The following is a 288,358-nucleotide window of genomic DNA, read 5'->3' as shown; positions in this document are numbered from 1 at the left end:
GGAGCCGGAGACCCCAGCCCCAGGTCACTCAGTCCCAGATCCCCTGTGACTCTGGGACGTGGCTTCGCAGCTGGGCCTTTGTTTCACCAGCCATGAAATTAAGGGTTGAACATGAGGACACTTTCAACTGGACCCCATTCCTTCTGCCCCTTTTCATTGTCGGTACCACCCACCCAGCTGGCCCCAGATTCAGGGCAAAGCAAGATCAGAGATGGGCCGAACTCTGCCTGGTTTCTTTGCCTGAACCACCTTTTTTTTCCCCCCTCTTTGTGCTTTTATATTTCTTTAAAATTGGGCTGCCACTTCTCCTCATTCCTAACTCAAGGTACGAATGTCTTTTTTCCCTCTCATATAGGCTTTTTTCCCTTCCCATCACATCTTTCTGTCTCCATTCTGCCTTGGGTTTCAGCAATTTTACATTCCCTGGCTTAGAGTCAGCTCTTCTATCAGAACCAATGTGGCTCCAGACTGTTCTACCCCGGTTCAATGCAGGAAATAAAACAAAGCCGGGCTTGTTCCCAGTTTGATAGGCTGCAAGTTTAGGGAACGGGGGCTTCAAATCTTTTCATGATTTTGTTTTGGCACCAGAGCGTCTGTGTTTAATTCTGCGTCTCCTGCCAGCCTTGGGAAGCCAGAGTGATAATATCAACACGCGGAGAGATGGGGAGCACGAGGCCGCCATCTTCTCCCTCACTGGCGGGGGTGGGACGGGAGAGGGGGTCACTCAAGCACACACACACACACACATATACCCATATGGAGATATACACACATATGTACACACTGACAACTACACTCCCACAAACATACAACCATGCATGCACAGACACACACACTCACATATACAGACACACATGTGCACACACTCATACATACACTGCCACAAACACACAGTCACATGCACACAGTCACGAATACACACATTCACCAGTGCACACTCAACCACACACATCTATTCATACCTAACACACACATGCACACACTCCCACATAGTTGCATGTGCCTGCAAAGACACAAACACACACACGTGCACGCTGACACATATACTCACACACAGGCACACACGCGCACACACTGCTACACACACACAGGAAAAGAGAGGCGAGGAGGCTGCAGGCTGCGCAGCAGGGAGGGCAGGAATATGAAAGGGTGAGCTGTCACAGCAGGCTCCTCCATCCCCCAGGACCTGAGAGAAAACAGCTTCTGATCGCAAGGCCTCTCCAGGAGGGCCCATTATAAAGTTCAACCAATTAAGCAGACTGTTTCTATGGCGACGTTTACTTTTCTCAGCTCTCAAGTTCAGCAGCTCCCATGTCCCAGCAGATATAATAAGAGTGCAAGTTGTGGTCAACTTGTGGCCCACCGAAACACCCAGTCTCTGCAGCTTACTCGCCGCAGATAAGGAGTCATCTTTCCTTTTCTAAACAAGACGTGGGGATGAGATGGCATCAGATGACCTGGAGCATCTGACAGACCAGCAGGGACCCCAAGCAGGCTGGCCCAGGGACTGTAATATCATCCCCTTCTCTTTCATTCACACACTCTCCCACTCAGGAAACCATTCCCGGGGGCCAGCCAGGACCAAGGACACACCCAGCGCTGGGGGCACATTGGTGAAACAAGAAAAAGGGCCTCTCTCCTTCTGCATCCTGCAGGTGTGGGAGGTGGCAGACCTTGATGCAGTTGAAAACAAAGGGATGGAAGATGACAACCGTGATGAGAGCTCCAGTCCTGTCATGGAGGAGGATCAGGTCACAACAGCCTGTCTCACCCAGCAGCGGGGAGGCTGGGGACCAGGTGGGAGTAGACATAATGAGTTTGCGTACACCGCCCAGCCCACAGTGGCAACTCAGTTTTGTTCGCTTAGATGTTATTGCTGTTGAGCTCTCTAATATCCAGGGTCCTGGAGAGAAGCAGATTCAGATCTTCTGAAGACTCCTGATCAACACATACACCCACTGGGGGTGTGTGTGTGTGTGTAGCTGCAGATGTCTTTGCAAGGTTTTAGCAGAAGAAGCTGATATAGGAGAAAGGGGTTGCTGTGAGGAATAAAAAGGTAATGGATGTGAATGCCCACTCCTGCGCCCAGCACCTGGAAGCTGCCTGATGAAAGTAGATGGTGTTGTTTCATGTTATCATTCAGTGTCCTACTCATGCCTGGCTCCAGGTCTCCAGCAAAGCAGTTGGCACCACTCAGAGAGGAAAGAACTCGCAATGAAAGTCAGAGAAGGACCAAACGCCCCAGAGAGAGGATGCAGGGACAGGGGCAAAGAAGGCTGGGTTAACGTCTGGCGCTGGATGATCCAGGAAAGGACAAGCCAGAACTGACTCAAATCTCCTCTTCCACGTGACGCCTCAGACCCATTTTTAATGTGTTATATAAAAATATGGAAAGGAGAACATGATAGTAAACATGTTAGACGATGTTTACGAAATAGGGTGGAGTCTAGACTGCTATCTTTTCTAAACAAAGCCCTCTGGCAGCAGTTAGCATCCCCCTAAATCTGCTGGCCCATGAGTGCAAGGTAGGGAGGGGGACCAGTGGCCCTGAGTGCCATGGTGGCCACCATGATGCAGCCTCTCCCTCCACCAGGCCTGCCTAATATGTTTCACAGGGCCTCTGCTCTGACCCCTGACCCGCTGCTTCCTTCTGGAGGTGGAGACCTACCCTGAATCCCGGGCGACTGTGATCCTTGCTGGCAGGAAGGCAGGGGCCTGAAATTTTATCTACTTACCCGTGAAAAACAGGATAATGTCCTGGTTCTGAATTCTGAGCATCCCCCATTGAAATCCCACTGTGTCACTTACTAGCCGAGGACCTTGGGCAGGTCATTAACCACTGTAAGCCTTGGTTTCCTTATCGATAAAATGGGGAGAATAATAAGAGCTACCTCATGGAGTTCCTGTAAGAATTAAATGAGACTGTGCCTATAAATAGCACACCATCTGACGCCTGACAAGCTCTCTGTAAATGTTGCCTTTTATTTGTTTATCCACCTTCTTCCAGAATAGGACTGTACGCATGCATGTGCATGTTGAGTGGGGTGAGTAGAAGGAAAAAGAGATGGGTAAATAAAACCAATTCAGGCATCCCACAATGTATCCCATAATAACACAGGGCAGGCCACCAACACGGCCCTTGCATGTTGTTCTGACAACCATCCCTTAAGGATATACCAGTTGTCACAGAAGTGCTACATTTCTTGCTGGTAAGATCAGATAGAAATTGTTCCCAGGGACACATGTTTTTTTGATTATAAACATATTCCAGTCAATGCCTTATGATCAAAATGGAATCCAAATGATCTCTTATGATGGTCATTTAAAGCTTATTAATCACTGTAAATTATTTTGACACCCAAGTGAAAAGTCCTCTGTAATGCTTTTAGAATCCCATTTTCATTTAACATTAATTAAGGGCCACTAACCATAAGGTATTAATAAATTCGCAAAAGGAGCTCCCAGCTGACAGGCCTCAGCTCTCGGCAAGTTATGGGACCCTGAGCAAAACACAGGCCATAATGAAATTTTAACCATGGAAATGTAATCAGCCCAACTGTGATAAAGAGAGGGTATCTCTCAGGAAGATAGTAGATACTTTCAATAATAAGTTTTATGATTATCATTAGCATATCTCCAGCAGTTTATGGTTATTATGGCTATTTAGTGAAAGACTTTCATATCAAACAACCTTAATGACATACTATACAGTTGTTCCATGGCTCTATTTTATCATCCTATAAATATCAGGCCCAGGATATATACTGTGGAACAGGGGGTGCTGGCCCTGGGGGTACCAGAGCCCAGGAGTATGACGGCTGAGACCAAAGACAATCCCTGATGATTAGAAAACAGAGACAAAGGTCTATGTCACTCTCACAGAGTGTATGTTCCCAAAAAGTCAAGGTCACCCACCAACTCTTTTCTTTAAGAAACAGCAAATGTCCGTTGCTCTGGTGTTTCTCTAATCTTGTCTTGTTTGATCATATACTGGATGTTTGCAACCCCCAGTCCAGCAACCCGGTGCCTGGTGAATGGCAAGAAGGTGGAGCTCACGTCCTTTGGCAGCTATTTCCAAGGCTGCACCATAAAGCCACAGCCAGATTCATGGAGCCCAGAGAAATGCCCTGGGAGAGGATAGACATACGCAGTTAAGCGTATCTGCTCAGACCTGCTCTATTCTCCTAAAAGGGCTTCAAAGCATTTGCCAAGTTGCCTTTTCCCTCCTCCCCTTGGACAGTTGAATGGAACCAAGAAATTTTTAATCTATATTTCAGGAACTAAAAGCTATGATTTTACACCTTGAAGACTTTTAGCTCTAGCCCATTTTCATTGGAAATCCCCTAATGACATTAAAACAAAGGCTGTAATTGGTAAAACTCTTGGCCCAAATTCTGACCTCACCTTTGCACAGTAGGGGCTTTGGCATCACTAGCTGGGGCTCTTCAGGCGTAGGGAAATGTTTCCCATTATCTTGGTGGCATAATGTTCCCTTGAAACCTGTTCTAAAGATATTTTTGAGTGTCCATCCCAAATTAAAACATCCTTTGTGCTAGAGGTACCCATTGTCTAAAAACTAGGTATCCATTCTAACAGCTTGATGACCTCCAGCTCCACTCCACTCCAGCCCCACAAAAGTCCCTGGGAAATTTGTCCTCACAGCTATCTCTAGAGCTGTGGAAGAGAGAAGAAATGACTCAGACATCCTCCAACCATATACCTTTATATAGGATAAATCTGAATAGAGAGCTAAAATGTTTGCTAGACAAGGAGAAGATCCAGCGACTCCTCCGGGAGAAGGAAGGATGCTTAGAGATGCTAATTGCATCTATGAAAGTGTCTGTGTTCATTCACACCACCCTTCCCAACCGTTGCAGTTACTCTTCAGTCAGGGTCCCCTAAAGCACAGATCCCCAAAACCTGAGACTCCAAGAGAATACTGACACCCTCCATTTTTGACAGACAGTTCTGTCCACTAAGATGGGCAGGGAGATTGCTCCAACATTCTGACTGCAAGCTTGCCAGCCGAGCAGGCAACAGCAGAAATGAAGAGCAGATGGGCAACCCCATCTGCTAGCAGAAGTGATGACAGGGCAGCCCCAGGCCCCCACCAAGTCACTTGAGATGGGACTCTGTGGTCATGTGACCGATATTTTCACAAACCCGTCAGAACTTATCCATCCAAATGATTGTCGTTCTCAAGGGGATTGCCTTAAAAGGAATTACAATTATTCTTTTCCTCAAAATCAGTTAGAAATCCATCCTTAGAAATTAGCCAATTTCCAAGTCACTCGGTAAAAGTAAATCTTGAAGATTAAATGAGAGGATTAAATAAGGTAAGTCTAAAGCGTCCCTATCATGGTGCTAAGTATATAGTAGGCACTTAATAGAGGTTGGCTATTATCATGATTATTACCCTTCCAGCCTCTTAAGATGTGGTTGGATGCCCTTTTAGAAGGAAGTATAAGCCTCAGAGAGTAGAGGCTGTTAGTCACCCAAATTATTTCCCATCTTATTCCCATAAGGCCCTGGGAGCTCACGATGAAAATTAAGGAATAAAACCACAGTCTTGGGTTAAATAATGTTTCTGTGGTAAAGAATGATGACAAGGCAAGCTTGGATCAATGTCTTCAGGAGTGCAATGGAAATTACAAATTTTCTTCTGAGATCTACTCAGCTATACCATGAGGGTTAAGGGTAATCATTTGGCCTCTGTCTCTTCATCCCTCCAAAGTAGGAAGTAGAATTACCGTGGCAGAGATAATACTGTGCTCACCAAACCTGTTTTCTCTTCCTGGCCACACAGAAAGACTGCATTCCCAACATCCCTTGCAGTTTGGTTGGGACCACATAATTTCTGGTACCATATTCTTTGTGCCTGTGCTTGCATGCGCACTCTCTCTCTTCCTTTCAGGCCATAAACATAGACTGTGAAGTGAAATCAAATGATAGAGGAAGGCTGGGTCACAGCTTGGAGAAGAGGCTCTCTTCCCAGTAGAGCCTCCAGACCAGGAACATCTATATTAGACTTTGCGGGAGCAAGTCATACAATTTTATTGTGTTAAGTCACTGAGATTGGGGCTGCTATTAGCATGAAGTATACTGTTTAATATAGTTACCTTCCCACTAAAGTTTTAGACAACATCCTGTTTAAGAGAAACCGTCTCAGCTATGAAAGATCCAGGTAGAGAGGTGAAATGAGCTAAGACCCAGGTAAGGATGCCCAAGACTTTTCTCCTTCTAAAGCAACTTGGAACTCTAAGCTAAAACCTAAAAAGAAAATCCTGCTTTGTGGAGAAAGGCTGGATGCATATTGAATGATGAGTAACTTTGTAGATTATGTATTTCCTACTTCCAAACTAATTTTTCAAGTAATTGAGATAAAGACATCAATTGTAGAAAGTTAATTTTAGAGCTAGAAGTGAGCCTTGAGTCATAGGGAGTATTGGATTTTCAGATCTAGAGGAGGGCTGGCAGTTTTAGACCAATGTGAATGGGAACACTGAAGCCAAGAGAAGTTGAAGTGACAAATCTGAGGTCACTCACCAATTAGTAAAGGGGCCAGAATCCTTATGTTCCCATTCGAAAGTTCTGCCCCTCTCTTTATAGTCTTAAGAACCAAAGCCTAGATCCTTAAGTGAGAGTGAAATGGTAGACTTGGTCTATTTATTTCTAGCGCAGGCCCCAGGTGGCTCCAGGGCATTCTTTATAAATTGTGCCTTGGAAAAGCCATTTAGTGGTTGATTCCGTGCTGTCAGGACTTGACTGAAGCCAAATGACAATCACTAAGTAAGGTAAAACAAACAAAAGGTAACAGCTTCTCCAAAGAAGCTGCCCACCTTGCATCTGGGGTCTACTTAGAATTTCACTGCGGAAAGGGCCTTGATTCGATGCAGAACAGATAAGAACCATCTTTGAAAAAGGAAAGGATATTATTCTTTCGTCAGTGTTTAGGACTGTTCAAATACTGACTGGAGTCATAAGGACATTTTCCAAACTGTCTCTACATAAAAAATTAATGCGTTATTAAGTAATGAATTGTTAAATAAGAAGGCAGTTTTTCAATTGCATATTCACAAGTAATTAGCAACTAATATGGATGTTTGGCTCCATGTTAGAACAAGTGGCACAGACTGGAAACAGAAGACAGAAGGAAAGTCAAAGCCGTCCATCTCCTCTTCCTGGACCGGGAAGAGCGGGTGGAACTGCAGGGAGGGGTCCAGAGACAGTCCTGGTCTTTGACTGTCTACTTGGCAGAGCCAAAATCCAAACCAACTGAAAGTTTAGTCTTTCAGATGCAGACGGTAACCCACTGCAACCCAGTCTCTTTCTGTACAATGCGGATTTGGGGGCGTGGTAGGTTGAATGGTGGCCTCCTAAGAAGGTATGGGACATCCTAATCCCCAGAGCCTGTGAATATTATTTGGAAAAAGGATCTTTGCAGATGTAATTAAGTTAAGGATCTCAAGATGAAATCATCCAGGATTACACAGGTGGACCCTAAATCCCCTGTCAGGTGTCCTTAGAAGAGATGGAAGAGGAGAAGGCAGAGAGAAGAGAAGGCCGTGTGAAGATGGAGGCTGGGATTCAAGTTCTGCGGCTACAAGCCAGAGAAGGCTGGAGCCACCAGAACCCGGAAAGGCAAGGAAGGATTCTCTCCTGGAGCCCCTGGAGGGAGAGGGGCCCTGCCAACAACTTGATTTTGGACTTCTGGCCTCCAGAACCGGAAGAGAATAAACTTTTGTTGTTTTAAGCCCCCCTAGTTTGTGATAAATTTTTATGGCAGCCCTAGGGCACTAACATAGGGGGCTGCTGGACAAGAAGGCCCATGGAATATCTGTGAACCTCCTCAAACCCAACCAGGAAGTCACCATCCGTCTCTTAGCAGAAAGTCCCTGAGAGACACTCAACAATGACTCATGTATTTGTTCACTCAACAAACATTTGCTGATCAAGATGTCTCTCTACTCTCAACCAGTTCATAGTTTAGCAGAGAAGGCAGGCTTGTACAAAAATAACATCGGTAGTATGAGTAAGCACCAAAGATGACACAAAATGTACAGGAGACTACGATGGGGTGCTCAGACCCCAAAGGTGCCTCCAAAGAGAACAGTATGCACATCTATCACCTAATGTCCCACTAGGAATGGATAGTTTCCTCAACCCCAAAATACCAGAATGGTGAGCAATATGCCTACTACATATTTCTCCCCTTCTCTTCCCTCCCTCCCTAAATCTGGGCAAGGAAGGAGGGCTGGAGGGTGGTAGGGAGAATTGTGAAGTCGTCTCTGTAGAGGGGGCAAGGCTCAGATTCCCCCCAAATTCTCTCAAGTCTTGGGTTGAGACCACAACTGCCATTGACACAGTGGCCGGGTGCTAACACCTGCAGTTGCACACGAAGGAAGTAGGATTCTGTCTAACGTCTCCCAGAAGCAAGGGCTTGCCTGAGAAAGTCCTGCATCTGAGTCCCATCTATCACAGTCCTCAATTAAATACAAGGGCAAACAGGAAAGAAATCGCCAAGAAAACCCACACTTTCCACTTGGTTTTCCTCAGATTGGAAAATGAAAGGCCAGTTTTAATCTGCTGAAAATAAACTGTTCAAAGAATTTGCAGATTCTGAGCATGGAAGATCGAATGTTGCAATCCAAGGGAATGAGGATGTTTAATCTAACCGGAAAAGAAAGACCCACATTGCAGAACAATCAGAACTCACGGAGTCTGTGCTTCTGCGGCAGGAAACCACTGGGTTTAACATTAGGAACGTTCATTCAGAAATCCAAAGTCTTGGTTTTTTATGGCTCAGGTCCTTACAAAATAATGGCAGGGGCCAGACTCGCAGCAGCAGAGATTGAAGAACCGGGAGAAGCAAGGACATGGAGATGATGTGGGGAGATGCCTCCAGAACATCCAGAGTCAAGTTCAAGTAGGGTCCAGGGTCAGCAACCCCAAATGAAATCGCACAACTGGTCAGCAGCCTTTGACTAAAACCAATTCTGGGAAAGAGACGATCTCTCTGGAAATGTTTATAACACATACTGGCTCCATCCTTTTCTGCTCTCCAAGGAGGACTGAATCCATTTTGCTCAACACAGCATTTTTAGACAATGTGGGTTTTATGGTTTTTGTGAAACAGAGGGAGGAATGAATTGCAAAACCAAATATAACTGGAAATGTCTTCGTAATTTTAAAGTAAAATAAATGAAAACAGTTCAGACCAAGGATTGTCCTCCAAGAGGAGAAACCCAAACACGATCGCTTGCTGCTGAAATACAGGGGAAGGAGCGGAAGGAAACCCAAAGAGACTGAGATCCCAACTGAAACCCAATAAACTCGGTAGAAATGAGACACAAATTATTAAAATTGTATCAACTCTGGGGCTAGGAGTAAAAAAAACACTATTATTCTTTCAAATTTTCATGGGTAAGCATCAAATTTAGATTGTAAAAGTCCCCCACTGCTTTGTGACTACAAATATTTATGTTGTGATAAGCAATTACATCTGAGCAATCCCGTCTCTAGCAGCAAAAGAGGCAAATGGACTGCGAACTATCTTGTAAATCCCCCACGAAGGCAAGTCTTGGAGCTGTCTGAATTGCTCTTTTACCAGCACAAGTATAGGTATAAAATATGAGTATCCTATATTTAGTCAATCTGTCTAAATGTCCGGGAGGGAAATGGCTAAGTAAATATCGAATAGCCATTTAGAATAATCTGCAGCCCTTTAGAAGATGGTTGTGAAGCCTGTATTGCCATACAGAGACTGCTTATTATACAATGTTAAGTGAAAAGCAAGATTAAAAATGCATATGCACTGTTAGTAATGCCACGTCAAAATCCATAGAAGAGGAACCACCCCAAAGTGTTCACAGGAGCTGTCTTTGAGTGCGAGGATTAGGTGGGATGTTTTTGCTTCTCTATTTCCCAAACTTGGTAATGCAATTATAATGAAGAATAATGATAGAGAGATAGATAAAAGTTTTTAGAAGCTTCCGGAAAAAAATACAATTCTAAATTATTCTATTAGATGTCACCTTTCTAGACTCTAGGTGAGAAATTACAATAGAACGAAAATGAGAATTCATTTCTTATCCTGAACTCTCCTGTTTGGCTGGCTCAGGAGCAAGTTTGGGGGAAATTGAGGCTTGTTTGGGACTGAGGTGCCTATGAGATACAAGCAGCAATGCCAATTGAGTGGTTGCGTCTCTAAGTCTACAATGAAGAGCATTCTTTTTAAATATTATGTCCAGGGAACTATCCCGGGGACAAAATATTTTCAATCTTCAGTAATGGTTCTTTTGACTGCTTTTAATAGATGAAATTAAAATGTGATAAAGGAGCTTGGCCAGCCTTTCAGATCTCACTTCAATGCATTCTGAGTTTATCTCCAATGCATTCTGACTAAGGTTCCATCCACTGAAATGCTCCCATTCTAAGGCAAATGCAAATAACTATACTGAAACAGGATTCTTGCTTGCAGGTAATAGAAACCAACAAGAATTAATCTAAGCAAAAAGAGGAATTATTGGAAAGATATGGGAAAGCATACAGAATTGAAAAAATGGTGAAATTCCAAGTTTCTAAGAGGAACAAATCAGAGAACCTTCAGAAGTCCAGGCAGCAGGAAATAATGACAATCTCTTTAGGAGGCAACTGTCAAGAAGAATCGATTCTAACAGCTTCCATCCTTGTAGTAAATACGCAGATTCCCAGAAGAGAGAATTCTTATTGGCTTAGCTTGGGCATGTGCTCATATCTTGGCCAAGAGAGGGCAGGGCACCCCAATTGAAAGTCCCACCAATATTGCACATAATGTAGGAAGGATGTCACCTAAGAGAGGGAATGAACACCAGGGCAGGGAGAAAACTAACACCGCTCCAGTTTCGAACCTGAGAACACGTGTTCCACGTGCAGTGTTTTATATAGATGTGGTGCAGAAAGAAAACAAGAGCAAGGGTTATAATCAGGTCTACAGAGGCTTCTCTAGGTTACAGCCACGTGCATGACCACTGATATATGGATCACCTGCCTGAAAAAGACTTTGTGTATACACACCACACACAAAACCCACGGGTCAGGGCCTTAGAAAATCAAACAAGAAATTAATAACAAAGACAGTGACTTTGCAGTTATGTTTATAAGGCCCAAGTTCAAAATTAAATGAGCCAAATAGTGGGCTGGGGGGGGGGGGAGGGATCCAACTCTTTTGAGTTAAATGCTTGAACAGTGAAATTAACAACAGAGCAAGTCCCATTGTACCACGAGGCTGTTTTATTGACTTGTTTTCTAACTCCACTTTGAATATGATGAAAGTTCTGGGTTTTTTTTTAAGTAAAACAAATATTTCTTCCTCTTCCAATACTACATAGAAACCTCCAGGGCAAAGTAAAATAAAACCTCATTATTTCAGATTCCACTCATTCCAGAATTATAATAATTTGGCTTGGGCTGCGTTCAAGCCTGCCTTTGTACTCTCTTTGAGTAGTGGTTTCACTAAACAAATCAATAGCACAAACAAAATTGCTAGGAGTCAGGTTTAAGCTACTCAGGGAAGATTTCAGAGGACAGTTTGCATGCAAATGACAGCTGCTCATTATAGAGGCGGCTTAATGGTCATTAAAGCAGAACTGGCAGGGCTTGTTAGCAGCCCGTTCAAATTTCTGCAGTCCCCCTCTATTCTTTCTAAAACTCCTCTATACTTCAAATCTTCCACTCATTCCAATGTGTTTTCACTCTGTTAATCTAATGGAGTAATGTCTGACCATGTGTTTAGGTGCAAAAAGATATAGAGTAAAGAACCTGTTTGCCAACCAGCCTTTAAAAAAGTCACGACTGCTGTTTCTACTTCAAAATGAGTCAACGGGGGCCGGCCCGCTGGTGCAGCGGTTAAGTGCGTGCGTTCCGCTTCGCTGGCCCGAGGTTCACCAGTTCGGATCCAGAGTGTAGGCTTGGCAAGCCATGCTGTGGTAGGCGTCCCACATAGAAAGTAGAGGAAGATGGGCATGGATGTTAGTTCAGGGCTAGTCTTCCTCAGCAAAAAGAGGAGGATTGGCAGCAGATGTTAGCTCAGGGCTAATCTTCCTCAAAAAAAAAAAAAAAAAGAGGCAACAATAAAGAATGGTAAGTGTGTAGAAATGCCAGCAAACATATCTCAATCAGCACATGTCTTGAATGGAATATAAAGTAATATAATCCTGTTATAAATATTGTAAATTATTTATAATGTGCTTTAATCTGTAATCTCATTTGAACACCACAGAACACACATGAGACACACATGGCAGAGACAGAAAGTGCTCACCAAATAGTGCATGTGCCCCCTCGCATTTCCCAGTGTGTCTTGTCGGGGCGGGGGGGGGGGGGGGGGCGCCGGCCGTGACTCACTCCCGTGGACTGTGAACAGAGAGGATGAGTGTCCCTTCCCAGTCACGGCAGTTAACAGGCAATGTGCATCCTCCATCTCCCCCTTTGCCCTGTTGTGGTGACTTTGGGAGCCCCTTGGTGAGATGGCAGAGACAAAGGGAAGAGATCTTAGATCTCCAGCCGCCAGGTGGGAGAGAGACCGTGAAGACCAGCACGATATGCTCAAGAATTAAATACCTTTTGCTTAAGAAAAATTAGGCTTATCCAAAACACACAAAGAACTCATACAACTCAACAACAAAAAACAAACAACCTGAATAAAAAACTGGGCAGAGGATCTGAACAGACATTTTTCCGAAGAAGACATACAGATGGCCAACAGGCACATGAAAAGATGTTCAACATCGCTAATTATTGGGAAATGCAGATCAACACCACGATGAGATATCACCTCACACTTGTCAGAATGACTATTGTTAAAAGGACAAGAAATAGCAAATGTTGGAGAGGATGCGGATAAAAGGAAACCCTCATGCACTGCTGGTGGGAGTGCAAACTGCTGCAGCCACTATAGAAAGCAGTATGGAAATTCCTCAAAAAATTAAGAATAGAACAACCATATCATCCAGCTCTTCCAGTCTGGGTATTTACCCAAAGAAAAGGAAACACTAATTCAAACAGATATATGCACCCCTATGTTCACTGCAGCATTATTTACAATAGCCAACACATGGGAACAACCTAAGTGTCCATCAACGGAGGAATGAATACAGAATGTGTGGTATATATGTATATATAGTTGAGTACTATTCAGCCATAAAAAAGATGAAATTTTGCCATTGTGATTTGAGGGTATTATGCTAAGTGAAATAAGTCAGATTGAGAAAGACAAATACCATATGATTTCATGCATATATGGAAGATTAAAAAAATAACACGTAGATATGGAGGACAGATTGGTGATTATCAGAGGGGTCGGGGGTGGGGGGAGGGCAAAAGGGGTAAAGGGGACATCTGTATGGGGACAGATGGAAGCTAGACTTTTGGTGGTGAACATGCTGTAGTGTATATAGAAGTTGAATTATAATTATGTACACTTGAAATCTATATAGTGTTATAAACCAGTTACCTCAATTTAAAAAAGAAAAATATTAGGATTTTTGTCTAAGTCACAAAGATTTGGAGTTGTATTGTTGACTTCTGTAGAGCTTAGCTTGGTCTAGCCAGCACACTAGCTATTGTTTCCATCTTACACATGAGAAGACTGAGACTCGTGGAGGATATATGACATGTTGAAAATTATATTGATAGCAAGTAACAGGACACAGAAGACAACTCAAGCCTTCTGATTCCAGCACTCTTTCCCCTAGGACGCAAATGTTAAGATGTTGTCCGAATGTATAAACTAATGACCAGCTGGTATTCAATGACAATCTGTACAATTAACATGCAATTTCAGAAAAGACAGTTCTGTTCCTAATTTGTTTGTATAATCCAGGGCCTCTTTCCTCCTTCACCTGCAGGCATTAGAGAATAGAGAGGCTGCACACCAGTGAAGCCTAGAACATTCTGTGAACCTCCACTGCATTTCATTCTTTTTTGTAAAGGCTTTTTCGTAAAATCAAAAGAGTATTGTTAAGGGTGAGTGGTGAGAACAGCCTTGGGAACGAAAAATAAAGTACATATAAGTCCAATTTTTCATTCTGCCAAATTCAAACAAACATCATTTTAATGACCTGGCAGCCCCTACAAAATCAGCAGCCACCAGTTAAATAAAAAGCCCATTCATTTAAGAAAAGAAGTGTCAACACAGGCATTTAACAAAAGTCAGGTTTCAACAGCAGTGACCCTGTGCATGGTGACGGGCACATGTGGGCTGGGGTTAGAGAAGCAGCACCAGTCACAGTGAGTGCAAGGAACGTACAGAAACCTTCCCTCCATCCCTGACCCGACTCACATGCCAGCTCAAGAGCGGAGCTGGATGTTAATGTGGGGAATTTAGTCAGAATTTTCAAAGGTATCCATAATTCATCTGTCTGCGAGGCAATGCCTCCATCAGTGTTCATAGGTAATAAAAAGTACTAACTACCAGCTTTTCTTGGTAAGAAATATAAATTGGCATAGACTATCCAGACCAATCCAGCATACGCCTTATAAAAATACAAAGCTCCTATAAAAAAACAGGAATACATCTTCACGACCTTAGAATAGGCAAAGATGATTTAGAGAGGACACAGAAACCAACAAACATCAAAGAAAAAAACAACTATTGACCAAAGTCAAAATTTTACATTTCTGTTTATCGATAGATCCTGTTAAGAAAATGAATAGGCAAGCCACCAACTGAGAGAGAACATCTGCATCACTTGGATCTGATAAAGGACTTGATTCTGGAATATGTAAAGAATTCACTGAACCAATAATAAAGAGACAAACAACCCAGTAAAAAATGAGTAAAATATTTTAACATTCACCAAAGAAAATATGCAAATGGTCAAAATGCACATGAAAGAGTACTCAGCATCATTAGTCACCAAGGAAATGTAAATTAAAACTACAATGAAATACTGTTACATAGCCTCCAGAATGGCTAAAGTGAGAAAGACTGAAAACACCAGATATTGGCAAGGAGGTATCAGGTCTCCAAGACAATGCTGGTGGGAGTGTAAAATGTTACAACCACTTTTGTTATATAGTTAAATATACATCTGTCCTGTGACTCAGCAGTCTCCTAGGTATTTATCCAAGAGAAATGAAAACACATGTCCTCAAAAAGTCTTGTTCCTCCAGCTTTATTCATAATAGCTACATACTGGAAACCACTCAAGTGTCAATCAATAGCAGAATGGATAAATAAATTATAGTACACTTCACAAATGGAATACTACGCGGCAATAAAAAGGTACAAACAGCAGAGACGTGAAACAACATGGATGAATTTCCAGAACATTACACTGAGTGAAACAAGCCAGATACAAAATAGTACTTACCAGATGATTCCATCTACATGGAGTTTTTAACATGGGAAAATTCCTATATGGTGGTAGAAATCAAACCAGTGATTGTTTCCAGAGCGGTAGGGGAGGGTTGACTGGGAAGGGCTACAAGGATTCTTCCAGAATGATGGAAATATTCCATGTCTTGCTAGGGGTATGGGTTACACAGGTATATGCATTTATCAAAACTGACAGAACTAAATACTTAAAATCTGTGCATTTCACTGTATATAAATTAGCCTTCAATATTTAAAAGCATTGGGAAAAGAGCGCCCTTTCTATTTTAGGCCAAGACTAAGGACAGACCTGTAAGAGAGCTCTAGAAACACTGGAGGAGAGAATCCTACTGGAAGACAAAGGCCTCTTCTAAACAGGGGAGGTGGCAGGGTGTTTCTCTTCAACTAATTTGCATTCTTGAAACAGGACAGGATATAATGATGAAATGAACCAACCCACAAATCACAGTGATGGCGCATCTTTGATGGCATCAGTTAGACAAAGGCCAGTGTCAGATGCCTCCCATGCGCCTCTTCAAACCTCGGTCAAGCTCTTACTCCAGGCACCATTGCCATGACCAGTTCAGTGCAGGCTCAGGCCAGCCTCACCCAGGGGCAGCCTGATGGTGCCTAATCAGGCCCAGCATCTCGTACATCTCACTTTCTGCCCTGGAGCTTCTCTGAGGCCCTGGGGTGGGACCCAGAACATGCCAGTAAATTCAGGAGGTGCGGATGAACTAGAGCCCTCAGGGCCACCTTGGCCAGTCCAGGTAGGAGTCCGTGGGCCAAAGCATCCCTCTGCATCGCTTGTGCACACATTTCTGAGACACACTTCCTGAGCTCCCCAGAAGGCCTCTTGGGATGGAGCACCAGTTGCTCACACAGTGGTCAACTCAGTAATTATGACTTGCCCTCGTTCCCTTATTTACTCCCTCTATCCTTCACTCCTACTGCCTAGGATCACTTTTTTAATAAAACCTCTGCGTGCAAGACTTTATTTCAGGCTCTGCTTTTAGGGGAACTAAAGCTAAGACAAGGTTTGTGAATATAGATGTACAGAAATACACATCTACGTACACAAATGCTTCCCTGGGTGCCAAAACCTTGTATAACGCAGACCCCTGTTCAACTGGCTGCTTGCCTGGAATGCTGTCCCTAGTATAAACTAGAAAGAGACCGATGGCGTACTGCTAACAGAGCCAGCTCTTGCTAAGATACACACCTTGATAGGAAACATAACAAGAATCATTACCCAACATCTATACCAGAACCACTGCCTTTCTACATAAATAAGGAATCCATTCCCAGGCGGAATTCAACCCCACGGGTGTCGGGTCACTGGGGTTGTACCACTGATTCTGCTGCCACTGGCTAATCACTGGACAACCCGTGGGATAATACGGCTTCCAGGGGCCCCTATCTTGTCAAGAAAAAAAAAAAACTTGTGATTTTTGCTTTCAAGCGACTATTTTTCTCATGTGCAGTGAATTACGGTGAAGCATCAAACTGATATTGAAAGAAAACTCACATGTGTTTCTGGTTGCATCTCTTGTCGGGTTCCATGGCCTGGTCGATTCTCAACCACCACAAAAGAGTGTAGTCTTTTGTTTAATTTACTTATTTATTTATCTAGTACCCCTTGTCATGCAGAAAAAGAGGGCACCGGTGACGGGCAGGGGGAGGTGGGTCTTTCAGGGCTCGCATACCCCTTCTTCATTCATTCGCTCTATAGACGATGCAGACCACACGGCTTCAGGAAAACATCTTCAAGCAAGGAATTTTGCCCTTTGTATTTCTCTCTTTAGCCTGGGCGGTAACTCACTTTTTTTTTCTTTCCTTTTTCTTCTTCTTCTTTTTTTTTTTTTTGGCTTAAAAGGAAACAAGTTAGTGAAGGACAGTGTAAATATGACAAAACCCCTTCAGTGCAGATAGTTCATTAAAGTCAAATGGCTTGTTACAACAGGCTTTCAGCTGAATTGCTTAATGTATGTTTTATAAAACTTTACAAGGCATCTGCCAACGTTTAACCAGAGTGGCGGGTTGGTGTGTTGGTTTTCCTCCGCAGGGAAGATTCTAGAAAATGGTAATGGGATGTGAAGACAATTACTTAGAAGTATGTTGATGAAGACTGGAAAAATAAATGAGGAGCTATTAAATCTGCTAGAATTGGGGCCAGGCTCTCCCTGTAGAGACAGACAGGCTTGGGCTCTGTCGAGGCATGTTGAGACCAAGGCCAGGAAGAATTCATCAGCTTTCGTCATCATTGCAGCCACTGCTTCCAGTTCCACACAGTCCTCACCCCCGATACAGGCAGCCTCGGAAGCACAGAGAATCTAACAGAAGTGCGGTTTATATTTTGGAGTTCCCGCACGTGGAGCAGGGGGATGAAATGCATCCTGACTTTGACTGTGTTTTCTCTAGTTTACAGATGAGCTTAAACGAGATTCTCAGTTTCCTTACTTCAAAAGAGGATACAAATCTCTGCTGGGAGGATAATCTGCTATTATTGCACAAATAATTGCTCGTCACTTAGGCTGCCCAAGCATAAGTAGTGAGAAAAATTTGCAAGTATGGGATCTGAAGCCATCCCTGCCCACACCAGCTGATTTCATGATTCCAAGCGTTTGCTCATCCTGCCCAGCTACCCTGAAATGTCACTTCTTCTCTCCTTGTCTCCAGGTCAACAGCTCGTCATCTTTCATGACTCATCTCCTGGGTCACCTTCTCTGGGAAATTTTCCACTCAAGCTTCTACATTTGGAACTAGATTTGTCCCTTCCCTCTTTAGTATTCTCACCGTACCCTGTACTTCCTTCCATCTTACATCCCACAATACTAGAAAGCAGATTCTTTGGGGGTTAGAAGCTGTCTGACTCATTTCTGTATCTTCACTGCTTAGCACAATATTGAGCACACAGGATGTGTTATGACTCAAGGAATGAGTATTATTTAAGGCAATTTGATTTCTTTACTTGAGAAAGTGAGAAAATATGGGAAGATCGCTGCCTTGAAAAACGTTTGGAAGAATTCAGGGCTACATTCATCTACAGACTCCAGGATACTGCGCACAGAGCCCTGATAAAGCCACAGAGAAAATACGCTCTGCTAAATCGCAGAGGCCTCCTCTACCCGGGGAGCTAACGTCGATGCAGCCTCAATCCACGGGCTGCTGCGGGTGCCCCCGTCTCATTTCCTTAGTAAAGTGCACGCTAGATTTCCAAAAGAGAAACGCATTTGGGATAGATGAATGAGGAAGATAAAGGCAGACCATTTGGACAGCACACATTGAAGGCTCTTAAAGTTTGGACTTCTCTAACTTATGAAAATCTTCCTCCTGGAACAGTCTTCGAGAGAGAAGTGCACTTTGATCCTAAGCACGACCTCTCTTGGAATCCAGAGGGCGGTCTTTGAAACCACAAAGTTCCGAATGATCTACAGATCCACGGGCCCCTTAATCATATTTCCACTTCCTCCTGTCTTCTTCTTAACCAGATGATGACTATACAACAAGGCTCATTCAAAGACTGAAAATTTAACTTAAGCAAAATTTGGAGGCAAAATAGAGAAGGAATCAGCACAGAGAAAAGAATGTAATTTAGAAGTATTTTGTTCCCTGTAAGGGGAACAGCTAGGCATTTTGCCACATTAAAAACACTAAAAACGATGGTTTCTTGCAATTCATCAAAGAGATAAATCTAAACACGCCAGACTTCTTCATTATCCCCATGGTGTGACAAACTCCTAAAGACAATGGGAGCCAATTTCTGAGCAGGCAAAGGGATTCAGGCCGTACACTCCACAGGGGAGGGAAGGCTAAATCAGCCGGAAAAAGGTAGAGCCGTACAGTTGGGTAAGCAGAGTGCAGACAAGCGTGGATAATTTTAACTCCCAAAACAGCTGGACTGACCACTAAACTGTCACCTCATATCGAGCTTGTAACTGAGAAACCACAATTATCCTTTTGAGCACATTTACGAGGAAGCACAGGGAGCCCAAGGCGCTATGGGTGAGACTATCTGGAACAGGTGGATTGGGGCAATGAGCGAGGATTGTCACATGTGGTCCCCTGCAGGGAAGGAAAAGGAAGCCAGAAGGCCAGTTCCCTGGCAGCCTGTACTATAAAAGGGACAGAGCAGAGAAGAGGCAGGGATGAAAGGAGATGAAAAAGGCCATAAGAAAGGAGGGCAGCACACAACGATCGCTGCCTTCTTTAGAAGCGCCAACCGCTTCCAGGGCCCAGTACTGACAAGTCTTCGAGGGCCAAAGAGGTAACTGTGAGGTGATGGAAAAGCCTTATTTCTTTTCTTTTCCTTTGTTTTCCTTGCACAGGAAGAGTTACCTCCAACTCAGTCTGCCTCCCCTCTTCCTTTCCAATTTCTAAGCCTCGGGCAGCAACACCTGCGATTTTATCTGCAGCCCAATCCAATATGGAACTAGAACCTCAGAATCTGATACGTATTCCTGACACTTGCTGACACGTTTTGGATCACGAAGCTAATAAATCATTTACATTCTGCAAATTCCTTTCAAACTTTTCCAAAGAAATAATTCGTGAGTGCTGCCCCCAGTTTTGGAAGCACAGACGACTCCTGTTTCCACTTGTCTCCAGAGACTCCCGAGTTTCAATTGAGAAAGACAATCAAGCAGTCATATTCTTACTTTCACCACTACATGTTTTTACTACTTGTTCTCGCTTAAAAACACTGAAAAATGAAAATCCCCGCACGTTTCACCTTGATCACAGATACATTTTGTACGTGTGGCAATTCTGGGTTTGGGGGATTGACAAACCAGGGCAACGGTTTATTTTCCGTAACCTAAAGACTTAAACTCAAGGCATTTTGAGGCCATGGCAAAAGATTTAGTTGTCCATTTCTACAAATGAAGTCAGACATTAAATGTCTACTAATGGCAGACACTGAAAACTCAGGAGACAAGAAGAAGAGCTAAATTCTAAGGGTGTGTCAATATAGAATCAGTCAATCTACAGGAATAGAAATTCTATTGATGCAGAAGTGCCGAAGATTGAGGTAGAGTAACAGGGCCCAAAGACGCTGGAAGGGGAGCTCACAGAACCTAGAAAATGGTGCAGCACCAACCCCAGGATCCTAAAACCAGAATGCTATGGGCATGACCCTGAGCCCCTTCCTTACCTAAGGGTTCCTGCTTAGCTCTCCTAGGACATTCCACTTGAAGGAAACACATCCCTGACTTTGTGGAAGAGATCATCGAGCAAATAGGATTCATTTGTAATTCATTTGTTCATTTGTACATTGCTTTGTTGGAATACATCTATTCCATGAAGCCAGGAACACAAGATGTTTCCTCCTTTAAAGGGGACAAGAGAATTGAAAGGTTAAGTCCAGCGTGGAATTTCAGCCCCCTTCCCTTTTGACCTCACTGATATCAGAGATTCTCAAAATGTGTTGCATGAACCAGCAGCGTCAGCATCACCTGGGAACTTTATTAGAAATGCAAATTATCGGGCTCCACCCTACCCGAACCTGACTAAGTCAGAGACTCTGGGGATGGGGCCAGAAATACATATCTTTGTGAATTCTCCCAGTGGTTCTGATGTTCACTGAAGTATGAGACCCACTGCTCTACATTAGCGGAATCTGATCTTGGGAATTTCCACTACCTGTAGACTAACTCTCGCTGCAATGAGGCCAAGAGAGAGATGGCTCCATAACACGCTCTTAGGTAAATGCTAACAATTGGGTTTCCCACTTTGCTCTGTTGACAGGTCAGCTTTATTCTTCCCATTTATTTGATGGGCACATGTTGAACCTAGAGCAATATTTCTCTATAAACAGTGTTAGGATCTTGCACAAACTTCTTAAAAACTTTTTTTAGCCATTTCAGGTAACAATCCCCCACGTGGCTGTAACACCCAGAACTCTGGTGAATGTTACAATTGTTTTGCAGACAGGAAGTGACTGCAGCATTAACACTATCCAGAAGTGAGTGGTGATAAACTCTGGCACTGCTACAAAAAAGAAAAACCAGGCTCAGAGACGCAGGAACTCAAAGAATACACTCTGCAGTTGAGAGGAAAAACCTACACAAACTCAAAACAAAACCAGTTCAAATAAACCTCATTCCTTGCCATCTATAAACAGAGTAAGTTCAAGGGAGAATCTTTTGGCCTCAACAAGAACCATGGAATGAGATAAGATGTTTTCTCCTTTCTTTTAATGTGTGGACTGCATTGGCGCCCCATTAGAAAGGCATTTCAAATATCCATTAATGATTTAATTGACTAAGTTGCATTCTTCCCTGACTACCATATTGGGTTTATCTGTGCAGAACTTCCTGCTATTATCTTAAGTCTCTGGCAGCTTAATGAAGGCTGTATGTCAGCAAACACTATTTTTTAAAAATTGGAGGATAAACTTACAAGGAGTAACTGCTCCTTTAGATCTTAGAGGTCACTCATGCCCCAACTTGACTTGAATGTCTGAACCAGCTGCTTCAAGAAGTCCACGTGGCTCAGGGCTGTAAAATCATGTTCACGTGGAACATTCCTCTTGGGGCTTGAAATACAATCTGGTTAACGAACTTACATCTTCGTGTCCCAGGTACCCATCAAAATACCCAACACGAAAATATTTGTGCTAAATATTTTCAAATCTATATCATATCGAATTTCTATAGGAAAGTCAGTGTTTTGTTTTTTCTCTTAAAAAGGAACGGTCACTTCCAGTCTGCAGTGATATACCTGAAGTCTTAGACCTGTGTTTTGTGGGAGCAGTAACTGGAATTCTCTATAACCCAATTAAACTCCTTTTGACGAGTTCAGGGGAATCAGCGTGTTTGTGTTGGCTTGCCGGGCCTTCAAGGCTCACAGACTTAGCCAGCTCAGGCACAGGTCGGCAGCCGGAGAAGGCATTAGTCTCCCCCACATATCTACCCTGCAGGCTTCATGGTGAAGAGCAATGCCAGGGAGTTCAAGTGATTACTTGCTTTAGGGAAACAAAAGCCAACAACCCAAGTATCAACGTCCCCAAGAAAAGGTCAATAGGCCTCAGTGCTGTAATGGATGTAACAAATATTTAAATAAGGATAATATAAAAATGTGTTTGCTCATTGATTTATTTCCAATGACTTGGCTTTCACTCCACTGAGTGGTTCACAAATTCAAACTTGATTTCTGCTGACACGTTAGCCACACCGCTTCTCTTTTCCTTCCTTCCATCTGCCTTTCAATCACATTTCACAGTCCCTTCCAAAAGGACCACAAAGTATAGCACCAGCGATATTCTCAGTCTATCAAATGACTACATATTAAGTGGCTTTGTAAAGCAGTGAACCTGAGCCAAGTTTCTGTACAATGCCGAGGAAAAGCCAGGGCTCTGGAGAGACTGGTCCAGGCCACAGGGAATGGCCAGGCCCACTTCAATCCTAACCATCAGAGTAGCTTCTTCCCTTCCCAAAGCTTGAGTCCTACGGGAGGAAGAAGACGAGGATCTCCTTGAATTTAGAATTGCAATACGTCTCAGCTGGAAGGGCCCCAAGAGATCCCCTAGTTTAGCCCAAGGAAGCAAAGTTTGGGCCACTATAAAGAGAACTGCCCAAGATCCTCAACTGATATACAGGGGAAAACAAGAGAGGAAGAATACTGGCCTTCAGGATGCTGCCCGCTTCTCCCTTCTGCCCACCCAGCAGCATGCAAGCAAGCATGCTTCAACTTAATCATAAGTGAACCTCAAACCACAGCTGAGGACTGTTCTGATGCTTGCTGGGAAATAATCCCAGTGCCTTCTTGGGTGGAGTGAAGTATAGGAGGTGGGAGAAGAGGTCCCAGGCGGGATTATCTGCTACACAGACTGATGTTTGTACCCACTTCCATGTGCATTCCCATGCGCTCTGTCTTCGAAAGCCATGGGGTGCTAGTGGTTCTCTCCCAACATTTTTTCATGAAAATTTCCCGTGGGCACTCCAGCACCATGTCAAGATCATTGATTGTAGCCTCGTCACTACACCCACTGGTCTCTCAAAGAGGACAGAAAAAGCTACAGCCTTTCACTACAGTTCTTTCAACTCAGGTAACTACCATTGACTGAGCACATATTATGCACCAGGAGCTACACAGGTACATTGCCTCATTTGATCTCTGCAAATCTCTGTTGGGTGAGTCTTATAACTGCTCCATGAGGTAAGTGTCATATTTGCGCTATATCGCTATTTTGTTTTTTGTTTGACTTTAAATTTCGACCAGAATGTGAGTTCCACAAGAAAGGGAATCTTGCCTCTCCTGTTTGCAACTCTATTCCCAGCTCCTAAAATGGCGCCTCACACACAGTAGGTATTTAATAAATGCTTGCTAAATGAATGAAGGAATCTCCATCTCGTAGGTGAGGAAACCGAGGCTTAGAGAGGTGAATTAATTTATCAAGGCCATCCAACTCATTAGAGGTAAAGCTACCTTCCAAACACAGGTATTTTTTATAATACAGAGATGTGCTCATGATCCAGGGAACTGGAAACTGTCAAGATTCTCAATTATTCTACCCAAGGTCCATGCAGCACAGATGTGCCTACTAAAGGCCCTGACCTCTGTGACCCCTGAACCTGTCATACTGAGAAATAGCAAAATTTAATGCTTTCAATAGATGGAGTATTCCACCATAATGACATGTTTTTACTACGCAGGAGACTGGTAATTTGTTGAGAAATAGCATCTACTCCGACTAATCAACTCCAAACCCAGAGGAAGAACATTGGGTTCTTCAGATGAACTGTGTCCTGTGACAAATTCCATGTATGTTCATAATAATGAAATGGGTTATTATTAGGAAATCTGCTAAATAGTTGGAATTACAACCTTCCACAGTATTATCACTGTTAGAAATGTTGATGTAACAAAAATTGATTAGGGAGAGAAATAAAGACTGCTTGGGGAACTATTAATAGGCTTAGATTCATGAACATTTATTGAACAAAAGATATTTTCCAGATGCTCTGTGTCTTCACGGAACAAAATAATAACTGAAGCTGAAACTGCCTCGTGGCGGATGTGGGATCACTATAAAGGAGAATTCCCTCCTGAGGGGCCGAACGGAGGTGGGAAAATATTATGTCCAAGACTTTTCTGAAAATAGGACCAATGCACCAGGATAGTTGTAACCTAAGCTTACGGCAGGAGTTAGATGAGCTGGCCTATCAGGGCCTCCTAATTGTTTCTTTTTTCCTTCAGGAGGGGATAAAGGCCACCTCAGAAGAGAAAGTCCCTGACATTCAACTAATCTGCTTTGTACCATGTTACAAATAAAATTTAAGGAATCTAACAGACTCTTAATGAAAAAAATAAATCTTGAGAAGTTATTATCTGGGAAACCTGGCCATTGTCTGAGGACCTGGTTGCCTATAACAGCCTACATTTGCCTGGTGGGATTGCCAGGGGATCAGATATCAGACCATAAAGTTGCTAACAGAACTGAAGCAGCTTGATGGAAGGGAGAGCATCAATCAATTAGAAAGTCTGTGTAGGCAAAGCAGAGGTGGGGGTGGGAGGTGCCTGCTTGAAACCCTTAATTCGGAAAACAGAAGGTCTCCGTGGAATTTTTCTATAGGCTACAGCGAGAGGCCAAGTAAAACCAGGTGCTGGGAACAGGTGATGAGCACTAGCCTGGACGGCTCTAAATTAAGGATGTAAACCACTTGTTTCCTCCAAATTACAGCAACCGGAAATTTAGTTCTTTCTTTCAATGATGACTTATTATAAAACCCTCTCATTTTAAGTTGTCCATGTTTGGTGGCAAACAAGAAAACATACATCAGCAGAAACGTATAAACATAAGAGTTATTTTGCCTCACTTTCTGGATTTCAGAGGCAGATGGTTGAATTTATCTTACGCCTCGGTCCACAGCCTATTACCATCATGGATCCAGGCAAGGCTGCTCTCTTGTTTTACTTACTGTTGCCTTCTTTTTTTCTGATTTCCCACTCCCATTCTCCTCCTCCCACAGGCAAGAGTTTTAATGCATTTAATATGTATCCTCAAATTTGTAGGTATCTCTGTCAAATGTAGAACTGTTTAGTGTGTGTATGTATATTTTTAATTTACACAAATGGCATTGGGCTATGAACCACGTGTTTTTTAATTCACTGCTGTGTGTTGAAGCTCTGTCCCTGTTGCTACGATTACATCAATTTTGTGCCCTTCAACCACTGCATAGTGTTTCATGATATCCCTCCACCGCATTTTACTGAACTCTAATCTCCTCTAACTGACAGGCAAGATGACACAAACAGTAAGCGTCAAACACTGGCATCTATGTCTTCCTCTGGATTCATGGAAAAATTTTTTCTGAGATTGCTCACAAGGGATTCCAGGTCCCTGCATAAACACACGTGTCATTTGAGTACCACCTGCCCCAACTACTGTCCTGGATGGCTGACCAGTTCCCATTCCCACCAGTAGGGCAGAAGGGTTCCTATTACCCGCTATCTCGCCAACCTATGCATTTTATCCAATTAAATTGATTGACTTTTTGCCAATTAAAATGGGAATCGAATGTTATCCCATTCTTATTTTAATTTGCATTTCTCTGAATATTATTGAATTTGAGCATCTCCTCATATATTTGCTAGCCATTCAGCTTTACTCCTTCTGTGAATTGCTGTTCATATCCTTTGTCCATATTATTCTATAGAATTTTCTCCTTTTTCTTGTTCATTGCCGGAGTTTCTTGTAGTCTATATATTGCTCTCTCATTGGTCTTAGACATTGCAGATAGGTTTTCCTAATTGCTCATCTGTCAACTTTGTCTATGTTGTCTTTTTAAACACAATTCTTTAAGTTTTGTGTAATCAGAACCATCAGTTATTCATCTAATGGTTTGTTCTTTCGAGGTCATATTGAAGAAGTCCTTCCCTTCCCCCAGGCCCCACATGTTCTATTAGCATTCTAGCTTTGCTTTTCACATTTAGGCTTTCCATCCACATAGGGTCCGCTTGGTATATGGTGTAAGGCAGGGATCTAGCTTTGTTTTCCTCTCTATAGTGAGCCAGTTTTCTCAATACCTTCTATTAAGCAATTTGTGTGGTTGCCCATTGACCTTTATCATATCAGTTGCCATATACCTCAGTCTATGTGTTATTTCTGTTCAGTTGGCCTACTTCTCTGTAAACCAATTAGCTCTCTACCAGGAACACATTGTTTTTATTTCTATGTTTTTGTATTTGTCTTAATATCTGGTAATAGAAGTCTGCCTTCTTCCTCTTCTTTTCCAAAGTAGCTTAGTTATTTATGGACCTAGATTCTCCTGAATATAGAATAACCTTGTCACATCCCTTTAAAAAAACAAAACCTAACTGGAATTTTGTTTTGGCTCACACTGAAATTGTACATCAGTTTGGCAAGAACTGACATCTTTGTCATGTTAAAGCACTCCATTCGTAAGCATGAAGTAGCTCTCCATTTCATCATATACATAGATATTATGTATATTCGTTGTTAATTCCTGGATAATTTAAATTTTTTGTTGCCATTATGAAAGCATCTTATCTTCTATTTTATTTTCTGATTGGTTACTGGTGAGGTGGAGAGACGCAATTGAGTTTTCTGTATATCTGTCTTCAAATTTCCTGAACTCCCTTTTTCTAATTTTTTTTTATTCTGATGGATTTCTATTTAGATCATATCATCAGCAAATGACAGTTTAGCACCTTCCCTCCCAATCGTTAGACTGACATTTCGTTTTGTTTTCATCTTACAGAGTTGTCCAGGACCTTTGATGTTATGTTAAACAGAAGCAGCATATGTTCCTAATCTTAAGAGAGATGAGTCCAAAGTTTCTCTGAAGTATATTGTCTGCTGTAGGTCAGGAACATAAATCCTTATCACATTAAGGAAGTTCTCTTGTAGACATAATTTACAAGAGATTTTATCATAAATTAATGTTGAACTCCATAAAAATACTTTTTTATATCTAAGATGATTGAGTGATTTTTCCCCTTTGGATTAATGTAGCAATACATTTTCTGAGGTTGAACCATCTTTGCTTTTCCAAGCTAAACTCTCCATGATCATCTATTACTTTTACCTTTTTATATTTGTAGCTAATATTTCATTTTGCATTGTGTACATCTATGTTCAAAAGCCTATTGGCCTTCTGTACTGACCCTAACAGAATTTGGAATCAGTAATACACTAATCTCATAAAATGATTTCTAATGCTTTCACTCTTTTTCTGTCTCCCAGAGTTGTCTATTTCTTTAAACTTTGGTAGAACTTACCTCTAAAACCACTGGATCTGGGGCTTTTGTGGGAGAAAAGTGCTGGATTACCAACTTAATTTCATTATTGGTCTATTCAATTTTTTTAGTTTCTCTTATACTATTTTGGTATTTTATATTTTTCCATAGATGTACCTTTTTCATGTATTTTCAAATCTATTGATGGATAGTTGTTCATAATACTTTCATACTTTTTTCTCTTCTGTGTTTACTTTATTTCCTGTTTCTCATTCTGTATTTTTGTTTTTCCCTTATTCTCTGCTTATCCTGATCAGTCCAGCCAGAGGGAACCTCTCTTATGGTGTTTTCAAAATGCCAGATTTTGGTTTTGTTCATCTTCTCTGTTTTTAGTATCCCTTAAATTTATTATAGCCCTCCTTCTTATTTCTTTGTGTTTGTTCTTTTTACAGCTTCCCCTCTTGAACTCTTAGATAATTTGTTTTCAAATAAGTGTATCTAAAGCTATACTTCCCCTCTAAGTGCTACTTTAGGTATCTTACAAATTTTGATAGGTAGTTTTTTATTTCTGTTTAGTTCTAAGTATTTCATAATTTCCCTTAAGATTTCTCTTTTGACCTGAGTTAGTTAGGTTCCAGATTTGTGAGCTGTTTTTTAGCTTCCTTTGACATTGATTTCTCATTTTACTGCATTTTGATCAGAGAACATATTCTGCATTAAATAGGATTCTTTGGAATCAGAAACGTCCTTGGTGGCCTAATAAATTGCCATTTTTTGTGGATGATCCAGTCTCAAAGAAAATGTACCTATACTGTTCGTTGGATGTAGAATTTCACACATATCTATTAGTTTCTCAGCTTAATGTACTATTCAGATCTCTGCTTATTTTGGTCTGCTTGACGGATCAGTTTGAGAGAGCTGTTTTAAAATTACTGTCCACAATTGTTGACTTGTCTATTTCTTCCCATAGTGCTATCAATTGTCATCTTATATATTTTAAAGCGATGTTATTGGGCGAATTTCTGCTCGTTATGACTATGTACTCTTACTCTACTATTACTTATAGGTATGTCATATTCCTCTCTGTCCTTAATGGTTTTGCATTTAATTCTATTTCATCAGATATTAATATTGCTATTCCAACTTTCTTTTGGCTCAATTTGTCTAAGATATATATTTTTTCATCTTTTTTTCATTAGTCTAACCAAATTCTTTTCTTTCACTACTCTCTTATTGACAAAATGCTGCCCGATTTTATGTTCTGTATCTAATCTGAGTCCTTCTGTCTTTTGATTAATGAGTTAATATTTATTGTAATTAGTGCTACCTCAGGATTTATTTCTGCCATCTTATTTTACTTTTTCCTCAATTACTGTACTTTCTTTTGTTTTTTCTTCTCCTTCCCTGCCTTCTATTAGATGGATCAAACTCTTTGACTATTTGAAAGTTATATATTCTATTTTGTTTTCTGAAAGTTGCTCCTAACTCATTAAGATCTATAATCACATTTTTCCCCGCCCATCTCTTAATCTTATCAATGCTCACATCTTGCACTGAACAAAACCAGCGCCTTGGCGTGTCTTCACCTGCCTCTGTTCTCCCTTTGTCCCTTAGTCCGTCCTCTCTAGCGTCATTCTGTCTCAAATTTCACTTCTGGGTTGTCGTGCACATTGACAATGGTAGGTCTGGGGACATGTATCATCTCTCCTCTGGAGGTTGATGACTTCAAAGAGGCTTCTGTAGGCTCTTCCATCTTCACTTAAAGAAATTTGAAATTGTGTACACTAGAGAGTGGGCTGCTTTCTCCTAGGAAAGCATGGTAGTTGTGACTCACAGGCAATTAACAAAAATAAACTTTACCACATGAATGAACATCAAATTATCCAAACCAACACTGTAGCCTTGGACAATTCGTGGGTGAGAAGGGAATGTTTCACCATTCCCAAGAGGCAAGAGCCAAGGGTGCTCCTTGACCAAGTCCCAAACCACACTCTTCTAAATGGCAGGGCACCTGTGTGCATAAAGACTTCTAACTGGAAGGTACACATTAATCAAGTACTCATAAGCCAAGACATGCCCATGGTGTATAATTTCACACATGTATACTGCAATACAGATATACCTTGCTGGTAGTTATGTGTGTTTCCACACGTACAGGCACATATACATACATGCACTCTCGTATACACACACACATACAGGCTCTAAGCAATACTTCCAGAACACAGTAATCAAACCAAACTACCCGACATTCGTTTTTTAACATAACAGTCAATATTACTGCTAACACTGGGATTTAACAGCAAACAAAAGCCATTCTGCTCAAGGAGAACCAACATCTAAATCAATAATCCATAATCTTTTCTGAGGCTGCAATTCACAGATCTTCACATCAGCCAACATGTTCAGACCAATCCTTCCCTTCCATGTGTTCTTGAACATCTTTCCCAAATCCTTACTTCATTGGAATTTCCGCAGGCTTCACAAGCCTTTGGATATAAATGAGATTATATTAAATTAATGCCCAGACTCTTCTGGCTCCAAAACTTCAGCTGCTTCTCTGCAAGAGATCAGCCCTCTGCCTTGGTCTTCCCCAGTTACTTCTGGGGGACCACAGGAGCATCTCACCTATTTCCCACTCCAGCCTCCCTATTGGTGCCCGCTGCCCACTAAGCCCCCTGAGGAAGGCACATCATTCTTCCTCCTTCTCTGCCAGGATGATGTCATGCCCACTTTGGTAGGACCTCACTGTGTATCTGCAGAGAGATGAGGAGGCATGTCCTCTGTTCTGCTCCATGGCGCTCTATCATCATCAAGACACCCATACCACACTACTTACATCCAGAATCTTGCAAAGTATTTCGTCAAAACAGCTCCTACCATTCTTCATTTGCAGCTTTGTTTCTCCCCAGGGCTCAGAACTCTTAGTCTCTGGAGGCAAGCTGGGAGATAGGGGGCAGGTCACTACAATCTCCATCTCTCCTCCCAGAGACATATGGACAAAAATCTTCACACAAAACTCTGATTCTACAGCCCTCTGTAATATAGAAAGATACTAAGTTATTCCAGATAGTAAGCCATGGGAAGGGACATGGACGAGGCATAGCTCAGACACAACGAAACCCTGAATCTTGGAGTAGCCTTGGTTGGGACAAGCTACTATGCTGATGACTTCTTGTGCAACTTCCGCTCCCTGAAAAAATTCTGAATGATTTGAGGTACTTATTTTATTCAACAAATATTTCTGAGGCCTCGCCATCAAGGTTGGAAGGCATCTCATGAATCATTTATAGATTGATTGTTCAATAATAGCTTAGCTGCGATAGTGCTATTTTTTGAATTTCAAACCTGTGGTGGTCATTAGGACCATTTGCAAATATTCAGGTTTGCCTCCTCTCAGCTGCATAGTGAAATTGTCCTTCCCTGCCTTCTTGAAGTTAGGCACAAACTTCTTGTGACTTGGTTTGGCTAATGAAAAGCATGCAGAAACAATGAATGCTACTTCCAGAAACATATGATTGCCAGTGTAGGACATTTCAGTGCTCATTTTTCTCTGCCATGAAGATTGTAAAAACACATGTCAAGATATAGTCCCCACCAGCCTGGGTTCCTGAGTAAGTACAAAGAGCAAGTCCGTCTCAGACCCTCACTGGACATGTACCATGAATGAGAAAGAAATCTTTGATGTTTTAAGCCCCTGAGATTTTCAGGATGTTTGTTACCACAGCATAACCTTGTCCATCCTGATTAATACAAAGGGGGAGATATGCTGGGAATTTCTTTGTAAATTCAGGGCCACTGCCTTGCACAACTCCAGGGGGCACCATTCATGCTGCATTCTATGGACATTGCATGCCTAGAGCACAGCCATTCACTCTGTGGTCTACATTCTGCCCCTGGAACTGGGCAGCACTTTGGCACTGAATAACTGCAAATACTTCCTGAGTTCTCTGTCAAGTTTAACTCATGAATGGGGGCAGTCTTACTGGGGTATAATAGTTTTGTGCCTGGAGAAGGAATAGCACTTTATATTACTATATTTTTCTTTTTTTAGAAAGCTCTCTCTTCACAGTGCCATGATAGCACTGATTTACTGTAAGGCAGTAGTCCTCAATGCAGGGAGGGGAACGGGGGAATTGCTCCCCCAGGGGACATTTGGAAATATGTGGAAGCATTTTCATTGGTTGGAAGTGGTTTGCTGCTGGTATTGAGGGTGTGGAGGTCAGGGATGCTGGTTAACATCCAACCACGCACAGGATGGCTCCCAACAAAGAATGATCCTGGCCAAAATGTCCATACTGACACTGTTGAGAAACCTCGCCTTAACGGAAGGCTGAGGGGAGGTGTAATCATCCTCACGGGGATAACTCTCATGTTATACTGACCAAGTGCTCTCATGCATTGTGAATAGAAAGGAGAAAAATTAAAAGATGGCATAAGGCACAAGGAGGCAAAGCATAACTTTCCACTCCTTCAGTGCAGACTGCACACAGTGACTTCCTTCCTGAGAGTACAACACGCAAAAGGGGGCAAAGAGTAGCTTTACCACAAAAAACCTGGCAAACACTATCTCAGCCAGGTGGCCAAGTTTAGCACCAACAGTGATAAGTTGTGTTGACTGTATGTACCCTTGATATGATGTGATAAAAATCGTGCTTTACCTCCCAAAGCCCATCACCGCAGCCTGATCATGAGAAAAACAACAGACAAATCCCAATGGAGGGACATTCTACAAAACAGCTGACGAGTACCCTTCAAAACTGTCAAGGTCATCAAAAACAAGGAAAGTCTGAGAAACTGTCACAGCCAAGAGGAGCTTAAGGAGGCATGACAAGATGTAATGTGGGATCCCAGATGGAATTCCGGAATGGAAAAAGAACGTCAGATAAACACAAAGGAAATCTCAATAAAATATGGACTTGTTTAATAGTAATATATCAGTATTGACTCATTCATTGTGTCAAATGTACCACACTGGTGCAAGATGTTAATAGTAGGGGAAACTGGGTGTGGAGTATATAAGATCTGTATTATCTTTGACATTTTTCTGTAAATCTAAAATTATTCTAAAATAAGATGTTTATTTTTTTTTAAAAAAGTGAAATGAGGGATTTAGGAGAACTATAATGAATTTTCTAGAAGTTATAATGGTGAAAAATGAAATTGCTCATAAAGAGATTACAGAAATTTATAATCTGGATAAATGATCATTGATCCAATCCATTTCACAGCAGCTCTATCTGAAGACGCGTCTATCATTGATTGAACAATTTTTTGACCACGTGTTGCAATGTAACATGTAATAAACATGAACCCAAAGAAGATAGTAATCTACTCAAAGACACAAGAGGCACACATGACACGACTGAACAGGGTTAATTAGCTTCTGATAAGATAATGTGAGCGGTGGTTGTCAAACTGTGCTCTATTGAACCTAAGTGACCCACAAAAGCCTGGTCTAGAGCTGCTTACATGTATTTTAACTATTTTTAAAACTGTAATAAACAACACAATCTCATAACTGTCTTCCATAACCCAACACAGAAGAGATCAATAATACACACGTGATGGTTAATTTTATGTGTCAACTTGACTGTATCACAGGGCACCCAGATATTTGGCTAAACATTATTTCTGGGTGTGTCTGTGAGGGGTTTCCTTGATGAAATGAGCATTTGAATCCATGGGCTCAGTAAATCGGTTTGCCCTCCCTGGTGTGGGTGGGCATCATCTAATGTGTTGAGGGCCTGAATGAAACAAAGAGGAGGAAGAAGGGAGCATTTGGCCCTTCCTGCCAGATTGAGCTGGGACATCAGTCTCCTTCCCATCACATTCCTGGTTCTCAGGCCTTGGGACTAAGACTTAATAACACAACCAGCTTTCCTGGGTCTCCAGCTTGCAGATGGCAGATCATGGGACTTTGCAGCCTCCATAATTTTGTGAGCCAATTCCTTATACTAAATCTCCTCCTATATGGATATCCTATTAGTCTTGTTTCACTAGAGAATGCCGACTGATACAATGCAGGCTTATGTTTGATTCTAAGATGAAAGCTTCTCCTGCCATCCCTGACTCCATCTTTGAATGTCTTATAAGTGGCATTCATTAGGAGGGGTGGAGCTTTAGGCTCATCGTCTTGCAAACTCCCTCCTTTGTGTGTTTTCTTCATGTAGTTGTACAAATGAAGATTCCACACAACGCTGGGTAAATCACTTTCTCTCACACTTAGTTTCATCATGGGTAAACTGGAAAAAATCAGAATTGTTGGGAGGATTAAAAATTGATGCAAAACGCTTAGCATGCTGCCTGGAGCACAGTATATCCTACTCACCAACCTTGCAAGAAGATTCATTTTCCTAAAACAAACCATGCCTGTTCGGACTTCCACACCTTGCCCGTGTTGCTCCCTCGACCTGGAGCACACTCCCTCATTCTTCAAGATTCTACTGGAATGAGGCCACCTCCTTCCGCAAACCTGTCCCATCCCACACCCCCAGGCAGAGGCAGAGTTCCCTTCCACCTGTGTTCCCATAATGCTGGGACCATATGTCTCTTCTAGCCCTCCTTAAGCCATGAATAGTTACTGAAGTTTTCTTTATCTATTTTTGTTGGGTAAAATTCACATAACATAAAATTAACCATTTAAAGGTACAATTCATGACATTACGTATTTTTACAATGCTCTGCAACCAACACCACTAACTCTAGAAACTCTCACCGCTCTGAAAGGAAATCCTGTACCCACTAAGCAGTCACGCTCCATTCCTTCCTCCCCTCAGCCCCTGGGAACCACTAAGCTTTCTGTCTCTCTGGATCTACCCAGTCTTGATATTTTACTTAAATAGAAGCATTCCATAGGTGGCTTTGTGTCTTGTATCTTTCACCTAACCTAATGATTTTGAGGTTCATCCATGTTGTAGCGTGTATCAGTACTTCATTCATTTTTATGACTGAATAATATTCCATTTTATGGATATACACCACATTTTGTTTATCCATTCATCTGTTAATAGGCATTTGGGATGTTTCTATCTTTTGGCTGTTGTAAATAGTGCTACTACGAACATTCATGTATAAGTTTTTGTTTGAACGCCTGTTTCCAATTCTTTAGGGTATATGCTTAGAAGTAGAATTGCTAGGTCATATGCTAATTCTACGTTTAACTTTTTGAGGACCCTCCAAACTGTTTCCCCAGTGGCTGCACTACTTTACATTCCCGCGGGCAGTGCATAAGGGATCCAATTCTTCACATCCTCACCAACGCTTCTTATCTTCTGTTTGTTTAATTATAGCCACCCTAGTGAGTATGAAGTGGTATCTCATTGTGATTTTGATTTGCAGTTCCTTAATGACTAAAGATGTTGAGCATCTTTTCATGTGCTTGTTGGCCATTTGCGTGTCTTCTTTGGGAAAATGTTGGTTACTGGTTTATATCCATCTTCCTTTCCAGGCCGTGAACTCACTGATAGTGGAGGATGCCCTTTCTTCCTTGGGTCTTCAGTGCAAAGGGCAGCGCAAAGTACATGGCCAACACTGCAAGAAAAAACCCTTTTATTTTAAAAATAGACTCAATGAAGGAGTGAGTCAGAGACTTGAATAAAGAATGGCCAAGGGTAGGGTTCTTCCCAATGATAGAAGCTGTAAGAACCAGAATGGATAACAAAATGGATGGATAACAAAATGGATAAACAAAAGAATGGATAAACAAAATGTGGTATATATCCATAAAATGGAAAATTATTCAGTCATAAAAACGATTGAAGTACTGATACACGCTACAACATGGATGGACCTCAAAAACTTTAGGTTAGGTGAAAGATACAAGACACAAAGCTACCTATTGAATCCTTCTATTTACATAAAATATCAAGTGGCTCTTTTCACCAGAGTGAAGAGAATACCTACCAGGTGGAAAGACCACACAGATGAGGTGGGACTTAGCCTGGGACTTGAAGAATGAGCAGAATTTAATTCCAGATCCCCAACTCCTCCTTTTGTCTCCTATAATTCATTTGTTCTTCAATGCAATAAACAGATCCTGAGTAATTACGTCATGCTAGTAGCCTTGCCAGGCTTCTGTTTGTTCCAGATGGGGCGTGTCTACCCCAGAGACCTCACACCTGCCTCAGGTCCCACGCACCCTCCCAGTGCCCGTCACCTGGAGCTGCTCCTCATCATCTGATGCTTCTCTATTGAGGAAAACTGGTTATCATCCCAAGATGATGGGCCTATAATATGTGGAAATGAGAACAAGATGAGGGGCTCAAAGTACTTTATTGGCTTACGAGGTTCAGGAAAACATCAGAGTGAAACCTGTTGCAGATTTGTTCTCATTTTCTTTTTCCTTGCCTTTGGTCACAATCTGCTTCCCTCCATCTTCCAAATCTGCATCCGCAGTCAGAGCTGAAACATTTGCCCTGCCATTTTTCTTTGATTATTCAATTAAATAGCGCCAAGAATTTTCAAAAATGTTTGAACTCGTCATCACTACGATGCTCATTGGTGACCTTCAGCTGTCATTACCATCAATAAAAGTTATAGTGCATATTTGCACATATTTGCAAGTTTAAAGAGGCCTGTCACAAACACGATCTCATTTATTCTTCTCAAAAACCTGTAGGTGTGCGCTCACTTTCAGTTTACAGACGAGTCGACTTAGGCACAAAGAAGTGAGCTGACTCGCCCAAGCTGACACCATCCATAAGTGAGGAAGCCAAGATTTCATCTCAGCCCTTAGACTTTTAAAGCTTCTGATATTTCTCCTTATACATACAGCATTACAGAAATTATAGCAGACGAGCAAATTATATATTATTAATGTGATAGAATTACTCAGCAATATGATTTTCTAACAGCTTAATAAGAGTTAAAATTTGGTAAGCAGAGTTCCTTGTCTTAGTTTCCAATTCTCTTAACATTTTTCATATTAATTTTTGGACACCAATTTCTTGGCAAGTGGTCCAAACAAAATTTCAAACCTAAGCTAAAGCCTTGATGAAATGACTGTTTTACCCAAAATAGTCCCTGGGCAAACTGTTTCACATCGTGCTCAATGACCAGGGACACAGCTGGTGAGAAGCTCCGTCGAAAGTTCCTCCATTTACTGAGACGGTTTTGTGCTTGGTCCTCGTGGATTGCTCTTAATAATTTAGTCACGCACTCCTTGGCAGTATATTGCTTCCACAACGCTAATTTAAACCATGTCAGTGTGCTTGCAGTATGACTGACAATAGCCAAAATTCTTTTTAAAAAAAGGAATCTCTTCTTCAAATTAAATGTATACTATTCATCTGTGAACATCATGCTTGAGCTGCTAGTTAACAATTCTCTCGCCACCCCCCCGCTTCTCTCTCCTCTCTTCCTCCTCCTCCTCCTCCCTCCCTGTTTTCTCTCTCATTTCCTCCCTCTCTTTCTTCTCTTTATTCCCCTCCCTCCCTCCATCCCTTCCTCCTTCTCTCTCTCTCTCTCTCTCATACACACACACACACGTACACACACACAATGCCCACTGGACAATTTCCAAGCGTCTAACATACACTTTACTGAAACAGGCTGGGTTGGACCACACACACAATAGCAAATTGCCTAAATAAGTCAGATGCATAAGCAACAGCCACTCCAGTGCAGAGAATGTTTAAACTTTAGGAGAAAAAAAACAATAAATTAAAGCATAGCCTTTCTTCTAAAGTGATTCCTTATTGAGGCTTCTGCTCTGAATTAGGAGGTTGTGTCAGAGTGGTGTACATATCTGGGGCCCACCCTGAACTCTCTTTCCCCAGAATAAGTGAAGTGGCTCCCTGGGGAGGTGCAGCCCTAGGAAACAGAGGGTGTGTATCTGGCAAAAGCGTGAAGGACCAGAGCTTGGCCTAGATGGTCCTGTAGTTTCCTGGGGTAGCCTCTAAATCCTTTGAGAAAAAGCCTCAGGGGTTTCAGGTCATCCTTCTCATAGGTTCTCAAAGCTGCCTTGCACTACTTGCCTACCTGCCAGACAACAGATACTAGACACTGCCAGAGTTTTCTTTTGAAAACCTGGGTGCACACATCACACCCATTCTTCCCACTGCAAAACCCACTCCCTCACTGTGATTGCAGGGCCCCACGTGATCAGACGCCTGCTGACTCGCAGAGTCTCCCTCTTGCCACCCCCACCCCCAGCCACACTTGATTCTTTTCTGTTTCAGCCAGTCCTCCAGGTCTTTCCCACTGTGGGGCCTCCTCCCAGCTGGGCCCTCTGCCTGGAGCTCTTCCTCAAGATCATTGCAGGGCTGGTTCCTTCTCTTTGTTTAGGTCTCAGCCTTAGTGTCGCCTACTCTGAGGGTTCCCGAGCTCTCAGGGGTAGACGAGGTTATGGTTGCCGACTCTCTGCTCCTCAATAAGAGGATTATACATCCACACACTTGCCAGGTGTCTCTTCAGTGCCTCTCACTGTGGGCACGGCATCCTCTCTCCATCGATATTGGTCACATGATTTGCTTTGGCCAGCAAAATGTGGACATAAGGGACAGTGGGCCTAGTCTGAGCTGAGGCCCTCAGAGCTATTACACGTTTCCACTCACCCACCTACTCTGCTGAGAAGAGTATGCCTAGATTATCACTGGTCCAAGGTGAGTGAAGAACCCACAAATAAAGGAGGAACCTCAAAACAAATCCTTGTTGTCGTCATAAGCCACTGAGACCATAATGCTGCTTGTTATGGTGCAAAAAACCCTAACACACTCTGTAATCTCATGATCCACTATCACTTTATTTTCATTATAGTGTTTACATTTCTACATATAGCTTTTGATTTATTTGTTTATTGCCTATTTCCTTCCACTGTAATATAAGTCTCATGAGGGTACTGTATTCCCAGCTTCTAATAGGGTGCCTTACACACATCAGGCACTCAGTAAATGTTTGCTAAATGAATAAGTGAGATCTGAGTTCCTATCTTTGGAAGAATTTGTATGTTTTCTAACCTAAAGACATAAGCTCTCTAAGGCCTGCAGCAAAAACACTATTTTTTTTTTTTTTTTTTTAGTTAAAAAGGTGAACTAACAACATAATATCAATATCTGAGGCAACTTCATCAGAACTCTAGAAGTTCCAAAGAAACCAATAAACAACTTGTTATGTCCCACAATAGGAAAATACCGACTAGTCTTACTGTGACATCAGGGATAAGGTTACCAGATGATAATGATAATAATGATGACAATGTTGCTAGTGGAGATGGTGGTAATGATGAAGGTAGTGATGGAGGTTGTGGTGATGGTGGTGGCAGAGGTGGTGGTGATGGTGGTGATGGTGATGGTTGTAATGAGGTAGTGGTAATGGTGGTAGTGGTGATGATGGTGGTAGAGGTCATGGTGATGGTGGTGATAGTAGTAACGGAGGTCATGGTGATGGTGGTAGTGATGATAGTGGTGGGGATGGTGGTAGTGGTGATAGTGGTGATGGTGATGGTGGAGGTGGTGGTGGTGGTGATGGTGATGGTAGTGATGGAGGTGGTGGTAGTGGTGGTAGTGATGGTGGTAGAGGTGGTAGTGATGGTAGTAATGGCAATTCAGGTCAATTACTCCAACTGAGCTATCTAGGATTGACACTACCATACCCTCAAAACTTGTAGGGGAAATTAGTATCCTCTGTCTTCTCCTGGTAGGAAGACCTCTACTACAGTCTACAATCTACAACGTCAACTACTATACTAGTGGTGGAGGTAAAATTAGTAGGGTGCCTGTGCTCATGAAAGTCACAGGCTAGTGGAGGAGAAAGATTAATAATCACATGAATACAAATTTAAAATTATAAGTATAAGAAGGACTACAAAGTGGCAGTACGGTGTTATAGAGTTTGTAAGAAAGGAATTCAACCAAGCTGGGAAAGATGTGCCTGAGCAGTGACCAGAAATTGAGAAGTACAAGATGAATATGGTTCAACCAATCAAAGAAAAAGCGAAAGAGGGTTCCAGACAGAGGGAAGAGTGTGAAAAGAGCCTATGATGTGACAAGCAGAAAAAAGACCAACCTGGCTGGAGGAGAGAGAGCAGGGGCGAGTGTAGTTTAAGATGAGGCTACAGAGGATAGAAGAGGCCACACTCAACATGGCTCTGTAGGTCAAGTCAAGGAATTCCATCTTTATTCTAAATAAGAAACGAAAGTATTAAGCCATGGGGTCACATGAGCAGATCTGCCTTCTGAAAGGACCAGTCTGGCTGCCATGTGGTGAATGGGGAGCAGGGGTAAGGCGGTGCCTAGAGTAGCTTGGATTAGGGTGGTAGTGGTAGATATAGAGAGAACTGTGCACAGACCAGAGCTATTTAGGAGTTGAAATGGTGCTGAGCTAGATGTAAGGTGGAGATGAACAGTGAATTCCCCATTTCCTGACTCGTAATAGGATAGACAGTGGTGATACTCCCTAAGACAGAAAACACCAGATGAACAACAGGTTTGGGGAGTGAAAATCTGTCTGGACAAGTTGAGCATAAGTTTCCTTCAAGAGATCCAAGAGAAGATATCAAGTAAGCATCAAGTGAAAAGCCAAGCATGATGGGAAGAAGGAAGGTTGGGACTCTCTTATGCAGAGGTGGTAATGAGAGCTGTGGGTGTGAATGCAGTGCTCTAGGAAGAGAATAGAGTGAGGAGACAGGAGGGTCTGGCGCAGCCTTGCAAAGCTCAACATTTCCTGGCCAGGGAGCAGCTCAGCCTCCTGAGAGACAGGGAGAATCAACCAGACAGCAAGGAGCAGATCAGAAAGAGCTGGCGCCTGGAGACCTGGGGATGGGAGGGAGGCAGGAACATTTCCGGAGGGGCCTCCACCCGTGTCCCACTCCCTAAATCCCACTATACATATTGCAGGATTCTCTTCATTTACTTCAAGTTTAAAAAAAAATACTAAAAATAAATCTTTCCAGAGCAACAGCAGCTCTGAATAACTCAAGTTCCTTCAGTCCAGGACCAACCTCCTGTTTAGGTGAAAGCATCACTTTCTACCTAAGAAAAGGCTTCCTGAACGAAAAAAGTCCTCCTTCCCTCTGGAAGATGCTTCAAGTGTCCAAACACGGCTCCTAAAGGTAAGTCATGGATTCAAGTCAAACAGTGGTGTCAACTGCACAGACTAGCTCCTCGCGTACAGTGGAAATGTATTGATGCAAGACAGGCCGCTGTAAAGTACTCTCCTGGGGGCTCAGGTCTGGGGAAAAGGAGAGCATATGGAGGTAGGAAGGACCTGAGAGGAAGACAGTAGGTGGAATAAGCTTAGGATTTAGACCGGGAAGACCAAGTTCAAGTCCTGTGCCAGGTGCTTGACAATCTGTGCAGCGCAGGCAAGTCACGTAACGACTCTTCAGAACTTCCGCATCTCCATCTATAAAACAGGATGAAGAACATTTTTTTAAAGGGTCGGCATGAGCATCAAATGGAATAATAGGCATGAAAATGCCCTGGAAACCGTAAAGGCTGCAATAGATGGTGGTAGCTATGGAAACAGAGCCCACTCCGACTCCAGGCTGGGCACAGGACGGACTGAGTCCTCAGTCCCAGGTCATTTCAGAAGGCATGTAATTCCACACTTGTACAGCAGAGCCCAGCAGTAAGCAGTTACCTGGATGGTTTCAGCATTAATTCTCACTTCTCTGCTATAAGTCATCCAAACACAAGAGGTCATTTATTATTCTACTTCTTGGGGAGTAAAACCAACAATATGGAGTGTCTTGAAAGAACAAAGACTGGAACCAGAAAGACAGGCCTGGATTTTGGCCTCTTTCTTGCAGTGTGACCTTGAGCAAGTCACTTAACTTCTCTGAGCCTCAGTGTCCTTGAAAGTAAAATGGGGACAGCTGACTAGGTCAAGTACCTCCTTCCAGTCTCCTTTATCTATTTCTCTGTGTCCTTTCTTTATAGCACTGAGCACTATCTGAAGTTATCTCATTCATATTGCTTATTAATTGACTGTCACCTCCAAGTAGACCATAAGCTCCATGAAGGCAGGAAAACCTCATCTATCCTACGGATGGATACCTCTCCAGGGCCCAATACACAGTAGAAATGCAGTAAGTACTTGTGGGGCGAATGAACAAAGGAATGAATAAATCACATTGAAAGCATTAATCCTATTTTATAGCTAGAATCCGAGCTCAGGAAAATGAAAGACTTGCTTAAGCTCATGCTTGGTAGGAGGTAGAGAGGGGGCTCAAACCAAGGTCTGTTTAGCTCTCACACCCACAGTTTCTCCAGGACACCACTGTGTCTGCCAAGGGAAATCTGGAACATGCATGTCTGCAAAAGGCGTGGCACTCCTTGGAATAAGAAATCCATGCCCCTTTGTGGCCTACAAGATCCTGCCCACTGTAGCCCCTGCCTACTTTTCTGACCTCATCTCATACTGTGCTCCTCACTCAAGTTTCAGCTTCATCAGTCTTGTCTTTGTCTCTCAAACACACAAAGCTTGCTCCCACCCCGGGGCCTTTGCACTTGCTCTTCAATATAACTGGAGCGCTCTTCCCCCAGATCTTCCTAAGGTTGGCGTTTTCTTATCATTCAAATCTCAGTTCAAATAGCAGGTCAAGGAGAAGGCGTTCTCGGACATCAGCTATAGGAGCCTCTTATCTCCACCTGCCCCCTCGGTCCTTCTCTAGTCTGCCTGCCTGTTGTAACTTATCTACAGTGTTTATCAATACCTCAGCTTATCATAGTTGTCTTCTCATTGTCTGCACACCCCCCAGCCCCACTAGAGTAAAAGCTTCATGAGAGACCGATGCACCTGCAGCAATGGGAACACACCTGGCACCTAGTAGGTGCTCAATACTTATTCCATGACCAGTATTATCTCTATGATGATTATTCAAACCAATTTCGGCTCTAGCATAAAAAAAGGAAAAAGCCTTCTTCTCAGAAGCAGTCGCTCTATTTTGAAACTATAATGAATTGACTTAAAAGCTTGTTACAAGGACTCAAAAGAAATTACAGTGATATCACTCATTCTTTTAAAAAATATGTTTGCTGCACACCCACTATGTCCTGGACTCAGGGTTATGACAATGAAAATACAGTTCCTGGCCTCACCGGACTCAGAGTCAAAGGCAAATATTTAAATGTGTAATTACAAGAAAGCATGGCAAGTGTTGTGATGGGGAAGCACTGGCAGCACAGAGCAGAGCCGCCCAACCCAGCACGGAATCAAGGAAGGTGGCGAGGGAGATGACATTTAAGCTAAGAACTCAAGCAGAAGGTAGGGAAGGCTACTCCTGGTAGAGAGGACACAAGTGTGAAGGGGACAAATGCAAACAAGTCTAGGGCCCCAGGAAGCATTGTAAATGAGCCTGGCTGCCAGATATCAGCCTGTGAGACACATAGCGCTTCACAGCCATTTGGGCAATGTTCTGTATTTCCACTTTTGATAAAGACATGAATACAGAGGAATATTTCTCTACTCTTAAAAACAAGAAAACAGTGTAATGATAAATTACAGATTGACATTCAGCCTCCAGGACAGGGAGATAATAGGGAGTGGTGAGGACTGTGGATGCAGGGCAAGCAAAGTAGACCCAGTGTTGATGGATCTTTTGATATTTCAAGAGAAGCTAGAAATCCAGCCTTTTATCTTTAAAGTCTTCTTTTATGTTAACTCAGAAAGCATTTAAACAGTGTATAAACCAAGCAACACAGGGAGAATCAGGCCTATGGGTCTATAAAACGGGATACAAAAAAAAATTTCTAAACGCACTCTTTTTGACTTTGATAGGATTGATACTATTTGAAATTATCATTCACCTTGGAAGTCCCCACCAGGCAGTGACAACAATAACCTACTCAATAATAGAAAGTAGGTGACAAGAAAGAGTTTTACTGAAAGTTTTCAATAATGGTATAATACTGATGATCTAGACGTTTTCCAAATTACAGTGGTACCATATCCACACACAGGCTAAATCTAGTGGACAATTTCTAGGACTCTAAGTGCAAAAACATTAAAAATCTGTCAGTTTCTAATGTCAGACATAGATTCAGAGCAAACCCTCTTATGAAGACAATGCTAAGAGTATCTTCTAGCATCATGAATTTAAATATGACATGGAATGCCACCAAGTAAATAATAACCCCTGCCCTACCTTCTTAGAATGGGGGCGGTTTTTTCTTACAAATTTTTCCCCCGTTTTGCAAGTATGAACTGCACCAAGCAAATGGTTTCTGTTCAACTATCCAACTCAAACACCCCCGTCATTCTTCAGCAAGAGCTTTATTTAGAAGTTCCCAGAGAAATGAAAGTGAGGAACCCGGTTCAGAGAGGGAATGGATATAAAGAACTCTATTAATACAGCTGCTGGGCCTGGAAAGTCAACAAAGACTGATAATGTGTTTTATTTGGACCTGTCCTCCACTGTGCGCGGGTGATAAGGAGGTACTTGAAGCTCAGACGCTCACTGTACTACACCAACTCAACCCCGTATTGATTCTGAAACAATGCTCCCTTTCAGATCACGCCGCTTAAGTGCATAATAATGAGGCAATACGGGGAGAAATCGTGGTGCCGGACTTGGAGCGAGAGGAGGCAACAGAGCGAGGCTTTCTTTCAGGTGCTGCCCACTGCCTTGTTGAGTCACTGAGGGCAACTCCTTTAACCTCACCATACTCCCTTTTCTGTTTGCAAAATAGGGCCGGAGCGCTTGCTCACAACCACAATACCTCTGTCCCGCTCTCCAAGGAACTCTATAAGACTTGAACTTCCATTGTATGGAAAGTTTGGTGACAGTCTCCCTACAGCCCAGGCAGGCACCCCCTAGAGTTTCAGAATCAGATTTGGAAGGGACATCAACAGGCATGTAGTCCAACAGTAGGTACCACACCTACAGCCAACTTCAGGCTCCTCCAATGGCTTCCAGACCCTGACCCCAGCCTGCGAAGACCACTGCTCCAGTGTCATCTCCCGTTCACCCCTCGCTTCTTCCACTCCAGCCATGCCGGCCCTCTGCAATCTCATTCCGGCCTCCTGACTTTGTATTTGCTATTCCCTGTGCCTGGAATGCCACCCCTCAGAGTGTCACAGGACTCAGCTCAATGTCACCCTCACAGCCACCTTCCCCCTATCCTATGTAATGTCCTTCCCCCATCACCCTCTATCATCTGACCCTCCGCTGTTGTCTACAGAGCACAACTCACTGTCAGGAATGATCTTGGTAATTATTTATTGGGTTGTCTTGTTTCAGTCTCCCCTCCTCGAGCAAAAGCTACCTGAGGACAAGGGCTTTCCCTGGCCTGTTCACAAGTCTACATCCCCAGTGCCTGGAACTGTGCCTGGCAGAATCTCAAATGCCTTCAGAAGTGAGGCAAGTGACAGCAACGCGCGATGAGGACTGGGTGTAAAGCAAGACAGCAGAGCGTGCACTTCCATGCTCAGTGGAAAGCTTTCAACACGTAAATCATGCGGCAGCTCAAACAAAACAGCAGGAGGCAGAAAGCTCTGCCACGAATTCCAACTTGGCCAGGAGCATCTTCAAATGCAGCCCCCAGGGTGTACCTGCTAAGCCGGAAGGGGTCTGGCAAGCCCAGAGCAGACATTTCCCCCCCCCCCCCCCCCACCGAGCCTCCAGCACCCTTCTGGTTTTTTGGGTTTGGGTTTTTGGGTTGTTTTGTTTTGTTTTCAGTGACTATGTCTCACCATTGGCAAATATCATAGTCGACCAAAGGCCCAGTTGGGTTTGTTTTCCAACTTGCCTCCAAAACACAACTGCCTTCTTTCAGAAAAGGCAACTGGAATTATGTCAAATTTTAATAAGAGAGCTTAAGAATTAGAATGAAAAGAAATCAAGAATAGTAAATTATGAAAAAAACTCAGGCCTGGGAGGGGGCAGGATGTTTATTTTCCTACGTGATTTATCCTCTGAATCCCACCTGGTCGAGGCTATCAGCAAGAAAAAATTCCTTTGGAGCCTGCACTGACTGACACGTGCTGCCCCGAAGGAGAAAATCTACATGGACTGGATTAAAGATTTTGCTACAGGTAACCACCAATCAGTGTGATCCCCATGGAGATCCCCAAAATAACCTTTTATATTCACCAGGAGGAGCAAAACGTCCAAAGATAAGAAATTCATAGTCCTCAAGCAAATTTTGAGCAGATCTGCATCAGAATATTCTTTTGAGGCTGGAAAATTCTGGCATTTGTCTAGCCTGGAAAAAATGGAAAAGTGGAAGTTTCTGTCTTCAGAAAGGCTGTTTGCTCTGGGTTTTCTGTTCAATCCAAACCGAAAAGCCATGGAAACACATCAGAAGCAGGGCTATATGTTTCATCCCAATTTCCACTGTGGTCGGGGACTTTTATGCAGGCAGAGACCTTTAAAGTCTGGGGTCTACTTCTCCAAATACAGTTAAACCTCTGTGGCTCTTCCATCCCTAACCAGGATAATGCGTGAATGGAATTAATCTGAAATTTCAGCTCTCTATATTTCTCAAATCAGAAATGGATGTGGAGAGAGAGAGAAAGCTAAACTCGCTAGAAAGCAAAACACTGATAACCCAATAGGATCCCTCCACCCTCCCGAACACTTTGGCTGGGAGAAGTTTGAGTGTCAGCTCTTTCATAAGAATGATTTGGGGGCTACCCAACCCTCCTTTAATGTTGCCATCACTGAGGGATGTCTAAAAGCATTTGTGATCTGCAGACTTAAGTCGGCTTCAAAGCGATGTCTTTCATAGCCCGCTGTGGCAATCTGGGGTAGGAAGTGATCTCGCCAGCCTTTAAAAGAAAATCAGAAACTCTTAGGATCGTGACCACTGATCACTGACAAAGCTGTCGCCCCATTTCATGTGGCCTCACACAGATTACTCCACATGAAGACCCCCCTCCCTTCAACAACTTCCTTCCATCTGGAAACGAGACCTCGAGCAGAAATGCAAAGACCCTGGCAAAGCTGCTTAGATTTGGCATCCCCACAATTCCATTGTTTGGTCCAATTTGGGGAGGTCAGAGGAGGAGAGTTGAGAGGGGCACAGGGGTCTGAGTTACAAAGCCCTCAGCTCCCATTGTTCCCAGAGCTGGCTCCCTCCCTGCCCCCTCTGAAGTGGCCGGTCCCCCAATGCCCCTTGCATCCCTCTCTGAAAGGCTCAGGCGGCCACTGCGCATAATGCTGTGGGAGGGATATTTAGGTTTGCTGAGACAAAGGTCCCAGCAGCTCAACGCCCTCTCTGCAGGACGGAACATCACACAAGAAAAGAGCCAGCCTGTCCCACAGCCCTCCTCCTGGAGGCAGACTTTTAAATAAAGTCCTCGGGTGGCTGCGTCCCTTTAGACTTATTTAGTCAAATGGGCCAAACATTAGTGGTGTCTTTATTATTGCTTAATGCTCTCCTAGGCAGCAGCTTGGAGGGAAGGGGGAGGGGACACATTGTCCTCCCCCCGGATCTGGAGCTGCAAATCCCGACAGTGGAAAAAGACTACTGGAGGACCACTTGGTCCCCCATTGTCCTTCAGAGGTTTATAAGAGACAGTGGAGAGGAATTTGAATGGGGCAAGACCCAGCCTATGGGAATGGGAGACACACCACTGCAGAGCCATAAAACCTTCTTTGGGGGTACAGGTCATAAAACGAGGGCCCGTTTAGGAGTCTTCTTGGAAGGGGTTTTTTGAAGGTTAAAGTCGGATTTGAGACAGACGTTGGCAGTTGGGTTAAGTTTTCAACAAATTTTAAAGATGGAAAGCGTCAATAGGTCCTGAAAGCGTTCTAAACTCCCATTGTTAACCAGGAAGAAGTGCATTATTGATTCTCAGGAGTTGCTTTCCTGGCAAAGAAGTCTTTATTAAAGAGAAAAATATGTATATATCACTTGTCAGGTTACAAAATTCCTGATGAATCTAAAAGAAAAATAGTCGATTTGCTTTGTCTGATTACCCAGAAAATTGAGGGGCAAGGGAGGAGCTCATTATAGGACCGATCCCAGGCCGGCTGACTTCCTTGGCCTGATATTCTTCAATTATTACCAATGCATTTCCCTTTGTTTGGAACAGACCCCAAGACAGCCGCCCTGGGCTGACTCTAAAGGGTTTCCTGAGATGTGAATAGACTCGAGCCTGTGAAAGACCCCTGGGGGCCTTTTATCTAGACCTTCACTGCCTGTAATCAGCTAGCCTATGAATGACCCAGGAGGCCAGCTGATGACACAAAAGCAACCTAGATGGTTAAGCGAGAGCAAGCGCCGAAAGGAACTCAAATGGCAGGCTGCGCTGTCCGCGTCAGCTGCCACGGGGCTGCTGAAATTGAATACGGAGTCCTGTAAATTGGTTACAGAAACACAGTTCAGAAGGAGAAAGCAAGTCAGACTGATCAAAAGCAGGAGGGCCTAATACCAGTGGACACCTCAGTAAAACAATTGTAAAATTTGAACCACTGCCAGGAGCACAGAGACATCTGAGAATCTACGTTTACACACAGGGCTGGAATCTGGAGAGCCCGCCATGAAGACGGTTTCATTTTTGGGGTTGTGGTTTTCAATCTGCCGGTAACAACACATTTTTTTAAAATTCTACATTGATTCATTTCTTTTCAATTTGAGGGAATCAGCCAGCAAATATAACTTCTGCAAGCCTCTTCCGATTCTTAATATGAGTTCCGTTTACTTCATAGTAGTCTAGGGCACCAGGTATCTGAATTACGGAAGGCAAACGCATGAAACAAGCATTATTTTATTTTCAATTATCTGAATATTTGGAGTTCTCTAATGGGTAAGAGGCAGGAAGAAGGGGCCTCTGTTACCACCCAGGTCCCTCACTCCCCATGACAGCTGGGCTGACCGTGTTCTGAGCCTCGGCAGGCACTTGCAGGGCATGAGCCGCTCAACCATGTGAGATGAATTAACTGTTTAGGGCAAAGGAACCTGATACTGTTAGTTTCTTCTCACACCAGAGTGGGATTGTCAAATTGGAGTCGAGGGCAAGGCAATGACCCATATAATTTAGAGATGGTGGGGGAGGAAAAAGATCGTTGGGATGTATATTTTACAACTAATTCCAAACGAAGGCTACTGTCTAAGGCGGAATGGAGCAAGCAGAAACGAATGAACTGAGAACATTTTGTACATCCTCCTCATCTAAAAGCTAATGATTTCTTTGAAGCAAATAGACTCTGTCAATGGTAGGCATCAGCACTTGAGAATGTTGACTCAGCCTGCTAATTTTAAGACCATAATCCATTTCTGGGAAGACGAACGGGTCTTCCCTTCCTGTGATCACTACTGTCCTTAAAAAGAAGCTGAAGAGCCAGTCAGTGGGTTTCTTGGTTTCGTGGGAGACACCACCACAGACACAGAATGTTAAGTATGTAGGGAACCAGCATCTTCTTTTTCATCGCCAGGTGCACTAGTCCATGGGCCATATTTATTGATGATCTACAGGTTTTACTGACTTTCCTATTCAAACTGGGTGTCGCTCTTTCGTGACTCTGCTAGAAAGAAGCTCCAGAAACCCTCTCCTCGTCCATCTCCTCTCTCTGCGGAGTGCCATTGTGCTCACTTCTTCAAGTCTCAGTGCCCTTGACACCTCCTTCGAGGTGTCTTCCCTGACCTGTTCTACCTTCCGTTCCCCTGACAGAATGAACCACACCCTCTCTGTACTCTTATAGCACTTTCTATTAGCAACAGATAAGTTACTTTATCTCTCAGAGCCTCAGTTTCTTCATCAGTAAAATGGAGATGATGCCTTAACAAAGCTAACACAAGAAAAATACATGACATGGAAGACAACACACAAAGTAACGGGTACGTATGTGGTGTTTAATGAGTGTGGCTTCCTCTTGCCTTCTGCTATATCACTGATATCTAATCTGTGTTCTGCTGTGTTCTTTTACCTGTTCCACAATATTAGTTAATTTTCTGAGTGCAAAGAACAATGTCTTTTATCCACGTTTGTGGGCCCAGAATCTAGCATAAAGCCTAGACCATGGTAGGTAGATAATGTTTAATGAATGAATTAAAGAATGATAATGAGTTAATGACTTTATTTGGTAAATATTTATTTAGCATCTACTATGTGCCAGGCAGTTTCCTAGGGATTTGGGATACAGTGGTGAACAAGACAGAGATGATGTGCACTCCCATGGAGGTTAAAGTGCAAGGAATGTGTGAGAGGGTGGGGAAGGACCATAAATAGGCAAGCATACAATGGTACTTTGATTTGAGGAGGACATTACTATCTACAGTGCTCAGAGGTGGATGGATGGAGGGATGGATAGATGGATGGATGGATGGCAAATGGGTATTTTTGAATGAAGTTAAAAAAGAAGCTATGAGTAATCCCATTTGAGCCCAAGCAAACTAAATGGTAAATGTGATCTCCCCTTGCCCCTCATTGGCAATTGCTGATGCTATTTAAACTGCTGCCTTTAAGGAGTTATGGTTCATGCAAAAGCGTTTCCAGAAACAAAGGACAGTACCCTGGTCTTGATGGCTGCCTGCTGCCACCTCTGGTGTCAACCCTCCTCCAGGCCCAGGCTTACTGCAGCCTTCAGCACATCTTCTCGGTGCTCCTTCCTACTCTCTTGCTCATGTAGCCCTCTTCCCTTCACCCAAAGACCTGCTCTGGGACCCAGTGGGCATCTTCACCACCCTGACCAGTTTGAGAAATGTGGGTAACACCTCTCCACCCCAAAAAAAGTGTTTGAGCTGAAATTTCCCAGGAGTCAATGTAGCTCTCCACTGTTTGACTCTAAATCGTCACATGCTGGAGGGGAATTTACTGCCAGACAATAGTTTACTTCTTTCAACTCCCCATAGGATCACAGCCCCAAATAAAATGAGAAGTGCTTTGTTTTATTTTTAAATAAAAGTAGTGCCTTTTAAGTCCAAGATTTCTAAGTGCTCTTAAAACATGTCATATTTCTCCCTCCATGTAAGGGCTTTTGCTAGAGGGGAAGGAGAGGCACGCGCAGCACAGTGGCTTGACCGAGGGAACAGGTAGTGTCCTTAACAGACCCTGCAACAGCAGCAGGCCCCATCGGATGGATGCTTCCAAAGCAATGTCCATTTCAGTCTCTCCCTCATGACCCTCCATGGTCCAGCTCCACCTGCCTTTCTGTTCTCCTGCGCCATTCTCCTACTGTCTGGTCTCATACCCCGCTCTACTCTTCGAGGAGCTCCACTTCAGCCAAATGAGAGCAGCCGTCATGCCTCAAGCAGACCACCCCTCTCTGCCCACTCACTTCGCTATTGCCCTCTCTTGTCTCTGCCTGTTGAAAGTCCGTCTACCTTTCACAGGTGAACTCCACGGTCATTGTCTCTCTACAAAATCTTCTCAAATCTCCCAAGCAAGTAAGCATATTTTCCCTTTCTGTAGAATTAGTTGCACTAATTATACGGCATATTTCTATCTGCTTCGTTTCAGTATTACTAATCTATGTGCCTTGAATTATCAGTAAGATTCCTGATGTCAAAAACTGTCTCATAGTCTTTGTATCAATGGGGCTTAGCCTGATGCAAGGCAGGTAGACACAGCAGAGTAAATGCTTGTGGAATAAATGAAGAATGAACAAATGAATGAATGAATCAGTCATTGTTTGAGAGGGCTCATCTATGATACAGGTTTTCCTCCCTCACAAATTGAGTAACTATAAAGATGAGGGAGTTTTTTTTTCATCTTTGGGGTTTAATTTTAAGTCTCTCAAGCTTGGTTTCTCTATTAAAACACCTTTCAAAAGTCCCCTAGGCTTTGTTAATAAGACTAATGGAAATGTCATTTCCACTATCACCAGCTTCTAACAGAATTTTATAAAGGTACTTTTCTTTCCTTCTCCATTTTTTTAAGACAAAATGCTATTTTTATTTTATATCCATAACCTTAAACATTCAGAAACACTGATTCTAATGCATAACCAAAGCCAAAGTTGTCATTAAAAAAAATCTTAAATCTCAGAGATAGTGAGAGAAAGAGATTTAATGCCATTTCCCTATAATCAGAAGATTTCCAATGAGCTGGCTATTTGGCAACTTTTACAGAGATATGCAAATATATTTTGCTTCTGAAAATTGAGGCCAGGTGAACTAATTATTAATTTACATTCAGGTTTTAATTCCCAGAGACTCCCCCGGCCAACTTTATAGTCAATAACTCATCCCCTCCCAAAGTGAGTAATGAAATCACCAGGGAGAGGTTTCATAAAGATATCTACTACACGCAAGTCCGTACCCTGGGCTCTGGGGGTAATCTTTACGTTAAATGGCATGCCACCACCTTATTGGAATGCTGGCACTTCCAGCTGGCTTTAAAATAATTTTTTGAGAAAACTAGATCTTGTTGTATAAGAAAATCTCTTTGAAGAAAAATTAATGCTATGAGAAATGTGCTACATCTAAATTCACCTGGAGAATTACTAGAAAAGTAATTGTCATCTACTAGAGTCAAAGCATTGATCTAGTTTCTTCTGTTTCCAAAAGGGATGTTCTTTCTCTCTCAGATGACCTGGACCACATATGCTGCAACAGATGAAAAGGGCATCTGGGATCCCTAATAAATCTCCTTACCTGGTTCCCTGAGCAATTATACACACCAGGTAGGTTTTTCTCATTGAAATAAAATTCACATAATATAAAATTTGCCATCTTAACCATTTGAAAGCATATAACTCAGCGGCATTTAGTAGATTCACAATGGTGCGCCACCATCACCTCCATGTAGTTCTGAAACATTTTTTGACTCCTAAAGGAACCTCCATGCCCATAAGCAGTCACTCCCCATTCTCACCTCCCCACGTCCCCTGGCAAGCACTAACTTACTGTCTCTACAAATTTGCCTGTTCTGGATATTTCATATAAATGGAGTCATGCAGAATGCGACCTTTGGTGTCTGGCTTCTTTCACTTAGAATACCGTTTCCAAGTGCATCCATGTTGTAGCATGTATCAGAACTTCATTCCTATTTATGGCTGAATAATATTCCATTGTGTGGATGTACCGTATTTTGTTTATCCATCACACCAGGTAGCTCTCTCCTGTGATCTGTTAACAGTGCAATGGTACCCCCCCCCACCTTTTTGGTCAAGTGGAAGACATTCCCAGTTAGGAAAATGGGGAGAAAGGCATAAAAGTGGTGTCCCTGTGGCAGAAGCAAGCTCAACAAATGAGGAAATGTTTACCCCCAACAGAGAGCAAACAAGTCGACAGTGGGCCCTAACAATTTGACACTGTCCCCCAAAGCCTAGCACATCTTTATACTGCTTGACCAGTAATTACACATCTAAGAATTTATCCTAAGGAAATAACGAAAGATGAAAACAAATACTATGTTTAAAGTGTTTATCACACGGTTATTGGTGTTATCAAAAGTTTGAAAGTAACATAAACACCTAACAAAATGAGAATGAATAAGGAAATTACAGCATATCCTTTCCAATAGAATACTTTACAGCTATTAAAATAATCTCAGAGACCATCTCAGACTATAACACAACACTCACAATACGTAATTAAGCAAAAAACATAACAAAGAACTTTTTTTCCTAAAAAATGTGTGTGGCTATGTGTAAATACACACACATGCATGTATAACTAAATATATACTCTGCTTTGCCAAAAGAAGTCATGTTAGAACAGCAGGATTATGGGCGATTCTTATTCTCTATAATTTTCTGCAATTTCCCTATTCCTATATTGCATATGCATTCCTTCTAGGATTAGAAGAAAAGTCAATAGATGTGTGTGAAACCAACAGACACATGGCCCCTGCGGTACCCATCACTCCCCTCCACATTCAGAGCTCTATTGGTGGTCTGCAAGTTTCTCCTCCACAGCAGTCCATTCCTTAAATCTACAGTGATCAATCCCTCATTCTCCAGTAGCCATTTTCCCAGTAAAATACAGGCTCAAATCATCCTCGTGAAATAAGACTGTGGCTTCCCCCAACCATTACCCTTCACTACGGCCTCTCAACCGCAGCCGCTCCCCTCCTCCAGGTCTCCTTGTGAATGTTCACCTGACATTCCAGCCCCGCCCCCTCCCCCCGCCACCCCCATTTCCAGATCCCCCTGCCTGAGGTATCTCTACCTTCTTTGAACTCTGGTTGCCTTTTCTATGGCAACTATCAATGTGATGCTTCCCTAACACTACTTTTGGGTGGAAGAAGTTCAGTTTTATGTCCTTATTAGATTGTAAGTTCTGTAAAGTCAGGGTGAAATCTTTTCTTGATGAGTGCCTTAGAAAACCCGATCCAGTACATGGCACATAGCAAACCTTCACTACATGCTTGTCAAATGGGCAAATGGAAAGTTCTTCACAGCCAATTTTGTGTACCTTTAAAAATCATTTTGGAAGGAAGTTTGGCAGAGAAAATTTTTCTTTTATCCCATCATAGAGTAGACAACAGAGACTCGGGGTCAGACTGCTGCTTCACTCTTAATTTCCCAGTGATTTCTTCTCCTTGGGTGATCTGGCCAAGCTCCCAGTAGATCCGGCCAAAATGGTGGGAGAGATATACGTGGGGCTGCGTTTTATTTCTAGTTTCTTACTTGTAGTCTCTTTGATAATGGTCTCAATGAAGACCTCTCTTTGAAAAGTGTGAGAACGACATTTGGCCCTAGGATTTGAACAAGAGGAAATATTTTTTTTCTGAAATCCTTGTTTTTCAGAATAACTAAAGGGATATTTATAGAGATTTATTGACATGACAGAGATTTATTGACATGAGGAAGTATATCAAAACAAAACTGCAATAGGTATGTCGCAAATCTTCCCAGAACATCAACTCCAACTTGAGTCTTGTTCTTTGGGGGGCTATTCCTGTAGCCTCAACAGTAGACCTAAGCTTACAGAAACAGTAAGACAGAAGTGTCCCACCCACGCACTCTGCAAAGTGATTGATATCAGCAGTAGGTTTAGAATTCCTGTTTGGGTTCAGTAGAGAGAGGGATATTTTTGTTAAATTGCCTTAAGGATATTTTATTTTCCAAAGTTGAATCAGGACCTTCACAGGAATGGAAAGGAGGTGGCATCCTTTCCCTTATGGAGGGTGGGAAACAGGGCTCTCTCCTTGAGACAGGCTCCTTGCTTCCAACCAACCTCCTGTTATCCTGGCCCAGCTCTCTCGGGCCTCCCACATCTTCTCTGTGTCTCTCCCTCTGCAGCTAGCCAAGACTTTCAACATGTCAAGCTCTTCCCGACATCATGGCCTCTGCACAGGCCCTTCCCTCAGCCTAGAAATTTCTTTCCTCTCTCTCTTCCCTGGCCAACTGCAATTTCAGGTCTCAACTTAAATGTTACCTCCTGGGAGGGATCTCCCTAAGTGCCCCCCAACCTTGACAATATAAATAAGCTTCCCTAGTTTCGCTCCCTTGGAGCATCCTGTCCTTCATCGGAATAGCAGTTATCACAGTTTGTAATTGTGTGTGGGTGTGTTTGTTTATTTGAAGTCTGTCACCCTCACTAGAATGGGAAGTTTGTGAAAGTGGGAGTCTTCCTGTTTTGCTCATCCCAGGGGCTGGAAATTAAAAGATGCTCAGTAAATATTTGCAGCATGAAAGAATCAATGACAACCTCCCAAACCTGGACTCAGACACTCTGACTGCTCTTCCCTTCCACCTGTGCTCTCATTCTGTCCAACAGGTAGCATCTGACCATTTCAATTTCCTAACCTGCACATTTAAAAGGAGGGCAAACTCTATCCACCTTCTCCGGGCATTAAAGGACCTTGGGCATGTTTACTGGGAAACTCTGAGATGTGCAGCAGGGCTCAGTTATTATTAATATGCTCTCCAAATTTCCAAAAGAAAAATATGGTCACACAGCTATGATGTCATACACATGTGTATGTTGGAACAGAACCACTCTCCCTGGTGTCTGTTTATTTCCTGAATTTTATGGTTCTTTTGGAAACTCAAAGGAGTGGTGAATCGAAGGTGGAAATGGCTTCTCCACTGGAATCCACTAGAGGAAACCTGTGTGACTGAGCCATGAGGAAAGAGACGAGTCAATGCCCTCATTGTGACTATAAATTCAAGATGGCTGCCATGGGGAAGGCCAGACTGAAGCTATTAGGTTAGAAGCTGGTTTTAAAATGCTGTGTTTTTAACGGATGATTGTGTTTGTAGCCCCCTATGATTCACTAGCTCTCCAGTGAATAATTCCTTTACCACTGCTGCTGACAGTTCAATATTCCCTCTGATAATGTTCTCAGGTGTCAACAGATAGAGCACTAAAGCTTTGATCACGATGCACAGATTGTCATCAGTCGCCACACTTTGGAGATGTTCCCCCTGGAAGCCCATCAACAAATTGGAACATTTACAGAGTTGAGTTTTTCAAATGTGGTCAGACTCTAAGGCCCTTGCCTAAAAATGGGCCTAAACAGCTTTCACTGAATAATGCCAGATTCCTGACAAAAAAAAAATACCACCCCAAACTCGTTTGCCTCTCTTCTTCCCTAATCTGTACCCCCACCCTTCCAAAATAAAAAAGAAAGAAATGCTTGCAGCATTGCCAAAGTCTTTTAAGAATCATTCCAAGGAGGCTCGGACAACTCTGGCTCTCTAAAAGGATACCATTGTAAAGGCGAGCTCTCATATTTCAATGACATACGTGTATGTCTCATAGAAACCAAGGTTTATGTGTCTCAGGATTTCTCCTTAGTTAACCACAATTGCAGGGAAATGGCACCACATTCATAGAGTTAAATGTGGTAGCAATTACTTTGCTGGCAAAGGAGAAGGAGGGTCTTGATGGCCTAAGTCCTACGAGTCAGGATTAAATAAACGTGTCTTTTAGAGTTACACTGATAACTTGGAACATTCCGTCTATGCTGACTGTTTGATGCTGCAACGGCTACAAGAACCAGCATTTCTCATAGACGAGCCCATTCTGACCTGGCCAGAAGGCATGTGGGACAACCCCAGAATAAAAATTAGTTTAAAGAAAAAAATAATACGTACATATGTGGGCACACAAACACACGTACACTGAGAACACTACTCCAAAATAATCTTGAACTTGTAGATTATTAAATACTTTTAGGTATCAGGAAATAACTTGAAAATTGCTTTCCTGTATCATATTTACTAAAATGGTGCTATCGCATACTTGAGGGAAGGAAAGATATGGGTCGGGTAACCTGAGCGTTGTTTAATGGTCACTGATTTTCCTAATGGCCAACCAGTCTCTTTTGGATTTCATTAGAACACAAGAATGTGATAAGATTCCTGTGAGCATGATAAAACTCGAGGGCCATTTTCAAATGCAATATGGTTTATGTTTAAAGTCCCAGTTTCATTTGGAACAGAAAATGATTCCCTTTTTATATCTTTTCTCCAGAGACTAAAATACCCATATACAAATAATTTAGACAAAGAGCTTCACAAGTCAACAAAATATAAACAGAAATGTAGATTCCATCACTTCTGCCACTAAAACGTATCAACTCGTGGGCTGGAAGAGCGAGCCTCTACGTAATAGGACACAATGAAAGAGCGAGTCAGGGAGAAAGCATTTTTCCAACATGAGCAATGGTAGAGAAGTCAGAAGTTTTCTTCTAATTGAGAATGGCAGAGAAACTGAATTCAGAAATCTAATAATCCCACAAATTCACCAGTGTATTTAATAGCTTTGGCCAGCCGGCCCAATGTTAAAAAGTAATCCCTAAGAAGAATGCCCCAAAGAAAATAGATGAGATGGCTACACAGGAAATGAGAAGTGTTGTATAGAGCAGAACAATTTCTTAGAGGAAAAAAATGTCCTAAAAGAGAAGGGATTTTTAGATAGGTAGTGGGCAGGTAGGTAGATGGATGGCTGGGTGAATGGATGGATGGATGGATGATTGATTGATAGATAATCTGTTTACCTATCTAGATAGATAGATATAGATAAAGCCAAAGATAAAAATGTAAGCTTGATTCATTTCCATTTTATCTCAGATTCAGAGGTAGAAAAGTGTTTGTTATCTGTAGGTTGACTGGCTCTGCTTTCAAAGAACTATTTTCTACAAGTCCCTTTTGAGATCAAGTGGCCATGACTGACTTTAACATTTATACGGCTCAGAACAAGAATGAAATGGACGCCATATACCATGAGTCTAAATATTAAAAGTTACAGATCACGGTCACAAACTGTTAAATAAAATTAATTCTGTCCTCCTATCTTGACAAATTTACCTTCCTAATGACTTAGAAGGCCAGGTTCCAATCTAAAATTCTCAGAGTTTCTTGCCAGAATGTTGAGGAAGAGCCAGACCCAGACCTGCAGCTGGCCAGCCCTCTTTTTTTCTCACGCCCTCACCACTGCACACCATGGGAGTCCTCGCAGGCACACACATCCAAGATCTACCCTCATCCTTGAGAACAGTGGTCCCTTTGCTACTCACAAACCTGAGTTTGTTACCAGCAGCATAGTTCACCTTCAGGAGGTCAAGCCCAGGGATGATGCCACCAGGTTCTGGAAGCAGATTTGGGTACCTTTGGGCAAAGAATTCCAGGTATCTGGATAGTTGCCATGTGGGGGAAATCAGGCAGTACAGGCTGCAGTCCTCTTGGCCCTGCATATTCTCAGCCTATAGAAAGAGATATGACTAGAAAAAGGCCAGAGTAGTGCTTACTAAAGCACGGGGCCTGGTACAAGGCATCTTCTGCCTGAATGTAAATCCAATACCTCAAGCAGCCATATTCCTAATTAGCCAGTGTAGACTTTAGAAACAGGAAAATGAGTGAAGATGAAAGAAGGTAGACTTTATATGAGTTATCTTTTGCTATATAACAACTTATCCCCAAATTTTGCGAGTTAAAACAATAGACACTTATTAGATCAGACTTGTCTGGGTCAGGGATCCGGGAGGAGCAGAGCTGGGTGGTTCTGGTGAAGGACTCTCATGAGGCTTCAGTCAAGCTGTTGGCTAGAGAGGCAGTCTCATCTGAAGGCTCGATCAGGGAGGGGGTGGAATCTGCCTCCAGGCTCACTAATATCATCATTAGCAGGGCTTAGTTCCTCACAAGCTTTTGGCTGGAAACCTCCATTCCTCACCATGTGGGCCACTCCATAGACTGCATGCGTGTTCTCATGACATGGCAGCTGTCTCCCCTAGAGCAAGTGATCCAGGAGAGTGAGAGCACACCCAAGATGGGACTTTGGTCTTTTTATAACCTAATCTCAGAAGTGGCATATCATCACTTCTGCCATTTACTGTTGGTCGTGCAGACCAACTATGGCACGGTGTGAGGGGGACCAGAGGGGAAAAGCAGGAAGCAGGTACAGTGGAGGCGACTGATCCACTCTCATGAAATGAGCATTTGGGCTACCAGCCTTGGCCCAGAGAAGCTCCTCAATAAATTATTTTGGAAGAAAGGAAGGGAGAGATGGAATCAGGAAGGGACAAGGATAATTGAGGAATCATGGAGCTCCCTTAGTCTTACTCCATTTCCCACACCCTAAAAGTTGCCTGAAGGATCCAGTGGGCCTTTTCCCCACTTCTCTGCAAGAAATCAGTCTAAGGGCTTAGACTCGGAGGTGGAATGCCTTTTCCTAACTACCCCCACATCCTTCAAACCACTGCTCATCCCTCAGCTCCAGCTCAAGTGTCCCACACCCCTGTCTGTGAACAATTTCCTGCCTCCCCAAATCCCAGTTGGTCTCTGCCCTCCCGGTTACCATACCCCTCTGAGGCACTGTTCATATACTATTCTAATTGTTAGGTTTGTGGGTGGGGAGGCTGCTTCTTTATCAAATATCCAGCTCCAAAGCTCAGCTCTTGAGTGACAGTGGAGCACTTTCCAAATAAATGGGGATATTACCACAAATACCGTGAAGCCTTCTCCACATGGGAACTTCTGTCCACCTCCCGCCCCCCTCCCCCACATCCACAAGCTCTCCAGTCCCCGTTTTGTGCAGGCCAGTCCTGCAGGGCACCCTCCCACTGCTCCCTCCCTGAGCACAGGCTCCCTGAGCCCCATCAGGGCTGCACATAATCTCCTAATCACTTGAGAGATTGCTGCTGAGGTACACCCAGCATCCCCCTGCCCCAGGGCCATGAAGGAGGTTTTCGCAGAAAGAGGAAGCATTGACTATTTCTTTTCCTCCAATTCTCTTCTATCTAGCCTTGAAACCCTCTTCCCTAAATCCTACTAGAGTACAACTTTAAACTTTTCTGGGAGTCACACAGAAAATGGTGCCATGTTTGTCTGTGTTAAAAACCCCTTCTGCGTAACTAAGTACTCCAGCAACATCACAAAATCTTGGATTAATGTCTGGAAGTCATTTTAGGACATTTCTCTTCACTAGAACCTTTAAAAATATAGTCACTTAAAAGCTTTTTTTTCCTCTTAAAAGGATAATCTTATTTCTCCCCGAGTAAGGCAGCCGATTGTAACAATGTAATCGATCCCTCATACAGGAAAAAATGGTGAGACATTTATTGATTCTCTACTTATTCTCTATTTCATTATGTTCGTAAAATCTGTTATAATTTTTAATAAAATCTCAGACAACTTATGAGCACAACTGACTCCTTAGCAGTTAGTAAATCATTTCTTATTTCTAAGGGTTGCTCAATGTAAGCGTCAGTTCACTGGAAGCATAACCGTTTCAAGTTGTAGTTAAGATAAAGTACAACTGCGGCTGTCTCTCTCGTCCCAGCCGATGGGCAATAGAATGCAGACCTTCTCTTTCTAAGAGCTGGGTCACATCTGATTCAGGTTGCTGATGATCCACATGGCCCATGTTCATTACCATGCAATAGCTGCTTGGTCTGTGTCAGGACTCTCTAGAGTCCAGCCTGAGGCCTGACACCCATATCTGCTGTGGATCTCTGAAGCCCTGCCCTTGGACCTTCTCACTGGCTACCACGTGTCAAATGCACAGAAAGTCAAGCGCCAAATGTCCGACTTAAGATAAGAGCCTCAGACGTCAGGATGAATGGAACCTTGGGTGGAACCGCCTCGATAGCAGACAGGAGGCATGAAACCATTTGTCCCAGGGAGAGTAGCCGGGAGGGTCTGTCCTGGGGGAGGGCTGTGAAGTCTGGGGGTTGGGAGAGCAGATTCAGTCAGACAGCCTGGGCTGGAGCACCACCTCTGCCACAAACCAGCACTCTAACTCTTGTGTGCCTCAGTTTCCTCATTCAGAAAATGAAGACAATAATACCTACCATTTAGGATGGCTGTGAAGATTAAATGAGTTTATATTTGTGACACCTTTAGCGTACAGCCCAGCACCTTGGAAGTGCTACAGGTGTTTGTTAAGTGAATGAATGAATAAAGAAAAGATCCTTTTAAATATAATAGTGATTTTCAACTTTTCTTTGCTAAAGGCAAAGAATTATTTCTTTCAATGAAATCTTACACCGAAACCATATATGTGTGCCTGATACACACTATACACACACATATATAACGAAGATCTTTCCAATTATTAAAATCAGCTGTACTATATACATTTGTACAGTATCATCTGAGATTTCACTCTACTTTGCCAGATGAAGGCAAAGCTCCTCCAGTTATGGCATGGGCTCAGGGCAGCCTCCGGGCTGCGGGCTCTGTGGAAGCCCCCCACCACTATCTGCCAAGCCCAAAAGTGCTGAGGACACAGGGCTGACCCCAGCAGTCAGGAGCGGTGCATGGGCTCTGAACTGACCAGGCAGGAATGTTCTGGAAGGAATTACCACTTTTCCTGATGCCCTTGATTGCCTCTGGAGTTCCCACAGACGCCACTGAAGGAGGCAGCTTCTGTCCTGGAGCCTACGAGCCAATATGGCTGCTGGAAAGAGTGACAGGAGCATTTATCCCACTTCTAAAAACTCACCATGAAGGTCACAACTGATCACAGAGGGCGTCTGGGTGCAGCTTGAATCAGCCTGTCACCCTCGGTAACAGGACTGTCTCAGAGTCAGGTGGTCAGTCCTCATGTAGGGTGTCTGAGGAATTTCCCGGCAGGCTTAAAAAAACAGGTCTGAAGGGTTGTGACGGGACCTTTGATCTCAGAGGTGGTCAACACAGCACCTTGAGGAAGCCATATAATCCTCCCATGTCATTCTTTCTTGAACGTAAACAGAGAAAAAAATCAAATTGAAATTTTTGAATTCAAAAAGAAAAAAACAAGGAATCTTCACTACTGGTTTTGCTCATTTGTTTTGCAACATGGCAAAATATCATGACTTTAGATCCTGCTTACCAAGAATCCAGGATAATTTAGACAGAAATGTGACTGAAATGGACCTGAGCATCGTTGCCTGGGAAGGGACTACGCTAACAGATGCAAGAATTGCTTCTAGGTCCACAACTCACACCACCGCTGGGGCTTTCATTGATTTCATTGGTGGGGCTTTATGGATTGTGGGGATCTGTAGTGCAGACCACCCAATACGAAAATAAACTCAACCACTAATTCTTTCAGCACGCAGCCAAACTGAATGACACCAAAAGTTACAGTGGGCAGACCACCCTTCACCACTGCAGATGCAATGTGTATGCTGAGTCACACAGAGGTGGATGTGCTGCCTCTCCAGACCCACAAAGGCTGTGGACAAAGGCCGCTCCTCAGAGGCAGCCAAAGCAGCTGGTCCAGAGTGAGCCTTTGTCTTCTCAGTTAAGATCATCCTTCCTCTTAAGAGGTGACAATACATTTATTCAACACCTATTTGGAAGATCATGCAAAATTCATTCAATAAACATCTTCTGAGCACCTAAGAAGTCCAGAGTGAAGACGAAGAAGAAGAAAAAGATGAGTTTCCTACTTTAAGTCCCCAATTGTAGGGAACGCCAGCCAGACAAACCAAGAAGCCTGTAAGTGCTAGAACGTGAGGTGCAAACTGTCTCAAAGAAACACACAAGGAGGGAAGGAATGCGTGACCCCTTCTCAGAGAAAGTGATATCTGAAAACTGGGCTTCGAGGGGCGAGAAGAAATTCATTTAGAATTCAAGAATTCTAAGTAGTTAAGAGAGAACGTTCTAGACAGAGGAAACAGAGTACACACTCCTCATAGCACACAGTAGGTGCTGAAAACATGTGTGTTGAATAAATGTGAAAAGGCACATTCTCCTCTTGTCACCAAGGGAAGCAAGCAGTGTTCTAACACTTAGAAAAGCCAGAACATTCACTGAAAATGATAAATCAATATCTGAAAGACTGTGACTCATTTAAACTTTATCAGAAAAGCTTTTGAAAGTGCTATACACCATGAGTAACAGCCTAATTTAGATTCTACTTTATCATTGTTTCATTATATATTTGAATTGAATCCATATCCGTGAAAGCATGTCTTTAGACCCCAGAAAACATCTCGTAACTGTCATATCAGCCAAATTTAGATAAGGCCCACATGATAAAACACCGTATCTTTAGATTTCCAATAGACATTTCTTTCAAATAAACTTGATTAGGGGAGTTGGAAGATGAAATTTTTTTTAAGCATCAAGGAAAAGTCATTGTATCAGGAATAATATTAGAACATTCCAGGTAGGAATCAAAGAACAAAGTAATTCTTTGCTCCACACAAAAAGAATAAAGACTAAGTTCACCTAGCAGATTGATTATAAAAAATTAATAACTCACTGGACAAGGTCTACTCACCTTAAAGGCCAGTGCCTGCCCCCGGCTCATGTGCACCCATGAGTCACCCCTTTGACAAACATGGCAACTGTGCTCTCCACGGGTCTCCTTCCCATGAGGACTGGGAAACACACAGCATTATAACTGGTGCTCAGAATTTTATTTGGGAAAAGAGAGAGAATATTTCAACTGATCATTGTGCGGAAGAGTATTCCTAACGCAGAGAGAGCAGAGCCCTCCCTAAGCACAGAAGGAGAACCAGCCCCGCGTTCTTTGCCCCAAATTTGAAATGAACCCAAACGAGAAATTCTGAGATTCAGAAAGTATCACTTCACTCTTTTTCTATTATTCTTGAGTTCTGCACATCACTGTTTCCCTGTTCCGGCCAATCCCTGCCAAAACACACAGGGAAGCCTGTTCTCACGGCGTGCTCGGACCAGGAGCAGGAAGTTCCAGAAAGCCTTCTTGTGAAATCAAAGCTCCCTTTGCAAACCCAAGAGATTTAGATAAAGGTCATGTGATGTCCTCGAGTTTTAGGTGCTTCTCGGAAACCCAGTTTTACACACAGGAGACTTCTCTGAAGCGGTCAGTCCCATCCGCAGAGGCCTTCTCTGGGCTCCGTCCTGAATTCTCTCAGCAGGATCAAGAGGATTTTCATAAGGTCCTAAACCGACAGCACAACGTGGACTCGCTAGAACCCAACTAACACGAATCCTCAGTTTAGAAAACATCTGCCTGCACGCTGCTTTTATTTCAAAAGGGGGAGGAGAGGGTGACAAACAGCATCAGGCCATAATAAAAACATGTGTACTTTTGAGCCCTTAGCCGATGCCCAATGTGGACGCAGCATGGACAAGGCCACACATGTATTTAATCTTCCACATGCCCCTCTGAGGCTGGTAGGACTATTATTGCCATTGTACAAGCGAGGAAACTGAAGCTTAAAGAGGTTACAAATAACTCTCCAAAGATCCATCATTAGTAAGTGGAGGTGCCAGGATTCAAAGCTGTTTATCCAGAGAGTGTCCACTTAGCTCCACATTAGAGGGGGAGCAAGGTTTTACTTAAAAAATCAGCTTCGAAGGCTGTGCAGTCCGTGTCCTACGCTGTCCACATGGATGCCACTGCAACAGGAACTGAAGCCCATGAGGTTATAGGCGGGCCGCGATTTTTTATTTCATTATGTTCATTACACTGTGCCATCAGGAAAGAGATTCAACAATCATAAAACAATTTTCCAATAAGAATTAAAGTTTTGAAGGCTTCCTGGTTGACCCTCAGAAGGTAGACTTCCGAGAGCCCTCATGCCCCAAGCCCTCCCACTCGTGGAGACCTTCAAGGTCATCGTTTCCCACTGCGTTGGGCATTTCCATGTGACTGAATTTCACACACCAGCTAACAAGAGTCATCTGACCTCTGGCACCAAACGAGGACTTTTTTCCCTCACCATTAGCACTCCAGCCGAGGCACCTGAAATGTAATTACCCAGAGTGTAAACACGTAAAGAGGATTTTCAGTTTTAGTGGACCTGAAATGTAAGGCCCAGGTTGCTCAGGGCATTGAGTTTTTCCCTCTGATCCAGGGTGTGATATCCTGGTGTCATTTTGAGGAACAGGGCTGGGGAGTCAGGGAAATCTGGCCCCACATCCCAGCCAACAGCGTGAATCTCTTCGCAGCAGAATCCCAAAATGGGGACAGAGGACTGAGAGACAAAAACCATGGAGCAGATATTTTGGGGTCAGGAAAAGATTTGGGAGAGGAAAAACCTCCGTCCTCACTTCCCAACTGTTCCCACCATAAAACTGATGGCGCAAGATGGGCCGTGGCTGATCGGGGGAAAGAAAGGGTCCTAAATCTAGAACAGTTGGACAGAATGGGGTTTTTCAGTCCATCTGGAATCTCGGGCATCCGACTTTTCTGCGTTTGTCTTTATTGCTGGTGTTTATGTTGTGAAGGGTTTACTGAGGGCTCTTTGCTTATTGGAGTCTGTAATTTTTGGGATCCTTTATACACGCGGAGACTGTCAGAGCTCCTAGCAGGGGTTAGGGGATATCTTCCTGTCCCTAGGGCTTTCTTAAGTTCTGAAAAGAATCCCAAAGCTTCTAGAGTCCTTGAAAGTAGCTTGTTATCTGATGATTGAAGCACCCACACATACAGACACACACATGCCACAATAAATGGGCATCCAGCTTCTACTAGAGTAGCTCAGGCGACTTCCATCATCAGAGGCTGCTCCCTGGGAGGCATCTCATCCTTTACTGAGTTGAAATTGGTCTCCCTATAGCTTCCACCCACTTATCCTGGTTTTCTGTTTGGCATCTTAGTAAATAAAGAAGTTTGGTCTGTGTCAGGATGATGGCTCTTGGTTTGTCTTCCGTGACGAAATCAGCCTAGCTGGGTTCAAAAGGCATCTGTGGTTCAAATCAGACAGGTGGAACCGTTTTATAAATAAACTATTGAGGAAGGAAAACTGCTCACTCACTCATCCTATTCTCCTTTAGCATCCAGAATACCAAAAGACTTGACGAAGTTCCTTATCTCCTCATGTTTCTAACTGGTTAAGTTCTTCTTCAGCCCATCAAGGTATTCCTTAGACAGTAAGGATGTCAGAGCTAGAAGGAGAGATCACAGAGCCCATTTTACAGGGAGGGGGTACTGAGGCACAGACACCAAAAGTCTTGCCCAAAGTCACACCCTTGGGAGTCAGCAAAGCTGGGAACAGAATCCAGGCCTCCTGTCTCCCAGACCCAGGCTTTTTTCTCTACCTCCTGTTGCCCTCTCATCAGTAAAAATGACGTTGGTCCAGAATCTGACCTTACATGACATTGGGTATGGAATTTTCCTATACACCTATGATGGCCGTATTTCCTGAACCAAAAGCGGGGGCACATTGACAACTGTCAGTGAGCTCGGGGAGCCAACGGAGAATATTTGACACTGGAACTCTTCCAAGTAAACCGAGGTGCACAGACACACCTCAGTGCATAGGAACAAGACAATAAACTCTACCTTGCCTACAGACCTCACAGGATTGCTATAAGAACAAGAGGCAATAAAGCTAAGAAAATGTGAGAGAAAATGCCAGAAACATTTCCCCAACTGACTGCCTAGGGGCTTTTCTCACTGTCCTGGCACCTGGAACAGCCTCCTCCCCTCCATCCACTGTCACATATTTAGGTTGTAGGATTGAGGTCAAATGCCAGAGCAGTTTCAGAGTGAGTCTCACGTGTATTCAAGGCTCAGCTCTGCCTTTTAGTAGTCATACGACCTAGAAGAAACTCTCTTTCTGAGAGTTAGTTTCCTCATCTGTGAAATGAGGGTAGTAATTCGGGTTTTTTTAATTTATTTTATTTATTTATTTTGAGGAAGATTAGCCCTGCACTAACATCTGCTGCCAATCCTCCTCTTTTTGCTGAGGAAGACTGGCCCTGAGTTAACATCCATGCCCATCTTCCTCTACCTTATACGTGGGACGCCTACCACAGTATGGCTTGCCAAGCAGTGCCATGTCCGCACCCGGGATCCGAACTGGCGACCCCCGGGCCGTCCAAGCAGAACGTGTGAACTTAACCACTGCGCCACCGGGCCGGCCCCATAATTGTTGTTTTTAAGAATTGAACTAGCAAATCCAAAATTCCTTTAAAATACACTGTAATTTCCCTCTGTGGATTATTTTCCTACTTAGTTAACAGCCCCCACACAGATCACACCAGCCTGCTGAGGGTTGCCTTCATTTCTCAGCTCTTTGTTGGTAATTCTAGTTCAGGCCCTGCCTTCAGACCGTCTCCCGCTTGGACAGACAGCACTATCTGAGTCAGCGTAGTAAGGACAGGGCGCCGCGGGAGGCAAATGAAGAAAAAAATGAAGGAGTGAGGAAACGAATTCATGAAAAAAAATTCAACTCTGTATCTCGAGTGCCCAGCACACACAGGTACTTAATAAATATTTCTTACATCTGTAGAATAAAAACTAAAGACTAAATGTACAATGCAAAAGGGGCCTTTCGGGTTGGGGGGAAGCAGATGGACCCAGAGAAGAGGACACAACTGAGCTGAGTTTTGAAGGCTAAGTGAACCGACTCCAGTAGGCTGTTGGGGACAGATGAGAGGGTGGGGCTGTCCCAGAAACTACTTCATACAAAGGCAAGAGTGGGTAATGAAAATATACACAGAACAGCCTTCAAGAATGTGTAGTCCAGGCCGCCACACAGGGCCTCACCCTCAGGAGGCCTCCACGCTTGGTTCAATACTCTGCTGTTGCCATCTTGAAATTCTCAATACTTTTCAACAAAGGGTCGCACATTGTCATTTTACACTGTTCCTTGCAAATCATGTAGATGATTCTGAACACACAACAGTGCTTTTGCCACTTACCCCAGAAAAACATATATTATTTCAAACATCTGAGATGTTGATCCAGCCTGTTCATTTCCAGATTGAGTAAATTGAAGCAATGCTAAGAAATGAAACCCTAACGATGAAGACGAGAGCCATGATGGACAAGGTGGAGGGAAAGGAATTTGAATGTGATTTTCCTGGAGAGTCCCCTTGATGCAGGAAAACAGTTTGTACCAGGTGACACGTGAGCTATTTATTCTAAGCCAGGATAAAGCAGAAACTCCTGTTATGGGATAAAAGCCATGGGGTTAGTTGTTTGGCGACATTCCAAGAAGCATCGAAAGGACAGTCACTCAAATGACCAGGATCCAAGGGGTTAACTTTTTACACATAGAACAGTAGGGTCTCAAAGATGTTTTACATTGAACAAAACATACATGTATACACACATATGTATACACGTATATTCACAATATGACAGCCAGGGGGCCGGGCTTTCAAGCCTCTGTGTAAACATCACGGCTGACTTTGGAGTTCTGGAACTCTTACTCCTGCAAACCTTATACTTTATTTTCAAATGGCATCCCCCCTGCCAAGAAGTTACATTTTTTCCCTTCTTTAAATAAGCAGCAAGGGTAATGGCATGATGAAGAAATTTCATTTCTTCTGCTCAGCTTTTTCCATCCCAAACACGGCCTCCAGGAGGCCAGATGGCACCAAAGCAATTGCTAGTAAGTCAATACATCTGGCGACATTCCTGAAATGACAAATCTGATGGAGGAACGTCCAGCTCCTACACAAAGCTGCTTTTCAGAACATTTTCACTGGTACTTGTCTGCTATAAGCAGAACCTAATGTGTGAAAACAAAATAAAATTGAGCTCTTTCACCGCCCCGTGCTGAAGTTTCGTTTTCACTGCTTTTATTAATGTAACTCTCTCCCTGCCCTGCTTCTGCACCTCGACCTGAAACCATGAGCGTTCTCTGCCTGACACTGAAGCCGCTCCACGGCCTCCAAGCACTGACTGTGTCGGAACTGCTGAGAGTTTAAAGCACACCACAATGACCCCATTGGTCTTTGTACTGCACGCTTCAAGCTCATTTGGGGAATTATCTGCAGCAAAGAACCAGTGAGAGAGGTGAGCTTAAGAAAGAATCGGAACCTGCCCCGCTACGCCAATCTTTTGCCAGTAGAGTTTATGAGTTAGGCCTTCTATGTGACCTCTGACCTTCAGCAGGACAACAATCTGTAAGGGAGCCGCTGGCATGACCACAAAATCTGATGCGATATGGCTAGGAAAAAAACAAAAAGAGGTCTGCCGGAATCTAAGGGTTTGTAAATCTTAAAGTCACTTCCCAAAAATCATTTGGGCAAGTTCACCCCATTCAAGCTATTTTCGGCCCCATCCTCAAGTGAAGTCTCAAGCTGGTATGGAAGTGGTCATCTGGTCTACTTCTCTAGCCAATGTTTCTTCATAATTCCATTCAACCAAAATTTATTGAGTACCAACTAGGTGTTAGACTCCAGGATATAGTAATAAGCAAGATATACCTAGTTTCTATTCTTGGAAGCTTAGCATCTTATAGGAGACAGATAATAAACAAGAAAACAAAGGAATATCTAGATCATTCCAGTAGAGACAAGCATAATGAAGAAAATAAGCAGAGGGATATAATAGAAAGGGAGAGAGTGACTGGGCTGGCAAGGTGGGTGGTCTAGATAGAAAGACCAGGGAAGGCCTCCGACTCAAACCTAAAGGATGAGAAGGAGCCAGCCAGCCATGCAATGATTTCAGCAAAGAGCCTTCCAGGCTGAGCTGTTTGCGTCAAGCAGACACCCTAAGGAGGGAATGAGCTGGGCTCAAAGACCAAGGGACAAAATAAGCCAGAGGAGACAGCTGAAGGAGATGTCAAAGAGGAAGCTAAGGCTTTGTTGGCCGTGGAAGGGAGTTTGGATGTTACTCTAAATCAGTGGTTCTCAACTGGAGGCAATTTTGTCCCCCAGGGACATTTTTGGTTGTCACGACTGTGGGGTGGAGCAAGAGAGGGTGGTGCCACTGGCATCTAGTAGGTAGAGACCAGGAATACTACTAAACATTGTACAAGGCACAGGACAGCCCCCACAACAAAAAATTATCTGGCCCAAAATATCAATAGTGTCGATGTTCAGAAACTCTGAACTCTGCTGTAAATGTGGTAGGAAAGCAATGGAAAGATTCAGAGAAGTGGCGTGATATTGCAAAAGAAAATTTTGGAAAGCAAAATATGATATAAAATTCAACACCAATCACCCTGAAATGTCAACTTGCCAAAGAGAACATTTGTTCTCCTTCTGGAAGAAAGCCTATAAACATCTCGGTGCCACATTCCCACTCCCCAAAAGTCCCCAAGCCCAGGTGCCATCAAAAAGCAAACTTCCTGGAGCAGTAGCCAGCTTGGCATCACTTCTTTTCTTGGCCCCATTGGCCGTGTTCCTCTGGCAAATGTGGCTTTGCTTCTCAATTGTAAGTGACATTCAAGCCACACACAGGTTGTCTAAAACTGTTGAAAATGTAAACTGCTGGATACTCTTTCAGGTTTACAACTTAGTTCTGGGGATGGACTCATGCTCTGGCAGTAATTCACAGGCAGGAAGTTTGTCCCCAGGGTTGAAAGGCAAGTTAAAAGTTTTGGCCATGGCCAGCCCATTCATTCCATTTAGTAAAAGAAGGCAAGAGTCACTCTGAAACGTAGTCAACACCAGCCATGTTCTATTTCCTTACTTCAAGAATGCACAGATTTAGAATCATTCAATATCACCAGGACCTATTAATCAACTGAGGTGAAGATAATAAATGGCACTTCCTATTATGCTGTGTGAGTTTCCTTCTGTGGCTATTAATTTCCTACCAGATCCTTTCAAGCTAACTCTCCTCTGCTCTACCTCTCATATTCCTTATTTCCTCCATCATAAAATATAGAAAACGTGTCCTCCACGTACTTGCTAATACGTTGCTGTGAAGCTGTTGCTTAATCATTTTATGTTGAATAGGCTATCCCCAACAACCAGCTTAGAAATCCCTTAAAAGTAGAACAAACATCTGGCCATCTTTGAAATGCTTTCCATCTAGCTGGGCTCCTCATACCATCCCCTTTCCTCCAGTTTTGCTGTGAAAGTGTTAAACTCTTTGTACAGTCCAGATATGTTTTATTAATATGAAGCACTTCTCTGTTTGAAGTCAAACTCTGGAAGAATTTACTAAAGTGCGTGGGGTATTTAGCATCTTAGTACTAAACAGAAAACATACTCAAAAGTCACAGCAGTTGGAGATTTGGATTATGGGTCCAGCGACATTGAAGTTACGGTGTAAAAATAGGAGCATATATCATTACGTTTGACAGAAATTACGTTAGGATGCTCTTTGAAAGTCAAAAATGCAAGATTTGTAATGTTACAGTTCAAATTTTGCTAAAGGCGTGTTTCCTCAACTCTTTTCATCTGTTTCACAAAAATATTTAAGGTTGGTTTTGAATGCTACCACAATCCCAGTCTAAAAGTACAAGCTATGGCAAAACTATTCGAGAAAAATTTGTCAAGACCTAATAAAGTTGAAGACGTCCTTCCTTACACATTCCGCACTGCAAGAATTCCACGTCTGTGGACAGTCTCAACACGTGCACCGCCAAGTGCAACGTACAATGGCGTTTGTTACAGCTCTGCACACATAGAAACAACCAAATTGTCCCTCGGGAGGTGTATGGGTACATAAACTACATTTTAGTCCTATAACAGAACTCCATTTATCAATTAAAGTGAACTAACTAGATTTACATATTTCAACACTATTCAGATAAAATTTAAAAGCACACGACTCTATTGCTTATGGACATATACACATATGGTTAAAACTGTACAAAAACAGACATAGGAATGACATACATCAAATCCAAGGGTAGAACTGTGGTCTGGGGGCATGAATAATAGTAGTGACATGAACACTAAAAAATAAGTGATGTTTACGTAATGTGTCGACTTTGAGAAGGTGGATACATAAAGGACTGAACTTCAGCTACATCTGTGATATGTTTGTTTTTTTAATTAAGATTATGATAGTTTACAACCTTGTGAAATTTCGGTTGTACATTATTGTTAGTCATGTTGTAGGTGCACCACTTCACCCTTTGTGGCCTCTCCCCACCCCCCCTTTCCCCTGGTAACCACCAATCAGTTCTCTTTGTGTATATGTTTAACTTCCACCTATGAGTGGAGTCATACAGAGATCATCTTTCTCTATCTGGCTTATTTCATTTAACATAATATCCTCAAGGTCCATCCACGTTGTTGTGAATGGGACGATTTTATCCTTTTTTATGGCTGAGTAGTATTCCATTGTACATATATATATATATATATATATATATATACACACCACATCTTCTTTATCCAATCATCGGTTGATGAGCACTTAGGTTGCTTCCACATCTTGGCTATTGTGAATAATGCTGCAATGAACATAGGGGTGCATGGGACTTTTGGAATTGCTGATTTCAAGTTCTTTGGATAGATACCCAGTAGTGGGATGGCTGGGTCATAAGGTATTTCTATTTTTAATTTTTTGAGAAATCTCCATACTGTTTTCCATGGTGGCTGCACCAGTTTGCATTCCCACCAACAGTGTATGAGGGTTGCTTTTTCTCCACAACCTCTCCAACATTTGTCACTTTTTGTTTTGGATATTTTTGCCATTCTAACAGGTGTAAGGTGACATCTTAGTGTAGTTTTGATTTGCATTTCCCTGATGATTAGCGATGATGAGCATCTTTTCATGTGGCTATTGGCCATCTGTATATCTTCTTTGGAGAAATGTCTGTTCATGTCCCCTGCCCATTTTTTGATTGGGTTGTTTGATTTTTTTGTTGTTGAGCTGTGTGAGTTCTTTATATATTATGGAGAATAACCCTTTGTCGGATAAATCTTTATTTCTTTTTAATGGGATCTGAAGCTAATTTGACAATATTTGCTTTTGATGTTGGCACGTATAAGTAATTGTTTTGCTGTTTTCTATGCTCCTATATCTTTTGAAAGGAATAATAATTGAAGTTTTCAAGTGTTTTAAAGCTCAAACTAAAATCAAGTTTTAAATGCTGCTGTTTTACTATCCTAGAGCAAAAAGAATACCTCTACTGATAATAATTTCTACTTCCCTAGTCACTTCAGCCCCATAAATTATCATATTTACCCCAGCGTATCACTTCTACCTGAAAACTAATCTAGAAAGCCCAATTATCAATTCTGAAGATGCTCAGCCTACAAAATAAGTGATTCGTGGGAAAGGCATCTGAGAAAGCACAAAACCTGGGCTTCCTTTTGCCTTTTTAAAAGCAGGGTGAGCAAAACCTCCCCCTAAATGATGCAGAACTGTGGTCCTGACATCATGGGGCACAATAATCCCAATAGCAATATTAATAACAACCACCAGCATGGTGAGCCCCTGCTGTGTGCCAGGTCTTGGCCCAGATGCTTTGCCTTCATTAAGCATGTAAGCCACACACCAGCCGGGACAGTCCTATAACTATCCTTCTGTCACAGGTAGGGAAACTGAGGCACAGAAAGGTTAAGTCACTTGTCCAGGGTCACACAGCTGGTAACGGTGACAAAATTCTACTGATGATTCTATCAGGATATTAGCCACAACACCTCTCATCCCTTCCATTCACTCTGAGCCATAACTAAATAGGTTAAACTGTTGACTGCGTCCGTTAGTATTTTATCTATCACAATATTATAGAACGCTAGCCAAAAGCAAGGATTTGAGTTCCGCCATGCTGACCCTGACCTGTCCGTCCTGCCGGTGTTTGGAGCACAGGTTCATTTTTTTCACAACCATCTCCATACTCAGGTCTAGATCAACACAAGGGTTAAGCTCTATAGCTCAGTATAGGGCAGGATGGAGGTCGGCTCCGCCCCTAAGCATCGGAAAGGAGAGTAGTACCAGAGAGGAAAGGAGTCCCAACTTTTAATCCAGATGATGCCAAACTGTCGTGTCACATAACCCACTGAAAATGCCCAAATAGTGGTCATATCAAGTCCAAATACCATGGCTCCACATGAGGACGGGGAAAGGGAACAAATTTGGGCTTGCCCACACTTTGGCCTTAAAAATAATAATAGCAGCGGGGGCCGGCCCAGTGGCGTAGTGGTTAAGTTTGCGCACTGGGCTTTGGCGGCCCAGGGTTCACAGGTTCAGATCCAGGGCACAGACCTATGCACTGCTTATCAAGCCATGCTGTGGCAGGCATCTCACATACAAAATAGAGGAAGATGGGCACGGATGTTAGCTCAGGGTTAATCTTCCTCACCCAAAAAAATAAATAAATAAATAAATAAATAATAGCAGGGGACTGGCTCCCTGGCGTAACAGTTAAGCAAAGTTTGCCCCACTTCGGCAGCCCAGGTTCACGGGTTTGGATCCTGGGCGCAGACCTACACCGCTCATCGACCCATGCTGTGGTGGCAACCCACACACAAAATAGAGGGAGATTGGCACAGATGCTAGCTCAGGGCTGATCTTCCTCAAGCAAAAAAAGAGGAAGATTGGCAACGGATGTTAGAGGGAATCTTGCTCACCAAAAAAAACCCCACAATAACGATAATAATAGTAGCTGCCATTTATTGGGCCCTTGCTATGTCCCAGGCACTGTACTGGGTCCGTGCCTTACCTCATCTCCCTTAATCATACAAAAACCTGTGAGTTTGCCATCGTTATCTTCATGTCACAGACGAAAACTGCAGCTCAGAAGGTTAAATAATTTGCAGAGCGTCACAGTGGCAGGGCTGGGATTCAGTCAGTTTCTCTGGTCCCAAAGCCACGCTCCTTCCGCCACACCTTATTGCCTCTCCCTTGTGAGGCACTGAGTCAAATAGTGTCCCCAAAAGAGACGTGCCCGAGTCCTAACCCCTGGTGCCTGTGAATCTGACCTTATTTGGAAATAGAGTCTTTGCAGCCATAATTAAGTTAAGGATCTCCAGATGAGATCATCCTGGATTTAGGGTGGGCCCTCAATCCAATGACTGGTGTCCCTATAACAGAAAGGAGATTTGACACCCACAGACACAAGGGAGAAGGCCATGTGAAGATGCATGCAGAGACTGAAGTTAAGTTGCCACAAGCCAAGGACTGCCTGGATCCACCGGAAGCTGGAGACAGGCATAGAACAGATACCATCCAGAGCGTCCAGAAGGAGCCGGCCCTGGGACACCTCGCTTTCAGACTCCTAGCCTCCGGAGCTGTGAGAGAATACCTTTCTGTTGCTTCAAGCCATCAGATTTGTGGTAGTTTCTTGCGGAGGCTCTAGGAAACTGACACTCAGCTGTTACAGGCCCTGGGAACTTTAAAGAGTTCCATCATGAAATCCTACAGACAACCATTGAAATAAGCATCCAGCTCAACAATTGAAGTCCCAGCTGGCTCTTAACAAGAATGCCCCTAATTCTGCTCTTCAGACTCTCAAAGGCAAGCGAGAACACAATAGAAAGTGTGCGTTCCATAAAGAGCTCGCAGTTTCTGCACAAGAGAGTTACAATTTGATATAGTCTGGGGCTCTGTTTTCAAAGGACAGAGTACCCAGGTGGGGCGAGTCAGTTTTATGAGGCTATCTGCTAACATGCACCATCACAAACAGATCTCTCATGCCATCTCCTCTCCAGACCAAAGAGGGGGGAAATACGATTATTTGTAAGCACTATGACACACTTTCCTCACACCACATTCTAGAATCTTCAGTTATATTTGCAATACTTTTAGGTGGCCTTTGAATTCCAGCAAATTCACATGGCAAAACATCCTTGCTTTGTGCCGAGCTCCACACTGTCAAAAAAAAGAAAATGCAAGACGAGTCTGATTTCCATGGTCGGACCACGTGGCCCACTTGGAATTTGCTTCTAAGAAAACAGTTCAAGTCACCCCAGGCTCTACCTCCACTGGGATCTGGGTTATCACCTCATTGGTGATTTTGCCGAAACTAGTTCTTTCAATTTAGAGCCCAGAGCTCTCCTTCAGGGCCCTCCCTCATTCCCACACAAACCTCTCCTGAGTCTATCTTCCCCCTTCTTGATGTATCTGTGAATGCCTTGAGAGCGATGGCTGACCAGCTCACCTTCTCTGTCCCCGTTGCCACACTCCAAAGTCTAGAGGAAAGCATGGGCTGGCTGTGGGAGTCCAGGAGATCTTAACCTGCGTTCACAGGATGCACAGGGTCCGTGAACTGGGACGGGCAAAACAGTACATCTGTATCTTCCCTAACCTCTATCTGAAATTTGGCATTTCCTGTAATTATGAAAGTAGGCAGCAAACCATGGTAACATTAGTAAGATTCAGTATCGAAAATACTTAATATCACATTAAAGTTGTTGCAGATCTCACGATTTCATTTATACCCATCACTATCCCAAAGTTACATTAATGAGTAAACCTGCCTCTAGTTCTTATTATTCAATGTCCTAATTCAAGGTACATATATTATGATTTTTTTTTTTTTTAGGAAGATTAGCCCTGAGCTGACTACTGCCAGTCCTACTCTTTTCGCTGAGGAAGACTGGCCCTGAGCTAACATCCCTGCCCATGTTCCTCTACTTTATCTGTGGGACGCCTACCACAGCATGACTTGCCAAGTGGTGCCATGTCCATACCCGGGATCCGAACCAGCAAACCCCAGGCCACCAAAGCGGAACATGCGAACCTAACCGCTGCACCACCAGGCTGGCCCCATATATTATGATTTTTTAAATTTTTTTGGTAATTTTATTTTGGTATAATCAGTTTCCCTTATGATCTTGGGTGCTTTGTTTCATGCATTAAAGACATTATTCTGAGGCTGCCAAGGAGATCCATGGCACAAAAATAGGTTAAGAACCCCCTCACCAAACAGACCCGTGGCCCAACCTCAGCATGCAGGCACCATGCAACTCTCAGGGCTTCTCTTTAGCTGCACCCCGTTCCCCTGACCTCTGGCCTCAGAATGAGTCTGACATTTTGCTTCCTATTGTTTATGTCATCAAGACAATCTCATTTTTTTGTTTCCCAAATATAGAATGATATCATAATATTGAATGTGCCTTTTTGTTTGTTTGTTTGTTTAGTGAGGAAGATTGTCCCCGAGCTAACATTTGTGCCCATCTTCCTCTATTTTTTGGATGTGGTTTGCCACCACAGCATGGCTTGATGAGCAGTGTGTAGGTCTGCGCCTGGGATCCGAAACTGCAAACCCCAGGCTGCCAAAGCAGAGCCCGTGAACTTAACTACTACGCCACTGGGCTGGCCCTGGAATACGCTTTTTTTTAAAAACTCATGGCCACGTCTACCCACCTTGTAACAGAGATCATGTTACAACCCCTGGCCCCTACTCACTACTATCTTCAGGTCCGTCCAAACCTACCACCCCCCACCACCACGTCTCCAGCCCACCCAGCATCAAGCTGCCCCTTCTACATCATTCAGACTCCCTGCATGAATCATCTCCACTCTGCTCCCACTGCTGGCCCACTGCGATTTCCATCAGTAACCTCATAACTCCCACCCCCTTCCATTGAAGATCTCCTCGTTCTGTGTCCTCACTCTAATACTGCCTACAGAATAAAGTAGAGACTGCTCAGGATGGTAGGAAGACCTTTTAAAGGCCACACAGTGTCACCCTCTCACGCATCCACACTTTCCCACATCAGCATCTCAGAGACCTGATTCGGCCTTCTCTGTGCCTTTTCCACCTGCTCGAGTTCCCCGCACACCACCTATCAAAGGCACACCTGCCCCCAAGGCCCGACTCCCATCCCCACTGTACCAAAAAGACTTCCCCAATCTCCTCCGTTGGAATTAATCTCTCCTTCCCCAAACCCCCTAACCCTGTGGGCACACCCTCCCGCCAGCACCTGTACAGTTTGCCAGGCTTCATACAGCAGAATCACCACCTAAGTCAAATAACTTCCATCAACTCTGCATCAAACAAAGAGTACGTATTCACGAGAACAAGAACAATGAGACAATACAGGAAATTTCCCCTGCCGGTCCACTCTCGAGGCAGATACATCTCAGAGAGAACGTGCGGAAGGACATACGCATCTATTGTCCTCATGTGCCTCTTATACTGTGGGCATCTTCCTTCTCCGGGAATCATTCTAGCGTTTAAAGGCCTGTGCTTTTAGAACCACGTGGCCCCAAATACAAGCCAACTTCTCTATCTGGAACGTAAATGAAAGAGCAGTAATCTTTTCTGGTGCTAGAGAAATCACAGGCTGAGCTGGACCTGTTGAAATGACACTTAGCTCGATCTTGTTTTGACTCTATGCAGTTTTTGTCTGTGGACTAACTTTAGAACCTCAGCTACTTCTGAGATGTGGCTCCCTCTCTTATCAGTTTGCAGCCTCCCCCAGACTTTGAGCCCCGTGAGCACAGAGATGTGTCATTCATCTCTACGCCCCCTACCAGACTTAGCATCTTGAAAGTGAACAATAATATTGGGTGCCTCAAACTGAGGAAAGAGATCAAAAATGTAAACAGTACCCATTGAATAAACTGTAATATTATTTAATTCCTCTTTTCTGAACATGGAGACCTCCTAAAGATACTTTCAAAAATATCCATTCTCAACAACAAAATTGTCAACTTCCTAAAATTCCCAAATCTGATATTTCGGGTTTTTTTCTTGTGCCATCATATCAAGCATTACAACTTCTTGATAAACATACTGATTAAGCCTGGCATTGATCCCTTGTTAGAAGTTTTGAACTCATTTTTAAACTAGATTCTTGTCTACCTGCCACCTGTCTTTAAAATGTCATGCTCTCATTTATTTCAAGCCTATGGTCTAAAAGAAAAGTGAACCAAATAACAATTACAATGAAATATCACTACATTAATTGCGAAAGGAAATGAGCTTTAAACAAAGTGAATGCTGCAGGCAATGAGTTGCCCCGCTGTGTTCTGAGAATTTCAAAGGACGGAATAGAAGATTGGAAGAGATCGATATCAAGGCAGAAGTGATCTGCAAGAGTCATAAATAAAGATGTCTTTCAAGGTCCACTAACCGCTAATCACATCTTGGATTAAAACTAGCAGAACAGCTCCTGGGCTGTTCGAAGGGGCGGCCATTGGGCTCATCCTGAAAATCAAATGGGGTGGTCCTGGATTTGTTTCCTGTAGATGAAACCTCATTGTTTTGGTTGCTGATTTGGGGGATGGAGGGACCTGCTGAGGGCTTAAGCACGTGCTCTGTAGTGTGGACTGGACAGCTCCCTTCAAACCTGCAATTACACGGTTCATGATAGTGCAGACTCTGCAGAGAGAAACAATAAAAGGGAACAGGATAGATGTCATTCCTGAAAAGAGCTTGCTGGCTGCCCCAGGACAGATTACACAGCTGAGTTACACCTTGCTATAGAGTTGGATTTCCAGGCCTTGAGCTGTAGCCCCAGGCCTCATGGCCAAAGCCTTCCTCAGCTTTCGGAATTAAAAAACAAACAAAACAGAAAAAAAGGCATGACTTTTAATGACTAGAGAAGGGTCCTCCAGCCTCATCACAACCAGTCAGTCCTAACAGCTGAAACTATTCAACAAACACGCCCACAAACCCACTGTCTGGGATGGCCTAGCCTTGCCACTCAAAGTGTGGTCCATGGATGGATCACCAGCATCGCCCTCAATTAGAAGCCTGCTGGAAATGCAGATCTTCAGGCCTCTCCCCTCCCCCACTCAGACCTACCAAGTCACGATCTGCATGTTGACAAGATTCCTGAGTAATATGCAGACACATTGGAATTTTAGCAGCATGACACAGAACAGCTGTTTTCACCGCCAGCTGCATATGAGAATCACCTGGGAAGTTTTGTGGCGATTGTTTAATGTTGATGTCCGGGCTCCAACTCCAGAGATTCTTAATGGACTTGGGTGAGGTGCAGGCATCAGTTAAAAAAAAAATACACACACAAAATTGCCTGAAAGATGATAAGTCCAGACAAATATTTGCTGGACAAACTGCAGGAATGACCTAACCAAACAATATACTCTGTCACTGAAACACTGCCTCTGCCTGCATCCCCTAATTTGAAGAAGGAGGAGGCAGAAAATTAGGAGACCAAGACGGGCTTTAAAGAACAGTGGCTTTCAAGTGCTGAGATCAAATTTATTTTTCTTTTTTTAAAGAAAAACTCAACATGGATCCTTAGAGTTAGAACCCCAGACTTAGAGACTGAAAGTTTAAAAAAATCTTTAAATCCACCCTGTCTCAAGACAATTAATTGGCCCTTTGCCTCAGTTTCTCACCTGCACAGAAGAGAATTCATTTAACTACTCTCTAGGAGCAAGTCTTATCAAGAGCCTACCATGTCTTCCAGCTCAAGCAACTGTGCTCCCGTGAGGCGGACTGCCATGCCTCGGAGGCCCCTGGTGAGCAAACATCTGTGGATCATATGCAATTGCTCACTGGGTGTGTGAATATGAGATGGCTATAAAAATTAGTTATAAATCATTGGGGGTGTGAGTCACCTGGCTGGCAAGACCATTGCAGGACTCCTGTGACACAGTGAGGAGTGCAGTCCATTTCCAATAATGGCCTGATCCAGACTGTTGATGCCCCACCTGGAAATCTAAACTGAGATTAAACAGGGTCAATCTTGGTCTGGGAAATGGCTTTCTACCTATGATCCAAACCTAGAGGCAATAAAAGCTTGACAGATTTGGATACACAAAAGTAAAAAAAAAATCTTTATGGTGTTATTTGTCATGAAGAGTCAATCAACTGACAAACTGGGAGAAAATATTCACAATATATACCATAGACAAAGGGCTAATATCTTTAAAATATAAAGACCTCCTAAAACTTGCAGGACAGAGGAATAAAACCCAATAGGAAAAAAAAAAAGGAAAAATGCAAGAACAGACAATTCACAAAAAAGATCTAACAATGACCCTCAAACAAATGAAAACTCATGCAAACTCACTTATACTTTTAAAAATTCAAATTAAAACATTCCTGAGATACCATTTCTCACCTACCAGACTGGCAAAAATTTCAAAATTTGGCAACGTATTCTACAGTTGAGGCTGTGGGAAAATAGCCACACTCATACACTTCTGGTGAGAAATGCAAATTGGTATAACCCTTCTGGAGAGAAATTTAGCAATACTTAATGAAATTGCAGAAGCACTCATTTTTCTACCCAGCAATCCTACTTTCTAGGAATCTAACCCTAAGATATACTTCCAATAATGTGAAAATATGTATGCACAAGATCATTTATGGCAGCATTTGTAATTGCAAAATATTGGAAGCAACCTGAAAGTTTATATGCAGGAGAGTTGAATAAGCTATGGTACATCCACACACTGGAGTACTGTGCAACTATTTAAAAAAAGAATGAGGGAGATCTCTACATGGAATGATTTCTGGAACATACTGTTAAGTGAAAAAGCAAAGCACAAGAGTCTCTATAGTGTGGTATCCACCATATAGAAAAATATTTTTAAAAAAAGGAAGGGGCGTGTGTATTCGTGTGCTGGGTGCTGTAACACAATACCACAAACAGAGGGGCTTAAGCAACAGAAATTTATTGTCCCGCAGTTCTGGAGGCCAGAGTCTGAGATCAAGTGTCCAAGTGTTGGTTCCTTCTCAGGGCGTGAGGGGGAATCTGTACCACACCTCTCCCCTGGCTTCTGGCGGTTTGCTGGCAATCTTTGACATTCCTTGGCTTGTAGGCGCATCGCCACAGTCTGTCTTCATCTTCACATGGTGTTCTCCCAGCGTGTGTGTCCCCGTCCAGGTTTGCCCTGTGTAGAACCCCAGTCACTGGATCAGGGCCTGGTCTAAGGACTGCATCTTGACTAATTACATCTGCAATGACCCTATTTCCAAATGAGGTTACATTCTGAGCTACTAGGGGCTAGGAGGTCAACATATAAATGTGTGGGGGGCATAATTCAACCCATAAAAAGAACTGAAAGAGAATGTATGCTCATGTGTCTGCTCATTTGTGAGGGAAAGAAAATGGGGGGGGGGACCCAAAGAGACTGTTAACCAGGGATAGGTGAAACGGGTGGGAAAAACTGCCAGCGGCAGGGAGCAGCACAGGGTACCAGGGACAAGGAGGGGGTCACACTTCTAGAATTGTTTTTTTTTTTTTTTTTGCATAGCACTTAATCTGAGAACCACAGTCATGTTTCAAATGCTCTTCCCATCCTCAAAAAATAAACAAAACCAACCAAGGTGTGCAAGGAATCCAAATTGTAACAAAAGAGCCCAGCTGTATTACAAATAAAATAACATAACCACACTGAGGAGACCGAAAAGAACCTAAGGAACTTTGGAAAACAGTATCCTGACCAGAAGCTGTAAGGCTGAAGATGAAAAGAACCGTACTAAGTGCTGTAATCTTGTTAGCAAATGTGTTTCTCAGAGCTGTGGGGGTAGCAATTTCAAATTACTTGAGTACCTATTAGAATTGAACAAACAAGCCAAGAACAGATAAGAGGCAGGTTTCTTATTGTTGGAGAAAGAAGTTACAAATAAGGAAAGATGGAAGCCTAGAGAATATACCCCATGGTGTTGGACTGGAATCAAAGGCGTTAATAAGAACTGTGATATTATGACAAAATAAGAAATATATATTTGATATTCATCCCCAGTTCCTAGCAGAAGAGCTTCTAAAATCTTTGGAATTCCCTGAGTGACAGAGGTGAGCGGAGCATCTTTTGAAATTCATAATAAGCCCCTTTCAAGCATACCTGAGTTTATGCTAATGAGGTGACTCTTGGTGGGTTCCTAGTAACTTCTAGATGAGGGTTGGTTGCCAGAGAAAGCAATCATGTGACTAGAGGATTGGAACTTTCAGCCCCATCCACACACCTCTGAGGAGAGGAGAGCAGCTGGAAATTAAGTTAATCACCAGTGGTCAACGATTCAATCAGTCATGCATACATAATGGAATCTCCATGAAAACCCTAAGTGTCGGGGTTCATAGATCTTTCAGGTTGGTGAACACACGGAGGTGCTAGGAGGGCAGTGCACCCAAGAGGGCATGGAAACACCCCCACCCCACCCCCATGCCTTGCCCTATGTATCTCTTCCATTTGGCTGTTCTGAATCGTATCCTTTATAACAAACTAGTAATAGTAAGTAAGTGCTTTCCTGAGTTCTGTGAATCATTCTAGCAAATTACAAAACCCGAGGAGCGGGTCGTGAGAATCCCTGATTTATAGCCCGTCAGTCAGAAGTACCCGGGGCCCAGACCCGTGACCGGAGTCTGAAGTGGGGGCAGTCTTGTGGGACTGAGCCCTTAACCTGTGGGGTCTGTACTAACTCCAGGTGGTTAGTGTTAGAATTGAATTGAATTGTAGGACTCCAAGTTGGTGTCCAGTGAGCTGGAGAATAAATGGGGGGGTGGGGGGGCAGGAGGATGCAGTTTTGGTGTCAGAAGTGTTGTGAGGAGAAGGCGGATCATATAACTCGTAGTATTTTATCCAAAGACACAGAAGTGTAGATGTGTGCATGTGCATGGGTTAGTGGACGCACATACATTTCCTAGCTCTGCCCACTGAGAGAGCCTGGATGCAGACACTCCAGTAGCACTGAGCACACAGCACTCAGATGCTGGGTTTCTAAACCTCATTCTCCAATAAAAAGAACAAGAGTTTCTTGGAGAAATGATTGATTCCAGGCCTGGGACAGGGAAAATACAGGACAAGCCTGGAACATCATGTGGTATCATGAAAGGAAGTGCTTAAAAAAACAAAATGGGAGCTTGTCAAAAAACAAAACAAAACAAAAACCCCTAAAGGAGCTCCTAATGTCCGAAGGGAGAACAATTTGAGCAGCAAAATAAAAAATGATAGTATTGGATTTTAACCCATAAAATAAATACTTGTGTCCGCCATGGGCTGAATCGTGTTCCCCGAAAGTCACGATATTGAAGCCCTCGACCCCAATGTGATCATATTAGGAGAAAGGACTTTCAGCAGGTAATTTAGCAGTAAAATGAGGTCATGAGGGTGGGATCCTAATCCGATAAAATTGCTGGCCTTATAAGAAGAAAAGAACACTTCTCTCCAACCCCTGCAGGCTCCAAGCAAAGGCCGCGGGAAGACGCAGCGGGAAAGGGGCCATCTACAAGCCAGGAGGAGGATCCTCCCCAGAAAATGAATCTGCCAGCACCTTGAGCTTGGACTTCCAGCCTCCAGAACTGTGAGAAAGAAATGTATTATTTAAGCCACACAGACTGTGGTATTCGTTATGGCTGCCAAGCTGACTAAAACAGTGTCCATATTGACGTAAATAATATAATGAATAAACAAATGGGAGAGAAGGGACAGCTCTGCCTTACAAAACTGTAATTAATAAATGTAGAAGGAAAGAGGGAAACAGAAAATCACCATTATGGCAGATGCCACAGTAGTAACTGTTTTTGACAAGATCTCTGATGGGTGCTAAAATTAGTGAGTGGAAGTTTGAGAAGAAGCTGTATATTTGCTTCATCTCAAAGTATCTCTCCTAAGATATTGATTAGTTACAAAAGGAGAGAGAGGAACTTTACGGCAGACACCACCCTAACCAAGTGATCAAGGTTCATTTCACCAGTAACCATCCACACTGACCTCAGGAACCCCTTGATAGGATGCACTGAGAAGAACAGAACGTAATTTCCATGGTATTTGTCCCAAAAATGCGCAACATTCTAATCATCAGAAAACATCAGACAAACCCAAACTGAGGGACATTCTACAAGATAACTGACCAATACTCTAAAAATGTCAACGTCACAAGAGAAGGAAACACAGAAGAGCTGTCACCAGATTGGAGGAGACCGAAGAGAAATAACAATTAGATGTAACGTGGAATCCTGAATAGGACCCTGGAACAGAAAAGAACATTCATGCAAAAACTGGGCGAATTCTAATAAGACCTGGAGTTTGGTTAATTGCATGATTCCAGTGTTTATTTCCTGGTTTTGATCTTTATACTGTGGTTATATAACACATTAATATTAGGAGATGCTGGGTGACAGGTATATGAGAACTCTCTACACTATTTTGAAACTCATCTGTAAGCCTAAAATTAGCTCAAAATAAAAAAAAAATGGGGGAAAAAGAAGTTAAAAACTGATCAAGCTTGGCCACATCATCCATTTAACTTACCATGAAATGTTTAGAGCCTCAATAACTCTTATCTGGACTATTCCATCCATCTCCCCACACTACCCCGGGGACTGTCTTCCTAGGGAACAAACATGGTCAACAAGCCACCCCAGCTTAATAGCTTTTTGGTGTTAGGTATTTGGTGTTAGGTTTGATGTTGAGTATCTTGGGCAAGATACTTCCAACACAAATTTTCTATACAAATGAAACTTTTTTTACTAAACCCACTCTCCTCATGGTCACCCGTTCAGTAGGAAAGGACACAAATTCATAAATTGATATAATTAATATGAGCTATAACCTTTCACACCAGGAAGCTCCACCCACCCCCAGTGGGCAGCCCTTGCCCTCAGGACTCCCACCACACTCAGTTCTTCATCACTCCCCGCCATGACCAGAGCTTCCTCTCTCTCCACACCGTGGTCTGAAATGCCTTTTCCTTCAGCGGTTCTCTCTTGCTCTTTCAACATCCAGGAGAGATTTTCCTCAGAAAAACCTTTCCCAACAGCCCCCAGGCAGTTAGCCTTACCTTTTCCTGGTCTCCCACAATTCTCCCAGAACCTGTTCATACTGATTCTACGACATTATATTCTGAACGTCTGCTCCCCGGGCTGGCTCCCCAGGCAGGCTAAGCTCTGTGGAGACCGTGAATCTTATCAAACCAGACCCGGCTTGTGACAGGAAACACCTATGTTCCCCAGCCCCCGACGCACAAGGGTCTTAGCACTGGGCCAAGCTCACCATTAGGCTGACCTGGGATGTGGGGTCCAGGGCTCGGGAATGCTTGGGCTTCCAATACCCCTGGTCCTCGCCCCCTTCGTGGCTTCTCCATTCTGATCATAGACACTTTGCTCCTCAGCAGCCCAAGCTGCTCCAGTTTTCCAGTCTTTATTCCAATAATATGGGGACTCTGATTTGCTATGCCCCATCCACCGCCCGGGAACTAGAATCCTGGCCCCAAGCCTCCAGTGGAAGCTGTAGCTCTGTTTTTCTTGTGGCCAAGGAATCACCATGCCCAGGTACCCCCTACCTCTCTGGATCAGCCCATTGCTGCACAGCACCCCTCCCCCATTCCCCACTGCCTCCCACCCCAGCCCCCCACCCTGCCCCCCTTCTTCTGGGATAGTGCTATCCAGAATTCAGGCTTTGTTACCCAAGTCCACTAGCTCAGTGTTTCCCATAGAGTAGGAAAGAGCTCCAAAACCCATAAAACATCGAAATGAATACAGTTACAATATAAATGTTACAAAATATTCACATCTTCAGCCATGCTTTAACATTAATTTTTCCTCAATATGATTGCTTTGCTCCCCACTCCCAATAAGGAAGTCCTAGAGTCACACAAGCCAATTATTATCTAACAGCCCGCCCCTGTCAACAACCTGCAGCTTCTCTCTCCTTCCTCTGCCCTCCCTGCTAAGTGAGCCACTGTGAGAGACAGAGGTACTCCGGGGGGGAAACATGCGGTGCTTTGAAGCAGAAGAATGAAGGGGAGGGAGGGAAGGAAGCAGGAAGGTAAGGAGAGAGGGGAGGAGGGAGGAAGGGAGGGAAGGAGAAAAGGAGGGAGGGAGCAAGGGTGGGAAGGCTGGAGGGAGGGAGGGAAGGAGGAGAAGAGGGAAGGAGGGAGAGAGGAGGGGCTGGAGGCAGAGAGGGAGGGGGGAAGGGAAGGAGGATGCTGCCTGTGTGAACAGATTCCCAGCCTGGACTGGCCCACCTGTCTGGTGGGCTCATGCCCAAGAAATTATCTCATCTTCCTAGCTGTCTGTACTTTTTCATATCTGTTTGTTTTCTTACTGTTGAAAGTTACCAATTAAGGGATAATTTAGATTAATAAGCATTCTCTTTTAAAAAGGTAAACGCCACTGGAAAGTTAGTCTCTTGTGGGGCTCTCAGTCATATTTGAATGAATTCATTATATCAGATTGCGTTCCTCCTAACCCAGAGCTGATTGAGATCATTGGCACTATGGGAATAGGAGTTTTAATATGTGATGGCAGAAGTAGATGTAATAATTTTAGATCAGAGATCACTTGGGGGACTAGGGAGGATGGATAAGATGCTGCAGTTGGGTAATTTGGAGATTATGAAAGCACTGAGTGGAGCAACACAGAAACCCCTTAGGGGTCAACAATGGCTTGGAAGGCGCCGCCTTGGTGGGGAGCAAAGAGCCACAGAGAAATTTGGGAGAGCTCCTCAGCCAGCCAGCCATGAGAATACCCTGCTCAAAATGTAAAATCAAGACATATCCATACACATGAGAGAGAATCCTAGGAATTAAAAACATGAAAGGCCCAGAACATACAGTGGCCATATTCCAAGGTCAAGAATCACAGGATTTTAGACGAGAAGAAAGGTTAGAGACGATCTAGTCCAACTGTCCTCAACTTTAAATACAGGGTCTACTTGTAATGTCAGAAAACCTCACAAATCCCCTTTATAATAGTATTTTATCTCCCAATTAAAAAAAAAATATGACAAAAAGTTACCATTCATTCAGAAACTGAATTGATTCACACTTTTAATTCCAAAAACATGCAAGTATGTTTGATAGCTAGTAGTATGTGTATGCATACGCTCTGGTGCGCACCTGAATTCAGATTCTTTTTACTCCAAGACCCCCCACCACCGTCTCCAGGATGTCAGAGCTGCCACACACGGAACCACAAATCTTCATCATATGAATCAACAAAATGCACTCTGTGAGCATGGGAGAGGAGATGTCATGCACAAAGTAACACATCTGTAGTTGCACTTGTAATGCAGCAGGTAACTTTCTTTGGAGAGAAAAATAAAGAAAACAGATGCCATGTTTTACCTTCTGTGAAAGAGGTGGTCGGGAGCAGTTCTGTTTTTGGCTGGAACACCAGAGGAGAGAAGTACCTGCTGCAATTCCTAAAGAGTTTCTGCTTTTGGCAAAGAAAATGAGATATTGCTGCCCTGAGACTGTAACATATGCTCCATTCTTCCCTCAGACGTATTTCCGTTTTTATTAACTATGCATTTGGCTATATGATAGCCAAACGTGCTCCTTCTTTTGCAAACAGCTAAATGATTCCTTTGAGAACATCTATTCCCTGGGATGTGTGAGGTAGTGCGCCCCATTCACAAGGGGCTGTGATCTCTGAACCTCATTAAATAAAACATTTTGGAGAGCTTGCTCAGAATAAAGAAGAGAACAACCAGAGATCCGAGGGGGCGCAATTCGAGGTCTGTGCGCCGAGTCGAAGCACCTTAGTCTCACCTGAAACGTCTGTAAAAATGCATTCAGCTCTTTCTTAAGCTGGCTAGTGGGTACACAGACATTCTCTATTTCTTACGCTTGCTATAAATTTTCTTTTATGTTTAATATTTGTTTTTTAAATATTTTTTTAAAAAGATTGAAAGAGCAAAAATATAATAACCAACAAATAAAATGATATTTCTAAATGGCAAAGTAATTGCACAAGGACAGAGTTGGTAAAACCAGTAAATCATCATAATGAATAAAATGATCTTGAAAGCAGCGGCCTGCTTTGTTCAAAGATCCCAGTGAGTGCTTTGCAGATGGAAGATAACTTGGGCTTGCAGCAGCACTGCAGCAGGATGAGAAAACTGGCTAAAAACTAAAAGAAACTGGAGAAAACTAAAAGCTGGGTTGGGTTTTTTCATTATTCTCTCTAAATCTCAGTTTCCGTTTCCATAATATGCTGATAAGAATACCTTGACCAATGGTTTCTTACCAAAATGAAATTATACAAAGCATGTAAAATAGCTAGCATGATGCACACTGCATGGCAAATGTATAAGAAATAATAACTATTATTCTCACGCTATGGTAGAGTTCTCAGTTCGGGGGGGAGCTGGGCATAAGAATCACCAATGCTAGCTGGTTGCAATTATTGTCGTTGTTATGAGTTTTGGTTCTTAAACTCAGAAACTTGAGTGCTCACTGTTCACCTCAGAGCTACTAATGAATCGGAATCCTCATGTCTAGGATCTGACCATGTACATGTTTTTTAAACTTTACAGGTTTTCCAATCAAGATGGAGTAACAGGAACTGGATTTACACTCTTATCTGAAACAACCAAAAATCCCCAGACAATGTACATGAAAACAACAGTGATCGTGACACTAGGCATTAAGCAATGAAGAACAGGGATCCTGGAGAAATAGGAAACCAGCAAGGTGAGCCCTACGATTGCCTTGAGAGAGTTTTCAGGATGTGACACAGGAGGGGAAACTGAGAGAGAGGTTCACAGACTCTCTGAATTGAAGATATAAAGCTAAGAGTCCAGGGAGACCAAGGCAGCCAGAGTTCATAGGACAAAATGCCAGACAGGAATGAGCTGCTCAGAGACAAACCCCCGATGTGGAGAGAGTTCTCTGTAAGACTCAGCAGAGTCCTAATCAGTACTTTGGCAGAAGGAAACTCCCAGAGGCCAGGGAAAGAACTATTCAATAGGATTGGAGGAAACAACACCTGGCGCTCACGCAGGGCCAGGTAAAGTGCTAGTTCCCAGCAGCCAGACCCAGAAAACTCATAATTCATGGGGCATTTTGTTGAGTACTTAGGAAAGTCTTGCCTCACTAGTAGGGAATGACTAGTTCTAAGATGAGCCCTGCTGTGGACCAGCCTAACAAATCATAATTGCAAGACTCATAAGAATAAAACTGCTTCCAACTAATTTAACTGCATCCCAGAACAAAGCCTAAGAATACTTATAGTGACACAAAAATACTCAGCCCCTAACAAGGTAAAGTCACAATGTCTGGCATCCAATCAAAGATTACCAGACACACAAAGAGGCAGAAAAACATGGTCCATAATGAAGAGAATAATCAATCCATTGAAACTGACCCAGAACTGACAGAGATGTTCGAATTAACAGAGAAGGACATTAAATCAGTTATTATAACTTTTTGAACATATGAAATACAGTTAACTAGAGACATGGAAGATAATTTTTAAAATCACAATTTGAATGTCTATAAACGAAAATTACACTAGATGAGATTAATGGTAGATTAGACACTGAAGAAGAAAAAAAATTAGTAAACTTGAAGGTATAGCAACAAAAACTATCCAAAAGGAGACACACTGCAAAAAAAAAATAATAAAATAAAGAAAGAAACAGGGGCCAGCCCCATGGTCAAGTGGTTAAGTTCACGCACTCTACTTTGGTGACCCAGGGTTTCACGGGTTCAGATCCTGGGCATGGACAGAGCAACACTCATCAAGCCATGCTGAGGTGGTGTCCCACATAGCACAACCAGAAGGACCTACAACTACAATATACAACTATCCACTGGGGGGCTTTGGGGAGAAGAAAAAAAAAGAAATAGACAGCATGTCAATATGCTGTGAGACAATTTCAAGCCATCTAATACATGGATAATTGGAGTCCCTAAAGGAAAAGATACAGAGAGGGTGACAGAAAAAATACTTGAAAAAGCAATAGCCAAAACTTTCCAAATTTAAAATTATAAACCCACCATCCAAGAAGCCCAACAAACCCCAAGCAGAACAAACATAAAAAAACTATACCAAGACACATCATAGTCAAATTGCTTATCATCAGTGATAAAGAGAAAATCTTAAAAGCAGCCAGAGAAAAACATGTTGTGTACAGAAGAGCAAAAAACTAAGAATGACAGCAGGTTTATCATTGGAAACAATGCAAGCAAGAAGATAGTGAAATGGCATCTTTATTGAACTAAAAGAAAATATCTGTCAACCTAGAATTCTTTCAAAATGAAGGCAGCAACAAAATAAAAAACATAGCATTCGATTATAACCCAAAGCATAAAATAAATATCTGTGAATCAATACTGATATAATAAAATGATTGAGTAAATGAAGTGAGTGATGATTTATGTAGAGATTGCCCACGCAAGGAGGTGAAATGTAATCCTCCACGTGTGGATCGCACATAACAAATACCTTCCAAAGAGTACAGTATGGAGACAGTGGCAGAGGGGAAAGGTGGCAACTTTACAGCAGAGAAACTTGATGAATATCACCTCAGCCAGGAGATTAAGGTCAATATCAACACGGATAAGTCATGTGGATAATATGTAGCCTTGATGTGATGTGATGAGAATGGCACTTTACCTCTGTGGTCTTCCTTCCAGAACCCCATAACTCTAGTCTAATCATGAGACAAACATCAGACAAATACCATACTGTGGGACATTCTACAAAATATCTGACCAGTATACCTCAAAACGTTCAAGATCTTAAACAACAGGGAAAGTCTGAGAAACGGTCACAGCCAAGAGGAGCCTTGGGAGGCATGATTAAATGTAACGTGGTGTCCTGGAACAGAAGAAGGTTAGGTACAAACTCATCAAGGATATACAAATAAAATATGGACTTTAAGAATACTGGTTCATTACTTGTGACAGAGGTACCCCAGGAATGTAAGATGTTAACAATAGGGGAAACTGGGTTTGGGGTATTTAGGAACTCTTTTTACGATCTTTGTAACTTTCGTGTAAACTCTAAAATTATTCTAAAATAAACGTGTACTAAAAACGAAAGCAAAGCAAAATGGAGACATTGTCAGATATACGAAAGTTGAAAGAATTTATTATGAAAAGCTCCCCTCTATAATCAGTGTTAAAAGATGTCCTTCAGGCAGGAGGAAAATGACACCAGATGAAAATCAGAGTGTACACAAAGGAATTTGGATCATTGGAAATGGTTACTAAATATTTTAGACATTTTTCTTTTTATTTAAATCTCTTTAAAAGGTAATTGACTTTAGGTTCTAGCGGAAGCTCCATTCCTCCCAGGTCCTCCCTCTTACAACTAAGAAATGCTGGACCTAACTGCAACTAGAAAATGAAGAGCAAAACAAGCTAAAAGCAAGCAGAAGGAAAGAAATAACAAGGTGTAGAAACCAAAATTAAAAACACAATACCACTTACAGCCAAATAAAATTATTAGGTATAAATATAGCAAAACATATATGGGATCTGTGTGCTGAAAATTACAAAATTCTGATAAAAGAAATCAAATAAATAAATGGAGAAACATACCATAGTTAGTGGACTGGAAGAGTGAACATAGTCAAGAGGGCAACTCTCCCCAAATCGATCTATAGGCTGAATGTAATTCCTATCAAAATCCCAGCAAGTTTTTCGTAGATAGAGACAAACATTCTAAAATTTGTATGGAGAACCACACATCTTAGGATAGCTAAAATGATCTTGAAAAAGAAAAATAAAGTTGAGGGAACCACTCTATCCTATATTAGACTTACTCTACAGCTATGTAATCAAGACAGCGTGGTACTAATGGAGGGATAGACATATAGATCAACGGAACAAGATGGAGAACCCAGAAATAACCCATACAAATATGCCCCCTTGATTATTGGCAAAGAAGAAAAGCAAGTCGATGGAGGAAAGACAGCCTTTGCTATACGCTAACAGTGTTGGAGTAATTGGATACTCATAGGCCAAAAGATGAACTTCGACCTAAAACTAACACTTCTTGCAAAAATTAACTCAAAACAGTTCACAAAACTTAAAGGTAAAAGATAAACTATAAAACTTTTAGAAAACTGCATAGGAGAAAATTTCTGGGATCTACAACAAATTAAACTAGAATGAGATATCACTACATACCTATCAGAAGGGCTAAAATAAAAAGTAGTGACACCATTAAATGCTGGCAAGAACTTGAAGAAACTGGATCATTCATATATTGCTGGTGGGAGTTCAAAGTGTTAGAGCTACTCCGGAAAATGGTTTGGCAGTTAATTAAACATACAACTGTCAGATGGCCCAGCAATTGCACTCTTGGGCATTTATCCGAGAAAAATAAAAACATAGTCACACAAAACCTTGCACACAAATATTCATAGCAGTATTATTTATAATAAAGTTTTCCCACAAAAGCTAGAACAACCCAGATGTTCTTCAATGGGTGGAATGAATGGCTAAACAAACCATGGTATATCCATACCATGGAATACTACTCAACAATAAAAAGGAATGAATATTGATACACACCATGACTTAGATGAATCTCCAGGGAATTAGGCTATGTGGGAAAAAAAAATGGTTCCAAAAGTTTACTTATCATGTAAGTCTATTTATATAACATTCTTGAAATGACAAAATTATAGAGATAGAGAAAAGATTGGTGGTTGTAAGTTGCGGGGTAGAGAGGCAGAGGTGGGGGTGACCATGAAAGAGCAACCAGAAGGACCCTTGTGGTGATGGAAATGTTCTGCGTTTTGACTGTGTCGGTGCCAGCAATCTTGATGTGACATTTGCCTATAGTTTTGCAATAGGTTACCACGGAGGAAAATTAGGTCAACAGCATATTAGATTTCTTGGTATTATTTCTTACAATTGCATATGAACCTACAGTTATCTCAAAATAAAAAAGTGTAATTTAAAGAATTAAATTAAAATGGGTCATAGTCCTAAATGCAAGATCAAAAACTATAAAATTTCTAGAAGAAAACATAGGAAAAAATCTTTACGACCTTGAGTGAGGCAAATATTTCTAAGATTAGACAGCAAATGCATCATCCATAAATGAACAAACTGATAAATTGGACTTCATGAAAAATGAAACTTCAACTCTTCCAGCCATTGTTAATAGAATGAAAGGATAAGTTACAGACTGGAAGAAAAACTGCAACCATATATCTAATAAAGGACTCGTATCCAGAATAGATTTTTTAAAAGCTCTCCAAAGCCCAACGTTTTAAAAAGAATTTAAAAGACATTTTCAAAGATTTAAACAGAACTTCCTCAAAAATAACGCACTTGAAATCCACAGAAAAGATGCACAATATCACTAGTTATTAGCGAATTGCAAGTGAAACCTACAGTGAGATACCACTACCTATTAGAATAGCTAAAATTGAAAAGACTGACCTTACCCAGTGTTGGCAAGAACGTGGAGAACTGGAACTCTCAAACTCCACTGGTGGAAATGGACAAAGGTATAATTATTTTCGAAAAGTTTGGCAGTTTCCTAAAAAGTTAAAGGTATGTCTCCATATGCTACACCTGGGCATTTATGCAGAAGAAAAGGAGGTGTACGTCCATACAAATACTTGTACATGAATATTTGTAGAAGCTTTATTTCTAAAAGCCCCAGTATGGAAACAGCCTAACCATCAACAGGTGAATGAATAAACTAATTGGGGTGTATGCTTAGAATGGGACAGTACTCAGCAATAGAAAGGAATGAGTTATTGATGCACACGACAGCATGGATGAATTTCACAGTAATTACATTGAGTGAAACTAGCTAGCAAAAAAACTGTTTCAGGCTGTATGATTCCATTTATATAAAATCCTACAAAATGCAAACTAATGTATAGTTTCAGATCAATGGCTATTGGTTGCGGTTGCGGGGGAGGCAGGGAAGGACTGATGAAGGGAGTACAAAGGGGTGCAAGGAAACTTCTGGGGTGATGGTTTCAAGGGTGTACCCATATGTCAAACTTATCAAATTATACACTTTAAATATGTACAATTTATTGGATATCAACTACAACTGAATAAAGCTATTTAGAATAAAGACAATATAGTTTTCTCATTAAGATATTTATGTTAACATGTATTAAGCTTATTATATTTTAAAATGAACTGAAAAATAAATATGTTAAACATTTCTCCATTGTCATTTCTAATGTGGTAAATATTGATGGATATAACCCTCCTATAAAAATTTTTAGTGGTCCTCAATTTTTAATACTCTAAAGGGTCCTCACACCAAGAAGTTTGAGAACTGCTGTCCTAGGGGACAGAGATCCTGTCCTGTCACCTTTCTCGGCATCACCAGCACCCAATACAACACTGGGCTCGTGGCGGGCACCCAGTGGGTGTCTGCAGAGTGACTAGATGAGTCTACCCAGGAGTGGTCTAATCATTCTATTTCCTTCCCTGGGGGAATGTTTTTGAAAAGCAGAAAACTCTATTTCCTCTTATGGTAAAGAAGAGATGCTCTCTGAAGACATTTCTGCCAAGTTCCAGTCCTCCTAGCAGGGGAACTGTGGGCCTGATTTCTGGAACATTCTCCTCACTGTTTGCTCAGGATGAATGGACTCCTATAGGAAAGCCAGATCTTCTGCCCGAGCCAACACAAGGGTACCATATGCTGGCCATGGCAGCTTTAAGGGACACCGAGACCCCAAAAGAAAAGAAACCTAAGCAAAGCATCCCTCCGTGCACCATGGCCCGGGAACCCAAAGACACCCCAGTGTCCTCACCTGTCCCCTTGGGGGCAACAGCTCACCACCTCGGCCTCGCCCTCAGGCATCCCTCCCGCTCAAACAGAGTCCATCTCCTGAGCAGCTCGTTTCACAAGGGTTCTAGGGCACAGGCTTGCTGGGCCCAAGAAAAACAGTCAGGAGGAGTGGGCGCGTTGCCTTCAGATTGTCAAGGGCTCACAGCCAGGCCTGGCTCTCAACAAAGAGGCCTTATATTCCACCGGGAGTGCAGCTTTTGACATCTACTGCTTTTGTCCCACAGGCTAAAAGTGGGGCGGATACTGGAGGCCTCCACGATTACTATAGGATCACGTCCTTTAAATTAAGTGGCTCCTGGGCCACAGATCTGAATGGCAAATTATCTGCTCTGGGGAGGAGAAAAACAAGACGGACAACGCCTCCCTGTAACACTCAACATCTGCTATAATCTTGTCCCAAGCTCTTTTCCAGTTTGTATCGCCATATCCCTGCCTTAAAGTCTCCTGAACACCAACGAATGCTGCGCTCCTGTGCTCCCACGCTCCCGCTTCTCTGAAGTTGCAGACGTGTACCCTCTGCAGCCAAGCACCCACCTGTCCCCCCACCTTCCCTCGGATTTCCCGTCAGCCCCCCACACCTGCCACAGGCTCAGGTGCTCCCTGGCCCCCAGTCTGGACTGTATCTCTGAGCTGCACTAAGAGGTGTCCTCCCTGCTCCTTGGGGACAGGACCCAGCCTCCTCCCAGGGAGAAGGGGAGCAGATGTCAGGGGAAGTTGGCTCTGAGAACTCACTGGACCTGTACCTAGCGTGATGGCCACAGACAGAAAACCAAAGCAACGCCCACTGTCAAAAGCAGCCTGCCTTCCTCTGCAGCTTTGTCTGCAGTGGCCCTCGATTCCGACGCAGGGAGGCCAGCGGACACGCCCTGGTCGAGGGGCTCAGAAGAAATGCCAGGCTCCCTGAGTTGATGAGGAAGGACCGAAGCAAGGCAGGAGTGTGAAAGAGTAGATGAAGAAAATAAGAACACAAGTTACCCGCAAGAAAGAGACTTTGTTAGGGGCCGTGGTCCCCAAAGCATGGTCTCAGACAAGTGGTGGCGGCACCTGGAAACTTGTTAGAAATGTGAATTCTCAGACGCCCTGCTGCGTGGGAGCACCAGGATGGAGCCTACGCCTGTTCTTGACCAGCCCTCCCGCTCCAGTCTGAGCACGGGCAGGGCTTCGCAAGCTTGGCTACGTACTGGAGTCGCCTGAGGAGCTTTGAAACCCAACACAGTGATGCCTGGCTCTCCCGCCAGAGACTCCGATTTGATGGCTCTGGGATATACCCTGGGCATCAGAATTTCAAGCCTGGCAATGTGTCAGGTACCTGGGGAGCTTCTAAAACACACGATGGCTGGGCCATGTCCCTGGAATTAAGGAACCAGAATCTCCAGCAGGAGACTATTTCTAACAAGTGCTTTCCACCCACGTGATTCCAACGTACTCACCGATTTTGAGAACCATTACCGCAAGCATTTGCCCGAAAGATTGATTCATCCCAGTCTTGCCAGACAGACCTAAGCTTCTACCCTAGACCCCAAGCCCACTCAACCAACATGACAGCCATTTATTCGTCAACAATGACGTCTTGAGGGCCAATCGTGCCCCATGCACTAATCTCTAAAAGATACAAAAATAAGCAATATGAACTACACGTTGGCCACATTTTATAATGAGAGAGCGCGCAGTTGGGGAAAAAAGAAAGAGAAGGAAGGGGGATGGATAAGGAAGAATTAGAGGTGACTTTTTTTTTTTTAACACAATGGGGGAAATGAAATAAGGTGAGTCAGTCAGGAATCTCTTTGGAAATACCCAGGAAGGTCTGCCCACAAGAATAATAAGTATGCTTCCCTTCCCACGCCACCCCTGGCCCACTTATTCCGAGGGAGGTTAAACAAACAATTTGTTTTGTCTTTTGAAAAGAGATGTAGAAATCCATCACCGGGGAAAAAAATAAAATCGCAGTATGCCAGCTGAGATACTTCCAATAAAGATAAAGGCCAAAACCAGAGAGCAGACAAGAATCTAGATGAGCGCGATGTCTGAGATTAACCTGGGAGGCACCTGCCAACCCCAGCCGTGGAGGCAGAGGGTGAGGCCTGGGGAGCAGGCAGCAAGAGCCCCCTGTGGGAGCCTGCAGCTCTGGAAGCATTGTTCTGGATGGAGTCCTGGATGCCCAGCAGCCTAATAAATAGGAGTATTGTAATTACTCGTTTACATGTCACTCTCCACTGCTAGACCAGAGGCTCCTGAAAGGCTGGGACTGCTGTCACCTAGCTCCTGGCCCCCAGCATCTGGCACGGACCAGCTGGCAGGAACCACCTGGCCAGTGACTCTACAAGACATTTTCTGAAGCCTTGTGTAAATAGCCTATTCTGTAGAAGAGAGAAAGTTATATAAAATCCGGGCTAAGTTAGCATGTGCCTGGATGGCAGAAGGGGCACAGGGAGCTTCCATTCTCGGGCAGCCTCGCACTGTGCTGTAAGCTGTGTAGCGGGTTGAATAGGGACCTCTGAAAATTCCTGTCCACCCGAAACTTCAGAATGGGACCTGATTTAGAAATAAGGTCTTCACAGATGAAAATAAAGTAAGGATAGAGATGAGCTCATCCTGGATGAGGGTGGGCCGTCACCCAGTGAGGGTGTCCTTCTAAGAGACAGGAAAGGACACCCAGAGACACAGAGAGAAGGCCATGTGATGATGGAGGCAGAGATTGGAGTGACGCAGCCACAAGGCAAGGAACATCCAGAGCCACCAGCAGCTGGAAGAGGCAAGGAAGCATTCTCCCTGAGAGCCTTCGGAGGGAGCCCGGCCCTGCCGACACCTTGAGTTCAGATTTCTAGCCTCCAGAAGGGTGAGAGGATAAATTTTATTTGAAGCCACCAAGTTAGTAGCAACTTCTAATAGTGGCCCTAAGAAAATAACAATACTATACATGCATTGGGAGTTCAATGCTCATGGCAACCCTGAGCAGTAGACATTACGACCCCTGACTTAGAGGTGGGGAAACGAGGTCAGAGACCAGCTAATAGTGTCACTCAAGTTGACATCGCCAGGAACAGGCATCAAAGAGTCATTGCTTTCCTACGCCAGTCGAAGACAATTCCAAACAAGGGGAAAAGAAACTTTGCAACACAGCCAGGCGGACGGGTGGAATAGAGCCTGGAGATGAGAGCGCTCCAGCCACGGGCCCCACAGAGCAGCCCTGACGATTATCAAGCAGGCCGCACCGGCAGACACGCTTCTCAGGGTAACGCCGCCCAAGACATTTCTGCAGGACTCCAGTGTTTATAAGGAAAGCCTCACCTTTTCAACTACAAAGACCTAGAGAGACAGGACACGTAATCAAAAGGAGCACATGAAAGGGAAAGACACATATGCTAACCGTAATGTGCTATTTCTACTTAGAGAAGAAGAAAAAATAGTCTACATTTTTCTGGAGTAAATGTCTCATGATTCTGTTTCAAGATGATAGTAAAAAGCTACTTGCATCTGACACAGGCATGTTAAGATCTTAAGAAGGCAAGAACATCATAAAGGAGACATAAAAAAGAACTTTTCTTCATTCTCGTTCTTGTTGGCACTTTCTTTGAAGAGTATTTAAAGCGGCTGGAGTCCTGGAAAGTATAATGTTCCATATTTGGAATTCTTCTCCTTCTTTTACACACTAGAAAACATTTAAAACTATAAGTGACATCCCTACTTGCGCCCAAGATTGTCTTTAAAGATTTTAAAGCTCCTGAAATATAATGGATGAAAAAGACAAAATAATCCTGGTTGTCAAAGAAATTGCTTCTCTGTCTCCCCATCTGTGCACGAAATCGGAGAGTCCTCCACTTAGCGGTCAGGATAATGGGTGGTGGGGCGACACCGGGTTACCTGAAATTCCAGCTCACTGATACAGGCAACGGGGAAAAGTTCTATTTTTAAGTATCTATTTAAATTGCAACTCTGCAGATTCTGGACATTCCTTTTCCCTCATCCCACATTTTATACCATCTCCCACCACTTTCATGGAACTTTCCTCGGGTGGAGGAACATCAAAAGTTGTGGACCATCATGGAACAGGAGAAAGAACAGGGGTTTTGGAGAAGGGTTGCCAAATTTGGCTAATAAAAATCCAGGAGGCCCTGGATTATTTTTGAATTTCATATAAACAACAAATAATTTTAAGAATATCTGAAATAATGCATGGGACAGACTTATGCTTAAAAAATTTATTTCTCATTTGTATGAAACTCAAATTTAACTGGGCATTCTTTTCTTTTTTTTTTTGGAGGAAGATTAGCCCTGAGCTAACTGCTGCCAATCCTCCTCTTTCTGCTGAGGAAGACTGGCCCTGAGCTAACATCCATGCCCATCTTCCTCTACTTTACATGTGGGACACCTACCACAGCATGGCGTGCCAAGCGGTGCCATGTCCACACCTGGGATCCAAACCAGCGAACCCCGGGCCCCTGAAGTGGAACGTGCGAACTTAACCTCTGCACCACCCGGCCGGCTCCTCTATTTTTATTTGCTAAATCTGGCATTCCTGGTTGAGAGTCAGGCAGATCTGGATTTGCTCGCTGGTTCTGCTATTAATTAACTACACAGTCTTAAAGAGGTTCCCTATGCTCTCTGAGAATCAGTCTCTTTTGCTGCATAATGTGGACACTTCCTCACCACGTACAGAGGAGTGCCCCAATCATCAAAACAAGACTACAAGTGTGCCCATCATTGGCCCTTCCAGCTGCATCTCTTGCTACCCCATACTTTATAGTATGGCAATTACAAGATGCTTACAGAGCTCCTCATGCACCATGCTCCTCTTATCTCTCTGGTTTTGTTCATGAGATCGTATGTGCCTAGAATATGTTCCCTCCTGTCGTGCATGCACACGCACACACTCACGCAAGCACACACACACTCACCTACATTCCCGCTCTTTGCTGTGTTAACTTCTGTTAATCCTGTAAGACTTGGCCCTGACATCAATTCCCCCAGGAAGCCTCCTTCAGTTTCACTCACCTAACCTCCTCACCCAGTGGGGCTTAGAGACTTCTCCCCTACTCTCCCACAATCCCTCTGCTTACCACATTGTTCTTCACCACACTCATCTCTTTAGGGGTCTGCCTTGCACATGAGACCATGGGCTCCTTACGGGTTCCCTAGGCTTCCACCAAAATCAGCCATCCTGGGCAGGAAAGCTCAGTGGCTAGTGCCCAGGCCTACAGGAACGCTCCAGGGGTCTCTGCCATTCCAGGGAGGTGCTCAACTTTCAGGTTATAAAAGTACTCATTCTGCTTCACATATTTCCCCCATTTTTCTCATGCTGTTTACCTGAATCCTACAAGCTACCAAATACAAATGTATGCGGGACAGACTAGATAATGTAGGAGTCCCAGTGCCAAATGAAAATGCGGGGCCCCTGGGTCAACGATTCTCAAGAACTTCAAGATGACAAGAGAATTAGACTAAGTGCAAGCCTTTTCTAAGCACAGGGCAGCTGCACAGGTCACAAGCCCACAAAGCCAGCCTGATCCCACGACAGCTCAGTTCTACCCAAATGGGCTGCGTGAAGTGTCACTCACCTGACATCTGCATGATTCTGTCTCCTGCCTCTACCCCAAGGGTTTCATAGAGAAATCTCTGGGACCTGCCTGTGCTGACATCCTAGAGGCCATTATTGAGATGCTTTCTATCCAGAGATTCACATGGAACAAGGGCTTAATAATGTTGGAGGGTGATCAGAAATAGAGAAACCAAACATTGTGGTCAACAGTTTCGAGTTCCATTCAGCAAATGAGAAGATGGTCAGCTACAAATGCAGGTGCAGAGAGACCAAGGGCCAGACAGAGAGTCTTCACCAACTGCTCCTGCTCAACCAGCACCACTTGTCCCAGTCAGACCAAGGACAGCAGAACCCAATGCGGTGGACCTCATCCGATGCATTAGGCCTGCATAGAATAAAAGGCTGAGTGAGAAAGAATTCTTTCTCTTTGCCCTACTGTCTTTAGCTGGGACGTCTGTGCCCTCTGGCCTTCAGTCTGGAACTTATACCATCAGCTCTCCTGAGTCTGGGTTTCTCAGCCTCCATAATCACGTGAGCACCAAAAAGAGGTGCACATACATAGAGATATATATGTAGATCTATGTCAGCCAGAAATACCCTCACAGACACACCCAGAAATAACGTTTAATCACTTATCTTGGCACCCCATGGCCCAGCCAAGTTGACGACATAAAATTAACCATCACAGGGAGAAAGAAAATGCTGTGGTGGGCAGAATTCTAAGATGGCTCCCAGATTCTGCCTCTCTGGTGCGATTCCCCTCCCCTTGAGTGTGGGTGGGACCAGGAAAAGATGAGATTCCACTCCCTTGATTAGACTATGTTATATAGCAAAAGTGATGGAACAGACTCTCTTATTATGCTACTCTGTATGAGACTCCATCTTAGCAGAATGGAGGGAGACACTCTGCCTTTGGCCTTGAAGAAGTGAGCTGTCATGTTGTGGGAGGGCCTGTGAGGGAGCCTCTTGGCAAGGCACGGTGGGTGGCCTTTAGGAGCCCCAGCTGACAGCCATCAAGAAAGCAGAGACCTCAGTCCTACAACCATGGGGAGCTGAATTTTACTACCAACCCTGTGAGCTTGGAAGAGAACCCTGAGCTCAGGAAGAGTGGGAGCCTGGCCAACGCTTTGACTGAAGCCTCGCGAGACCCTGAGCAGAGGACTCAGGAAAGCCCTGCCCAGTATCCTGAGCCTTATCAGCATCCTGACCCTGATCAGCATCCTGACCCACGGGAAAGCCGTGAGTTCACACATGGGAGTTGTTTGAAGCTGTTAAATTCGTAGTAATTTGTTACGTAGCAATAGAAATTTAATACCATAGCAAGCTTAACCTTTTTAACATGAGAGGACTTTGAAGAGTCATGTGTCATCTCACCCTCTGCCCTGTGCACCTGCACTGGGGCGCTGTGCAGTGATTAATGAGGTCTGCATAAGGTGGACCCAGAGAGCTGCTTGCTTCAGGCCCTTCTTCAGCAGCCACATCCACAAAATCAAAGCCTGGTGTGCTAGCTCTGTGGGGTTTTTTACCCTAATATAAACAAAGTAATACTTTAATAGCCACTAAAGTGGAGAAGTGCTGATTTGTGTTACCCCTAAGTCATAACGTATTTCCCCCGTGGTGTGAGTCCCACATTCCAGAAGACACTGCAGCATAGGTAACACCACAGCCTTCAGCAAGTCCTGGGAGGGTCTTCGGTGGCCTCCCCCAGACACACCCCAGGCCTTGTTACAGCTGTCAAGGAAAGAGGCATTCATTGTTTTCTGCTAAATTATGACAAATAGTCACAAATAGCGTCACTCCACCATCTGTCTGTCCTTCCAAGGTCTTTTGTCACTCACGGTAAAATGTTTATCACTGTGGTTCTTCCTCACTTCACGAACTTATCCTTCCAACAACTTGAGAGCAAGACCAGAAGCTGCACGCCCTGTGCTCATTTGTAGTTTTCCAAGGCGTGAATTTTAATTAGGTACCCTGTGAGGCTGGCGAGGGTCTTAGCAGACCTCTCTGCATTCGTATCTGCTCGTGGCTTGAGTGTTCTCTGCTCATCTTATATAAAAATTCAAGAAAAATGACACTGAAAAGGAAGCTATGCTTGTGACAGAATTAAAAATGTGTGTGTGTGTATGAGTGTTTAAAAATGAAAATGTTGAAGAAATAGATGGTTCCTAAGCAGAAAACAGACTTTTTAAAGGATGTGAAGGAGCAGAGTGGATATATCCAGCTTTTTCGATTTAATACCCATTCACCTTCTGGGAATAGTCCCTGATTTCTTCTGGAAAAGAAGCCTTTCCCCATTCTCAGTCTGTGGACTTTCAGGTTAAGTTGACTCTACCATGCACCAAGTCTAGGCAGGGACATAAGGCCTAAATCAAGGCATCGCATTCCCCTGGGGACACACAGCATAGCTAGAGGCAATGGAAATAATGTGTCTTGCTGGGACCTTTGAGGGAACTTAGAATTTTCTGCTGGACTTGAACAATGGAGGTCGTGCACCTGAAGCTGATGACAGCCTTTTAGTTGCCTCTTGGAGCCTGAACATGAAGTCAACTCTAAGAAGAGCAGAACTGAGTGATGGAGAGGGACCAGGACTTAATAACATCACTGAGCCCTGGATCAAGCCATATCTGAAGCTTGCATTTCCCACCTTTCACTTACTGGGCCAAGAGATCCTTTTGTTGATTTTTCAGCTAACCAAAATATCTCTTATTAGGGCAAGAAGTCCCTTCAATTTTTTTAGTAATACTTTGTTGTATTTTATAGGCCTATCATTGATTTTTGAACGTGGGATCAAAGTCTCAGGACACATCTTTCATGAAGATCAGGGTTGACTCTTCTTTCAGAGAAGTAGTCGTCTTTCCCTTGTTTTGTTCTTTACTACTTAACAATTATTCAGCTTTCAGCTACAACTAACAGAATACCCAACTGAAAGTGGCTTAAACTATTAGTTTCCCATAATGATTGGGCTGAAGGTTAGCCTTCCCGAGATTTGTTAAGTAGCTCAACAATGCCACCAAAGGCTCCAGCTCTTTCTGTTCTTCTTCTGCCCTACCATCCTCACATGTGGGCGAGTCTCCCCTCACGGTCACAAGATGACGGCTGCAGCACCGGACATCACGTCCTCACATGACAGTATTCCCACCAAGCAAGAAGGAAGAAGGGGAGCAAAAGGGCTTTCTCCTTATAATGCTCTCTTCCTTTTATCAAGAAGAAAAATCTTTCCTGAAATCACTCCAAAAACTCCCCATTATTGGCCAGGACTGGGTTATATGGTCCCTGATAAATCACTCACCAGGAAAGGCAGAGAGAATTTCCATGGTTGGCTTAGATCAAGCCTAATTGATCTAAGCCTTATCAGGGAAGAAGGTAGACCAGCCCTTTGGAGATAGCTAGCACGGTGGTCTCATTAATCCACCTTCACGGAACCAAGACTAACATTAGCTTATAAGAAGGAAAAACACCAGAGAGGTGAATTCCAGTTTTACCCAAGCCAAGCTCAGCGTTCTTCTTTGCCCTTAAAATAAGATCAGAATAAGCCGGAGGGAAAGGCACCAAGGTTAAAAACTATATTTGGATCCCCTGGAGCTTGAAGAGATGCGCAGCCGGAGGGCTGGGCCTGGCCTGTGCACAGCTTCACCTGCCCCCGGCAATGAATTCTAAAAATACAGACCTCTGACAGTCAGGTATTTTAAATAGCAAGCTCCACATAGATAATCTCCACTCCTTCCTCGCTTCAAATTAATTTTTCATGACAAGGAAGGAATGACAGATACGTTTTGCTTTAGCAGAAGAAGTAAAGATGACATTTTGAATCTTGGAGCTAGCATTTCCTAGCTGTGTGGCCTTGGACAAGCCAGTCCTCTTCTCTGTGTCAATTTTCTCATCTGTGATACAACGGCATTGGTAATGTCTACCTCACGTGTGAGAGCGCAAACTGACACAAGTCCATTTGGTCATTCCCAATTACTGAGTTCTCTCTGGTAAAGAGCAGCAGCCTCCAACAATTGGGTGTAGATGGGGCCATGGTCTCCTCCCCACAACTTCTCTTCCAGGTTTCAGTGGAAGCTGGTTTCAGACTGAATTCTGCCCCAGAGACGAACGCTTATTGGCAGACTGGCACAAAAATGGGCTCCTGTTCTGTAAACAGGAGCAAGCCCCAGCTCTCCTCTTTCAGGTGCTTCAGTCGCACTTGCATGAAAGGTCAATGTCACTCAAGGTCGATGTTACAATGTTCGCGACTTGGACACAAGCAGCAAGAATCCTCCAGAGCCCTGGCTGGACTGGGCTGCTTCGGAATCAAGCCTGGGGCATTATTCCAAAGTGCATGCACTGTTGGGCTCACTGCACGTTCTTCCGTGCTTGTGCTCATGCTCATGCAGCAGGAGACGTCAGTTTAACACCGCCGGCCAGTCCCCACACACAGAGCACATAATTCACCCATGGAAAGTCATTTCCCTCATCTGTTATGCTATTAACAAAAGCCCCTGGTTTTGACTCCGGGTAAAGACAGCTAAAGCCTTGCAGTAGCTGCCTGTGGAGTGTCTTTCGCGATAATGTTTCAGATACTGGCTGATCACCTCTGGGTGTGTCTTCCCAAGTAGAGTGGTTGATTGCCCCTAGAGTATGGGTTATAACTATCCGTTCCACACATTTGTATCTAACAGTCTGGGCTGAAGTATTGCAAATTATGTTAAAGACCATAAATGGGGAGAATTACTAGAAAATGACTATGAAACTGCCAGCACACGGACAGGAAGAAAAGAAGGAAGGAGGTGTGATCAAAGCCACCTCGCATCCTTTCTGTCCTGCCATTACCATCCTGGAATCTGGTTGGGGTCCTCATCTTCTTGCCACTTCACTACGTCTTGAACAGCAGCACTCAGTACATGCGCCTCCTCCTCCTCCTCAACAGCCATCTCAGGCTGCCCTTAGCTTCTCATTCAAGACTCTCCACAATCTGCTCAGCCCTGTCCTCCCAACTCTCCCTCCCACTGCCCCACATCAACCAGAGAGCTATCTGTGCTCAGGATGCCCTCCCACTCCCGTAGCAGAAGTCTGCCCAGCCTTCGGATGCCACCTCCTCCATGGAGCCCTCCCTGATCATGCAGCTAAGGCAACGTTGAGAGCCCAGGGGCTGAACAGAGACTGCCAGCAATTAATCATGGGTTATAACTGTTTATAACCAACCATTGTAACTTTAGCCCTCTGGCCTTCATCTTCCTCATCTGTAAAATGGACATGAAGAAAATACCTACTCACAGAGTCACTGGGGGTTCACGTGGGATAATACATGTGAAATGCTCAGCACAGTCACTGGCAAGGATTAAGAGCCCAAGACATGCTGAGTATTACTCAAAACAAAAGCCGAAGTGAATCCTGCTCCTTTCCATTTGAGGGAATTGTCGTTGCTGGCCTGTGTTCCCGACCCGTTCCTTTTCCTTTCTCTCTCCAAACAGATGATATTCTTTGTCATCTTCTTACATGCATTTTCCTCAACTCAGAAGTAGATGAGAAATGAAGTGTGCCGTCACGTGTCGCTTAACGACGGGGATATGTTCTGAGAAATGTGACGTTAGGTGATTTTGTCATCATGCAAACATCATCGAGTGTACTTATGCAAACCTAGATGGTATAGCCTACTGCACACCCAGGCTATATGATACCACCATAGCACACACAGTCGGTCGTTGACCAGAACATTGTTATGAGGCGCGTGACTGTATATTTATAAACAAAAATAAACCCCAAGGAAATCATCAAGACTCTCATGAAGAAAATACATTTTAGGCCTTCCTCTCTTTTTATGACCCATCCAATAAAACTATAAATTTGCAAGTTTTCTTATGCCCACTTGCAAAAAGTGGCTTTCCACTTTGACCAGCCTGACGCAGTACAGGATGGTGGTTAAGGCCACAGATGCTGGGAACAGACTGCTTGGGTGCAGATCCAGAACTTAACCTTTGCATGCCTCAGTTTCCTCAACTCTAAACCGGAGATAATAACAGAAGAGGTTTAAATGAGATGGTAAGTGCTGGTAAAGCTCTTAGAAGAGTGCCTGGCTGGAGCAGCGTAGTGTTCAACAAACCTAGCTGTTCTTATCCACAGAAACAACTTTCACAGCTAAGCCAAGTACAATATGCAATGGTGGAGAAAGTTCTAGAGAAGGAGTGAGGGTACCCGGGACAAAGTCTTATCTTGGCCACCAACTTACTCTGTGTCCAGGAGCAAGTCACTTCGGCCTTCAGTTTCCTCATTTCTAATATAAGAAAATTGAGGGGCCTGCCCAGTGGCGCAGCGGTTAAGTTCGCACGTTCTGCTTTTCGGCAGCCCGGGGTTCGCCCATTCAGATCCCAGGTGCGGACATGGCACCGCTTGGCAAACGCCATGCTGTGCAAGGCGTCCCATGTATAAAGTAGAGGAAGCTCAGGGCCAGTCTTCCTCAGCAAAAAGAGGAGGATCGGCAGTAGTTAGCTCAGGGCTAATCTTCCTCAAAAAAAAAAAAAAGAAAATTGAAACAAATGATATGTGAAGCCCACCTAGACCTAAATGTCTATTTCCATGTGTAAGAACTATGGAGAGTCTGAGATGTTGCCCTATTTGCAACAAATAGTTAGGCTGCCACAGTTTCATAGATGCTGAAAGAAGCCACGAGACTCCTGGGCCAGAGACCTAGGACATTATTGATCACGGCCCAGCAGGCAGTATGAGTTTCATTTTTACCATGGGCTGCAAGCAAAGCTGCCTGACCTTTGGGGTAGACGTTATCTTTATCTTACTGGACAGCAAACAAACTTACCTTCCGCTCCAGAGGAAAACACTATGTCTATCTTCTAAGGCTGTTCATCAGACGATCATCTTTGAAAAGGTAGTGTGGAACGAAAGCTGTCAGTGCCTCTGCTCACAAGACATGCAGAAACACCAAAGACCCATGGAGGACATATCAGTTTCTTCCTGTCTCCTCTCAAGCTTGACAGTTTAGCTGGCTCATCATCCTGCCTTCAAAACGCTTCCTGCTAACCTTTGAGTTTCTCGTGGTGAGACTGCTCACCCCCATTCATCTCCTCCCGCCCCTTCCCAGTGTCTCCAGCTGCATGCACTGTTGCGACCTCTATCCTGAAACTTAGGCATGAATTTCTCATGGTCTCTTGTCCCATCCCACCTTCCCCACAGGGCTTTCTAAGAGCACAGCTCTGACTATGTCATGCCACCTCTGGTCACAAACTGCCCCTGGGTCCCCACTGCCTCCTGACTTAAGTTCCAATTCCTTCAAGATGCCACGTTCCTTGTTAAGTAATGAGCATCTCGAGAAGAGGGCAACTTGATCTTATTTATTTTTCCAGCACTTAGCCCTAAATATATGTGGAACAAATTGCATCATGGGCTTCCTAGCTTTCCGGCCTTTATATTTAAAAGACATAAATGTCCACTAAGCATGGGATAAATTAGAGAAAAAAGCAAGCAGGAATAAGCCATTAAACAGCAGATTTTCCTTTTTATAGTTTCTTTAAAGTTGTTTTTTGGAAGGGGGCAGTGTGGGTGTTTGTGTTTGGGGTTTTTGATCATTTATTTTTTCGTTAGCTGGAGAAACCTTTGTTCAGTCAGAATCTACCTCAGACACCCAAAATGTAGGGCTGTTCCACGGAAGGGTCAAGGGCCTGGCACTCGGCATCCCCTTTCCCATGGCTGCTGGTGGCGGGGGAGGGCAGCTTCTTAGCACTCGTAGGCCCAGAGAACTGAAACCCTACACTCAAAGGAAAGGTTTGTGGAGCAAACATAGCACACTTCGTCTGACAAGTGTGATTGTACTTTTAGGGGTAATAGGACAGAACATTTTAATTCAGGGCTGGTCTTTAAAAAAATGCAAGACATATGGAGCACCAGTAAGGAGCTCCGAGGGAAGCAAGAGCTGTTCCTTTCTAAGCAAATCTTCACCAGCTACAAGAGGGATGACCCCGTGACCCCTGTTGATCCTGTTACCCAGGGTCAGCTTGCACATCATTAAAAAGAGTCCATTTCAAGTAATGGGCACTTTCCCCTAAAGACCCAATATTCTTTGGCCCTTCGCATCACACGTTGTTCGGAATCCTCTGGGCTTACTGGAATTTCTCTGAAGCGTTTGAGATTCTTCAGGAATCATTTTAAAACATTAGAATTTTAAATCATAGCTTCAGGAGAGAGTGGGCTGTATCTGGCTCTCCTCGCTTGCCCTAGTCTTGTGTCACCTAAAACAGCTCGGCCCGTCATCCTGAAGCAGGCTGTCAACTCCCATCTGAGGAAGGACAACCAGATCAGCTGCTGCCCCCGCCACACACCCCACATCAAAGCCCAAGAAACAACTGACTGGGTTGTTTAAGCAGGGCTGGGCTGGAGCTGGCTTGCACCAGCTCATGAGCACCCGTGCTGCTTATCTCTTCCCAACTGCGTGTTCAGTGACATCATGTTGGTAGCTTGAAATCAGCCACAGTGGGAGTATTTACACCTTGGAAATCGGCAAACACTACAGATTGGGGCTTCTCTCCACCCCACGCCCAGAGCACTTGATAAACGTTTACCAGCACACCACTGCTTATGTGACAACCAGCTTCAGCCTTTTCTCATCTCTGCTTCATCAGCACTGATAAATAGAAACTTGAGCAGCCCAGGATTTTTGCTTTGCTGCAGTTACAGTAAAACCTGCATGAATTCAACAAATTAAAGAAGCACGACCTCTCCTGTTGAGAGCTCGGGCCGCCTTCCTTTTATCAAGCTCTGTCCTCTAGAACCATCTCTCATTTCATCCATTAAGGCACTTCCTAAGGCTTTCCCCTCAACATGTGCAATAAAACAAACTGGTCTTTATTGCTGTCTCTCTCCAGGCCGCCTTGAAATTACATTTTCCAGTCTATAGCAATCTCCTCCGCCCCAAGGAAGCCTGGAGAGGAGCGCCAGCTTTGATCAAGTTTCACTCTGTATTTTCAGTTGCAGTCTCGCCTGGACTCACTTTCAAGAACTACTTTGCTTTACTTCTGCGAAAAATCTTCAGGTTTCTGTGAAGGATTGTGTTGAGCCCATCAGGAGCTTGCATGGCGTGATGAATTCCCAGCCTCTGCAGCTCCTTTTGAGTATTAAGGAGGCACCGTCTTTTGAGCAAATCAAGGACACTGAACGAGCTTCAGTGTGGCCCTAAAACTCATCGTCTATACTTGGGCTATGCCAATCCAGAATCGTGCCTTCTTTCTCGCCGCAGAGAAATAGAAGCTCCTAGTAGTCAACAGGCAAGAAATCACCTATGGTAGGTACTAAACTGATTGCTGTTAACACCTTCATCATGCCTTCCAGAAAGCCCCTCTCCCCCTACAGTGAATTCTCCGCCTGTTGGGAGACCATTTCAGTCTGTAACCAGCACTTACCTGGAAGCAGGATGTCCCCTTCTGCCAGTTGCAATACCGAAGTTCAGTCTTCCGCACAGCTGTTGAGAAGCAAAGCCGTCCTTGGCCCCCTGCCGCCCCTCTCCACACCTCCTCACTAGTGTGGTCTGCTCTCTACTGGTGTTAGCTCATAAAGCCTTGAACACATGCCTCTTAATAAGAAACTCCTGATGACCAAAAGTCTTTTTCAGCCCATAGGAATAGAGCTAAGCAGGTGGACTTTGGTCACTGTGACAAGCAGGTGGGATGGAGAAAAGGTGATAGGTTTAGGAGCTGGGGACCTCCCCACTCCTCACATCATGCAGCATAAGTAATCACCTTCTCCAGCTCTGCGTGTGGTCTACCCCGTGAAAGATGCCACGAGGTAAGAATCGATCATTTAAATCTTAGCAGGGAGGAAATGGAGCGTGCACTTCAGCTCATCAGAGGCACCATCCCTCCATGCTTTGGGGGTCAGAAGGAAACCCCTAGGACCAGCTTCTTCAACATTCTCCCAACCAGCAGGTCGTGGGTCAGGCCAGCCTTGACCTCATTTCCGATTGGTGGGGAGAAGTGGTGGTAGCCGGGATGGAGAGATGGCGAATGCGGCTGGGGTATGAGTGTGCATGGGTGTAATAAGATGCGCATACGTGTGTGAGCACACAAGTGGATGTGCTCGGGGGTGGAGGCAGGGAGCATGTGGGTAGTGTGATCCGACAGGAGCTGAGCCGATGGGTGGATGAGAAGAGACAACGAAGGTCACTCGCTCCCCAGTGAATCATCAGAGGGTCCAATTGCGTCACCAACTGAAAGAGGTTTGAAACCTCTAATACATAAAAACCACAGCGAAATGAGGCTAAGCCTTGCTGGAAACCAGCTTTTCAGCAAAACCTCATGTACTCATTTGTCTCTGAACAGTATCCAGCCCCATTTTTTCCATTCAAAGAATTTTCGAATCCATTTCCTTTTGCAAACATCGTTTGAATGGGTGCATCTTGTGGGTATTACGGTGGTGGCCATGCTTTCTGGGTGTGTGTAGGGTGTGTGAGTGTGTTTTTAATCACTATGCTTGCCCTTTTTCTGTGCTTGAAGCAACCTTTTACAGGCATAAGTACACAAGCCAAGTCACAGTTTGGCAGCCCCAAGGAACAGCTTAGCACCATGATGTTCCCACCCAGCCCAACTTTGCGCCACCAGAAAAAAATAGCTCTGTACGCGGTACTGAGCTTTGGGATGAAAGCAGGAATTTTCTGATCCACAGTACAACCGCAGAACCACAGCGCCAAGTACACAGGGGAGAGAGCAGATATAGAAACTTAGTCGATCATGCTCAGTTGTTAAAAAAAAAAAAAAATTAGACTTCTGATGGCCAAAAGAACAATCCAGGCCCTAAATACTCCTTGTTGCAAAACTATTTAAAAGAGCTGAGATAATACGGAGTTCCAGGTTTTCACAGCTTTGGCCGGAGCTGTGGGGATCTTCTGTCCATGGTGGTTACATCTAATCTAGAGTTACTCCCTGTTAGAGCTGAAAGGGACTTCAAAACTAGGAAGACCACAGTGGTTGCCTCTAGAGAGAAAAGAAAGTGATGATCAGGAGGGGGATCAAAGGTGGCCTCCGGGTTCTGGCATCACTCTATTTCTTGACCTGGGTAGTATTGTGGGAATTCACATGTTCTGTGCACATCCTGTATCCATGTTATCTTTTTATCTAATTTTAAGGTTTTTTAAACAAAGGATTGTTTAGCCCCATCCCTTCACATTACAGAAGCGCAAACTAAGGCCCACGCAGCCAATGTAAAGAGCAGTTGGAGAATTAGAATTGGGCATCCTCATTACCAGTGTAGCTCTCTGTCCACCGTGATTTAGCACCTAATATATGGCCTGCTGTGTTATGGGTTCATTGTATGTTTCCAAATGGATGGGAAACCAACACGAAGGACTGTGTCTTCAGCTCCACGTCCCTCCTAGGTACCTGCACATGCACACACACATGCCTACACGGTACTAAGATCATGGTAGATGCTATTAATTCATCCTGGTCTGTATACCAGGTTGAATGTCCTCCACTCACTGTAGTTAGCATGAAGAAGCAATCCTATTCTAGCCAAGCCCCCCAGCCCTATCCTTGAGGTTACTCTCTTCTTGTCTCGCTGTCTAAGCTCCTGTCTTCAACATCTGCCAGTAGCTCCTTTGATTTGGGGACCTACAGTTTCCTGCTTTGTCCCCTTCTCCACCAGCTCCTCTGGGCATCCTCGCTGCCCTAGATGAGAAACTGCTCACACTGTTCCAGGTCCTCTCCACCTCTGGTCCAACCAAGACCCATCCATTTCCATGAATGGGAGTGGATCAGGGTTGAGGCAAAACAGAGGGGATTCAGTCAAGTGATGGATCAATAATCAGGGACTGATCAGACTCGGAAGCTAAGCTAAGGTGGACAACTTCAAATCTAATTGAGTAAAATGTCCAAGATGCTGGACCCCTGGGAAAATCCTCTCAGGAAACACAACGTAGATTGCTTAGGAAAAAAAGAAAAAATGGGGGATGCGATGGGAATGGGGAGAAATTGACTGACTCGCAGAACCTCAACGTCCAGGAGGAGGTGAGCTGACTGCATTTTTGGCTAAGGGTGAGAGAGGGCACCATGAGGGACTGACAATCAGATGACAGTCGGGATCCTCCACAAAGCTTTCCTACTTTTACTTCATTCCCCAGCCACCTTTCTCTAACTGAGGAGTTGGGCTGGATGGTCTTGAAGCTCCCCTCTTGCTATCACAATTTCCTTAACTAAGAAAATAAAACAAACAGTGAATACCACCAGCAACCAAGACAATGTGCATTCCTAAGGAAGAGCTTTGCCTGGTCTGGGGGCTTTATGCACCATAAAGCATGGATTTCTGGAACACCAAGAGAGACTTGTTTATGTGAAATGCAGAAGGAAACTAGCTGCTATGATACTTAGGATTTCCCTGCAAATGTTCTCATAAGAACCCCCTGATCAAACTGTTGTGTGTTTGGGTTTTCTTCAGTCAGGGCTTGCCTATACTTAGGAAGGTCACCTCGGCTGCTAGGAGTTCTTAAACAGAATCTAAATGTTGGCCCTTTAGAAAGAAAGACATTGGTCTTTCTTTGCACATTCAGCTTTTTCAAATGGCTCGAGTCCTTTGAAATGTCAGACTAACAGAATCCAGGAATTCATGCCTTACCTCCACAGAGCCAAAGACCAAGGGCCCAATTTTGGCCTGGGTTCCAACAATAAAAGTCAGCATCAATATTGACACGCTAAATTTTTACTTCTACTTTCTGTTTTCTTAGCAATGAAATCCACAAAGCTTCCATTTCTGAATCTTTGCCCAGTTTGGGAAGCTGAGCCATCAAATCGAACTTTATCTTGTGAGGGTTAACAGGTTTGAATCCAAATATAGCAGTCCTATATACCTATCCAGATTTATTATCTATTTATGTCCACGTTTATGCTGACATCGTTTTAACAGCCTCTGTTTTACCAGAAAGCATGCAGACCCAGATATTGTGGTTTTGACAACGTTGATATTGAAAAGAAATATGTTATTTCCCCAATGTTGCTCTGGAATGAACTGACCACATGTGAGTCTGTTTCTTATAAATTTAGAGGTTGCTAACTATGACGAGAGGCCTTGGCCAACCCCCTCGTTTCCAAAAGAGGAAGCGTGCTCAGTGTCACACGTTGTCAGTGGCAGAATGTGACCTGAACCTCTGTCCAGAGTGCTCTGTCCAGAGCACCACGCCACATTGCTGACTTGCCTGCATGTGAAATGCAGAGGAGGGTGTTTCCTAGAGTGTGTGTGCTGCACAGCAGACATGCTCCCAGTTCCGTGAGAGCAGAGCAGGATCAGGGAGTTTGGCAGCCAGCCATGTACACACCCTGCTCCTCACCTGAGCACCAGCAATCTCACAGAGAACATCAGCATTTCTACCCAGAAACTCCATTCAGCATCCTGCAGATAGCCCTGGGATGGGGCAACTCTAGTGTGGTGGATTTGTACCCAATATCCATTGGTACCAAACACCCATTCTGCCCTCCTTCGTAGATGCTTACTGCAGTTGCAGACGCTAGAAACCTAAAAACTACATTTCCCAGACTGCTCTGCAACCAGGATTCCAGATGTGATTTAGTCTCAGCCAATCAGATGCAAGCATGTATGATTAGGAAGGTAGAAGTAGGTGGAAGTTATACTTTGTTGACTCTCCCTACTGATAAGCTTGGCCTTGGACTCAGTTAGCTTCTCTGCAGTAGCACTAGTGTCTCTAGCTTCATGGGTATCAGGAAAGCAGGGTGGGGCATCCATTCCGCTGGTGTGGATCACAGCAGATGTGGCCTGGCTCTGGAGCTGGTGGGAGCAGAGATGGCCTCCTGCTTAGGGTGCCTTCTGGAGTGCAGGAGCCAGTGACTTCGTTTCCATTGAAGAGCCTGCATTTCCTTGGCAGTCAGCTCTGTACTCTAGATTTAGGACTTGTTCTTGAATGGTAGAGTCTGTTTCTTCAGCCATCTCAACAATATTGTAAGCCATTTAACTCTTTGGGAAAAACAAAGCAGAATTTTAAAAATCCCTTCTTGCATAAACAACATGAGTTGATTCTGTTCTCTGCAACTGAAAGGCGAGCGGTACACCTGGAGAGGAGGCCCAGGCTGGAGTAACCCTCTCTGATGGAGCTCTCACCATGAGCCAGGAATGTAAACTGCCAACCTACATAACGCTTTCATTTAATCCTTGCAAAAGGTCACAAAGATGAATGACATCCTCAGATTCCACAGCAGCTGGCAATGGAAGACGTGAGACGGAACCTTGATTCCCAACCTGGTTTCCGGATCATCAGTAAATGCTCTGAAGTGACAGTGCAGGGACTCTGAGCCACACTACCTGGACTCCTTATCCCAGCTCTGCCACTTATCAGCAAATCTAACTTCTTTGTACCTTGGTTTCCTCGCCTGTAAAGTGAGGATAAAATAGTCCATAACCTATAGGATGGCTGTAAAGATTGAATAAGCTAACATACATGAAACACTGGTCTGTGGCAAATGTGTGAGAACATTAGCTACTGCTAAAGATTTATCCATCAAAAGGGGTAAGTTAGACTTCAAGAAATGAGTACAGGGGCTGGCCCCATGGCCTAGTGGGTAAGTTTGGTGCACTCTGCTTCAGTGACCTGGGCTTGGTTCCCAGGTACAGACCTACACCAATCATTGGCAGCCATGCTGTGGTGGTGGCCCACATTCAAAATAGAGGAAGACTGGCACAGATGTTAGCTCAGGGTAAATCTTCCTCAGTGGAAAAAAAAAAAGAAATCAGTGCAAGCTGGTCTATTGGCCCTTTCCAGACATGTTAATGTTCAGAAGTAGAAGTCAGACTGACCAATCCCTTGTCAATATTAGCAGATTCCAATATCAGCTGCAGAGAGAGCTGCAGTGTGACAATAAAACTCTAAACTTGGAGTCTCTGAGGCTGGATATCACTCCCAGGTCTCCACCCAGTTTCTACTTTGGTGACCTCCACCCGCAGTCCCTGAAAAATCTTTGAGCCTGCATTTCTTTATTTGTAAAATTTCATCTTCCTGTCTACCTCACTGGTTGTTCTCAGATTAAGTGAGGACGAAAGACCTGGCACAGCTCTGGGCAGAGCATTGAGTCATCAGGCTTCTTTTGGTTGAGGTGATGAAGCTCTCTTCAACATAATTCAGCATAAAGTGCAATTCCCTGCTTGGTGGGTTCTGAGGAGGGTTCACACAAAGAGCACAACAAGTACAAAGACGAAGTCGGTATCTCTCTCTCCATCTCCCTTCTCTGCCCGGGTTTCCGCATCAGCACATTCTCTCTTTCTACAGACTAGCTTAGAGCTTCAATCACCAGAGAGAAAATGGCTTTAGTGCTTTCTCTGGCCTAGGGTGGCCAACTGCCTCAATTTCCTGTGGACTGGAACATGGAAATTTTAGTGCTAAAATTTGGAAAGTCCTGGGAAAACTGAGACACATTGGCCACCCTCCTCCTTTCCCAAATCCAAAAGTAAGAGACTGATTGTTCCAGCTTGGGTCGGGGGCCACCCAATACCAACTGACAGTGGCCAGGAGCGCAGGTCACATCAGAACAGGTTAGCCCCTGCAGTAGCCATGTAAATTTTGGTGGCAAGATATCCCTGAGATGATAAGAGAGGGAGACACTAGGCAGAGAATTCCATAAACGTCTGCCTTGGACCCAGAGTAGAGACTCAACGAAGGATCCTGTATTCTTTCATTCAACATTCATTACAAGAGCCTCGTTAGTATATATGTATAAGACTAGGCTAAGAATCCCAATGGACTCTTTTGACCCCAGGAAAAAAAATGCAATGAATTTATATTTGAGATTTGGGTTTCAAAATCAGAGCATAAGGTAAAAATCATGTAGAGTCAAAATACCTCCCTCCTTCTACGTCTTGTAATCTCACTCAGCACGGACAGATGCTCCCTGTAGAGAGGTGAGCAGGAACCAGAGCTAACTGAGGAAGAGCAGATCCTCACCACCTCACACGGACTCACTTCCACTCACAGACTCATCGGATGAAAGGTGGTGGACCATCCTGCACAACTGAAACAGCCATTTCTCACTTGCCCAGAAGTTGCAGACAACGTGGTGGTTTCAGATGCTGGAAGGTTATGAAATGTACTTACACGATTAAGGCTCTTTGACCTGAGAGGGACTAAGAGTTCAGTGGCACTCAAGCTTCACAAATAAAAAGTCACTTAGGTGGATGAAGTGGAGCATGCATCCTCCATAAAACAAAGAGCACTGTGTTTTTTGGTCTTTTCAGAAAGAAGAATTTCCAATGGTGATTCTGTATTATTCGTCAGAACAAGTCAGCACAGCCAAGACCCTATACAAACAGTAGTGATAGTGAAAAGCCCATTTTGCCTGGTTGAAGGCACATCATTCGTTCCTGTCTAAACAGTCCTTCAGGCAGCAGCACACACAGCAGATATTCAGGGCAACAAAGAGGAAGCTGAAATAGCGGATATAGATTGGAAGAGAAAAGCATCACCAACAGTGTTAATTCCTTTCCTCACTGTAGCTGGAGAATCAGGCAAGTCCCCCAAGCTATTTAAAACATGGCTGAGCTGCTACTTTTAGAAAAACTTTTGAGGGCAATTTACACCTGGGATTGCCTTTGCTCTTCATCCCAATTTACCTGAACAGGTTGGAAGGAGGGCCAGCAAGTCCCTACCCATCCCCAGCTTTGATCTGTTGGCCCTCTCTGAAACCTGTTCTCCACTGAGACCACTGATCCCTACGGCCTCATCTCAAATGAAGTCTATCGTCTTCCGCACCCCATGCAGCTTTCTCAGAGACCTCCTTGACCCTCCGGAGGTTTCCAGACCACTGTGCCTCCATGCTCGGGTAAACAGACTTGTTCCACCTTGCACGCTGCCTGTTCCCATCACGAACAGTCCACGTGGTCATCCACCACTCTCCCTCCCTACCCAACCCCAGTCACCCTGGGAGAAGCTTCACCGTGCACGTGAACAGCACGCCTACATCCGCCTCTCAAATCCTTGACCTCTTAGCTCTATCAACCTTATCTATCCCCATTCAGCCACCTGGGGCCTTCACTGTGGAATGTTCTCCCTCTGAAATCACTAATCCAGACATTCTTCTCTCAGATCATGGGTTCCCTTCCTTGTAACTTGCTCTTCCAGTGACTCCCAATATTCCATTTATTTGTCCTCAACAGGTCGCATCATCTTATTGACTCCCCACCACCTTTCTCCCTCTCTTTACTTTTTTTCATATTAAACCTGAGTTTGAAGATTTATTCAAACTTTCTCTTACCAACATCCTAAACTCTTTGCCCACTCTTCCAACTCTGTCACCAGGCGAAACTTAAGTGCCAACTGACCCAACATGCTGTCTCCCCGTGTGGTCCCAGACTGCTAAGCATTACTGGAGTCAATGGCATATCCGGACACATTGGTGCCCTCAGGAAGTCACACCAACACCGCCTACGCCTTTTATTCTGCCTGGCAATCTAACTATGTCTGCTTGATTGGTTCAACCTTTCATTCTCGGCAACAACTATTTCAAACTTGCATTCTGCTCAAACTACGCAGCTTCTCTGCAACCTCCACGCTCTCAGCAGGTGACAGAGAAACAAGAAGCTTAGTAAGAGGAGAACGTCCTCAGTGTCCACCGGACCTCCGAAGCTGCCTGTCCTCATCTTCCCTCCTCCCAGGGGTGGGAGGTGACCCTCTTCCCTCAAGTTCAAGGTCCCAGGCCCCTCCCCATCCTAAAGACCTCAGCTATCAGCTCAGCTCATCACCCAGCAGCCGCCCTGCATCCTCAACCTCTCTTTCTCTAATGACTCTTCTATCAGCGTTTAAGCTTCTCAAGTCTCTTGTATCTTAAAACAAACAAGCCCTTCCCTCAGCCTCTTGTCACTGCCAGCCACCGCCATGCTTGTAGCCTCCATTCACCGCCAGACTTCTTAAATGGGAACTTGTGTTTCCCAACCCTCATCTTCAGGCCACCTGAATTATAATCATCCAGGAAGTTTAAAAAATATACAGATAGCAGAAGAGAAAGAAGCCAGAAACCGAAGACTATATTTGTATGATTCTACTTGTATGAAATTTCTAGAAAAGGTAAAACTATAGAAACAGAAAGCAGATCAGTGTTCACCTGAGGTCATGAGTGAGCAGGGATTGGCTGCAAATGGGCACAAGGAAACTTTGGGGTTATGATAATGTTCTAAACGTGGATTGTGGTGATGGTTGTACAACTATATAAATTTTAGAATGCTTATCAGACTGTATACTTAAAATGGTTGAATTCTATGCTATGTAAATTACATCTCAGTAAAACTGCTATATGAGTAGGTATTCACAATTTTTTTTCATTCAGAAAGTAGAGGGGAAAGGAACTTCAAAAACTCAGGCCTGAGATAAGCATAAACAGGGAGTTTGAATGGAAATAAGATGAGTCCTGTTTTCTCCTACCAACACCCTAAATTCGTTGCCCATTTAAAGATTAAAGATTCCCAAGTTGGGAGACAGAGAGTCAGAAGTGAAGGTGACTTAGATAACAGTGAGTTCCTAAGGAGGAGTCCCAAATCCCCACCCCATCCCAAGGCTTGAGTGGAGCAGGAAGATGAGAAAATCCACGAATGAGTTTTGGAACCCTGGAGCAGGGGGCTCTATGCCCCACATCCTGGGTGGAGCCCGCAAGAATGTAGCCAAACTCCAGCAAAAGCATGACGGCTCTGTGTCTGGGTAGACAGGGCCCCAGCCCCTCAGAAAGTCCCGCTTGCCCTAGCGTAGCATGAGAGCAGTAGATGCTTCCAGGGTGCCCTGAAGTGCCACAGAGAGCCGTCACACTTGAGGGAGTCTCAGGGAATTGCTGAGGACAAGGGACAGTTCAGCAGACATCAGCATGAATAGGGGGCTAGTAAGAGCTTGGCCTCTGCAACTTCATAAACTCGGTGCCTCATAAGCTTCTGGATTCTTCAGGCCCAGCCCTAGGGAAAGAAGAAAGTTTCCCTGAATTGACAGAGATTCAAATTCTGCCATTTGGGGGTTCAAACTAGACATTAAATTGACAATTTAATTAAATAGAGGAATTCACCCTTCAGACACTTGAGCTGATAAACCACCACACAGAGAACTGGGGTATCGCCCACAGGCGAGGCAAAGGGCAAGAGACCGAAATGAGACTGAAGGTCCCGACTCTCACGAGTGAATCAAAGCCGGGAATTTTATTTTTCCTAGATTAACATAGAGAAATGACACAGGAGCCTCTTAAAGCAACAAGGCAAGTCAATGCTTAGCACTGAGGGCTTTTCCTTTCCTACCACGTCAGTGCTTCATACTTATTGGGTGTCAGATAATGTGCATGGCTGGGAGAGGAGTGCATTATCTGGGAGAGATAAGGCAGAGCATGAGAAAGTGGAGATAGAGACAGCGTGGAGGGACATGGCCTCTAAGGTCTGCCCTGGCCTGGGCCGCAATGGCAAGAGTCTTACCCTGAACCCAGGGCCCCCAGCCAGCAGGGATCCCAGACCTAACCCACAGCCCGCCTGAGAACAGTGTCATGCAGCAGAGGAGCAGAAAGCTGCAGTCACAAATGCAGGAGCCTGAGCCTCTCACCGCCAACCTCCAATGAAATCCTGAGTCCTGAGCAGGGTGAACCTCAGGGTCCTGAGCAGCGGCAAGAATCTGGGACGCCTTAAAGCAGAGAACTGGGGCTGGCACTGGTTAGTCATGTGACTCTGGGCAAGTTACTTCTCCCAGCCTCAGTTTCCTCTCTGAACACTGCTCTGGACAGCGGGGAGAGAGCCAGACAAGGACAGACGTAGGTTACAGATGCATTCCCTTACAGCTGAAGTTCTGACTCCATTTCAGACACATCAACCCAGGCTCAGCTGCTTCCACTGCACATCTGAAGACGAGTTTGCTGGATCGTCCCAGACACATCTCTCTCCCGCGCCTGAGGTTCCTGCCAGCACTCAGTGCTGCATGCCACGTGGGAGACGGCGCTCCCTTCCACCCTTCTCAGCCACCCACGGGTTGGGGCTGCTGTCTTCTTTTCTTCCTACCCTTTGTTGCCAAACAGTTATTCTGGCAGGGCAAAAACTAAAAAGATTATCTTTTCTCAGAGAATACATTGATTAAAAGGTCTATTTCTCTCCTCTGAGAAACGGATACAAAATCAACTTGTGCAGTCCCAGCAGAGGCAAACCGTTCCCCCAGGAAATAATTTCCTTTTTCTGTTATGAGAAAGCATTAAGGCGACACAAATATATACCGCGTCTTGGCAATTTGTTAGCACTACCTGCAGAGCCTGAAGCCCCAGGTCTGTCTTGCCGTGATCTGAGAAATCAATAAGGAATCAACAGCTGAGCTACGAGGCTTCTCGGCGGGCAGAGAGGCATTAGCGAGGCTTACCGCGGGGAGCCGGGGCCCTGCGCCTAATCCCAAGTCTAACCACAAATCCTAGCGTGAGAGGACACACTTCTGGGCCCTTCCTTTTCTGGACCTTTTTCTTTTTCAAAGCTGGCATTTATTTTTTTTTTTTTTTACAAACCTGTACTATCCCACTTGGAATTTTTTTCTCCATCTGTGGTTTGGACATTTTCTTCTAACTTTCGGCAGCAACTAGAACAAAAATTCACACCAGCACAAGGCTCCTCTTTTGGCAAGACAACGTAATAATTCCCTTTCTATTGACTCAGGCTGCAGAAGTTGATATTCTGAAACCATCTAACACTCACTTTATTAACATTAGGGCTAATTTCTTTTGAAGGGAGTTTAAAGTCACCAGTCCTTCGATTCTGGGGTTAATTGGTCTGTTTGCCATTGTTTGTCAGAACTGTCTTTAAAGAACATCTTCAAAGGCTGCTCTGAGACTGGCCCCCGCCTCGTCTGAAATGCCTCAAATGTCTTTATCAATGCCAAAAATGCAGTGAGTGAAAGGGCTTTTTACTTAATTATTTCTGAAAACCCAAAAAGGGATACCATGTAGACAGATAACGAGAGTTGACACAGTGAAATTAAAATGCATGTTCAGGCAAAGACCTTCCAATGAGAGCCAGCACATGGAGAGTCTGTCCTGCCCAGCCCAGTGCGGCGGACACAGCAACGGCCGCTTCATTTTGTCTCTTGGAACAGTTTCCATTTTAAAACCCAGGCTATTGGCTTGCACAGGTTGCTTAGCAACCCACAGGCCAATCGTATTTGGTTTGAAAATGCCAACATCTGCACAACATTCAAAGTATAATTTTTAATTCAAACCCTTCTGTCTGGAGACAGGGAAGAAAGTGTATCTTTAAAAAATAAAACCAAATTTATTTCTTCATACACTTTCCCCACCCACCCACCCACCCACCCTGAGCAATTCATGTTTGTGTGACTGCTTTCACAACTCCGTGTCTATGTTCCTTATCTCCAATCTCCTTTCTTTTTTTTTTAGGAAGATTAGCTCTGAGCTAACATGTGCTGCCAATCCTCCTCTTTTTGCTGAGGAAGACTGGCCCTGAGCTAACATCCATGCCCATCTTCCTCCACTTTATATGTGGGACACCTACCACAGCATGGCTTGCCAAGTGGTGCCATGTCCACACCCGGGATCCGAACCAGTGAACCCCAGGCGGCGAAGCGGAAGGTGCTAACTTAACTGCTGCGCCACCCGGCCAGCCCCTCCAATCTCCTTTTTGGGTAGAGAAGAGTAGAAAGGGGGAACAACTGGGACAGCTCTTCAGGTATCCAGAAGAAAAGGGGAAAAGCGTGTATCCCATTTTCAACGTCATTAGGAGCGCTTCAAAACAGAAGAGAAAAATAGTTTGGGCTCCATTTTGTTGAAAACTATGGTTATTGTGGATCCAAGTCCCGCCCCAGTCAGATGAAAATCAGGCTATGTCTCTTGACAGCTGCTCAGTGATGGGGCATTTGGTGTCCATGAAGACATTATTTGCTACATCTGGAGAATTCAACACTACTTCCTTCCCCCCAAAATAACTGAACCACATCTCCGAAATGACATCAGAGAAACCAACTAGCAGAGAAACTCAGACCCCAATAACTAATAAGGAGCGAACTTCATGATCTCTAAACACAAGTTACATTTTGAGGATCTTGGTCTCTGTTACAGCCAAACCGTCCATGCCTGCGTTCTGTTTTTGGCCTGGCCTTCCTTGGCAATTGCAACTTCCAGTTCTTGCCCCTGTCTAAATTCCTAGGTATCAATACATTTGCATGTTGTTTGGGTAACAATGCAACAGAAACCTCCTCAGGGAAATCAGATTTGGAAAGAATAAAGGCAACTCCAGAACAACACCTTTCTTTTAAAGAGCCCAAATGGCATCGCAAACTGATGCTATCATTCAACTGGCCTCTGCTCCAGTGAATACATTAGCCTCTGCTCCTTCCAGTATGCAGAGGTCAAATTACCTGCTGGAAAGCAAAGGAAGCCCTAAATCATCTGACGCAAGAACAAATAGCCAAGATAATCTGAGCAAGGAGGGGAACTGCAGGTCTCCACTTAGGGTGGGGTGCCCTTAACTGGACAACTCCTGAAGGGCTTTAACCAGGAGACCCTCCGGCAGAAACAAGTGCCCTGTGCTTTGATAAAGCAAAACATACATACACATTCCCCTCACCCCCACCCATTGTGAGGTTTTGGCCATTGGTTTCTGCCGAGCACATGAGATCCGATTACTGTTATCTCTCCTTGCATAACTACAAATGTTATCATTACTGCTCAACTGATACGGCTCTGTTTCACAAACACAAAGGAAGACTATATGTACACTTGCCCTCTCACAAGAAGGGCTGGTTTAAAAGAAAAAAAAAGAGAGAGAGAGAGAGAAGAAAAGGAAGAGGGGGCTGGGAGCCGAGAGGGGCAGGCCCGCTGAATGAGCCTTTCAGAAAGAATTATGTGATAGGTTTTGTGTGTGTGTGCGTTTTTTAAAACGCTGCTGCCAAAGCTAAGAATTGAAAAGTATTCAATGGGCATCATGTCAGAAACACAATGATTTATTTTGCTGGTTCATTTTCAAACATGAGCTTTCTCCTTGTTCCCTGAAATGTGTTTTGGGCCTGAATCTTCGAAATGTGAGGAACAGAAGTTCTGCAGAGAGCCAGGCCTGATTCAAGATCAACAAGGATTCGATTATAAATATGACAGTGGCATATCCCTGGCCCCCAAAGATACTCATCTGTTTGCCCAGACTGCAGACAGATTCTCCATCCAAAACTGCGTGGGGTAGCAGGGGCCCTCTGGCGAGCACCCCCGCCCCCAGCACAGAGGGCTCGGGTGATAAGCCCTCCGGCTCCAGCGTCACCTGCAGTGTCCGAGGGAGGCCTGGCAGTTGAGCTCCTCCAGACCAGAGCTTCCACACACATAGCAGGTTCGAATCACAGTTCTCAGAGTCAAGAGTACAAGAAACGCAACTTCCTTGTGTTCTGGTGCCATCCCACGAAGCTGCAGTCTTGTCACCGTTAATTCCCATTCTTCCTCCAGGATGGCATCGAAGTCCCTGGAGCCTCGCTCAGGCCTGGGTATGGGAGGCAGGCCGGAGAAGAGGGGGATCTGGTCCTGGCAGGGCTGTCCTTGGCTGGCCCTCTGTCCATGCCACTCTTGGCCAGACTGGGATACAGAGAGCCTGAGGCCAACAAAGCTTCGCCCTATCTTGTTTGGCTCCTTCTAGAAATCTGTACCTCATTTTTTTTAACACTGCATTTTTTTAAATTGAGAACTAATTCACATACTTTAAATTCTCCCTTCGAAAGTGTACAGGGGCCGGCCCGGTGGTGCACTGGTTGAGTTCACACGTTCCGCTTCAGCAGCCTGGGGTTCGCCAGTTCGGATCCCGGGTGCAGACATGGCACCACTTGGCAAGCCATGCTGTGGCAGGTGTCCCATATACAGTAGAGGAAGATGGGAACAGATGTTAGCTCAGGGCCAGTCTTCCTCAGCAAAAAAAGAGGAGGATTGGCGGCAGATGTTAGCTCAGGGCTAATCTTCCTCAAAAAATAAAATAAAATAAAATAAAAATTTTTTTTAAAAAAGAAAGTGTACAATTCAGTGGCTTCCAGTATATCTGTAAAGTTGTGCAACCATCACCACTATCTAATTCCAGAACATTTCATCACGCCCAAAAGAAACATGGCCTGTACCAAATTTTGAATTCATTCTTTTGGATTTTATTTTCTAAAGGGGTCCCAAATTGTTTGAACTCGAGCCCCATAAAGATTAAATCTACCCCTGGATTCAGAGACCTCCTGCAAAGGGACCTCAGGCCAGCCTCCTGAAGCCCACACGGCGGCCGTTTCCACTGCAGAACCAGACGCCCTGGGTGAGGGAGACCCAGACCCCTGGAAGGCAGATGCGCCACCTGCCTGAGGTTTCTGGTTTTGCTACCCCTTCCCCAGGGCACTGGGAGGCTGGAGTCCCTTCTGAAGGACACATCTGAGCCCCACTCTTCCTCCCCTGGGGTCTCTCCCCAGTCCTGGGAACTGTGGTGGCCTATCTCTTAATCTATTTCTCTGTTTACGCTCAAAAGACAAGAGTTTCCCTCTTTTGTTCTCTGAATTGTGTCTCCCTTCCCTAAGGCTGGGAAGAGAAAGCAGTAGCTGCCTCATCAAAGGTCACAAAATAACAGAAAGTAATGGTTACCAAAACCCCACTGGGGTGAATTCATCCAGTTACTGCCCTGATACGGGGAAACAATACAGCTCGAGACCTAAAGGTCGCTTCTCACACAGGAGCCCAACAGTGCTGCCAAGTGAGCTGATAGCAAGGACCCTCCTTGAAACTGATGCCACCTCCCCAAATAAGAGGGTAATTTTATTAGCTATCTTTAAAAAAAAAAAAGGCCCAGGGTCCCTGTCTCCTTGCCACCACAAGCTGAGTGGCTTGATCAGTAGACCCAGGAGTTGTGTTTGTGTGGACCAAGCCCTACTTAGGGAGTCAGGGCCCTGGGTCCTGGTCTACCAAGAAATCACTAATTTGGGGTTATTAATTCACTTTCTCATTCTGAACCTCAGTATACCACCAAATTTCAGCACAAACTTTTTGGGAGATCCCGTCTCCCTTCCAAGCTACACTTGATTTGTGTTTTTATTTGATTTCATCTAATTAAAAGATTGAGAAATGGATGGAAGGGGCATAAAAGAGCCCAGAAGTCCCCTCGGGTGGCCTAGGCCAGACTCTTGAGGGTCACCACGTACTCCCCTGGAAGAATACTGGCCGAATGATGGAGCCAGTCCAGGTGAGGGAGCCCAAGGTCAGTGCCCTCTTCGTCAGAGAGGGCGGACCTGAGGTTGGAGCCATTACAAAGCGTCCAGATAATGGTGGTGATGCAATGGTGACAGTGATGATGGCAGCAGCTCTCTTGTGTTTACAACTTGCTAGGCTCCGTGCGGAGCAGCTCACATACGGGGCTTTGTTTGCTTCTCATCGCCAGTCTACGACGTAGGTACTGTTATTAATCCCCATTTTACAGATAAGGAAAAAACACATTCGAGAGGCTAAAAGTTTAAGCAGGGTCATACCACTAGGTGTTAAGGAACAGTACTTTTATCCCATCTGCCTGCCCTGGAGTCTTGCTCTTTGCTCATTCCAATACACTCTGCTTTTTTAAGCAGGTAAAGCCGAGAATGGGCCACCCTCTGGTTCCAGGGCACAAAGATGCCCTTCCCAGCCTGCACCAAACACTGGAGTGGGTTTGGGTTTCCCTCAAGTCAGGACTGAACTTTTACTGCTTTGCTTGCCGTTGGAAACGGAGTCTAACTAACCTCAAAAGCAACTACCTCAATTACCTAGAAGGGAAAATGGATCCCAGACTCACACCACACAATCAAATAAATTCCAGCTGTACCAAAGATTCAACAGTACAATGAAATTATGAAATACAAGAAAAAATCATAAAATGGTGTTATAATGTTGGAATAGGGAAGGCCATTATAAAGAGCCACTTAACCCAAAAATCTTAAAAAGAAAGAGGGAAGCGCTTTCTCTGGAGAAGAAACTACAATATTATTAATAAAGCTGAAAGATAAATGACCAGCTTATTACAGACTTAGGCCTCATTCACTTTATACATATCTCCTAAAAAGCAAAAGATCAATAATCCATCAGAAAATATAGGCAGAGTCTACAAAAAGTTCAAGCAAAGAAATTACAAAAGGCTCTTAAAATATATTAAAAGGTGTACAGCCTTGCTTATAATAAGAACATGCCAAATTAAAACTCCCCATCTTGTTGGCAAAGATCTACAGGGCTCAGCAACCGTGTGGGGAAATACAGCTTCACCCAGTGCTGGAAGGTGTGAGCATCCACTCGGCCTCCAGGGAGAGCAATTATGCAATCTACCTTTGATCCTGCAATTCCCTTTTAGGGGATTAGCCTACAAATACACCCAGATATGTAGGAAGTGATGACATACAAGAATATTTATTGTATCATTTTTTTAGCAGTAAAAGGTTGGAAGTAACCCAAATCATCTGAGTAGAAAACTGATTAAATAAACTGTGGGACAGAATGCTACGCAGATATTAAAAAGGATGCAAAAGAATGGAGTTGGAGCCGTACTTCACACTGTGTACAAAAACTATCTCAAAATGGATCAAAGACCTAAACGTAACAGCTAAAACAATTAATCTCTTAAAAGAAAACACAGAGGTAAATTTTTGTGACTTTGGTTTGACAGTGGAGTCTCAGATATGACACCAAAAAACAGCAACAACAAAAAATAGATAAATTGGACTTTACCAAAGTTTAAAACTTTTGTGCATCAAGTGACTTTCCATCCCTTTCTAGTGGTCGAGATATTGAAGTGAGGACGTGGTGGTTTCTCTGGGGTGAAATTCCAGATTTCCTCGGGTCTTCCCGTGGGAGCTGTGATCAACTGTGCTGACAACACAGTACACCCAGCAGTGATAATTCGACAATGAAAGTCATATCAGAGAAAAGATGGCATGTTTCCTTATTTTGAAGATAATGTAGGGGTCACAGTGAAAAGTAAAGGCAAAATGAAAGGTTCTGCCATTAGGACCAACTGCAAAAGCCGTGCAGGCTTGCGGTCCATCCCATGCTGGCAGCATTGCATGATTCTTCAGTGTATTTATAAAAAAAAAAGAAAGAAAGAAAGAAAAAATCATTAAAAATTATTTGCTGCAAAAATTAAAAAGTGAAAGAACAACCCACAGAATGGGAGAAAATATTTGCAAATCATATATCTGATAAAGATCTAGTGTGTAGAATATACAAAAACTATCATAACAACCACAAAAACAACAAACAACTCAATTAAAAAAATGGGCAAGAATCTGAACAGACATTTCTCCAAAGAAGAGACACAAATGGGCAATAAGCACATGAAAAGGTGCTCAGCATCGTTAGTCATTAGAGAAATGCAAATCAAAACCGCAACAAGAATCCACTTCACACCTACTAGGCCAGCTATAATAATAAAAAGTAAAAAAAATGGAAAATAACAAGCATTTGTCGAGGATGTGGACAATTTGGAACCCTCCTGCATTGCTACTGGAAATGTGAAATGGCGCGGCTGCTTTGGAAAACAGTTTGATGGGTCCTCAAAAAGTAAAACACAGAATTACCATATGACCCAGTAATTCCACTCCTAGGTGTGTACCCAAGAGAGGTGAAAACAGGTGTTCAAATAAACTTTTGAACATGAATGTTCATAGCAGCATTATTCATAACAGCCAAAAAGTGAAAGCAACCCAATGTTCAAGGAAGAACGGAGAAACAGTGTGTGGTATACCCATACGATGGAATATGATTCGGCATTAAAAAGGACAGAAGTACTGATGTGTGCTACCACATGGATGAGCCTTAAAAACATCATTTAACTGAAAGAAGCCAGACAAAAAAGGCCACATGTTGTGTGATTCCGTGTATACGAAATGTCCAGAATAGGCAAACCCATAGAGACAGAAAGGAGATTAATCGTTGTCAAGGGCTGGACAAAGGGGCATAGGGAGCGACTGCTTAATGAGTATGGAGTTTCTTTTTGAGGTGGTGAAAATGCTCTGGAATTGGTTGCACAACATTGTGAACGTACTGGAAGCCACTGAATTATACACTAAAATGGTTAAAATGGTGAATTTTATGCTATGTAAGTTTTACCTCAATACAAAAAAAAGGATGAGGAAGTCCTTTATGTACCAACAGAAATAATCCTCAAAACATATATTTTAAGTAAAAAGAAGCAAGTATGCCACTGCAGAACAGTAAGTGTACGTGCTATCATTTGTTTTCGTTGAAATGCATTAAGTGACCAAGTTTTAATATTACTTGCCTCTCTGGGAGCAGAAGCAGAGAAACAGACCCACCCCTGGGCCATCTCCAGGCTCAGGGGAGGAACACGGCCTCCTCCAAGGAGGACGTGGCTGCTGACGGAGCCCTTGCCAAGGCTGATGGGCCTGGATTATCTAGGGTGCAAAATCAGGCTGCGCCCGGTCACCCACTCTCATGTCGGGTCCAGTGCAAGCAGTCACCCCTTGGGGCTCATGCCCTCTGGCACAGCCCCAGAGGGCCCATCCTAACCAACTGAGCAGGGTAACCTGGCAGACTGACCTGTTTGGAGCCCTGTTGTGTACCTTTTCTCCACAACGAAAGGTGAGCCCTCAGACAACCAGTCTGCTCCACTGCAGATGCTTCAGCTCAGAGGAGTTGTAAATTCAGCTCTGTTATGGCCTGAATGTTAGTGTCCCCCCACCAAGTTCACATGATGAAGCCCTAACCCCCAGTGGGATGGCAGTAGGAGGTAGGGCCTTTGGGAGGTGATTGCATTTAGATGACATCATGAGGATGGGGCGGCATAATGGGCTTAGTGTCCCTATAAGAAGAGAAAGAAACGAGAGCTCACTCTCTCCTCCATGTGAGGACACAGTGAGAAGACCATCTGCAAAGCACGAAGGAGACCTCACCGAACACCGACTCTGCCGGCGCCTTGATCTTGGACTTCCCAGCTTCTAGAACAGTGAGAAATAAATGTCTGTTCTTTATGCCACCCAGTCTATGGTATCTTGTTACAGCAGCCTAAACGGACCAGGACAATCTCTAAGACGGCCCAGAGGGAGAACAAAAGGGCCGAGTTCACCTGCCCAGCACATGTGTGGAGTCAGGATGAACTGGGAGCCCCAGCCCTGCCCTTGGCTCCTGGGTGCCCCTCCGGTGTGAGCATTTTACCATGCCAAGTGCCATTTTAGTGTAAAAGATAAGCGTTTTCATATAGCATGGCCCATAGTGCAAGCCAACTACTTCACCTGGTGCTCTACTGAAAAAAAAAATGTGCTCAGTTCCAACACTGGAGGAAAAATTGGCTGGAAGCACTTCTTGAGAGACAGCACAGTGCTGTATTTTATGGGTGCTTTCAGGGATTTTCAAGGATAATTTTGACTATATGTGATTCTCGCTTCATGTGATGGCTTTAGAATCTAACCCCTGAGTTAGACGTGACTCCACTGTAATAACAACAGAGTACAGGGGCCGGTCCGGTGGCGCAGCGGTTAAGTGTGCACGTTCCGCTTTGGTGGCCCGGGGTTCACCAGTTCAGATCCCAGGTGAGGACATGGCACCACTTGGCAAGCCATGCTGTGGTAGGCGTCCCACATAGAAAGTAGAGGAAGATGGGCACGGATGTTAGCTCAGGGCCAGTCTTCCTCAAAAAAAAGAAAAAAAAGAAAAAAAAAACAGAGTACAACCGAGAGTTCTGCATGTACCAAATGAGAATGGAGAGATGGGGCCAGTTGCATAGATGCTACCCAAAGTTTCCCCAAACACCCCACACCAGCCCCTCCTACAAGCAGGTCTGGATCACATTCGTTATGCAACACATGTTGCACAGGGAAGAGCCTGCATGTGTCCAAATTTACTATGTTCCTAGTTATCTACTTAAAAATCTCATCCAAATTACAGTCAATAATAGCCCCATTGAGAGATCAGTGGCAGCCCAATCTGAGACCCAAAGCCCACATTCCGTCTACTCCACCATATTGTCTTCTTCTCCTGCTGAATCACACTGATTATTTCAGCTCACCTGTTTTTTTCCCCTTACACTAATTTACTTCTTCAATTACCTCCAATTTAGTCCCTTCTACTCAGACATCTTCCTCGTGTGCAGATGCTCACTGGGGAGATCTTAAGACTGCTCTCACCCAGAAATGCATCCTTAGGCACACATACCCAAGCCGACCTGCTGGGTCCCTGAACCTACACTATTGCATCGTGGGTCACTTTCTCCAGTAGCTTCTTGGCTATTCCACTAACATTTCTAGTGTCTTTCTAACCCCCATGGCACTCCAAATACTGCTTGCTTCCAGGACTACCTGCAGCTCTTATTATTTTCCTGTCATTGATTTCGTGCTGGGGTTTCTAACTACTCAATACAGATCCCATGCTTTCATTTCTTTTCTGCCCTTGGAATCCGAAACATCTCCCAATTTACTACCATCTGCTACCTTAATTAATAGGCTGTTTACCTCCCTTGTAAGACCTTGCAGTGATTCTCTTGGACTCCATCCCTAACTTTGTGCACATTGCAGGCTCTCATTAGTCTTGCTTTATAATCCAGCTTTCAATCTATTTGACAGCTCTCATCTCCAAGCCAATTTGAATTACATTTTTCTTGTAAGATTTCAGAAGACACAAACACGCTTTTTCCAACCTGGAACAAATTACATCTACTACATTCCCTCTGTCCACTCCTTTTATAATTTGAAGGGAACAACAACAACAAAAAACCCTGCAATCTGGTTTGTTTGATATAAATTCAGTGGTTCCTTCTCTGCATTGATGTCTCAGATTTGCATTACGATCTCCAAGGAGATTGTTTTAACATGACGTGGCATCTTCTTCCAGCCTCCCTTCACCCCAGCACCGTCACTAGTGGATTTGAATTGCACACAATGGAGTTGTACCCAAATGCGTAACTGAAGATATAAATGAGTAAAGTGTACGGACCTGTTTACCATCATTTACCATGAGTGGGGACTGGTTAATCGTTCAGAATAGAAAACAACTCATCAGCAGAATTTTTGTTATTGTTACATGAAATGACCATTGTTGCAAGTGTTCATTAAATGCAATCATCTTCTGTTCTTTCTTCATAGGTCCCGTGTAATGAAGTGGAAGGAGGAAGAGAGAAGGTTAGCATGCATTAAACACCTATTCTGTATCAAGTCCTGAGTTAGGGATTGGCTTCATACGCTTGATTTCAGCAATGAGTTTTAAATCTGGCTTCATCCGCATCACCTGAAGATTCTGGAAAGAGGCTGACTTCCAGACCCTATGCCTAGATCTTCTAAGTCAGGAGTTTTGGGGTGGGGCTCAGGAATCTGGGTTTTTCTAAAGCATTACGAGCGCTGTTTTGATTACTAAGTGAATTTGGGAAGCGCAGAATTCTCAAAGCAGCCCAGAAATGTCCATTTCAGTCTTCTTGTCGGTCATTTGTTGGATGAGGAAACTAGGGCTCAGAGAGCTTCAATAATTTGCCAGCGTCACAGACTAGGCAATCATAAACCCTCATTAAAGATGAGTCTGTGGGGCTGGCCCCGTGGCTGAGTAGTTAAGTTCACGAGCTCCACTTTGGCAGCTTGGGGTTTGCCAGTTTGGATCCTGGGCGTGGACCTACACACCGCTCATCAAACCATACTGTGGTGGCATCCCAGATAGAAGAGCTAGAACGACTTGCAGGTAGGATATGCAACTATGTACTGGGGCTTTGGGGAGAAAAAAAAAAAAGAGAGGAAGATTGGCAACAGATGTTAGCTCAGGGCCAATCTTCCTCACACACACACAAAAAAAGTCTATAGGATTCTGGAGCCCATCCTTTCTCCATGATCTCACAGATCCTCCATTTTGATGGGAAGTAATTTTTTTATTGTCGTTGGAGATGCCACAGCATCATTTTTATGAAAATGAATAACTATTCACCATTTTTCAAAAGACATTTGATGTACACCAGTGTTCACAGCTGCATTATTCATAATAGCCAAAATGTGTAAACAACCCATGTGCACCAGTAGATGAATGGAGAAACAGAATGTGATATATATTTACTATATATTAGTAAAAAGGAATGAAATTCTCTACCACATGCTACAACACACATGAACCTTGAAAACATTACGCTTCTATGAGATAGCTAGAGTAGTCAAATTCATAGAGACAGAGGGTAGACTGGTAGTTACCAGGGGCTGGGGAGGAGGAGGGGGAGTTATTTAATGGGTACAGAATTTCTGTTTAGGATGACGAAATGGATAGTGGTGACAGTTACGCGACATTGCAAATGTTCTTAATGCCATTGAATTATATACTTAAAAATGGTTAAAATGATAAAGTTTATGTTAAGTATATTTTATCACAATAAAAAAAGCACACAAAAGACATTTGGAAGCAATGGGAGCTTAAGCCATATACTTATGCCCCCGGGACATGCCCCAAGAGTGAGAGTCTGAAGTAAACCCCTGAGATTTTCTTTTAATTTCACCTGAAGTTGAATGAACAACAGATTTCTGGTTAATTGAAGGTTCCAGTTGGTCATGTCTTCATGTATTTTACTTGTATTTTACTCTTTGCTCATTTTTTCTGAGAGAAGAGTGGAAAGAAATCTTTCAGCCTGTAGAGGAGGAAGTAATCCCACGTAGAAGGGCAAGTACATTGCCCTGGGCATCAGGAGGTGTGAGGGCAATTCTGCAACCTGCATGAGGGATAGTCCCGGTCAGTTGACATTTTTTGAGCTTGCAAGTTCTCCCCTGTCGGAGGAGAGGCTGTGGCTGGTGATCTGCTGCTTGCCCCCATTTTTCTAGGAGCATTCCTGCCCTGGCTGAGCATATGGCCCAAGTTGAGCAAAACACAGCCCTTCTCCTGGATTTTTTTTTTTTTTTTTTTTAACTCTACAGACTGGAAACATCCTTCCTTCTTTTTGGCTACAAGTCCCAAGGTTCAACCCTAAAGTGTCAAGCAGGCCTGGCCACCTCTGGTGGATAAGCTTTGAGGGTACCCCACAGGGTTGCAGGATGCTGGAGTGGGTGGAGCCCCTGTGCCAGGGCCTGTTCCTGAGACCCTGGAGCTGCCTGGCCCCAGGGGCCCAGCCTTTAGTTCCGGAAGACACCGCTCCGTCTTTTCCATAGCGTCTCTTTATTTCTTGAGTAGGCTTCTGGCATCTGCAATACAAGGAGTCCTGACCACTACAGCACACATTTGATGAAATGAGTGCTAACATTTCTTCTGTTTGTTTTTTTTTTTAGTTTCTTTAGCTTTATTGAGGTATCCTTGACAAATAAATATTGTATATATTTAAGATGTACAACTTGATGCTTGATATAGATTATGAAATGATCACCACAATCAAGCTAATTAAAATATCCATCACCTCACATAGTTACCTTTGTGGGTGTGTGTGATGAGGACTCTCAAGATCTGCCCTCTCAGTAAATGCAAGTGTACGGTCATCACGCTGTGCGTTAGCTCCCCAGACCTTACTCATCCTGTATAACTGAAAGGGTGTACCCTTTGAGCAACATCCCCTCATTTCCCCCACCCCGGCAACCTCTGTCAACCACCATTCTGTTCTGTGCTTCTGAGTTTGACTATTTTCTATTCCACATATAAGTGAGGTCGTGCAGTATTTGTCTTTCTGTGTCTGGTTTATTTCACTTAGTGTAATATCCTCCAGATTCATCTATGTTGTCGCAAATGGTAAGATTGCCTTCTTTTGTAAGGCTGAATAATTTTCTATTTTATATATATATACCACATTTTCTTTGTCCACTTGTCAGTGGACATTTAAAAAATAAAAACATACATATAAAAAACGAATTTAAATCCTCTGATCCTGAGAAAGTCATTCCATACCAATTTAACCAAACGAAAAGTTTCCCTTTGTGAAGTGTCTCATCTGAGACAGAGGGTGGCCAGCACAGATGACACGAAGACCTTCTCCAGCTCCAGAGTCTTCCCATTCAGATGCCATATAAGAACAGGAGATAGAGAAGGGAGAATTATGGAATAATTTAAAATAATTAATTTACATTTTTAATTTGGTTTGAGGAGCTGTTGAAGGACATTTTCTCCTCTCCTATGTTTTTCTAGATGATTTGTATCATCAAGGAAGACGTGATTGCATCTTCCAGATCAAAGATACTGAAAAAGGATGCCTGTCAAAGAAGACTTTAGGCACGTGACAGTGATGGCTCTTGAACAAAAACTACGATCTGTTCTTTCTGAGAAAGAAAGAGGGTAGGACTCTCCAGCGCAGGCCCAGCATTTAGTTGCAGCAGAGGGAGTTACAAGCTGGAGAAGAAATGCAACGACGGCCGGTCCAGATTTATCCTACGGCTGTGAGTCTGTTTGATCACGATGGACATTGTGGTGAGGGACATCCATCCCAGGGTGGAAAATGAGCAGGCTAATTTATCATCACACTGAAGGAAAATTCCATCATCTAGGCATGGGAGTGAATCAACACAGATCTCCTGAGAGGCAGGAAGAGGGCTAAGGATTAACACAAGACCTGCTAAAGCCGCAGGAACGGTGCAGGCTTTAACTAAACTTGAGGTTTTGTTAGAAACACTTTTTGTCCTCCTTTAATAGTTAACCTGACCCCAGCTCAAGAATCCAAGATGTTGAGTCGTCTTTGTGCACCTGGAGAAAACTTTCAAGCCTTAATTACTTATAATCTTGGTTCCAGCAATAATCTCAGCAATGCTGCTATAGCCCTCCTCTTTTACAGCTCCCAGATGCTCCAAACCAACAGATATCTTATCTCCGGCAGGAGACTCTGTTTTTTATGATTTTAAAACATAGCTTGAAAAAGTCTCCATCTTATCTCGGAGCAGAAGTGGTGTCACTTGCCAGCCCAAATATCCTAGTAAGAGTTTTCCCTCTCACTCAGCTGCCACAGCTGCCTCTTTCAGCCCAGCCAGACTCCTGCTGAGATAAAAATACAACTCATTTAGGTCAATGATTAAATTGAAAGTTATAATATTACCAATTAAGTTTGAGCAAAGAAAGAACAAAAAAAAAAACCCCAAACACATTCTTTGAGATTGTCACCACCATACCTGTCCTCTCAAACAACAACCCCCCCACCACCACGTGCCACCCCCACCCAAAAGCAGAAAGTCTTATGAAAGCACTTGAGAAGTCTCCCCCGCAGGCCTTGTCACTAGGGTCTCCGCTTTCAATCTCAGAACAACTACTTATTGTCTCCGAAGCACATTTTTATCTGAGAGCCTGTGTGCTCGCTGGGTTGTGGAAGAAACCTTGCGGAGTCAAGCGGTTTTCCGGAGATTGCCAGCCCTGGAGGAGCTGGGGAGGAAGATGTGCACTGGGAGGAGAAACCGAGGAGACCATGCGGAGAATTATTTATAGTGCATATGACTCAGGGGTGGTGAAGACAGGTAACACCTCTGAAGACTAAAATAGCTATCAAGGTAAGGCATTGCTGTGCGACACGGCCAGGATGCGGGTACGGCGCGCGGCGCACCTAGGATGCAGAGGTCCCCAACTCTCAGGTGCCCTCCCTGTGCCTCCTTAAAATTGGCGCACTGGGTGCCTCTCTTGCCTCACCTTAGTCCCAGCCCTGTGCTCCGAAGATCCCTAAGGACGGCAATAACCGCTTCTGGTCTCTCGTCTCGGCTTGTTTAAAATCTGACTTAGTGAGGGGGCGTGCGGGTTATAGCAAGCTGAAGCTTGTCTGCCCGAGTTGGCGATCCAGTTAACAGTTCACACACCTTGGCCAGCCATGTCTTCTGACCCATCCCACAATCACAAACACTCTCCCATTGATTCCCAACCCAGGAAAGTCCCGAGTGGCCTGGACAAGGAGTGAGGGCTCTGCCCCAGATCTCACTCCAGGAGAGTCCCCAGCTGCAGACGGGCGGTGTTCTTGCTTCACTGTGCTTTAGAGGGCCTATTATCCTGTGATGATGGGCTGATGGTTCTCAAGTAATTAAACAATGCCAGGAGTCTTTTAAACAATCCCTTAATTACTAGTCTCACCACCAGAATTACACCCTCCAAATCCTAGTTGATGCTGCTGAAGACTTTTGGGAGCGACAGACGATGGGAGAAAGGTCCCAGGAGAGCGTCTCGTCTGGGGTTGAGATGTGTGACGGGGTACAGTTTCCCAGCGTGGTGGCACAATCTGGACAGCGGTTTCAGGGGTTTCCAGTGGACCGGCTCAGCCCCCAAACCACGAAGAGCCTCTGGCTGAGACCCAGACTGGTAGGGATGTTTTGCTTTGTTTTGTTTTTTTTAAGAGCAGTTTTAACTTTACAGAAAAATGATCAGAAAGTCCAGAGTTCTGTATAACCTCTCGCCTCTCCCTCTCCTTTCCCCATTATTAACATCTCCCATGAGCTTGGTGCATTTGTCACAATTGATGCACTGATGTGATACATTCTTATTAACTAAAGTTCTAGTTCACCCGAAGACTCACTCTTGGTGTTGCTTTCTGTGGATTTTGGGAAATGTATAATGACATGTATCCACATTATAGAATCATACCGAGTCGTTTTACTGCCCTAAACATCCCCTGGGAGCCACCTGTTCATCCCTCTCTCCCTCCAAACTGACAGAGATGTATTTTGAACCCAAATTTGCTAGAGAAATTTGTGTATTTGTCTCTTTTTTTTCCTTGAAAGTAAATGGTGGTGATTCCTTCCGGTCATGGGATTGTCATAAAGCTGAGCTCTCGAATTCTCATGGAGCCTGGTCAAGAACACACAGTACCTCCCTCATCCGCTGTACCGTTTGGGAAACGTAAGCTAGTCCCTGGACCACAGCAGCCTCTCTCCGGGAGCCCAGTGGCAGAGCCAAGCTCGGTGCCTGCCCATGTTCTAACCCTCATGTACCCCACAACAGATGGACACACAGGAAGTCCCAACTGTGCTGAACACGACAGACGAGTAGTACCCAGAAACTGTGAGAATACAGAGAAAAGACAGAGCTCGTCAGCTCAGAGCAGTGGTTCTCAAAGTATCACCCAGGCACCCCTGGTGGTCCCCGAGACCTTCTCAGGGATTCATGGGTTTAAGCTATTTTGATAACAATATTAAGAAGTTATCTGCTTTTTTCACTCTCATTGTCTGAAAAGTGTATAGTGGAGTTTTCCAGAGCCTACGTGATTTGTGGTATCACAATAGATGGAATGCCTAAGCGGATACAAGAATCCAGCTATCTTCTCTTAAGCCAGATAATAAAGAGTTTTGCAAAATGTAAAATAATGCCACTTTTCCCTGTTTTTTGTTCTGGAAAATATAGTCAATTTTCATTTTAAAAGTCATGTGTGTTATATGTGATAGGTTTATTACTATTATTTTATGTGAAATAAACACTTTTATGTTTTTCCCAGTTTTGATTTCTAATGTGATAAAGATTGATAAATATAATCCACATTAACACAAGCTTTTGGAATCATCGAGAATTTTTAAGAATGTAAAGGAGTCCTGAGACCAAAGAGTTTGAGAACCACTGATTTATAGCAAAGGGTTTGGAGTCGGACAGACCTGGGTTGAAAACACAATTCTGCCATTTGAACGAGTTATTTGCCCCCCTCCTTACAGCCTTCATTTCTTTGTCCATAAAATGGTGATAATAATGTTTATAATCATTATATTATAGAATCATATAATAATAACTCCATGGGGTGGTTGCAAAGATTAATGATCTGGCTTATAAAAAGCCCCCTGCGTGGTCCCTGGTGTAGATGAGGCAGTCAACAGACAGTGAAAGAAGGAGGGTAAGAAAGTTTAAAACTTCATTCTCATTCTTAAAATGCATAAATAGCGAGGTTGTTCTGTTGTGCATGAAACAACAGTAAATTACAAAAGGGGTCTTCTCCCCATCTCCGTACTACAAGCAATGGTTTAGGACTGAAGTTGGCGGGCCTTGAAAGACGAGGGAATTTACATGAACAGAAGGGAAGAATATTTCTCTTCTGCTCTTGCAGAAAAATAGCATGAATGAAGGCTTGGAAAGAGCAGTGAGCAAAGCCTGTCCATGGGACCTTGAACAGACCAGCTGTCCTGCTCATGCACACACTCATGCACACCCACGCACACATGTCCACACTGAATGAGTATAGAGACATGAAAGTGACCATTTCTAAAGTCGAGCTTCACATACAGTCATAATTAACAGGACCTTCATGCATCACAGCCTCATGAATACACAGTTACCACCGTCTCCTCTGTTGCTTTCCAACCCTCGTCTGCCCATCGTAATCCCAGGCCCCACCCAGAGATCTGGATCGTCTAGGTGTGAGGCAGAACCCAGGCATCCATATTTTTATAAAAGCACCAAATGTGCAACCAGAGGAGAGCCCTCCAGTCCACTGTGGGCAGGCACCCAAGAAAGACCAGAGCGTTTCTGCCTGCAGGAGGGCATCTGTAACATAACTGGAAAGACGAGCCATAGGAGGTAGTCAAGCCACTCTGCTGTGAGTTGACAAGGCTGAGAGCCAAGGGAAGCAAGATCAGCAAGAGGCATCATGGGTGGCGAGAGAGGGCAGGAGAGAGCACCGTGGACTGAGGCATCCTCCAGACCTCAGCAGAAACTGGACAGCACATTTAGGATAGTTGTGGTTGGTGTGAGGGGAGCCACAGGGAGAGTGCAGGGACATGGGGACAGCACCGCCAGGCCCCCCCAGACCCAATGGGGCAAGGGAGGGCACGGTTACTGTACCCCAGGGGATCCTCGTGTGGTGAGTCCACCTTGAGAGGAGCAGGGACCTGGGGTCAAGTGGCAATGCCAACCTGAGGTGACCTCACAGGGAGGAAGCTGGGGATAGATATGAAAGGAATAAATATCCCAAACTCTCTCTTCCCTTCCTCTGATCCCAAACACAACGGAAGCCAGTGGCCTGCTTGTGTGTCCATACATGTCAGCCTCTGGGGCAGAGAGAGGTGGGGAGGGTGGACAGTGGCTCCACAGGGCCAAATGGGAGACATCAGCCTCGGTAAGACGGTCGGAGGAGGGTTCTGAGCAATTATGCATGTCCACCTAGCCCTGGAGGAGGGGATGCCGCTATCCACACCAGGAGGCCACGTGAGCCACCCTGACCACGGCCTGAGCGTGCTGAACACACGAGACTTGCCAGCCTGTGCTGGGCACTTCTCCTACAGCCCCGGGAGCCCCACAAACCAGTTAAGTAGAGATTGTGACGTGTGGATGCTGAAGCTCCGAGAAATTAGATAATCCGCCTGCCACGGCAAAGCCAGACAACGACCAGGCAGGATTCAAACCCAGGTCCTTCGTACGGGAGTTTGGGCTCTGGCCCTTCTGCCCCCCACCTCTTCCCGGAAAAGAAGGTGTGAGAGTCTGGAACAAGGAGAGTTATCCCTGGACACCTGCCTCCTGCAACTCACACAACTGTGAGTGATCGTGTCAGTCAGGAGGAGCTGGGCTATGACATCGTAACAAACTGACCAAGTCGTTTAGATGCTGAACCCCAGGAAAGTTTGTTTCTCACCCCCATCACACGTCCAGTGCAGGGGGGCCAGGGGACTCTGCTCGTTGTCGTCAGTGGGGACGCGTGGACCCATCTCCGCAGTTGCTGTACTAGGGGAAGGGAACACAACCGAGTAAAGATTTCTTACCTACGAAGCTCCACACATCACTTCTACACATATTTTGTGGTCCAGAGCCAGTCACACGGCCCTGCCAAACCTCACAGCGGCGGGCAGGCACTCTGCTCCCGGGTACCACGTCCTAGCGGCCTCCACGCTCACTTTCTTCGGGCTCTTATGACGTGCTGGGCATCACGCTGAGCGGTTTGCGTGTATCATCTCATTTGAACCCCACGACAGTCTATGAGGTAGAGCGTATTTATAGTCCCTCTTCACAAATGAGGACTATAAAGCACAGAGAGGTTGAATAATTTGCCAAGGTCACACAGGTAGCAGGAAAGAGGGCCGTGATTTGAATCCAAGTAGCCCAACACACTTAACCACTGGACTCTCATCACTTACTGATCGTTCAACTAATAATTATTTGCGCAGGGCCTATGAGAGGAATTGAGGACACGATGGGGAGGCCAAAGTCCCTGCACTGGTGGACCTACAGTGCAGAGGAGCATGCCTTCTGGGGATTCCATCTCTATATGGCACTGTTAGGATTTTAACCTCAAATCTCAAAGCTGGAAAAACTGAAGAACCCAAGCTTAAGTGCCCCTGTAGCCCAAATTCATCCCACTTAATAGGGAGATTCTCTCTGCAGCCACGCCCTGGGTGGGGCTTGCAGCCTCTGTGTCAATGTTTCTTTTCTCTCTGGGGACAGCTCAGCTCACCACAACTGCTTCTCAGCCTCCAGTTCTTGGTTTCTCCATCCTTGGGCAAGAGAGAGGTAGAGAGACCCCCTTGCTTGTAGCATTCCCCTCTCACGTACTAAAAAGTCTTACCACGTTCTCTAGAGAAGAAATCAGGTCAGGGAACAATGCTTTAACTCATCCTTCAAGGAGTCTCATCCTGCTCCTGGAAGGAGCAAGTTTCTTTAAAGAAAGGCCAAGTTCCCGGCCTTTCCCGGCCTGGCCTCCCGTGGCTGCCTTCACACAGTTCCTGCCTCTGCTGTTCTGGATGTGGGCCTCACCCCGCTTCTTTCCTCTGCAGCAGGCACACCCTGAAGGTAACATCAGCCCGGCAACCCCTCCCAGCCAGGCTCTGCAGTGGCGGGGAGGAACCCTTACTCAGAAAGGTCAGCACACGCTTTGTTTGGGCTCTGTGATAAGGTCTGCCCACCCTCCTGGAAAAGGATTGTGGACCCCCTCTGAGAATTATCTAATCAGTTCAAGTTTCCCAGGCCTTTCTTGTTGGATTGTAACTTCATTTTTAAGAGAAAACAGCCAAGGACCACAGGTTGCTAATTTTCTTTCTTTTCTTTTCTCTTTTTTTCCTGTTTTCATCATAAAGATTAGGCCCAGGCACAAAGTTTTGAATTATTCTATCTTTTCTCACATGGACCATATCAGTGGGTCACATAGTCACAATAGCCAGCATTTGCTCAGTACCCTAAGGCTTACCCAGCACTTTTATTTTTTTTATTTTTTTTTATTTTTATTTTTTGAGAAAGATTAGCCCTGAGCTAACATCTGCCACCAATCCTCCTCTTCTTGCTGAGGAAGATTGGTCCTGAGCTAACATCCATGCTCATCTTCCTTTACTTTATATGTGGGATGCCTCATATGGCTTGATAAGTGGTGCACAGGTCCGCTCCTGGGATCCGAATTGGTGAACCCCAGGTCGCCAAAATCGGAGTGTGCGACCCCAACTGCTACACTACCGGGCCGGCTCCTACCTAGCACTTTTATATTTACACTCTTTTATTTGATTCTCACATGCTTCTAGTGAGAAAGGCATCAGAATTCTATCCGTTTTACAGAACAGCAAGCTAAGGCTTCGGGAAGTTCAGTTTCTGGCCCAGCGTCACTGAGCCTTTAAACGGGAGAGCTAGGGCTTCAACTTCAAGTTCAAACCTACCGTGCCACCATTGCCACCATATTCTTACCAAATTCTCCTCCAGCGAACATTAATTTCCACTTCTGATGATTTTGTGACCCTAAAATGGAACCAAGATGTTTGCTCGGCGAGTATATAAAGCATTTCTGGGTAGGTGCTATTTGAGAGTGAGCCTAGGAAGGGCGAGTGGGTGGGCAAACAGCAGGGGTCCAATGGAGAGAGGCAGCGATTCCTCATTTATCCTTTATACAGGGTGGCCCTACATATGAGCCAAACCCCTGAACCGGCCCTGGGCACTTTCCTCTGGATCCGCAGAGAGAAGGCTCCTAGGACAGAGATGCAGGAAAGGCTTCCAGCGGAGAGGGGTGGACCAGCCTTTTGAGCCGGGACGCAGAGGACCGGGACGAGGGTTAGGACAGGCATAGAAGGCGGCGACTGAGCTGCTGGGCAGAGAGGCAGCCAAGGCCCAGGAAGGCAAGCCGTTGCCAGGGAATTTCTAAATTCTTCATTCTTAAGAACTTTAGCCAAGCCAAGAACATGAGAACACACGTGACCCCAGAAAGTACCACCTCCCCCTCCAGAAGCAGGCACTCTACTAAGAACCCAAGGTTCCAGCAGCGCCCGCCAGGGAGAAAGAGGAAGAGAGATGCCTCAAGACCTCAGTGACACGCGTGCCTACACGTGCACACACTCACACGACCAACTTCCCTCAGCCCTCTTCTGCTGCTTCTGTCTCTTTTGAATATTCTAGCTGATGCTTTTTCTCAAGACGAAGATGTAAGCCCTTGGGTCCATCAGAGGCCAGAGAGGTCCTGCCTGGGTCCCTGAGGGAAAACCCTTCACCTGCAGCCTTCTATTGTGATTGTTTGTTTCTCCGTTTCTTCCGTTAGAATAGGTTCCTGAGTCCTGGTGTGCCCACAGGGCTGTGCACACAATAAGTGCTTACTAAATGGTGGCCGGTAGACTGAAGGAAAGAGCAGCGGCGTGGCGGTGGCCCTGAGTCAGTTGATGGTACCACCTTGGTGCTGCCTTCCCCTCTCTGGCCTCAGTTTCCCTCTCCAAAGTAACAAGGTTGGCTTGGCTCATCTCTGAGACTCCACTCAGCCCCTTGAGCCCTCTCGGTTCTCTTGGCCCCTCTCCATCCCAAGAGCGTTCCTTGGCAAGCTGAGAGAGAGCAGTTTGGTTCCGCCCCCACTCATCTTCTCCTGCCCTTTTCTGCTCCAGAGCTTCAAAGTTTGGAGCCTGGGCAGAGAGTGAATGGCACCCCTGCAGATCCCACAGGCTGTAGCTGAGCAGGATGCTCTCGGGGAGAGGCCTGAGCGCGGTGAGGCTGTCACCTCTCAGCCTCATTATGACCACTGGCCCATCTTTCAAAGTCAGCCTGGGACAGACCAGCGTCTTCAGGTCTACCACACAGACGTCAGTGAGAGAAGGAAAGAGACTCACCCACAGCCAGCGGCTCGGGGGCCTTCTGGGTTCCCATGCCTAGCATGTGCGTGTCTCTGGCTTTCTGGCCTCCAACCCAACATCCACTCTCTACCTGATCCCAGCAGAGCCCACTGCACAGGTTTCCCTTGGAATATGAATTATGAGCAGAGAGACAACAAAGCAGGAGATGGTTGGTGCCCTCGTTCCTGTGGCAACGCCATGGGGAGACCCCCATTAGCTCTGCCCAGACCTTTGGAGCAGCGCAGGCCCCAGCCCTCCTGCCCTCGTGCTTCTCCCTTCTCTCTGACTCTGCCCCTCTTTTCCCATTTCCTTTTCTGTTGCCCACACCCAAAAAGCCCCATCTGATTCACCCCTCAAATCCCAGGGCAAAGTGATAGAGACCACACACCTCCAGTTATCGTGGGGCAGCAAAGCAAGACCTCTGCCTGTTCCCGAGGACCAGGAACACCCACGGGCAAAACCACAGGGAAGACCAGAGCTCAGGTCTGATGCCATCTCTCTGCTGTGTGGCCTCAGGCTCGGGGCTTGAGTTCTCTGAACCTTAGTTTCCTCATCTCTAAAATGGGAAAGTTTGCCTACCTGGTGGGACTGGGGTGTGGGTTAATAAAATGCATAGAGAGCCCAGCACCTGCTGGAAACCTGCAGGACATTCTAGGAGGGAGACTGCTGTTATTGTTGTCATTCTGATGAGAAACTCTCCTTGCTTCTCCTCCACTAACCCCAGGATGGATGGAGAAACACAGCCAGCTTCTTTCTGATACACGTGCCCTGAAATCACCACCTTTTCAGTTGCACAAAACATTGGGTCACCAAGAAAAGCCTTCCCAAGGCCCTTTCGGGAAAAGACTTCTTTTTCTGACTTGAAACAAGAAGGAATCGTTTGCCAAACTGAAACAGCACATAAACCTTAGAACCCGCAGATTTGAGTGAATTCTAATCTTGGCCCAAACTGGCAGGAGTGAGGGGGTGGGGGAGGGGAGGGATGAGTCAGAGATTCCACCCTTCAGAGGGGGCAGCCTAATATGGCATTGGGGAGCCACGAGAGACGACTTAGGTATGCCTGGACTCTCAGACTGGAGCCACGACTCTGGCCAGGAACCAGCTGTGCCCCCCCCCCCCACACCCGCCACCTACCCTCACATACACATGGAGCAGAGCCTTGGGGTGGCAAACAGGAACTGGGAGCCCAGACCAAGTTGGAAGGAGCCAGCCAAGAGAGGAGTAGCTTGGCCCCAGAAATGATGGCAATCACCTTTCTCCCAGCATGCCCCAAGTCCTGGGCCAACGTGGACCTGTCTCTTCAGGCAGGATGTGGTCCTTGCTGACTCTAAGGTCTCCCAGGTGCAGCCGACATAGAGTCTGTGACATGGCACGTAGACATGTGAGTAAGAGGGAATCTTCACCCCACATAACCTCAGAGCATACGAAATTTATTTTCAACCCTGGAGAAAAGGACCGGCAGGGCAGGCTCTTCTAAAGGTAAGAAGCAATTTCTGTTGCTAAAACAGTTTTACAACTTAATGAAAACATGGAGATTCCTCTTCAATGGCACGAGGGGAAGCAAAGCCGAGTTCTAGTCCTGGCGTGGCTCCTCACCAGCTGTGTGACTTCGGCAAGCCACCTTGCTTCTTTGTGCCTGTTTGTTTGTTGGCTTGTTTGTTTAATCATCTGCAAGTTGAAGGAAGTAGAAAAGTGGTTCTCAAACTGGAGTGTTCATCAGAATTTTCTGGAGGCCTGTTTCTCGAGCTCTGGCTCAGAGATTGGGATTCAGTAGGCCTGGGGTGGAGCCTAAGAATCTGCTCTAACAAGCTCCGGGGTTCCAGGATTCCTCGAGTGTATTCAGAAGGAAGAGTCTCAGGGTCCTGCTTTCCCAGCAGGAGTCCTCTGATTGGACTGACCGGTGACGGCAGCTGGGGGAGCCAGACCGGGCGGAGTAGCCTGGCCTGGGTCACAGACTCCATCTCTAGGGCCAGGAGGTGAACCTATGTCCCCACAACCACACGGATCCAAACAGAGTGGAATTGTTGGGAAGAGTCAAAACAGGGAACTCTGCTGGAGAGACGAGAACACAAATACCTACCTTGGTGTCAGGGCCAGCACCAGACCCAGGTGAGGCCACTCCTCAGCCTCTGTCCTTTCCAGCACGCCTGGCTATTTCCCTTTACACCCTCTATTTACCAGGTCAACTCGTGTCACTGTTTGCCCAACCCAGGCTCCTGGTAGAATAGATCTGGGAAGAGTCCTAGTTCAGGTCCCCACCTCCAGGGAAGACAGTCCCCAAATATTCCAGGCAGATGAGTTCCATCCAGATCTTTCCAGAAGGAGGGCATTACCTTGGTTCTCCTGACTATGTTCCGGGGGAAACTCAGCCACAGGGGAGAGTCACGCTGGGTCACTCATGTATAAACCCATGCCCTGGGCAAATGCACAGAAAACTATCATTCACACTTGGGCTTGCAAACTTACACAAAGTCTATTTTCTGGCCTCAGAGAGGCTCCCAAATAACCAAGGTGATGATGAAGATGACGAGGAAGGGGTCAGCATGTCCCCGCCTTTGTTCCTGAGGTTCGACACTCCCTAGGAGGTGTTTGTACAGATCAGGATTTTAGGTTTTACATGATTTGCTTCTAAAGGCAGACAAGCAATTTATCAACCTTCCTCTTCAAGCCTCCTGTGGCCCGTGGCTCACCAGGTCTAGGAGTCGACAAGGTAAAGAGCACAGAGACTAAGCTTTTGGTCCACGGTCTGAGATGAAAATCTCAGGGCCAGGAATGGATGCTGGGTTTGAGTCCCTTCTATGACCTTCACCTCAAATCTATCCAGATCAGTCGATCAGAGCACTTGACTTGAGATTCATTTACAGGAAAACGGAATAATGTCAGGATTCAGCCAGCAGGCAGGCTCTGTGCTCAGGCAGCCTGAATTCAATCTAGGCTGTGTGGCCTTGGGAAAATCACATAACCTCTCCGTGCTTCAGTCTTCTCATCAGCAAATGGAATTCTAAGAGCACTTATACCTCAAAGGTGGTTGTGAAAATTAAAATACGTAAAGCACTTGAAATGGTACCTGGTACATGCCAAGCACTTTATAAATATTAACTATGATTATTCAATTCACAAGACATTGATGGAACACCTCTTATGCATCAGACACTGTATTAGGTGACAGAAATTCAGAGATCAGTAAAGATTTGGAACATTATCTTCAAAGCATTTACAGTTTAGGGGAAGATAAGACTCAAAGAAACATAAACCACAATACGTCATGACAAATACTATCACTGAGCTTCGAATAAAGTACTAACTCTACCTGGTAGAGACCAAGAAAGCCCTCCAAGGGAGGTGACATTTGACCTCGGCCTTGAATGAGTTTGCCAAAGAAAGTTGTCTGGGAGAAGCCACTGTAGATATAGAGAACAGAATGTTGATTTTAGGAAAAGGCCTGGCTGTCCATGGAATGATGGGTTCAGAGTGACAGGAACATAAGGTTCCTAGGGGAGGAGTGGTGTATGACAGGCCTGGAAAGTTGGTTAGGACATCATGCTGCAGAGTTTGGACTTTATCCTGAGACAGCAGGAGCCAACAAATGTTTTTAAGCAAGAGAATGGAATGGGATGAGATGTGACTTTTTTAGAACTAAAACTGGTAGCAGGGTGGAGGGTGGCCTGGCCGGGGAGAGACTGGTACAGCCAGGCTGGTCAGGAGGCTGAGCCCAGGCCAGAGATGGTGAGGACACAGGCAAAGTCATGGCCATGGAGATGGGAAGGAGGGAGACAGAGTTGGGGTATCTTCATCAGGTCAATGGACAGGAAGGGGCGGCTAACTGGATACTGGAGAGGAGAGGCGGGAGTCGAGGCTGCATCGAGTCTCCAGCTTGGGAGACCAGGTTGATGGTCTGGACCAAGGTAGGGAACACAGGACGGGGGGCAGACTTGAGCAGGTTGGCATAAATGGAGCGAATAGGTACACAGTGGGCAAGTTAAGTTTGCATTTTCTGTAGGCCGCTTCATACTTAAAATGTCAAGTAATTGCTGAACAAAGAAAGTGCATGGGTGATACAGAGTGGCTTTTCAGAATTTTCCCTGAGAACAATCATATCAAGCCTGGAGCTCTATCTCCTTGTAATTAAAACAATCAAGATGATCGTAAATACCTGCAAAGGCCAGATGAGGAGCAAAAGGAGAGTCACAAGCAGGGCCCTGCTGGGAACGCAACCGCCTCTGTTCATAATGGAATCACGTCCACTGACTTTATCCTGTTAACATCAGTTAATGCATTTAAGAGTCATCCACTCTAGGATTCCGCCAAGGCCCCTTGTCAGTGTGTACGCCAACTGGGAATGATGGACAAAGTCCCCTTTTATGCAACCCTCTTCTAATAGAAATAAAAGGAAATACCAATTTTAACCACGGACATAAATATAGGACATGACGGCTTTAAAATTGAAGGTGGGAAAAATGTCATACAGCAAAATCCCAAACCCCAAATGTGGTCTAGTGAGCCGCAAACCACACATATTTGCACTTCAAGAGTGAAAGATCTTTTGAAAGAGTCCTTGAAATAAAGATTCCCAGGTTCCACTGGGGAAGGACCAATTTTGGTTCAAAACCTATCTTTATGGCTGGGTTTTAAAGCCCAGGAAAGTGTTCCTAATGGAAATGCTGACCGGCCTGTCCACACACCACACCAGCAAGATCTTGGCTCTTTAAGAAAATAAGACTTTCCTTTGCAACTAGGTCAACTGGGAAAGAAAGCAAGAGTTTCTTCTGGAAAGTTTGCAGTTTTCAAATGGACATTAGGAAAATAACTCCATTATGGAACGGGATGTCTTATTAACTTCACTTTTACCTGAAGCCAGGTTAACTGGTTGAGGGAATGAAGAGGCAGAAAAACAGGAACCACCTGTTGTCCAGACGCGTTGCCTGACGAGCTGGGGAGAATGAACCATCCTGGACGAGGCAGCTCTATGCGGGCGTCAGAGGCTCAGGCAGCCGCTGAGCCCAGGCAGACGCATCAAGGAGGGAGGCCGGCCAGGTGGGGCTGACTAGGTGGAGCTCATGGGCCGGTCAACAGGGAACAGAGGCTAATCCACTCTACTACGGTGGCCATGTGGCACCAATATCGCCAACATCTGAACTTCTAAGAGAAGCTTGGAATATGCATGTTTATGTGAAGTCTTCTGAATTTTAACACTGAGAACCAATTCCAAAACAAATTTAAACACAAAATAAGACAAGCACAGCACAGCTCACTGACACCATTCGAGATCGGTGCTCTACTGTGCCTAACCATTATCAAGGCAGAGGTTCAATATGTCCAGGGGAGAGAAAAAAAGAGGACTCATTTGTTATGTTCTCTCTTCATACCGGGAGTGAGGACACTTTCGTTCCTGTTCCAGCTCTTTGACCAACTCCTCTGTGTGTCATTGGGCCAACTGCCCACCCCCCCGTCTCTGGGACTTGATTCCCCATTCTGTGAAAAGAGAAGGTAGGACAAGGTGAACTCCAAGGGCTCATCCACCCACAGCCTAGGCTTCTATGCCCTCAGCTGATAGAAACCATTCAATGCATATGAGGTGTTTCCTGGAAAGCAGAGGCAACCTTGAACTAATGGTGAATTCAGGAATTCAGGTAGGCGAAGCACTCTGCACTCCCCTCACAGGTTTCAGGTGATTTCTCATGAGGAATCTCCCTACCTTCTGGAAGGAAAGAGAACTGATAAACTGAAGTCACGCTGAGGCTTCAGTGACAAGGAGACCTGTTGAGACTCTCAGCTCTCTCGTTACTCCTCACAGGAAGCCTGTAAGATAGGTATCCCGTCCATTTCTCCAGGTGTGGTTTGAAGATGGGGAGACGGAGGCTCAGCCCCGTTAAGCATCTCACCCAAGGTCTCACGTAGGAGGCCCGGAGAAGATCATGGTAACCTGGGGCTGCTCTCTCTGAAGAAAGGCTGCCTTCTTCACAATAAAAGAAAAGGCCACAATTCTAGGCAATAAAACCCCAAATACTGTAGGAAAAGTGAGTGTCTCAGTTAGAAACGGGCCGTTCTGAGCGTCTTGCCCTCTGCCCCTCTGCAGCTCCCCATAGCCACGTAGGGACGGCTAGGCGTGGCTCTGCCTTAGGCCTGACTCAGCAAAGTCAACTCCATCCCGGACCACAATTCTGTTTTTCCCAAAGACTTTCTTCAACCAAGTAGCCACCCTCCTTCTACACGATTCAGTTTAAAAACAAATCAGATTCATTACCTAGGAAAAAAATGGATTTTTCTCCCTCCTCCTTGATAGTATTTTCTTTCAGAAACAAGATGTGGGGAAAGACAGAACATTGTCTATAACTAATTAACAGCTGCAGGGGCCAGGCCTGCTGAGCCCCCTCATCCTGGGTGTCCCGACATCAGAGGAGACAGCAAGCGTGCTTTTGTCTCCAGAGAAATGAAATGCCCCCAGGACCCCAGAAGCCAGACAAGCTGGAGAGCCTTCCGACGCCATGTCCACAGCAGAGAGCCACTGCCCGCAGCCTATGCACTGACTGGGGCACGAAACTTGGCTCCCTGGTGCCCAAGCTCAGCCGTGAACCTGGGCCTGGGCAGAGGCATCTTCCTAGTGACCCAGACCCGGTGGTTTCTGATTTACATATAACACTGACAATTACTCTTTGGACGTGTACTTGTTAGTCTCTTTCCAGGGCTTTCCCAAAGTTCCCTGACAAGAGCTGTGTTGGGGTTTACAACTGCCCTTATGTTACAGATGAGAAAGCTGGGGCTCAAAGGGACTAAGTGACTTGCCCAGGGCCATCTGGCTGAGCTGGATTTGAAGTTCAGCTTCTGGACTCCACTGGGCTGGGCTATCTGGCCACTCTGAGGCCCCTTCTCACCCCTACTTGAAGGCCGTGGGGGCTCCCTGTGATCCATACATTGAGGATGGGCAGGCAATGCCAGGCCTGGCTTTGAAGCTGATGGTTACTCAGAAGCCATTCCATTGGCCTGGAGAGAAAAGGGTTAGTGCCTACAGCCCCTGGCTGTGGTCTGCAGAGAAATTCAGTCCTTGTATCTCGTTGGACAATGTCTGAGGGCTGGACAATGACACCAGGACAAAAACAAGAGGGAGGGACAGAAAAGAGCCGCTTTGGACTGAATTATGTCCCTGCCCAAACTCTTATGCTGAAGCCCCAGTCCCTAATGTGACTGTATTTGGAGACAAGGCCTTGAAGGAGGTGATTAAAGTTAAATGGAGGGGCTGGCCCCATGGCCGAGTGGTTGGGTTCGCTCACTCTGCTGCCACAGCCCAGGGTTTCACCAGTTTGGATCCTGGGCGTTGACATGGCACCACTCATCAGGCCATGTTGGGGTGGCATCCCACATGCCACAGCTGGAGGAACCCACAACTAGCATATACAACTATGTACCAGGGGACTTTGGGGAGAAAAAGGGAAAAAAAAAGTTAAGTGGAGTCATAAGGGTGAGGACCTAATCCAAGAGGATTGGTGGCCCTATAAGAAGAGGGGAAAAGAGAACCCCCTCTCCATTTCTCTCTGTCTCACTCAGTCTCTGCACAGGCACTGAGGCAAGGCCGTGTGAGGACAGAGAAGGCAGCCAGCTGCAAGCCAGGAAGAGAGTTCTTAGCAGAAACCAAATTGGCCAGCACTTTGATCTTGGACTTCCAGCCTCCAGAACTGTGAGAAATAAATTTCTGTTGCTTAAGTCACCCTGTCTGCGATATCCTGTTATGGCAGCCTGAGCTGACTAAGACAAGCACAGACTCAGAACAAGGACGAAGAACCACCTCACTGTGGCCGAGCACCACCCAGGGTGCATCTCGTCACCCTCACTCCTCAGTTTCCATGCCTACCACCCTCCCCCTGAAATGTCTCCCACATTTGGAAGGCCACAAGGGGTCCTGTTCACATTCCACAGAGACGGGGCTGAGGTCTACCCTAGTCAGCCCAGGTAACCATCTTTTCCTTAAAAACTTACATGGGCAGATTTTCTCAGTTTCCTTCCCACACACGGATTCTTCCTGTAGCTGTTGTCCATCAGAGAACGACGCTCGCCTTCCTCTGACCTGAGTACTTGCCTTCCTCAGCCTGTTCTACCTTCCAAGAAGGTCCAGTTTGGGTCCACACCTCCCCCGAAGCTCACCCATCAGGGAGGGACTCTTGGGCAGTTGCCAAAAGAGTGAGATGGGAAAAGATCCCCAGATCTAGAATCAGACCAGCTTGGGTTTGCATCTCAGCTCTCACACATGGCCGCTGTGTAATTGTGAGTGTGTTCATTGCTGTCCCTGCACTTCTCGCGTGAGAGTGGTGTGAAGCTGCTGGGCAGGCCCACCCAGCTAAGTTCCCGTCTCATCAGGGTCAGGCAGGGATGGCTCTTACTGCTCAGGTTGTCAGCACCTGGCATGCCAGAGGCTCTTGGGTAAAATGGAAGCTCCCAGCAAGTTCTTTCATGAGTGTTGGTCTTATTCTCCATCAACCTGATTGTAAAATTATTTGAGGGGGCCACCAAGTCTCAAACAGCACACCCTCCATTTATGTAACAGGTTGAAAAGGCCCCCTCCCCCCAAAAAATGTGCCCATGTCCTCACCCCTGGAACCTGTGAATGTGAACTTTTTAGAAAACAGGGTCTTTGCCGGTATCAGTAAATTAAGGATCTCAAGATGAGATCATCCGGATTATATGGGTGGGCCCTAAATCCAAAGACAAGTGTCCTTGTCAGAGACACACAGAGGAGAGACCCACACAGGAAAGAGGACAAGGCCGTGTGGAGACAGATTGAAGTGACACAGCCACAAGCCAGGGAATGCCTGGAGCTGCCAGAAGCTAGAAGCAGCAAAGATGGATTCTCCACTGGAGCCTTTAGAGGGGCAGCCATGCAGACACCTTGATTTGGGACTCTGGCCTCCAGAACTGTGACAGAATATGACACCCTATAGGACTATTTCAACAATGAATAACAATTCAGACACCCTCCAATCCCCAGCAGGGCTGAGCCCACAGCACATAACTCCTGCCAGCCTGGTTTGGTGAGAGTGGTAGAATGAGCCTAGAAATTGTCCCAGAGGTGGTCCCCTGACAAAGCAACTTCACAAACTTGCTATGGGACAGGCTTCAAGAGCCATCTCTGAAGGCAGCATCCCCCTTTCTCCTCGCCCAATGCCAACTCTACCCAAATAGCCTTTCCTCCCCTGGAAACAGGGTAGGGCTACACATTTCTAGCATGCACTATGACCCTTGGCTCTGCCAAGTGTCAAAGCACCTGCCTCATGGGAACTAAGTTAAACACTCTACCTGAGCCTCCCTTTGCGCAAACTGTGATAGCATTTCAGCTTTGCAAGACAGACTGCTCTGTGTGCATCACGTGGAGTTGTGTCCAGCAGCGAAGGCTGCAGGCAGCTCACAGAAGGCACGATTTCTTTTTCTTCCTTTTTTTTTTTTTTTGGTCAAGAAGAGTGGCCCTAAGCTAACAGGTGTGCCATCTTCCTCTATTTTGTATTGGGGAGGCCGCCACAGCATGGCTTGATGAGCAGTGTATAGGTCTGTGCCTGGGATCTGAACCTGTGAACCCCGGGCCACTCATGTAGAATAAGCAAACTTAACCACTACAGGCCACCAGGCTGGCCCAAGGTACGACTTCGTAAAGGATGGGAAAGGATACTCCTTGTTCCTTCCTACCTGCGAGTGTAAGGGATATGGGAGAGCAGGAGTGGTTAGAAATTTCGTCTGGTGGACCACTGGGGAGAAAGGCTTAGGAATGAAACAGCTCAGGCTAATGAGACCTTTTGGTAGTGTTGGACCGGAGGGTTGGCGGGTGGCGGGGAGCTTCTGATGCTCCCTGTCCAATCTCCGACCTCTCAAATGCAGCAACGGCAACAACAAAAACACTTGATTTCCATAAAAGCAGCGTGCTTGCTACGCAAAAGCAGCTCCAAGTCAATTCCCCAATTCCCCAAGCCTCTTTGCAGGCCAACTTCAGACCCTCCACTCATCTTAAGAAGAAATTCTGGAACTACCCATGCCCCCCTTCTTTTTGAGTAGCTGGTGTGCTCTTTCGTAGACGTGGAGCTGATCCAAACTCTCCTAAGATGCACTTGGGTCATGTTGGAGATCTTAAAGAACCAGGAGGCCCCACGTCCTGGGGCCACCAGAGGAATTCTGAATGTTTTTATTGTTCAGAAAAGCTGTGAAAGACACTACATGGTGCTTGTGCACAGACACACATGCAACCACAAATACCCGCCCAGCGGCTGCCCAGAGGCCCCTTCTCAGGTTCTCCTTGGGTATACAGGTGCCATGTAAATCAGGTCAGGCCAACAATGTGTACCTTTTAAGGGACACCACTTACATCGCGCTGCCTTCTCCCTCGCACCCGCCCCAGTCTTTGAAAAGAATCTAGGCTTTCGCCCCTGGGACTGGCCAGAGGCTCAGCTTCCCCAAAGCAGCCACGCATGCCCAAGTTTCCTTTCCCAGGGGTCCCCTTCCTCTCACGGATCCTGCACTTGACTAAACTCACCTGCTTTCAGGTCAGAAAAATAAGGGCTTAGAGCTTGATTTGCTTTAAACCTCATTTACAAGACAACGGAGAAGGTGAAACCAGATCCAAGCATTTTTATTACCAGTCTCCATTACCTGTACACATTGATTGCATACGTAGACTTTTTTCCGTATCTCTTTACATGGGGGAGTTGCATGCTGATTTACGGGGCAAGTGGCTCTGTCATTTCAAGCCTTCCACAATCTGACCTTTAGAAATGATTTTAACTCCAGTTTGGGGAAGCAAATAGAAGTCACACGCGGTTATGTGCCCAGGCGAACTGAGGCAGCTCCAACGTGATCTGCCTTGGAATTGCCTGTGTGTTCAGAGAAGAGTTTGGACAGGATGTATTCCTACCATCTCTTCCATGAAAATCTTAACGCATGCAAGAACACCAGAGTGATGACAAATAAAATCCGGCCAACAAGATGGTGAAGAGGGCCATCCTGCCCCCTGAACTCAGTGTTCCTGCCCCGCCGAGAAATAGAATGTTAGGTACAAAGGTGCTCCTTAGCTAGAAGAGATCAGATTTACTTCCTGCCAAATAAGCATCATTCAAATCCAAATGTCACCTCTCACCTTCCCTCCTTCTGGAAGAACCACATTATTTATTTAGCCTTTGGTTTGCTGATCTCTGTGGCAACCTTGTTTGGAAGAGCACTGGGCATGTTGCTACCTGGCGCTCCGGGGGAGAAACGGCGCCAGGAAGGCTGGTTTAGACAATCACGTTGGCCACTAACTGTCTCCAAAGGATCTTAAAGCATCCTCCTTGGCCAAAAGGTGTTTTTTATTACTTTAATCCCTACCCCTAGGCCTCTCTCTTCAGTGGACCCTTGAAAGCATTACCCAATTTCAGGACCTTATTATCTGCTACTGTCCTGGCCCACAAGCCACCTGCATGGACCTGGCATCCAGCTGGTACATCATCAGCGAAGCCAAGGGTCAGCAAACTTTTCTGTAAAGGGCAACAGACAGTAAATATTTTCTGCCTTGCAGGCCACGCAGTCTTTGTCGCAACTAATCAACTCCGCTGCTGTACCGCCAAAGCAGCCATACACAACACACAAATGAATGAACGCAGATGTGTCCCAATAAAACTTTATTTATGGGTACTGGTTTGAATTTTATATAATTTTCACATATCACAAGATATATCTTTTTGATTTTGTTTCAACCATTTCAAAATGTAAGAACCTTTCTTAGTCGGCAGGCAGGACAAAAGCAGGTGGCGGACAGGCTTTGGTCTGTGGGCCAGGTTCTTCCTCCCTGATCTGTGAAAGAGCGGGATGGGCTCCCCGGCTGACCACACCCCCCGCCCCAGCAATATTGTTGCCAATTGACATCACTGCCCATTTTGTGGTTTAAGTGTTTTGACTCTGCCTGTTTCATTCACAGCTCTGGCTGCTACTGGGTGATGGCCAGCAATGACCCAGGAGCTTCTGCATTTTGGTTCAATCTAAATCCAGTAGGAAGCTTCCAAAGGACTAGTCTCATGGGGAGTAAAGATGAGGCCACGAAGGAGAATAGGTCCCAACGTCCTCTCCTGCGGTGTTAGTGTATGCAAAGACATACTTAACCTCGTTCCAGAAGAGGCAGCAAGTCAACTCGCAGAACAATTTAAAGGGCAGCTCCCAGTCTGCATCAACGCTCCAGCCACCTTCTCCCCTCTAACCCTCTGCAGTGCACCAGAATCCCTGATGAACTTCCCACGGAACAGAGTTTATTTCAACCTTTCCAACCCTGTTGGGTAACTGACGCTAATTTCACAATTCCCGAAGATTCAGTGAAGGGCCGCTGAACAATACACAATCGTAACCCTTGGAGAACACTGAATCAGGCCTCCTCTGTTTTTTCCATGTGATATTTCCTTTTGTCACGGTACCCATTCTGATTTCTTGTAACAACATCACCAGTGGAGCCAGAGAGGAGCTTCCCCTGCAAGAACCTTCCCGAACTTTCGTTTCTGTTCTGTCTGCCTTTTTGACCGTAGGACTTAAACCATTCACCAGCTTGGTCTATGCAGTCCTGAAAGCCTTGAATTGTCCCTTAAAGCTCATACAGGGCATGGCCTGACAGTGTTTATAGAGCAAATGCTTGTTTAGAAAGGGGAACAGAACAGGTTGAATGTTGTAAAGACAATTTCATGATTTTGAAACATTGTGATCATTATTTCCACTGACTTGAAACTTAGCAAATGTTTTTTGTTTAAAAAGTGGGGGGAGACATCGCTGTAGTGAAATTCCCAACTGACTAGCGATTTCAGGATAAATTTCTTCAGAAATAATGACAATTTTATATATATATTATATATATATATACGCACACACATTTTTCTCTGTGTCTCTATCTGCATCTGTGTCTATGTCTACATCTATAAATAGATAAAATAGCAGCAAATGTTTAAATGCTATCTAGCAGGCTCTGTGTTCAGTTCTTCCCAGGTAAAATCTCACTGAATCATTTGAGAAAGGGACCATTTGTCACCCCATTGACAGACCAAGAAAACATTGCCTCCTCTAGTCTTAATTTATAAATCCACAAGGGTTCTCTGTCCCTTCCCAAGTACATCATGCTGAGGATTGTGACTTGCAAGGGATACAGGCCAGATTCAGGAAAAGAGTCCTCCACTAAGGAATTGGAAGAGAGTGAGCCTAAAAAGACATAATCCAAAAGGAGGCAGTGTCTGAGCCACAGGAGGAAAAATCACTTGCCTGCATATGTATTTTAAGCCTAATTCTGTCACTGAGCTGCTACATACCCTAGGGTTCAGCTTCGCAAATGAGAAAAAATTCACCGCCTTTTATTTCAAAGGTCCCCAGGGGATGTAAGGCCTGCTGAAGTTTCCAAATGATCGACACTGCCCGTCCTCACATCCACTGTCTTCTCTAGCACCTCATGTGGCCTCTGAGATAGGACTCAGAGGCAATTTTGAAGAGCCCATCAAAACCCCGGAAACCCTGGGGAAAAGAGGACACATGAAGGGCCCCTTTCCAGAATGTCACTTAAGACATGGAAGGTTTCTGCAGTCCCTGCCAGCCAAGTCACTTCAAGGCTTCCTGGGAATGAAATGTGAGAGAAGATAAACTTTGCTTTCATCTTTAAAAACATCAGAAAATAAATAACATCAAAACACAGGCTGGAGGAGGGATGGCGTGCATACATAAATAATGGTGCATTAATCAGTTCCACTGGATGGCTCAAGCTCGCTAGACTTCATTTGGCGTAACACTGGGGACACAGGGGTAGAGACGCACCCAGGATTCCAACCAGAAAGAATCTCCATCCCTTTGCATCAAGTGGCAGCGCTTTCTTTCTTTCTCAGCCAAGAGGAAAGAGATGGAATTGATCAATTTCTCAGCCCCTCCACACCATGAGGCTCTAAGGAGGCCTCTTAGCTATCTCAGCCATTTTATAAGTGCCATAGCCAGGCCAATTAATTGAAATTATCTTGTTCTAGAAAATCCATAAGGTGTTATGGATTCATGATCTGAATGGTATCTCCTTGGCTATTAACTTCTTAGGAAAACACACCACATCCACTAGAATGGCTATAATAAAAAATATGGATAACGACAAGTGTTGGTGAGGGTATGGAGAAATTGGAACGCTCATACATTGCTAGTGGGAATGTAAAATAGTGTAACTGCTTTGGAAAAAAGTCTGGCAGTTCCTCAAAAGGTTAAACACAGAGTTACCACATGACCCAACAATTCCACCGCTAGGTTTATACGTAAGAGAAATGAAAATATATGACTACACAAAAACTTGTATGTGAATGTTCCTAGCAGCCCTATTCTTAATAGTCAAAAAGTGGAAACAACTAAAATGTCCATCAACTGATAGATGGATAAACAAACTGTGTTCTATATCCACACAATTGAATATGACTTGGCAATAAAAAAGGAACGAGTACTGAGACACGCTAGAATATGGATGAATCTTGAAAACATTATGCTAAGTGAAAGCAGCCAGACACAAAAGGCCATATATTGACGATTCCATTTATGGCTGGAATAGGCAAATCCATAGATAGAAAGCAGACGGGTGGGTGCCAGGGCTGGGGTGCGGGGGAGGGGGGGGTGGCGGAGGAAACAGGAAGTGACTGCTAATTGATACAGGGCTTCTTTTTGGAGCGATGACAATGTTCTGGAATTAGATGATGGTGATGGTTGCATAACCTTGTGAATATACTTAAAAAAAAATCACAAACACACACAAAAGAAATTCTCAGGAAGAAGAAAACTAACATTTATTGAGTATAGTCTACCAGAGCTGAGCTAAGCTCCTAGAGCCCTCATGGTGAGACCATGAGGCTGGTGATAGCCAGTTTTACAATTGAGGAAATGAAGGTCCAGTCAGAATCCATGACCTGCCCAACATCTCTCAGCTCTAAGAAACAAACCAAGCCAATTCCATCCCAATCCACCATCCATCATCTTTCTCCTGTTCTGTGTAAGGCTGCAGTCTCATCTTTTCAGTCTATTTCCCAGTCACTTGACCCTCAGGAACCTCAAGCCAAGCCTCAAGTTCCTGATCTGCAATAGCAGAGCCCTCTGCACCCCACCCTTCTAGAGCCTCAATTATACAGTACAAGCCAGCAGCCCAACTCTTTGTTTCCAGAATGGTGGTGGAGTCCCCAATCCACAGCTGTTCAAGTCTGCCAGATGTTTCACTGTAACTGCACGTTTTCGTTCCCTGTGTGTGGGATCAAGGAACTTCCCATAAGATCTGGTGGAGGCAAGATCCCTGACGTCAGGAAGGATGGAGAGGCCGAGCTGTGGATATGGGCGCCCTGTCCCAAGGGAATCCACTGAGCTCTTCTGGAAGCCCTACCTCTCTACCCTGCTCCTCTGTCTTCCCCATCCTGCCTGAGGCCCCCAGCAGCTGGACTGAGAGGTAGCCTCTTGCACCCGCCCTTCCCACTCGGAGACAGCAGGGCCAGGCACTATCCCTTCTCCACCAAGACGCCTGCGACTCTCGGTTCTTAGCAAATGAACTGATCTCGTGTCTCAATAACAATCACATTGTGGTTCAACTAATTGCCATTGCTTTCCTTAGGTCTAGGGGTGAAAGAAAGGCTTTAAAAGCTCCAGGATTCTTATCAAGCCCTGCCTGTGTCTGTTTAATTGGGGCTGGTCTCAAAATAGAAGTATTTCCTAACCTTCTCATGGACTGTATCCTGCCTTCTTTCCCTTGATGACAAATCTCACAAAATAATTCTAAAAGGGCCAACAGCTAGCATAGGATTATAATCTACATCGTCTAATAAAAAGCCATAAACTACCCCTTTAGTCTCCAAAGTATAGAACATGCATCATTGGATCTTCAGAGAAGAACTGGCACGGACGTGGAGCCCTGCTTTAAACACAGCTGCAGCACCAGCAAGTCCTTCCTCCAACCTGGCCGAGGGGATCCCACTCGTGGAAACGCCCGGAGGGCTGCAGGATCAGCATTCTCCACCATACGGTTGAAGGCTGCTTTCACACATCTTGTAATCCCACTCTTTTGTGGGATTATAACCCTGTACTACTGATAAGAAATGGTAGCACAGGATGTCGACAAATGCAGAACCAGGACTGCAGGCCACTCTCCTGATGCCTGGGGAGACCCTTGTTCCACCACTGAAGGTGTCAAACACAACGAAGCCCCGTGATGGCACCTTGTAACCAATGGCCACGTGAGGCTCTGAGAGCATGGCTGAAATTTGGGAGAAACCACGCTGTTTCTTCTTCCTTTCCTGGTGCTGAGGCTAGCAAGCAGATGTAATGAAACCTGAAGTGTCACAGATTTGCACTTGCTAACAGGCAAAATGCCATTTCCCTCCCCAAATTCTTGGAGGCATAGAAATAAGTAAAATTACTTTAAACGTGTGCACGCTGTCTTGTTGAAATTTTGAAGGAAAGTCTACTCTGTACATCACAAGAAAGTCAGCCTAAAAGGTTTCAAGGTCCCCAGTGTCCAGATCTTCTGAACATCTCCCCTCGGGACCCCTCATCCTTAGAACACTGCCCCATTCCCAAAGCTCTCTCCCACGCCATTCCTCATTTGCTCCTCTGGGAGCAGCTAGGACCCAGAAAGGAGACAGACTCCCCTGGGGCCCAGGAAGCAACTGAACCAGGGCTTGAACCAACCTCTTCTGATTTTCCATTGGATCCACCTGTCCCCGGGACTGCTGGTCCCGGCCAACCCCTCTGGCAAGTGACCTGTTTGTAGCAAACAACAAACCTTCCTTTTGTGCCATCACACCAGACAGCACTGAGTCAACACCTCGGAGTACATGAAACCATTTGGTAAGACACGATTATTAAAAAAATAAGCTGCATGACATTTATTTTGTCTTGTTAACATTAATATCTGTAGAAACATTTTTATTGTCAGTATAAAAATTAACAGGTTTTATTAAATACTTTCTCCAATTTCGTAACACGTAAAATCAGTGTAATCTGCATTCATGTTGCATGGCTATAACAAAGTGAATAGGTGTTCCGAAAGCAAAACACAATACTTTAATACAGAACGGACAACATGACAACATTTTGTCTGACGTTGGTATTAGGCCAGATCTTTTGGTGAGGTCCTGCCAGAATCAGACGGAAGCAATCCCTTAAAAAGATGGAAGGATCCCCAAAACTATCAGCAGAACAACTCAGTGTTTCAATTTTCTATGATGAGACGTGAAGATCCTAAAAGGCTCCTCTATTGCCAACGAATCTGGAAGCCATTATCAAAATTCAATGAAGAGAATACAGGCTAATCTGATTAATGTTCAACTCAGAGGCAGAAGGCCAGCTGCCAGAGAGAAGTACATTCTGCTATCATCTCAACTAAGGTCCATCCTCAAGGAATGGATTAAGGCATCTTTTTAAGAGGATGCTGGTACCATTTGTCTTGGAGAGTCCAGTTAACTGTTACATGGGCCCAATGACAGAGCTATGTATCCAAACAAAACACCTTGTTATAAATGGGTTCTTCAAATATGGGCATTTACGGGTTTTAAGAACAATTATCTGACAGCAGAGTTTAAACACAAATATATCAAAATTTCCTTTTACCAAATTAGTCATATCCTGTAAATATTTCTCTTTTCAATGGATCTGACAACTAGTTAAGTCCGAGCAATAGATTAACTAGTCTGATGCACTGCCTGCATAGAAATGCCACTTAAATTACAAAAAAAAAACTATAAATGATTAATTGTTTTGTATATTACCAATTCATTAATAAATTAATGTTATACCATTTTCCCTGAAAGCAAAAGTATTTTTCCACCTCTGCTTGGTGAAAATTAAGAGATTCTGTGTAAGAACAGCATTTAGCAAATAGCTATTAAAAAAAGAGAGACCAATTTTCTAGGTGCATTGAGACATCCATTAAAATCAATACAAAAAATAATTCCTCGTAAATATATAATATATATTTATACATAATTTGAATATATTTACATACATCCAGCACCTATATACTGCAATTGTGCTCTGTAAGTGTGTGCTGACATATATTTTCTCCAATTATTACAAAATTCACAAGAAAGGCAGAACATATGTTCGCCTTAAGTCCGGCTGGTCCACAGCCAGTAGCCACAGGGGGTCACGGGCACGTGGTGGCCCATGGAAGTCCATTGCCCCAGAAACATTCTTCTTCTCCTGGTGAAGATTACAAGTTTCCAACTGTATAAATTCTTTACATGTGTGCCGATTACTTTTCCAATTATTTACTCCTCTGATCCATATATACAAGCGGAGACAAGAAGCTCCCGGAGGCATGCCTCCTTGCTCAGTGTAGCTAGGTTCCTGGTGCTGTCCTATCTGGGGACAGGCAGACAAGCGCATTCATGTTTTAACACTGCCGTTTATATGTGGATACTGAGGAAGGCATGGGTCGTAACACAAGAAAACAGAATCATCTCCTGAAGAACATGAACTCCTTGTGTCAGGGTAACTAGGAGAATACTGTTCGAGAGGCTGACTGAGGTCCAAGTATTCCTGAAAGAAGGGAAGAGAGACGTTTTATTTCATCTTGGGTCAGGATAACAAGGTGAATACGGTTCGAGAGGCTGACTGAGGTCCAAGTATTCCTGAAAGAAGGGAAGAGAAGACTTTTATTTCAAACACAGGCTCTTGAGATGTTGATTTTGGAGTTGGGATGGCACGGGGGAACCCCTTCAAGGTTCAGAGACCCAGCCCACCCTGGCTCCCACAAAGACCTCCTTGAGATTCCAACTCTATTAACTCGAGGCTGCCCTTAAGTTTTCTTTCACAACCCATCACGAACAAATGATTGGCAGGTAGGGAATGCTAAAACCTAGGTGGACAGTAGGTGCTGGGTGGTCAACTCCACTTGCACAAATGACCTGCTTGCTATGCGCCTTCTCACTAGAGCACAGGGTTCCAATCTGAGCCCCAGCAAAAGAAAAAAACCTAACGTGTTGTGAATTCCCAAGACCCCTTTAAATAACTGAGACCACGAATATTTGTTTTACGAATGACATTTGACTATTGTAGTTTCCAGGATAATTTAAGGGGAATACGTCTTCATTCAGCAGGTAATTTCACAAATGTGATTCATTACTCTCAGAAGCTCTCTGAGTTGAAAATATAAACAAGGTTCAAAAAAGGCTTGGATGTGCTCGTGTATGTTAAATCCATAATGGGCTGTTAAAGGAAAGTCTAGGAAAAGAGAGGTTAAGTTTCAAAGTTTTGAAGGTTTGAAATTCAAAAAGGGCTATTCTGCTTCCTAAAGCATCTGTTGGTGTTGCTGTCAGAGAAGAGACGGCCCATTTCCATCCATTTCCTCAGACTTATGACAGGGCAAGAACCCACTGCCTGTTCTTGTATGGCCCAGGAGCTAAGAATGGTTTTTGGTTTTTTGTTTGTTTTGTTTGTTTTTTGTGAGGAAGATTGTCACTCAGCTAACAGCTGTGCCAATCTTCCTCCGTTTTATGTGGGACGCCACCACAGTGTGGCTTGACGAGCAGTGCTAGGTCTGCGCCCGAGATTGGAACCAGCGAACCCCAGGCCACCCACATGGCGTGCATGACCTTAAACACTATGCCACCGGGCCAGCCCCTAAGAATGGTTTTTAACATTTTTAAATGGTCGGAAAAAAATCTAAGGAAGAATAATATCTCATGGCATTAAAATTATATAAAATTTACATAAAATTAAAATTTTAGGGTCCAGCAAGTTTTATCCAGAACACAGACATAGTCATTCGCATGCTATCTGTGGCTGCTTTCTGACCTAACGGCAGAGTTGAGTTGTTGCAACAGAAACAGGATGGCCCGCAAAGCTAAATATTTACTGACTGGTCCTTTACGCAAAAGGTTTGCAGACCCCTGCTCTGAAATGATGCAACGTTTCTAAACAGGGGGACTTCTGAGTCTCAATGGTTCGACTGAGCTGGCACACTGGGGCAGCCTTGCTCACAGGCCCAGAAGCCAATAACTATTCTATGACACGTGGTTTTGCTGAGAGGGGCCAAAAACTGCAGACCACAGCACAACCAGCCTCAGCGTTATCAGAAAAGAGCCCACAGAACGTTGGCAAGTATACATTTTAAAAGACAAAAAAAAAAAAAAACCCCACTATAATTCATCACCAGGGTTGGCAAGAGAAAGAGTCCCTACCCGAGAATGGGGGATGTGTCAGTTTCAACAACATCAGCATTAACCACACAACTGGAGACAAACACGCCCACCACATCAAAAGAGAACTTTTTGCTTACAATGATAAAAATGAAATTTTGTCCTAAATGGAACCATTTTTCTCGAGCATATGGTAATGATTTTCAGAAGGAAAGAAACTTCGATTTTTATATCCGTTAGACAATATGGCATTCTGCTTTTTCATTTTAGGATACTGGATGTAAATTTCAGTCTGAACGGGCGCACTTTAAATGTAAATATATAAATAAATAGCAGCGAGCACAGACAGAGGATCATTAAAATGGGACTTTAGTGCTTTTCCCAGTTCCTAAACGAAGGCATAAATGTTCAGATCTGATAGGGAAAAAGTAGGGATGTCAGTGAATTCCAAGTCTAGGGTTAAAAGAACTTATACTGGAAACAACAATTTTGGCAGGAGAAGAAAGTTGTGTTTTTTTTTCCCTTAAACTGTTCCTTTTCCTTTCAACTTCTGAAGGTCAGCTGTATTCATTTAAATGCGATTGCTCCCTTATCAGCCACAGTCAGACGCACAAGATCATGCTGCTGGCTGAAGGCTTCACATCCCAGCATTTCACTATTTTTTTTAAAAAAATCACTCTAAAAACTATTAAATGTATTATCTAAAAATAAATGCATTACTTTCCTTCTAGAATATTTGGGTGTTTTTAACCTTTTTTGTTGTTGTTAAGACAATTGTGGGGTTTTTTTTCTGTGTGAAGGAACACTGCACTGCAACTTCATTAAATATCACAAATTCATTCACTAACAGTTTCTCTCTATCGTGGGTTTTTTCTGGCCTTGATGGGTTTATCACCTCTCCTGCTCAGATCAGACTCTTTCCATGACCACAGAGACCGCTCTGTCTGCATCTTAAAGTGAATTCGGAAAGTGAGTGACAGAGAGTGTTTCTTTGGTTGGTATAGATTATAAACATTTTATAGAAAATAAGCATTTTAACGAAAAGTACAGGTTTTCACTTGAAAATCATATAAGTCATTCATTATAGGAAACTGTGTGTACGTTTACACACACACAGATGGAGACCACAAGCCACACGCCATTACCAGACAGGCTCACGTATGACTGTGTTCTGTGTTACCGGAAGCTAGAACTGGAGAACTTCACAGCATGCAAACCAGCCCATCAGCTACGGGACACTAGCAGCTCTCACACTGACCACCAGGCCCACAAGCCCACCAGCAAGTAAACCCAAGCTCCTCCCGAGGCAAACCCAAACGCTGCAGTTGGACAATTCTTTCCTCTCCCCACACTCCCCCCCACACACACACCCTGGACCCGCCACCCAAAAGCCACAGTGAGGGGTGGCCTCAAGTAGGGCCCTCAGTCTTCGGTTTCAGGAGTCAGAACTCTCAAAATACAGTTCTGAGAAAAATCAAGATTTGGGAGGAACACATAGTTTAACTCTGTCTGACCCCTGTGGAAAAACGATAAACTAGACCACAGACTCCAGCAGGGGAGGCTGCATTTACAAAGCCGCACTGGTCTCCCGAGCAAGGACCACGAGCTCCGGGAAGGAGGTCTTACCTCATTGGTCGTGAGAGTGAGAATTCGGTCCAAGTCTTCCACCAACTGCTTGAACGTCGGCCTCTGGGAGGGCACTGCGTGCCAACAGTCCCTCATCATCATGTACCTGGAAGAAATGGATTCCCCCGGTGAGTAAGCCAGTTTTAACAGGCAATGTGGAGATACATCCTAAATTACAAAAACGTATTAGAACTTTCCAAGCAACTAAATTAGGAGGTGGTTACTCACTTTCCCAAAAGATTCACTGCTTGGCTCCTCTGAAGGGCACTTTAATTTACAAATCACTTTGCGCAAAATGTCTTAGGAAGGTATCTATGCCACCAGGAAAGACACTTCTTTATGCTTTCCCTGATGACTTCTGGGAGCCCCTCAGCAGCGTCATTATCAAGTGGTATCACACTTTATGGCACTTTTGGATGCTGCACAAAGAGCCACATACGAGCAGGCAGGTCTCTGGTCTTCCCACACAGCCCAGCCTGGACCAGGGCAGCTCTATTTTTATCTGCCTGACACTTTGGGTTTTGTTTGAATGATTCCAGCGGACAAAGGTTCCTTAGTTTAAAAAAATGAAGTTTGAAAACCACAAGTTTAAGGTAAGGGTTTTATGAATTAATCCTCCATCCCTGGGCAGCACATTAACTTCCTGATTAACTCTTGGATGGGTCCAGGTTCCCAGGCCTTATCTTGACAATGGGTTTCGACAGACCCTCTGTATTAGGAAAAGCAATAGGAATGACAAGGAACACAATAAATGCCTTTATATAATATACTATAAAATGTGGCCATTCATCAGAGGTCCACTGTACACCGAAAAGCACTCATGGGATTACTGCTATATAATCCCCATGAAGTGACACACAATAGACTGTAGTCTCCGGGACAATCACTCTCCTTAGTTAATCCTGGGGGGCTGGGAGGAGAGGCTCCTTTTCAAAGAACTGATTTTACTGCACAAGACGCGTGTCACAAACACAACATAATTCCACTTAAAGTGCGGGGTTGGTTTTTCTAGAAACCAGCTCATGGTTTTATAGGTAGATCTGGTGCTCTAAGGACGGCACCTGGACAAATTTTTAATCTCTGCGCTAAAATATGGGTAAAATATAGGGAACCAGACACTGACTCATTCACTCTGAGGAAATGTGGTTGAGGGCAATCTGTGACAGCAATTATCAATGGTCACAGAAGCTGCGGAAGCACCCACACTGCACTCGGTCTGCTGGAGCCAGGCACAACCAGTGAGGAAAGGCCATGGTGGTGCTTTAATCCTACACTCTGCGAGGGCAGCCCCCCAGCCTTCTAGCCTGCGGGTGAGGGAAGGCCAGAGGTGTCTTCCTGTTACTCCGAGGAGACAACAGCAAGGCACCACACAGTGGTCCAGGAAGACCACCCTGCTTGCTCTGCGACGTCGGAAGCCCTGGGCCGGGCAGCCCGACGTCCTCTGTGAGCCCTGCTCACACCATACACCTCAGAATGATCTCTCTTTTGGACAGTCATGGCTGTCAGTGCAGCTGTCTATCTCAGTTCTGTGATTGAGCCCTGAAAGTTTCAGCAATTCTTCTTAGAGCATGTTTGGAAGATCAGGGGCCTCAGAAAAGCGACAGAAGGCAGAAGCGTCACCGGGGCGGAGGGTCTGCTGCGGTATCAGGAGAGACAACGGCCCTTACAGTTCGTTGGTGCAGTTTGCCGGCTTATCCATCCTGTGTCCTTCCTTAAGCAGCTTAAAAAGTTCCTCCACGGGAATCCCTGGGTAAGGCGAGCCCCCTAAAGTGAAGATCTCCCACATCAACACCCCGAAGGACCAGCTGCAAAGAAGGGAGAAAGCACAGCATCACTAACCCGTCTGAACCACGGAAACCTAAACAGACCCGGTTAAAAAAATAAACGCCCCCTCACTTCTTAGGTTCAAAGACAAATGAGCTGAGCTCTCCTGCAGGTCACCTACATGCCCCTTCCTGCCCCAGGGAGCATCCCCAAATGAGGACAAAGTGGGGATGTCCCGATGGAATTTTCTATCAACCGACAAAAAGGTAAACCATCATCACTCTTTTTCTCTTTTTGGTGGAGATTTGGGTGGTTGCTGTCTCTCCATCACTCTCAAAGTTATTCACCTTAAATACAGTATTAGCAACATGAAGATCTCAACTCCTAAGCTTCAAAGCTCTTTATGTTCCTGTCCAACTCTTCCACTGGCCTACGTGCCTGACCCCAGCGCTGTGAACGACCAGTATGGGCAGGGGACAGAATAAGGCCAGCAAGCTAACTCTGCGAGGTACAGCTGCCCAATGCGGCCAGTGGAGCATCTGAGGGCACAAAAGGTGAGTGACTCACTAAGGTCAAGAAGGGAATCAGCACCAGGCTGGGATCAGTCAGGATGGAGGAATTCTGTGTCCCAGACAGTTTCATACAACTATTATCCCTGACTTTGCAGAGACCCACAGGTGGACTTTCTGAGCCTCGTGCAGGAGACCCACAGTTCTTGGGATAGTCAAGCAGAGGATCCTGCACTGACCTATATCGCTGTGGCTTTCGGAAAACGCCCTTCCTGACTCTATTAGGGCGAGTTTCAGAAATGAAACTGTCCCCACTTTTGTGCAGAGGAAAGGCAGCAGCATGCAGAGGAAGTCTGCTCGCTGCAAAAATGGGACTCATAACGCCTTCCTTCTAGGATTGCTGAAGAGGACCACTGAGAGAGCACGGAATCAATGCCCACCCTAGAAATCCTCCCGCTCATGCAAAGAAAAATAGCTCAACTGATTCCCTTTTTTTTTTTTTTAACTTTTTATTTTGGAATAATTATAGACCCACAGGAACTTGCAAAAACAGTACAGAGAGATCCTCTCTACCTTTTACCCAGCTTCCCACAGTGGTAACATCTTTCAACCAAATTTCTAAATCTAAAATTCTAAAATACCAGTTGAAGCCTGACCCTGAGAGTATTTTTATCTCTTTTATAGAAGTATATCATTATGTAAATATTATATAGTTTTCACTGTATTTCTATAACGTTATCAAGGATGTTAGGACAAGGTCAGAATTTTTTCAACAAACAGAGCGAGCAGCCCCTGCGAGATCCTCTGAGCAGACCATGTCACACTCGCCCTCCCCCACGAGGACAAACCTGGGATGGGGGAAATAGGACAAACCACCCTCTATTAGGGAAAGGTTCAGGATTCCTGTTTTAAGGGAGCAACGAACATGCCAACAGCTTGGCAAAGTAGATAGCAGCTTTGTAGCTGTGTCTCGTGAATAAGTCCAAGAGGGGACTTCCGCTCTGGCAGGAGGAGGTTAGTGGTTCCACCTCCCGTGCGCTTTGAAGCCAGGCAGATTAGTAACAGAGCATTGGTTACCAGCCTACCATAAAATCCGTTCTTTCTAAGGCCGGCTCCTGAACCTTCTATGAATGTGTGAAATGCAGCAGGCACCAAAGAAGGAAGGAAGGGGAAGAACGTACAATATTTTTGCAACTCAACCCGATGGAGAAGCCAGAGACAAGGGAGTTACTTACACATCACTCTGATGGGTGTACACTCTATCAAAAAGGGCTTCTGGAGCCATCCACTTGACCGGAAGTCGCCCCTGCAAGTGTGGAAAAAATGCAAAAACCAATATATTAAAACCAGTTTATTTTAGCAGGCTCAACACGGCTGTGCCCTGGCTTGCTTATTTTATGAGCTGACACAAATGGTTTTCACTGGTCAGTCATTAGAAGAGAAATAAGCCCCAACTGAGACTCTACACAATGGGGGAGCACAGATCTGGGGACATTAATAAAATGCCATTTCCTTGGATTCTCATTATTATCCATCTCCCTAGCACAAAGACACACTCCAACCAACTTCCAGGCAAAAATTAACCCAGAAACTCCCAAGTTCTAATCCTTACTAGGAAAGTTCTGACAAAGAGTTTTATAAAGATCCTAGAGGCTGCTGATTATTCTATATGTAAGACTATTTCACATTTACTAAAAGTATCTTAAACATAGCCTAAATTTGCTTATTGAGAAGTTTGCACAGAACAAGGCAAAAGAACAGGAATGCAAGGCAGAGGAATGAGCCCTCATCAGTCCTTCCAGCTCTAAGCATCTATTGTCTTTCATCTAGAACATTCCACACCACCCCACTCCACCCCTCTTCCTGCCATAGACTTACATTTGTGGTCTTTTTGTAATAGTCTATATTGTTGATATCTCTGGCCAGTCCAAAGTCTGCTATTTTCATCACATTGTTTTCTGTTACCAAAACATTTCTGGCTGCTAAATCTCGATGAATACACTGAAATGGAGAAAGAACACATTTCAAAATGCTTCAAGAATCAAAAGGAAACATACTTCTTATAATGCCATCAGAAAATACATCTTAAGTCGAAAACTGGTACTTCTTTTCTAATTACAAATAAATTAAAAAACCAGAGCTCCAATCATTCCATATTCTTCTTTATTTGCAGTTGACCAACACCACTGGCATCCTTCATACGAGGTCTGTGTTGGATAATCCTAAAATCTTTTATCTCAACACTTGTTCTCCTGCCCTGTACAGCCCAACTTTCAGAAGAGCTGGTTGAACTCCAGCATCACTCCTTCACCTCCTGGTCACTCCTCAAACGCTGTAACCTGTATCTATCCCTCCCTCTCCTAAAGTTCATCAAGAACCTTCTGTCAGACCCAAACGACCTTTCCTAACACCTCAATTTTTCCTCTCTGCAGTTCTGAACACCGTTAATTTCTTGCTCATTTTTGAAAACTGTCCCACCACTGAGTTCTACCGCATCCCTTCTCTTGGCTCACTCTCTCCCTCTCTCCACACCCTCTCAGATTCCTTGACTAGCTCTTCTCTTCCTCTATCCCTCAAAATAGAGGAATTGTCCCATTAATTTCATATATTTCCATTCACCCTCATAGCTTCAATTCTTAGATACATACAAAAGATTTGCAAAGTCCTCTCTCTATGCTGACCTCTCTCCTGGGACCCATGTTCTCATTTTCAACAGGCTATGGGACATTTCCACATTGACATCCCTTTGGCACCTCAAATTCAAGGTCTTTACTTCCCTAATTTTTATCCTCTTGGTCTCTCTCAGGCAGAAGTATACACCAGAATTCTTTACATACTCCTCCCAAGTTCTGTTGATTTCAACCCCCAAAAACCCCCTCCAACTGTCCACGCTGCTCTGTTCCCACTGCTAACTGCTTAGTCCAGGATGTCATCACTGTCCCCACCCAGCCAGTCCTGCAGACGGCCACACTCCCTGCCTAACAGGTCTCCAGGCTTCCAGACTCAGCCCCACTTTGTCTTCTACACTTCCCACGAACTGTGTATCTGAGAACCAACCATGTCCTTTCCTGGCTTATATCACAGCCAATGCCTGTCCATCCACAGTCTCAGTCCAGTCCTAGCACGACACCTGGCCCACAGAAGGCTTGCCTCGCCCTGTGTCTGCCACACACACGGGGGCTAGAGGCTCAGATGCCCCCCACAGGACAGCTCATCTGTAGTCCTAACACCAACTCTTTGGTCTCAGAAAGGTCTAGTTATTATCACTTCTGTCTTTCCTTTTCACAAAGGATATGCTTTTGTAAGCCAGTCTAAGTATTTTCGTTGCATTTTAATATACCAAGATTTTATCATGCTACATGGTAATTAGTGTCCCAAATCATCACCCCCTATTTTTGAAAGAGGTAAGGTATAAAGAAGCAAACAAACATCCCTAGGCACACACTGGTACACAGGTTCCTGGCAAAGGTCACTATCACATGAAGGAGAGAGTCCTAGGCATCCATCGACAAGGAGACGCGTGGCTGATTTCAGAGAGGCCCTCCACAAAATGAGAGGGGAGCCAAACGCTCGCAGAAGAAGAAGTTAGTAATTTTTTTCCTGCCCACCCCCCAACTATTCCTTGTTTTCCTATGCTCCTGCGGCCCCCTGGATGGGCCAAGAACAGAAGTGGGAAAGCAGGAAAGCCCCACAGCAGGCCTGTGCCTGGCCAAACTGGAAGCAGGAAATTCGAGAGCTCCCAGAAACCGCCCAGGGACCGGTCGGGGCGGGAGCCTCGTTCCCCGGTTTTGGAGGCCTTTTCAAATTGAACTTCCAAGCCCCGGGCCAAACTCTTCGGCGGTGTGTGCTCTCTGCTGACGCGAGCTCTGTGTCTGGCAAGCCGTGTGGTCAGAAGAATCTGGCTTCTCACGCGCTGTGCTCCGACCACACATCAGGGCTCAGCTCGGACAGATACACAACAGCCACCTCCACCACCTTCTCAGCGAAAGCCAGACTCTAGCACCCCCATCCCACATCCCAGGGTGCCAGGAAAGACCGAAGCGCACCCTCTGGGCTGAACAAGAAGTGACTTGGAACCAACACCCAAGAAAAAGAAAATAATTAAAGTCAAGCCAAATTCCCATCATCAGCAGAAATCTGAGTTCTTCTCCAGCACAGACGGCTGGCCATTTGATATTATAGTCCTGGACTGTTCGGTATGGCATTTCTTTATAGCTGAAGGGCAATGGGTCACCAAGGGAAGAAAGACTAACACCCCTATGACCCAGACAGTGTGCAGGGGGCCTGTGCACAGCTGATCGCATTAAATTCCCATGGTAACCTATGAGATGGGTATTATTGTACCCATTTTACAGATGAGGGAGCTGGGGCTTGCTTTAAAAAAACCAAAAACACCAGCTCAGGTTTAACACCCTGGAGGTTTAACTGATAAAAAGAAAAATGAGTGTACTTTGAACCAAAAATAGCAAGGCTTTAAAAACTTGTATAAGGCTCAAATACCCCAATATCTAATTGTATCACTGTATACACCAGGGCGTTTACTTGTCTGCCCCACGCACACACAGGTGCAAGCTGCTGAGGACAGGGTCTGTGTGTTCATCTCTACATTCCCAGCACGGAGTACAGCCCGACCCAGCAAATGTTTATTGAGCTGAAATCATAATCACATGCCATCAGCAAGGAGCTAGAGATGTCACTCGACAGCTCCTTTAGTGGGTCTCTAACAAGCTCATCACTACCCACTGAGGGAGTGGGTGGGGGAGGCCAGGATCTGATCCTTTCCCCACTTTATTCTCCACCCTCAGGAACAAGCCCTCCATTTTTGGAAGCAGATTCCTCCCAAGGGGACCATTCTTAAGATCTTCATCTACCACTTCAAACTTGTTTTAGGTCCTTAATTGCAGGTGGCTGTCAGCTGGGGTAATGGAGCCCTGCAATGACCAAAGGAAACACACTGAGACTGCCCCATCCTGCCTCAGAGACACAGGGCATCTCAGCGGTCCTCCCCTTAGTCCAGGGAGAGGAGGGATTACCTGAGAGCAGGAGACGCTGGGAGTGGGATGAGTGGATAGAAAACCAAAAGGCCACCTCTTGGACCAGCCACTTCACTGTGTAGACCTCTAAGTCCCCACCTCGGAAACGAGGACGGTGACTCAGACACATCTGGGCTCAAAGCTTTCCTGGCACTTCCTAACAGTCCTCAGCATCCTTATCCATGAGACAGGGATATAATCACACCTATTTCAGAGTTGTGCTGAGGTTACGGACAATACTGTATGTAAAATGCTTGCCCCGTGCCTGGCAGACCTTAAGCTCTCAAAAAGTGGTAGTGATTAGTAATAACGAAAACCGTCATCACAACTATTAATAAAAGTATTTTCAGTCTGTCATTCTAAAACGTATTCATTTGCCCTGTTTCGCAAAGTTCATCTGATTCTTAGTTCTTTCTCCACCATGTGGAGCAGCTCCAAGACAGGTAGGCTCTCAGTGCCCTCAGGGCTGGGGCACACTGAGGGGACCACCACTGGCTCCAGGAGCCAGATCCACCGCCCTCTCTTGTCTCCTCATTCTGAGCAGAATGACACACAGCCGAGCACTCCCGTCTTCCCGAAGCTCCTCCGTGAACCGCATCCTGGGTTTCCTCCTGTCTCTCTGAGTGTGTGTCAGCCTCTACTGCCATTTCCTGCGCTTTTGGCCAATCTCCAGATGTGAGAGTTTTCTTGGGGTTTGACTGCCTGCTTCTACTTCCCCTCTTCTCTGCCTACTCCCCCACCATGTCCTCATCCATGGCTTGAAATTACACCTTCCTTTGCAGGCGCCCAGGGTGTAGCCCAGCTCTCAGAGCTGAGCTGCAGCCTGCAGCTTCCTGGTCCACGCCTGCCCCTGAATGACTCTCAGACATATTCAAAGTGCCCCTTGATTTTCCACCAAAATCTGTTCCCTTCATCTTCTCCCCCAACCTCCTCCCAAAGTCTTCCTCATTCTGGTAAACCGCATCATCAGCCAACTTCTCAAGCTGGAAATCCTTGATCCTTCTTTCTCTTCCTCCCATATCTAATCAATCCATTAACTATCCAGACAGCAAAATATATCCAAGATCAATCTACCTCTCGAGTCTCTCTGCAGCCAATAACTCTGGCCCAAACCACCACTGCCCTTCACAGGGCTCAGCGCTTCCAACCCATCGTGTGATCGGCTGCAAGAGCAATCCCTATAGCACAAACCAGATCACCTGACTCCCCTCCGTGGCTTCCCAACACGCCGAGGGTGTGGTCCAGAGTCCTTGCTGGGCCTGCAGGGCCCTGAAGAAGCAGGGCCCTGAAGAAGCAGGGCTTGCCTGTCTCCGGCCACATCTCACTCTCTCCTCTCCACACGCCGTTTCCCTCCCTAGAATCTCTGCACAGCTGGTCCCTGTGCCCACCTGCCACCTCCCCTCCCTAAGCGCCCCAATCACCACTGCTCCTGACCCATACTATTTCCTCCACAGCATGCTTCTCAGCTTCTCACATACTTATTTTTATTTCCACATTTACTGTTGATCTCTTCTGCTGTCATCCATGGTTCCTGCTCCAAGAGGTCAAAGACTACGTCCATCCCGGCCACCTCAACTTAGGGCAGGGGCATTGGAATAAGGAATGCTCAGGAATCTTCATTAAAGGATTAATAAAATGACCAGGCCAGCCTCCTACCACTTTGGTATTAGTAGCAGCAACCTGCCGAGTCCAAAAGATGCTTCCCCCTCTCTCACAGAGGGAGGGGAGAGCGACCGAGACCAGAGGGTCACAACAGGTGGCCTGCAGACAGGCCGCACTCTGCAGTGTTTTATTTAAGAACATTTCAGTTACAGGAAAGGTGAAATAGGACAATGGATGTCCCTATCTGCCAGATTCACAGGTTATGCTTATTTGCTCTTTTCTCCACACCTAACCTCCCCATAAAGACGAATGTGTGCACATACTGTCCATGGCCAAATCATTTAAGAGTGAGTTGCAGACCTCAGTGACACTTCACATCTAAATACTTGAGCACATACTGCCTACCTTAACACAATACCGCTATCATCACTCCCCAAATTTAACACTGATACAGTCATATTATCTAATACACACATACCTCATTTTATTGTGCTTTTTTTTCTTTAAACAGACTGACAGTTTGTGGCAATCCTGTATTGAGCAAGTCTACTGGCACTATTTTTCCAACAGCATTTCAAACTTTTTCATTATTATTATGTATGTTATGGTGACTTGTGATAAGCAATCTTTGATGTTACTATTATCGTTGTTATGGGGCACCAAGAACCGTGCCCTTATAAGACAGCGAACTCAATCTCTAAGTGTTCTGTGTTCTGACTGCTCCTCCATCTCTCTCCCTCCGCTTGGCCTCCCCTCTTCCCTGAGACACAACAGTATTGAAATTAGGCCAATTAATAACCCCACAGTGGTTTCTAAGTATTCAAGCGAAAGCAAGAGTCACATGGCTCTCACTTTAAATCAAAAGCTAGAAACGACTAAGCTTAGTGAGGAAGGCACGTCAAAAGCCAAGACAGGCCAAAAGCTAGGCCTCTCGTGCCAAACAATTAGTCAAGTTGTGACTGCAAAGGAAAAGTTCTTGAAGGAAATTAAAAGTGCTACTCCACTGAACACACGAATGATAAGACAGTGAAACAGCCTTACTGCTGACATGGAGAAAGTTTTATTTAGGGTCTGGATAGAAATCAAACCAGCCACAACGTTCCCTGAAGCCAAAGCCTAATCCAGAGCAAGGCCCTAACTCTCTTCAATTCTATGAAGGCTGAGAGAGGGGAGGAGGCTGCAGAAGAGAAGTGTGATGCTAGAAGAGGTTGGCTCATGAGGTGTAAGGAAAGAAGCCGTCTCCATAACATAAAAGAGCAAAGTGAAGCAGCAGGTGCTGATGCAGAAGCTGCGGCAAGTTCTCCAGAAGAGCCAGCTAAGATAACTCATGAAGGCAGCTACACCAAACAACAGATTTTCAGTATAGAGGAAGCAGCCTTCTTTTGGGAGAAGCAGCCATCTAGGACTTTCCCAGCTAGAGAGGAGAAGTCAATGCCCGGGTCCAAAGCTTCAAAGGACGGGCTGACTCTCTTGTTAGGGGCTAACGTAGCTGGTGACTTTAAATTGAAGCCACTTCTCATTGAGCATTCCGAAAATCCCAGGGCCCTTAAGAATGATGCTAAATCTACTCTGCCTGTGCTCTGTAAAGGGAACAACAAAGCCTGGATGACAGCACATCTGTCTACAACATGGTTTACTAAACATTTTAAGCCCACTGTTGAGACCTAGTGCTCAGAAAAAAAGATTCCTTTCAAAATATTACACTTATTGACAATGCACCTGGTCACTCAAAAGATCTGATGGAGATGTACGATGAGATTAATGTTGTTTTCATGCCTGCTAACACAACCACCATTCTGCGGTCCATGGATCAAGGAGTAATTTGTACTTTCAAGTCCTATTATGTAAGAAAGACATTTCAGAAGGCTATAGCTGCCATAGATAGTGATTCCTCTGATGGATCTGGGCAAAGTCAATTGAAAACCTTCTGGAAAGGACAAGAACATTCGTAGTTCATGGAAACAGGCCAAAATACCAACACTGACGGGCATTTGGAAGAAGCTGATTCCAACCCTCATGGATGACTTTGAGGGTTCAAGACTTCAGTGGAGGAAGTAACTGGAGATGTGGTAGAAACAGCAAGAGAACTAGCATTAGAAGTGGAGCCGAAGATGTGACTGAGCCGCTGCCATCTCATCATCAAACTTAGATGAGGAGTTGCTTCTTACGGAGGAGCAAAGAAAGGGGTTTCTTGAGATAGAATCTACTTTTGGTGAAGATGCTGTGAAAATTACTGAAATGACAACAAAGAATTTAGAATATTACATAAACTTAGTTGATAAAGCAGTGGCAGGGTTTGAGGAGCTTAACTCCAATTTTGAAAGAAATTCCATTGGGGATACAATGTGATCAAACAGCATCGCTACAGAAAAATGGTTCATGAAAGGAAGAGTCAACTCATGTGGCAAATTTCATTGTTGTCTTAGTTCAAGAAATTGCCACAGCCACCCCAATCTTCAGCAGCCGCCACCCTGATCAGTGAGCAGCCATCAACATCGAGGCGAGATCCTCCACCAGCAAAAAGGTTATGACTTGCTGAAGGCTCAGATGACGGTTAGCATTTTTTAGCCATAAAGTACTTTTTAATTAAGGTATGTACATTTTTTTAGACATAATGCTATCGCACTTAATAGACTACAGTATAGCGTAAACATAACTTTTTTTTTTTTTTAATTTTCTTTTGAGTGTTTTTTTTTTTTTTTAATTTTTATTTTTTCCTTTTTCTCCCCAAAGCCCCCCGGTACATAGTTGTATATTCTTCGTTGTGGGTCCTTCTAGTTGTGGTATGTGGGACACCGCCTCAGCGTGGTTTGATGAGCAGTGTCATGTCCGTACCCAGGATTCGAACCAACGAAACACTGGGCCGCCGGCAGCGGAGCGCGCGGACTAAACCACTCGGCCACGGGGCCAGCCCCCGTAAACATAACTTTTACACACACCGGGAAACAAAAAACTTCGTGTGACTTGCTTTATTGCAGTATTTGCTTTATTGTGGTGGTCCGGATCTGAACCCGCAATATCCCCGAGATGTGTCTGTTGAATATGTGTCCATATTCAAACTTCAATTGTTCATAGATGTCCTTTATGGAAGCCGTCCCCCCACCTCCCAGCCCAAGCAGGACGCAGTCCAGGATCACACATGCACGTTTCATTGCCATATCTCTTAAGCCTCCTTTAATCTGGAACTGTCTTGCCAGCATTTTTGTCTCTCATGACGTTGACATTCTGAAGCAATGTCTTGTCAAATGTCCCACATTCTGGATCTGATTGTTTCCTCGTGCCAAACACTTTTCAATTGGCAAACCCCCCTGTGTGCGTGCACATGCCCATCACCGCAGAACTCTAAACTGTGTTTTAGTTTCCTAAAATCTATACCCTTTTTTTTGCAAAGGTTTGCAGGGAAATTTTGGAGGAAAAATATCTGAAAAAGGCTTAAACTCTGGACTCTCTTGAAAATGAAAAACAAAAGAAAACAAAAACAGAACATGTGGTCACTCTGGTCACGTTCCTATGTGGGTGACCACAGACAACAGGGGCTGAGGCGTAACCACGCCCCCTTGTCCCCACCCCCACATCCCTACACACTGTGTGATGTGGCAGGGGCTGCCTCACTCATCGAGGCACTGGCATGGTCACAACCCAGCCCAGGCCCACAGGTGACAGAGGGTCCACACGCACCGGAGGCACTCACTTCTTTGGGGACCTGAGGAATTCCTGGTGCTCCATCAAGGTAGAAATCAAGCTCCACCACAGGTAGAAACAGACCACACCTCCACCCGAGGAGGTAGGTCGACATCTCCCCCTCCCCGAGTGTGGGCTAAGGAAAGGTGTCCTGGGTCATCCAAAAAGCCCCAGAGGACATCTGGGCACCTGTCTAACTGCTTTCAGAATAACTCAGATGCTTAAAGTTCCATTGCACGTGGCATGCTTGGAATGCAGGTGCTTCACCTCAGGGGCCCTGGCCAACTTGTAACCGCAGTGGGTCACCCCGCCAAAGGAGACAAAATAAACTCAGATAACACCCAGGACTCCATGTTACTAAAATATCCTTTTGCCTGATCTTTAGACTATTTGAAGCCATTTCAAACTCAAAATGTAAACACAACACTCAAAGTCTATGTCCAAAAATTCAATAACCACGAAACGAAGAAAGCCAAAAAATCACCAAAATTAAAGGCAGCGCCCCCTTAACGACCTGCTAAGCTCTTCTCTACCTGGAGAACTGAAACCCAGGAGGGTCACACCCAGCCCTGTCTCAGCAAAGAGGTATCTTTTCTGCTCTCTGCAGTGTCACTGTAGGTTTATGAGGCCACTTTGGCTTTTAAAGAGTTCGTTAAACCCTAATGTGAAGAATGCAGTAAATATTTTCCAAGTTGTCAAAGACACGCAAGGACTTGATTTAGCAAATGAGCATGTCCAAACTGCCTCTTGTCTCCAAAGCCATTTTTAACTGGAAGCCACCCAACCGAGGAGAATGTGAAGGACTCACTTTTTGGGAAGCCAGGTACTCCATGCCTCTGGCCAGCTGGTAGGTGCATGACACCAAGTCTTTGAAAGTCATCTGCTCCTCGGGAACGCGGTTAATGTCATAGGAGTACTCCATCCCAGGCGGCCTCCGGGCTCGGAGGTATTCACGGAGGTTACCCTTCGAGGCATACTCAACTATGACGTAGAGTGGTCCTGTGGATGGAGAAGACAAGCTCACTAAGGCAGCAAACCCAGGATCTGCCTTCAGCCAGTTCAACAAAGAAGTGTTAGTTATTACAACCTAGTATTTTTCCTGTTATTTAAACATACAGAAAATCATACACAAAAATAAAACACCTACATTCTAATCTCCTCAAATGATAACCAACACTTGGTCAAGATAGTCTCAAAAGTCTAAGAAATAGAACAGAGACACAGGGAGCATCCTTCCCGTCACTCCCATTCTCTCACCCCTGGCCTCGTGGAAAGCAATGACTATCAGAAATTTGCTCCTTCCAGTTCATTTTAACTATTTTACCAAAACATACGTATCAATAAACAATATATTATTTTTAGTCACATAAACAAATAATAAAGATATAGCCCTGAATTATTTTTCCCCTACATATTATCCTTGTGGAAGCCAGTCAGACTGATAAAAATAAATCTAGATCATTCATTTTTAACAGCTACCTATATTCTATCATACAAATACACCACAGTTTATTGATCTAGCCCGTATACTCATGGGCATTTATGTTGCTTCCAGGTTTGAGTCAAAACAGTGTGCAATGAACATTCCTGCGCACGTCTCCTTAGCCACACATGCAACCACTTCTCTGTGGTGTAGGCTAGGGGCTGGAGAAGCACAGCCCTCGGGCCAAGTCCTGCCCTCTGCCTGTCTTTGTCATTAGTTTCACTGGCACACGGCCAGGTCCGTATTGTCTGTGGCTACTTTCTCACTATGACAGCAGAGATGCATGGTTACCACCAAGACCATAAGGCCCACAAAACCGAAAACATTCACCATCACCCTTGACAGAAAAAAGGCTCCAGACTGCTGGTATAGACCTAAAAGAGAAATTGCTGAGGCAGAAATATAGGCATTTTCAAGTTTATTAATTATCGTCAAGCTGATTCCCAAAGGGCCAGTGAGCTCTTCAGTGAGAGAACCCAGGGGTCTCTCTCCCCTAAGGAAGATAAGGTGTCCCTTCGTACCACTTTCTCCTTTTTTAAGCTACTCTCAGGAGCCCAGCCACGTGCTGTCCACAGCAGGACACGGCTTCCTCAACCTCTATTTTGTCAACCAAAACATAGTACCCTATTTTGAGAAATCTCTCTTAACACTTATAAAACAAAAACATAAGGAGACTGGCTTTTCCAGACACCCTCCAGGCTATGACCTAAAACCAGCGGGACTCTAACAGACCCTCATCCAAAGTCACCCAGTGCTCACTTTGGCCCAGTCCCCTAGGTATAGTTACAAAGTACCTTTTGTGTTCATGGCCGGGAACATCCTCCTAAGGGAATTTTAAAGAGAACTTTCAACACGCACTTCAGGCGCCCTAGGAGCAAGATCCGAAAGTCCCACCATCTCTAAAATGCTGCTAACGTTGAGCCATGGATTATTTGAATGAAAGCATTTTTCTCTCCTACTCACCATCCTGAGTACAGGCTCCAAGGAGATTTATGATGTTTTTGTGTTTTCCAATCATTTTCATCATCTCCATCTCTGACACCAGATCAGAAAGGTCCTTCTCCGTGGCATCATCTACGAGCATTAGGTAAATTAAAAATCAGTTCGTTTCCTCTAACCCATCAGCTGTCACTGTTAGTTGCTGAAAACTTCGTTGAAACAGCATGAAATTGAATTTTAGAACCAGAAAAGACTTCCCAAATCATCTCCCTCATTTTATTGGTGACGGGGCAAAGGCCCAGACGGAATTGCCCTGGTCCGTGTCAAACAGCTAATTTGGGGTCAACAGGGTCAACAGTCAGGACTAGAACATAGGCCTCTGATGCTAAGCCCACTTCTTTTCCAGCAAATCTCACCAACGTGGGGGTATTATGAAATTATTCCATCCTCTGGCAGATCTAAGGTGCCTGAGAAAACCACATCAAACTTCATGGCGCCCAAAAGCAATGGTGGGGATATCCGGAGAGGAGGTGGCGGCTGTGGGCATCATATCAGCACAGAATTCTCCAGACCCAGGCCCGCAAACCCCAGCCCTCATAGCCCTTAGAGCATTCCCAGATGGGTTCAGGGGGCACCTGTAACTGTGCACAAAACTGTGTGTGCACATGCATTTTGAGCAGGCAAGGTTCCATGCCTTTTATAGGCTTCTCAAAGTGGGCTGTGATTCTCATCCCAAAAAAATACAAGTTTTATAAACTTCTACTCTAAAATTTCAAGCAAGAATGGCTTTGGTCCTGCAAACATGGGCTCACAGTTAGCTTCTAAAAAGGGGCAAGACTCTTCCCCATGTGCCCTCTTCAAGCTATCTCCATACAGAAAAATCTGGACTTACTAAAAAAATGGAATAAGGGCATGGATACAAGCCATGTTGCAAAAAGCTCTTTAGTTTCACAAAAGGAAGAGCAGTACAATGGACTGGAGTGTAAAGTCTATACTGAGGCACTTGGAGGACCGAGTTCCTACTGTGTGGGAGAGGGGGCACATGAGTGGTCTCACCGCTCAGGGTGTTCTCCCCCAGGCTCTGAGCCCCCTGCTGGCTTTAAAAAGGACACTTCACAAGGGCTCTGGGGCTAATGTCCTTCTCTGTTCTGAGAGGGAAGGCCAGCCTGGGCATAACCACAGAGACAGATCGCGCAGACCTCCCTTTCTGCAATATCCGCAGGCAACCCTGAGCTCATAACCCAAATCAGAAGGTCTACCAAGAGACTCCAAAGTCTGGGCCTTCCTCACATGGCCCAGCACATCTGCCACACAGGAGGGCACACGCGGCAGGCCCAGGCCACGCAGGACATGAGCCAGGTGGCTGTCCCTGTTGGGGGAGCTGAGATGCATGGGGAGAGAGCCCACAGTCCTCCCTGGCATCAAACCTCTAGGTGGGGAGCAGCTCAAAACACCCTAGCTTTCCCTGGGAGTCATTCAGATCAATAGCTAAGAACAATCAACATCTTTTTGACTATTTCCACCCGCGACTTCCCCTCCAGGATGGACATGATGACCGCCCCCACGAGAATGCATGAAATAAAGAAAAAGCGTAACTCCCAGAGCACCTGCAACGTGTCAGGCACCCCACGTCCCAGGAACAGACCACTCTGTTCCGACATGTGGGAAAAACTCAGCTTGGGATGTCCTTTCTCCCATCCCTACAACAGGATTTATAATGTGACCGTTCCCTGTAACTCTTCTCATAAAAGAATACTGCGAGAAAAAGAAGTTAATGGTTAAAAGTTCTTCAAGCTCCCTGGACACAGGCATGAAGCAGGGCTGGAAGGTTAATGCAGAAATAAATGTTCCGACTCCCACAAATGCCACTCAACGTTTATATCTTGGGGTAATTGTTTACATGTTCCAGAAGGTTCTGCCCCAGCGCCAATCCTGGTAGATCCCTTTTAGCTGACTCTCCCAGACCAGTGTCATTTCTGCTTTGTTACTCTTGCAAAGAGAAGGTGCGGCTTCCTCTCCCTACGCCGCCTTGCTCCCTCCAAAATGCCAATTTTCCTTTATTTTTAAATTAAGGTCTGGGTCTGGAATCCACTGCACCAACACTCATCTAAATCAATCAGTGATCTGCGACTTGATACCTTCTAAGCACAGACAAATATAAAGAAAAGGAAGAATCACAGTGACCCACGCGGAGTCGAAGACTAGGTCTAGAAGGCTGCCACTTCCTAACAAAACCAGCTTTTCTTTTTTATAAGTGCACACAGCTCAAGATAAATAGTCTGTCCAAGATGCTGATTTATACTGAAAACTTCTCAACCCCTGGGTCAACTATGTGATCTCTGACCCCCTGCCATGATAGAGTTCACATGCCACAAAAGGAACATTCTTGATAAGACTTTCCACCCTCCCCCCAGCCTGCCGTATCCCCCCTCCCCACTCACCTTTCAACATCTTCACGGCCACAGTGACTGCTTCCTTGGGCTTCTCTTTGTCGATTCCCACTGCTTCAGCCATGACCACTTGCCCAAAGCAACCTTCCCCCAGGGGTTTGCCCAGCGTCAGCCTAAATGTGTAAATAGGGGATTAGCACACGGCATCTGGTGAAGGGGTGTAGCGAGGGAAATTCCAGAACTAAATATAAAAATCTTTCAGCGGCTTGCATAAGCATGGAGCATTTATCATATGGAACTAATGAGACTCGGGGCACACACGCGCTTGAGTATTTTCTTAGTGACGTCTTAGAGAATGTCAATTACTGGTGGAACAGCTATTAAATTTCACATTTGTATTCTCGATTTATTTTCTTTATGGAAGGTATCCTTGCTGGTGAGGTGGTGGGCTTTCCTAAGTGCTAACAACGAGGGGCTTTTGATCTTGAGCCAATCGAATATTCGTAATTGAGAATGTCTCAAAGAAAACATTAAAGCTGTTCTTATTTTTGTCTTTAAAAACCACTGCTATTCAAATACCAATGGATTTTATGGTCACATTCCTGACCAAGTTACATGATATAAACTGTAAACACATTTCAAGAAATCTCTAATTTTTGAGTAAAGGAAAAAGAAAATTCTAGAAATTGCGGGGAATTTTTTTGACATAACAGTTTAGAAATCCTTATAACTATCCAGAATTAATAATGAAGAAACTCCAGAGTGAACATAAATTAAATTTCTAAACCTAGAAGCTCTAAGTGCATTATATGAATAGTCACATATTGTCCTTGAGCATTCCAGAAACCAACAGAATGGAGAAGTCTTTGGGATACTTATGAATGTGTTTTTTTTACTTAAGCATAATACAGCAAAGTATGGAGCTGCCATTAGTAAACAGTATTTATGGTAAGTACACAATGGTGTGCAAAAGCTAAGCAAAGATTGTGGTCAGCGTATGCTATGCTGAGGTCATTCCACTTCTATCCTGAACTAAAATTAAATTTAATATCTTGGCAGAAAATAAACATTTGCATTGGGAAAAAGGTTAATTGATGTCCTATTGCCCCGCTACTACAAGCATAACAATCCTTTCTTTGTATAACTTCTGCCTCCGATCTAATAAACTGCTTCTAAATAGCCTTCATTCACTGGAAATCTGCTCCACCTACGTTTGTGCTAAAAACCCTGTTTTGAAATGCTTAGTACTCAGATTTTCCGCACTCAGGGTACCCCCGGGTGGGAGCTAACAGTTCGGCACAGACAGACTCCCACTGTTGACTGTTGACTGCGGGTGTCACAGGTGGTAAAAACTACGGACTGAACCTGAGAGCTGCAATTTCTTAAAATATGATCACAGCTCCCCCAGTCAGTCCTATATATAGGAACGTGCACTGGAACCCACGTACTTATATAATCAAACCTGGGAGCTGGGAGGGCTCATGAGAAACACCCCCTTTCTCTCTCTACATTCTCCAGGTAAAGAAACCATTCTTTGTGCTTTCCCTCGTGCCTCTCCAGTAAATGTTCAGTAAACAAGTCCTGAATGAATGAATGAACGGCCTTTTAACTATACAAATAAGCTGGAAATTACTTCCATTAACACTCTAAAAGAATGATATCTGTCCAATTATTTGGTTCTAACTTACGACGCATATTAATAGCTCTAAATCGGCCGTTGGAAAACAAAACTGGTTGGAGTTGTGCGAATCAAAATTCCAAGTGCCGTGTAAGCTGTCTCCCCTTCCCAGTAGAGCTCTTCATAGTCAGCCTTTGGAAGCGCTCATCTTTGTATTTCCAAATTTGAGGACAGTTCCTTCTATAGCAACTAAACACTTCTCAACAGAATCTCTGGGAGATACTGCAGATGTCAAGGCAAATAGGCTAGCTGTATATAAGCAAGTCAAGAGTTTATTTCAGTTGATTTGACACAGATGTATAGTCAGGGACTTCTACCCTCCATTACTCTCAAGCTGTTCGGACTCTAATTACTACAAGAGGTTTGCAGAAGTGGGCTGACGGCCCTTCAGTAACCACCATCCTTCAGTTCTGAAGGTGGGTCTGGGGGTTGGTCCCTGCCTAGAAGACGGAGGGCTGGTAGCCCAAGATCCATCCCCCTGTCTATGCCTGGGCACCACTATCTTGCTGAGGCCCATGGTTCAGGGCTCCCAGGTTACCAATACATGAAGGGAAACAAAAGGGAGGGAAACTCACACGAGCCAAGAATTGTGCTCAGTCCTGGGAGGTCTGTACCGTGACTTTCATTTTACAGTAATGAAGTTCAGAGCATCAGGAAACTCACGCAAGGTTTCCCAGCCACCGGCTGGCAAAGCCAGGATTCAAATCCAGCCCAACAGAGACCAAAGTACATGGGCTTGAAGCCAGACCAAGAAATAAATAGCTCCCAGCAACGCCCTCACCAGAGCCCAGGTGGCCACACTTTGACTGGACATCTGATCGGACACCTCTACGTCACCCAATAAGGAAAATATTATGGGCCACACGAAATTCGATGTCAGGACCATATTCAAAGCTTTTCTGCCCAATATTACATGAATAACCATTAAAAACAGCAACACTGAGTGGAGATTCTTAAGGTAATTTATATTCTATCCTAATTTCTCCAAAGAAATGAACCACTCAACAGTCATGTTCTAATAACCAGAAGTAGGAATGTCAGATCTGTTTTTTAAATGGGATAATTCCACTTGTATTCCATTTGACTGGGTTTGAATTGTCTGGGGGTGGGGGGGAAGCTGACGAGGTACCATCTTGTTTGGGGACCACCTATGGCTTAGGAGCTCTGTTTTAAAACAACTATAAAAAGAGAGAGAGAGAGAAAGACAATCAATTCTTTTCTTTTCCAAGAGCTGGTTATTTAGAAATACAATCTCACTCACTCCTATTGACATCATCCAAGCAAGAGCTCTGCAGTTAAGGGTCATAAAAAGAAAATGTCAATCCAATATTCCCATTTAGACCTAAGCCTCCACCCAGGGATGTGCTCAACAGGAAGTACTCACTTATCTCTCGGAAACTCCCATTTGGGATCTTCTGGCAGTTCATACTCGGAGACCCCCGCCAGCATGGGAGTGTCTGCTGTCGAGGAGAGGCGCGTTGTTATCCTCACCAGTGGGGTGTTGGAGTTCATGGAGGAGCTGGACTCGGCAGAAACCTGGATACAAAATGCAAAGACACAGATGTAATCCTGGCTCCACCTGAGAAGACTGGGAGCCGGCCAGAGCCCAGCCAGAGGGTCAACTCTTAAAAAGAAAGAAAGGTGGAGGTGGACCAAACCCATGAATTTAGGACCAAATCCACTGGATGCCAACTCCTCCGTCTTCCAATCTATGCAGTACTAGCTTTCATCTAAATTATATGTTCCTAAAACCAGGTTTTCAAACAACAGTCTCAGACAGTGCCTTATCAAAACGTAAGTCTTCTTTCTGTCCTAATTCCTCAAGACAGTCGCTTGAGGACACGGAGACAGGCTTCATTATTGCCTTTTTGCTGTACCTGTACCAGAGCCCCAGATGATCCATCTTCCTGTGGACCAGCTCAGATCATGTATTAACGCTGTGCTTATGAAATTCCATAAAAACGTATGGACAATCAGCTCTTCAATATTTTTTCTGTCTTTTGAAATGTAAACCAGAATATCCCAAGGAACTTGCTTTAGGATTTGAATGTGAGAGCACCAAGTGCCTTTATTCAAAGGAGCCTGAGACCCAGGCACCTGGGGCCATTCTCTGCTTCTCCCCAGCCCTACTGGAAATTGGCTGATGTCCGGGCCATTCGGTGAAAATTGACTGCCTCTCGTCAACTTCAGCTTCAGAAGCCAGTGGACTGAACATGCGGGACCAAAGAGTCAAATACATCTTTCTTCCTAATCACAGGGGGAGCTCCTCTCCCACCTAGGAGGGCGCAAGGCTTCACCACGTTTCCTCATTTTCCCTTGCCCATTTTAGTCTGCGTCTGATAAAACGGTTATTTCTTAACTATAACGTCTTCTCTTTGCTGGTGTCTGTGAATGAAAACGTGTGCAGAGCGCACTTGAAGGGCACTGCTGAGGATTACTGCTCAGTCACAGGCTGCTGGAACACCACCTTCTTCTAAACCATAAACAAGACTTTGGCCCGAGAGAGTAGGAATATGGGGTTAAACAGGACTCATCGAAGCAGCCCACCCACCACCTCCGTTCTGCCCCCTGCACGACTGCCCAGGTCAACCATACTCCCCGGCTGTGCTTACAAACATCTTTTCAACCAGGGAGGCGAAGACCGAGCGTAGACGAACAAATTTCACGGGGATGAACTTTTACAGTGGGGAGCTTGGATCATTCCCACAGGGAACCAGAGACCTATACTTCCCAGGGGACGTCCTGTTCAATAAGCCTTGATTCTTTCCTTCGTAAATCCAGACTGCCCTCAATGCAGTTTCTGGGAAACCCGAGAAGATGCCCAGGAATAGACTGAGGGGGGAAAAAATCACTTTAGGAATAGGAAGCTGGGAAAAAATCATTTTGGGAATAGGAGGTTGGTTTCTGTATTAAATCAAGAAATAGACAATTTTTAACAGAACTTCTATTATCTTTTCAAATGTACATGAGTACATTTCTGAGGCTTCTGAGCAGTCTTTGCCAGAAGGAGTTATTCCTAACTTTTACTATGCAGATAGTATGAGCAATGTTTATTCATTGTGAACATCAAACAAAAAATTTTTTAAAAAGAAACTGAAGATAATTTTGGAGCTGAGAGAGGTATCATGGACATGTTAGGCTCCAAGAGGCTGACGCCTCACAGCCAAGTGTCCGGCCACACAGGCAAATGGCAGAAACACGGAGGAAGAGACGAGAACGTAAATGCGTGAACTCCTATGGAATTCACCTCTGTACCCGACTGATGACACGGACTAGGAGGGACCCCACCCTGGCCAAACAGCAACAACTTCAAAGACCTCTGCATAGACACCACGTGGGGCCCAATTCACTGTAGTGTGCTGACCGCAGGGACCCATCAGAAACCAGGATCTTTCAGAACATTATCCAGGTCTCCACGAACCACATGAACACCATGAGCTCCATCCACAGAGAAGGGCTCAAGAAGATTCAAGAATGGGTCTGGCCAAAGATACTTCCCCAAATCCTAATGTCCGGCATCAGGGCCCTATGCTATGGATGCAAAAGGAGGCTGGTATTTACAAAGACAAAAACCTGGAAGGTTCTCCCATAGGAGGAGGCAAAAGTCACCACTCATTGCAATGAGAACTTGTGCTTGAAGATCACTGGTGAGATTTAGGAAACCAGTGAAAGCCAGCATCCCGGCGAGACAATACAAGGCCCCAGGGGCCGAGGTGCGGCAGATTTCGCAGTCAGAACACCCCCTGTAAGGCCAGCAGCAGAGACCACCTCCACTGGCCTCTCAGGGCTCCCGGAATCCCACGATCCGTGCGTGGAGGACCCCACAGGGAGAGGAGGAGGCACCCACAGGGAACCAACAGGGGCACAGTTCTGGGTGAAGAGGCACGCCCCTCATCCCTGCCTTGTCCTCACAAATCACTGCTCTCATCAGTGAGCTGACAGAATTCGATGTGCAAAAGCAGCCTTCCCACGGTGAGGTGTGAGAACCAGGATTTAAAAAAAGTTTTGGGAAGGAACATAAGCGCCTTAGCAGGGGTCACCTTTGGGGAGTGCGATTAGGAGTTGAGGGAGGAGGCAGAAAAAAATCTGATTTCAGAACTTTCCAAACCATTTGCATTTCATCATCATGAAAATGTATCTCTTTTACGCTCTAGAAAAAGCACTTTCTCTGACAATAAAAATATTTTTTAGAATCATAAGGATCTGAACTGTGCATGTCTCAGAAGGAAAAGAAAACAAAGGGCATAGGCTTCAAATACACTCTCTTCTAAAATGAGCTCAATGATGAAATCATGGCTTTCGCCCCTTCCCTGTGCTACCAGGCTGAGTATTGCAGCATCTCTGCCTCCTTCCATGTGGGTACCCCAGTAACTGCCCCCAGCCATGCAGCCAACCCTAGTGAGTGCCCTTCCCTTGCCAATTGTTTATGACACGGGACCCCTCATTGGGCGGCGGCATCCTGACCAACGGCACCAGTGGGAGGCTGTGTGATCTGACTGTCGGGGTCCATGGCCCAGTTCAGGCACCTGCTAACTGTGAGAGCTTCAGGAAGTCACCTAACCTTCCCAAACTTGAGTTAAAAGGAGACAGCAACAGTTCCCACCCTACTGAGCTACTGGGAGGGTGAACCGGTAAAGCATTCACTGCTCAGCCAGAAACCTGCTAAGAGCTCAGGTATCATCTGCTACCCACACCACCATCGTTTCTCTTAGTGCCTCTTTTTAGAATCATTTGCTGCCCAGATCCAAGGGAGCTTATGATTGGCACCTTCTCTGGGGAACCCAAAGCATTTGGAGCCTCCCGTTTTTCTGTGTGTGAGTGCTGTCACACTGTGTGCAACGGGAAGAAAGCAAGCCCGCTGGCATTAGGGGCTGACTGCAGAACAGCATCTGCTTTACTGGTCTGGAAGGTGAGACCCTCTGCTTCCAGCCAGCAGGGCTGGGGCTCCAGGGAGCAGAAGAGCAAACTCAAGAAATAAAGGATCCAGGAGTCAGGGGCGTTCCCAGGGCAGGAGGAAAGCTGGAACATAAAAGCGTCCTCATGACAAATATGGCTTAGAGGCTGCTGAGGAACAGAACAACGTTAGACAGAAGTTAACTGTTCTGCAGCGGACCTAGGACCAAAAGGAACCTTTGCCCACAAACCTCTGGCAAAAGTTCACATTCATACACGCCTCCCCCTCCAAACCATTGTTTCAACAAGGTTTCAAAGCAAAAGCTTTTAAAATGGAAAACCTTTACAAACTTGGTTGCTGTCATTACTAGTAAAATCAAAAAATTGTCTTTACAAAAAGGATTGCTTATGGAAGTTTTGTTGAGATTAGTATAGAGGTTTAGAGTCAATGTACAGATCTGGAAAATACTTCTGTAAAGACCACAGAGGAAAAAAAGGTAAGAAAATGCCAAAAGTATAAGAACTACAAAGGTCCATTGCTCTGTCTACAGAGGTATATCTTAATTTTACCTCCACGCATTTTTACTATGCTTTTAACACCCCCTCTGGGACTGTAAAATGCGACTGGCTTTCTCTTCACTCCGTTTTACTCCAAGAGCTAACATGTTTCCAGGGCTTGACACGATCCCCCCCAGGCGATTCCTCCTGAACACCAAGTTTCCCTGGGTCTTCCTTCGCCCAGGTCCCACCCCTCCAGCAATTGCCACTGCCCACCTTCGAGTCCTTGCACTAATTCAGCACTATCAAATTACCACCCCCCCACCCCACACAACAAAATCATAATCTTCCCTATCAGATATTCTTTTTCAATTCTGAGGTTTCTTTTTTTATCTAATTCAAAAATACTCCACTGGTAGTGGTGATTATGTTCATTATTTATAAAATAAATGCTAACGCTCTAAATAAACTGTCTTCCACTCCCAAACCCTGGTGGGCACTTTTTAGTGTGTCTTTTCAGTCTCCAATTCAGCTTCCTCACTTTCCAGAATCTCTTTACCGAGCATCATAAATCAAGCTTTTAACTAACTGTGCCTTCTGTATATTTCCACAATACATACGGGAGATTAAGCACGGACGTGGTTTTACTTCCTTTCTTTTTAAAGGGCCACCAAGAAATGGTGTTCTCTCTTTATACCAGATTAGACTGAACAACCAGGGGAACTCAGAAAAGCAGGCAAAAGCAAAGATGCCAGGGGAGAGTGGTGAATATTTGAGTGTTTACTCCTGAGGACTCACAAACACCCCTGGGACCACGGCCCGCCAGAGAAACCCTCTGACTCTCAGGCTGTGGATCCACGCTCCCAAACCAGGACAGAAGGTTCCGGAGTTCATATACTTTCGCTGTAAGCCCTGCCCACCACCCCCTGATGGCCGAACAAAAGCCTTTCACCACCTCAACCCAGGTGGCTGAGATAAAAGGTTCCAGAGGTTGGACTTTTTTTTTCCTTCCATAACAAAATTTAGGTAATTCCACGAGACAGTTTATCCAGCACTCGCTCTTCTCTCTTACCAAGTATCCGCCCCCCTGTATCCTCTCCCCAGGACTAGATGAGTAAACCTATAACAGGAACAGCTCACCAGTCCCGGACGGGCTGGTTCTTCTTAGAAGATCGCATCAGCCAAATGCAAGTCAGATCTTAGTCACACTGCCCGTCCTTTGGAGGCTGAAAAGAGAGGACGGCTAGATGGAGGCTGCGGAGGGAGGGGCCCCCACACGAAAGGGCAGATTCCAGTTAAGCCAACCATGACCACTCTAATTACCCAAATGTTTTCGGGAACCAGTGAGGTTTCATTAGACCACTTGATTGACCAAAATACAGAGAATGTTCCGAGATCATGCTGTTTAGCTGCTAGGTAGTAAATGAGCGTCTAGAAGCAGAACTTCCCTTCCCAGAATTTGGTGTGTTCAATAACCATTAACACGCGGCCCCCAGAGCTGGCTCCTGAATCCCATCCCACCCCCATCTCCGTCCTGTTCATCACATCCCTGGGAACATGCCATTTGTCCCAAGATACTGTTACACAACACGACCTTGACTGCCCCTCATTTTTCTCCAGTTTTCAATCTACCTGTATCAGCAACCAAGCGAGTGAAACTAAAGACCGAAAAAAAAAAAATAGCCCACAGCCCCTTCTGAGATGCCGATGGCGGTGGGAAAGAGTGGGCGCTGCACACCCATGTGAGTCTCCCCACCCTATCTGTTTATGGAGACGGTTAAATCTTCATGCTGCCCTATGGAAACTTCTGGCTCCAGAGAAAGAACCTGATGCATTCACTTTCTGAAAAACCGATTCAATAAACCGAGCTACACCACAAGCCTCCTGAACAGACATCCTCGGTTTCCTATGCACCCCTCACCCTCACCACTCAAGTGATTTGTGCAAAACCCGGAAAGTGAAGCCCTCTCATTAACTCGTGGATGTGCAAAGGCCACTTCACAATGGCCACGCTGTCCACTGGCAACCCTGGAGACCTGTATGAGAGCGGACAAGCTCACAAAGACGCTTGACCGACCAACACCCCAGGACCACATCCAGCCAGAGAAACCTCTGACTCTTGCTAGGCTGGGCTGGTTCTTGCTGGTCCCCTTTAACATGGTGGATGCCCAAGGAGCAGGAGCAGGTGAGCAGTGTCTGGGCCAGTGTCCTGCCCCGAAACTGAATGTGGGGTGAGCCGTCAAGGGCAACAGAGAGACGCCATGTGCCACCCACCTTCCCCCACCAAAAAGTTGTTTCTCTTTTCTCAAGCATCACAACATATACAGAGTCTCAAAAAATTCAAGGTTACTGAGAAATGATCACTCACAAAGAATTTCTTCTTAGGTGCTGGAGAAAAACCTTTTTGTCTCAAAAAAAATAAACTGAAATGTCTGTGTTACACTGGTAAGTCTAGTACAGATTAATAAATGTCAAGAAGGAAAAACTCACAATAGGCTGAAAAAAAACAAAAAAAAACTTCTCTTGTTCTAAAAAGAGAACAATGACTGAGTTGAGTGAAATGCTATGTGTGTATGTGTGTTGGGGGAGGGGCGAGGGTCAGGGCCAAGATGATACAATTCGGACTCCATCATGAAGACACTGAGTGCTACCTGTGCGACTGAGGAGGTTGGGCAAACGCAGCACGAAAAGTGGCCTCATAAATGCCGAGGAACAACCCATCCTTAAGACAACTGATTACAGGCTCACCTGTTGCCAGGTAAAGGCATGCTTGGCATCCCTGTGGTATTTTCTCTGTCATCAACCTATCTGCTGGCCTTTCTGGGACTTTTCATTCTAGCTACAGTCCAGTAACTCCCTTTTATCCAGATACCTGATAGGCATCTCCTCCACCGAAGGGGCATGCTTGCTGACGAAGTGCTCTTTGCGAAATGAGCATCTGTGAAATGCATCCCATTTTGACATATAAGAGGAGCTGAGGAGTGTCGACATGCCCCCAAATAGTTTTATTTTTTCCAGGGGACTAGCATTTGCCCACTTTCCCTGCTTCTCTTAGGCTACCTGACCCTCCTGAAACACAAGGCAATCACATTTCAAATGAAGGTCCCCCAAAAACCTTGGAGCCATTGGTGAGGGAGACAGGCCATGCAACCTGGGTTAGATCAAGCACTCAGAAAAATCATGATGAAGGAAGGAAGGAGAGAGGGAGAAAAAAGGAGAAAGGACTCTAAATAAAAGAAGAGTACTGCCACAGTTGCAGAAAAAAAGATGACAAAATAATTACGGAACAATGGTCTAGCTACATCAAATTACAGGTTTCCCCCAGAAGGTAGCATTTTTCCCTATTTAAAAAAATAATAATAGAGATGGAAACATCAGTCCCTTTTTCAACTCCCTGAGGCCAGGTCCTCAGGTGGTGGCTGTAAGAATGGCCCAGAGGTAACTGGTAAGGAAGGAGGGTGGGGGAGGGGTGGCTATGCCATCTGAAGGTCACTGAAGGCAACATCTGGCTATGTCAGGCAAGTGGCTTCCCTGGCCCCAAGAATGACAGTGGTGTCATTTTAAAAACAACAGCATTCTTGGTGGCACGACAGACCCAATGGGCAGCTTTTTTCCCTTGCTCTTAACACAGTGCAGGTGTTCGCCTGTGCTTAACACACACTCCAAGTGGTATCCTCAGACTCCATGAAGAAATACCTGCTGGAAACCTGGCTTCAAACACGTCAACAAGGACCCAATCAGCCCAGAGTTTGGAGCTGGGTTGAGAACAGCAAGATCTATGCCAAAACTGCCGCTGACCAACTGGTTCCTAATCCTTCCTAATGCCTTGTCCAGAAAGAGTCATCACCACCTAAAGTCCCAGGAGGGGCAGGGCTGAGATTAACCCAGGGTTTCTCCAAGTGCATTTCAGAATCACCCAAAGTCTTACTTACAATGCAGATTCCTGGCCCCATTCAAGACAGACTGAACCAGAGTCTCTGGGGCAGAGACCAAGAAATCTGCAATTTTAACAAGCACCCCATAAATTCTACTAAAATACACACTGCAATAGAGCCACGGAGTTAGCCATTGTACTTGCTGTTTCAAAAAATGCCTTTATCAGAACCAAGTTCCAAATACTTCTGTAAACACTTTGCATTCACACCTGCCTTCCCTTTCCATCTTCGTGAACATAAAGGAAAGAGTCGAAGCGTTTCCTGGCCCACTCAGCCGTGCAGGACTTCGGTTGAAGGCAGATGCGTAGGCTCTACCTTCTCTTATCTCCCCAAAGCAAAATTAACCACAGACAAGCAAAAAGTTACCACCAAAGACCAAGCACAAGGTTAAAAACAAGCTATTGCTTATTCAGCATGAAAATCATCCCACCATGGAACCCACAGCCACACTTGTGAACTGCTAACAATAACGTAATATGTGCATACAACTCTACCTTCAGAACCAGAGAGGTGGAGCCAAAATTCAACTTAGAAAGACACCACGGGCCAGTTTTAAATCAAGTAGTAGTTCAGATTCACCTCTGGGACAAAGGTTTCTGACCTTGAATTAAAAAAAATAAGTCAGAGAACCAGAGTCTTTTCCTTTCCAAATAGTGGCATAAGTCTATCTCAAAAAAGCATGAGATCACAAGGAAGAAAAGTGGCCTGTGCCTCGAAGAGACTGCTGCACTTGAGTCTCAAACACACAAGGGTATCGCCTCCCTGTGTTATTTCCAGTCCTGCTGATTAGCTCTCTGATCCTCACACCACCATGCTTTCATGCCCTTGGAATTTGATTCAGTTGCCCCCATTGACACACCAGGACTTGACTCTCCAAATTCTAAACACTAATTGGACAGCGACCAAGAGGCACATGGGAAGCTCTCAGAAGTAATGGCCTCGAAGCAGAGGAAAAGACCCAAGAGCTGGCTGGGGCACAGGGGAGAAGTAAATTTCTTCAAACTCTTTATCTACTTTCTGTTACCTGTCTCCGCAAGGGGATGCGCTTGGTCAGCTTGTGCACAGCCGGCTGGCTGCTGAAGTCTGGCTTCTTGGTCGTGGTCTTCATTCGGCACAGGATGACCGTCACCACCATACAGGCAATTAAGAAGACCCCTATGCAGTAAATGGCTATCTCCAGGTAGTCTGGGGAAGCTGTAATCTCCTTTTCTCTTACGGGAGCTAGATTGCAGATCACAAGGAGGAACAGATAAGCAGGCCACAGAGTTAGGAAACTGGATTGATGCATCCTGGCATAACTAAAGGAATCAAAGGGAGACAACCGTTCCCAAGGATGGGCTTCCTGGGAACTCAATGCTGCAGAATGGCATGGTCCACGGCCCTGCCACGCACCTCTCCTGAGAACAGGTGAATAACCAAAGGCTCCTCGCTTTAGCACCAGGGCCTGGGCGGTCACTATCTCTGGCCTCAGTGGGCCTCTGCAACTCAGTGATAGATCAGCTCAGGTTATCAGGCCACATTCTGTTAGACATTTGGGCAGAATAGGACAGTCAACTGTACACACAACAAAAAAACTGTCTTCCATGATGGTCTCTAAAAATTCTAAAATATGAACAATGGCCACTTTTGTTTCTGGAGGGACAGTGACAATGCCTCAGTCTTATCTGAGGAGGCTCTTGCAAAGGAAGATGTGATACGGTGATTCCCCAGATGAAGACAGTTCCATTCGATAGGAAATAAATATTCATCTAGTAGGCTGTTGTGAAAAAGTTTCAAATTCCTTAATAAAGTCCAGCATATTATTCAACTAAACAAATTCATTTAATAGAAAAACTGAATTGCTGATAATATAGAATCATTATGTCCACACTACAAAAAGTTTGCAATATTCCTTAATCAATAGCCATGTCAATTTTTGTGTATCCGGTTACAGTGATGTTACAAATTTCCTCTTAAAGAAAATATAGAAATGGTATTGAATGTGAGTATACATATAATTACTTAATTTAGCACATTCTTATATCAACTCCCAATAATGTCTGCTCCCCCCTTAGTCCTCAATGGTCAATTTACAAGCAGTGTATTTCCAAGTAGTATTTTTCTCAAACTGCATCCTTAGTTAACGTGCTATTCCTTCAGGCAAACTGGTTAAGAAGTGCCAATTAGGCACCTGCAGAATGCAGTACTGTAAGTAAAAGCAAGCTCAACATAAGAGGCATCTCATTGTTTCAAAGCAAATATTCACAGAGCAGATTCACAACAAAAGGAAAAATGGATGCAATGCTATTATTTAAAGCTTATACATTTTAATCAGAAAAATACTTGCAAGATAGTCAAAACTCTCAGCAGCACAGCACACAATGAAATGATCAATTTATTTTTACTAGATATAAAATAAGCATGCAGGTAGGCACCATACTCTAAAAATAAGGCATTAATAACTGGAGTGGAACATCGTGAGCTAGCAAACCATTGTCTATGCAGTTTCACAAAGGAAATGACCAAGAGGCAGATACGGCACAGTAGGGAGTGATTATCAGGAAAGTTCGGGATAGAGATGTCAGTTAAAGATTCAGAGAGTAGCAATATTTAGGCAATAGGGCTTCACGGATGTTGATTTCTCTGCAGGGCAGAAATAACATCAAGCCCAAGATGGCAGGAGCATGCTTTGCAGTAAAAGCAAACTGAGTCCCTCCTATTGCACCATGCAGCAAGCCACCGATTCCCAGGCAGGTAACACACTGCTTCTGTACGTCCTACGTTCAGAGGTGCTTCTCCCCAGGCACCTCGACATTCATTCATCTATTTACATCTCGTTGAAAACAGAAAGTGGAACAAAAGTCATAAAAGTACATATGGGATTTTAGCAAAATGGCATTTGAAATGAAAAAAAATTACTTTGAATTTTCCAAAGTAATTTCAACTTCTTCCTTAAGAGAAGTGGGGATGGGCAAATTTATATATTGACTCAATGCCTCACTAAAAATATAAGATCCCTTTGGGTTTTTAGGGTGAAATTTCACTTGATCATAAATGCAGGTGTGGGATCTCATTGTAAGTGAATTTCCAAGGCAACTTTCTTATCCCTGGGGGATAATTTCAAACATTTTTTAAAAATCTTTATGCAAGGATAAAAGGGGCCATTTCTGAGAACAGAAGCTGTGTTAATTTTATAGCAATCAACCAAGAAAAGGAAAAAAACCATGGAGAGAAAGAGCAGTATATACCTGGCAGAACTGTCAACCATGCAGAGTGAAAGGAGATCCCAATAGAATTACCCGCCAAGCACGTATATTCCCCAGCATCCTCAAAAGTTACATTCCGAATATAGAGAACCTCAATCTCTTTGTCCGTGGTATTAACACCGGCGGCCTAGAAAACAAGGGAAGCAAGAGAGAAGGCTAGACAACAAGGAATGATTGTGGAGGGGGCCATGGAACCACGAGGCGTCACACCAGGCGCTCCAGCAGGGGCTGGCCACCAGAAGATTCCGATTGCAACCCATCCACAAAGCCCACAACCGAGACATTGAGCGACACTGAGCAGCTCACCTCCACAGGCCCGTCACCACACCGGCTTCACCACCTAGACATGCATGCAATCAAACACATGGAAAAATCAACCCACAGGGATCCAGTCTTTTGGCCTTTGCTTTGGATTTAAGGGGTGGTTTTCCAAAAGGATAGCACCCAAGAAGCTACATTGGGTTCTGGTTCTGTTGGCTGCAGAGTCCCACCTTGAGCCAAGGACGGTACTGCCTAAATTGTTGTGTTGTAAAGAAAACCTTGCAGATAAGCCCAAGTGGATCCCCAGCATCTCCTTCCAGCTCTGTGGGAACCAAGTGGGATGGAAGGTCATGTTGGTTACCAGGCTCTGGTTATTTTTACCCCTGCATAACCATCTTGGCTTACATTGCATTGAAAGAAAATGGAAGAAAGTATGATCTTGGTAGCGAAGAAACTGAGCTTTTTTTCCTTCTTCAATATAAACATTTGAATGTGAGTCAGGATAAACTAAGAAAGTCAACTTGCTGCCTTCAATAGCATCTGGCAGTACATTCATTCATTAAGATGGACAACCCTCAAACTTGGGATGGCAAGGCCAAGGACAGTATCTCCTAACTCTTAGTTCTACAACCAAGGAAATGACACTTTGTTGGACAAATGCTATCATGCCAACATTTCTCTAAAAATTTGGGGCAGAAGGAGGTATGAATTCCGTTGATATACAAATGCCACCAATTCACTAGGCATGCAGGTGTGTGTCTAAAATGGTGTTTAAGGGCAGTAATGATGGGAAATGTGCAGCCCAAACAAGATAAACCAGAAGGAACAACTTAAAAACTGGGTGGGGGTGGAGGGGAATCTTTAGAAGAAATTAGAGGAATCACTTTGAACATTGTGGGCATTTTTCCATGGCTGCTGGCATCCTACCAGCTGCATCACCAAAGAAAGATGATTATGAATATACCAAGGCCACAGAGTCATCCTATAAGCTGCCTGCAGTCTCCCAAAGCACCAAGTCTTTCAGCTTCTATATCCAGCCTTCGTTTAAAAAAACAAAAAAACAAAAACGTTGTTACCTTGCTGTTTTGGCAGGACAGTGAGCCAGGCAGACTGGTTGGCCTGCCCTATATAATTGGAGACCTTACATATATACTCCCCAGCATCCGCCTCAGTCACATTGAACAGAGCCAGCACTTCTGCATTGGAACTATTTATCCCCGAGTGCTGGAACAGACACAGGAGAACAATGTAACAGCCAACCGGGAAGGACTTTGCACTGTCTAGGGTCCCACCACCAACACACCACAAAAAAACAACCTCCATCACATCTAAACAGCAGCATTAAAGGGCTGTGGGTTTAGAAAGAACAAAATAAGTCAACTGGTGCACAGTAGAAGTGACCCGGTGCTCTTGAGAGGGTGGAAGTGTGTGATCAATATCTAGCCGAATGGGTTAGCAGTACCCCAGGATGGTCACATTTGTCCAGCTTTTTTGATCCTTGGTATTCTCAGCTGGAGAGAACACCTCGCTGGTTAAGAGTTCTTGGTTCAGCTGCCTGTGGTTCTACAGGAAGGCTGCTGTTATTAAGGACGTTCTCTACCAGCAACTAAATAGGGCAGGCATGGTAGTCAGCGAGTGGGCTAAGAAGTGCACAGACTTAGCTGCCACTTGCTATCACCATCCTGAAGAGCAAGACAAATCTAAAAAATGAAGAGGCTGATGCTATTAAAACAGGGACTTGCAAGAAACCAAATAAGAAATATAAGAAGAAAGTTTCCGGTTCAACACTTCACTAGCACAGAAGCATTTTCTAAAGTTTATTGTCTAAACTGCGTGTGAGTGAATCTCAAAGATTAAGGAATTTCTCTTAAAAGGAAAATTTAAACTGTTTCTAAAAAGTGGCTACTAAAATTCGACCCTAACGTCATAGTAAGAGAAAACAGCAGCAGCGTAACAGTCAACACTGGCACAATGCCTGGAGCTTACACAGCTCCTTCCATCTACTCCATCCCATTTATTCTGCCCAACCGCCCCGTAGGGGAGATATCATCCTGGTTCCCACTTTTACAGATGTGCAGCTATGCCTGAACGTCTCCTCTAAGATCTCAGAGCTGATAAACAGCTGAACTATTCTGACTCTAACTTTAGGGGTCCTTCCACTACCTCAAAGCTCCCTTCTGAAATTTTATTAGCAAGCCTAATGATCTACTAATTCTCCAAACACACTCTGTACTGACCAGTCAAATGGGAGAATCACCTTCTCTCAAATTCAACAGGAAATCAAAGCACCTGTGGCCAGACCCATCAGGGAGACCCCAGTTGTGGGTACCTTCAGATTCAGACAGTCCTCACCTTCAGAACTTTGAGGTAGGGCAGCCCGTCGGGCCCGTATTTACTGCCGTTCTTTTCCACATGTTTGATCCACTGGATGTGGGGCTGGGCATCGCTGTAAACTTTGCAGACAAACTCCACATCGCCTCCCACCACGGTGGAGGCATTTGCTGGCAGTCCAGCTTGGAGGATGGGCCGGTGTGGTGATCGCTCTGATGGAGAGAGGGGAGAAAGGGGGAGCGGGGATGCGAGGAGGAGAAAGGAATAAATAAGTTGTGTTGTCCAGAAGGCTGTTCATGAACTCAAGCCAAAAAGGCCTCAAGTCTGCTGGCTGACTCCTTTGAAATAACACCGAGGCCCAATGCATAACAAAAACAACTTCAAAGAGACTGCTGGAGTGCGACCCTTGTAAAAAGAATACTTATTTAGAAAACTGGGAAAAGAACTTATTATATCTCAAGTTATTGGTTGCCCATGGCCACCTAATGAACAAAGGAAGAGATTTTATTTTGACAATCTCAAAGACAAATGTCAGGGGAATGGGTGCTCCTTCAATTATTCCATTTGGGATCATATCGGAAACTCACCTTGCCCATAGCTTAACATCACAGGTAAGTGACAAGACTAACTTTAAGGTCACCCTGAATACCAAAATCCTCCTACACACAGTGCCTCCCAATACACTTCTAAGATGCTCTAAGAAGACTTCCATCTCTTGTTTTAAAAAGAAAATAAACTAAAAGCTAAAGCCCAAAGTTATGAATAGATCAAATGAACAACTAGTTTCATCTCTTTAGCATGGATTTACTCCATTCATTCATTGTTCCATTCATCCATTCATTTCCTTGATAAATATTGTGTTACTGTGTGCCACATGGGAGATGCACAAGTAGACATTCCTTAGCTTATTCAGATGTGGCACTGAAAGAAACAAAGTGCCACTGCTTCGCAAACCCTAGTCATGGTGTAGACTGTCTTAGGGAGGCCCCAGAGAGGGTATGCTTGCAATTACTTCCCGCTCTCACTTGTCTTGCCTTTCTCTCTCGGGAAAAAGTTCTCAACAAAGGACACCCCCTCTTGTCTCCTCCCTGGAAAGGTTCCTCTCCAGTTCAGAGGCAGTCTCTGCAGAAATCTTTAGAGGCAACTATGTCAAAGTGTGTGGAATCTACACACAAGGGTCCTCAAGAATCAAGTAACAGACCAGCCTACTGTGTGATTTTGTCCACAAAGGCACTATAAAAACAAACGGACCAGAACCTTCCTACATGGCAGCTCAGTCAAAAGCCACCCATATCCAGACACCTGTCCGTTCGGTTATCGCCCCATCCCCACATGTACCAGCCATCCTCCCCGTCTCCCTCTGCAGACTGTGGAGACCACTGCCTTTAACCTCCAGCTTAAAAAGTTGCCAAGGGAAATAACAAGATCCCAACCAGCCCAACACACCAAGGATGTCTCCACACTGCACCTGCGTAGCCCGTGCACTGGGCTGGAAACAGCAAACCAGAAGGATAGATACCTACGTCTTTCCATATTTGGGCCTTGCAGATTAAAATGTCATTATGTGGAATTTGTTGGTCAAGAGCCAGACCATGTGCAAATTGATTTTACTGCATAAGCCTGTTGCTGGTCTTTAAAAACATTTTTAAAAAAACAAAGAAAAAGTGCTAGTGGTTACTCTTAGCACATTTCATTCCAGAATCTCCCATCACTTCACAGACACCTAGATTTACATAGCAAAAAGATGTGGATTTCAGAGCCCCCAAAGAAGTCATTCATTTGTCCCAATATCATCTACATAGGCTGAGCAAAAAACCCAGAAGTCGAGACTGCTACTTTTTGTGGGCAGAAAATCTCAAAGCTGGGATCCCTTCAAACATCACCAGAAATCCTCACTCTTTGGCTGATACATCATCCCAGCGAGGGGCCGCAGCAAGCCTCCTGGGCAGGCCTGGCAGCCAGCTGGATGCTACAGGGACCCGCTTGCAGCTGGCAGGGATGGAGATCTGGTTTAACCCCAGCTGGCCCCATCCACATGAGAAGAACAGAGTTAAGTCCACACACTCTCCTCACCAGGCCTCCTCTCAAGAGATCGAGCGTGAGGGGAGCTGTCCTCTGGGCTGGATACTGCCAGCCAAGCACACAAAATACGCCCCTTTGTACTGATCAAATATTGAAGTGGTTTACTCCTGCCCATAGAAAAGTGAATTTTAGGTATCAATTCATTCTCTGGCTCAGTTTTCCAGTTTTACGCTCAAGCGTTTGTGTGTTCAAAGATAAATATTTAGAGTGGACCTAAATATTTATTCTTAGAAACAAAGGTACTATAAAATCTTAAATGTCATAAGCCAGATCAACGGAATTTCAAACCAAGTCCTCTTTCTTAAACATACTTGTTTCTATAAATCGTTTCACAAGCAAACATTGTGCATGTAATACCAAATAACGATGCCCCGTGAACAATGAGTGCTTTCATACAGCCCCACATCTCTGGCCTGCGCCAGCCTTCAGCAGAGAATTTAGTCACTGGGGCAACACTGGCAAGACCCGCTGCGGAGCTGCAGTCCTGTTTCACTTGTGGTCAACGTGCTGCTGAGCTCTAGTTATTAAGTTATTCCACGGCTATCCGGACTATTTTCACACACAGGCACAAAAATCTTTGCAACGGTTTAATGTTATTGCATTTGCAAATTAAGGCATTCCAAACGTTACCCGCTTGCACTCTTGAATTCATCCTTTCAAATTTTCTCACCTTATACAAAAAAACCTCTTAACCTCCCCGACTCCCCCTCGGCCCTCTCTCACTTTGGGTACAAAAACTGCAGGCGAGATCGCTCTGTAATCGAAACCTTACACCGTCTTCCAAAACTTATTACAGCTGCCTTCAGTATAAAATGAAACCTTAGAGAATGTTATTTAAAATGTTTTTAAAAAGTCAGTAGGCCTCATGTTTCGTTTCTCCACATCAGGCTTTGATTTCCTTTGCAACCTTATTCTCTGCCCTTAAACAAGTTGGAGAACGAGGCCCGAAACATCTTGGAAGAGGTCCCGGGATGCCAGCATCTGCAGAGCATGGCGCTCCCCCGTCACACCCTTCAGCCATCACTCTGCCCTTAGTGTCCGTCAGACCCTTAAGAACAGTGATCAGTAGGTAAGGGGGACGACAGCACTTGGACTCCTCTTGTAACTTCTGAAAAACTGGGGTGAAAGCAGGGCGCAGACAGCAGCCGGGGGAGCAGGCTGGGTGGCACTCCTGCAGAGACAGGCAGAGCGGGTGACCGGGCCCAGGGTCCACTTGGGAAGCACTGCAGGAAGATGGTGGGCACAGTGATGACCAAGACCCTCCAATGGCTAATGTGCTCTCCCCGGAACCCCTCCAGGACCTGGGCAAACCAAACCCCTCGGTTTGCAACATTTTGGGCAGCAAGCTAATATAAACTGAATTGGTCAATGAATTATCTCTGGATGAGAGAATAAAACCCGAGCTTGGCCCATCTCTTGTTCTTCTAGGTGACAACAAAACTCACATCTTCTCCACCAGGGAAGATTTACAGTTTTAGGCCACGTTCTCTTACAGCATGATTAACTTGCAGATATTATACAAAACAGATTTTCCTCTTTATAGAGGGAGTAAAACAAATACACAGAAAACAGAACAACTGACAAGCAGTTCACCTCTGTGTCTTTATTGCAATTTTTTAAAATATATATTCTCAATGCAGCAGGTTGCAGATGTACAGTACACAGACCTGAAACAGGATGAGAACCTTTAAAACAGCAATTCTAAGGTCCCTGTGTGAATTCCAAATTAAGACAGAGTGGAAAGGAGTCCAAAGGGTGCGGCAGCTGCCGACGGGACAGTTGGCTGCACTGCTGGAATGAGCTTCCACCAAATAAATGCGTAGTAAACACAGGCTGAAGTGCTCTAAAAAAGACATTCTCTCCCCCATGTTTTCTCTGTCTCTCTCTCCCTCCCTTTTGTCAAGTGCTCCACATGAGTCCACTTTACTAAAGCAGAAGGCCCGGCTGCTAGGACTCTAAATATCAGGACTGACTCCCCCCAAACCCTGGCCTGAAGCTGGGAGCCACAAGCACGAAGACAGGGGGAAAACAGCCTGCTCCATTCCAAGGGGTAATTATTGAGAACCAGAGAGAGAGAAAATACCTGAGTGACAAAGAATAAATCTCTGTTAATTGACCATTGAAACCTTATAACATGCCAGTCCTCCTCTGGACATAATAATATGTTTGCTCATAAGAGATCTACAACTTTTGCTCCGACACAGCAAAAGCTATAAAAAAAGGTCCACCAAGCAGAGAGGCCTCATGTCGACAGGCTCAGTAAATACGCATCTCGGGATCAGAAGGAGAACCAGGTTCTTAAATTACACCTATAAATTAATCAAGCCCAGAGTAGCTGGTTTCCCAGCACCCACTGGTTTTCTAAGTATTTCTCCCCAAAAGTTAAGCAGTGCCTGCCGCAAAGAACCATTTCAAAACCGCTCTCTGGCAGCAAAACACCAAGAGACTCGAATCACGCTGAGTGCCCGGGAGTGATCTGGACGCAGCCAGGCCCCTGCTCCCGGACGCACATTCACGTCAGGAGCCGAGAGAACCCTGCCTGCCTGTCTTTAAATTAAAATCAAAATTTAATTACCCTTCCTCTAAAATGGAGTTTCTTAGCGACTCCAAGGGGCTGAATAGGGAAAGAACATTCTGCGATTGGGAAGACAAGGGGAAACAACCGAGAAGTCTTGTTTCTAAAGCCCAGCCTAGCTTTTTTCCAAAGAGGAGGCGGTGGTTGCTTTTGTTGCATAAAAACGCACTAAACCAGTTAGCATGGGGCATGGTTATTAGGGGAGGCCGATCAAAGCCTTTCTGAAGTCTGAGGAGCCCAACAACCTGCTAAAGACCTCACGCTAATTACCATTAGTGGAATGAGTTCATTGCCTTGTCAGGACTCCGCCTAATGCACTCAAACCAGACAGGTTCAATCCAGTTGGCTTCTGAGTTGAGTTTTCCCGAAGCTTGCTCCAGCCTCTGGAGACTGGCACAAAAGGAAGTCAGAACTAAAAATGACCAGTGGGAAAAGGTAAGGTTAGGATATAGGTTGAGAAGAAGCAGTATCCTTTCAGAAAGAATCAAGGTACCCATGGCCACTATTTTGGCCTGACATCTTCTAGAACAGACTAGTGGGGCCTGGGATGCTGGGCACCTGGAATTATTTTTCTTTAAAAAAAAAAGAAAAGGAAAAATGCGTTTTTGTAGGAAGTGACTGGTTTGCTGCTCTTTCTCTGTCCTAGGCTTAGCTGAGCCTCATTTTCCTCCTGCCTGGACATCCGACTCTGGAAAGTCTTACAGAATGGGGCTGGGGATCCAGCTTCCTCCAAAACATACATGTTTCTCAACAGAGAGCGCAAAGTCTGCAGAGCAAGCTTCTTTGGGGCAGGCCTAAGTGTCATCCCTCCAGCTCTGGGGTCCCTCAGTGACTTACGGAGGCTGCACCATGTGAAATGCTAGAAGCAAAACACCACTAATTCCTTTGTGCCTGCTCGATGAGCTGGAGAAGCCGAGTAAGTGCTGGCTGAGGCCAGCGGCCTGGGAAGACCAGAGCAGGTGGAGGCAAAGTGCCTTCCCTAATTAATGTCAGAGACGGTATTATTTGGCTGGGGGATGAGTGGCTTCTACCAGCTGGGTGTCAATTTAGGTCTTCTTGGGCAAATTACAGCAGCAGGCCTGTGTGTTATTTACACCCCAAATGTTTACAATACCCTGAGCTCTCTCTGTGCCTTCAAAAAGTTAAACCAGAACTATGACCCCTTGGGGATCACAAAGTTAGGTCAAATTTAGGTTCAAAAACGCCTTTCCTTTCGTGAAAAGAAGACACAGCTTTGGGATGATGCAAAGTTCTGCGAATGGATAGTGGTGATGGTTGCACAACAATGTGGATGTACTTGATGCCACTGAATTGTATGCTCAAAAATGGTTACAATGGTACATTTTATGTTATATGTATATTACAACAATTAAAAAAAGGCGACAGACAATATCACAGAGTGAACAAGATATAGGGTCACAGAAAACCCGCCTTTTCCGTTAGTTAAGTATATTCATCTTGTCCAGTTTACAAAAGGAGAGCTTTTCTCTCTCCTGACACACAGACTCTGCACAAGGTCCCTCCCTGTATTGTGCATGGTTTTCACACTGATGTAAAACTCAGACGTCAGTCTGCTCAGGCTCCCTCCTGAGGAGCTGGGGTAAACACAGCTGAGCAGTCACGCTGGGGAGCTACGCCACAGAGCCCCAGCACCCTGCCACTTGCCACAGGGGGTGCAACATCTTTCAGGAATGCCAGATTATCAGCTGGTGTCTGCATAGCTGGGTTCCCTTCATGAGAAGAGTATGCTAGAAACGCAAAAAAAAAAAAAAAGAAATAGTCCAGGAATTAAACATAGCCTCTTATTACAAAGGCTGAACTCTGAATTAGAATACCTTCTTCCAAATGACTTGCAAAGAGGCTAAAAGGGAGCTTATTCGGGAGTCCCCAAAGACAGCGGCACTCCAAATGAGGTTCTCTTGGCTGAAAATGTTTTGCTGGAATCTACCAAAAAGGATCCACTTAGGCCACCTCTAGAAATTTGTCCTAGAAAAGTAATTCACCCAGGTGCCCAACAAACAGGAGTCTACAAAGCTTGTCACTGTAGCCTTTTCTGTAACTGGAAAACAAAAGACGTACACAACCTAAATATCCACCGACGGGGGAACGATTAAATAAATTATACCATGGCCGTGACAGAATAGCACATGGGCCACTAATAAGAATGAATGAGAGCAATATGTATAGACACGGAAAGATGTCCACAGTAATAATGTTGACAGGTTTCATCAACTTTCACCATTAAAAAGCCTTACTTCTAGAGGAAGTCTAGAAAAATCTATCACACTAATCTCTCAGATGCCTTATTTTGCTCCTGGGGTGGCTGGAGCAGAAGCCAAAGCTTTCAGCCCATCTGAGCAAACAAGAAATGCCTCCCTTTGGTAACGAACCACATGAGAAGTCGAACTATAAATCCTCATTTGTTTTCTTAGCGGCAAACTCAGACACTGAAAATAAAAGTGATTCAGATTCTCCTTGCTATTCGCATCATCTAAAGAGAAGCTTCAGAATAGTCACCCGGCTCACAAAAGGCACCAATTCGACTTCCACTTCTCTTCTCCCTGTCCAAGCTGGACGGGATGACTTGAGCGTGTGGCCCAGCCCACTCCCTACTGAACATTCAGTGGTGGTTTCACACACAGAATAGTTTTCTTTTAGACAAAATGTAAAATTTAAAGGACTACATCTGTCACTTTTCAGTCCCAATCAAGAGTGTATACTGAACCAAACAAAACGAAGACTTCCTTTTTCAAATAGAGCACAACTTCTGAAAGATCCTTCTGGAATCCTATCTAACGCCTGTCTCGCAAAAGATCACTTTCATCGCGACATGGTGGGGAGTAAATCTGGGGCACGATCTGACCTGCTGATTTGTACACTTATTCGGGATGGACAGAATTGCTACAGGCCTTGTTTGAGAGAATCCCATAAGGGGAGGCTCTGAGTGAGAGAAAGGAAAAGTAGAAGTTCTATCAAGATCCAGGAATCTCCATCCCTATTTACCATCATCTCACTGTGACAGTCTGGGGTCTTTTGTGCTGTGACATGAGAACCCCAAGAGGGCAAAGCCCGTGTGTCATTCAACCGATTGTCATGTCTCCTCCAGGCCAAGAACAGGCTGCTCCACAGATGGAGGATTCATCACTACCATACAATAAATAGAGGTCATTCCTGCCGGAGGGCTCTGCTCTGTATCCTCCCTCCAGACCAAGGCAATGACGCTTTCACCTCCTCACCTCTCTCTTCTCAGAAAGAAACAGAAAATTTCCCACAGCAACACCAATACCCCACCCTCAGCCATCTCCTCCCCACCCACCAACCAGCATTTGACCCACTATGGTGAAAGACGTGACAGTAACTCCAAAAGCCACTTTTCTAACTCAAATCTGTCCTCTAAGTTGGGAGCACATCCCTGCTACAACACTAGATCATTTCTGCCCTACCTTCTCCTCAACTGTGAAAATAACCAAACACAAAGACGATGAATACAGCAGTGGGGTGTGCTAAGGGAGGGGTAATCCATAAAAGCCAGCTGGTGGATGCATCATAAAAAGGCAAAAACATGATCCCATTTCTATGCTCACATCTTAACGAGAGTTGGCATAACACTTCCCAATCTGGGTCTTTCGATTTATAAAGGTGTTCATTAATTGATGTTCTATGAATAAGTGAGTTTAGAGAGAAACTCTGAAGATTGCCTGCTTCAGAATTTGCAATATGTTAAGAACCACAAAACCCCAAATATAAGTAAATCATTAAACTGTTTTTCTATTATTTCAAGTCAGCACATGCTGATAGAAATCTCACTAAGTTCTAGCCCGTTACTGGGCACTGTAACTGCCATGAGTGAATCCGTATCTTCATGCCAAGCTTACTTGCCCATTCTTAGAGAACAGCAGCTTTCTCTCTGCCCTGTGCCCCCACCCAAATTATCTCCAGGTATGGTGAAGAGACCTCCTCTTACAAAACGCTGTAAGACATTAACCAGTCTGTAACACTTCTACATCCTCTTTGCCCACACCATAGACTTGATGCTGAAGATTAGATAAGAGATCAAATATTAGCCCTCTCCCCAGCCACCTCAGCCAGGCCCCCTGCCAGAATCTAAAGCAATCAATAAGGCTTCCTTCCTCAACTATGGGGCAGAGGGCAATTGATAGCTTGTAGAGAACATGGCAAAAATGCTGATATTGCAAAGATCTAACGTGCCCCATCCATGCTGGCGTGTGCCTGCTCCAACCCCCGAGTTGGCACCCACAGACACCAATGCCTGGAAGGAGTAACTTCTTGCTGGTATCAGTCCTGCAGGAGAGCACTTATTCGCTGGTCAGTACACATGGGGTGATGCAGTCACTCGCTGACCAGCTTTTGCCCCCTGGGATCCCTCTTGTGAAACAGGTATGAAAAGCCATTCTGTAGCAACCAAAATCTCATTAAACAGTAGCTACCAAAGGAAGTTTTGAAATCTCTGTCCCGAGGAAAGGAAAAGATTGACCACTCTGTTAACCAGGGCTGAGCTGAATGTGCCTGTCTCAGACTAAAGATACGAGAGGAGGGGTGAGACCACCAAATAAGAGCAACGAACAATCTCATGGTAATATTATTTAAAAGCAATGCCCTCCTGCCTCATCCTCCCAAAGGCGCTACAAGGAAAATGTGTCATCACCCCTATTTTAGAGACGAGTGAAGTGAGGCTCAGAGGTCCCATGACTTCCAAGGTCACAGAGCTAGCAAAGGATAGAAACATAATTTGAACTGCCCTCCCATGTAATTCCCACCAGAACCTCCATGGGTGCCACCCGGCAAGGAGTGGAGACCCTAGAGGGTTGATGGGGTACCAGGGCTGGAACCACAAAAATCAGCAAAAGGACTTTGCTTCCTACTCAATTCTGTTCCAGTTCCATGACTCTATGTGAGCTAGACAAGCCCACTTACAAAGGCACTCGCTGTGACTGATTACCTGGCCTGGCACCTTGATTCATTTTCAGTTGAGGGGCTTTCTGCCTCCCCTCTGGCTAGATTTCACAACTCTAGAGCTAGCATGAAGAACCAGTATCAGGATAACACCAAGTCTTAAACTTAGAGCAAGAAATGGAAAAGATTTCGTTGGCAGCAAGATCATGACCATGGAAAATCAAATGAGACTGGCCAGGAAGTCTCTAGGTCAAGATCGTTCAAATTCGGGATGCAAAGGGGCTCTGTGGAGCTGAGGCCTGGTGAGGACCAGGGAAGTGCACAAGCGCTGCAACTCAGAACCCGAGAGTCAGGTGTTCAATGTGTGAAAATCTCCGGATACGTGCTGTTGCGTAGTTTAAATGCTACCGACCACACAGCCACCCCTCATCCCGCAGAGAATCAAAAGCTTTGTCTAGAAGCCATGACGTAATGGAAACGAAGACAGAGAAAGGTCTTCCATAAGGTGCAAGTGAGCAGGAATGATCCTAATTTTGACAGCTTCAGTAATAAACCAACCGGTTAATTAATTAACGAGGCCACCCCTTTCTTCATTTACTTAAATGCTACTTTGTTGCAAACCCAAAGAGTCCAAAATTCACACTGGAGAAGTGTGGTGTGAGGGACTCTAACTTGCCTCAGTCCCTTCCTTCTGCTCAGGGATCACACTGGAGCCTTTGTCTTCTTCTCAGGACAGAGGCTGCCCCAAGCAGTAAACAATTTACGCAATTTCTCCTTCTCCCACTGGGGACGAGCTGCCAAAAGCTCATTGCCAGGTGTCAACCCCACAGTCAGGCTATCAGTCAGTGCTTGGAATAAAAGACTTCATTCCACCTCAATACACACCTGAGGGGGAGTTCACACTGTGACGGATTCCTTCGTGCTTTCAGGCTGTGTCCTATCATGTCCAGAGCCGAGTTACAGCAGATTTATGTCAAGGGCTAGACCACAGCACCATTCTAGTCTACGCCGAGCAAGTTGAGGCTGGTGAGGAAGCCTGAGTGATCTCCACCCAGCCAGAAGAGATTCTTGGCCCTGAGCGGCTCCCAACCATGCACTGACACTGTCTGCCACGTACAGCTCTTGTCCCCAGGGAGGAGAAATTTCTGTAAAGTTAGATTGATAGATGCGAAGGCATGGCCAGCCTCAGCAAATCCAGAGGCATTGTTTCCACCTCCACTGCCCTCTGCCCCTCAAACTATCCAATGCCAGGTGAAAAGCTCAAAAGTTATCTGATGGTCTCTGGGAATGCAGAACTGGACATCCACAAGGAGAAAAAGAAAGGATCTAGATGAGTAAAAAGGAGCAACTGATCTTTTGAATACTTCTGTCTCTCCCCCTCCCTTTTTTGTTTCTTACAACAAAGAGCTAGACACGGAGTGGGGGTAAGAGCAGCCCTTTCTAGAGTCTTGCTGCAGCAGTCACTGCTGGTCCACACCACAGTAAAACAGGGATGTCAGTCTGTGGTGCACAGAGCATTACTCTAGGATTCAAGCGGATCCAGATGGAGGTCCCAGTTCCGAAGTTCCTCCAAGTCCTTAGAAAATCACTAAGCCCACGGAATCTGAATTTCCTCAACAGTAAGATTGGACGAGAGGGGCGGGGGAGGCCAACCGGATGAACTTGGAGCCCTCAAACTCCACGCTCCTCTTCTGTAAGTCAAGCAACCAGATCAGTCTGGGACAGACTTGATGACAGCATCAACCAAAGGTGGAAACCTCAGCAGGACATGTGAATGTCAGACATTGGCCAGTTCTGTTGGTCCCAACAGGGCATTCAGTTTGTTTAATGAAACTTCTGATTGAGTCTAATCAAAGCTATGAAAGATACCTTCTAATTCTCAAAAGAATCAGGTTTGGAAGGGAGGAAACCAGCATTTGTTGCTGGCCACCTAGGTGCCATCAGTGTTTCCATCTGTTAACCCAACTAATTCCTCATAACTGCTACGGAGGGTTCAGTTGTGGCTCCCCCAAACGAGTAAGTCCACATCCCAACCCCTGGAACCTTGGAATGTGACTCTATTTGGAAACAAGGTCTTTGTAATTAAGTTAAAGATCTCAAGATGAGATCAGCCTGGATTTAGGGTGGGCCCTAAATCCATGACAGGTGTCCTTCTCAGAGAGAGGCAGAGGGAGATTGGAGACATACACAGAGAGGAAGGCCATGGAAAGACAGAGCCAGAGACTGGAGTGATGCATCTACCAGCCAAGGACTGCAGACGGCCACCAGAAGCTGGGAGAGAGGCATGAAACGGATTCTGAGTCTCCAGAAGGAACCAACCATGCCAACATCCTGACGTCACACTTGTGGCTTCTAGAACTGACAGAGAATAAACTTCTGTTGTTTGAAGCCATCCAGTTTGTGGTGATTTGGTACAGCAGTCCCTAGGAAACTGACAGAACCATCGCAGGAACAAGGTAAGTATCATCATTCAATTTTACTGATGAGGAAAGAGAGGCTCAGAAAAGCTAAATTATTTGTCCCAATTCTCTCAGTGCCCAGGGTGTGGGCTGACAGACCTGCCACTCTGTCCACCATACCAGGCGGCCTTTAACATTAATGAGTCACAGCTCCCTCATTTCCTGAGACAAGGAGAGTGAAACCAAGTTAAATGACTTATCCCAGGCTGCGGCTTCTTGGTGGCAGGGTCTCTGTCAGAAGGCAGCGGCGCTTCTGCCTCATTCACTGATCAACTACAGAAAGACTTACCACCTCCCAGAGCCAACTATTTTAGGGGAACCCGTTTTATTGTCGCCACAATTACCCAAATGTGGAGCTTCACACTAATTTTCCCTCGCAAGTAAATGGCTGAAAAGTAATGGTGTCAATTTTAATGAGGATCAAGCAAGCTCCTCAAAGGGCTCGCATAAATGAAAGCATTTCCCTCGCACACAACAATGGCTTGCTGTTTAATTCCAGAACACGAGAATGTCACTTAAATTACATGGCTTTTACACTAAAGTGCTTATGGGAATGGCTTTCCGAGGAAGAATTTCAATAAAAAGATCTCACCCAGTTTGATGCTTCATAATATCTGCACTACAAACCTTTGTATCATAGCAACAAAAATAAGACCTCAGAGAATGTGAACAGGAACAGCACTTCACTTTAGCTGGGAAAGAGTCTCCGATTTTCTGTGAAACAGAGATGTCGCGGAGAAGCTGTTATCATGCAGAAATCTATGAAACCTGGACCTGAGGGCCACCAGAAATTCGTTGTTCAAGCCTGAATCCCTTTTGTCTCCGCTTGCTGAGATGTTCAGAATGACTGCCTGCCAACACTGTAAGTCTGCATGAGACTCTTTAGCTGACTCAATTCTTATTTTATTGGTGCTTCTCAAAGCAATTACTAGGGTTTTGAGCAAAGATGAGAGTATTTCACACCTCCATCTTTCCTGAAAATGTCTTATACTCCACTGACTTTTGGCTTCTATTTATAAAGTAGGTTCAAGGCTTGGAAAATTATTGGGGTTGAGCTTTAATGGATATTCCCAACCAGCATTGTGTCATTATTGGCCCACGTTTAGCTGGGCGATCTCCCAAATTTGTGACATAATCAGGCCTTTCTCTGCATTACTCCATACACTCCACGCTCCCTCTACATTACACCACTGAATCATACGCTCTTTTCAACAAGACTGATTGCCAGGGGATTAACATTAGACAGCACAATTCCATTATTCAGCAGCCCAATTCAAATCCAACCCTAAACTCTAAGAGAGATTTCAGGGCTTCACAGAGATGAGCTGCCAGAAAGCTCAAAGGGGCGGTGGGGTGAAGGGCTTTCGAATGTTTTACATAACAACTCAACCTAAACCCAGCCATAAGCAAGAGCCCACAGCTGAAGTGGCCGCGATATGACTCCTGATTCCTGGAATGGCCCCAACCAACCTTAACGAACGATTTGTGGACCTGTGCAAAGCCAAAACCCCCAAAGACTGCTGGAGCACAATCATTTTATTCCCACAATAAATTATTTATTTTCGAAATTAGGTATTTAGAACGTGTAGCCCGAAATCTCTTTCCTTAAATAGAAACACTTTCATGTCAAATTCAGGATATGTGAGGCCCAAAGTGAATTCAAGTCATGTGTTCTTTGATCCACGGATTTATGGTACATCAATGCCAAAATAAATGTTAACCATTTTCTTCTCATATTTGAGTGTTACTTCTCTTTGTGCTTGTTTTGTAAAATATCTGTGCATAGTAATTCCCATTGAGAAACATTCCATAAATATCTCTGTGAGAAAAGTGGGCTCTAAAACTCAGTCTTTTATAAATATCCATAGAATCCACCTTATGCAAAAACCTATCAAATTTCACAGTAAGGCTTCTGAACAACAAAAATAAAATGTTACAAATACTTCTTTCACTGAATACTTACATACAAATGGAAATAACAACTACATCACGCTTTCTAAGGCAGAGTTTCTTATGGATTCAATTTAATTTAACTTGATACAAACTCAAAATGGTTTTATGTTTAATTTTCAGTTAACCCAAGACTTCAATTAACCAAATCTATGCAATTTGGTTAATCAAGCTTTTGGAAAGTTTTTAAATGGCTCTTTGGGCAATTCAAATATCTACGGGGTCTCCCTCTTCAAAGAGTTTATATTTTATTGAAGAAGAAGAAATGTCCACATGTGAAATAATACTCGGGACACATGCATAAGAAATGAAGGAGGAAAGCCGTTGTTGATAGATGCACAGTGAGTGGGCATGAGTTTGTGGAGTTCCAAAGGGTCACATCAAGGCAAAATGAATTGAGGTGAGCTTTGAGTTGAGATTTTAGCAGAAGTCAGCAATCTGCAGGTGGAGATGGGCAAACTGATTAGGTAACCCCAGCAAGGACTCAAGGACAGGTGACCATACTGAGAGTCAGGGTAGATGACAAGATAGAGAAAAGATGGCTTCTACAAAGGAAAGATCTTAGCCCATCATCCCTACAACAGACATGTCCTAAGTGTAGCTCCACATGTTATCAATCCTCCAGCAAGACAGAGAAACACTCTTTCTTCATCAGTTCCGACAAAGCCCATCTAACAGACCAACCTGGGAAGAAATCTGAGTTTCCAGGACAAGAGGCTTTGTGGTCTTAAGATATTTAATTAAAATAGCCTCCTTATCTGAGTACTTGATTAAAAGGTATCCATAAGCCCATTAACACAGTTCCCTTTATACAGAAGAAATAGCTTCCAGCAACAGACAGTGAGCTTGTAGCGTCTAATGACTTTCTTCTAACGGAAGTAAAGGGCTCCTTGACGTTACCCTTCCCCAGCCCGCTCTAAGCTCAGTCGTCATCATGCCCTTTCCTTCCCTCTTCAGCCAGCCTTATGCAGTTGCCCTTCCTTAGATAATACTGCCTCTCTTTTAACAACCAAGTTCTCCAACAGCATATGTGTGTCCTTTCCCTGCACACACTAACATTCTTCAGAGTAATCTCAGCTTCCAGATTGTCTGCACATTTCATACCATTTTACACAAGATGACGCTTGGGAACGAAAAGGATCACGCAAAACACATAAAACACGGCTAATCAGGAAGCAGAACATTGTCAAATGACAGAAGAATTCTTCTTGAATGACAGCTTGTATTTAGAAAAAATGAAAACGAACCAACTCTCCTCAAACCATGGGGAGAAACAAGTCCCACTTTCCCGATTTCAAATGAGTCAAACTACAGCAGGCCGGCGCACGGCTGCCGCCCAGGGAGACACAAACTCACCAACAACATCGAGGTGGTACGTGTGATTGATGGACCCGTACTCATTCTCCACCACACAGGTGTAATTGCCTTTGTCGGATGGGACCACACTTTCCATAATAAGGCTCCAGTGCTGGTTTCGTACCTGAAAAGATCAGAGTTAAAGGCAGTTATTTAACAAACTTAGCACCGAATACCGGGTACTGTGCTTCCTTGATTTAAAAAGAAGTTGGGGAGGCAAGGAAGGTAGAGAAGAGACATCTGAACTCTAAATTTTCCTCAGAATTAGTACTCAGAATGGTGACAAATGAAATCAATAATTATCATCACGGTGACCATCTAGCAAGAGGCTAGTGACATGTTCAGATACACAAGAGTATGTGGCGTGAGTCTGTCATTGTCACGGGTTTGAGGCTTCCTCCAGGAGCAGCCAAGTGGCTGGGGACTCCCTGACATGAGCCTGCACAGTATCAGTGACCCAGGGTAGGTGAGCGGCCAGGTCGCTCATCCACTGGGAACCCTCAGCCCCTAGAGCACCGAGGAACCATCTAGAGCCAACAGCCAACTGAATGCCAGGCACTGCTCTGAGCACCCCGCTTTCTGCCTGAGCTAACTTAATTCTCCCGAGGAGCCCACAACGTAGGTGCTGTTCTTGCTCCTGGAGCCTCTGGTTTGAAACCCTCTCATTTCTTTCCCCACGGCCCTCAGATGCTGTCTGGAAGTCTCAACAAGTTTCAGCGGGGACTGTAGGTCTGCCCCTCCCACTCAGGTGGTGGCTGAATAGATGCTACATGTTGCTGAGAGATATACTCAGAATTCCAAATATGGGAGCAATGAATCCTTAGGAAACTTAAGTTGTATATCCATCTATTTAAAAACTCCTTGAGACTTGCCAAAGATAAGCAACACATGTGGAAATAAGTTATTGTGATTCCTCCTCACATTTCTGTCCCCATACAGACAGACTAGATTCTAATGGACACACGTTGCTGTGAAAATATTTTAACAGGCTCAAATTTTCAAGCAAGCATGATTTTTCCTTACTACAACCCAAACGCAGATTTCATCTTTTGGGTTCAAGGCTTTAATATTTCTCTCTGAATCCAATCATTCTTTAAAGGTATTTTGGACAAGGCACTCCAGAGAAATGGAAAGAAAAAACAAAAAGCCAGGGCCTGCTAATCTTAACTATCGTTTCAGGAATTTTAACTGACCCTCTGAATGATGCCCTGAGCGCTCCAAGTGTTTTCTGCCTTAATCACATAAAAACTGATAATACCAGCAGAGCCTTCACAAGCACTTGAGTGATTCAAGGAACTGAACTAGAGAATAAAGAACATGAGCTCGTAAATGTTCCATTATAAAACAGGAGGGCAGAGCAGCTGTCCACTTTGAAGAGCAGAGCCAGCAGAGGTAAGAGATTATAAGACCATGCTACAGCACAACGTAGCTATAGGCGTTCTTATGGGCGTTTTCATGTCAGGCAATCAGTTCTACTCAAGCCATTACTGTAGAGTGGAGTTATTGATGCCAAGTTCAAAAGCAAGAGCACTGCTCATCACTGACAGTCTTATGAAGGAGCACGGGGGTGAAGGCAGGACTCAGAATTCAAGCACTGAGTTAAGACTGAGTTTGGGCAGACAGTCACTTTGCTTCAACTCCTGCCTGTCACCGACTCCCCCGCACAACCTTGGAGGTTGTCTCAGAGTCTAACATCACGGAGCAGATGATAGGAAATTCATTCTCACGGTCACAGGTGAAATGTCTGGCAGAAAAATAAATCTGAAGGCTTCAGATCTACAATGGAGAGTCTGTACTCTATGGTGGAGAGACTTGCTTTCTGCTCTTGGATGAGGCATAGGCTTCTAGGAGAACTCAAACCAGAGCATAGGTCTCCTCTTAGGAGGGATAAGCACCTGCTATGAAGAATGTATATAAAAGGTGTGTTGTGAAGGAGAAGATGTGGATGCTAAATTTTCCAGGGCAATAAGAATTCTCTAAATCCTTACCCCCTGGGCGCTACCCTGGAGCTGTATGCTCGGAGCATGGGAGACGCAGGTCCTAGCTCCTTGATTTAACTCGAGGCAGATGGGCCCACAATGAGACCCACCTTCTCCCCAAGGTCTCAGCGGTGTCAGGAATGGGACTCTCCTGACCTCTGAGGAACCAGTCACGCGGAGGGTAACTCAGGGATGAAGCCACAGGCCCTAACGTCACCAAGCCACGTAATCCAGCATTTAGCCCTGCTGTAAATATTCAGTTCTTTGAGACCCCGCTCAAATGTCATGCCCATAAGCCCTTAATCACAGCTAGTGCCTGTCTCTGGACCCCATCCAAACTGTCAATGTCTTTCTTGTGCCTGGATCCAGATTTGGCACACGGCATATTCCAAATGGAGCTAAACCTAACCGCACAGGGAGGGCATCGTCTGCCTCTGCCCAAGACATTAAATCTTGGCATATGCAGCTCGGCATACCACTGCTGTTTTTAACCCTAGGGCATATGGTCAGCTCCAGGCTCCTGTTGGGGCTATGGCATTCCACGAAGATCCCCCTTTCAAGGGCATGTGCTCCCTGAATATTTATTTCCTGGAGATGCACCACAAATATCAATAAGTTAATATTTATAAAACGCTTTCACAACGAGAAACACATTTACCAAACAAGGTGTTTCTGCCCTTCTACAGACCTTGGTACTCAATCAATACTGCCCCATGCAGTGCTGTTAATATTTATTTTTTTACACCACTGCTCCAGTATTTGGTTCCTGGACATACCACCAATCCCAAACTTTATGAGCTGCGGCATTTTCCAAATGGATGCCCTTAGAAGCCACCAACAGTGGGACTTTTTGACACTTTGGTAGGGGACATCCCACCATTAATTAGTGGTTGCTTAACGACAAGCTAAGAAACTACAAACAGTAGCTCCATGAAGATGGGGAACACAGGAACAGAGATTTTCGTGTTTTTTTTTTTTTTAACATTCCGTTTCCACACCAAGATTCGGTGTAAACCTAAAGAAATTATCCTTCCAACAAAAATGTATGATGTCCTCTTCAACATGTTTTTCTAAATTCCTCAGCTTTTTCGTGCTGTAAGTTTTCTGCCAGTTGGGTCAAATGCACATAAACCATCTTTGCTTTCCCAGAAGAAGGAACGTAAATACCCAATAAACAGATGAAAAGAGGCTTAACCTCATTAAGGATCAGGGAAATGCAAATTAAAACAATAATGAGACACTGTTATTCACCAGCTGATTAACAAAAATTAGAAAGATCAATGTCACTGAGTATTTGGTGAGGGTGTAGGAAAATAGAGACAAACTGAGAACAGGAACATAAATTGAGAAAAACCTTTTAGGAAAATAATTTGGTAGTACCTATTAAAATTAGCAACACGTTTTTTTTCCTTTTAATCAATTAATTCCACTTCTAGATATCTAGCCTACAAAGAAAACAGAAGGACTACTTCAAGGCACATAACAAGATCATTGCTTCAAGCACTGTTGGTGACAGCAAAAAACTGGAATCCATGAAAAAGAGAGTCATGAATAACATGTAGTTCATCCTATATGAATAGAGTATTTCAACAGAATAGCATCCAGTCATTAAAGAGAATGAGGTGTTCTGACATTCAGGCCTAAGATACCATTAATAGTTATTGAGAAATGAAAAAAGCAGGTTGAATACAAATAGGCATACTCGTGATTCCATTTTGTAAAAAATACACACACACATGCACAACCCTATAGGTGCACGTAGGCCTGAATCTATAAGCATGACTGTATCAGCTCAAATCAGAAAGAAAACAGACCACACGGTTAGCAATATACTTCATATAATTAAGGGGTGGGGTTATGAATGTTGTTTACTCTTTTCTCAATTTCACTTTTGAAATTTAAACAGAAATCACACACACACACACACAACACAAAAGTAAAACCAAACAGCTCCCTGTGACTCCCTTTTGGAGCAGCTGCCCTGTGGCAGAACCCTGGCCTCTGTAACGCTGGCAGACCAGACACAAAAGCCAGGGAGAAGAGAAATCCTGCACCAGCCGACACATGCACAATTCCTTCTTTTCATTCCTGCCCACGGCCAAATCTTTGTGGAATTCATTATTATTTTTCATCTGCCAAGGCACAGAATGAGAGAGCATGAGGCTTCAAAACTATGTTCACTAAAGACTTTTAAAAATAACATTTCAATACTGAAACAAAGCAGACTGAAGCTAATGGCCTAAATTCTCTTACTTGTAATACAGTAAGTAGATTCCACAAACATTCCACACCCTGTCACTGCAAAGACAAAAGGTGGCCCAGACAGGTTTTTTCAGAATTCCTCTGCTACCTAAATCTTCTGAGGTGCACGTTAAACCCTCAGCTACCTTCAGGTGACAAGTGGGAATGCAGATTTAGTTTGGATGACACCCAACCACCTAGGTGAAAGGTCAAAGACCCAGGCTGTCACCTGGATGTTTGGTCTCCATTTTGCAAAAAAATCTGAACATTTCCAAATACCCAGGTGTTATATAACAAGCGGAATAAATATCTAAAAGCTGGATGGAAAGTTTTACTCTGTGCCAAGACAATGGATGCTATGTCCATGTGATAGTAAATACTCCCAAGACTTCCTTCCACCAGTATCAGGGCGCAATTCATGGAGAAAGACAGCAATCCCTTTTACCCCTGGCCTTCATTCATAAAGGCATCCCATAAACTACAATTCAACATTGACCAGTTGTCATCAGGATGCATAAAATCTTACTGTCCCATGCCAGATTCCCATCTTCAGCAGATTCCTGGGATCGCCAAACCATCCCTTCTGGACGTGTGTGCAGGAACTGAGCTTACCTGTGTGAAGGGCTGTGGCCCCTGCTGCTGCTTATCACCACACAGATGTGGAGGCCAACACCGGTCTAAGGCTTAAACTCCAAGAAGTCTGCTTTTCAGGAGGTGTCCAGAGAACAGGGCTGGGCGAGCTCTGATCTTCTAGGACCAGTGGCAGAAACTCTCCCCCCTGCTCAGTTAACAATCAATGGAGCTCTCTAGCTCTAAGTAGGAAGCGAATCACAAAATGCAAAGCCATTCGCTTGGTGCCTGTTCCCTGAAGGTGGTCAGAGAGGTGCTCTGGGGGCAGACTGCCAGCAGGGCATCCACCACCTTTTAATTTAACTCTTTAAAAGTCTCATGACCTTCCTCAAAAGGCTAAACATATTATCACCATACGGCCCAGCAATTCCACTCCTAGGTACGTACCCAAAGGAATTGAAGACAAGCACTCAAACAGATGCTTGTACACCAATGTTCACAGAAGCATTATTCCCAAGAGCCCAAAGGTGGAAAGAGCCCAAGGGTCCATCAACAGATGACTGGATAGACAAAAATGCAGTATATCCACATAATGGAATATTATCCAGCCATAATAGCAATGAAGTTCTGATTCATGCTACAACACAGATGAACCTTAGATATATTAAGTGATATAAGCCAGATACAAAAGGACCAATATCCTATGATACCACTTACATGCGATACCTACGTCAAGCAAATTCATAGACGCAGAAAGTAGATTAGAGGTTACGAGGACCTGTGGGGAGGAGGAAAGGGAAATGATTGAGAGTTTCTGTTTTGAGTGATGAAAAAGTTTGGGAAATAAATGGCAAGTTTTATGTTATACCCATTTTACCACACACAAGAAAAAGTCTCACACAGGTCATCGAAGTTGGGAGAACAGCATCGTGCTCCCAACCTTGCTCTCGACAGCACACCTGGGGCCGGCTGATATTTACACGCTCTTGGCAAGCCATTACTTTCTCTGTGTTTCTCCATCATAACGATGTTTTTATAAAACATGGAACCACGGGTGAAGAAAGCAGTTTAATAAGAGGATGAACTTTGGAGCAAAACCACCTGGGTCCAAATGGCAGCTACACCACCTAGGAGCCACGTGACAAGCCTTATCTATGAAAGGGACCAGATAACAGCACCCACCCCTTCGGGCTGAGCAGGGGACTGAGCAGTCAATACATGTTGGCTGATACCAACATATACCTGCTCCCTCAGCACAGACTCTCGTTCTGAGATTAAAGCTGAAGTGTCTTGGCTGAGAAAAAGGTCAACAAACTATAAATATATGACTAAGTACATTAGTACTGATTTTTCCAAATAAACATATTTTGGGGTTAAACATAATATTTAATCAAACGTCTTTAAAATGACATCTAAGTAACCTAGAAAATGTAAACCTAATTAACTTACCCATCAAAACAACCAGTTCAGTCGTGATTATAAGAAAACCGTTTTTGAAGTTGTCTTTTCTTGGACCTGAAACGTACTTGGAAACTAACAGTCCGTACTCTCCAATGCTTCACTCTGCCAAGAGACTCCGTGGGAATTCGAACCTCCAGGACGCCTGGAGCCGTGGGCTCTCGCGCCAACTCCACGGCCACAGCAAGGGAGCTCTTTATCCTGTGATCTCTCTCGGTTCTTAAGCAGTTAGAAAGTGGCATGAAAGATGGTTCTAAGAAGACTCTCCCCTCTATGCCTAAGTCATTACCTAGGAATGAGGTGGGAATTGTGGTCTATTAATTATCTCAGTCATCTTATTTTTCTGCATTAAACTGTAATAACTGCTCAGAGCCCCATGAACTATCTCGCCTTAAAGGGAACCTCTTTACAAGAAAAAAAATCCATGCTGTTGTTTAAGATGAAAACTGCTTGATGCTGCATTATGGTTGGGCTACTAAGTCATAGTTTTTAGAGCTGGAAGGGAGCACGACATTCCCGATTATCTATCCAATCGTATCATTTTAAGGACAGGTGACCTGACTGAAGCAGAGAGCGCTTAAACAACTCGCCCACAGTGAAGACTGATGTTAAAAGCCCAGGCGTAAGTACAATTAGAGACGTGGTTATGCTTCAAGTCAAGCTTTATCTTCATAAATAAATTAGTAACATCCAGCCGGCCTTTCCCACATACTAAGAAAAACAATAATTTGACTCTTAATCACCTAAGGATGGCTCAGCATGACTTCTTTGATAAATAAGACTGGACCGTAGAATATTAAATACCTCTATTGGTCATTTTAATTAAAACGAGCTTTCTGTCCTGTTTCATAATTCTCTTTGACTTTGTTTTGGTTTTGTGTGTCTCCTTCTCCCTTCACTGGCCCCATATGCATACCATTTCAGAACGAGCTGTGTCGCAGTGGGCTGGGGCCAAGGTGCCCGACCCATCAAGAGGGAGACAGCTGGGCGGCCAGGGCACAGCCATGGTTTATGGAACGAGATTTATGCAGAAAAAAAATAAATCACAGAAATAACGCGTTTGTTTGTGGAAACTTTCAGGTCTTGCTTTCTGGAAAAATACATCTTGGAAAACTTGACACTTTGTTTCTTGTTAAAGTGGCAAAGGGACGGGAGTCAGAGGAGAGGGACATTTAGATGCCAGGCCCTCCACACGTCACTTGGGTCTCTCTTGGCTTTTGGGGGAAAGGCCGAGGAAGGGAAACTACAGATTGTACAATACGGTTCCCTCAGGTCAAACGTCCATTCAGAGGTGCAGGTCTTTAAAAGTTTATGTAGGCAACAAAGAAAACTTCAGAGAGAAAACCCAGCGTGGATGACCATGCTTTTGACTCTGCCCTGTCCAGGCCCTGGGGACGGCCCTGTGCGTCGGACCAGGCCCATACCAGCCAGGCAGCTTGGACCAGGGAGGGAAGCCCACAGCTTGGTATGGCCTCTTTGACCTCCAGTGACTTCACCACCTGGGGACCTGGGGTGGGTCTAACACATCATTAGTGAGGCTTATGCTTTAGGGAACTACATTTTCCCAGGAGATAAGAGATATCTGTCCTTCCCTTTTAAGTCCCAGCAGCCTCTAGTGCTCAATGGAATTTCTACGAGCTTTCGGTATCCCCACAATGAGTGTCCAATGCCATAACTGTCGTGAAAACCTCTTACTGAATCCAGGTTGACTACCTTTGCATTTGACGGGGTGGCCCATCACCCCCACCCCCATGCCACTCAGCGCCACTTCCACAGTCTCTTCTCCACAGAGAAAGCCCAGCAGGGCCAGAAACGCACCGTCGTCACTGCCAGCCTGCGTACCACATTCCAAAGGTGTGGTACTCTCCCTTTTGCCCTTTTTTTTAAAAAGCAAAATATATTTTAGATTTTTTGTTCCCACGCACTCAAATTCCACTTCTCTTTCACTCCAGAAATGGCTCAAACATGAAACAACAAAAACACTTTGGTCATCTGTGCCTCCCCGGGGGTAGGCCAAAGGTTCCTCATTTTGCTTTCAGAACATAGGTGCCTTCATTTAGCGGAATCTTGTCATCAGTAATTCAAACTGAACTGCACCTGTTAAAAATCAAGCAGCATTTTCTCATTAGGCTCCCTTAGTCTTCCATCATATCTGTAATCACTAATTCAGATTTGCAAAAAGCTCCTTAGCCGTAATCATGATGCTGGTCCCACTGATTTTGAGACCAGGAGTTCCTGGAGGCTCAGCAACCTCTGTGCTCATTTCCAGGGCTGTCTTAGGAAGGAAATTAGTTCACCACCAGGATTTTAACCACCCTCCTTATACTTAAGTTGTATTTAAACAAATCATTGAAACTGCATCAATTATGTTTTCAGAGAGCGTTTGGTGGTTACAAGAATCCCAGGGGCCACACATTTTAGTGGTTTAACTCTTCCTTCTCAAGCAGCATCACCTAACAAAATCTTTGTCTATTCACTCTTAAAAAAAAAAAAAAAAGCCAACCTTCCAATCTCATTGGACCTGGTCTGTCTAAGGAACGAACTAAGAACAAAGAGCCCAACCCCCTCCGCCTACTGCTTCCAGCACCAGGCAGGAGTCGTGGAAGACAACTGAGTCCTTCTACCTCCACAGCTTCCAAGGCACCCACCTTCCAGCAGATGTGCCTCACATCTGTTTCACACATCAACTACCCAACACATGCTTTCAGAAATGTACTCATAGGCGTTCCCCTTTCATCCTCTGGGTTTTAGATATTAATTTTTCAATGTGAAAAGAAGTCAAAAATTTTTGAAGAAGAAAATAATCTTTTAAAGATGAGTAATTGTGTGCAGTATTTCAGGAAAGGGCTCCAGGGCACCTCATGGGGAGAGAAGGCCCATTGAAGCACGGCAGTGACAGGGGAGGGGCTCGAGTGCCATCTCAAGTGATGCTGGCGTGTTAAACACAGGAGAGGTGCACCCAGGAATGTCCTTCCCAGGATCTCACTGCTGCCCCCAGAAATCCTCTCCCATTTGGTTCTTAAAGACCTGGCATCTGAGCCAAAGCATCCTCTCTTTTACGCACGGGCATGTTTCTCAGATGGCTCCCAGCAATCCCCAGGTCTCCTGACATTCATGCCCTTGGGTAATCTCCTCCTAGTGACTTGCTAAATAACAGAAAATAGTAAAAGCGGTAGGATTGGCACTTCCATGATTAGGTTACAATAGGCTGTGACTCCTGTCTTCCTCACACTCTCTCTCTGGCTCTTCTTGTCCCCTCACCCTCAGAAAGCCAGCCGCCATGCTGTGAGCTGCCATATGAAGAGGCCCACATGGCAAGGAACCGAGGGTGGCCAACAGCCAGTGAGGACCTGAGGCCCTCAGTCCAACAACCTGCAAGGAAGTGGATCCTGACAACAACCACATGAGTGAGTCTGGAAGCAGATCCTTCCTCAGTTGACCCTTCAGATGAGACCCCAGCTGTAACTGCAACCTTAATTACAGCACTGTGAGAGACCTTGAGACACAAGGCCCAGCTAGGCCACACCTGGATTCCTAACCCATGGAAACTATGACATCATAAATGTTGTTTAAAGCCACTGCACCTTGGGGTAACTTGTTATGCAGCAGTAGGTAACAAATACATCCATTCATGTTCCAAATGCACCGAAGAATTTCACAGCAAGGTCCCTTAAGTCTTCCTCATACACTAAATTCTTAAAGTTCTCCCTTTCTGCACTAAATAATTTGGAGAGTCCATCTCTCTCTTTCTGAGACACCTCCCTTCAAACTCAGCCCAGAATCCTCTCCTGATGTCCCTTACCCTTAGTCTCCCAAAGAGCCAACAACGTCTCTCGCAGCACACCCACAGGACAACACGCTTCTCTGACCTCACACATCAGCATCCTGATAGCCAGCTCTTCTGTCTGCCTTCTCTGCTGGAAGAGGGGCCTCTAGGGATGCGTTTTCCAGAGGCTAGGACGGTGCCTGCCACAGAGGGTGCTCAATCAACGTCTGCCAAATGGCTGAACAAAGGCCGGGACAGGCATTTACAGGCATCTTCAGGGAGACGGCTGTCAATTCCAACCTTCCCCGTGAGTGAAGAGCCTATATGTCACCACGGTCTGTAACGGGCTCTTCAGAATCCTTAAAGAGGCAGGACAGGGAGACTGCCTTTGTCATCTCGTAAGTGTTCTCCCTTAATAAGTAATATTTCATACCCGAGTCTCTAATCCACGTCTATCCACTCTTCATACAATCCTGCTGAACCAGGGCAACTGTACTTACGCTTCTCAAATGCTGCTCCAATTCCAGTTTTACAGACTATAAAGCATATAGAAAACAGACTTTCAACTTTCGACCCTTCTGGTATTAAACTCTCCTCGTATAAAGAACAATGCAAATGGGGATTGTACTTGAAAATTACATGCAAGTCCAGGATAACTTTTTTAAAACATCAAACATGGAATGATCCATTATGGTAATTACCCATTTTAAAAGAAATATTCCTTCTAGTTCCTGCTAACTTTTGACTACTTAAAAAAACGAATAAAAATTTAAGAAACAGATTATTTCAAAAGCTTAATTATACCTTATATCCTCCGATGCGATGCTCCTGCTTAAATTCTTTCCCGTTTTTCAGCCACCTCATAGTTGGTGTTGGATTCCCCCCAGCTGGACAGCGAAACTTGACAGTATTGGCTGCGGGGACGGCATGCAGCCGTTTTTCCATCTTTTCTGTGTTGGTCCAGTATGGTGCTCCTGTTTTGGAAAACAACAGTATAATGTATACAGATGGATCGCTTCATCTCTATTATTAAACTCCTAACAGGTAAGATCATTTTATTTTATATGTGAAACATCAGTTTCAAAATCTCTGGTAATATCTGTATCGGGAAAAAATTTCTGCAGTCTAATCCAGCTGGCCTAGCAGAAGGTCCCTGGAGATGGACTGCTTGCTAGATTACGTCCATTAACAGGCAAAAAGTGTTTCAGGCACCTTCTCCCCCTGTTCTTAGCGCCAGGATATAAGTTCACGTTGAATCATGTTTTAAAATGCTACTTTATATACACAGTGACTACACAGACAATAACAACAGCTGAGTCCTCCCAAAACATACCATTTTAGATCGCCACACCTATGAAGTGACCACACATACAAACAAGTGCTCAAAGGCCATATGAACTTATCCACTGGAGCTTTACTTTAAAGAGGAATCAACGGTATAACTTATTACCCTAATAGGATAAAATATTTCAGGGAGGCATTACTAATTTCCTAGCACATTATATGACAAGCCAGCAAACCACATCACTAAACATATCTTAAACTTTAAAATGGAAAAAACTTTTCTCTCTCCATTGTCATTGCCATATTTCTACCACATGCCTAAGCGGATCACTTAAGAGGCTACCAATTAAATTTTATGGAAAGTTGTGCCCTCTATATGGCTCTCAAAGTCATAGATACTAGTGATTTTTAACCTCAAAAGAGATAAGTTTTTAAATTGCCAAGTGAAGGACATTTTATCTAAATAAGAGCCATAGCATCAATCCGGAACATGGCAGCAAATTCTTCATGCCTGATCATAATGGCTAATGACCACTATTGACTGAGTGCTGCTTATTTGCCAAACACAGCTTTAAAAACTCTTATACACTTAACACATTAACCCTGACAGCAATCCGATGAGAAAAGCACCATTATATTCCCTGCTTATAAATGGAGAAATTGAGGCACAGAGAAGTTAAGTAACCTGCCCACCACTATGAGAAGCCAGGAAGAGGCACAGCCAGAGTGTGAGCCAAGGCAGTTTGGTTCCAGAGCCCACTGTGTTCACTCTGCTCCAGCCCACTGCAAGTGAGAACCAGCTTCTCCAAGGGGTGGGAATCCACACCCTCAACCACTCTGATTTATAAGACTGATGCGTGTGTGGCCTCATGTAGACATCGCCTATGTCCCACCACCTTGACACTCACACGAGCGGAAGGATCAAGAAGATGCAGCGTGTCCTGATAAGAAATCCCAGCTCCGTCATTTACAGCATAGCTATAAAAGGTCCAGGACAGACAGCCTGGACCAAAGGTACCCACCCTCCTTTATTACTACCCAGAACTTTCTCTGAAATCTAGCACAGCAAGTAACTTTTCACTGGTATGTTTCTGCCTTAGCAAACAAGTAACCAAAATCCCTGTGTTCCCTTAAAAGCATCCATCCATGGGGACTAGAACATTCTAGAACATTCTACAATATTGAAATTCCAGAAGACCAATTCCTATCTCCTTATTTCTGATGAAAGTCAGACTGAGCAACAGCACTCACACTCGGCAAACCAGAAGCAAAACAGGCCTAGGCAGGGGTTTGTCTCCGACACGGATTTAGAAGTCTGCTCCTCTATACTATAGCTAGCACAGCTCGTTCCTGGGGGGTAATGATCCCCTTCACTTAACAGCCAGATGTCCACGGCAGAATTAGGAACTGGAATAACTACGTCCAAGACACCTACCCCTATTTGCCTCACTCTTGCTCTTGAAACCTGCTGTAAAAGGTGCAGCTGGGATTTCTTAACAGGATACGCTGCAGCTTCTTTATCCTTCTGCTTAGGTAAGCATCAAGGTGGTGGGATATAGGTGGTGTCTACATGATGCCAGGACAGAGCAAAGTGAGGCAAAACGGGTCAGTTGGGTACACCACAGAGAGAAAGGCCAGAGGGAGAAGGAATGTGGCTGCATTCTTCCCTCTCAATCTAGTTGCATCGGCAATGAGTAGACAACTGGTAGCCATCAGGCTTTGAATGTCAAATGCCCAGAGACACACCTCTTCTTTTGAGGGCTCACCAGGGAGTACTTGGTGCCTATTTATCCCAAGACTCCCAGGGCCTGGCATATACTGAAACAATTTCAATAATCTTTCATTTTAAAAGCTTCTACTTAGAAAAATCCATCCACGGCCACAGCCACTAAAAAAGAAACTATTAAGAGCACAAAATAAATAATGAGCTTCGTTGCTACAGAAAGAGTTTTATAAATCTGACCTAAATGAAAAGCATACCTCGTGCTGTCAGGTGTCTGTACTCATGTCATTTGTTTAAGTAAACACAATAGCCTATTCATGTGAATTAGCTAAATATTAATGCAGTAACTCTCTCAGCATCAATTATGGCTAGCTGATCCTTTGGAATGTCTTGTCTTTTTTACATAAAAGAAATCAACAGATATGTGCTTATATACCATGAGTCATGATTTTTATGTTCCCTAAAATGTCAAAAAGTAGGATTTAGCTTAAGGAAGGAGGAATGTTGCTCTGTTCCTCTCTCACTGGGCTGAGCCATCAGTGAGGCTGCAACCCAGGCAGGGATCACCCCAGACCACGTGGGCCCGCACGGTCCTAGTCTGTGGCAAGAGCACACTGGCATCCAGCACCTTTGTCTTGGCACCTAAGGAATGATTTAAGAACAAGGTTGAAAGAATTCTGCTGGAATTTCTGGCAGGTAGCCACTTCCCTGGGGTGAAATTTCAATCATCAAAACTGCACCCATAAAATCTGCTCATGCAAAACAGATGCACAGCCATGCGGCAGGGTATGGGCACCACGCTTCTCATCTAAAGTCTCAGAGATCCGAGGTGGGTGGGGCTTCGTCCAGTCTAATCAACACAGTAGAAACTGAGCACTTACCTGGCTAGCTCTTGAAACCTGAATTCACAACATTCTCTTCCTGAATAACTGTAAATCATGACTCACCAGAAAGGGTCGTGGAGCCAAGTTTTTGCGGTTCCCTGTGTGACAGTGATGGACGACTCTCAACCCCCTGCTCGACCCCACCCTGGGTGAGTGCTAACATCACACAAGACACCACCATACTTCGGTGACTTAGGCCTTCCTTTAAGATGTCAAGCTCACGAATTTTTTTAATGAGGATGCTGCTGGAGGGGAGGAATTATTTTACTATTTTACAATGGCTCTTCCTGAAATAAATTACTTTTATGTGAAGCATGAAAACCCTGGAAAGTCTAGAAAAATAACTATACAGTCTTCCCTTGGTATCCGATGGGAATTGGTTCCAGGACCCCCACAGATACCAAAATCCACAGTTGCTCAAAGTCCCTTGGCCAGCCCTCTGTATCCGTGGGTTCCAGATCCACGGAGTCAACCAACCAGATTGTACACTGTAGAAAGAGCCGTACTGTGTTCCCTCCATCAGTGGCCTCATGTCCTCTGCAAACTCTTCATGTTTTCAATACTTCCTGCCATTTTTGCATTCTGGACATATGGAAATGCCAGCGCCCCTCAAGAACTACAACACAGCTGGCAAGAAACAAGGACCAGGCTCCTGACAAGCTCCTCTACCTAGGAAAGCCTTTCATTCCAAGGCTGCAAAGAGCATTAACAACTTTCATTTGGAGAAGAAACTCACTTACATTAACGATCTACAAAAGCAGAGATGACCATTGCACACAGTAGGTGCTCAGTGCAGATGTTCACTCAACAACTTTAAAATGAATCTGCAAGCCAAGATCACATCATGTCGCTTGAAAGAAGTGTATGGCATCCACTCTGTAAATCTTCCCTGGCATAATCTTAGAGACATGTGAGGAGTGGGTTTAAAGTCAATTAATAGAGGAGAAGTTGTGGTATAAACCTCCCATGGTATAAAAAATGAATTATACCAAATCAGGAATAAACAAGTTGACCAAGATGGCAGGTGTGGATGGCCCCTTCTGCTCCGGCATTCGGAGATCTTCTGATGGTGTATGTAGCAAAAGAACAATGCTCCGCCATTAAATAATGAGCAAGTTAAAGGAACACTAAGACCTAGCCAAAATAAATACATAAAATCCCATCATCAAGGTTAAGTATACCCACTCATTATCATTTTCTACACTGAAACAGTTATTGCACACTAGTAGTAATGCTAAGTAGGATTTTAATTTAATACAGCAGAAGTCTCTTAAGATGTGGCTGGTTAAACAGATTTATAACCCCACAGAGACCTCCCTCAAAGTTCCCTCAACATAGCCTTTCTTTACCAACTCCATCCCACAGCGAAGATTCACCACTCCTTCTCTGGGTCACCTCTCTGTTATTTATGTGTGTTTCCATCACCACAGTGTTTCTGTCCTGAAATATATTCCTTTCGATGTCTGATGACCAACAAGAGTACAAGACCCGGAGGGTACAGCTTGAGCTGGCTTCCGACTACAGAGTAGGTACTCAATTGGATGGATGGATGGACAGGCCAGAGGAACAATCGATAAAAGCTTGAGCTATAAAATGAGGGCGTTAACCTGAATGTTCTGATAAAGTCCCTCCCAGTCCTAACATTCTTGCCAGGTACCTATATGCTAGGCAGATATTGATTCCGTCAATAAATGGTAGGATTAGAGGATTTATTTTGACCCTGCAATTTAAACTTAATGAGAAAACATAGGCTGTTGAGCCTGCCCCAGCAGAAACACTTGCATATCCCAATACTGACATCTAAGGTTTATGGTCTCCTCTCTCTCTGAAACCAAAAAGAGAATACAGCCTGGTGGTTTAAAGGAAAAACATGGCATCATATTACCACTGTACCAAAAGGGACCTCAGTGACCATCTGGCCCAACGGCTGATGTGATCAATGTCATCCAGAAAGGTTAAGTGATTTGATCAAGGTCACACGGCCAGAGGCCGGGCTGAGGCTAGACTCAAGTCTCCAGCTCCCTGAGCAGTGCTCTCTCAACCACTCCAGGCTGCCCTTTGAACTCTCCCATGGTAATTAAGTCAAAAGTTCAAGATTTATGTGAGTTGTGGACACTGATGACTGCCAACTGTATTTTTATTGATGCAAAAATTTTTTAAAAACACAGCCTATTTCAGATCCTAGATTAAGTCTCACAAACTCCCTAAAGCCCCACTAAGGCCTCTGTCTTAAGTCTATAATTAGGACCTTTAAAAATATCACTAATCAGGACATTTGAATGCTTTGACCCCTGATGGGGGGGTATCTCTAAGAGCACTACCCCCACCCTTACCAGCAGACTACAGTTCATGTTTTCGGTTTCGCATAAACTGAGAGAAAATGAATCTAACAAAATATGAAGATGCAAGTGAAGCTGAGATTCTAGGGGGCGGGGGGCTTTATTTGAGAAATCTCATGAAAACAACAACTTGCTGACCAGCGAGGCATTCAATAAGAAATACATTAAAACAAACCAGGCAAGTTACCCACATGTGAAATGCCTGAGGCCCCTGGGAGTTCCCAGGATCTGCCTTCAAAAGTCCAGTCCTTGGTTATGCTTTGACCAGACAGGAGGCCAAGAAAGAAGAGATTCAACCGGTCTACTGGATGGCACACCATCCCTGCCCTTGTGAGAAAACTGCCAAACTAATTTATGATGAGGTGTTCGTGACAAAGCCATTTCAAAAAATTTAGGAAGCAGGTCGGCCCCGTGGCCGAGTGGTTAAGTTCGTGCGCTCTGCTTCGGCAGCCCAGGGTTTCACCGGTTCGGAATCTCGGGTGCGGACACGGCACCACTCATCAGGCCACGCTGAGGCGGCATCCCACATATCACAACTGTCACAACTAGAAGGACCTGCAACTAAGATTCACAACTATGTACTGGGGGGACTTGGGGAGAAAAAGCAGAAACAAAAAATTTAGGAAGCTTGTATCCTTTTTTTCATTTGTTTTTTCTTCTTTCCCAATTTCTAGAAACTTCAACACAACTAAGAAACCAACATTTACCAACTCAGATACCATCTCTACCATGTAAAAGTCCCAGGAGAGCAAGGGTGACTGCAAACTTATTATCAGCAGGTTAATCAACAAAAGGAGTTTGCAGTCTCGGGCCAAGTACCTTCATTTTGCCTAGGTCCTTTGAAAAGAAGTCGCCTTCTCCCTGACATGGATCATGGGCACCTGCAGGTCTCAACAAGAACAAAACCAAAATAGAAAACTACCTTGTCTCTCTCCTCACTCAACAGAAAGAACCACTCCAGCAGCAAGAATCTCAATACAGCTGTCTCACTAACAATTCAATCAATTCTTTTGTCAATCAATGATCTTCCCAAGAACCAAGTCTCGAGCGCTTCAGAAACATTAATGACTTAAACACAAGGAGGAGGCAATAAAAAGTATACCTTGAGAAAATGGACATACATGGCTCCTTATTTGCTGCCTGATAACCCATTAAGATACCTACTAAGTGGGGAAGGCAAGGACCAGTTATGATTTCCTATGCTAACATATAAATTCTGCACCTTAGAAAACCCTCAACCTGGATGCATTTCAAAAATTAGCATTTGAAATTGCAACTTTCCATCCGGAGAAAGTCTGTTTCATGAAAGGGCATATGTAGCAGCATTATTTCCTGGCAGCCAGGCTTGTAATGACATCACGGCACTGTTCTGCTCAGGGAAACATCTATCGCTGGTAAGGTGTGAGGTCATCAAGTAGTCAGCTGCTAAAATATGACCGGAGAACGCCCTTCACATCTGTGATGGAAGAACTTGACTTAAAAGCCGGGGGGGGGGGGGGTCAGATCAATCAAATCGGCCCCATTGCAGGGATTTTCAAAGCATGTGCGACAGGATGTTAATAGATGCTATATTTTAAAAACGGTCTTATGGTCAGTAACTTTGGAAAATCCTGGGAAAAAGACAAAATTGAACAGATGTTTCACTACAGAACTTCTCAGAGCTTGCATTATGCTGATGGATGCTGTAAGTCTCCAAGAAAGGGTCACAGTATGAGGTATTTTCCAAATTCATTTCAAAATATAACTCATTTTTGGCAGGCAATTATTCTGGACTAGGGTTCCGAGGGATACTCTTTGAGAAACACCAGTTTATTCTCTTAATGTACGGACCAAACCTGAACATTGCTCTGTTTTTAATGAGATCCATAAAAGATATGTATGAGGACTATAATTCCACAAAATATTCACTCAACATCCAGGTGAGTCTTGCCCTCCAGAAGCAGTCTACTGGGAAAGGAAGGTCTGGCATACTATGTGGTACTACATGAGATGCAACAGAACAGAACACATGAGTGCTCCAAATCGAGCCGTTCGATCTGCCTGTGTAAACGAGGAAATGCTCTAGAAAGGAGCCCACTTTTGAGCTGGGTCTCGTATGACGACATAAGAGTTAAGACAACCTTATATTATATATATATAATATACATATATAATAATATTGTAGAACATTTCCATAAAAATCAAATCAGGCCTTGATGTTAATGGATGCTAGTTTCATGGCCAAAATTCAACAATCCTGCGTTAACTTTTGACTATTATTTTTGCCGCTGTCTTTGGCTACCATGCTTTTTGCATCCTGCACGGGATCTAAGAAGAACTCCACTAGGCAGATAAACTTGACCTCTTATAGTTAACCACTAAAATTAGACAAACAATAATCTAGCAGAGCAGCAGAGGGAGCAACTTGGAATAGACTTTTTAAGTCGGAAGATGTAGATCTACCCACCCAAAAAGAGAAAAATGCTTCTCAGAAAAGCTCAGAAACGTCACTGTCAGCACAGGGTCACCGGAGCATCATGTGTTAACCTCACTGAAGCGGAACTTTCAAACACACCCCAGTGGCATGTCCAGACAATCAGAAGGCAGCCAAGGAATCAATCTGGACACATGAGTGTTTGCCAGGTGGCTGAAAATGCAAAGAATTCGATGCTTCTACAATTTTCCCCATTAATCGGGTCAGGCATTTGACACTTGAGGTGGCAAAAAATTGTTTTAACGGCAACATCCCCTTCCCTACCTTGCCAGTTACCCTGGCCATGGCATTCCTCTGTCCACACAGGCCACAGCTGCTTAATCTCAGCCGCCCCAGGCCACACCTGTGAATCAGACCAGCCTAATCACACTAACAGATGGCAGAGGCCAAGTAGCCAGCTAAGAACCGCTCTCACTCTAAATCGCGTCTAATATTTCCCAGGTTCCAAAGAGAGGCAGTGTCCGACACAGCGTCTCCCTGGCACAGCTAACACCAGCCCTTAATCACCGCAGAGCGCCCATCTCGGGGCAGAGCGGGTGTCATCCGAGAGCTAATTACAAAGAACCCCGGTTGCAAGGTGAACGCATGGCAACCCGTTCGGCGTGGGCCAGCATTCATCAAATGGAGCGCTCTACAACTTGGCCCTCCTGCACAGGTGGCCAGGCCAATTGCTCAGGGTGGAAACGCGGAGGTCCGCGGCAGTCAATCAACAGGGAGATTCGGTTCCCTCGGCCTGTTTGTTATGTAACGTATACCTTGCTGTGACATTTTATTACTTCCTGTGTATTCGTGTTAACATGCTATGAGGCAGGGCACTGAGCCCCAGGACAGTGTACTCCCAGGCGTGCCAACACAACGCAGCTCATGGAACCTGATGCCTCAATCAATACCAACGGCACCCACGTGCAGGTATCACTTTAGAGCTGTAAACAATTGTACAAGCATCCTCCCTCCGCCCCAACCATCACCCCGGGTGCTGGCAGAGGGGCGCAGCAATTCAACATGCAACAGGCTTTCGGGTGAACTGCAACTCTGCGGTTTGCTCCCTGAATCATGAATTTCCAATCAATAAAACAGAAACAACTCCTCTCTCGACCTTATTGGGTTGTTAGGGACACTGACTGAGACAGCAGCCAGCACAGAAGCCGCCCAGAGCAGGCCCTCAACATCATGGCCAGGGTCATTGCCTCCCCTGCCGGGGCCAAAGAACTAAGAAGTGAGTGATGTCTTCTGATGTACCAGTGTTTTATTACTAAATAATAATAACTTCATTAGAGGGTTGGTACAAATGACAGCAGAAAACACATTCATTCACCTTATTTTCCACTGTTTTATGAACTAGATCTCTAACAGTAAACTCCTGTTCAAGGCAGAGCTGCACGTGTGAATTCCTAGGCCAGCCGTTCTCACACTTTAGTGTGATTCAGAATCACCCCCAGCTTCTAATTCAGTGGGTCTGGGGTGGGGCCTGAGAATTTTCATTTCTAACAAGTTCTCAGGTGATGCTGAGGGTAGCGGCCCAGGCCCCAAGCTTTCCCTTGCCAAAAAGAGAAAACTACATAAACCAAAATATTTCCCTTTTTGCCCAAGCTGCTAGGAGACTGAGGGACAAATCCATTTCCCCACTTAAGCAACACATTATCCACAGTATCACAGGTGCCTGACAACATCGATTTTCTCTTCTTCCTCTAAAAAGCCCTGAGCCTATTTTAGTAACTAATTGTCTTATTATTTAGGCCTTATTTAAATTTATTAAACTAAAATCCTCTCAAGAAAATGTTAGAATATAACATCTAAGAACGCCAGTGACCAACATAAAATCACTTTGGGAACATTCCAGCCATGTTATGGGGAAATAAAACCAATGTTATATTTTCTCTATTTATTGAACAAACACAAGCACTTTTTTGAACACTGTACAAATATGAGCTCACCTAATCCTAACAACCCCATCAGATACTGTTATTATTCCCATTTTACAGTGGAAGAAACTGAGGCACAGAAGTTAAATTACTTGCCCAATTTCACCCAAGTCAGAAATGGTGGAGGATTTGAACCCAGGCTGCCCAGCTCCGAGAGGCCACCGAACAGAGGCCTCCCGGGTGTCAGCACTCGGTTGTTAACTGCCTTTAAAGAAGAAAACAGTACTCACTGGCCCCCTTTTATATCTGCAAAGTCGGGCACATTTCCCTTATTTCTGCTTAGCATGCAATACTATTTTTAAAGGCCCGGGTTTCTCAACCTCAGCGACTGACATTTTGGGCCAGATCATGCTTTGTTATGGGGCTGACCTCAGTGTAGGATGTTTATTAGCAGCACCTCTGACCTCTACGTACTAGATGCTACCAGCATCCCCTCTCCCCATGTTGAGACAATCAGTCATTGCCGAATGTCCCCCCAGGGGAGGGGGAAGGAGGAGAAACACCCCCAGTTGAGAACCACTGGGCTAAGCCAAGCACCGTCAACAGTTATGAAGAAAACCAGGATGTCATACGGTTCCACTAGCTTCAACCTCCAAATAGTAAGAAACCAAAAGGGAAAGAGAAAACTAAAGAAAGACGAGTCAGAACTGCTTTCAAAAGTGAGTGACTACTGACACAAGAAGGACAAACAGTAGAGAAGGGTGTACAGTAACGCTGGTTTATTCTCTGATTTGAGAGTCAGGAGAAGACATACAGCAGAGAAAGGCGAGGGCCACAGGACGCAGCATCCCAAAGAGCCGACGGAGAAGACAGGTTAGAGTCGCCACTCCCACCAGGCTCTGCTCTCTCGGGGACCTTCAGAGACGGCCATTACTTACTCTTGTTGTTACTGCTCTCACTGACAAAATCCTCGGAGCCATCTGTGTCGTCCTCGTCATCTCCGGATGAGATGGCATCTGTATTCAAAAGAACATATCCACGGTTGTGTTTTCGCAAAGCAAAAGGTCACAATCATCTACAACTCAGTCCTTCTGGACAGGAAACTCAACAACCCAGGAACCCAATGCAACAAGTCCGAGAACTGTGTTTAGTTAAGATGGTTTTAATGGCTTAAATTTTCTCTCCATGATGACAGTTGGTCTATATTACGATTCTCAATGTTTTCTGCTTTCACATTATTTAAACATGCTATAAAATTGGATATACTGGAACTGGACTTTAAGTTTCAAACAGTACTCAAGTCCCCAACTAATTTACTGATTGTGTAATATCCAAAATTCTTTCCAACACAACCTTTCAGCGCTCAGGGTTCCCTTCAAGAAAGGAATTAGTCCCTAGCAAAACTTAGCCCCTGTGTGGCCTTCTGACCATTTACTAACGTTCTGAAAACAAAATTTTTAACTCGGCCACAAATGGGGCCTGTGCAGTTCCCCTCACTGCATGGAAGAAAAAAATCAAGGAGAGAAACTCCAATTTTAATAAAAGTAATCAGAAATCTTCAGCATCCAAACTGCAATCCTATATTCTAAATGCCAAGGATGCCAGTGGTATGGGAAAAAGACATTTTTACTTAAATAAAAGTGTGCTGTCTCAAATGAAAAATGTTACTTTACACCCAAAAATCCTCTCATTTTTAATGACCAGCCTCCGTAGTACACCAGGTCCTGTGCAAGAACTTCAAAAACAGATCAAGAAGAAACTGTGAAGCTCTGTGCCAGGCATCCATTTAGCAGATCCCACTATGATTTCACCTGTCCGATAAAATTTTACCCAGAAAACAGCTACAGAGAAAAGAGAGCAGAGGGCTCGCAGGCCGACTCACCTGTGACATTGACCATGAAGTAGACAGTCTCACTGTCTACGGTCCTAGCAGCAGTACAAGCATAGAGGCCGGAGTCTCTAGGCGTGGCACCTTTTATCTGCAAGTACTCCCCAATAAGCACTGTCCTATTGCTGGGCCCCAAGTGTACCCCATCCTTAGTCCAACTGATCATGGCGGCATCTCTCAACAGGCAGCGCAACTCTAGCGATTCCCCGGGCGCAGCCACGTACACTTCTGGTTGGGAGATTTGGTATTTGGTTGGTGGCTCTGCAGAAAGTGGGAGAGAGAAGATGGAGACAGATGGGAAGAGGAGAAGGAGAGAACGTCCAACAGAGGTCAGTGGAGGCCCGTTCATTCCCAGGAGAGGCAGTTCTTGTTTTGCAAATGGCCCCAGCAGGCATCCACCTCTCCCTGCACCCCAGGAAGGGGCCCTCGGCACAGAGCAGACCCAGGATCTGAAACAACCACCAGAGGAAGCACCCAGCCAAAGCTGCCCCCAGAGTTTCCACAAACCGAAGGGCTTTAAACATAAACCCAAAACCCAGCATAGAAGGACAGTGTACAAGAGAACTCTTAAATCAATTGCCAGTCCAACGCCTGCTTGCGCTGTAACATCCAAGAAATTCTATTTTTGTGACTATTTTTAAGGATGATTTCCAATTTTTTATTCAATGTAACTGCATGGTTGTATGTCTAACACATACATACACACACACACACACCCATATTTATTTGTGCTAGACTTTGTTGATACAAATCCAAGCTCCTTAAAATGAAATGCCTCCAACTCAAGGGAAGCTAGTGGGTCCTTCCACAAAATTGTTTGCCGTCTGAGTTTTCATGAGCTCTCAGGCTCAGATTAGAATTTTGCTCATCTAGAGACTTAATTCTGAGCTGGGACATGTTGTTTTTCTTAAAACGATAAAAGCCTCAAGGCCTGAGCACCAAAAACAAGGAGTAAAACGCTCCAGACAGCCGAGAGGAGGTCCATTTAAACAGATCCTGAAACGAAGCCGCTGGGCACCGCGTGCCGGACGCTCCGTGTGAAGCTGGATCCCTCCCTGGCCGCCAGCCCCCACCACACACCCTGGGTTCCAGCCTCCTCAGGCCTCTGCCTGCATCTCCTTTAGGGCTACTCCCTCCCTCTCCTCCTTGCTAAACCCAATTCTTCCTTCAAGGCCCAAATCACGCAGTCTCCTCCTGAACAAGAGCCATCAGTCCCCCTGGCCCCAAGTGAAGTGGGTCTCTCCCTCCTCATACGTCAGCTCCTGGAGATGCACCACATTTCTGATGAACATGTCCTGTCTCCCAAGGACTGAGATTTCAGGGCTCCTTGTGCCTCCCCCCCGTCCCCGAGGCATACACAAAGAAGGTGGCCCATGTTGAACATGACCCCAGTCCCCAAACAGGCAGGGCAGGATGGGACCCAAGAGGACCCAATCCATGCAACCTCTGCAAATGCAGGCAAGAAAGAACCTTGAGCCTTTAAGGAGAACAGCCAGAGCCGCTGGCTGGGACTCACAAGGGTCCATGAATCGGCTTTCATCCCTCACAGTGAGAACTGTGAATGGTACCCGGAGTCCCAGGCCCGGAAAACACAAAGCTTCCTGGCTCTGGGATGACTGCAAATCTGGGCAGCATCACAAGGCAATTGTTTTATCCTTTTGAGCGTGTTCTGGACAAATCTCCCACATAAGACTGAAATAAAACCGCTTCGTGTTTCAGTCCCGCTGTTGAAAGAGTAGCGAGGGCCGCATGCATGTGGTTCTAGAAATCCTCCTCACCACCACCACCACCACCGGCCCACACAGGAGGGCGAGGGCATGATATATGCAAAGTGGTCTTAAGCGTCAGGAAGAGGAATACAGCAAGATAGCAGCATACCCAGAGATGGCGAGTTGGGACCCGTTCTAGAGCAGGAGTTGGCAAACTCCGGCCCCCAGGCCAAACCCAGCCATCGCTCGTCTTTGTAAACAAGGTTTTACTGGCACACAGCCATGCTCATTCGTTTGCACATTGTCTAGGGCTGCTGTTGTGTTACAATGGCAGAGCTGAGCAGTCGCTTACAGCAGAGACCCAAGGGCCTGCAAAGCCTAAAATATTTAGTCTTATCCTTTACAGAAAGGCTGCCAACTCCTGTAGTACAGGATGTTCGGAGAAGACTTCCCTAAAGAGAAGTGAAGGGCAAAGCGATAGTTGAAAGATATTGTTAAGAACTTAGCTGGAAGGTCTTCAGGCCATGCCTCCCAAAGCTAAGCTCTACCCAACGCAGCTGAATTGAGTGACTAATAAAAATATTTTTAACTCTGGATCCTGAGCAGAAAAGGGAGAGAAAGAGAAATGTGGGAAAGAGGGTAAGAAAGAGAAGGAGAAAAAAGAACTCAGTTTGGCCCCAAATCTCAGACCATATCCCACTTCCAGCAACCTACCGCCACAACATAAGAATGGATGAGGGCCCCAAAGGCCACCTGGTCCAACCCCTTACAGCAGGAATCAGAAGTCTTTTGGGTCCCTTGTAACCAACAATAATTACCGAAATAGCACCCACGATGTTAGAATGAATTTACATGAAATAATATTTATTAGGACCACATCATGTGATGAGCAAGTCATCAAGAATGTTACGGAATTTGCTTTCCTCTGAGCCAGAACTGGTTACCAAGAGACTGCTGAGCAGGGGAGCAGCTGGACACAAGCAACGCTTCCCTCCATTAAAGGAGAGACTCGGGCTGTGCAGCCAACCTGCTTCTGTCTTGGCCCTCAGATAAGGAGAAGCCATAGAGGCCGTGGATGCTCTATGACTGTTAAAAATGATAAGCAAGACACTTGCAATGATGATACAGAAAAATCTCTCTCCTGACAAAGGTGGAGTTATGATTTCTCCGTTTTTAAAGAAAAACATTTTCATGGAGAATCCTTTCCTTCACCTGAAATAGGTAAATCACAAAGTCTTGCTGAAACCAGGGGTGTCTGGGATGCTGGACCAATGTCACCAAAAAGACACTACCACCTGCCGGTGGCAGGAGGAGGAACACAGCACAGTGAGGACCGTGATTAGTTCAGATTGGACACACAGAAGATGCTCGATAACCGGGCACTGCCCTGCATGGGAACAGGACGAAGCCTCGAGTTCCAACACCACTCTGTTCCTGCTTATCCTCTCCGTCTCAGGGTCCTCCGCTACTAGAAGAGCAAGGACGCCCCCACAACAGGGTATTATTTGTGAGGACCCAACGAGCCAAGCAATATGAACCTGACTTTCCAAACATATCTTGTTGAGCCCATGACAGTCACTACTGTTGTCATTGTTTAAGGCTGAAGACACTCACCATGATCTCAAGCCCTCCCATTTTCAGAAGATAATTGGACAATATGTGGATTTGTATCTCCATAGACACAAAACAATTTTACTGATGACGGGCTCCAATCTCAACGGGCTGGTGAGAGGACAGTGTACTAAGAGCGGTGTTCATTGCCAGTAAAACCAGGTCAAAACCGTCACCCAGTTTCCCAATTAGATGATAAGCTTCAAGGACAGTAAAATAACTCCCCAAAATACATCAATAAGATGACGATGTTCATCCATAAAATTAAGCCATCTGACCTCCAAGTCTAAAGTCAGTAACTACTGCCATGGTAAATTCAGAAAGCGTGTGTTCCTCCCTCCTCTGAGTGGTCACTCCACAAAAGGCTCATCTCGGGGTGGGGGGCGTCCGTGGTGGTGAACTCCAGCAGAACCCAGCAGTGCCCCTGCGTACGCCAGGAGGACCTCAAGCGCCATCTTAGGAAGAAGGGGGAGTGGGTAAATGAAAGCAATAGAAAGGGGAAAAACAGGAGGAACAGCTCAGGGAGAAACAATACCAAGGAGAGAAGGAAGAGGGTGAGTCAGGGGGAGGGCGAGTGGGGCACACAGCAACGAGGGGCGGAATGCCACATGATCCCCTCCCAGGCCCACCAAAGGCTCGCACTGCCCAGGTTCCTGCATCAATGACATCTCAGGCCAAGGTGTCAAGAATACAGGCACTTGGCCTGGAACCCAAAAAGCTGGCTCAGCAGAGGCAGGTCTGTCCCTTCCCCTCCCGTGAGGCCATCTGGGGCTTTGGTTTCTCTCCTATGTGTGAACCCTTCAGCTGACTTCCCTGCCCATTCTCTGCAAAGATGCTCCTCGACTGCTCTGTATACATCTCCCTGGGGGCATCCACCTAACACTGTCCTGCGGGAGCCAAGACAACCCACCAGTTCCCTCTGACATCAGCCAGGCTGCATGCGGATACCCTCACTGCCTCCCTCACTTTGATCAGCTTCCCCTGACACAGGCAGTGCCTCCCCTTGACTCCACCATGCTGCACGGCCTGCTCTGTAAAATATGACGGTTGACACAGGGCAAGGTATTCCCAAGGAGATTTAAACAATACCTTTTATAGCAATATTAACATTTCCTGGATTTATTTTTTCTGCTTCTATAGCATACTTTTTAACCTTCCCTATGTGAGTGGGGGGGTGGAAATCCATGCAGAGCGCATGTCCCTCATCTGTTCCTGCCAAAACACATTGGGAGGAAGGTTCCAGAAGTCACTTTGCTACACACCAAATGCTCTTTCAGAAGCTTCCACAGACAGAAAACATTTCCACTTATCTTCCAGAATATAAATAAAATTCAAACAGAAAAGAGAAAGCTGGAAGAAACGCACTCGTGTTGGACCTTTTTTGTCACTGTTACCTAAAATTGCTACACAAACAAGGTGACAAGTTTACTTTCTGGGAGGGCTGGGCACGCTTGTTTCGACTTGCTGCAAGCACAGGACTGGCGGGAAAGCTCGGCCGAGTGGCTGCTTAGTTGCGTCAGCCTGAACTTTCTCCCAGAAGTTTCAAACACTTGAGAAGTGCCAGCAGCATGTTATCAGGCAGCTTCTCTTCAATCAACTACTCTGATATTAAAAACATGGAAGAGATGGGCACCTCTACAGCTAGTCAGAAAATGAAAGGTGAGAGTAACAGCAGCCATCCAGAGTCTGTGTGTCAATCCTGCCCCAAGCTGGGTCTCTTTCCCTCCCCGGAGAAACTCCTCAAGAGCCAACGGGAAAAGAAACTGAGGCAGGGGCTACCTGACTCCTCAAGTCCCTCAGCAGATCAGAGTAGAGGTCATGACCTCTCAGTGTGACATCATGCTGATGTCACCAGCTACGAGCTGCATGTGTTTACCCCTGGGTAAATAAACACAGGGAAACATATCTTCGTAGTGAAGAGAGCCCTGGGAGGGGAAAGTCTTGTAAAAGTCAGAAAAGCTGTGGTTCACGTGCCTCCATTGGACACATCCAGCTGAATTCTTCGCCAGTGTCATCAGGAAGATGTCTTGAGACAATTGAAGCAGCTCGGGAGAGTTCGGAACAGTAAGCTATTTCAGGTAACACTTTATGCTGCCAAACCAGCGATAGCAGCACTTCAGACTGTCACTTTTTATAATGTTTGCCTATAAACTTTTCCCATGTGGTTTTTGAAATGGCGCCCAAATGCAAACAGAGAACAGATGGGAAACCCGCGTCTTGCCCTGTCCAATTGTTTCACGGAGAACGGACGACAGATTTAAACTGTTAAGGAAGAAAAAAGCAGTTTATGCCAATGGGACAACTATCCACGTCACATAACACAAATGAAGCCTCTTCTGGGTTTTCTCAGGACGCCGTCTTTTCAAAAGTCAAGACTATCACAGTTAACACAGGAACCCCAGCTTCAAGGATGCAGGGGTCACCCATGGAACACATCCCCGAGGCTGTCGCCTCTCAGAAAGTCAGGGGTGTCCAAGCCCTAAACATATTCCTCAGGAAAAAGGAAGAAAGGAGAAAGAAATCCCTAAACAGATTCATCTGGAAGAGAAGGAGGGAAGAAAGAGAGGGAGGAGGAAAAGAGGAGAGGCAGTGTGCCCAGGTGCGCTACGTGTCAGTGCAGGGGAGGCACCTCCATCCATTGGGTGCTCTGCGCTGCAGGCAGAAACCTGGCCCTCCTGGCCCAGCTCAAGGCTCCTGCGGGAACCAGAATACCAGCATTCGGGGCCAAACTGGTAAAACAGCCTTGGTCTCCAGGTGCACCCCCAGATATCCCGCCACCTGAAGAAGAGGAATAAATATCACTGGTCTGGGCTGCCAATGTTTTGACAGAAGAAACACACAGAACGAAGGTGCAAATGTCACTGCAATGTCACAGTACAAGACACACATGGTGAGCAAGCAGCGGCTGATCCTGTCTGCTCTGGTTAGCCTCGGCTCGCCGGCCCGGTCTTGAAGCTGGCCCGTAGCGGCCACGTCATGGACCTGCTAAGAAGTTTCAATGGGCTGATGCCCAACTTTCTGTCCACAGGAAGGGAATACAGAGCGCTCCTCAAGTATTTTTTATAAGCTTAAATGGAGGGAGTGAGTCTGGACAGACAGACACCTGGCATTCAACACAGCTTTTTAGCGACCCATGATGTTTTACAGCCCAGGGGCTTTAAAGAGCCAAGTGCCCACTTTTCTACGGCACGGTTTTAGTCTACTTGGCATCAAAACTTACCAACAGTAAAATACAAAGGCACTGCGGTCCCCACAAGGAAGTCAGACATGACGGCCCTCGCATGCCCTCCCCTGAGGGCTCTGCAGACACGCACACACACACACGAAGAAGACGGCAGTGGCAGAGCTGGCCGCTTCAGCTCAGACAGCCTCAAAGCTCCCCCTGTACAAGAACAGACTTGCAGAAGACAAAAATCCTGACATCAAACAGAGGCCTTATAAGGCCGAGGGACTACTTGTTCTTTAAGGGGGAGAGGCAGAGACAAATACTCTGCACAGTATAAAGACAGGAGTCCTCCACCTCCAGAAACACTGCCAACACAAAAACGGGGGACCAGGAGAAGCCAAGGCGATGAAACACAGACAAATAAACAGGCTGGAAGGCTGCAGTTCTCTCTTTCCGACCAATTGTCAGGTGTCTTGTAGACACACGTCAGGACTTAAAACTCTCCTTGTTGGTATCACGGGGGCCGCAGCAACCACTAATAGCTACCTTGGCCCCAGTAGCTTGACTGTTCCAGAAACTCTAGTCTGGCTCACATTCCTCATGATCAGATGAGATGATGGCTAATGTTTCCAATATGGTAACCATTAAAAATTATCTATTTAGGCACGTCTCTCATATCATTTAGGTCTGTCTTTGAGAAACATGGTGAACAGCTCTCCAAGTCTGAAAAAAAAATTATGCTGTTGCCCATGACAAAATAAAAATGTAGAAATAGTAAAATCCTTAAGAATGGACCCATCTAAGAGTGAGTCACCGTTATCGTCCGATATTTGGACCCAAAGTGGAAATATTCACTCCCTATTTTGTCAGCATCCCTTCTCCTTTGGATCCGGATGTTTTAGGCTGTTAAGTATAGTGTTCTCTCAAAGAGAGAGAGAGGGACACAAAAGTCATGGTTTCCTCCATGGTCACAATACTTACATCAAACTCTTGCATTCACGAGAGCAAAATCCCCACCGGACCACCAGGACCCAGAGGTTGAACCAGAGCCGCCTGCATAAAAGCCATAGATACTGGCAGCTTTGCTGGAGCAAGAATTTCAAAATTGAGCTTTGTTCAAAATGCATTTGCCAAAGAGACAGGCCCTTAGGTTCTAGTGTCCAGGAAGGAGAAAATGGCACTACAAGTTATGTCAAAGCGGCCCCCATCCCTTGGTCGGATGTACCACGAGGAGCCTATGCGCTTGGCCATCTGGTCATCCAGGCCCCTGCCGTCTGGAAACACACTTGCCAGACAAGGTGAAGGAAGCTGGTGCTTCTCAAGATCTTCTAAGGAAAACCGTGTCATCAAAAAACTGGCCCTGCTGACCCACTGAGACCACTGGGAGATCTCTCCTCCTCCGAAGGAAGGGTTTGTACTCCCTGTATCACCACCAGCAGAAAGAGAATTGGGGGCGGGGGGGGGGGGTGTCAGCAGCCTCACGAGGAGGTAAAGGAATGAAGCAATGAGGAACAAACAAGACTTGCCTGACTCTTATAGACACAACCTTTTAAGGTCAACAGTGGCCTTGCAGAGTTGTCATCTGTAAAATGAATATACATCATCTCCAGTTCTGAAAACCTAACCCCCTGCCCCAAAAATGTGTTCGTGCCCCAAGTCCTGATGGCAGCTCTCGGCCAGAGGCAGCCTCTTGACTGTATGAAGGGAGAGGCCACCTTTCAAATCAGATGCTCCTTCAATTCCCAGAGCTGCCTGAGCCCTTCATGGGACCTCAGCATTAAGGCTCCAGTCTCATTTCTCTCCCCTTCCCGGTGACTCTTCAGAGAAGGCAAGGACAAGCTGGGGAGGTTAAAAGAACAGACTTGGAACAGACCTGAGGCCCAACTCTGCCACTTACACACTGACCCTGGCTTTCAAGTCACTTCACGTTTCTCCACCTGCCAACCAGAAACAACAATGAATGAGACAGTGCACAGGAGCCACCTGCACAACGGCCGGACCCAAGTAAGAACTCAAACGCACCAGCCATCACAAAGCCCTGCTGGCTGAAGCCATCGTTCCTCAGCTGCAGCAGGTTAAGCACGAAAGAGGGAAAAGCCACTCACCAGGTCTTCTCAACATGGAAGGATGCGGATGTTAGAGAAGAGAGGGAACATTCTATGAGATGTCCAGAGCCCCTAACACACAGTTTAGTGGTTAATTATCTACGGCATCATTCTGTTTTCTGCTTGTGTGCATGCACACGTGTGAACAGGAACGTGTGCAGAACAGGAGCGTGTCATGGAGGTCTTCTTCCCCTCCTGGGAGCCTCCTCCTTCCCCACACTCCTCTATCTGTGGATATGCTCAGACTCCCAGCCCTGGCTCTTCCCGTCCCTTCCCCACACTCTGATCTCCTCCTTCTCTGCAGCTTTTCCCACCCACTCCAAGCCAATGCCACTCAAGTCCCTACTTGCAGGTTCCTATTTCTGCCCGCCCGAGGGAACACATTACCTGGATGTCTACAGAGGTCCCACCCACAACCACCAGCCTTCAAACTCCTCCTCCCACCACTCGCCTCTTGCTGAATGGGGCCCTGCAACGTCAACCCAAGCTCCCATTGGTTCTCCTCCCACCTCATTCATCAGTCCCCACATCCCCGCCCCTATTCATTCTGCCTCTGAGGCAGCGGAAGAGAAAGTAAGGGCAAGATTTCACTCCCGAGGGTCCACTCCAGGCCTCTAGCACCTCCCCAAAAGACCTCTGCATGCCCCCTACCCCATCACCCCTGGCCCACCCCATGTATCCACCATGGCCCACCAGACATCTTCTGAAAAGCAAATCTGACCTCCACTAAAACAAAAAGGCGGCACAGACCACTGCACACTCTGACAGCATAAAACCAAAGAGCATTGCCTGCACTAAGGCCTTGGTTGCTCCTGGTCCCAGATCTCTCTCCACCCTCTCCCTCACTCCCCAGGCTTGTCTGTCCACATGGGCACTGTTCCCTCTGCCTGCACCCCCTGTCCTGCTACTCTGCCTGGCAAGCTCCTATTCAGGCTTCAAAGCCCACTCCCATATCACCTCCTCTGTGAACATTCCTTTGATTCTCATGAAGACAGACCACATTGCTCCCATCTCCAAGACACCACAGCCTTTGGTTATCCACCTAGTAAACACACACAACCAAAGACAGTCTGCTCCTCCACCCATTCCAACTGAGAGCTTCTTGAGGAGGGTATCCCAGACTTTATCATGAAGACCACCTGGGCAGCCTCCTGGCTCCTCTTCCCAAGTTCCTGGGTCAGTAGGAGTGCGATGGGATCCGAGACTCTGGATTTTCTGCAAGTTCCCAGGTCATGCTAATGCTGCTGGGCCAAGGGTCAGGTTTGAGAAGTTCAGCTCCAGTGTCCAAGGACAAGGGTTTGAGACCTCCTTCTGCAGTGAGGAATCATATCAATTCGGGTGGCCCCTTCCCATCACTGAGCCCCCAGGTCTCGACTTAGAGAACGGGAGAATACCTCCAGGCTAGCCTGCCGACAGCCAAGGTCACCACAAGGACAAAACCAGACGCTGCGTGGGAAGCCCTCTGTAAACTAAAATGGGAGGCATATCTGAGAGAAAGCACCCCCCACCTCGGTGGGGGTCCTGGCCTGCCTGCAACCCCACATGGGCCAGGGTGAGCCTGGGTCCTTGTTTGTGGATTGTGGCTTGATATAACTGACGGGCAGGTTGTTTTTTTCCATCACGTGGGAACCTCAATTTGCATTCTTCTGACTTTAAAACAAGGTTCTCTTTCAAATGAACGAATCTGTCACATCATAAGTTACCTAACTGGAGATTTCTGGAATGTTCCCAAATGGAACTAAACATCCAAGGATCTTGTGAGAGTCATCATTATCAACACCCATGTACAATACCTGTTGGATCAGTTTGTAAGGGACGAGGCCCGTGGCTTAGTGGAATACCACCTACTAGTCATCCATCCGACAAATTTGAGATACCTGATATTTACATGTGGGACACGGTAATCCCCCCTCAAAATTCCCTTAAGAGGATCCCAGCAGGGCTCAGGGATGACTGACCACAGCCCACAGCATGCTGGGAATAACCCTGAACACTAAACCCCCAGGCAAGGGGCCTGACTGTGCCTCGCACAGCTCGCAAGCTTAGGGACCTGGGTTATAGCAAGCGGGTTAATTAGCCTGCTTTCCAGAGGGCATGCCCCAAAGCCAGCAGTCTGACTACTTCCCAGAACTGAGTTTTCAGGGACGGTGACCTTTCCACACTTGATGTTACCTGTAGCTCCCAGAAGCTGGGACCAGCTCACCTCTCTAACACAGTCAATAAATGGTGCATAGTCAAGTGGCTATGACTATTACCTTATAAGTCCCTTAAAGGTCACATGGATGTTCAAATCCTATTTGACATTTTCCCCCAAGCCCCTCCCTCAGTAAGAACTTTCTGACTACATGAATGTTTTTCAAGTGGTCCCAGACGAAAGAAAAGGTGAAAAGGCAGGAGCGGGTGTTAAGTGGTATTCCACGAGGGCAAGGCTGCCTCCTGCTTTTTCAACTGAGGACCTTTTGGGAGTATTGTCCAGCAAGTTTACTTAAAGGGCTCGGCCTTTCTCCTCTCAGCAGGACTGCAGTTCCAACACTCGTTGGGAGCCTGCAGATGTGTCCCCGGACTGGTCCCGCCAGCAGCATCCCAGCCATTTGCAAATGAAGGGACAGCAGCTGGATACTAAGAAACAGATGGCCCTCCTCATTTGAATGGGTTTGATCTGGCAGCTAGGGCCTCAGCAAGTTAGGGCCTGGCCAGCACTGAAATGTGTCCAGGCTAAAGGCACACATTCGTAGCCTGAGGGGTCTTTAGCAAGCAGCTGGATCGGAATGACCTCTTGGAGAGGTCTCCCTAAAGTGGAGCTTCGGGAGTGGGGGCAGGGAGACCGAGGGGGGCGGGGCACATTCCCAGCTGGTTTTGTCCCAAAGGACCCAGAGAGGCAGATCGAAGCTACAGGGATCACTTTTCTCCCCTCAATTTGCAGAGAAAAGAAAAATTCTCCCTTGGGGGATCCTGCGCCAGAGGACTGAAGCCACATTAATTCAGGAAATTCCAAATTAAGATAGGCGCCACCAGGGTTAACCTTTCTCCCCTGCCCGAAGCCGCATATTTGCATAGAGGTAAAAGCTTCTAGAAAACAAACAAGCTGTGAAGCGTTCCCACCTCTCAGCAGAGCCCCTTTCAAAACTCGCCAAAGCATTTCATCTTGGAAGGGCTGTGCTCTGCTCCCAAGCATCTTGGCTTCCTGTTGACAGGGCGTACCGGTCCTTTCTTAAACCAAGACTGTGCAACCCTCTCCAAGGAGAGGAAGGAGCCTTATTTGAATCTCCAAGTCCCAGGGCAAGGCCCCCAAGAGGGGAGCAGAGCTGGTGTTCGCTTACCCAGCCCAGGTCCTCCTGGCTGCCCCGGCCACCCAGCCCTCGGGCCAGCTCCCCACCTCCACAGTGGCCTGCCAGGAAACTGCCACTCCAAAACAGAGACCGTCAAGGAGCGGGCTGAAATGACTGACTCCAGATCAGGCAGGGGGCTGCCTGGACCACCTCCTCACCTGCCATACCTTTAAGGGTAGGCACCTCTCAGTAACAGGTGAAACCTGACAGCGGACAGCAGAGAGGCCAGGCCCTGGACGATTCTCCAACGGGGCAGGGAGCAACCTCGCCGACACATTCGGCTGGTACTGACCAGGGCCGCTGCAGCGGGTGTGCTGAAGAATCACAATGGGTGCCCACCTCCTTGAAGACCAGCATCGGGGGCGCAGGGCCCACTAGCCTGGCCCGGCCTCCATCTCCAGTCTCAGTGCCCACCCCTCTGTTAGGGCTCCCGAATCCAGCTGCGACACACTCTGGTTTTCCTGCAGAGCACCTGGGATTGGAACTGGCCCTTCATTTCTGCGGTTATTTGAAAAATGCCTATCTCCCAACTCGACAGTCCCTGAGGCTGGTTTTTCCTCGCCCTTCTATCCCCACAGAACCTGGCACAGACACAGTAAGGTCTCAAAAAACTTATTCAGGGGAACAAATCAAAGAAGCCATAGCAATCATCCTGCAATCTGAAAAGCGTGCTATACGAATGACCTCGGGGTCTCTGCCCAGCTCTGGAAGGTGCCATCACCCTGGGCTGCAAGGCTGAGAGGGCAGCTGCAGCGTCTCCATCCAGGTGAGCAGGTCACAACTTCTCTCCCACACCAAAGCCCCTTCTGAACGCCAGCGACCCCAGGTGTCCTGGACTCGCTGTGCAGGTGACCAGCACAAAGTTGAGCTCAACAAACCAGCCTCGGTTCACTGCCACATCTAACTAGAATCCCTCAGAGTTCACTTTATTTTTTTAACCACCAAACTGAACTTTGTTGGCTTTATAAATGGGCTCCAGGGGTCAGCCCGTGGCAGAGTGGTTAAGTTCACACACGGCTTCTTCGGCAGCCCAGGGTTTTGCTGGTTCAGATCCTGGGTGCAGACATGGCACCACTCATCAGGCCATGTTGAGGCGGCGTCCCACATGCCACAACTAGAAGGACCCACAACTAAAATATACAACTATGTACTGGGGGCATTTGGGGAGAAAAAGAAAAAAAAAAAAAAGAAGATCATCAACCGTTGTTAGCTCAGGTGCCAATCTCTAAAAAAAAAAAGGGGGGGGCTCCACTCCCTCCCTATTTTTCCCCTGGGGACACCCTTCCTGGCCAAGGCTTGAGGAAGCGTAGATGTTGCTGCTTCTGCCCTTTGTTCTTGGATTTTTTTTTTTGCTTTCCTACTCTCTAACATGAGAAGGGCCAAGTGAGCCCTGTCATTTGTCACCTCCATGATCTCCGGTTGCAGGAGCCTCAGGTCCATGGGTTTGCGCTGGTGGGCCTTGACACAATCACCAATCAGAAATGCTGGGAAGAAAAGTTGACACACTATCAAAGTGACAACTGGAATGGCTAACATTTAGTAGGACTGAAGGCAAACCACCAGGAGCCATATGGGACAAGGAAAAACCAGGGATGGCTCACTCCTGCTCTTACGAGCCAACGGGCAAATACAGGGCCAGCCCTTCCTGTCCTGAACTCCTGCCATGGGACAGCCTGAGTCACCAACTGGGACTCAGGGCAGTCTCCCTCCGTCTCCTGGGAAGCAGAGACGGTTAGCTTCTTACCAATAAGCTACGTTCCACTGGAGGTCATTCTAGAACCACAAAGTGGTAATTATTGGGCCATTTTTATTGCATGTGATTTTTCTTCAAATAGTTTTAAGGGAACAGTTGTAAATATGCGGGAAAGAATGACAGATTTAGGAAAGCATGAGAGGGCCACCAAAGCATTCCACAAAAGATCCTTCTGCTCAGGAAAGAGGAGTCAACTGGGAAATCTTTGTCACACCAATACATTCACCCAAAACCCTGGGCCCACGCTCACTAACTGTGGGGGTCTTGGAGGAATCATTTCATCTCCAAAAGTCTTAGTTACTTCATCCATAAAACAGGAAGAGGAATACCTGAGGTCAGCTGGATTAAGATTAGAGATCACATATGTCAAAGTACTAGCACTGTGTCTGCACATGGCAGACACTTAAACGGTAGTGAGGGTTACCATTACCACCACTTTCCTCATCCTCATCATCCTCTTTCTCAGGGAAGGGGCTAAAGGAACAGGACCCCATCCACTAACACCTCCCCTCCCCTCCTATCAAGTAACCCCCACTGGGTATAACATGAAAATGACTGCTCAGCCCCACCCTCTTCAGGACCATAGGTCCCATATCAATTTCCTTGAGCGCCCTTCCACGCAGACTTGCAGCCCGGCGGCCTGTGCACTAGGAAAGCCTAACAGGCTGACCAGGCGCAGTCCCCAGAGGCAAACCTGGCAAGAATGACCATCACATGCTGGGGAGTTCCCTCAAAACAGCAAAAAGCAGAGTGTGCTACATCCCTCTCCCCCCAGCCAATCCCGTAACTTTCTCTCCACCATCCTTCACAGGGCCTACTGACAATCTTTTGGAAGCCTCACGCAGAAAACTCTTTCCTTGCCAAAATACGTTGTTCCTCGTGAAGTCCACGTCCTGCTGTTATTGCATAGCTGCAAATGACTTTTATCAACAGGGAAAAAAAAACGTCAAGCCTAAACCATTTGGACTGCAAGCAGCAAGATGATCACATTATCTAAAGTCCAGCAATAAAAAAGACTGGAGCAACTCAGGGCCCAGAGCTCCTTTCTATTTTAATTAATGTAGATACCGCTCATCAGAAAACATCATTGTATGCTGTTGGGTAAACATCCCCGAAACGTTGATTTCGAATCCCGTATCAGGTTTTCACTTTGACAAGGAAGTGGGCGGGGCAGGGAGGAAACAGCATTTACGGAAGACCCCACCCCACACCCCAAGCCCCGTCACAGGCCAGGACTGCAGCAGGGGCTTCACATCCCATTTGCATTTAATCTTCATAGCCTCCCTTTGAAATCGATATTATCAGCCCCGTTTCAGATAAAGAAAGCAAGGCCCAGAGAGGTTATCTAACTTGTCAAGGTCCCAGCACCAGCAGAGAGTGGAGAGATTCCAAGCCAACTTGCCAAGCTCCCGCGAGGCCAAGTTCCTTCTGTGAGTGTGCGTCCCCAGAAAGTACATCACGTGCCATTTAAAATGATTTTATTCATTTATATGAAAAAAAGATGGCAGATGCCAAATTTAGGTTAATTGTAGACGGAATTCTTGATCTTTTAAAGATTTGGTGATTTTAAATTTGGAACATAATATTTAGGACATATATTCGATTGTGTGGCTACCTCAGTGGGCAAAGAACGCAGTTTTGGTGGAAATCCAGGACGCTAGCGGGACCGGAAGGCGGTGCCTTGAAGGCAGCCACACTCTGCTGGGGCAACTAACAATCTTAAGTTTAGGGTTTTCACAGGGTTTAAACTGTAAACTCATCCACTGCAAAGATCTCTATATTCTTTTCATAACGCCTCCCCATCCCACCCCCTCCACACACACACACAAAGCTGCCCTTTTCAATGTCTTAATATTTTTAAAATATTGCCATTGGTCATGTATGGAAAACCTTAACAGTAAACTGCCTCGTAAAAAGAGGTCACATATAGTAACACAGAAGGAGTTCTAGTGTTGGAAAATAATCATGACAACTTAAGAGTTTACTTTATTAATGTCAGAGCTCAGAATTGAGTTATTTCTTTCATGGAAAGGTGCTATATAAATCATACAAATAAATACATCCCTTGCCCTCATTCCTGAATCTACACTTTCCTTATAAGCTATTCTTTGACCTGCTCATAAAACATGTTCACTGAACCTGAAATTCTATATATGTGCCTTCCATCCAGAAATGACTTGGAATTTACTATTCTTTAGTTGGACAAGGGGTTAAAGGAAGAGTACGCCACAGCTTAGCTCCCGGACTCACCACAGTGAAAAGAACCTGAAATTTGTAATATTCACACCAAGTGGCAAAAGTCCAGAAGAGGGTGGAGTTACCAACGGTATTCCAAAGTGGAATAAATGACAACAGCTCACACCCAACATCTTAAAACTTCATCATGGTGCGAGTTTCCCAAAGCCAAAATCACTAAAAACCTAACGTATGCCTATTCCATTTCATCCGTACTCTTCAAAGGACGACTGTGGCCCATCCTGGTAAGTAAATATCCTTTTATGTGAATATATAAATGGCAAAAGCTTAAAGTCACATCAATGGAGGCCAGTGAAAGCCTACAACCACCACATACCACCGATGTGGCTACCATTTTCTATTTTCGATCATGCCCTATAAAGGGGTAGGTAAGGGATCAGAGCAAGGAGGAAAAAAACTTGGTAAAAGTGTGAACTTTGTGAATTTCAGAAGGAGACATTTCCAAGACCTGCTGGACCACCATGTGAAGTGGCCAGCAGCTTGTTCAGCCAGACATCTTTAAAGAACTTGGTCTCAGCCTCCCTTCCCTACTTCCTCACATTTCCCAGCCTAAGAAGGCCAGAGCTGCATCTGGCTGTGTGCTCCAGGTCTACCTGGGTAAGTAAGAAGAGGTGGCCGGTTTGTGGACACTCTCAGGCTGCCAGAAAGCCTTAAGGCTTCCCATGAAGATAAACATTTTTCCTAAAATGGAACACAAGTTGCACATAGCTCTAAGTTCAAGAGCCTCTAGCCAGTTGGTAGGGGTTTACTCATCTTGGATATAACGACACTGAAGCGTAACTGCTCAGAAACCCACCTCTTCAGCTAAACCCAAACTCTCTGCCCTTACAAATCAGGCTCATTGTTCAGCCATATAGAGCCTTCAACATCATTACCATCAGTTGAGAAGGCAAGCCGGAGAGAAGGATGTGGGGTACGGGTGTGGTATGGTTAGCAACATCAAGCACTCCAATGCCAGGAAAGCCGGAAAAGCAGAGGCATATATAAATCTCACTTGGATATAGCAAAAGGATAAAAAGTACGCAAAACCTAAGACTAAAGTCATCCTTCAAGGAAAACAAAATCATAAAGACCATGGACATTTCTGCACAGCTGCGTAAAAACTCCTGGGTCAGAATCATTTGTGGGACAGCCTGAAAACCTTTCGAAAATAATTTCCAAATGGCCTACGAAGACAAGTCACCCTGCTCAGAATCAGCCGGTTCAGTGGAAAGTAGCGCACCTGCTCCATTTCCTAGCTAGCTGAACCCGCTGGCACCCAAAATCAATTTCCCACGTTTCCCTTTAAGGACTAAAATTTGACAGCTTCAATGGAAGTGTAAAATTAAGCCGGACTCTGATGAAAGGGGGTTGGTAGCCTTTTAACAATTACCCTGGATCAGGAAACACCCAAACTACAGACGGCAGGAGGGAGGGTCACTGCACACATTTTATTGAGAATGTAACCATTAAACAAAACTCTTCCTGTTTAAACACAATCCCAGTTAGTTCATAACCATGTAATTATTCATTAAGACTGATATTGGAAACATCTCACATTGGATTGCTCTGGTTCTCCCGGGGTAGGGAAGACTTGAAAGGAACAAGTCTTCAGCTATGTGGCCTACTGGGGGGGCTTGTCACATAGAAGGTGCTCAGTGTTTTAACTGGTTAAAATAAACAGGCAAAACACACACACACACGCACACAATTTGGATCACAGGGAGCCAGTATAGAAAGTATACAAATACCAATTCTCCGGGCTTGCCAGATTTTTGCTCTAGAAGTAATATTAAACACAGCTCTTTGTCTATGAATTGTGAAATGCTTTATATACTAATAAAGAATGTGTACTTCATTGTGTATTTAACTGCACAAGCCTGCATTTGGTTTAATTGACCAAGAATAAGTCCTTGTTCCTAAGCTAACTATCGAGTTACAGTCAACTCTTAAATATTAACACTCATATTGAGGAACAAAGATGCAGATAATACAAAACAGAAGATTATTTTAAATCATTCACTCTTGGTATGCGGATGTATTCTTCTTTTTTTCTTTTCTTTTAACTTGCAATTAAATGCGTATAGCTGATATTATGGCATTTACAATACTTCTAACAAAGGACTTAGACCATCCTGAAAAAAATCTGACTTAGGGAGGTCTCCACGTGGATCCCTCACTCAACCCCTCTGCTGTTGAACTTTGGACCAACCCAAACTGGTCCAAGACAGCATCGCCCCTCAGAAGGTTGCCAAAAAACTAGTTTAAAAAAAAAAAACATGCAACTACTTTTTTCCCCAGGTTGTTACTTTTCAGAATCACACTTTGCGGAGGGTGGGAAAGTAATTAAGGGTTTGGGGTTGGAAAAGCCCTTTTATTTTAGCTCCTACTGGGCTAGTGTAAACAAAGATGTCAGTTAATGTCAACAATGACTTAATTAAACAGAGTAGGTGACAAGTCAGGAGGAACTTGAAAGTAAGAGTCAGCTCCTCCCCAGGGTAATCAAGCTTGACTATACTGTAAATAATTAGAATATTAATCAACAGAACTTGGCATTGAGGCCTGCCCCCCTTGGAGTCAATAACTGAGTTTACACTCTTCAGCTGGACCCCACAACAATGAATGACCATTTAAAAATACTCATTTTTAAACCGGAATATTTAACAACTCAAATCTCCTGGAAACTGTTTTCCTTTTAGGTCAGTTGAGTAGCCCCAACCCCGCTGTTACCACTAGAGAAAGTGTCTAGAAGACAAGTAATATACGATGGACGATGTGATATGATATATGATATAATACTATACAAAGCCAAGACAATTGGAAAAGGATCCTCTAGTATTAAGGCTCAGGCTCCTTTCGGGAACATAGTCACATTTTTCTCTAGACATATATTCCTCTGGTCCAGCCCAGTAGACATTAAACTGAGCTACCAAATTAGCAAGCCAAAAAGTCGTCCATAATAAGACCCTGTGCAACAGAAAGTCAAGGTTGAACTTACTGTTCACCAAAGGTATAGTAATACCACCCATGAGGACAGAAGGAATGGACAGACACACACTCACCTCTCCAATTCAAGAGGACCACGGCCTAAACTGGAGCTGCCCTAGTTAGCGTGCTTCCACTTCCAGTTGTTAAAAACTCCTTTCTTATCTATAATTAGATTACCTTTCTAATAAACTCTGACACCGATGCAAAACTCCTGCAATGGAAGAACTCTTCTTAGGGTTCAAACCGGTTGCCAATATTGGACAAGGTAAGTGCAGACCCTACAGAAAGCAAACACAGCTGCCTGAAAACACGAAGCGGCCCCTCCTCCTCCACCAGAGAGCAACTGTCTCCAAAAGCCTAGATGTTTCCTAACATTGTGGCCAGTGCCGTGGCCAGCCCACAGGTCCAGGGAGACCCACGTGGCCAGCTCATTAGGAACAATGACAACAACATGAAGTGGGTGCTTATTAGATGCCAGGCCCTGTGCTATTTGCTCTTTACGCCCAGATCAAATTAAGCCTCCTAACAACGTTCAGATAATCAGAAGGCTTCTGAACATATTAATAGTCACTTCACATTAATAAAGAGACCTTAAAGATCATCTTATCAAACCCTCAGATTAGGGTCGGCCCCGTGGCCAAGTGGTTAAGTTTGTGCACTCTGCTTCGGCGGCCCAGGGTTCAACGGTTCGAATCCTGGGTGTAGATATAGCACCGCTCATCAAGCCATGCTGAGGTGGCATCCCACATGCCACAACTAGAAGGACCCACAACTAAAAATGTGCAACTATGTACCAGGGGGCTTTGGGGAGAAACCGGAAAAATAAAATCTTTAAAAAAAAAAAACCCTCAGATAACAGAAAGGGAAACTGAGGGCGAGGGATTTGTATTCTTTTGCAAACCTCCTTTTTGCAGGGTTTTGCACCTCTAAACCTTTTTTTTTTAGCATCTCATAACCCTGGATCATAGAAGCTATGGATCCAGAAAAATGCATAAAAGGACATTCACAAAATATTACCTGCAATTGCACGGAATTCCTTGACTCACCCCAGCCCCCAAGTGCATCCCCAGATCCAGGCAGGGAAGACCCAGTCTCAACAATACTTATATTGTTAGACACGAATTTTCACACAAAGAACTGGGGGGACTTCATTCCTGTCCACTTTTTCCCTCCTTCTGTCTCCCCCCTTTCTTCCTGCATGTACACACGTATTCTAAACTTTCTTCAATAATTAAATACGATAAAAGAAATCCTCCAGGACCATTTTACACTTTATGTTGAAATAACCTGCCAAGAATGCTGCCCCAAAAGTCTAAACGAAAAATGACAGTTTTCTCCTACCCTGGGCCGCTCCCGAGCTCACACTGTAGGAAATCCAGCTCAGCCACCTCGGTTTGTGCTGAGCCCCACACTCAAGGGAAAAACCAGCTATTAGGGAAACATCCATTTTAATTATTAGCAAAATTAAAGAAGTACAGGCATGACTTTCAGAAACTGGGAACCTTTTCCCTCACATTAAGCCCTTTAAAAATGCATCACCACTGCAAATACATTCCCACTGATGTCATAGCACATGTCACAAGGAGGGAGTCCCATAATCGTCGCAGCGAGAGCCCGGGAAAGCCTCAGACACAAAGTCCTACCAGATTCCCTTCCCAGAGGCGTGGAAGGGGCCCCCCACCCAGACCCCACGCCACATGTCACCACACCTGTTCATGATAAAGGCTCCATACCTCTGTGTATGAATAAGCACCAGACTCCCTCACACGATTACCTGACTGCTTCAGCTAATAACTGCCACTGTCCAGAAAAAGCTCTGGCCTGTGCCTTCCTGACTCCTCCACTGGGTCTCCGTGGGAGCCCCTCTCCCAGCATTCTCATCCCAGCCGGGAACACAGTCCTCCATCCCATCTTGTCCTGGACGGGCCTTCTGTCCTCCTCCAGCCCAGGGCGCAGCATGCTTTTCCAGAACAGCTGAGCTGACCCCAGGCCACTCAGGACCACGCAGGCCCCCAAAGCTAAGCAGGCACCAGGTGGGCTCTCAGCAAACAGGTTCATTAAGTGGCGATGAGTGCTGGGATCTGCCGTTTTATTCTCGGATTACCACTCGAAAAATAACTCAGCTACCAATATTCCCTCCTGATGACAGATTTCAGTGCTGCACCGACTGGTGGCTTGGCTACCGTGGTCTCAGAAGGACCTGGGAAGGAGGTTCCAAATCTACCCAGCTGAGTAATTCAGCCCCGTGTAGTGCTCACAACTGGCCTGAAGTCTCGAAAATTACATTTCCAAAGCTGAACACCGATGCATGCTCTGTTAGATCTGGAAGTTCTCAAAGATGTGGGAGACACCCAGGTATGTTCATTTTCAAATTTACCTAAAATAGAATCTGCTGCTGGGTGACATACTGCTTAAGTATCATCAATTACAATGGCCAACGCATCTCCATGCTGAACTTCAGAAGCTTCTTTTTCTCCTTAGACAATGAAAATAAAACGTCAGCATTTCGGATGTTGGCAATTTCCCTTTGTCAGAAAACAGCAATTCTTTGCGTTGTAAGCAAGACTCTCCCTCCAGTAAGAATACTGCTTCGGGAAGCTCTAGGTGGCACGCACCTCCAGCCTTCCTGGGCACTGGATAGAGGCAAACTGCCAGCCGCCACCCTCACCCAGCACAGAGAAACGCACACACCAAGAAACCACAGCACTACATACCACTCTGCCTGCATGTTACAGCGGACACTCTCGTGATCCCTGACCTGGGGGGAGCAGAGAGACTGCTCTCCCTTGCTCTTAGAAGACTCATTTACAATGCTGATAGCAAGCGCAGCTGATTCTAAAACAGGCCTTGACCTCAGTGACACTTCCCCAGACAAATCCCAAAACAAACTTGGTACCCTGAAAGTGAGAACGAATAACTTACCTTCCGGCTCTAATGTGGTATCCTCAACTAAATTGAAGGAGGGCCGGGCCAGGGACAAGGTTGCCATGGTGACCACAACCAGGCAGATGAAGCGACCCCAGCTGACCATGGTTACGGTGCCAACGCCCCGTCCTCTTCCATATCTCCATGTGGACGTTACTCCCATCTGCACACTTCCTCTACGAGCATGGACTGCCAGCAATGCCTTCAAGCCTGCGGTGGGCTCAGGACGCAAGATGCTGCGGCAGCCGCTGCTGGTCCTGCTGCTGCTTCTGCTGCTGCTGCAGCCTCTGGAGGAAAGAGATTCGGCAAGTCGGTGAAATCTTCCCCAATGTCAATTCACTGAAACCCAAGTGGGCTAAGAACAGCTTTTCAGCCTCTCAAATATACGCAAGCAGTTCTTTTTCATTATCTGCAAATGCTTTCCGTCCGCGCCTCAGAGTCCCAGGTGTTTCCACCAGACCGGTCCACAAAACGTGTTAGGCTGATCTTTTAGAGAGCATACTTTTACAAAATAGAGATAAAAAGAGAAGCTACAGGACACAGACACACGCAGCCACTTCAGTAAGGCAAAGTGTACTCTCCTATCCACTGTCACCTCTACCGCCTCAAAAGGCAGAAGCAACACGCCCTTAGTTTCAAGGGCAACTACAAAAGCCAGTTAACAATGTTCGGGTTGGCATAACCAGCCTCGTTAACTTCTGTGAGGCCAACCGGGCTTTAGAAAGCTGAACGGTGGAGCCGGCTGCTTACAGACTGACTTCTGCGGGGCTGGAGCTGAGTGGCTGGGCTCCACCCTCACTGTAGTTCTCAGGAAGAAAAGAGACTAGCAAAAGAAAAAGAATCCCAGGAAGGCTACCAAAAATCCCCACCCATTTACACCTGTCAAGATTCACTTTTAGCGCAGAAACGAATTTCAGTCTTTCACCCATCAGCCACTTACGAAGAAGGAACGGATGTGTGATCCATTCAAAACAGCTGATCCAAAAAGAGAGCCCGAAGCCTGAATTCCCTCCTACTGTGACTAAATGGCAGTGCGGGCCTACTAAATATCTTCAACCTATACAGAGCGGGTTAAGAAACCGAGCAGATGCAAACTCTGATGAGTAACGCAGGAGTTTATTAACGGTGATGATATGTAAATTACCATCCTGGTACATGATTGGGCCAGCAACTCTCAATACGCTAACTTATTGGCTAAAATTTCAGAGTAGAAATTTTACAAGGGGGCGCTCAAACTTACTATTCTGTTCACCCATTTGATCCAAAGGCAAAGAGAATTTTCCAAGCTTAAAATATTTAAATAACTTTAAATGTGTTCAGTATCCTCAAAGTGTAGAGCCTAAATGCATAAACTTCAGAGAATTTGATTAAAACAATCACAGATTCCATGAACTATATGAGTGAATCACATTTTATAAGATTGGGGGTGAGAGTGGGACCTTTAATATAAAAATCTCTAAACCCTGTGCTTTTCGCAGGCTACTTGTTTCAAATTATGACACAGGATTTCAACACCGCCTAAGCCATCCCAAAACCACATCAGAAAAACTGCTCCTTTTAGCCTTGACTAAGGGTTAAAATAGGTGAGGGAAGGTGCACCATTTCTACAGGAGGAATAAAGAAAATCTCTGCTTCAAAGAAAGCACAGGTGAACGGGTGTGATTCACAGCAAAAGTGTGTGTGTGTCTGCACACAGCACCTTGTGTTTTCAGACTGCATGAAGGATTTTTTTTCCCAACTTTTCTTTCCTCTTAAAGTTAATAGCCTCAAAAGATAATTCTGTATCTATTTCTACTGCGCATGGGAGGGAAGGATACACTCTCCTTGATTTACTAAGCACTTCCAGCATGTATGGGAACCTTCTGCCTCTAACACAACTTCAGGAACAATCTTAAGTCCTACCAGGAGATTTCTCCCCAGGCTGCGTCCCTAGCAGCCTCCTTTGCTCCAGGCAGAGAAAGGTGGACAGTGACTTCTGCTCCATCTCAAGCCATTCATTGATCCCATCAGCTTGCGCCAGAAACTTGAATTATACCATCCCCAGGTCCAGGCCCCACGGCAGTCCCCTCCCCAAATCTCTGGAAGGCAGAGGCCTAAGGTGGCAGGTCTGCACGACTCCTCACCAGAGTGGACAAAAATATGAAGGGACCTCCTAGGCAGGATAATTAGGCCCCGAGGCGCGGTGTTGGGAACACAGGCCCAGCATGCCGCTGGCGGCCACAATCCCAGCTTCCTGCTTTCAATACCATAATCCTTCCTGGAGTCTGAGCCTCAGTGAAAGCCCCAGCGTGTTTATTTTTCCCCTTGAAAGGGAACTCTCTTCTCAGCCTGGGCGCGGGAGGAGTCGTCACCCTCCCTATGATGGATGATGGCTCTTCATGGCCACCCGCTCCTCTGGTCCATTTTCACCTCGGCACTGGCCTGCCCCCAAAGATAGCCAAAGTGATGAGGGAGAGAGCCTGGCTGGGGAGTGGTCCCCAGGCCAGGCCAACCTGGGCTCCTCAACTCACCAGAACATTCCCAAACCCCCACGCTGGAGGAAGGCAAGCCCATCAGCGCCCGCCTTAATGGGCTTCCACCTCTAAGAGGTTATCTGTCCTCTGTTGGCTCACCATGCTGAGCGCTTCCAGCTTTGTTCCTGGGTAGATTTCACATCAGGAAAGTCAACAGCGCCAGGCAAGGTCGGGGATGCCCAGGTACCCCCAAGGGGCACACCTATCTCCCGGTTCACAGCCTCCCTACTTCCTTTCCTTCTCCGCAGAGCTGAGCAGAGGAGGGAGCTATCAAAGGGTCAAACCTAGGCAGAGAATTCCTCAACAGACTGAAACCTCAAAAAACACAAAACACAGGCTGACCCAGGACCACAATCCCCCTCCGGCTAACGCTTCCAAGCCAAAGAGAACTTGCTGTAGCTTGAGGGGAGCTCCTCACCACCAACAACCCCGGTTCACTGTAGCATTTCTAACATTGGTTTGCCAGGAATATCCTGTTTTTCTCCCCTTCTCGGGGCGCTAAAGAGCTCAGAGAAATCTGCATTTTAATTGACATTCCAGGGAGTGGGAGAGGGGCGGCTGATTGCTTTTCTATTCAAGCTAAACAGGCTTTTCAGATGAAAATGAGTCGAGGCCCGTGGAAGATTTAGAGGGATTTGGGACCAGGGGGACAATGGGGTTTTAAATGTTGATAGCGTTTCACACCAAACACATAATGGGTGCCCCGAGTGTGAAAGCAGGTTTGCCTTTAAGGGTGGGTTTTATTGAACTGGGGGAGAGGAAGGCAGGCCGGGAGAAGAGTGTGCAAAGGAGCGGGTTGCGAGGGGAGCGGCGGAGGCTCAGCGCCCCGGGCCGGACCCTGTGCCTGGCCCTCCGGCCGCGAGGGTCGGAGCCAGCGCCTCGCGGGGGCCTCGGCAGATTCCCCGGCGCGGTCCCGTCGCTGAAGGAATGAGCGCGCAAGTTAGAACTCGCCTGCGCTTTCGACATCTCGGAGCTGCTGCCGGCAGAGCAGGCGGCGAACTAGGAAAAGTCGGTCCAGTCCGCCCCCTAGCCCCAGGCGCGCTGCGCTCCCTCCAGCGCCGACGGCGGCTGCGGTCGAGGGGTGCCCAGCACTGAAACTGGGGCACCTGAGCCGCCACCTCCCCACAGGTGCCACCTCCGAGCATCGCCAACACTACGGAGATGTCGCCGGCCCCACCCCAGCGGCTCCCTCCTCGGAAGGGTCCCCCGCTAGGGCCTGGATGAGTGAGGGCGGGCTCTTCCCTGAACCCCGGAATGAGGCACCCCAAAGATGTCCCTCCGAGCCCCGGATCTGCAGGGCTGTGCCACCAGCGGGGCAGCCTCGCCGCTCGGCGCCAGCTCTGGGGTCGCAGGATCGCGCCTGGCCGGCGGGACTGAGCCGACCGGAGTTTGACAGGGAGGGGGAATGTCAGCGCTAGAGGCAGAGGTCAGCATCTGGATGGGGGTGGCTGAAGCAGAACTTCCCAAACGCCAGCCTTCAGCTCGCACCCACCTCCCCCATCACCTACACAGCCAAAGAGGGAGGACAGGGAGCAGCCGCCACAGTGCCAAGTGCCCCGAGCCCTCCGCTCTGGGGACGGCGTCCCGGGCTCCCACGGCGCCCACTTTCCCGACTGGCGAGGCTCCCCGAGGCGCCCGACACGACGATTACCTTGAATGGCAACGCTCCTCGGCGACCGGTTCTGTCCCCGTGCCCGGCGTGGGTCGGGATGGAGCAAGCGACGAGATCGCAGGAAACCAACAAAAAATGGTCCCGGGGTCCTCGCCGGCGCGGAGGCTCCGAGGCTTCACGCGCACCCCAGGCTGCGGAAGAGCGCGGGCATGACGCCCGCGGGCTGCCCTCGGATTTGGGGAGCGAGAGGAAGAAAAGACTCAGGCTTGGCGTTTCCTCCACCAAACTTTGCTCGCAACTTGCGAAGGCTCAGAAAGCGCAGGAAAGCGGCGGCCTCGGGGCGCGCGGGGCTCGCGGCCGGGCCCCGCCAGCCTGGAAAGGAGTCGCCGCGCCGGGCCAGCTACGCCGCGCGCAGACCCCGCGGCGCCCGAGCTTTGTGGCGGCCGCGCTGCCCGCTCCGCACCCGCCGCCCGCCCGCTCGGCTCTCCGCGGCGCTCGCCGCCGCCGCCGCCCCCTCCCGGCGGGTCACGCCCCCGCTGAAACCCGAGCCGTTTCCTGGACGGCGGCGCCCGCTCTGCCAATCAGCGCCGCGCGCCCGGGCCGGCCCGCGCCCCGCGCGGCTCCCGACGCCTGCGAGCGGCCCCGAGACACCGGCCGGGCAGGCTAGGGGCCCGGCCACCCTCGGGACGCAGGGATGCACACATCCTCTGTGAATGAGGCGTGGTCCCGCGCCCCCTCCCCCTGCCCGCCCCTGGGAGTTAGACCGCCGGTTCGGCGGGTGATTGCGTTACGTTGTTTTATTTCAAGTCAGAAAACAAATGACAGAATGCCTGCCCTGCCCCTCAAAGACTTTCAGATGCGTCTGCATGCGACTGGGGAGGACTGTAACGCAACCGAAACTTCTGGAGGAGAGGCGGCAACTTGGAAATGTTTGCAGGACTTGGCGCTTTTCTGTCTTTCAAGACAATAGCAATGAGAGAAGAGACGAGCATTTATGGCGGCCCTACTACGGGTAGGGCACACTGACTAGGTTATTCTTTTTAATCGGCACGACCACCCTGCAGAGTCCTATGCCCAGTTTCTGATAAGGAAAACGAGGATGAGAAAGGTTAAGTAATTTGTCCAGGGCCACACAGCTGGTTACTGGCAATGGCTGACTTTGAGTCTGTCTCTCTTAGAAAACATCAAAAACTGCAACAAAAAAGTGTGTGGTTTGGTAATATATATTTGGGCTACTAAAAAGAAATTCGGAAGATTCTAGAAGACTCAGCTCAGCTATAAATAGCTGTATGACCTTGAGCAAATCAATTCCTCTCTCTGAGTCTTAGATTCTTGGACTGCAAAATCAGATTCACCCGAATGCCAAGCTGTAACTAGTTAAAGTTCATATTTTCCATTTACCTGTTTCACTAGGCTGTGTCTCCGGGATAATTTATTTTTTGATAATACTGTCTCTCGCTCCTCACTCAACCAGCTCCTAAGCAGTTATGTTGAAGTCCAAGACAATATAGATAAAAACCTTAATTATTTTTCCTTGGAAAAGGTCAGTAAACTCAGAAGTGCTTTAGAATGCTTTAGAAGCCTGAAGATAGATGGAGCAGTGAGGACAAAACTGACCTGGGAAATCGACTTTTCCTGCATTTAGAAATGCAGTTGCTCATGGGTCACTGACATCACACACTTCATAACATTTACGAAAATATTTTTGCCAGGTGCCACATCCTTAGAAAATCATTTTTCTTCACAATACATCATAGAAAACTTCTATGTAAATTACTTAAAAGCCAGGAGTAACAAATCCATTGGCATGCTTCAGGCCAATAGCTATGAAATTATATTTTGGAAATCAGACAGTAAAAGTAACAGTCTGATTCTCAAGCCAAATTATCAGTCCATGTGCTGGGGGCAGGCGTATGTTCTTGGTCAAGTCTTACTTGGATCAGTCCCAGAAACTTTAAAGTAACTGACACCAGCCGGTGACCTCAGCCACTCACTCCCACCTGGGTTGATCTGGACACAGCAGTACCTTTTCAAGTTCTCAGACCTGGGGTCACAGAAAGATGTGTCTGGATGTCTGCCTGCTGGGAGGCTGGCACTTACCTCTTTATATTCCCCACCAATGGGAACTTTGTCTCAGGACAGATTCCTTTCCCATCCTGCAGTGTATCCATCAGCCATTGAAAACGCTTTAACACATTCTCACATAAATTACTGCCGAGGAAGCCGTTGTCCCCATCCCCATTCATCAATAGCTTTATGGACGCTGAATAAAAAGGACGCCTTCCACTGAAAATGACAAATAAGAACACCTACTTTAATGTCCAGATGCAGTTTGCAGAATTTATTCCTCATAGGGATGAAAAGACACCAATCCATCAAAAGCCCCTTATTCCCTGAAGAGTGTTCATTTTTAAGTGAGCGAAGCCCACAACAGCAAACTCTTCAGTTCTGAGTAAAGCAAAAGCATGTTTGGAATTTTTTTTTAAAACCAATTCTGTCATCATATTTAGGCTTCAAGTGACCTCAGAGAGTCTAGGGAAGCTTTCACACCAGCGAGCCTTCTGAATGGGAAAATAATCTCTTTGCAGTTTTTTTCTCTTCCCTCTTCAAGTGGCTGGAACCCCTTTTGTCAATGGCCTCCTGTGAATGGTGTTGCTAATAAGCCTATTAATGAGCTTCCACGGCCGAGTGTGAATAGGTAAATAAGCCCCAATCTGTTGAGGTTCAGGGCCGAGGGCAGAAAAGCCAGCAAGAACTAAAGGTGACAGTTTGAACTGAACGACGAGCGCCAGCACCAGGTTTCAGCTGAAAGAACGGCCAGACAAGGCCACATTCACAACCCCTCCACCCCCTACTGGGGTCCCTTTTCTTCACAATTTTCCCCCCTTTACAAAATGTCTTGAGTAGTCACCCTTTTTTTTTTTTCCAAAAGCCCTCGAGACACCCTCCTTTTTTTGGCACTGGTAATGATACATCAATGGAAGGAAGAAAAATGAGGACACCAGAACTCTGATGCCCTGTAAGTTGCAAGAAACAAATGGAGCTGCTGGCCCCATGGTTCCGGGAAGAGAAATGGGAACCCTCACTGCCATGGGCCTCTCTCCTTTAAAGATTTGGAGTTTCTCTTTTAATAATTTGTTTTTTAATGGGTGGCTGTTCCTTCAGCCTACAGAAAAGTTAGACGAGTAAAGGCTACTGACATATAAGTGCTAAGGAGCCCTCCTAATGTGGTTCTGAGCCCCCTGCAAAACTATGAATCTCATTCTTTAAGCTGCATCTCAATAATGTCTGTGGCATAAAAGAATCATCCCAAGGGAGAAATACAGACGACTCCAAGGACTGTGGTGAGAGCAGTCACTCCTGGGATGAGGGGAGGGGCCTGAGCCCCGCAGCTGAATCCATCCTCAGGGAGTTCATGGCATTTCACTCAAGCAAAATCACGGATGCCCACATGGAACATCATCAATGATTCTAAACTTAGAACTGGGCCTGAATCTCAAAGCAGACTTCCCTGGAGACAAAGTCCTTCTAGAAGTCCTGCCTCACTTTGAGGCAAAGCGGCTTTGGTTCCAAAAGGCAAGGTGGGGCTCTCTTCACTGGGTGGCTATGTGACCTTGGGCAAGTTACCGAAGTTCTCTAAGTCTTTCTCAGGTGTAAAAGGAGGATAATAATGGTACCTATCTTGTAGCTATTTAATAGGGTCACTAAGAGGATTAAGTGAGTTAACATGTGACAAGCATTTAGACCTTCTTATTCAGATGCTCCCCATGGTTCTAGAGAAAGTCTTTGGACTCGTGGGAAATGCAATGTTTTCCTGTGATTATTATTAGCCTTTGTTATTATTCCCACCTCCTGGGACTATTGAAAGGATTAAAGTGATTCAGAGAAGAGCCTAGAACCCACTGGCACCACCTGGATATTATTATGGACCTGGTTTGAACAGTCTGGAGCCGTCACTGCTGCATTCCCCATCCTGCCTCTGCGCCAGCTGAAAGGCCTGGCTGTGCCTACCTGAGACCTTCCTGAGATGGAAGGAGGCGGGAGAAGGCAGCCTGAGTCACACAAATGGCCATCCGAATGGAAGGCATTGCAATGCTCGTTGGTACCCACTGCTCCCCAGAAGCAGTCCCTGCGGGTGAAAGGGAAGTAGAGGGGTAGTGCCAGGTAGAAGACATTTTTAACACTGGTGAACAACTGAGCCCCAAAGAGCTTCTTTAAAATCATGAGGGGCATCTGGAAAAAAATTGCCACTAGCCCTGCTCTAACGGTTTATTGGATTTCCAAGGGGCTTGAGTGACAAAGGTGGCTCTTCCTAAGGGGACTGGGCCCAAAGGTGAGGAAGTGTATGTTAAACCATCATGTTGACCCCGCATTTTACGGGAGAGGAAAGCAGAGATGCAGAGAGGGCAAGTGATGGGCTCAAGGCCACCCAAATGGTCTCCTAGTCAGGCTGGAGTTCATTCCAGTGGCCACCAGAGCAAGTGAACCACTTTCACTGTCCGTGCCAGGTGATTCGGCTCTTTCTGGGTGATTCAGCTCAGTACAGAACTGAGATATTTTGAGTAGATTCATTGCCTCCCAAAATGTTAGTATTTCCAGAGAACAATTACCCACTCACCATGGGGTCAGCCCACTTCTGTTTCTTCAAGTAGCTCCAAGAAGAATTTGTGTTTGGGTTATTGTTGCTCTTAATGTTTCAAAGAACCTTGAAGTTCAGGTGCATGAGATGGTTAGACATCTCTTTTGCACACCTACAGTTTCATCAGCTGAATTTGCATATTCAAAACAATAATTAAGGGTCGACATTTGTGGTTCATAAAATGATTCTTATCAGTGACATTATAAAAACAAATGGAAATGGAAGATTTTGAATAATTGTTAAGGCTTGCATTTGATAAATTAAGGCTTAAAAATCTGCCACACGTTTGCTATTTACAACTGGGCAATCGGGTCTGTTACTGAAAACGCAATGGAAGGGCAGTTTGGGAACTTTGACTGCATGCTGGTTCAAGAAAAGCAAAAATTGCTATAAAAGATAGTGGGAGGGGAATAATTGGGGAAATTTTACTCTGGCCCCAACACTGTCCCCTAGTGCCATCCCCACCCCCAGGCTGCAAGTTCCTACTTGGCATCTGGCAGTCTGAACATGTGAAGGAAAACTGGTCAATTACTGGTTGGCGAAATCAGCCAGGTGTAATGTCTACAATGCCCAGAGTCGCAAGGTGTTTGACAAGCAACGTTTTGCAGTGGAAACAGCACCAGGCCAGGGGGCCCAAGGCCTGGGTTTCATCCCAACCTTGTCAAGAACGATGTGATTCTGGGACAGTCACTGAACACGTCCCTCCCCTGGCCTCACCCTCTTTTGCATAAGTGAGGCCTCCCCCTTTTAGATTAAAAGGTAGATTTGTCTGTGATCTCCAGCCCCTCCCATCTCTGAACATTCCCTGCCTCCAGAGAAACTGAGAAGTTGTCATTTACCCATCACCGAAGAGGGACCAGTTTAAGGCAAGTCAACGGCCACTTTAAAGTATTTTGAAACCACAGTCAAGGAACACCGCCGTTGACCCCTGTCTACTGGTAACGGTACCCGCCAGAAGAGTCCTCTAATCCCTGGCCCAGCGCTGCTTAAGGGCAATTTATGGCGTGTCATTGCTTGGCTGCAAGACTCCGCGCCCTCCCTCCATCCCCACCCTCCACTCAACCACCGCTTCCACCACCACAACGCCTCCTAGCCTAGTGGAGAGAAAACACGCAGGTGGTTTTAGCTGACATGGGGCAAATCAGGAAGAGACTAACCATGATGTCCTGTTGCCACTTCTGCTCCCTCCACACCCATGCCCACCATTGCCACCTAGAGCTGAGCTGTCCAATAGGACAGCCAATGTGATTATTCCAAGTTAAATTAATTAAAATTAAGTAAAACTTAAAGTTCAGCTCTTCAGTAGCACCAACCACTCTTCAAGTGGCTCAACAGCCACATGTGGCCAGGGCCACCAAATTGGACAGCACAGGTATTATAGGAAATTGTCGCCTTGGCAGAACGTGGTGTCGGACTTCACTGGAGTGTGTCCCCTGCGTTCCGCTTCCTCCTCCAAGAAGATCTCCTTAGCCAGGGGAGTCCCTAGGAACTGTTCCTGGCCCTGTCCCCCAGCTCCCACACACTCTCATGTGTCTTGTGCTACCAGCAGGGTTTCAGGACTGGCCCCACCGTACTCCTCGGAATGAGAAGAGTGCCAGAGAAACCCAGGATAGGTCTTTGTTGGACAAATGTAACATTACCGTTGACTGTATGAAAGTGAGTTTGTGCCTGCAGCATCAACTCCAGATTCTGGGGCCTGCTTGAAGCAGCCCCTGGTCTCAGCAGGAGTTTCTGTAGGCCCTGAGTTCCTCTGTGCAAGGATTGTAGCTCCCTCCAATCCTCAAGAATTCACAGCTGTGTGCTAAGAGCCCTGAACCCATAGGGCTGAACCAAGATGGCAATGCCCTTGCAGAAAGCCCAGTGGAAATTGACCTCGGACATCAAGTTTGAGAGAGAGGGGTTGATTGGGGACCACTAAATTATAACACCCAGAAAAGCGTGGCCTGTGTCTCCCATCTCTGGACTCCAGGGCCTGGCACTCTGCCTGGCTAGCCGTGGGCAGTTTACTGAGTAGCCTCTGTGCCTAACTGGCCCTCAATAGATACTTGTTGATGGATGGTGATTGGAACCTAGCCTCTTTGGGGGTTTCCTAATTAAGGCGCCTGGGTACATTTACATACGGTTTTGCACCTAATGATGAAGTATATTTAAATATTAGGCAGTAAAAGCCATTTTAGGGCAAAGTGGACCTAGCAGTGCAGTGAGAATTACGTTTTTTTTTTTTTTTGCAATGACCCGATTTCCACGGTGCATGCCTCCCTTTTCTCTTGATTTCTGTATTTGGTTTGTTACACTATTCCCGAGGGTGTGTGGTTACTTGGACCAATGTGAAAAGAAGTTCACTTTAATAAACCAAGGGGGAGAAAAATGATGCTGCCAGGATCCTGGTAAACTTGGGGAAGGAGACGGAGAATACAGAGCAGGACGCATCGTAAAACCACAAACCCAGTAACCCTTTTAGAGTCCCAGAGCTCTTGTATTTTGCCCCCAGGCTGGAGAGAAAGGCCATCAAGGGGGAAGCGATTTCTTTAACAGATTTCTAAGAGCAGCGCTGAGCAAAAATTAACTCCTTCGCGGGGGCCGGATGCCGGCGTGGCGCTCGGGCCTGCCGCACGGGGAGCAGGTGGCTCCAGGTGAGGGGCCGCGTCCCCTGGGCTCCCTTTGTTCCCCGGGCTCTGCGCAGGGAGGCGCGCGGCGGGCGCCAGCGCCCTCGTGTGGCCTCGGGCATCCCAGGCGCGCACAGGGCGGGCGGGCGGCGTTCAGGGTGCCAGGTGGCCTGCCGGGTGAATGAGGGGGCGGCCGGGCCTGGAGGAGAGGAGATCCCGCCTGCAACCAGCCTCAGGCCGCCAAAGCCCTTCGGGCTGTGCAGGTGATGAGTGATCAATGTCTAGGGGTGTCCGCAGCAGGACCCCCGGTGCTTGCTGAAGGGCGACTGGGACGGAATGTCTTGCTCCGACGGCTGGGGCTCGGGATATTTCAGGGCCTTGGCGTGGCAGCAGCTACCTCAGCCTTCCTCTCTGTCCGCACCGTGGCCTGCCCTGGGATTGCGGCCCCACATTTCCAGCTTGTGGCGGCCTCTCTCCACCTGGATTAAGAATAGGCCTGGGAACCACGCTGCACCCTCACCCTGACCCCAGCTTCCACTTCCGGCCCCCTCCTGGGGCTTCTGGCCCCAGTGTCCACCTGAGCTGACCGCCTCCAGGCTGGGAGATTCCTGCGCCCCTCTCACCAAGGCCAGTCCACGTCCAGCAGTCTCTTGAAAGATGTGCACATGCTTTCTTTTTGGTTTGTTTTTTCCTAGTAGATGTCTGCAGCTGCCCAGGACTGCTAGGGAACTTTAGGATTCTGGGGCAGCTTCTGCCTCTAGTCTCTCTTCTCTGCCAGGGCCCCTGGCCAGAGAGGGGACTGCTGCCCTGCTCTTTCATCAGGTCACTCAGAGCTCTGATTTCTCCCCCTTTGCGGGAACCATGGCAACTGCTCTCAGCACAGAGTGGGTGCTTGGTGGCTGACGTTTATTAGGTGTTTGCCATGTTCTAAGCAACTGTGATCGTGGTCTCTAGTAGATTATCACATATCAATTATCCGGACCCTCTGAGGTAGTTACCAGTATGACCCCCATTCTGCAAATCCAGCAGAGGAAACATTGAGAGCTTGCTCAAGGTCATAGGTCATGAGGGAGGGAGCCTAAATTTGGAGCCTGGGCTTTTCCCTTGCTGTCGGTGTTCCCTGAGCAGGTGAGGGGCAGGGTAAGGTCCAGGGTGGAGCAGAAGCTTTAGTTCATTCATAGAAATGTAGGCCCATGGGGCCTGCTCTTCTGATCCTTCCAGAGAAGCTGGCCATCCCATCCAGATCGTGACAATTGTCTCAAGTTTTAGACACTGGCTGCTTTTTAGTTGGCCTGTGGGTCTGCAGATTGAATCCTGTGTGTCCTGTAGTGGCTAAGAATGCAGGAGCTGGAGTCCAGCTCTGCCTGCAATGGGCCTGACACCTGCCCTTTCTTACCATATCCTCATCTGTTAAAAGGAGTAATACTAATAGCTGCTCAGAGTTTTTGAGCAGATTGAATGAGAGGCATCAGGTAAGTGCTTGGTTCATTGCAAATGATCGATACATGTTAACCAGTATTATCATTTCCAGACTAGAGACATTCAAGCCTTCTGTTTGTAGCCCTATCCTAACCCTGGCCTTATTTTCCTCCTACTTCTATTTGCTCTGTGGCTGTGGGCAAGTTACTTGACCTTTCTGAGCCTCTATGTCCTTATTTACAGGCTGTGAATAGTGGATCTAATAATGTTCAAGGTTCATGTCCAATAGTGTTGATTCCAGTAGAAGCTTTAGCTGTCTCGGGCAGAGTATTTTCTCACTTTCTCCTAAAGGTCCTCTCAATATCACATAGAAATTCATTCCAGTGTTGGTTCATCTTGCCAATCAGCAGAGTCTTCATTTTATCCAACTGAGACATCATTTTGTCCCCTCCTCTGGGCACAAGAAAAGGACCCATTCATTTTCTTTGTAAAAATCCTCTGTGTGCTTCAAAACAGGAATCAAGATATTTGTTAGTCTAGTCTCCTCCAAATAAGACAAGACACCACTTCAAAACACCACTGCATTAGGGTCACCAAATTTAACTAATAAAAATACAGGACACCCAGTTAAATGAGGATGTCAGATAAACAAGAAATAATTTTTTTTTAAGATTTTTTTATTTTTCCTTTTTCTTCCCAAAGCCCCCCAGTACAGAGTTGTATATATATTTTAGTTGTGGGTCCTTCTAGTTGTGGCATGTGGGATGCTGCCTCAGCGTGGCCTGATGAGCAGTGCCACATCTGCACCCAGGATCTGAAACAGTGAAACCCTGGGCCGCCGAAATGGAGCACACGAACTTAATCACTCAGCCACGGGGCCGGCCCCAACAAATAATTTTTTTTATTATAAGTATTCCCCATATTGGAGAACAAATATTGCATGAGACATGTTTATATTAAAAAATTATTCCTTATTTATCTGAAATTCAGATTGAACTGATTGTCCTACATTTTATACGGTAAATCTACACTGGTGAACACTCCTGCAGGTTGACTGGTTGGGTAAGTCCAAGCGAGGTGGACAGTCTTCCCACAGATCTCTGGGAACGAACTGCCTTTTCCTTCCATCCTGGACCTACACCGGGAAAGCTCCCATTAAATGTGAGGGGGGCGGGCCTGACCACAAGTTCTGTAATGCTTTTCCTGGGCTTGGTTTCCAGTGCCACTGTATGGCAGGCTTAGGGCTGTTTTGAAGTGATTAATTTATGTGTCTACAGAGTATTTGAAGATTTGGTGATAATGATAATAATCTACTATAAAGCCATGAGGAAGTAGTAACCACAGTGTTGACTCTACGCTGCTGGGGATGATATGATGTTTGGTCAACAAGTGTGTGTATGAAATGTGTGCGGCTGCGGTCAGTTCCCTGGGCAGAATCTTGCCACAGTAGACAATCTCCATGAGACCCCAACCATGCAAGGCATCAGACAGCTTCAACACGTGCCAGACAGAGCGGTCATTACAAGTAGGTCCTTGGCAGCTGCCCTCTGGTGCCTGTCCTCCAAAGGAATCCTGGCTGCCATCCATTCCTCAGAGTCCAATGACCCTGTCACCAAGGAATGGTCTCTCACTGGCCTTCCTGGGTCCTGTCTTCCTGCCCAGGGTTAGCATGGATCTAGGAGGAATTGGCCACAAAGTCTGTGACAATGGCCCTCTCAGCCATTGTGGTTCCTCACACAATCTCTGCCATCCTATGGGGAGTCAGTTGATGGGCAGAACAGAACTTTGGCCCAAGATGGAGGCAGACAAACCTCCTGCTATAAATGTGCCCTCACATACGTGGCCTATTTTTCTGGCTGCTTTCCAGTGCCAGCGCCTGCTACTTTACCTGGCTCCGCTTCTCAGAGCTGGCTTTCTGCTCGAGCCTGCTGGGTTCCCAGCCATTTCTCATGACCCCACCAGTGTCAGCCACCTGCTGTCAGTCCCACCCCTATAACAGCCTGCAAGATCACAGATCCCACTGCCTACCCTTCCTGTCCCCTCTGCCAGCCCATGTCACATCACGTTAAGTGACATTCTCTATATCTGGGCTCACTTTACCTATTGCACCCCTTTGTCACAGACTCCCTCAGCTAGCAGGTAATTTATGAACATTATTTTCAGTTAAACCTGGATTCCCCCGCCAGCTTCTCCACTGAGCGAGCAGCTCTCTGAACTTGGGCAAGGTTACCCAACCTCTCTGTGCCTCTGTTGCTACATTGTCTTGTGGTGTATTGGTTTCTTATGGCTGCTGTAACAAATCACCACAAGCTTAATGGCTTGAAATGACACAAATGTATTACGTCAGAGTTCTGTCGTTCAGAAGTCTGCATGGGCACAGTTGAAACCAAGGTTTTGGCAGAGCTGCATTCCTTCCTGGAGACTCCAGGGGAAGAATCTGCTTCCAGGCTCACGCAGGTTGTTGGCAGAATTCGGTTTCTTGTGGCTCCAGAGCTCAGGTCCTGTTGCCTGGCTGGCCCTCAGCCGAGAGCCTCTCTCAACCCCCTTCCTCTGTTTCAAAGCCAACAACAACACATCAAGCCCCTCTGCCCCTCTCAATCTCTCTGACTTCTCCCCCTGCTGCATCTCTTCTGCTCCAGCCAGAGAAAGTTCTTTGCTTTTAAGGGCTTATTGGATTAGATTGGGTCCACTCAGGTAATCTCTCTATTTTAATGTCCATAATTTTAGTTCCATCTGCAAAGTCCTTTATCAGATTCTGGGCGTTAGAGGATGGATGTCTTGGAGGGTGGCATTAGTCTGCCTACCACAGATGGGGTAATGATGCTGTAGGGTAAACAAGGTGTATGAGTATCCTAGAGCTGCTGTAAAAATGTGCCACAAACTACATGGCTATTTATTGGAATTTCTTGTCGCACAGTTCTGTTGTCTAGAAGTCCCAAATCAATGTGTCAGCAGGACCGTGCTCCCTCTGAAACCTTAGAGGAGAATCCTGTCTCTTTTCTCCTAGCTTCTAGTGGTAGCTGGCCATCCCCAGCATTCCTTGGCTTGCAGCTGCATCCCTCCAGTCTCTGCCTCTGTCATCACACGGCCATCTGTCTGTGTGTCTATGTCCAAGTTTCCCTCTTCTTATAAGGACATGAGTCACATTGCATGAGGCTCTACCCTAACGACCTCATCTTAACTTGATTCCATCTGCAATGATCCCATTTCCAAATAAGGTCACTCTCATAGATAACAAGGGTTAGGACCTCAAGATATATTTCAAGGGGACACAATTCAACCCAAAACACAAAGTTACGCTGGAAAAACCCTTAGCACGGCCTGACCTCTGGCTGGTGCTTAACCAACAGCCGCAGTTGGCATTGTGCAAGTCTTGCCTCGTATGCTCAGGGTCAGCATGGGCACGGACAGGGCTGGCTGGTGCACGTGTGGTGAGAGTTCAAGAAGTCATACCTCCTTCATCCTGCCTTCTGACTGTCCCGCTCCCATCTCGTGCTCAGCATCACTTCCAGCCCTTTCCTCAGGCTGCCCCCTTGCCCATGACTCCCTCTCCTTTCTTCTGGGCTGTCCAAATCCACATCTTGGCCACCCTTCAAGCCCCACCTGTTCTGGAAGGCCGCCTCTCAGGTGCTGCCCCCATTGGCAGATTGGGCCGATTAACGATGGAGAATGGAGAGGCTGTGCCACCCTGGAAATCCTGCCGCTCAGCTGGCGGGAAAAGGAGTTCCTATTAGGAAACGCAGGTAGAAAATTCAGCCCTGCCAGGGAGAAGGGAAGATAAAGCAATGCTGACTCAGTGGCTGAAAGGTTCAGAAGAAGAGTAATTTTCAGGCAAGAAATTGCACCCTCTGTCTATCCTGGTCTGATAATAATCCATCTTGTAAATGTGAACTGCTCTTCCTAGAAAGAAAAACAATAACATCCAAACCTTCTTGCCAAGTTAGCCTTCCAGGGGCCATAATTCTTTTGGGGTCTGCATTACACACAAGACTCTGGGTATTGGCTGATTACCCCCCTTGCACATTTATTATTGTTATGCTGGCCTGCCTTAAAATGCAAAGGAGGAAAGGCTTGATAGATTTCATCGGCAGTCCAGGAATCTCACTCCATTTTTTTAGTACCTCCACATTTAATAAATTAGAACACATGCAAATCCAGAGCAGTCCCCAGCCACAGGCAGAGTCTGGTGGGGAGTGAAGGCCTCAGCAGCCATTCTCTAGGATGACTTCCAACACTTTAGCATCCTGACCTCTCCTCATTTCCGGAAACGTCCTTAAGCTCACTTCCCCCAGCACAGATGGGAATAGAGCTGGGAGGACGAGGGACAGCTGTCGCTGCTGGGGGAATGGAAGAGACAGGCAGGCTCGTTTGGGGTTGAAAGATGCCCCAGAGGGAAGTCACCATTCCCCCTCAAGACACTGCCCCTTGAGGCTCTCACCTTCGGGGCGAGGGTCTCCCAGGGGCTGGGCTGATCATCTTTGCATCGCCAGGGTCTAGCACACAGCCTGGGAAAGATCAATATTGGTTTGTTGAATGAACAAATAAATGAAGACCTAGAAGTGATTCGAGGCCACCAGAGAAGATGCTGGAAGCCACCCTCCTTGCAGTCGAGACCTGGTCTCAGCCCCACCTGGGTCCCAGAATACAGACTCTCCACCTCCTACAGACAGCACCCCAAGGCCTGGCCAAGGGCAGGGCATGAAAGAAAATGCAAACACCTTTCAGCTTCAGAGGGTGCAGTCCCGCAGGTCAGAGCTGAGAGCCACGGCCCCATGGGATGGGGAGAGCTGTCTGCAGCTGTTTATATGATGTGTATCTGGTGAATAAATAAACTTCATTTTCCAGGGCTGCCAATCTCTAAACATGCAGCAATATACATTCACTCAGAAACTTAAAAAAAATAAACAAATGTGGTGATGTTTGAATCTTCCTAGCGTCAAAGCCCCGAGTCTCGAGCTGCTCGCCTTTCAGCTGGTTAATAAACCTAGTTTATGGAGCCCCTTCTAGGGGCCTGTGTGTAAAACTTCCGCTCAGAGGAAATGCTCCCTGTTAGAATGTGGGGGAGGGAGAGGCCAAGCGGCAGATCCTTCCAGTACATCTTCCAATTCCATCAGGCAGGCCCGCGCGCAAGTCAGGTGACCCTTCAAATGATCCAGGTGACCACAGGCATTCGCTGCGGCTGGCCTCAGCTCAGCCGAAAGCAGGTGCGGTCAAGTAAACCAGGCGAGAGGCAACCCGAGATTTTTAAGCTGCGTCCGCCTCTTTGTTGTAACTCTGAGGCACCTTAGACAGGCATCTGCCTACCGCCCCTGCCTCTGTCCCCTCAGGGACATGCAGGCAAGAGGAGGAGAAGGGAGAAGATTTGGTTCTGGGCTTCACCCCTTCTCAATCTCGGGCCAGAAGAAGGTACCCCCTCCCTTGATCTGAGCCATCACGAAGACCGTGCATTTATTCCTGCCGGTGCCAGTTCACAAAGCACATTCCCACAGCAGGCCCCTGGGAGCACTATAAGGTGGCCACTCATTCATTCATTCATTCATTCATTGGTGCATCAGGTTCTTGAGGACACCCTCGGGACCTGGCTCTTCTCTTGGTGCCCATCACACAATGGTGAGCAAGACAGTGGCTGCTTCCAAGGGGCTTACAGTCCAGGGGACACGGAAGCCAGGTTTAGAAAACTGAAACCCAGAGAAGTCTTGGAGGGGGGCAGAAAGAGCCTCAGAGCCGGGGTCTGATTCCTGGTTGGAGGGTCTTCCTACCATGCAGTGCAGTTGCAGCCCATGTACCCGTTAACTTAGAGATCACGGTTTTGTGTGAGGAAAGGGGAGGGGAGAGAAGAAAGAAGAGAGAAAAAAAGAAGAGAGGAGATGGGAAGAGATGGGAGGAACAATAGGAGGGGGAGATAGCTTAAATGGCACAGGCCCTGTTCCCCCCCATTCTAGGCAATGCGCCTGAGGTGGGAAACGAGAAACACTGTTCCCTCCGTCAGGCTCCTGAGGGTCTGTCATGGTGTCAGCTCCTCACGGCCCTGAGGTGAGTCTCAGGGATTTTTTTGACAATATCACCCCAAAATGCAAACTGACCACTGCCTCTGGTGCCCAAAGAACTAGGGATCAGCTCCAGCCCCAGAGGAAAAGCCAGTGGTGGAGGACTGACTGAGGAACCCTTCTCCAGGGATTTCCAAGGGTAATCTTGACTAAAAGAGCTTTTTGCCTTCAGCGCTAACCTAGACCCTAACCCCCACCCCTCCATCCACACCCAGATGGAAGGGGCCATCAGACCCCCAAGTCCCAGGAAGACGTCTGGGCATGCTATAGCTCTTCATTTAACTTACCCAGACTCCTCCTACACCGCCAGGAGCACCGTGAGGTGGTGGGCGCTGCCAGGGCGCCCAGGTCTTTCCTCGAGACCGGGGACCTTGCTTCCTCAGCCCCTGTGAGAGTTGGCAACCATGACTCTCAGCCGGGCCCCTCATGGTGAATGGCCCTCTGCTGAAGAGAGAAACCCCTCCTCTTCCCAAGGTCATGCCACCTCCCAGGGCAGAACACGTCTAATGGGTGGTCATCGGTAGGGTGACAAACTCGTCTGCAACAGAAAGGCCCACGTGACAGGAGCCCCCTCAGTGCCGGGATGGTTGGTCGCCCTAGTTGTTGGGTGGGTGGGATCCCAGAAAGGCCCAGCCCCTCACTCAATGAGAGATAATTCTGAAGGGCCAACCTCGCTCCAGAGGCGCCTGAGGGTTGGCTGAGGCTTTTGCTGTGACCGCATCACAGTTCGATTTTGCGGCGTCCGACTTCCTTCACACCTCCATGGATGTGGTCCCTAAGGACACCCACGAAGTAAGCTTCCTGTGTACCTCCGAGTCTGCTTCCCCGGGAACTCAACCTAAGGCAACAGCAAAAGCCGAGTTTTGGTTTGGCAGCATAGGGCTGTCAGGTCGTATACAGGCATCACAGGAGGCTCGCTCCGGGGGTGAGAAGGAGAGCGAGATCCTGGTCTGCCTTCCCTTCCCAATACCTGGTATTTCATGGCCACAGGCACCAAGTTTCGCCTTAGAAAAGCATCCAGGGGCTGGCCCCGTGGCCGAGTGGTTGGGTTCGCGTGCTCCACTGCAGGCGGCCCAGTGTTTCGTTCGTTCGAATCCTGGGCGTGGACATGGCACTGCTCATAAACCACGCTGAGGCAGCATCCCACATGCCACAACTAGAAGGATCCACAAAGGAGAATATACAACTATGTACTGGGGGGCTTTGGGGAGAAAAAGGAAACAAAAAATAGAATAAAATCTTTAAAAAAAATACTTCAAAGAGAAATAAATTATTAAAAAAAAAAAAAGAAACCATCCAGATGTTGCTGGCTGGTCGGAGGGAGAAATGGGGAAGATACGTAGATATTGTGCAATTCGTGTCACAAAAACGGCCTGAAAAGATCACCAAGAGAAAGAAGGGCTTCCTGAGGCCAAAGTGAAGACAGGGATTACCAGGTGACACTGGGACCAGGAAGGTCGCTGCCTGTGAAATGAAAGGTGGGTGGCAAGGTCTACGAGGGCCCCTTTGGCTCTAACATTGAAGAATTCACCAACCAGGTCCAGTTTTCAGCGGAAATTTATATCCTGGCCAAACACTGCACTTCACAAGAAATGGGGACAATCCATTCCCAGCCTCCAGCAATCTTGCTAGCAAGCCCACTTTGGGTTTCTCAGTTACCCTTTGTTGTATAACAAACCATCCCAAAATTTAGCACCTTAAAACAACAGCCAGTGGTTATGCTCACCGTTGTGTGGGTTGCCTGGGCTCAGCTGGAGGGTTCTTCTGCTCCATGGTGGTGTCACCAGGGGCTGCACTCATCTGGAAGCTTAACTGGGCTGGGATGACCGCTCTCTCATTCACTCACGTGGCCAGCAATTTGTCCTGGCTGTCAGCCTGGGAGCTCAGGTGGGCTGTCAACAGAAGCGCCTCACTTTCCCTCTGTGCGGCCACTCCACACAGCTTCTCACAGCATAGGACTGGGTTTCAAGCAGGAGCATGCCAAGTAAGTGAAAGCAGAGGCTACAGATCTGTTAAGGCCCAGCCTTGAAGGTTACACAGCATCAAGTCTGTCACATCCTATCCATCAAAGCAAGTTAGGCCAGCCCAAATTCAAGAGGAGTGGACAGAGACTTCACCCCTTGATAGGAGGATGGCAGAGGATTTGCAACCATCTTTACTCTGCCACACGTGGCCACTGTCAGGGGATGGAGAATGACACTCCACTTTGGCCACATTGTTATGGTGCTAAAGACACCAGTTTGTGGGCTGAGGACGCACAACAGCCTGGGCAGAAGGATCAATCACACTGCTGTCCTGGATCGACACTGAACTGGCAAGGGAGACGAAAGGCTGGAGGCACAAAGTCGTGGAAACGGGGAAACATCTCCATCTTTCCCTCTTGGGTGAGAGCTGGCAGGGGGAGAGTGGCTCGGCTTTGAAGTCCCATTGTCCTGGCCGAGCCACTTTTTCTTTTCTCCTTTTGAGTTTGGATGATCCCGATGCAAACAGGAAGCCCTCACTGATTGCAAATGCCTACTTTCGTGTACTGTGAAATCAGACTGCCCGCTTCCTCTCTGCACCTTTCAATTCCAAGCCCCAAACACATTTTCCAGCACCTGTTTTCTCTGTGGCAGAGCTGTGATCTAAATAAAGTGGAGCTTAAGCCCAGGGCTTAATTCACATGTAGTAAATTTACGTCTACCTAGATAGCGTGCAGGAAAGAGAGACACACATGCTTGCTTTTGTTTTTCCATTCATTTCTCCCACTCCTGCCTGATTTCACATGCACAGACTGCTGATATTACTTTAGCCCAGCAGGAATCTCTGAGCTGGGTCCCCAAGGACCCTTGCATACCCAGAAGGCCAGTCTAATCAATTCCTGGGAAAGGCAAGGGGCTTGGGGGTGGGTGTTAGAAATAGCTTTAAACGCCTTGCAAACGAGTAATGTGAAAACAACACCAGATTTCCAGAAAGTGATTTCTTGTCCACCAGGCGATTCCAGAGCTTGGGAAGGCAAAGCTGTAGACGGCAGCCCAGTGGCGCCGCACAGCCACGGCCTCCACATGGCTCCGCTCTCCACTGGGACCCACGGGGCAGCTGATCGGCTGTCTCAACATATTCTTCTACTTTCTGTTGCAAGGTCTTCCCAAAGCAAATTTTAAATCCAACAAAATGAAACAGAAAAGATGGCCAGTCTCCACATCAAGGCATCTCCAGGAGGTAATTGGAGCATTCGATTAAAAGGTAATAAATAACCAAGAAACTCCAGACCAGTTCCGCTGACTTGCAGATTTGTGTATTCAGTCATTTAATCAACATTTATCGAGCACCTGGGATGCCAGCGACAGCAGCCAACGTGTCATCTCAGAGCTTGCAGTCAGGTGGGAACACAGGTGTTCAATAAGTAATGACGAGTGGGAAGAGGGCCGCAGAACAGCTCCTTACTGCAAAAGCAAATCATGTTCTGTGTATCAATTAAAAGTCACGACAATTTTGATTCCGCAGCTCTAAACCAAAGTCCTACCTGAAAAAGTAATACAGGATAAACAAATGATTTGAGAACTAATGCTCTCTGCCGCTGCGTTTTGACTGACGCAGTCCCACACGTGAGGAAATGGCCCAGCCACCAAGTACCACAGGAAGATTTGTCTGAATTTCACACCGGGGAATGAACGCTTGACCACAGTGAAAAGCAAACCACGCCCCTGTGGCTCACGATCTCAGTCCGTTGGGGCTGTTACAACAAAACTACCACTGACCGGGCAGCTCAAAAAAACAAACAGTTATTTCTCATAGTTCTGGAGGCGGGGAAGTCCAAGATCAAAGGGGCCAAGACACCGTCAGATTGGGGTCTGATGGGCACCTGCTTCCTACTTCATAGACGGTTATCTCCTGTGTCCTCGTATGGTGGATGAGGCAAGGTCACTCTCTGGGGCCTCTTTCATAAGGGCGCTAATCCCATTCATGGGGGCCCCACCCTCATGACCTAGTCACCTCCCAAAGGCCCCAGCTCCAGATACCATCACAGTGGAGATTAGGTTCCAACATATGAATTTTAGGGGATGCGAACTTTCAGTCTATAGCACTCAGTAATGCTTCACATTGCTCTTTTGCCAAAGACAGGGCCAGCCTGCGGAGGTGGAGGACGAGCCGGGCCTCTCCCAGATGACGGCAGTTCTCATCCCGGCTCGGCCACTGGGGACAAAAGGCAGGTCACTGCCCTTCTCTGGCTCAGTTTTCTCATCTGCAAAATTGGGTAGGAAGGCCTGGGTGACCATGGTCTTTTGCTGAGCAGTCCTTCAGGAGCAACAAGGAGGCAGCTGCGGTGGGAGGGGTCCCTTGGGGTCAGGCGCTGGTCCCCCAGACACACAGCTGTCTTAGGGACCCTTCTGCCGTTACCTGTTAAGCAGGATAAAAAGCTCACTCTGTGTGGGTGAGGGAAGGTTGCAGGCTCCAGGGAGGACCCAGCTGCTGCCCCCACTGTTCTGTGCCCTGTCTGCAGAGCGGGATTAACTTTAGCATCACTCTGCCAACCTTGGAGCCCCATCGCTTTGGGTGCCTTTTAAAGAAGGATGGAGGTGAGGGGGTGCTCAGCCAGCCCCTAGAGTAGCCCGGGAGGAAGACCCTGCCCTCAGGCAGGGCACGGGGTGGGGGACCCTGGGCTGGGCATCCCAGAGTGTCTCCTGATCTGGAACCCCAGGGCAATGAACTCCAGTAACATACGTCATCTAAGTTAGGTTTCTGCATCAGATTTCATTTACAAAAGAGTTTCCCTGGTGAAATAAATGTGACAAGCACGGTTCTAGGTGATCCTTCTGACAAGTCTACATCCCTCACAGCCAATCTGTGAACGTCACACATCTCTGCCAATGGCAGCTTGGTGATGAAAAGTGACAATTAGTTCACAGGCGAGTGAGGCTGACAAGACTGCCTTTAGGGAACTCAAGAAGACAACAGCCAACCCGTCAGCCAATCCACCTCCTTCTTTCCTTCCTTATTGCTCTCTCTCCATAATCATTCATTCGTTCATTTAGTCAGTCATCCAACCAACAAGCCAACCAACTAATATTTTTTGTACACCTGCCTTGTGCAGGGTTCTGGGCAAGGGCACTGGGAGCCAGCACTGAAAAAGACACTATCTTTTTTTTCCTCTATGTAAAATTTACCTTTTAGAGACAGACAATAAACAAGTAAATAAATAAAACAGGACAATTACAGATTTCAACAAGGGTGAAAAAGAAAATAAAGTGATACAAGTCACGAGTCCCTGAGGGCTTGTCCTTGTTGGCCTTGGAGCCCCAACCGTCAGCAAGGGGGCAGCCACAGTCGAAAGCAGGTCTCCACTCACACCCAGCAGAGCCTCTCAAACTTTGTGGTGCACACGGAGCGCCTGCAGATCTTGTAAAAATGCAGAGTCTGATTCAGCTGTTCTGGGCTGAGGCCAGAGATGCTGCATGTCTGACCAGCTCCCAGATGACGTCGATGCTGCTGGTCCAGGGACCACAGAACCTGGAATACTCCCTGGAACCCCGACGAAGTGGCTTGTCCCTTAGTGGTCCCCCTAACATAGGGACTGTGGGAGAGCTCAGAGCTGTCTCGACCAGGTGCCAGGATCACTGGGAAACTTAAACAAACAAACTTACCTTTGCCTAAAAAAAATAATCCTGTTCCAGCTGGACATGAGGTCTGGCTGGACAGCTGAACCATGGAAGGTGGGTTTGTGATGGAGTAGTTTGTGTGGACCGAAGCTACAAAGTGCATCTCTGCACCTGGCCATCTTACTCTCCTTGCATCTACCTCTTTTCATTCCTGAGTCTCTGAGAGCTGTGCTCGGTCCCCAGTGTCCCGGGCTGCTGTGGAAAGAGCACTAGTTTAAATTTGATGATGCTCAAGCCCTGGCTATTTCACTTCAAGCATCCAGCCTCCTGGCCCTGGTGGCCCATCTGTGCAGGGCCAATAGTATACACCTTGCATTCCCATCAGAGGAAACAGACATGATTAACATAATGAGCAGGCAGATCTAGAAGCTGGAAGAGTTTATCAGCCTGGAAATAGACAGAGCAGGACCCTTGGTTGTGGATTCGAATGAAGCCAGTTGAGAGTCAGCGTGGTGTGTAGTCCTAGGGATCTGGTGCAGCATAAACGAGTCTGCAGCAGAGAGAAAGACAGCGACTGGGAGTCATGGAGAAGCCTTGCATAAACATCAGCACAATTGGTGTCCAGAGCAGTGCCTAACACAGCAGAGGCTCCTTAAAGGACTGAGGGTGGACATGGAAACTCCACCTCCCACCTCTCATCTCCACCCTCCTACAGGACCCCTTATTTTTTCCCTTTATCTCAGTCCCTGTGTCGAGCATCCAGTTGTACCTGAAAGGCTGTGCTGTCTCTTTAAGCCTCTGGGAGGTCTTCCTGAGGTTCTTGGCATCAGGGTTGGGCATCTCTGGGAATCTGACCCACATCTGCATATGATCAAGAACAATTATCAGGCTGAAACATGCCCCACACCAAACACACCTACTTAATTGGTGCTTTACTTAAGCTAATATTTCACATGACCTTGGCCTCCCCAAAGCATCGAGTCAAAAAGGCAAAACTCATTCACCGCAACATTTCTTGAGGCCTCGACAGGCTGTGCATGCACCACACGTGTGCAAAAACCTACACTGTGAGCCATGGGCACGAGCCTAGCTAACGAGGCTTTGACTTATTAGCAACAACCGACCTCACGAGCAGAGCTTTCTGAACTTGTTTCTGGAAACCCCTTCTGAGCCACAGGACAAGAATAGAATGACAGGCAGTCTATAAATGTTTGTTGAGTGACCGAACAACATTGAGGCAGTGAAGCCTGATGGCTAAGAGCGGTTGAGACGTTGGCTTCAAACAGATCTGGGCTCTGGGTCTGGCCTCTGTTCTGTTTGTCACTGTTTGTGTGACCTTAAGTTCTCTAAGCTTAAATAATTAAAGTAAAATAAGTAGGTGAAATCATATTTATAAAGCACATTATCCGGCACATAGTAAGTACTCAAAACATTGTACCTACTGAAGGTGACCATATACACTATTGCCCAAACAGGGGCACTTTAGGTAGCTAATAGGGTGCTATAATAGTTACACTTGAAGAGCAGGGGTGAACCAGGACTGTCCCAGGTCAGAGAGGGCCCGCGGCCACTCTAGCTATGGCTGTTTGATACAGGAGATCCTTGGAGATCATCAAATCTAACCCATTTCTTTGACACCTGAAGCGAAGTGAGCTGGTGAGCCCGGGGGAGGTTTAGGGTGACCTGAAGTCACCCTGCCTATTAGCAGAACACAGGTGCAGCGTCACCCTGGCTCAGACCCTGGGTTCAGGGTCACACTGTGAGTGCTAAGATCCCTGCCCCCGACTCCACAAGCACTGCCGAGAGGCGCTGCGAGGAGGTCATCTCTAACTGTCACGACGGTTCCACAAGTTTTCGTTTTGCACAGGAGTGAACTTCAGAGAAGTTAAGAAACTTGCCCAAGGCCACACAGCAGTAAGTGCAGGTGCTGGGACTGCAGGGCGTCTCCTCCGAGCCCAGACTCTCTTCCAGTGAAGTATGAGATGGTACCACGTGGTTTCTAACAGCATGAGTGGTTAGTGGTAGTTAGCGCGCTGATGGTGATCGGTGATACCAACAACTGAGTTTCCGTCTACCTATCTTCTTTTGGCGTGTTTATTTCAGATCTCATGGACTCATCCTGATTATTGGTGCACAGTGCAGACGTCTCGGTCAGAATCCGCTGCTCCTTCACTCTGCTCCCACATGTCTCTACCATCGTACAATCACTTGTTTATTTGCCTGTTTCTAGAGACTACGTTCTGTGGAGAGAGGTGTTGCACCTGGCTCAGCGGTGGGATACTGACCCTCAAACAGACGTTTCCTGGACGTTCTCAGTATCAGTCACATTGCTGACAATCCAGTAGGAACTCACGATGACCCAACTCGACCCCTGTCAAGACATGAAAATTCTCGGAAAGGGCCCAAAAAATTCCTGCCGAAATGTTCCACCTCCAGTGCAAAATGCCAAGTGATAGGCCTCTTACTCAGTAACTGAGCCCGGTTCACGCCTAATAGGTGTCTTCATTCAGGTCTTTTTTCTCCCTGCACATTTCCATTTCCCCATCAAATTCCAGAGAATCACTCTCTATCTCATACACGTGATGGAGCCGGCTCCCCCTGGTTGGCAGGAGCCAGCCGTGTACGTCTCTTGCCAGGGGCCTGTCTGGGGAAGTCACAAGGATAGTTTGAACTTGGCCATGGCTGGAATATTTACATGGTGGAAATCGACAACCGCTGCATATCAGGGCTTTTTTCTTTTTCTTGGAGAACCAGTTGTTAACCATCTACCAGCACACCACTGCCTATGTGGCAGCAAACCCTGCTTCAGTCCTCATGTGGTCACGCTCTTTCTCCACTCAGTCCTCCGACTTCTGCCACTTCTCTCAGTTCTCCTGCCCTTTCCTGGCAGCTGTGGGCAGTCAGCACACCACTCTACAAAAGATAGAGGGCCCACCTAGAACAGAATCTTTGACAACCACATTTCCCTCCCAAAGTGAGTCCGTTTAGTATGCTGATGCAAAAACGTGTTTAGCGAATTTCCTTCAGATCTCTGCCTTACACATGCCTTTACTTGCTAAAAAATTTATCCACTCTCCCTCCCCTCCCCCACCCGTGTCCCAAACAAAGTGCGATCATCATATTTTTTAATCTCCAGCTTGCCCTGGGTCTTGTCAGGAGTCCCCATATGGACTGAGTTTCTTTTAAACAGGCTGAATTTCTCAACTCTCGACTCAGTCTTTACGGATCCGACTAGGGGAAAAGGTATACGGCCCTTCCATATGACGCTGCCAAGAAAGAGCTTGGCAGACCCCCCCAGCTGAGGACGTCTCCGTCGGCGGAATGCTGATTTATAGAATTAAATTGCGGCCTGTTTAAATGGATGGTCACCGACTGTGGCAAACCTCTGAGGCTGAAATTTGAGCTGCTGTTTTGCAGTCTACGTTGGGGTTTCTAAGCGACCCTGCTCCGATGGCCTGTGGACCGCTGGTCATCTCAGTACGCCCTCTCATTTTGGTCAGTTTCCGTGCCCGAGGGCTTTTCGGGTAATGCTACAGAACGAAATCAACATTTCTTTAGATGGTTTTAAAAACCTGAGATAAAGCGTGGCCTGGAAGAGCAGTCTTATATAACTCCACGGCCCTCTCTGCCTGTTCTGACTGTTAGGAATGACTGTTTGGGGTCCTGCTTATGTTTCCATGAGACGATGCAAGCCTCTTAAAGCAAGGAAATGATCACTCCTTATTAATTTAGCTGTAACTCAATTATTTTGGAAACAAAACACAGAGACTGGAAAATCTTACTAAAAATAGTAAATCACGGCAGTGGAATAGTTGGTTTTCAGACAATTAATTATGCAGCAGTAATGGTCATCATCTCTAGAGGAATCTATTTGCTCGTCGTACGAGAACAAATCAAGCAAGGACCTCATCACACAGGCCATTTAGGGCCCGTCCCTCCTTGTTGAGTCTTACTGAGGGAGTGCCGGCTGGAACTGTGGGCGGTGGAAGCCGTATTTTGGCCAGCTGAGCATCATCAAGGAGGAAGAATTCAAGCAAATTCCTTCAGTTGTCGGTCTCCTTCAGTGGCGAGAAAAACCCCCACACCTCCCTGATTTCCTGTGCTTGTCACTGAGCAGTAGTAGGCCTGCGCGAGGATGCTTGGGCAGGTAGACTCTGCTGTTGGGAATTCATGTGTGCCTAAATTTAGGGACCCAAAGTGGACTACTCCTTTTTTTTTATTATTGTGGTAAAATGTTTGTAACATAAAATTTACCATATTAGACATTTTTAAGAGTACGGTTCATTGGCATTAAGTTCATTCACATTCTTGTACGACCGTCACCGTTATCTGTCTCCAGAACTTTTTCATTACCCCAAACTGCACAAATCTTCTCTTTAATCCTACGTGGTAGGTTGTGATTATCCCCATTTACAGATGGGGAAACTGAGGCATGGAGTGGCATAGTAACTAGTCCAATGCCCCACAGGTCAGAAGTGGCTCTGCAGACACTGTGGGTCTGGGGTCCACGCTCGCCCCCCGACCTCTGAGTAGATTGTGGCCCTGAGAGGGAAAAGGACTGGGCCAGTCACCCAGATGGTCTGTGGCGGAGCTTGACCCCCCGGCATCACCGTCGCTTTCTGTCCCACCGCTCTGCCTCCACGAATGACACCTCGAATTCAGAGCCACCGGCATATGTGGAGGATATATAGTTTCTGAATTCACGCTCTGATGTAAAGTTGTGGCCCCCTCTCAAAAAGCAGCTTGTTCTTATGACTGTAAACCAGGGCTCGGGAAATTTTTTTCTGCAAAAGGCCAGACAGAAATAATTTAGGCTTTGCTGGCCGTGCAGGCTCTGTGGCAACCACTCGTCTCTACCAGTGCAGCAAGGGAGCCTCAGACGGCCCACAGGAGGACGGCGTGGTGGCCTTCCGATAAAACGCGATTCACGGACACTCAAACATGAACTTGATAGCATTATTTTATTGTGGTAAAATATATATAACATAAAATTGACCATTTTAACCAGTTCGGTGGCGTCAAGCACATTCACATTGTTGTGCAACCATCACCACCATTCATCTCCAGAACTTTTTCATCTTCCCAAACTGAAACTCCATACAAATTAAACATAACTCTTCAATCCCCAGCCCCCAGCCCCTGGCAACCACCTTTCTACTTTCTGTCTCCAGGAATTTGACTCCTCCAGGGACCTCTCACGTAAGTGGAA

The 288,358-nt window shown here is 45.5% G+C and overlaps 1 protein-coding gene and 1 long non-coding RNA gene across 21 annotated transcripts; both read right to left on the bottom strand.

Moving 5' to 3' along the window:
• Positions 1–38,575: 38,575 nt before the first annotated feature.
• LOC123283299 (uncharacterized) lies at positions 38,576–63,318 on the bottom strand. The gene is made up of 3 exons (XR_011501650.1): positions 63,049–63,318; positions 61,282–61,515; positions 38,576–40,900 (listed from the first exon to the last, which is right to left on the bottom strand). It is a non-coding gene; the product is annotated as an uncharacterized lncRNA (long non-coding RNA).
• Positions 63,319–159,986: 96,668 nt separating this feature from the next.
• Positions 159,987–263,347, bottom strand: FGFR2 (fibroblast growth factor receptor 2). Of its 20 annotated transcripts, none has more exons than XM_014865975.3 (18): positions 262,899–263,347; positions 258,732–259,021; positions 236,908–237,174; positions 235,964–236,041; positions 225,265–225,434; positions 214,447–214,570; positions 199,132–199,322; positions 197,856–198,003; positions 194,292–194,494; positions 185,332–185,483; positions 182,321–182,442; positions 179,904–180,014; positions 178,266–178,456; positions 169,020–169,142; positions 168,377–168,447; positions 166,536–166,673; positions 164,869–164,974; positions 159,987–161,641 (listed from the first exon to the last, which is right to left on the bottom strand). In XM_014865975.3, exons 2-18 carry the CDS (start codon positions 258,895–258,897, stop codon positions 161,489–161,491), a joined length of 2,514 nt encoding a protein of 837 aa, XP_014721461.1. In that variant the 5' UTR covers positions 258,898–259,021; positions 262,899–263,347; the 3' UTR covers positions 159,987–161,488. The 20 variants fall into 20 exon arrangements, with proteins under 20 accessions (XP_014721461.1, XP_070338140.1, XP_070338137.1 ...); XM_070482039.1 differs by having other exon boundaries at positions 194,298–194,494; XM_070482036.1 differs by lacking the exon at positions 197,856–198,003 and adding an exon at positions 196,501–196,645 and having other exon boundaries at positions 194,298–194,494.
• Positions 263,348–288,358: the final 25,011 nt, after the last annotated feature.

The sequence above is a fragment of the Equus asinus genome, chromosome 2, assembly GCF_041296235.1.
Source record: "Equus asinus isolate D_3611 breed Donkey chromosome 2, EquAss-T2T_v2, whole genome shotgun sequence".
Taxonomy (NCBI): domain Eukaryota; kingdom Metazoa; phylum Chordata; class Mammalia; order Perissodactyla; family Equidae; genus Equus; species Equus asinus.
This window is presented reverse-complemented; position numbering and strand designations above follow the sequence as displayed.

Excerpts from the sequence above, each read along its gene's own strand:
- FGFR2 (XM_044749650.2), bottom strand. The coding sequence starts at position 259,700 with ATGGATCACACATCCGTTCCTTCTTC. Across the intron at positions 199,323-214,446 it reads GTACCACCTCGATGTTGTTG|AGCGATCACCACACCGGCCC; the intron begins GTGAGTTTGTGT and ends TCTCTCCATCAG. Across the intron at positions 182,443-185,331 it reads TGGGAGTTTCCGAGAGATAA|GCTGACGCTGGGCAAACCCC; the intron begins GTGAGTACTTCC and ends TTACACATTTAG.